This window comes from Phyllobates terribilis, unplaced genomic scaffold (genome assembly GCF_046119375.1).
Source record: "Phyllobates terribilis strain yellow unplaced genomic scaffold, ASM4611937v1 Scaffold_3__8_contigs__length_932513732, whole genome shotgun sequence".
NCBI lineage: Eukaryota > Metazoa > Chordata > Amphibia > Anura > Dendrobatidae > Phyllobates > Phyllobates terribilis.
The window spans coordinates 314,526,295-314,814,652 of record NW_027362763.1 but is presented as its reverse complement, the minus strand read 5'-3'; the positions used below and the strand labels follow the sequence as shown (position 1 = coordinate 314,814,652).

At 46.2% G+C, this 288,358-nt stretch overlaps 1 protein-coding gene across 1 annotated transcript; it reads left to right on the top strand.

Annotated features, from left to right (window-relative positions):
- Positions 1 to 53,208: 53,208 nt before the first annotated feature.
- On the top strand, positions 53,209 to 216,095 carry LOC141259291 (T-kininogen 1-like). Its single transcript, XM_073675003.1, has 10 exons — positions 53,209 to 53,528; positions 79,651 to 79,758; positions 126,225 to 126,312; positions 150,343 to 150,521; positions 152,653 to 152,763; positions 156,424 to 156,508; positions 168,264 to 168,409; positions 206,981 to 207,088; positions 211,952 to 212,044; positions 215,526 to 216,095. Exons 1-10 carry the CDS (start codon positions 53,343 to 53,345, stop codon positions 215,979 to 215,981), a joined length of 1,560 nt encoding a protein of 519 aa, XP_073531104.1. The 5' UTR covers positions 53,209 to 53,342; the 3' UTR covers positions 215,982 to 216,095.
- Positions 216,096 to 288,358: the final 72,263 nt, after the last annotated feature.

Here is a 288,358-nt window from a genome sequence, read left to right as displayed (position 1 = left end):
ATGCCCCTCTCATCCTAGCTAAATTTCTCTCTGGCCTAAAAAAGGGGGGGCCTAAAGGGGGGGTACTGTAGCGCCGGCGTCCCTGCCCTCTGCTAGGCAGGGACGCTGTTCCCCTCACCCCTCTGCTCCGAGCCCGGCGTCCTCCTCCCGCTCTGCTGGCAGCGCGCGCTCCTTCCCGGCCACTGTGCTTAGGGCGCGCGCGCGCTCCCTCCCTCATAAAGGGGCCGTCCTAAGGAGTCCCCGGCCAATGGCCGGAGGACTTCACCATATATAAGGCACCTCCTCCAAAATGGAGGTGCCCGAGCAATGTTGTTGCACTGTTCACTACTCTGCTTCAGCCCTCAGGTTCCGTTGCCAGTTACCTGCCAGATTCCTGCCAGTTTGCTGTCTGATTCCTGCCTGATATTCTGCTTACCTGCCTGCTAGCCTGAGGTCCGACGGTCTGCCTACCGACTCCTGTCAGTCTGTCTAAGGACCAGCTTGCCCGCTCACCTGGGAGCGCTCCTCTGCTACCTGCCTGCTAGCCTGAGGTCCAACGGTCTGCCCTCCAACTCCTGTCAGTCTGTCTATGGACCAGCTTGCCCGCTCACCTGGGAGCGCACATCTGCTACCTGCCTGCTAGCCTACCTGGAGGCTCCGCCATCACGTGCTGTGACCACCTGCCATTCCAGAGACTCCTGCCCGCTCACCTGGGAGCGCACACCTGTTACCTGCCTGCTAGCCTACCTGGAGGCTCCGCCGTCACGTGCTGTGACGACCTGCCATTCCAGAGACTCCTGCCCGCTCACCTGGGAGCGCACACCTGTTACCTGCCTGCTAGCCTACCTGGAGGCTCCGCCGTCACGTGCTGTGACCACCTGCCATTCCAGAGACTCTCGCTTGCTCACCTGGGAGCACACATCAACCATCTGCCTGCTAGCCTACCTGGAGGCTCTGCCATCACAGGTCGTACCTACCCTTTACCCAGAGACTGCCCCGGTCACTTGCCGTGACCTCCTGCCCGTTCATCCAGAGACTGCCCCGGTCACTTGCCGTGACCTCTTGCCCGTTCATCCAGAGACTGCCCCGGTCACTTGCCGTGACCTCCTGCCCGTTCATCCAGAGACTGCCCCGGTCACTTGCCGTGACCTCCAGCCCGTTCACTCAGAGACTGTTCCGGTCACCTGCTGTGACTGCCTGCCCGTCTTCCCTGGTCGCCACCCGCTCCCTTACAAGGACCGGCCCCTTGTATAGTAGCTCAGAGGTTCCACCTCCCAGACCCGTTACACAGACACAGAAGCTTCTGACCATAATGTAGACCCTCATTCCCAAACTGTAACTCCTGTTGGTGGAGACAATGAGGAAGAAGATGATGAGACTCAAATACCTGATTGGAGCGACAACTTTAGTTTTTTATCAGGGCAGGAACAGGTTGGCTCTGAGGACGACGGGTGTGATAACACACAGGGTGAAGATGATGAGGTTGGAGATCCCACTTACTGTCAACGACGAGTCAGGTTGCGCCTTCCTGGACAGAGACGCAGTACTGGAAGCACGTCAACAACTGCATCCTCAAACACAACTCTGCCTCTGACCACAAGTCGTGGTGGCTCTTCAGGTCGCATGGGTGCTAAGCCTTGCATAGCATGGGCATTTTTTCAGATCGATAAAGATGACCCAACTCGTGTTATCTGTAACATTTGTCAACAAAAGCTAAGTAGAGGCCAAAAATTACATAGTTTGAGTACTTCATGCATGAACCGGCACATGGACATGAAGCATAAGTTGCAGTGGGAAGCTCACTGTGCTACAATGCGGCCTAGCCGGCCGGGCCAACCACCGTCTGCCACATCTTGTGCATCTGCGGCCTCTTCATCCTCTGTGACTGGGGGGACAGCAGTCACACCTGTTTTGGGACGCAGACCTGCCACCTCTTTACCCGCAACAGCCAGCGTGATTGGCAGGTCATCATTTTCTTTGGAGGTGGTAACACCAGCTGGTGTTGAGCGCTGTCCGACATCGACAGCACCACATTTGGATCAAGGCAACCTAACATGTCCGCCTGCATCTTCCTCACAGACTGGCAGTTTGCCGGGGACACCCTTATCAACCCCGTCTAAGCACAACAGCCAGCCCTCAGTCCCTCAGATGTGGACAAGTAAAAGACCATTTCCTCCTAGCCATGAGAAAGCTAAGAGGTTGAATTTCACCATCTGCAAGCTCTTAGCTACAGAAATGCTGCCTTTCCGCTTGGTGGACACAGAGGATTTTTGAGACCTTATGTCCGTCGCAGTGCCCCAGTACCAGATGCCCAGTCAGCACTACTTCTCAAAGAAAGATGTGCCTGCGCTCCACCAGCATGTCGCACACAACATCACCGCTTCTTTGAGAAACTCTGTGTGTGACAGGGTGCATTTCACCACAGACACTTGGACGAGTAGGCATGGACAGGGGCGTTACATGTCGCTGACTGGGCACTGGGTAACTATGGTGACAGCAAGACAAGGGGCTGCTGTCCAATTCTTACCGTCCCCACGAATTGTGCGTCAATCCTCTTTATGTCAAAGTTCCTCCACTGCTTCTGCCTCCTCAACCTCCTCTTGGTCCTCCACCTGCACCCAAAGCCTGTCTGGTCATGCCACAAGCTTTCTAACTGCGCAGAATGAATGGTTGTCTCCACTGGACCTGAAACCAGGGAAGGCCGTGTGCGACAATGCTGCAAACATGGGTGCGGCCCTTCGCCGGGGCAATGTCACACACGTGCCTTGTATGGCTCACGTGTTGAACCTGGTTGTCCAGCAATTTTTAGCCCACTATCCCGGACTAGATGGCCTTCTGCAGAGGGCACGGTCGCTGTGTGCTCACTTCCGCCGTTCGCATCCCGCAGCTCAGTGACTTACATCTCTACAGAAGTCGTTGGGCCTGCCACTTCACCGGCTAAAATGCGATGTGCCTACCCGGTGGAATTCAACTCTTCACATGTTGCAGAGACTGTGGCAGCACCGACAAGCCCTGGTGCAATACGTTCTGACGTATAGCCTGGGCCAACGGGATCCAGAGGTGGGGCAAATCACGCTGGAGGACTGGTCTCAGATCAGGGACCTATGCACCCTTCTGCACAGTTTTGAAATGGCGACGAAGATGTTTAGTGGTGACGATGCCATTATCAGCATGACTATTCCGGTGATTTACATGCTGGAGCACATGTTAAACAGAATTCGGAGTCAGGTGGTGGCACAAGAGGAGGTGGAGGAAGTAGAGGAGGAGGAGTTGTATGCGGAAGGGCTAACATCTGCAAGGTCCAGATGGTCGGCAGCACCAAGGCAGCAGGCATGTGAGGGTGGGGGAGAAGGTTTTACCAGGGCGCATGGTAGCAGCCAAACTAGTGAGGAAGGTGCAGGAGCCCAGGAAGAAGTGGAGGACGAACTGATGGAAGACTCATCAGATGAGGGAGACCTTGATCACATTTCTGTTGTGCGAGGTTGGGGGGAGAGGACAGAGGAAGGAAGCATGATTGTTACCTCGCCACCAACACAACAGGGACTTGGTGCTCCTGGATGCGCAAGACACATGAGTGCCTTCTTGCTGCACTACCTGCAACATGATCCTCGAATTGGGAGAATTAGAAATAATCCTGACTACTGGGTTGCCACACTGTTAGATCCCCGGTACAAAAGTAAATTTGCAGAAATAATTCCTGCCATAGAAAGGGATGCACGCATGCAGGAGTATCAGCAAAGACTGTTGCAGAATCTTACATGTGCTTTTCCACAAAACACCAGTGGTGCACGTAGTGAATCTCACAGTTCCAACTTGCCAACCGTGGGACCGTCGAGTGTTCAGCACTCAAACCGTAACAGAAACACAGTATCTGCTGGTAACATCAATTTTGCGGAATAATTTCACCACTTTTTTAGCTCATCCTTTGCAAGGCCACAGGAGACAAGAAGTCTGACACATAGTCAACGCCTAGAGACGATGGTACAGGAGTATCTCCAAGTAAACATTGAAGCCATGACTGTGTCACTGGACCCTTGCTCTTTTTGGGCTTCCAAATCTGGATAAATGGCCGGAGCTCGCCACTTACGCCTTGGAGATCTTGTCATGCCCCGCAGCCAGCGTTCTGTCTGAACGTGTGTTCAGCGCTGCTGGTGGTGTGCTGACAGATAAGCGCACGTGGCTCTCCACTGATAATGTAGACAGACTTACGTTCATAAAGATGAACAAATCATGGATCCGAAACGACTTTTCTACCCCTGTGTCATCCTGGGGAGAGTAAAAGCTTGATGATTGGTTAAAATCACCTCTCCAACCGTTTTAAGCTTTCAAATTACTAATCATGTTTATCTGTATCTTGGCTGGAAAATAATTTGGGCTTTGTAGCAGTGTGCAGTACTGATTCTATTAGGCCATCTATACTAAGCTCCACCAGATTTAAAATTAATAATAATTTTTAGCTGCATCTAGCCCGGAAAATAATTTTGGGGCTCCGAGATGCGCAAGACACATAAGTGCCTTCTTGCTGCACTACCTGCAACATGACCCTCAGATTGTCGAAAGGAGCTTCTGAACTCTCTCGTCCATTGAATTTGTCAGGTTTTGGATGGTTTCTGCTTCAATTGTTTTGCATGAGGACAGAATACCCTCCCAGAGCTGTTGCTTAGATGTGAACTGCCTCCCGCCATCATAGACACTCCTTTTGATGATGCTCCAGAGGTTCTGAATGGGGTAGAGGTCAGGGGAGCATGGGGGTCACACCATAAGTTTGTCCCTTTTTATGCCCATATCAGCCAGAGATGCAGATGTGTTATGTGCAGCATGAGACGGTGCATTATCATGCATGAAAATGATCTTGCTGCGGAATACACAGTTCTTCTTCTTGAACCATGGCAGGAAGTGCTGTTTGAGAAACTCCACATACATTATGGAGTTCATCTTTACCCCTTCAGGGATCCTAAAGGGGCTGACAATCTCTCTCCCCATGATTCCAGCCCAAAACATTACTCCACCTCCTCCTTGTTGGCGCCGTAGCCGTATTTGCATGGGGTGTCCATCAACCAGCCATCCTCCACTCCATCCATCTGGACCATCGAGCGTTGCACGGCACTCATCCGTGAACAAAACAGTTTTGAAATCAGTCTTCATGTAATGTTTGGCCCACTGGAGCCGTTTCTGCTTGTGTGCAGTGGATAGAGGAGGTCGACAGGATGGCGTACGCACAGCTGCAAACCTCTGAAGGACCCTGCATCTTGTTGTTCGGGGGACGTTGGAGGCACCAGCAGCTTCAAAAACTTGTCTGCTGCTATGACAAGGCTTTTTTGCCGCTGCTCTTTTAACCTGACGTAATTGCCTGTAGGAAAGAGTCCTCAATTTGCCCTTATCAGCACGCACACGTGTGTACTGTGAATCAGCTACATACTTCTTGATTGTGCGATGATCAGGATGAAGTATCTTGGCAATGTTGATTGTAGTCATGCCTTGACCTAAACACTCCACAATTTGTTGCTTCTCAGCAGCCGACACATCCTTTTTCTTTCCCATTTTGGCAGAAAATGTAGGCTGCTTAATAATGTGGGACAGCCTTCTTAAGTAGTCTTGACTTTTATTGGACACACCTGCCAAACTAATTAGCACAGGTGTCTGCAATTGCTTACAGCGATATAAAGAGCCCTGACACACATCACCATCAATGAGTTTAACTGACAAACAAATTCTTCCCTTATCACTCCTAAACACTTTTTGCATAATAATTTGGAACACAGTGTACATGTGCTTTTCCACAAAACACCAGTGGTTCACGTAGTGAATCTTACAGTTCTAGCTTGCCAACCGTGGTCTGTATGGAGTTGTTCAATAAAGGGCCCAAAATTAAGATAACATAGACGGGAGAGGTCTCTATGAATAGGAATTCCTAAGAATTTGATACCCTGTGAGGGCCAGGCAAAGGGAAAGTTGGACTGGATGGAATCCTGTATAGATTTGGGGAGGGAGACATCGAGGGCCTCAGCCTTCGCTGTATTGATTTTAAAATTTGACCATGTAACAAAGTGATCTATTTCAGCCATAACAGCAGGGATGGATATATGTGATTGAGTGATATATACTAGGACATCATCAGCAAATAGAGAGCACTTGTACTCGGTGCCTCCCACCTCAATCCACCTAATATTGGGGTTATGGCGAATTGATGAGAGCAGGTGCTCCGTCACTAGGATGTATAAGAGAGGGGACAGAGGACATCCCTGCCTTGTCCCATTGGTGATTATGAAAGGTGATGAAAATGTTCTGACGCGCCCCCTGGGCCTTGGGACATCCGGAGCCGGACCCTTTTTGGTGGATGCTGGTGGTTGTAGTCTCCGTGGCGGCGACCCGGTTCCGTGGCTCAGGGCGGTCAAACCAGTGGCGGAACTATTTATGTGGTTTTGATGTTTAAATGTCCGACTACGCCACCCGTGGATTGCGGTCAGAGTGAACCGCCGCTGCAGGGCAGACCGCTGAGGCTGGTGTTGTGGGTGCAGCAGAGCGTAGCATAACTCCCCACGGGAGGAGTATAGCCTCAGGGCAGTGTATGCGGAGGATGGGGGTGATGGTGCAGGGCAGCAGCAGTAACGACACGGAGTCAGTGATGCAGTCCAGGGCCTTTACTCACAGTTCTTATTATCCAGACCACTTCTGCAGGTAACGGCTGCCCACGTCGTACTGTGCTCACCAGGTGAGGGGCTCAGACAACTCCCAGATAACTTTGGAGCGCTTCACAGGACCCCCTTTGTGTGCCCTTTGTCTGGCCTTTCTTACCAACCCTTCTGTCCGGCTGCCTCGGGCCTCCTCTTGGTAAACTTGGCGCCAGTTTCTCTGACCCTATGTGCTGCCCTCCTAGCGGGTGTAGTGAGGGGCTGCGCCACATAAAATGTCACAGCCTCCGGTTTCTAGCTGAGGGTCGTTTCCCGCCTCCACTAGTTTCGGGGACCGGTCTCCCCCTTTGGCCTGACCCCTCCACGCAGGTCGATTCGGGCGTGCGGTGGCGACTCGCTCGTCCACACCCCTGGGATCCCTTCGTTCCTTGTTCCTGGAGCCTTCTCCGCTCCTCTTCCTTCCTTCTCCCTCTTCCAGGCCTGGGCCTCTGTTACTAGGCCCGCCTCTGGAGCAGAGCTCATGCAGAGCCCCTGCTCCCTGTCACTTCTGCTCAGACTTCTCTGCACTGAACTAAGATGGTGCCCACCTTTTATACTCCCTTCTCAATGCACCCAGGAACTGCTTCCTCCCTGCTCCTGCACTACAGGGTTCCCCTTCCTCAGTGTTCCCTCCCCCCACTCCAGCCAGGGACAGGGACTGTCGTGCCCATCTCAGGGGCATATTGGTCGCCCTGCCCCATGGCAATGTGGTGTAATGCATGCAGGTGTCGGGGTCCTGATCCATACTCCATCCTTACCTGAGAGTGAGATATCACACCTCTGGGTGAGGTGCAATACCTCTGCAACAACCGAGCCCTCGGGGTGCTACAGTTCCATTTATCTTCAACCTAGGTGACGCATTGCGATACAGGGCCGTGATTTTGGCTATAAAAGGGTCCCCTAGACCCCTACCCCAAGCTTTTTAAGTGAATAATATATGGCGTGCCAGGAGACTCTATGGAATGCTTTCTCAGCATCCAACGAGAGTATCTAATTACAAATTTTTAACTGCATCTAGCCCAGGAAATACTTTGTGCCTAGTAGCAGTGTCTGCTAGTCAGCGGATTATCCCAGCTGTTAAGCAAGCTACACCACCTGTAGTTTGGACTCTTAATTTTTTCAAAGGAAATGCTTCGGGACCACGGGATACTCAGTGAAGAGCATCAGGAGGCACCCCAAGGCATAGGGGCTGGGACTGGCGGTAGGACGCCTTGCGGTGGACAGCCGAGCTCGATCCTTATAAAAGCTTTTTAACTGCAGCAGCTTTAGTGGACGCTACTGGAGCTGGAATTACGCGGCTGCTGGTATGAGACTTGCCCTCCAATAGATCCTTGTAAAAGGATTTAAAGTGTATTCATTCAAATTAGAGAGACAATTTAAATTAAAAAGCTTAGAGCTGCCTCCACCACAGGGGGGCTCGCTCAACCCACCAGCGGACAGGCACCAGTATTGGGAGAGGGGGGCTGGCCGTCAGGGTCCACCGCGGCTCTGGCACCAACGGAGGTGGCACAGGCAGGAACGGACTGGCCGTGTCGGCTTCTCACTTTTTGGATTTTAGAAGGGCATGACATGCCTATATCTGTGTCTTCCCCTCCTTTTACTCCTCCACCTCTTTTCTTTTCGCATGACTATATGTACTTGTCACTTTTCCATGTGTTAGTCATGTCTTCTGAGCAGTTTGTCAGCTTTTGGACACCTTTGAAGGTGTTTTCTATGTGTTTCTATGTGTTTTTGTTTGCCTGCCATTGGTTCTAACGGTGTTCGAAGGTGTTCGACGAACAGTTCGGCGAACACAAGGGTGTTCGACGAACCGAACCGAACTCGAACACTACGGGGGTGGCTCAACACTAGTCTTGAGATGGATACTTAGTTTGGATGTTGCCCATAGGTGCCTGGGAAGATGCATTGGGACGTTTATCTTTCAGACACCCACACTTCCTGGTCACGTACCTCTCAATATCTCTCTGCATGTACGGCCAGAAGAAACATTCACGGATCAAGTAGGTTGTCCTTTCCACTCCCAGGTGTCCATTGTTTTCATGGAGTTCTTTGAGGACCAACCTACGGAATACTCTGGATAGTACCAACTGTCGATTTTGTCCTCCTTTACGATACAGGATACTGTCTTCACTGAGGTAGAACTTCGTCCATTCTTTAATTAAAACAGATACTGCTGGTGACTCATTGTCTCTCTCTGGTTTACTTGGAAAACAATTTTGATCAACATAAAGTAGTATTCTACCAATTATCTGATCTTCCCGTTGTGCTCTATGGATTTTCCCTTTTGGTAGTTGTTGAACAGACCAGGGGTGATCTTGTTCTCCCGCTTTTATGGTGGTTTCCACTGTCAACGGACACCGCAATGGTGTGTCTTCCTCCTAATAAGCTTGTACTGCTTGGGTAGTGCTCTCAATTGCTTCCAGACTGACTTCCTCCGAGCATTCTTGCATGAACTCCTCAGGCTCTAGTTGCATTCTTGACAATCCGTCAGCATCCACATAGCATTTTCCTGGCCTGTACTTGATGCTGAAATTGAAGTCAGCTAGTTCAGCGACCCATCTCTGACCTGTTGCATTCAGTTAGGCTGTAGTAAGGACATAGGTCAAATGGTTGTTGTCAGTGTATACCTCAAACTCTTTGCTGTAGTAGAGATAATCTCTAAATCGTTCACAGATAGCCCATTTCAGTGCCAGGAACTCCAATTTTCCGGAATGTAGATGGTACTTCTTCTAGGCATCTGTCTATGTTCTAGAACCATAACCGATGGCTCTCAATTTTCCATCTTGATGCTGATACAGGGCAGCTCCCAGTCCAATTTGAGAAGCGTCACAATGAAGAAAAAATGGTAAATTGAAATCAGGATATCCCAAGATGGGTGGTTTTACCAGGTAGTCTACTAGCTCTTCCAATACCTCCTGGTGGTCTAATGTCCAGAGAATGGGCTGTTGGGACGAAACGGCATTGTTTCTTTTAAGCCCGGTCCTACCCGCGCTCTTCTTTTTCTGCATGGGTGTTGTCATCTCTGTCCCCCCCCAAAGGAGGTATGTAACATCCCTGGCGGCGTGCTTGCATGGTGCACCACCTCCCATCATGCAAGACCGCAATCTTACCTGTCAGTCCATGCTGCACTCTTTGCTCCAGTACCTGCTGTGTCCATGTCTCTTGTCTGATTGCTTAGGGCGTCGGCGCGGCTTTCTGCTTGTTTCTTATAGCTACTGTGTGCACAGTCCTAATGCGTCCCCAGCCTATTGCTGTGAGTCACTGGATACTTAAACCACCTCCACCCAGTAGGAGGTGCCTGAGCAAGCAACACTGTCACTCAGTTTGTCTTTTGCAACTGAGTTGCCAGGTCCTGTCCTGTATCTAGTCTGTTTCCGCCACCCTGGGGGCTGAGTACCCAGGGCCGCTACCTGTATCTCTGACTTCTAGTCTGTTCCGCCACCCTGGGGGCTGAGTTCCCAGGCTCGTTCCTGTATCTTGTTCCCGGTTCAGTTCCTGTCTGAACAGTGTCCTAGCCCGTTACTTGTTTCTCTCTATGTCCGTGCCTTCCCTTTTTCTGCAGTGTCTGAACCTGCACCTAACTCCAACTCGTTGTCTCTGTACTTCTGTTTGTGAGTTTTGTGTCCACTCGCTACTTCATTGTAAGTACCTTGTGTGTATCTGGTTCTGCTTGTCCCCTTTCCCTGCCTCCGTATCTACCTCCTGTGTTCTAACCATCTTCCTGTATTTTCCAGTCTGTGAACAGAGCCCTGTCCTGTCTGCCTTCACCTTCTGCTCTGTTCTGCTCGGCTTGTTCACCGCTCCGACGGTTCCGCTCTGCCACGCTTGTTTACCGCACCTGCGGTTCTGTTCTGCTCTGCTCGTTCACCGTTCCGGCGGTTCCGCTCTGTTCCGCTTGTTTACCGCACCTGCGGTTCTGTTCTGCTCTGCTTGTTCACCGCTCCGGCGATTCCGCTCTGCTCCGCTTGTTCACCGCACCTGCGGTTTTGCTCCGCTCTGCTTGTTCACCGCACCTGCGGTTTTGCTCCGTTCTGCTTGTTCACCGCACCTGCGGTTTTGCTTCGCTCTGCTTGTTCACCGCTCCTGCGGTTTTGCTCCGCTCTGCTTGTTTACCGCACCTGCGGTTTTGCTCTGCTCTGCTTGTTCACCGCACCTGCGGTTTTGCTCCGCTCTGCTTGTTCACCGCACCCGCGGTTTTGCTCTGCTCTTCTTGTTCACCGCACCTGTGGTTTTGCTCTGCTCTGCTTGTTCACCGCTCCTGCGGTTTTGCTCTGCTCTGCTTGTTCACCGCACCTGCGGTTTTGCTCCGCTCTGCTTGTTCACCGCACCTGCGGTTTTGCTCCGCTCTGCTTTTTCGCCGCTCCTGCGGTTTTGCTCTGCTAGTCCACCGCGCCTCCGGCTCTTTTCCTGTATCCCAGTCTGTACTGGTCCCTATCCAGCCTGCGTTCATACCTGCCAGTATCTGCCTGTCTGCATTCCGGCCGTGCCTGTCAGCACCCACCTGCCTTCATACCTGCCGTGCCTGCCAGTACCCACCTGCCTTCATACCAGCCGTGCCTCCTAAGTACCCACCTGCCGTCATACCAGCCGTGCCTGCCAGTACCCTTCTGCCTTCATACCAGCCGTGCCTGCTAAGTACCCACCTGCCGTCATACCAGCCGTGCCTGCCAGTACCCACCTGTCTGCATACCAGCTAACCTGCCTGTTCCTGCATTCCCCGGTGTGGGTCAACAGCTGTGACCGGGGTCTGACCTGGAGTAGCACCTGGTCCCTCTGCTCTTTTCCTCCCTGGTTCACGGAGTCGACTGAGCCGCCGTGCGACCTTGGTCGGACCGGGTCGATACTTAGTTACGCCCCTTCAGGCACTCCTCGGTTCATGGTCCAGTGGGACTACGCTCACGGTAGTCAGTCCGGGCGCGAGCGTAACAGTTTGCTCAGGCCATGGTTCCCGTTGAGCCCCACGGCCCTTCGCTCTCAGACATTTGAATCCTTGTCTGGCGAATACGTGCACCAAGAAAAAATTTTTTCTCAAGCTGAGGTCCAGGCGATTTACGCATCAGCCCAAATGGAGCTATCAGCACTCGTTCCTGCGGATCCACCACGGTACTATGGAGATCGAAAACAAAGCCGTGCGTTTGTGGAGCAATGTATGCTGCATTTCAAATTCTATGCTCACTATTTTCCCACTGATCGGGTGAAAGTAGCATTCATGATGTCCTATTTAGCGGGTGATGCCTTGAATTGGATCACCCCCTATGGGAAGCATGGGATCCTGTCGTCTTTGACCTGCAGGCCTTCCTGGTGGCCTTTCTAATGGTCTTCGATGACCCTAACCCTGAGACTTCTGTTAAAGCTTCATTTCCCAGTATCCCGGAGCAGCCCCGATGGGTAATGTGTGTAGGTAGCCTACCAGTTCTCCAGCCTGAAGAGACTGCTGCCCACACAGAATCCACACAGGATGACAATGCTCCACAGAATACTTCCCTTCCCAACCTCAAGAGGCAGTCCAGACATGCAAGGCATAGAGGTAAACCGTCACGCCAGGTTCTGTCCTCCCAAAGACCTCCTGTTCCCCAGCCTGTAGAGGCAGCTCTCTACACAGAATCCATGAAGGATGACTATGTTTGTCAGGCAAAGCAGAGGCCAGAACTCAATCACAAAAGTTCATTACGGTCCCGCTGCGGTTGTTTGGGACCCCCTAATGGTCTTTGTCCTGTGAAGGTTGGAGAATCCCAAGACATTAGGCCTGTAGGAGAGGCTGCCTTTGACGTTAGTGTTTCCTCTCCACAGATGACCATGACTGTCTCCGTGGCAAGTGAAGGCCTCGGATTAACCGGAAGTTTCGGGTTTAAAGCCTTGAAGAGTCGGTGTTTGATTCCCGTCCGACAATTCCAGAAGCCGGTTTGGGCATTGTCAGCGGAAGGACGAGCCCTACTCAGAAACAGTCAAAATATGTCTGTACAAATTATGCTCCAGATTGGAGCATTACACATGAAGAAGTTCACATTCCAGGTGCTGTCTGGTTTACCCACAGGTCGTCCAGAGCTGAGAGATCTAGTGCCCGCTCAGGTCTGGAGATCCTGCATGGTGTTTCCTGGGGGACTGCTGAGGTGCAAGGGGTGTCCAGTCCCCATATTTGCAGAACAGTCAGCAGTTTCTTCTTCTTCTTCACCAGATCTGCTAGTTGCTGACTCGCTGTGCGCTGCAGTCTCCGAAGGAAGGGAAGCGGAGGCATTGTCCCCACACAGTCTCGACGATTGTACCAATGATCTGGCTTTAGGCACCGCCCCGCCTCGCAGGTGTGTCATCTCAGAAACCAGACTGAGGTTGGTCCCTAAGCAAGGATCCTCCATCTCTAACAAATCTGGCAATAAGTCCATCAAGGCGGTGGCTACCTCCAAGTCTCTGCACCCCTCCAACCAGGGGGAGGACCTCCAGTTGCCTACTGAGTCCTGAATCCTCCGGGGTGCTAACTGATAACAAATGGAGAGAGACTTTCCTGCACCCTGTACCTGGTACTTCACCCACTTCATCCAGTAAGCTTGGCAAAGTGTACATCAAGGCGGTGGTTACCCCCAAGTCGCTGCACCCCTCCAACCAGGTGGAGGACTTCCAGTTGTCTCCTGAATCCTCCGGGGTGCTACCTGATAACAAATGGAGAGAGACTTTTCTGCACCCTGTACCTGGTACTTTGCCCACTTTATCCAGTAAGCTTGGAAAAGTGTACGTCAAAGCGGTGGTTAACCCCGAGTCTCTGCACCCCTCCAACCTGGTGGAGGACCTCCAGTTGTCCTGTGAATCCTTTGGGGTACTTCCCGATGATAACAAATGGAAAGAGACTTTTCTGCACCCTGTACCTGGTACTTCGCCCACTTTATCCAGTAAGCTTGGCAAAGTGCACGTCAAGGCGGTGGTTTCCCCCGAGTCTCTGCACCCCTCCAACCCGGTGGAGGATCTCCAGTTGTCCCATGAATCCTTTGGGGTGCTACCCGATATTAATAAGTGGAGAGAGACTTTCCTGTGTCCTGTTCCTGGTACCTCGCCCACTTCTTGTTTTGCTGAGGATGGCCCGATTGAAGGAAGCATCCTAGTTACCAAGATGATGATACCAGCTTTGTTCCCTCTAGTGGACAGAAGAGGGAATCTTCTTGAGGAGAAGGATCGGCCTCCAAATTCTCTGCAGAAAATCCTTGCTGGCTGGAGGAAGAGGGGGCGTAAAGGGGGGGGTACTGTAACATCCCTGGTGGCATGCTTGCATGGTGCACCACCTCCCACCATGCAAGACCGCAAGCTTACCTGTCAGTCCATGCTGCACTCTTTGCTCCAGTACCTGCTGTGTCCATGTCTCTTGTCTGATTGCTTAGGGCGTCGGCGCGGCTTTCTGCTTGTTTCTTATAGCTACTGTGTGCACAGTCCTAATGCGTCCCCAGCCTATTGCTGTGAGTCACTGGATACTTAAACCACCTCCACCCAGTAGGAGGTGCCTGAGCAACACTTTCACTCAGTTTGTCTTTTGCAACTGAGTTGCCAGGTCCTGTCCTGTATCTAGTCTGTTTCTGCCACCCTGGGGGCTGAGTACCCAGGGCCGCTACCTGTATCTCTGACTTCTAGTCTGTTTCCGCCACCCTGGGGGCTGAGTTCCCAGGCTCGTTCCTGTATGTTGTTCCCGGTTCAGTTCCTGTCTGAACAGTGTCCTAGCCTGTTACTTGTTTCTCTCTATGTCCGTGCCTTCCCTTTTCCTGCAGTGTCTGAACCTGCACCTAACTCCAACTCGTTGTCTCTGTACTTCTGTTTGTGAGTTTTGTGTCCACTCGCTACTTCATTGTAAGTACCTTGTATGTATCCTGTTCTGCTTGTCCCCTTTCCCTGCCTCCGTATCTACCTCCTGTGTTCTAACCATCTTCCTGTATTTTCCAGTCTGTTCCATGTGAACAGAGCCCTGTCCTGTCTGCCTTCACCTTCTGCTCTGTTCTTCTCTGCTTGTTCACCGCTCCGGCGGTTCCGCTCTGCTCCGCTTGTTTACGGCACCTGCGGTTCTGTTCTACTCTGCTTGTTCACTGCTCCGGCGGTTCCGCTCTGTTCCGCTTGTTTACCCCACCTGCGGTTCTGTTCTGCTCTGCTTGTTCACCGCTCCAGCGGTTCCGCTCTGCTCCGCTTGTTCACCGCACCTGCAGTTTTGCTCCGCTCTGCTTGTTCACCGCACCTGCGGTTTTGCTCCGCTCTGCTTGTTCACCGCACCTGCGGTTTTGCTCCGCTCTGCTTACTCACCGCTCCTGCGGTTTTGCTCCGCTCTGCTTGTTCACCGCACCTGCAGTTTTGCTCTGCTCTGCTTGTTCACCGCTCCTACGGTTTTGCTCCGCTCTGCTTGTTCACCGCACCTGCAGTTTTGCTCTGCTCTGCTTGTTCACCGCTCCTGCGGTTTTGCTCTGCTCTGCTTGTTCACCGCACCTGCGGTTTTGCTCCGCTCTGCTTGTTCACCGCACCTGCGGTTTTGCTCCGCTCTGCTTGTTCGCCGCTCCTGCGGTTTTGCTCTGCTCTGCTTGTTCACCGCACCTGCGGTTTTGCTCCGCTCTGCTTGTTCGCCGCTCCTGCGGTTTTGCTCTGCTCTGCTTGTTCACCGCTCCTGCGGTTTTGCTCTGCTCTGCTTGTTCACCGCACCTGCGGTTTTTCTCCGCTCTGCTTGTTCACCGCACCTGCGGTTTTGCTCCGCTCTGCTTGTTCGCCGCTCCTGCGGTTTTGCTCTGCTAGTCCACCGCACCTGCACCTCTGTTCCTGTATCCCCGTCTGTACTGGTCCCTATCCCGCCTGCCGTCATACCAGCCGTGCCTGCCAGTACCCACCTGCCTTTATACCAGCCGTGCCTACTAAGTACCTGACGCGCCCCCTGGGCCATGTTCAAGGGGATACCCGGAGCCGGATCTGTATGGGGGTAGTAGTCCTTGTGGCGGTGACCCGGTCCGTGCCCAGGGTGTCAAACTAAGTGGCAGTCTATGGCAGTAGATGTTGTTAAGTGTCGACTACGCCACCTGTTGAGTGCGGCTTTGAAGCCGCCGCTGCAGAGCAGTCCGCTGAGGCCGGTGGTATATGTGCAGCAGTGATGGTATAACCCCCAACGGGAGGGGTATGGCCTCAGGGCAGCAGGTGTGGATGATGGGGGTTGTGATGATGCAGGAAGGAGAGGCAGAGTCAGGAGATGCAGTTTCAGGGTTTTTACTCACTGATGTTGCTTTTAGTCACTCTGGCCTTGAGTGACCACCCGAGCCGTGCTGCGTCCACCAGGTCCTGGACTCGGCCAACCCCCAGGCAATTCCGGAGCGTGGTCCTGAGCTCCTTTCTGACTCTCCCTTCCTCTGGCCGTTCCCACCAGGGATCCACTTTTGGCCGGCTCCCTCGGGTCTCTTGGTGGTCAAGCCTCCTCTGGGCTCCCTGACCCTATACTTGGTGTGCCTTTCTAGTGGATTTGGTGAGGGTCGCGGCAGATCCTGACCACGACCTCCGGTTCCTGGCTAAGGTTTACTTCTGCCTCTGCCAGCTTGGGTTCCGGTACCCGTGTCCGCCAACCCTTCACCCTTCTGTCCTTATTCTGGGATCTTGGGGTTCTCTTCTTGTTTCCTCTCTGGGTCCTTCTGACTCCTCTCTCTCTCTCTCTCTGCAGGCTCTGTTCTGGAGCTGGGCCCAGCCGGAGCCACAGCTCCCTGTCAGCCCTCCTGGCTGAGCTCCTCTGCTCTGCTCCTCCTCTCTCTGACTAAAGACCCTATTCTAAGATGGTGCCCACCTTTTATACTCCCTCTATGTGTGAGCCCAGGTGACCAGCACCCAATGAGCTCCTAGCTTTACCCAGACTGCTCCCCCTATCTGCCCCTACACTACTGGGATGTTCCACCCCCCTCCCACTCCAGCCAGGGACAGACGCTGTCGTACCTGCACATTTATCTGGTGGGAGTACCGTAGTTCTGTCCCCCGGAAATGGGATGTATGTAGTGCATGCAGCCTTCTAAACTCAGTTCCACACTCCATCCTTACCCGGGAGTGGAATACCACACCTCTGGCTTGAGGTGTAATACCCCTGTAGCAGCCGAATCCTCAGGGTGCTACATTCCCCCCTGGTAAATCACAGCACGTCCTCGGGCTGTAAAAGAATAAAAACATCCACAAACATACAAATTTTTTTCAAAAACATCATAAACATATAGAACATTATATATATCATCAGCATAAAACTTTTCATATAAAACTTTTCATAGTAAACATTCTTGTTCCTCCGGCCACGGTGCAACTTGTGACCGGGTAAGTGCCACAGTCTCTTCTGGAAAAACACAGTTTCCTCTAAAACCAGTAGGGGGCGCCTTAGAAAGCGCAACTATATACAAAGGGAGGTGGCCGCTCTCAGTCCTCGGCCAGTGGGGAACAGGAATGGCTGTTCACAGTCCTCAGCCTGTGGGGAGATGGGACACACTGGAACAGTTCACACTTGTCCCAACGGGGAACTCATTTTAATTAAGCAGCATGGCATATACCCTTACGGGTAACTATATACAGTTTCAGTTCACCTCTTAATGGTGACGATGCCCTCCTGCTCCTTCCTGAGGGTAGGCTTCAGACCCGTCCGGGTCCTCTTGACCTTCCTCACACCGCAGCTCCTCCTCAGTCAGGCGATGTACATGAAGGGCATAGGGTCCTTTGGCACACTGGTGCCGGGTGAAGGTGACCTCATCACCCAGGTAAAGGTCACGACCTCTGTGTCCCTCCGGTAGGTGGGACTCGACATCTCTTCTGGTCACGAAGACGTCGCCGGGGGTGTGATGGTCTCTGATGAAGCCCCAACCGTGCTGCAACTGGAATTTAATTACAGTCCCGGTGGCACGGGGACCGTGGGCTGCACGGGGGTTCCTTCGGGTCCGGCTCTTTTGTTCTGCACTTTTTATTTGCAGCCGCTGCTCGCGGACCCGCCTCTCTCTCCTCTCTCTGTCGAAGATCTCTAACTGCTGCCGGCAGCACTCTGCACGCTGGGCTGCGGCCGCCCGGGTCTCTTGAGTGAACCCGATGAGGTCTCCTCCAGCGGGGTCCCACGCAAACTGCGCTTCCTCCAACGAGAGTGGGGTGATCTTGGCGGGCGCCGGAGCCGGGATCAGGGGCTCATCCAGGGGTCTTTCTTTCCGGAGTCAGGGATGGTGGTACTCCGGTGGCCACACAAAGGGCTGCCCATCCGGGCAAGTGTGCTGGGCAAATAGGTCTTCACCCAGGTGTGGCGCTGTGGACATTGAGGGCGCGGTGGTGGTAGCGGCGCCCAGGTTTACCAGGCCTTGCAACCAGGCTTGGGGTACCCTGAACGTAAAGGGCACCGTGAAGACGGCGGCGCCCGGGTGTTCCTGACTTTGCGACCAGGCCGGTGGCTCGGCAGAGGTAGAGGGCGCTGTTGGTACTGCGGCGCCCGGGGGCACTCGGCCTTGCGACCAGGCCGGTGGCGTCTCCTGCTTGGCCGCGCTCAGGATTGAGGCGCGTGACGTCACAAGAGGCGTGGCCGCGGCCCCTGCTTGAGGCCTAGTCTGGAGCGGTAGCGGAGCGGCAACGGGCACGATCGGTGGGATTTCGGGCTCTGCGACGGGGAGCGGGGGTAGGCTTACGGTGGCCGGGCTTGGGGTAGTGACGTCCCCTTTACTTGCCTCCGTATCTTCAGCTCCCTCTGTGGCGTCGTCTCCGGCCTCCGTCCCTTCTGCATCCTCTTCAGGGGCAGGCGTGCTCCTCGTTGCGGGTGGTGTGCTTCGCTGGCGGGTTCCAGCCTGCTGGGCCATCTCTCTGCTCCATGCGGCCAGTACGTCTCGCTGCACTCGGGCCATCCTCTGAGCCAAGCCCTCCAGTGCGGTCCGTGCATGCTCCCGATCTCTGGGGAGCTGCGCCAGGATCTCCACCAGGCCTTCTGGGGTTGTCGCTTGCAACAGGCTCCTGACCACTGGGTCGGTGCTGCCTGCCTCTCCCTCCATCTCCGGGTACGGCTCCTCCAGACTCCTCCAAGCTGCTCCCATCTTCTCTCTTTTGTTCTTGGTCCGCCCACACCGAGGGTGGTCCCGGGGCAACTTGGTGATTGTCAGTCCCAGGGGCAGTCCCCTCACGCTGATGGACATCTCAAGCATCACAGTCTCTGCTGGTGGGGGCGGTCTTCGTTTTTGGCGCCATTCTTGGTCCTGGCCCACGATGGGAGGTGGCCTCTTGCCACCCTCTGGCACACCCATAATGGCGTCCGCTCTGCCAAGGCGGGAAATCTTCTCAGATGGCGGGAACCGCTTCCCAATGGCGGGAAACTCTGTGGATGGCGGGAAAAGACTGCAGATGGCGGGCAAACGGCGGGAACCGATCCGAGATGGCGTCCGATGGCAGGGACCCTCCGGAATTGGCGGGAGACTTCTTTTTACGGTAAATATGAACTTTTCTTCAGGCACGCAGTACCCGGTGGTTGCGGGCACGTTATCCTGCCGACTACGCCAAAGTTGACGCGCCCCCTGGGCCATGTTCAAGGGGATACCCGGAGCCGGATCTGTATGGGGGTAGTAGTCCTTGTGGCGGTGACCCGGTCCGTGCCCAGGGTGTCAAACTAAGTGGCAGTCTATGGCAGTAGATGTTGTTAAGTGTCGACTACGCCACCCGTTGAGTGCGGCTTTGAAGCCGCCGCTGCAGAGCAGTCCGCTGAGGCCGGTGGTATATGTGCAGCAGTGATGGTATAACCCCCAACGGGAGGGGTATGGCCTCAGGGCAGCAGGTGTGGATGATGGGGGTTGTGATGATGCAGGAAGGAGAGGCAGAGTCAGGAGATGCAGTTTCAGGGTTTTTACTCACTGATGTTGCTTTTAGTCACTCTGGCCTTGAGTGACCACCCGAGCCGTGCTGCGTCCACCAGGTCCTGGACTCGGCCAACCCCCAGGCAATTCCGGAGCGTGGTCCTGAGCTCCTTTCTGACTCTCCCTTCCTCTGGCCGTTCCCACCAGGGATCCACTTTTGGCCGGCTCCCTCGGGTCTCTTGGTGGTCAAGCCTCCTCTGGGCTCCCTGACCCTATACTTGGTGTGCCTTTCTAGTGGATTTGGTGAGGGTCGCGGCAGATCCTGACCACGACCTCTGGTTCCTGGCTAAGGTTTACTTCTGCCTCTGCCAGCTTGGGTTCCGGTACCCGTGTCCGCCAACCCTTCACCCTTCTGTCCTTATTCTGGGATCTTGGGGTTCTCTTCTTGTTTCCTCTCTGGGTCCTTCTGACTCCTCTCTCTCTCTCTCTCTGCAGGCTCTGTTCTGGAGCTGGGCCCAGCCGGAGCCACAGCTCCCTGTCAGCCCTCCTGGCTGAGCTCCTCTGCTCTGCTCCTCCTCTCTCTGACTAAAGACCCTATTCTAAGATGGTGCCCACCTTTTATACTCCCTCTATGTGTGAGCCCAGGTGACCAGCACCCAATGAGCTCCTAGCTTTACCCAGACTGCTCCCCCTATCTGCCCCTACACTACTGGGATGTTCCACCCCCCTCCCACTCCAGCCAGGGACAGACGCTGTCGTACCTGCACATTTATCTGGTGGGAGTACCGTAGTTCTGTCCCCCGGAAATGGGATGTATGTAGTGCATGCAGCCTTCTAAGCTCAGTTCCACACTCCATCCTTACCCGGGAGTGGAATACCACACCTCTGGCTTGAGGTGTAATACCCCTGTAGCAGCCGAATCCTCAGGGTGCTACATACCCACCTGCCGTCATACCAGCCGTGCCTGCCAGTACCCACCTGTCTGCATACCAGCTAACCTGCCTGTACCTGCATTCCCCGGTGTGGGTCAACAGCTGTGACCGGGGTCTGACCTGGAGTAGCACCTGGTCCCTCTGCTCTTTTACTCCCTGGTTCACGGAGTCGACTGAGCCGCCGTGAGACCTTGGTCGGACCGGGTTAATACTTAGTTACGCCCCTCCAGGCACTCCTCGGTTCATGGTCCAGTGGGATCACTAATCACGCTCACGCCAGTCAGTCCGGGCACGAGTGTAACAAGGTATAGTGGTGCAGCAATCCTGGAGAAGTTCCGAATGTAAGTACGATAGTAGGAGACGAATCCTAGTATCTGCCTCAACTCCGCGACCGTAGAGGGCCGCTTGTCTTTTAAGGCCAGTACCGGAACGATTTCTGCTGGGTCCATGGTATAGTCTTCTCCGGACACAATTTTCCCTAGAAATCGGACTTGCCTTTTGAACAGTTCACACTTCTTTGGGGTCAACTTAATTCCGTGTTGTTGATACCGTTGTAATACGGTCCTCACGTGTTCAACATGCTCGCGGAAGGTTTTGCTGTACCACATTCTCATCCAAGTACGACTTGCAGATATCATCCCTCAATCCTTCTAAACATGTCTCCATGCTCCTCTGGAATTCTGCTGGAGCTGAACTGAGCCCAAACAGTATGCGGATCCACTCATATAATCCCCACGGTGTGATGAATGCTGTCAAGGGTCTACTGGACTCTTCGACAAACCCTTGGTGATAGGCCTTACCCTGATCGAGGACAGAGAACCAGGTACTTCCTGATAGGCTATCCAGCATATCTTGGATCTTTGGTATTGGGTGTCGATCAGGGACTGACTTTCGGTTTAGTTCCCGGTAATCACAGCAGAGTCTCAACACACCGTCCTTCTTCCTAACACAAACAATAGGAGAGGAATAAGATGACTTCGACTTTTGGACCAAACCTCTGTTGATTAGGTCTTGTAAATACTCTTTCCCTTCACGGTGTAATGGTTTCGGCACAGACATGTAACTTCTGGTTACTGGGGTCGTGTCTTTCAAATTGATTTTCAACTGCAAGGATGGGATACAACCTATATCAGAGTCATCTTTGGAGAATGTATGACACCGTTCTCTCAGCATCTGTTTTGCTACAGGTCGATCTCCTGCACACAAGTGTTCCAGGGTTGCTGGGGGATCCCAGGACTCCGAGGTGGGTAGTGCAATTTCTTTTCCTGGGCAACTCCTGTTCCTTGGTGGGGAGACTGAATTCACTGTAGACCTCTGGGCGGGTCTCACACTTGCTGGATATACTGTTTTAACGGTTTTGATGTGACCTAACACATTCTTTGGATCAAGTCTAATTTTGTGTCTCGTAGTATTCATCACCGGTATTGTCACTCGAGCAAACCCACCAGTAGGAATCGTAAGCACAGTCTCACCTTGAACTAGGCCTTCCGAAAGTTCTGAGGGGTCTTTTGGCACGAACAGTCTTTTCTGGACTTTTCTTCCCGGTTCTACCCGGACTCCACACCTCATCCCCACCATTTGGTTTGCAGGGATGACGGTTGGGAGCCAGCCTACCTTGACTTCTTTTAGGTCCATTGTATTCTGTGATTTCTTTACTCTATGAATCACGTTTTCCGCCACAGCGTTGGGTATGGCAAGCGATGTGGTAATTGCATCCACCACCAGTGTCCCTGACTTGTGTTTCGTGATGACCTCACTGATTACATTATAACCCAGGATAGGATCTTCTGCCACGTTCTGATCACTGGTCACGAGAAAAGGTACCAAGAGCTGGTGTTGCTGTTCTTCGTGGCCCTAAGTTGGAAAGTCACTTCCACCCAGCCTATGAAAGGGATTTTGGCCTGCTTGACGGCTTTGCCGTGGAGTTCCACTGGTCCTAAGAGTTCTTTTAGTGACCGAAGGCAAGTGTGTGGCAGGTAGCGCCTTCTCCATTTTTCATTTAAAAGGCTCGCTTGGGCTCCTGTGCCCTACAGTGCTTTTACCAGGAGTCCATCTAGCTGGCACTGTATAAAGCACCTTTCACCGATTAGGCAGATGAGGCTGTCTTTACTGACTGAGGAATCCTCCTCCCAGGAGTACATCGTTTGACCTCCGCACTGGGTATTAAGTAACTGATGCCCTTGTCTCCCTTGCAGCTGTTGTAGATGGGAACACACTTGGGGATAGTACTGACGCAGCCGTTTTACCTCATGCGCCGTTCTGGGGTTTGGTGAGATTTGGATTTGCTTCTGGGGCCTCCTCCGTGTCGCGGTTACCAATCACCCTGCACTGGCAACCTCCTGTCTTTTAATCCAAATGACCGTGACCATTGGCACTCCTTGGTACAATGTCCTTCCTCACCACATCTTAGACAGTGGACACATACCATACTCTGATTTGATGAACGGCATGCTTCACAAGCCGGGTATCTTCTGTTTTGGAACCCACTCCTGGGTCTGAGGGATACAGGTTCTGGCCTGGAATGAATCAACTTTTTCACCTCAATCAACTCGGCTCGCAGTTCTCCTATTACTTCCTCCCAGTCAGAGCTGGTAGGCCTCTCTTTTCTCGGTCATTTAAGGTTCCCTCCAGGAGGTGGCATTGGAGGGTCTCCATGATGATCTTCCAAGTGGCCACTGGGGGTCTCCAACTTCAGCTGACTCATTTTGGTGATTTTAGGAGCAGAGCCTTTCTTTAACTTCTGTTCGCTCTCTGACTCCAAACTAGCGGCCTCATTCATTTTTTCAATTAGGACTTCGTCCAAAATGCCAGGATCTTCTAGGTACTGTTTCAGCTGCAAGTTGATATCTTTGCTGATTAATCCCGTTCCCAATGATCTCAAGAACTTCTTCTGGACTAGTCCAGCATCAAACTTCTTTTCTGCTTCTACATCTCTGGATGCAAACAACAGTCTATCCTTCAGTTCAATTGCTCTGAACAAGAAACTTTGGGTGATTCATTATTTTTCTGTGAGAGGTTAATGAGTCAGTGGAACAATTCTGAAGTACTCTCTTTTCTTTATAGTGCCCTTTTAAAATCATCTTCAGCTGTGGCAAGGTCAGTTGACTCTTAAAGCTCATTAAGAGAATGCAAAGAGTGTGCAAAGCACTCATCAAAGCAAAAGGTGGCTATTTTGAAGAACCTAGAATATAAGACATATTTTCAGTTGTTTCACACTTATTTGTTAAGTATATAATTCCACATGTGTTAATTCATAGTTTTGATGCCTTCAGCGTGAATGTACAATTTTCATAGTCATGAAAATACAGAAAAATCTTTAAATGAGAAGGTGTGTCCAAACTTTTGGTCTGTACTGTATGTGTATACCCCCCAGAGGTAAATGTTTTTCAAACCTTGCATCTAGTGCATAGGCTTTAACAGTTTAGGACTCCCACTCCTTAAAAATGGGAAAAAAATGTTTTCTGAAGCCCTCCTCTACGTGTCTTCCAAGGTGTATTGCAGTCTCGCCTTCTGATTTTTGGCAACTCTTGCACTTAGTGCATGCGCTTTATGAGTCTAGGAGTCCCACTACCTAATAATTTTAACAGAATGTGTATGAGGCCCTCCTATATGTCTAATACAGGGTGTATTGGATTCCCTCTTCCTTCTAATTTTTGGCAGTTCTTGCATTGTTCGCATAGGCTTTGTGAGTTTCAGAGTCCCTCCTTCATGAATTAAATAGGATGTGTCAGACCATGTCACACACACCACATGCCCAAATAAGGTAGTAAAATGTTAAAATTACATTTACCGGTGACTACCAGTGGGTGTAGTATTATTTCCCCCTATACTATGTCATCTACTGTAGTCATAGGCGACGGGGAAATACGGTGGGAGATGACCCGGTTATTAAGAGGTGGAGGAGGCGGGGGGGATTTCTCTTTCTAATTTTGCCTTATATAGAAGTCATTATACAGGAAAGGATGTTTCCTGACATCTTTGCCTATAAAATCCATTTTATCTTCGCTTTTGGATGTTTTATTGTCTGTCCATAAAAGTGGAGTAATACTCTGATAACATTGTTCCCAGCAGTAACCTGGAGTCAGAGATGCATCCAGGCATCTTCCCCATGCTGTTCCAATTCCATTTGAGGGCTGTTTTCATCCATTTCAGAGATTTTCCTGCCTCCCCAGCTCTCTAGTTAAGGTCTTCCAGAAAAATGCGTGAGTTTTCCATTGACTTCCATTACACTCATTACACAAGTCGAGCCCGTCTAGCTCTAGGGTGATACAGAGTTTTAGGTTCCTGATCGGCGATTGGTGAGAAACCAATATAGGGAAGACAGGGTGATATCAGATCAGCCTAGGAGGTCTCTACCACCTCTTTCCTTAGTGTCTGGGCTCCCTTCCCCCCATCCCTTCGTGTTGCACTTTGTCTTTCCTACACTGTGCGTGACATTATCACCGGCGGTGCACATTTACGGAAAAAAAAACTGACACTTGGGTTTAATTGTGTGTTTTGTTTTTTTTTCGGTGTGTTTTTTTTTTCTCCTTTCTCCTTGGTATGGGTTCAGTTGCAGAGCTCGCAGAGCAGCTGCGCGGTCTGTCTCTGGAGGTGAATGACCTTCCCTGTGAGGTTCAGCAACCGCATCAGTGGCTACTGGTTGCTAATGTGGGACCATCTGCAGGTAGGCCTGTCCAGCCTGAACCAAAGGTTGCCCTCCCGGACAGGTTTTCAGGAGGTAGTTTTTTGTGTTCAAGGAGGCCTGCAAACTGTACTTTAAATTTCATCCTTACTTCTCCGGAAGTGAGGAGCAACAAGTCTGAACTGTTATCTCACTATTGGATGGAGATCCTCAATCCTGGGCTTTTTCTTTATCGCAGGATTCGGTTTGTTTCCAGTCTTTCAAGGGGTGTTTTGGGGCCCTGACAGTCATCTACGATGACCCCGACCTAGTCGCCTTGGCTGAGTCCAGGCTACTTCGCCTTCAGCAGGGGAATCGGTTAGTGGAGATGTACAGTTCTGAATTCCGTAGATGGGCAGCGGATTCTAAATGGAATGACTCGGCCCTTAGAAGCCAATTTTGTGAGGGCCTTACTGAAAGGTTGAAAGATACTTTGACAGTATATGAAACCCCTCAGTCCTTGGAAGCTGCTATGTCGTTGGCTATACGCATTGATAGACGCCTTTGGGATAGGAGGGTGAGACCACCTTCTCCGGGGCCTTCTTGTCGGGGTTATGTACCTCTGCCGGGGGAGCGGTCTGGCAGTGAACCAATGCTGGGGGAGGTGGAGGAACCCATGCAGTTAGGGGGTGCCTCTGCATCATACATTTCCCCGGACATTTGCAAGAAAAAAGACGTATGTTTTTTTGTGGGAGAAAGGGACATTTTATTGGGGCCTGTCCTTCAGTTCCTAAGCACAAGGAGACTCAATTAACCCTTGGTAGTCTGGAGTTGGATAAGCAAGGGGTACATTTATCACCAACCTGCAGTTCCCGCTTTGTCCTGACAGCAGAGGTGGTGCTAGAGAGCAAAACCGAGAAAATTTCTGTGTTTGGTGACAGTGGAGCTGGAGTCAGCATTTATGCTGAGTTTGTGAAAACTCATGGTCTTGCTTGCTGTACTTTAGTAAACCTATTCCCATCTTCGCGATTGACTCAGCACCACTTGCACAGAAAGCATTAACTCAGATTGTACATAATATAAAACTGAGAGTGGGGTCGGTTCATTGTGAAATAATCCCTTGCTATGTCCTGGACAGTCTTCCCACCCCTATTGTTTTGGGTCTCCCCTGGTTGGTGAAACATAATCCGTTGGTGGATTGGCAAGCCGGGGAGATCATTTAATGGGGAGATCACTATCATGAGAACTGTTTAGATATTTCCCTTGCTACAGTCTCTACGGAAATATTACCTCCTTTTCTGTGTGGCTTTGCGGATGTTTTTTTTGAGAGGGGGTGTCAGGATTTGCCTCCTCATGTTATGCACACGCCCGGACTGACTGGCGTGTGCGTGTTTAGTGATCCCACTGGACCATGAACCGGAGAGTGCCTGGAGGGGCGTAACTAAGTATCTACCCGATCCGACCAAGGTCGCACGACGGCATACGATGCCAGTGCACCAGGGAGGAACTGAGCAGAGGGACCAGGTGCGACTCCTGGTCAGACCCCGGACACGGCTGTTGACCCACACCGGGGAATACAGGAACAGGCAGGTTAGAGCACAGGCTGGGTAGGGTCCAGTACAGACTAGGAGACGGGTTCAGAGCCGCAGATGCGGTAATCAAGCAGAGCAAAGCGAAACCGCAGGTGCTGTGGACAAGGCCGAGCAGAGCAAAACCGCAAGTGCGGTGGACAGGGCTGAGCAGAGCAAAACCGCAAGCGCGGTGGACAGGGCTGAGCAGAGCGAAACCGCAAGTGCGGTGGACAAGGCTGAGCAGAGCGAAACCGCAAGTGCGGTGGACAGAGCTGAGCAGAGCGAAACCGCAGATGCGGTGGACAGGGCTGAGCAGAGCGAAACCGCAGATGCGGTGGACAGGGCTGAGCAGAGCGAAACCGCAGATGCGGTGGACAAGGCTGGGCAGAGCGAAACCGCAGATGCGGTGGACAAGGCTGGGCAGAGCGAAACTGCAGATGCGGTGGACAAGGCAGAGCAGAGCGAAACCGCAAGTGCGGTGGACAAGGCTGAGCAGAGCGAAACCGCAAGTGCGGTGGACAAGGCTGAGCAGAGCGAAACCGCAAGTGCGGTGGACAGGGCTGAGCAGAGCGAAACCGCAGATGCGGTGGACAGGGCTGAGCAGAGCGAAACCGCAGATGCGGTGGACAAGGCAGAGCAGAGCGAAACCGCAAGTGCGGTGGGCAAGGCTGAGCAGAGCGAAAGCGCAAGTGCGGTGGGCAAGGCTGAGCAGAGCGAAACCGCAAGTGCGGTGGACAAGGCTGAGCAGAGCGGGCAGGAACCGCCAGAGCGGTAAGTAAGGCACAGCAGAGATAAACCGCCAAAGCGGTGAGCAAAGACAGAGCAGAGGGGACAGGGCTCTGTTCACAAGGAACAGACTGGAAGGGAAAGGCAGAACCAGATACACACAAGGTACTTGCAAAGAAGTAGCGAGTGGACTCCAAACTCACAAACAGAAGTACAGCGACAACGAGTAGGAGTTAGGTGCAGGTTCAGACTCTGCAGAAAAAGAGAGGAAACTGACACAGAGACAAAACAGGTAAGAGGCCAGGAGACAGTTCAGACAGGAACTGTTACTGCAACGAAATACAGGAACGAGCCTAGGTAAAGCCAAGTGCTGGTTCAGACACTGCAGCAAAAGGGAGGAAACGGACATAGAGACAAAACAAGTAACAGGTTAGGAGACAGTTCAGACAGGAACTGTTACTGCAACGAAATACAGGAACGAGCCTAGGTAAAGCCAAGTGCTGGTTCAGACACTGCAGCAAAAGGGAAGAAACGGACATAGAGACAAAACAAGTAACAGGTTAGGAGACAGTTCAGACAGGAACTGTTACTGCAACGAAATACAGGAACGAGCCTAGGTAAAGCCAAGTGCTGGTTCAGACACTGCAGCAAAAGGGAGGAAACGGACATAGAGACAAAACAAGTAACAGGTTAGGAGACAGTTCAGACAGGAACTGTTACTGCAACGAAATACAGGAACGAGCCTAGGTAAAGCCAAGTGCTGGTTCAGACACTGCAGCAAAAGGGAGGAAACGGACATAGAGACAAAACAAGTAACAGGTTAGGAGACAGTTCAGACAGGAACTGTTACTGCAACAGAATACAGGAACGAGCCTAGGTATAGCCAAGCGCTGGTTCAGACACTGCAGAAAAAAGGGAGGAAACGGACATAGAGACAAAACAAGTATCAGATTAGGAGACAGTTCAGACAGGAACTGTTACTGCAACGAAATACTGGAACGAGCCTAGGTAAAGCCAAGCGCTGGTTCAGACACTGCAGCAAAAGGGAGGAAACGGACATAGAGACAAAACAAGTAACAGGTTAGGAGACAGTTCAGACAGGAACTGTTACTGCAACAGAATACAGGAACGAGCCTAGGTATAGCCAAGCGCTGGTTCAGACACTGCAGAAAAAAGGGAGGAAACGGACATAGAGACAAAACAAGTATCAGGTTAGGAGACAGTTCAGATAGGAACTGTTACTGCAACGAAATACAGGAACGAGCCTAGGTAAAGCCAAGCGCTGGTTCAGACACTGCAGCAAAAGGGAGGAAACGGACATAGAGACAAAACAAGTAACAGGTTAGGAGACAGTTCAGACAGGAACTGTTACTGCAACGAAATACAGGAACGAGCCTAGGTAAAGCCAACTGCTGGTTCAGACACTGCAGCAAAAGGGAGGAAATGGACATAGAGACAAAACAAGTAGCAGGTTAGGAGACAGTTCAGACAGGAACTGTTACTGCAACAGAATACAGGAACGAGCCTAAGTATAGCCAAGCGCTGGTTCAGACACTGCAGAAAAAAGGGAGGAAACGGACATAGAGACGAAACAAATAAAAGGTTAGGAGACAGTTCAGACAGGAACTGTTACTGCAGCGAAATACAGGAACGAGCCTGGGTATACAGCCCCCAGAGGCAGAAACGAACAGGCTAGGAGCGTGTTCAGACAGGCCTGGAAATACAGCCTCCAGGAAGGCGGACAGGCAGGCAAGAAAACAGAACAGGACCTGGCACATTCAGAGTCAAAGAGCACACTGAATGTTAAAGTTGCTGAGGCATCAGCTTCCAAGTGAAGCTGGTTTAAATACCCAGTGACAGACAGCAATAGGCTGAGGACACATTTGGGGTGTGCCCACAGCAGCTACAAGAATCAGGAAGTAACCGGGCCGCCACCCTAAGCAGTCAGAACAGAGACAAACAGACAGCATGGAAAGAAGCCAGGCTAGCAGACTGGACTGATGATCAAGTTTGCGATCTTGCATAGTGAGAGATGGTGCACTATGCAAGCCCGCCATCAGGTATGTCACACCTCATGGTACATATGACTGTTCTATTAACCCGACCCCCGGAGCTAAACTACCGAAGTCCAGACTGTATAATCTTTCTGGCCCTGAGAAAGAAGACATGAAGGATTTCATTGAGGAAAGTCTGGAGAAGGGACACATCAGGCCCTCATCTACGCCAGTGGCGACAGGGTTCTTCTTTGTGAAGAAAAAAGATGGCGGTTTACGTCCCTGTTTAGATTTTTGGGAATTAAATCTAATTACCATCCGAGAACCATACACTCTTCTGCTGATTCCAGATTTGTTCAGCCAGGTTGTGGGAGCTAATGTATTCTCCAAGTTGGATTTAAGGGGAGCCTACAATCTGGTTAGAATCAGAGATGGGGACGAATGGAAAACAGCGATCAATAACCCTGAAGGGCATTTTGAGAATTTGGTTATGTCTTTTGGTTTGACCAATGTATCTGTGGTGTTCCAGCATTTCATAAATGATATCTTCCATAATTTGGTAGTGAGGTTTGTGGTGGTCTATCTGGACGATATTTTGATTTACTCACCTGATTTTTAGACACATCAGGGGCATGTTAAATAGGCACTCCAGATACTAAGGGATGACAAACTTTATGCCAAACTAGAAAAATGTGTTTTCGCCCTTCAGGAAGTTAAGTTCTTGGGGTACTTGTAGTCATCTTCGGGTTTTCAGATGGATCCGGAGAAGATCCGTGCAGTCCTTGATTGGGACCGTCTCGAGAACCTGAAAGCCCTACAACATTTTCTGGGCTTTTCTAATTTCTACCGGAAATTCATCCAAAATTACTCAGTAATCGTGAAACCCCTTACAGACATGACTAGGAAGGCATCTGATTTTTGCAAATGGTCAGATGCCTCCCTCCAGGCTTTTTCTTCCTTGAAGAATTGATGTGCCACGGCACCTATACTCAGCCAACCAGATGTTTCCCAACCCTTTATTGTGGAAGTTGATGTGTCAGATGTGGGGGTTGGGCCTGTGTTGTCTCAGTGTCCGTCCCCTGGTAAGTGCTGTCAATGCGCTTTCTTTTCTAAAAAATTGTCTTCGGCTGAGAGAAATTATGATGTGGGCGTTGGAAGAATGGCGACATTGGTTGGAGGGGGCTGTCCATCCTATTACTGTTATTACTGACCATAAGAACCTGTAATATCTCCAATCAGCTAAACGTCTCAACCCTAGGCAAGCCAGATGGTCCCTGTTTTTTTACTAGGTTCAATTTTATTGTCACTTTTCGTCCAGGGGTCAAAAATGTCAAGGCTGATTCTTTGTCCCGGAGCTTCCCTGGTGGTGGTGACTATGAGAATCCTGCCCCGATATTACAGAAGGGAGTAGTCATTTCGGTATTGTATCCTGAGCTGGAGGGTGAGGTGTTGGAGGCTCAGGGTGACGCCCCTGCCTCCTGCCCTTCAGGAAGGTTATTTGTACCATCTAATTTGTGCCGCAAAGTAATTAAGGAACATCATAACTCTATGCTTGCAGGTCATCCAGGTGGTAAGGCAACCGGGGACCTCCTCTCTCGTCGTTTTTGATGGCCGGTGTTGCATCGGGATGTGATTGGATATGTATCTGCTTGTAGTACTTGCACGCGTTCTAAGGTTTCGCAAACCCATCCGTCTGGTACTCTTCTTCCGCTACCTATCCCTAGTAGGCCATGGACATGACTCGCCCCCTGGGCCGTGGGGTACCCGGAACCGGGCCTTCTGGTGTACGGTGCTGATGGGGGTAGTAGTGGCAACCCGATCCCGTGGCTCAGGGTGGTCAGACCAAATGGTGGCAGTCTATTTATCAGTGTTTTAAATGTCCGACTATGCCACCCGTGGAATGCGGTCAGGGATAACCGCCGCTGCAAGGCAGACCGCTGAGGCTGGTGTTGGTGTGCAGCACAGGGGTAGGATAACTCTCCATGGGAAGAGTGTAGCCTCAGGGCAGTGTAGGTGGATGCTGGGGGTGATAGTGCAGGCCGCAATAGTAAGAGTTCAGAGTCCACTTCAAACAGTCCAGGGTCTTTATTGTAGGTATTATTAATGACCCAACAGTGGTACAGGTAGGAATGGGCCTGGGTGTCTGAGAGCATTTGGGCGAGCCCCACTGGTCAGGGTGAGTGTGTAGGCCTACCGTTCACTCTATGCTCTTTCTGACTATCCCCCTCTTTGTGGTGTAATAGCCCACATCCCTGAGCTGGCCGTGTACTTCTCGCCCGTATGGCTTGCAACTTGGGTTCCTTTTACCTTTGGCCTCTCTTGGCCTTGCTGGTCCCGTCTGTTGTGGCGGAGCCTCCGGGCTTCTTAGGCCAAAGGACATGAAATCCCTCGCGGATTGGTTCTCTGCAGCTGGGCTTATAACCCTGACAGCCTCGGACCCCAATGTCCGGTATATTGCTTCTCTGCCAGGACCGGCTCTCGTCGCCTCTGTCCCTGGCTTGCAGTCTCTCCTCTGCCTCACGGACTCCTCAGCTACAGCTGAACTGTCCCTCCTTCTCTGGGACTAGTCTCAGTCCTGAGCTAGGTCGTTCAGATCTCCCTAACCCTGCCCCCAGTTCCAGCTTTTATAGGGGCAGCCTGCTCCCCCTACTGGCCTGGGACAGGAGGTGCTGTATGCTAATTGTCCCTAACCAGGGAACCTCCCTCCTGCTCTCAGACACAGCCTTTATTATTTGTGGCATCCAGGCCTGGGGTGACACAGACACACTTGTCCATGGATTTTATTACTGACCTACCGGTTTCTGCAGGCGAAACGGTGGTTTTGGTGGTTGTAGATAGGTTCAGTAAAATGGCATTTGGAAGTGCAGGTAATGCGACGAAGTAAACCAGGACTCTTGCTCAGGTGTTTATAAATGAGATCCTGAAGCTTCACGGGGTTCCCTCCGATGTGGTGTCAGATCGGGGGACCCAGTTTGTTTCTAAGTTCTGGAAAGCATTCTGTTCTCGACTGGGGGTGCAGCTGTTCTTTCCTTCTGCCTTCCACCCTCAGTCGAATGGACTGACCGAGCGTGTCAATCAGAATTTCGTCTCAGAAAATCAGGAGGTTTGGGCATCCTACTTACCGCTGGCAGAATTTGCCATTAATAATCATCATCAAGAATCCACTGGCGGGTTACCGTTGTTTGGTGGATATGGTTACCACCCACAGTTTGGTACCTTTAGTGGGGGAGGAGCTTCGGGAGTTCCTGAGGAGGAACGTTTTGCTTTGTCGCTCTCTCGGTGTGGCAGGGGGTTCTGAGTAATTTAAAGATCATGGGAGACAGGTATAAATGTATGGCTGACAGAAAACGCTTGCCAGACCCGGACCTGAATGTGAATGACTTTGTGTGGTTGTCTACCAGGAATATCAAGTTGAAAGTCCCTTCCTGGAAGCTGGGACCTAGGTTTATTGGTCCCTATAAAATAACCGCCGTCATTAACCCTGCAGCGTTTTGTCTTGAGCTTCCTCAGGTCCTTAAGGTCCACAATGTTTTCCACAGGTCCTTACTCAAGAAATATGTGGAACCTCTTGAGCCCTCACCCCTACTGCCGCCCCCAATAATGGTTAATGGTAATCTGGAGTTTCAGATTTCGAGGATTGTAAATTCTCGTCTCCAACGTCGTTCCCTACAATACTTGGTGCACTGGAAGGGTTATGGTCCAAAAGAGAGGATGTGGTTTCAGCATCAGAAGTTAATGCCCCCAGGTTGATTCGTTCATTTAACACTTCTTATCCTGAGAAACCTGGTCCTGAGTGTCCGGAGGCCACTCATAGAGGAGGGGGTTCTGTCACGGGTGTGTCAGATGTGACAGACAGTCGCCCTGCAGTTGGTTGCAGAAGATCTATTTGTTTGGCATTACAGACACCTTCTTAGATCTGTCTCACTCTAGAACCTAGCAGCTACCTCCCTCCAGCTAATTGACACCCAGGCCTGGGTGTTTAAATATGTCCTGTTTGCTATAGAGAGGTGCCGGTGATATTCACATGACCCCTTGTGAAGGCATGGAGCTGTTGCAGTCTGCTTACTTCCTCTTTGGTGATAATAGGTTGTGTGTGTGATCTCTCTGAAGTCGGCTCAAGCTAAGTTACTTCCCCCATGTCTGTCTCCCCTTGCTGTCTTTAATTGTTAGTGGGGACTGACTAGCGCTCACCCCCCCCCCCTTCCCTAGCCAGGGCGATTGGTGAGAAACCAATATAGGCATGGTAAGGAATACAGGATCATATCAGATCAGCCTAGGAGGTCTCCACCTCCTCTTTCCTTAGTGTCTGGGCTCCCTTCTCCTCATCCCTTCATGTTGCACTTTGTCTTTCCTACACTGTGAGTGACATTGCTGCTGCATCCACATACATGTTAACACAGTCACAAAATTTAGTTGCAACTCGGAGCTGCGATCAATTTCACATAATTTCACTGTATCTCCCCATTTTTAGGGCTTGTTCAGATGAGCATATAATTGGTCCAGGTGCTGTCCGTTTGCGCCACTGTCTGCACACAGAGAGCACACAAACCCATTACAATCAGTGTGCCAGTGAACATGGCCAATTTTCCCCCTGGACAAATGGTCTGTGTCGTAGCATGCTCTACTTTGGTCCGTTTAAAAGACCAGAATAATGCACCCAATGTAAATATAGCTCCAGCACCCGTCCTCAATTATGATGAGCATACAAAACTGCACATTGGGTCAGTCACGTACACAATATGTGGTCTCGACTGTCCTGATTTTTGATATGGCTGTCTCAACCTGACCTTATATAGGTTATTTTCATTCTTGAGCATTAACACTGCTTTATGAGAAACATGTGCAACTTGTATTTTCATGTTGCTATAATGATTAACTGATTGTGGGAGGTTCATTTGCAGGCAAAGGTTGCTTCATTTTTGGATGGCTTTTTGGGGAGGATGCCAGTGCCTGCACATTTTAATATTACTTTTCCATTGAATTGGAGATCTTCTAACACTAAGTTGCGCCAATTGGTGCAGACTTTCTTCTACAATATTTAATAAAGCCACTGTTTATTGCTATAAGACATCATGGAGAAATACTGTTCTATTAAAGGTGTTGTCCAGGTTTGGGGTTCAAGTCTGCAGTCATTCTATGTGTCTACAGACTTGTGAATCCTCACAGGATTCTCCAGTGCCGGCGTCAGGAGCAGGCAGGATGTTGACCGCAAATATTATTATTATTATTTTTTATTATTATAGCGCCATTTATTCCATGGTGCTTTACATGTGATATGGATATACTGTACATAGCAAAAACATTTACATAATCTTAACAAAACGAGTCAGCGACGGGTACAGGAGGAGAGAGGACCCTGCCCGCGAGGGCTCACAGTCTACAAGGGATGGGTGAGGATACAGTAGGTGGGGGTAGAGGAGGTCATGCAGTAATGTGGTGGGGCGGTGGTTACTGCAGGTTGTAGACTTGTCGGAAGAGGGAGGTCTTCAGGTTTCCTTTGAAGGCTTTCACGGTAGGCGAGAGTCTGATGTGTTGGGGTAGAGAGTTCCAGAGTAGGGGGGATGCACAGGAGAAATCTTGTATGTGATTGTGGGAAGAGGAGATAAGAGGGGAGTAGAGAAGGAGATCTTGTGAGGATCGGAGGTTGCGTGCAGGTAAGTACCGGTAGACTAGATCACAAATGTATGGAGGAGACAGGTTGTGGATGGCTTTGTATGCCATGGTTAGAGTTTTGAACTTGAGTCTCTGGGCAATGGGGAGCCAGTGAAGGGATTGACAGAGGGGAGAGGCCAGGGAATAGCGGGGGGACAGGTGGATTAGTCGAGCAGCAGAGTTTAGGATAGATTGGAGGGGCGCAAGAGTGATGGAAGGGAGGCCACAGAGCAGGAGGTTGCAGTAGTCAAGGCAGGAGATGATGAGGGCATGCACTAGTCTTTGCTGAGGAATGCACAGATCCGGGAGATATTTGTGAGTTGGAGTCGGCAGGAAGTGGAAAGGGCTTGGATATGTGGTTTAAAGGAGAGATCAGAGTCCAGGGTTACCCCAAGGCAGGGAGCTTGTGGGACTGGAGAGAGTGAGCAGCAATTGACGTTGATGGATAGGTCAGGTGGGGGATATGAATGAGAGAGTGGAAAGATGATGAACTCTGTTTTATCTATGTTAAGTTTTAGAAATCTGACAGAGAAGAAGGATGAGATGGCGGACAGACATTGTGGGATTTTTGTTAGTAGGGAGGAGATATCGGGTCCAGAGAGGCAGATCTGTGTGTCATCAGCATAGAGATGATACTGAAAGCTGTGAGACTCTATGTGCTGTCCCAGGCCAAAGGTGTAGATGGAGAAGAGCAGAGGTCCTAGAACTGAGCCTTGGGGGACACCGACAGATAGGGGGTGAGATGAGGAAGTGGTGCATGAGTGGGAGACGCTGAATGTCCTGTCTGTTAGGAATGAGGAAATCCAAGATAGGGTCAAGTCCGTGATGCCAAGAGATGAGAGAATCTGTAGTAAGAGGGAATGGTCTACTGTGTCGAAGGCAGATGACAGGTCCAGAAGGAGGAGGATGGAGTAGTGTTGCTTGGATTTGGTGGTTAGTAGGTCGTTGGTGACTTTGGTCAGGGCAGTTTCAGTCGAGTGATGCAGTCAGAAGCCAGATTGTAGGCGGTCGAAGAGGGAGCAGGAGGAGAGGTGGGAACAGTTCAAGGTGGACATGTTGTTCTAGTAGTTTTGAGGCATAGGGGAGAAGTGATATGGGGCAGTAGCTAGTCAGAGAGGATGGGTCAAGGGAGGGCTTTTTGAGGATGGGTGTGATTGAGGCATGTTTGAAACATGAGGGGAAGACACCGGTTGTTAGTGACAGGTTGAAGAGGTGGGTTAGGGTTGGGATGAAGACTGTGGTAAGGTTAGGGATGAGGTGGGATGGGATTGGGTCAAGTTCGCAGGTGGTGAGGTGTGATTTGGAAAGTAAAGAGGAGACTTGACCTTCTGTAATGGTGGAGAAGTGGGGTTTGGAGGAGGAAGGTTGAGTAGATATGAGGAGGGGTTGTGTGGACTTTAGGCTTTTGCTGATGGTGTCAATCTTCTGCTTGAAGAATGAGGCAAAGTCTTCAGCTGAAATGAGAGAAGAGGGAGGAGGTGCTGTAGGACAAAGGAGAGAATTGAAAGTGTTAAATAGCTGTTTAGGGTTGTGTGACATGGAAGATGTGAGAGATGAGAAGTATGTTTGTTTTGCTGCAGTCAGTGCGGACTTGAAAATAGTGAGGGATTGTTTGAATGCGATGAAGTGCTCGATGGAGTGAGACCTTTTCCATCTCTGCTCCGCAACCCTGGAGGCCCGTCGCAGTCCTTTAGTAAGGTTGGTGTGCCAGGGTTGCCTGTTGATTGTGGAAGCTTTAGTATGTGTGAGAGGGGCGATCGAGTCGAGAGCCGCAGCTATTGTGGTGTTATATAAAGCGGCAGCAACATCTGCATTGTGTAAGGAATTTATGCCTGTAAGAGGGAGAAGGGATTCAGAGAGTGAGAGTAGGTCAAGGTGTTTGAGGTTTCTGCGAGCATGTGTAAGTTTGTGGAATGGGGATTGTGGACATGGAAAGGAGAGGGTAGAGAATGTGAGGAGGTTATGGTCAGAGAGAGGGAGAGGTGAGTTAGAGAGGTTAGATAGGGAACAGAGGCGGGTGAAGATGAGGTCCAGTGTGTGGCCATCTTTATGAGTAGCTGCAGAAGACCATTGAGCAAGGCCGAAGGAGGACGTGAGGGATAGGAACTTAGAGACAGACGAGTGGGAAGTGTCAATGGGGATGTTGAAGTCAGCAGAAAGGAAGTGAAGCAGCCAGGTGGTGAAGTGGTCTAAGAAAGTGGTGGCTAGCCCAGGGGGTCGGTAAATGACGGCCAGTTGGAGGTCAGAGGGGGAATAGATGCGCACACAGTGCACCTCAAAAGAGGGGAGTGTAATAGAGGGTGGCAGTGGGATTTGGGTGAAAGCGCAGGTATCTGACAGGAGAAAACCTATGCCTCCACCATGTTTGCCATTGGGGCAGGGGGTGTGGGAAAGGTGGAATCCGCCATACGAAAGTGCAGCTGGCGAGGCTGTGTCAGAGGGGGTGAGCCAGGTTTTGGTGATGGCGAGGAAGGAAAGTTTGCTAGTAATGAAAAGGTTGTGGATGTAGGAAAGCTTGTTGCAGACGGAGCGAGCGTTCCATAGAGCTCCTGTTAGTGTTATGATCTGCAGCATAAAGTAAGGAAAGATAAGGGAAAGCTGTCCCTACAGTAAGACTAAGCTGAATCCCTATGATGTAGTGGGCCGCAAAACACAAGATAGCAAAAACTAACAGGAGGGTTCTAACAGTACCCCCTCTTCTATGAGGATCCTCCGGATATTCCAGGCCCAGGCCTATCAGGAAACCTCCTGTGGAAAGCCTTAACAAGCCTTAACAAGCCTAGGAGCAGAGACATCATCCGTCCTTACCCAGGAGTTGTCTTCGGGACCGAAACCCTTCCAGGAGGCAAGATACTGAAATTTCCCTCTATGCCATCTAGAATTCAAAATACGAGAAATTTCATATTCGCCGTCTTCCACCACAGGGGGAACTGTGACAGTGGCGTCCCTATTAGATACGTCAGTCTTTTTCAACAAGGAAACATGAAACACAGGATTAATCTTCCAGGAAGTAGGGACATCCAACCTAACAGCAGACGGGTTAACAACCTGAAGCACTTTAAATGGACCCACAAACTTAGGACCCAGTTTTTTAGAGGGAATCCTCAACCAAACCATGTCACCCACAGTAAACAAAACCTCTTTACATTTCCTGTCAAAATACTTCTTGGACTTCTTGTTAGCCTCTTGCTGGTTACAACGTACATTAGTCCAAACTCTCTCCAAATCACCAGAAAAATTCTCCTCCTCCGGCAACGCCGACCCCAACTTGGAGAACGAACCAAAAGACGGATGTCTCTCAGTACAATAAAAAAAAGGAGAACACCCAGCCGAGGAGGATGTATGATTGTTAAGAGCAAATTCTGCGAGAGGCAGAAACTCAGACCACACCTCTTGATTGTCCGCCACAAAACAACGCAAAAACTGTTCTACATCCTGGTTCTTTCTTTCAGTCTGTCCGTTCACGTACACTTTGCCAATGGGACTCTAGGTCCGGTGAATAAATCAAAATGTCATCCAAATACACAAGCACATTCTTACCAATTAAAGGTCTCAGGATGTCATTAATAAGGTTCTGAAAAAATGCAGGTGCATTGGTAAGACCAAAAGCCATCACCTGATTCTCAAAATGACCTACCGGAGTGTTAAAAGCAGTTTTCCATTCATCACCCTCCTTAACACGTAACAAATTGTATGCCCCCCGGAGATCAATTTTGGAGAACCACTTGGCCCCCACTAACTGGTTAAACAAGTCAGGAATTAACGGCAATGGGTAGGAATTGCGTATGGTAATCTTATTAATTTCCCGAAAATCAAGATATGGACGTAAACCGCCGTCCTTTTTTTAACAAGGAAGAATCCAACTGCCACAGGCGACTTAGATGGTCTAATGTGACCAGCAGCCAGGCTAGTCTGTATGTACTCCTCCAAGGCCTTTCTCTCAGGGATAGTCAGATTAAACAAGCGACTTTTGGGAAGAGTAGCACCCGGAACAAACTCAATGTCGCAATCATAATCCCTATGAGGAGGTAAAATTTGTGACTCCTCCTCCGAAAAAACCCTCCAAAAATCTTGAATAGGTACAGGTAATTCCCCCTTTTCCACAGCCTCAATGCGACCATTACAACATTTATCATAGCACTTCGGACTCCAAGACTTAATCACATTAGTAGACCAGTCCAATAAAGGATTGTGCAGTTTTAACCAAGGCAATCCTAGAACAACTGGAGAGGGTAAATTACCCAAAATAACCAAGTTCAAAATTTCTTGGTGATCTCCATTGATAGTGAGAGGAAATGCAGCAGTCTTGTGAGTAATACATTTCAAAGGAGTGTTATCAATTGCAACCACAGAAATAGGTGATGACAAAGGTTTGGATTTCAATTTAAGGTTTTCCAAAAAGCCTTTATCAATCACATTAAGTGTTGAACCACAATCCACAAATACCTGAAATTCAATCAAATCTCCCTGCAGAGTAGTACTTCCAGAAAGAAATACTCCTGCAGAGCGTAAACAAGCTATACGGGCGTAACTGACCTTTTTTTTTTCTTTACTTAAACGATGCTCACAATACTTAATCAAATGATCATCTTTACCACAATAAAGACACAAACCCTCGGCGAATCTCCGATCTCTTTCCTGAGAGCGGAGTGACATTGCCCCAACCTCCATTGGTTCTCCGCTGTCAGAGCAGATTTTCTGGGAACTAGGACCTGAAGTTACAGGAGTCTTTACATCATTAACCCTGGACCTCAGTCTCCGGTCCACACGAACAGCTAACTGCATAGCTTCCTGCAGAGTCTCAGGTGCAGGGAATGCAATTAGCAAATCCTTAACCCTTTCACTCAGACCAGCAAGAAATAAACATTTCAGCACAGAATCATTCCATTTAACTTCTGAAGCCCATCTCCTGAAGTGTGTGCAATAATTTTCAACATCATCTGACCCCTGATTCAAACGTCTAAGTTCTGATTCAGCAGATGAGATTCGATCAGGATCGTCATATAATAGCCCCATAGCAGAAAAAAATTCTTCAACAGAATTTAAACATGGATCTTTAGGCTGGAGAGAAAAGGCCCAACCCTGTGGTTCTTTGCGCAAAAGTGACATAATAAAACCAATGCGCTGTGATTCATTCCCAGAGGATCTTGGTCTCAAATGAAAATATAACAAACAAGCATTTTTAAAGGAAAAAAAATCTTGCTGTTTACCATAAAAAACATCAGGCAGTCCTACCTTGGGTTCAACAAAATGCGCTCCAGGACAGCTACTCACGTGTTTCTGAAGCTCAGCCACCTCCAGAGACAATCCCTGCAGGCGTTGAGCCAAATCCTGGATGGAAACCATACTGATCCCCGAATTTTCTTTTCTTTTAGTTTTTTTTTTGGGCTGGACTTACTGTTATGATCTGCAACATAAACTAAGGAAAGATAAGCGAAAGCTGTCCCTACAGTAATACTAAGCTGAATCACTACGATGTAGCGGGCTGCCTGTTCCTTGTGAACAGACCCGCCTTTGTCCTCGGCTAGTCTGAACGGAGACCTATAGAATTAAGGGAGGGGTCCCTAAAAGAACTAAGGACTGGGACAAAAAAGGGACACCTCCTAAGCAGAAGTTGTTGCAGAGCAAAAAGGACAAACTGACAAAAAGTACTAAAGGTCCCAGAGGACCAAGAACTGACAGAGATAGGCACCGAAGCACCTGGCTAGAGAGACAGTCAAAACAACACTGAAGTCCAGCAAAGCCAGAAGGGCGGAGCTGGAATATATAGGCAGCTGGTCGTGTGACCGCAAAACACAAGATAGCAAAAACTAACAGGAGAGTTCTAACAGTTAGTGCAACTGGGGAAGTGGGGATTAGTTGGATGGGTATGAGGTTAGAAGGGTTCCGACACTTGGGGAAGGTCGTAGATAAGAGGTAGAAGCAACTGTGGGGATATGGCGAGGAGGACCAGGATTTGAAGAGATATCTCCAGCAGTGAGGAGGAGCAGAGAAAGTGTTAACAGGTTGGAGCAGGAGAGAGCATGAGGTGGCTGTCTGTGTTTGGAGATCCAGGATTGAATGTTGAGGAATAATTCTGAGGAGGATGTGAGATGAATGGGGAGGATGGAGGGAGAGATGAACAGTTCCTTACCAGATATAGGGATTTGAGGGGTTACTAGAAAGTGGAGGACTATAGAGGAAAACGTGAGAGCTAACAGAAACATAGTTAATAGAGAGTAAGTGGTCAAAGTATGCGACTTACACACATGCAGTCATGTGCCAGCCAGCCTCACTCAATACAAGTTGATTGCAGTGTGCACGCTCTGAATATTCACAAGTCTGTAGTCATGCCTTGTGACTGAAGACTTGAACCCCAAGCCTGGACAACCCCTTTAAGAGCCTGTAGATGTAACATGTTCTTTAGTTTAAATGTTCAATTCAAAAAGTGTCAGAATAAGAGAAAAATCTACAGTACTAACCCTATAACTGAGGAACTTAGCTCACCAGCAGTAATTTAAGGGTTATTCCCAACATTCAAAGTCCACCTCTCCTTTTGTTTTCAATGGACTGATAGAAATAGCCAAGTACAACACTCAGCATTTGTTGGGACACACCCAGTGGCCTACTGCCAAGAGCGGCAGACCACATGGCTGCTATGGGGCCTTTGAATTGGGGGGCTCAGTGCTAGCAATGGCACCGCCCCACTCTTCTGCGCCCATCATCACACTGGTAACTGTTAGTGTTGAGCCACCCCCGTAGTGTTCGAGTTCGGTTCGGTTCGTCGAACACCCGTGTGTTCGTCGAACTGTTCGTCGAACACCTTCAAACACCGTTAAAACCAATGGCAGGCAAACAAAAACACATAGAAACACATAGAAAACACCTTCAAAGGTGTCCAAAAGCTGACAAACTGCTCAGAAGACATAACTAACACATGGAAAAGTGACAAGTACATATAGTCATGCGAAAATAAAAGAGGTGGAGGAGTAAAAGGAGGGGGAGACACAGATATAGGCATGTCATGCCCTTCTAAAATCCAAAAAGTGAGAAGCCGACACGGCCAGTCCGCTCCTGCCCGTGCCACCTCCGTGTCGCCGGGTTTGTGCCAGAGCCGCGGTGAACCCTGATGGCCAGCCCCCCTCTCCCAATACTGGTGCCTGTCCGCTGGTGGGTCGAGCGAGCCCCCCTGTGGTGGAGGCAGCTCTAAGCTTTTTAATTTAAATTGTCTCTCTAATTTGAATGAATACACTTTAAATCCATTTACAAGGATCTATTGGAGGGCAAGTCTCATGCCAGCAGCCGCGTAATTCCAGCTCCAGTAGCATCCACTAAAGCTGCTGCAGTTAAAAAGCTTTTATAAGGATCGAGCTCGGCTGTCCATCGCAAGGCATCCTACTGCCAGTCCCAGCCCCTATGCCTTGGGGTGCCTCCTGATGCTCTTCACTGAGTATCCCATGCTCCCGAAGCATTTCCTTTGAAAAAATTAAGTGTCTAAACTACAGGTGGTGTAGCTTGCTTAACAGCCGGGATAATCCGCTGACTAGCAGACACTGCTACTAGGCACAAAGTATTTCCTGGGCTAGATGCAGTTAAAAATTTGTAATTAGATACTCTCGTTGGATGCTGAGAAAGCATTCCATAGAGTCTCCTGGCACGCCATATATGATTCTCTTAAAAAGCTTGGGGTAGGGGTCTAGGGGACCCTTTTATAGCCAAAATCACGGCCCTGTATCACAATACGTCACCTAGGCTGAAGATAAATGGAACTGTAGCACCCTGAGGGCTCGGTTGCTACAGAGGTATTGCACCTCACCCAGAGGTGTGATATCTCACTCTCAGGTAAAGATGGAGTGTGGATCAGGACCCGACACCTGCATGCATTACACCACATTGCCGTGGGGCAGGGCGACCAATATGCCTCTGAGATGGGCACGACAGTCCCTGTCCCTGGCTGGAGTGGGGGGAGGGAACACTGAGGAAGGGGAACCCTGTAGTGCAGGAGCAGGGAGGAAGCAGTTCCTGGGTGCATTGAGAAGGGAGTATAAAAGGTGGGCACCATCTTAGTTCAGTGCAGAGAAGTCTGAGCAGAAGTGGCAGGGAGCAGGGGCTCTGCATGAGCTCTGCTCCGGAGGCGGGCCTAGTAACAGAGGCCCAGGCCTGGAAGAGGGAGAAGGAAGGAAGAGGAGCGGAGAAGGCTCCAGGAACGAGGAATGAAGGGATCCCAGGGGTGCGGACGGGCGAGTCGCCACCGCACGCCCGAATCCACCTGCGTGGAGGGGTCAGGCCAAAGGGGGAGACCGGTCCCCGAAACTAGTGGAGGCAGGAAACGACCCTCAGCTAGAAACCGGAGGCTGTGACATTTTATGTGGCGCAGCCCCTCGCTACACCCGCTAGGAAGGCACCACATAGGGTCAGGGAAACTGGCGCCAAGTTTACTAAGAGGAGGCCCGAGGCAGCCGGACAGAAGGGTTGGTAAGAAAGGCCAGACAAAGGACACACAAAGGGGGTCCTGTGAAGCGCTCCAAAGTTATCTGGGAGTTGTCTGAGCCCCTCACCTGGTGAGCACAGTACGACGTGGGCAGCCGTTACCTGCAGACGTGGTCTGGATAATAAGAACTGTGAGTAAAGGCCCTGGACTGCATCACTGACTCCGTGTCGTTACTGCTGCTGCCCTGCACCATCACCCCCATCCTCCGCATACACTGCCCTGAGGCTATACTCCTCCCGTGGGGAGTTATGCTACGCTCTGCTGCACCCACAACACCAGCCTCAGCGGTCTGCCCTGCAGCGGCGGTTCACTCTGACCGCAATCCACGGGTGGCGTAGTCAGACATTTAAACATCAAAACCACATAAATAGTTCCGCCACTGGTTTGACCACCCTGAGCCACGGAACCGGGTCGCCGCCACGAAGACTACAACCACCAGCATCCACCAAAAAGGGTCCGGCTCCGGGTGTCCCAAGGCCCAGGGGGTGCATCAGAACATTTTCATCACCTTTCACAATCACCAATGGGACAAGGCAGGGATGTCCTCTGTCCCCTCTCTTATACATCCTAGTGACGGAGCACCTGCTCTCATCAATTCGCCATAACCCCAATATTAGGTGGATTGAGGTGGGAGGCACCGAGTACAAGTGCTCTCTATTTGCTGATGATGTCCTAGTATATATCACTCAATCACATATATCCATCCATGCTGTTATGGCTGAAATAGATCACTTTGTTACATGGTCAAATTTTAAAATCAATGCAGCGAAGTCTGAGGCCCTCGATGTCTCCCTCCCCAAATTCATATAGGATTCCATCCAGTCCAACTTTCCCTTTGCCTGGCCCTCACAGGGTATCAAATACTTAGGAATTCCTATTCATAGAGACCTCTCCCATCTATGTTATCTTAATTTTGGGCCCTTTATTGAACAACTCCATACAGACCACGGTTGGCAAGTTAGAATTGTAAGATTCACTACGTGAACCACTGGTGTTTTGTGGAAAAGCACATGTACACTGCGTTCCAAATTATTATGCAAAAAGTGTTTAGGAGTGATAAGGGAAGAATTTGTTTGTTTGTCAGTTAAACTCATTGATGGTGATGTGTGTCAGGGCTCTTTATATCACTGTAAGCAATTGCAGACACCTGTGCTAATTAGTTTGGCAGGTGTGTCCAATGAAAGGCAAGACTACTTAAGAAGGCTGTCTCACATTATTAAGCAGCCTACATTTTCTGCCAAAATGCGAAAGAAAAAGGATGTGTCGGCTGCTGAGAAGCAACAAATTGTGGAGTGTTTAGGTCAAGGCATGACTACAATCAACATTGTGCGATGATCAGGATGAAGTGTCTTGGCAATCAAGAAGTATGTAGCTGATTCACAGTACACACGTGTGCGTGCTGATAAGGGCAAATTGAGGACTCTTTCCTACAGGCAATTACGTCAGGTTGAAAGAGCAGCGGCAAAAAAGCCTTGTCATAGCAGCAGACAAGTTTTTGAAGCTGCTTGTGCCTCCAACGTCCCCCGAACAACAAGATGCAGGGTCCTTCAGAGGTTTGCAGCTGTGCATACGCCATCCTGTCGTCCTCCTCTATCCACTTCACACAAGCAGAAACGGCTCCAGTGGGCCAAACATTACATGAAGACTGATTTCAAAACTGTTTTGTTCACGGATGAGTGCCGTGCAGCGCTCGATGGTCCAGATGGATGGAGTGGAGGATGGCTGGTTGATGGACACCCCACGCAAACACGGCTACAGCGCCAACAAGGAGGAGGTGGAGTAATGTTTTGGGCTGGAATCATGGGGAGAGAGATTGTCGGCCCCTTTAGGATCCCTGAAGGCGCTAAAGATGAACTCCATAATGTATGTGGATTTTCTCAAACAGCACTTCCTGCCATGGTTCAAGAAGAAGAACCGTGTATTTCACAGCAAGATCATTTTTCTGCATGATAATGCACCATCTCATGCTGCACATAAAACATCTGCATCTCTGGCTGATATGGGCATAAAAGGGGACAAACTTATGGTGTGACCCCCATGCTCCCCTGACCTCTACCCCATTCAGAACCTTTGGAGCATCATTAAAAGGAGTGTCTATGATGGCGGGAGGCAGTTCACATCTAAGCAACAGCTCTGGGAGGGTATTCTGTCCTCATGCAAAACAATTGAAGCAGAAACCATCCAAAACCTGACAAATTCAATGGACGAGAGAGTTCAGAAGCTCCTTTCGAACAAGGGGTCCTATGTGAAAATATAACATCACCTAGAATAAAGTTTTGAGTTGAAAACTGTTTGATTTCAGTTTCTAACAACCTGCTAATGCTTATAATTTCAAAAATGACCATTTTTTTGGTCTTTATTAAAATGAAAAGGTTGATCGAAAAGTTTGGGGGATCTAAGAGTGTGGCAACCCAGTAGTCATGATTACTTCGAATTCTGACAATATGAGGGTCATGCTGCAGGTAGTGCAGCAAGAAGGCACTTATGTGTCTTGCGCATCTCGGAGCCCCAAAATTATTTTCCGGGCTAGATGCAGCTAAAAATTATTTTTAATTTTAAATCTGGTGAAGCTTTAGTATAGATGGCCTAATAGGATCAGTGCTGCACACTGCTACAAAGCCCAAATTATTTTCCAGTCAAGATACAGATAAACATGATTAGTAATTTGAAAGCTTAAAACGGTTGGTAGGGTGATTTTAACCAATCATCAAGCTTTTACTCTCCCCAGGATGACACAGGGGTAGAAAAGTCGTTTCGGATCCATGATTTGTTCATCTTTATGAACGTGAGTCTGTCTACATTATCAGTGGAGAGCCGCGTGCGCTTATCTGTCAGCACACCACCAGCAGCGCTGAACACACGTTCAGACAGAACGCTGGCTGCGGGGCATGACAAGATCTCCAAGGCGTAAGTGGCTAGCTCCGGCCATTTATCCAGATTGGAAGCCCAAAAAGAGCAAGGGTCCAGTGACACAGTCGTGGCTTCAATGTTTACTTGGAGATACTCCTGTACCATCGTCTCTAGGCGTTGACTATGTGTCAGACTTCTTGTCTCCTGTGGCCTTGCAAAGGATGGGCTAAAAAAGTGGTGAAATGATTCCGCAAAATTGATGTTACCAGCAGATACTGTGGTTCTGTTACGGTTTGAGTGCTGAACACTTGACGGTCCCACGGTTGGCAAGTTGGAACTGTGAGATTCACTACGTGCACCACTGGTATTTTGTGGAAAAGCACATGTAAGATTCTGCAACAGTCTCTGCTGATACTCCTGCATGCGTGCATCCCTTTCTATGGCAGGAATAATTTCTGCAAATTTACTTTTGTACCGGGGATCTAACAGTGTGGCAACCCAGTAGTCAGGATTATTTCTAATTCTCACAATTCGAGGGTCATGTTGCAGGTAGTGCAGCAAGAAGGCACTCATGTGTGTTGCGCATCCAGGAGCACCAAGTCCCTGTTGTGTTGGTGGCGAGGTAACAATCATGCTTCCTTCCTCTGTCCTCTCCCCCCAACCTCGCACAACAGAAATGTGATCAAGGTCTCCCTCATCTGATGAGTCTTCCATCAGTTCGTCCTCCACTTCTTCCTGGGCTCCTGTACCTTCCTCACTAGTTTGGCTGCTACCATGCGCCCTGGTAAAACCATCTCCCCCACCCTCACATGCCTGCCGCCTTGGTGCTGCCGACCGTCTGGACCTTGCAGATGTTAGCCCTTCCGCATACAACTCCTCCTCCTCTACTTCCTCCACCTCCTCTTGTGCCACCACCTGACTCCGAATTCTGTTTAACATGTGCTCCAGCATGTAAATCACCGGAATAGTCATGCTGATAATGGCATCGTCAGCACTAAACATCTTCGTCGCCATTTCCAAACTGTGCAGAAGGGTGCATAGGTCCCTGATCTGAGACCACTCCTCCAGCGTGATTTGCCCCACCTCTGAATCTCGTTGGCCCAGGCTATACGTCAGAACGTATTGCACCAGGGCTTGTCGGTGCTGCCACAGTCGCTGCAACATGTGCAGAGTTGAATTCCACCGGGTAGGCACATCGCATTTTAGCCGGTGAAGTGGCAGGCCCAACGACTTCTGTAGAGATGTAAGTCGCTGAGCTGCGGGATGCGAACGGCGGAAGTGAGCACACAGCGACCGTGCCCTCTGCAGAAGGCCATCTAGTCTGGGATAGTGGGCTAAAAATTGCTGGACAACCAGGTTCAACACATGAGCCATACAAGGCACGTGTGTGACATTGCCCCGGCGAAGGGCCGCACCCAGTTTTGCAGCATTGTCGCACACGGCCTTCCCTGGTTTCAGGTCCAGTGGAGACAACCATTCATGAAATTGGTTCTCCAGAGCTGACCACAACTCCTCAGCTGTGTGACTCACATTTCCCAGACATTTCAATGTAAAAACCGCCTGATGACGTTGAGCCCTACTGCCAGCATAGTAAGGAGGTGTGCAGGATCCCTTCTGCGCAGTTAGAAAGCTTGTGGCATGACCAGACAGGCTTTGGGTACAGGTGGAAGACCGAGAGGAGGTTGAGGAGGCAGAAGCAGTGGAGGAACTTTGACATAAAGAGGATTGACGCACAACTCGTGGGGACGGCAAGACTTGGACAGCAGCCCCTTGTCCTGCTGTCACCATAGTTACCCAGTGCCCAGTCAGCGACATGTAACGCCCCTGTCCATGCCTACTCGTCCAAGTGTCTGTGGTGAAATGCACCCTGTCACACACAGAGTTTCTCAAAGAAGCGGTGATGTTGTGTGCGACATGCTGGTGGAGCGCAGGCACACCTTTCTTTGAGACGTAGTGCCGACTGGGCATCTGGTACTGGGGCACTGCGACGGACATAAGGTCTCAAAAATCCTCTGTGTCCACCAGGCGGAAAGGCAGCATTTCTGTAGCTAAGAGCTTGCAGATGGTGAAATTCAACCTCTTAGCTTTCTCATGGCTAGGAGGAAATGGTCTTTTACTTGTCCACATCTGAGGGACCGAGGGCTGGCTATTGTGCTTAGACGGGGTTGATAAGGGTGTCCCCGGCAAACTGCCGGTCTGTGAGGAAGATGCAGGCGGACATGTTAGGTTGCCTTGATCCAAAGGTGGTGCTATCGATGTCGGACAGCGCTCAACACCAGCTGGTGTTACCACCTCCAAAGAAAATGATGACCTGCCAATCACGCTGGCTGTTGCGGGTAAAGAGGTGGCAGGTCTGCGCCCCAAAACAGGTGTGACTGCTGTCCCCCCAGTCACAGAGGATGAAGAGGCCGCGGATGCACAAGATATGGCAGACGGTGGTTGGCCCGGCCGGCTAGGCCGCATTGTAGCACACTGAGCTTCCCACTGCAACTTATGCTTCATGTCCATGTGCCGGTTCATGCATGAAGTACTCAAACTATGTATTTTTTGGCCTCTACTTAGCTTTTGCTGACAAATGTTACAGATAACACGAGTTGGGTCATCTTTATCGATCTGAAAAAATGCCCAGGCTATGCAAGGCTTAGCACCCATGCGACCTGAAGAGCCACCACGACTTGTGGTGAGAGGCAGAGTTGTGTTTGAGGATGCAGTTGTTGACGTGCTTCCAGTACTACGTCTCTGTCCAGGAAGGCGCAACCTGACCTCGTCGTCACTAGCATCTTCCTCCACCTCCTCTGCTGACCTCATCTCTTGGCTGACTGTGGGTTGACAGTAAGTGGGATCTCCAACCTCATCATCATCACCCTGTGCGTTATCACACCCGTCGTCCTCAGAGCCAACCTGTTCCTGCCCTGACAAAAAACTAAAGTTGTCGCTCCAATCAGGTATTTGAGTCTTATCATCGTCTTCCTCATTGTCTCCACCAACAGGAGTTACAGTTTGGGAATGAGGGTCTACATTATGGTCAGAACCTTCTGCGTCTGGTCCTGGATCCGACTCATAAAGATTCTGGGCATCAGTGCAGATCATTTCCTCGTCTGGATTCACAGAAGCGCTGGAGTCGACCTCTGATTCCCAGGCTATAGTATGAGTAAACAGCTCTGCAGACTCAACCATCTGTTCTACCTCATACTCAGACGGGCAGCTGGAGATTTGGGAGCTGTGAGGAAGCAAGTGCGATTGGGGTGACACCTTGAGGACTGGAGTATTTGTGATGTTGAAGTTGATGTGGAGGAGAGCCCACTTAAAGGAGCACTTGATATCCGTTGAAGCACCTGCTGTTTTTGTGCCTCATCTGGAATTTGTAGCGATTGGCGTGGCCGTAAGAAAGGGATCTTATCACATTGTCCGCTAAAAGAAGTAGACATTTTAGTTTGGCTGGAAGATGGTCTTTCTTCTGCAGATGTTACTGTTGCTTTAACACCTACCCCACGGACACAACCTTTTTTCCCCTTCCCAACACGCCTATTCCCCTTTCCACCAGCAGCAGGCCTTTTTCCACTCATTTTGGTGGTTAACTAATTCACAACTCTGGAGTTGTTTGCACAAAAAAACAATGGATGGGAACCGAGCAGAGCTGAGTGGCCAAACTGTGGTATTAGGCCAAAACTATTGGCTGGGTTAGATGCAGAAAAAAATTATATTCAATTTGCAACCTGATGGAGGTCTGTATAGATGGATTAATAGAACAAGTCCCACACACAGCTAGAAGCCCAATATTTTTTCAGAGGTAGATGCAGAAAAAAATATATTCAGTTTGCAACCTGATGGAGGTCTGTATAGATGGATTAATAGAACAAGTCCCACACACAGCTAGAAGCCCAATATTTTTTCAGAGGTAGATGCAGAAAAAAATATATTCAGTTTGCAACCTGATGGAGGTCTGTATAGATGGATTAATAGAACAAGTCCCACACACAGCTAGAAGCCCAATATTTTTTCAGAGGTAGATGCAGAAAAAAAATATATTCAGTTTGCAACCTGATGGAGGTCTGTATAGATGGATTAATAGAACAAGTCCCACACACAGCTAGAAGCCCAATATTTTTTCAGAGCTAGATGCAGAAAAAAATATATTCAGTTTGCAACCTGATGGAGGTCTGTATAGATGGATTAATAGAACAAGTCCCACACACAGCTAGAAGCCCAATATTTTTTCAGAGGTAGATGCAGAAAAAAATATATTCAGTTTGCAACCTGATGGAGGTCTGTATAGATGGATTAATAGAACAAGTCCCACACACAGCTAGAAGCCCAATATTTTTTCAGAGCTAGATGCAGAAAAAAATTATATTCAATTTGCAACCTGATGGAGGTCAGTATAGATGGACTAATAGAATGATGCTATGCCCAAAAGATTTTACTTCACTAGGTGCAGTAAAAAAATTGGTATTCTATACACAGGTGGTGTAGCTTGCAACACAGATAGGCTACTCCACTGACTAACACACTCTGCAATAGGCCAAAAAGGATTAGCTTTGCTAGATTCAGCCAAATGCTGTGAAAAAAACTTGCACAGCACTGGCACAGACCTGCCTGGCAAAAACTGATAGGAACTGATGTAACCTAGTCCTGAAAAGGACTCCAATTACAATTAGTCTTTACTCCCACAATCTATCTATTTAAGAGCACAGACCTGCCTGATAAAAGTCGTAGGAAATGCTGTAACCTAGTCCTTAAAAGGACTGCAATCACAACTATTCCCTACTCCCAAGCTATCTGTAGATTTGTGCGAAAATTGGCTTGAAATTAACAAGGTATAGCGCACACAGCAACAGCGGTGCCGTCTAACACGCAGCTGCAGCAGTGAGAAAATGGTGGCGACGGGGAAAATGGCTTGGTCTTATAGGGCAAGGACATGTGACATACACTGCCAATGACACATGCCCTTGCTTGTGTGAAAAAAAGCACTTCGCTCCGTGTGTGCGCTGCTGATAGGCTGACAGATTGCACCTCCCCACTGCAAATGCGGGAAAGAGAAAAAAAAATGGAGATCTTCATTGTTCCTGCAGAGATCCATCCCCTGCCCCTCCCCCCGCCCCGCTGTACACTCAAACTGCGTATTAACATTAATTTTCATCATTACTGAGAAAAAATCCAGTTATGATTTTGGTGCACGAACAGTTATCGAACATAACCTCGAACAGCCGAATTTTTCTCAAATTGTTCGTGTTCGCCGAACGGCTCGAACACCGCCCAAAACAGCTCGAATTTGAGATTGGCGAACAGTTCGAGTAGAACAACGCTCATCTCTAGTAACTGTATTGGAATGCTCGATGTTGATACATTTAAAAGTAATGATGGAAAAGGAAGTCGTTAGCGGGTGTGATGACATCGTGGCCGCTGTGGCGAGCAGTGCAGAGCTTCAGAACACATGCTACCGGATCAGCGGGGGAACAAGGAGAAGCGAAAATTTAATTTTTTTCTATCAATGAGTACATTGTGGAGGCCCATTATACTATATGAAGGGTTATGTGGGGGTCATTGTAATATTTTGAGGGATATGTTGGGGCCATCATAATATTTGGAAGGCTATGTGGGGGCCATTATACTGTTTGGAAGGTTATGTGGGGGCTATTATACTATATGGATGACTATGTAGGAGTCATTATACAATATGGAGAGTTATGTGTGGGGTCATTATACTGTTTGCAGGACTATGTGGGGGGCATTATACTGTTTTCAGGGCTATGTGTGAGGCCATTATACTGTTTGGAGGGCTATGTGGGGCCATTATACTGTTAGCATGGTTATGTGGGGTCTATTATACAGTTTTCAGGGCTATGTGGGCGACCATTATACTGTTTGAAGGGCTATGTGGTAGGCCATTATACTGCTTAGAGGGCTATGAGGGGGCCATTATACTATATGAAGGGCTATGTGGGGGCCATTATACTATATGGAGGGCTATGTGTGAGGCGTTATACTATATGGAGAGTTATGTGGGGGGCCATTGTACTGTTTGCACAACTATGTGGGTGGCCATTATATTGTTTGCTGGGTATGTGAAGGGCCACTATACTGTTTTCAAGGCTATGTGTGAGGCCATTATGCTGTTTGGAGAGCTATGTGACAACCACTATACTATTTGCAGGGCTCTGTAGGGAGCCATTATACTGTTTACAGGGCTATATGGGGGCCATTATATTTTTGGAGGGCTATATGGCGAGCCTTTAAACTGTTGGAGGACCATTGGGGACCATTATACAGTATGGAAGGTTGTATTGGGGTCATCATACTGTTTGGAGGTTTGTGTTGGGGCCATCATACTGTGTGGAAGGGGGGGGGGACTATACTTTATGGAGGGCTGTGTAGGGCCAACATATTGTGTGGAGAGCTGTGTTGGGGTCACAGTTGGGGCATCATGCTGTGTTGGGGTCACCATACTTTGCGGGGATGGTACATTATAGTCATCATACTGTGCGTGTGGAAGCCACTGTGGAGGAATTCACCATGGGAGTATCATACTGTGTCTGGTGGGCACTTTTGTTTGTATGGGGGCAATGAAAGGTAATTTAGGGCCTTCAATAGGAGGAAAATGACTTTGTAAGGGCTGCAAAGTTGTGAGATATATTCACCTGTGACCCCGACAATTTTTTTTAGGGGATGGGGGAGGGGCGGCCCAATTAGGACTTCTGCTTTTATGTCCCATGATTTCTATGTACACACCTGGACAGACCCCTCTATGAACATGAATATATCACCTATCCTTAAAACAGGCGATAACTTTCATTATTGCATATAAACCAATAATTTTGCAAATAGAAAGACAAATGCATTTTTGTTTCAACTTTTTGTTACATCCAAAAACACCTTGTGAACAAATTCAAACCTTCAAGTTACACAGACATCAAGGACAGGTCTGTTGGTGCAAAGGTTGAAAACTATTTACAAAGTGTTAGTTGGGCAATATTTATAATCAAAGTTTAGTGCCCTTTTTTCTGGAAAGGCAGATTTTTTGTGGGCTATTTTTGAGTTCATCACTATTGCCTGGACTTCACATTAACACAATCATTTCATTATTACCTACTAATCACAAGTCAGGGGAATCAGTGGAAACAATGTGGTTCCTGTCCATTCTAGTACTTTTCTTTCATTGTCCTCTCGGTTCTGCCACCGTTATTGATGCCGACTGTAATGACCAGAATGTTTTCAGTGCAGTAGATGTGGCTCTCAGATGTTTCAATGATGCAAAAGAGGCTGGGAATCAATTGATTTTATACAGAACTACCGACGCCAAAATAAAGGTTGGTAAATAAACATAGTTAACATTTCTGTTTTAATAACAAATGTTGATGTTCTAGCATTTAGTAGCTATATTAATGTTAGTCAATATTTGCAGTGATAAAGAAACGTTATTTATGTATGTTTGTTATTGTACCATTACTGACTGCTAGAAGTCATGTCTGATGGTGAAAATTATTATTATTACTATCTGCTATAAGGATATTCATGCTTTTTGTTATTGTATTCATTCATCTTGTAGCTGGTGTCTTATAAAATGAGTAATATTTCCATGCAATTAGTTCTTATATCATACAAAGTCATTACTATACTTTTCATCTTTGCTGGGACAATTTCGAAGTTCAGTTTTATATTTCCCTAGTTAACCCCTTCACTATCTTTGACGTACATGTAAGTCAAAGGTAGTATCCCTGCCTTTGATGTGGGCTCGCACGCCAACCCATCCTTCCCTGCACTTGATGGCTGATTTAATCAGCCATCAAGTACCTTTAACAGCCACGAGTGGAGCAGATCTCCACCTGCGGCAGTTAACCAGTTAAATCCCACTGTCAATCACTGACAACGGGATTAAGCATGCGTCACCCAGAAGCGCGTCACAAATCCCGCCCATCGGAGCCCCTATCACGTGATTGCGGGGCGCCTATGGGTTGTTATGACAATTGGTGGTTTGCAGAAGACCCCTGAGCCTGTCATTACGATACTGCTGTGAACGCCGGTTTGTGGCCAGCGTTCATAGGAGATCATAATTTCTGCTATACATAGTAGTGCTGAAACCTTGCTATGTATAGCACAGGCAATTGAGTCTCCTAAGGGGACTAGAAGTAAATAACTTTATTACTTTAAATTTAAAAAAAATGTTTAAAAATATGAAAAAAAATAAAAAAAACACAAAAGTTCAAGTCACCCCCCCCCATTTGCCCCATTGAAAATTAAAAAAATAAACAAAACACATATAGTGACTTACACCCACCAGAATTCTGTAATTACTTTGATGAATCGAGGCCAAACTGTATATATTAGAAAACTGATCTCTCACACCTGAGGAGGATGGAGCACTTACTTGCACACAAGCCTTATCAGGTCGAAGAGATATATTGTAGTAATGTATCAAATTTGTTTTGTGAAATCTGGTGAATGATTTGCTCATTTGAAGGCCTTTCATACTTCTGGTCACTTTCCAAAGCCTTGTACACGCAGTAGATTACCGAGCCACAGGAACTGTGTGTGCCGCCTCATAGTGCTCTATGGGGCAACTTATGTTGGAGATATTTTGTTTCAGAAGTTTTGCTCCATAATAAAGCATCTAGCGAAACATGGTGTGATGTTTCATGGAACATAACAGAAAAAACCCATGTAACCTCTTTTTAAAATTATATATACAGTACAGACCCGTAAAAGGATATGGGTGTCCTATTATGTGCATGTATGGAGATGGACATACTGCCAACATTCCCTCTTGAAGACACATGTATTGTTGAAGTGAATTCTAATGTATAATATGTATTATGACATGTATTATTGGTGATGGTGTTGTGTTCCGCCTGACAGTAGAGAGAGTTAAGGTTAATATTTGGGACTGGCCCAGAGTTGGAAGGGCTAAGGTGAAGAGTCAGAGACAGTTTGCTGTCAAGAAGTTCAATAGTGCTCAGCGTGCCACAGAAGCAGACCTAACTTCTGACTATTCACCAGAACCTTGTGACTAGGTGTACCTGACGTGAGTGGAGACCGAGGGAGGGGATAGTGTGATCCTGAATAAAGAGGAAGAAAAACCGACAGAAGGATGGAGTGGTTAACCAGAGACTGGTCCTGGGACAGGACACCTAGCAGTATGACCCCTAGTTTATAACTCTGAGAAGTAACGGGCCAGGATAGAACAGGGAACGTGAGACGAGAGAGTGCCCCGGGCAGCAGTTCCAAGGCGTCAGAAACCGAGAAGCTAAGTACCCGCCACAGTGTCAGAACTAGTTCCTTTAAGAGGATAGAGGAAGCGGAATCGCGGGTTCAGAATAGGACTCTCACTTACTGGACTATGGTACTGTGCTGGATTGTGGTGAAGGCAAGTGAACTAGTGGAGACAGAAACCAAGTGAATTTAGAGAAAGGAACTGAGACTGTGTGTGAAAATGTTCCATATTGTGATGGAAATATTAATTAAGCTGTGTACCCACTTTTTTTGTATGCAATCCCAAGTTATCCATCAGTAAAAGTCATCAGTAACATGCGGCCTTCAAGGGCATAGCGCCCCTATAGACGAAATCCACACACCCAGTCAGGAACCCACTTTCATGTAACGTGCCGGGGCATAAGAGACAAGTACTTCAAGCACGGCTACCGCCCCGCGGCATGCTACATGGCCATAGGGATTTTACCACAATAAACCTTAATGACTCACTCACGTATGCCATTAAAGTCTGAGAATTGGGCAGTTAGTGGGGTGGTCTGAAGTCAAACTAATTTTCATTCTAATTCCCTATCTATTTAATGCCATAATCTAAACTATTTTCTAATATACTTGCATTAAACGTTCCCTATCCTTCCCTAACTACACTATCTAACATCTTTTTTATTTTTTCCCTACTGCCTTTTTGATGACGCTTCATTTGAGAATCCCAGTGTATGCTGGGATACTCAAAGCGTCATCAGGGGAAGAGGCTCTGGTCACTGCCTCAGCCTCTGCCACCTCCCTGAAAAGAAGAGTCATCAATGACGCTTGTTTCAGGGGCTGGGCTAGTCCCTGCACGTAGTGCACTGTGCAATGTGCACAATGACAATGTGCTCTCTGTTGCTGGCTCAGATCAGCAGTAACGAGCTGGCAACATTGCAGTGTCAGAATACTTGCTGTGCAGAGACCAGTGATGTCACTTGCGGGGGCACCGCTGGTGTCGGCACGCCGGGTATTCTGACACTACTTTATTGGCAGCTCATTACTACTGATCTGAACCGGCAACAGAGAGTGCTCTGTCCTTGTGTACATCATCCAGTGCACATCGTGCAGGGGCTAGCCCAGCCCCCTGAAATGAGCGTCACTGATGACACTTCATTTCAGGGAGGGGACAGGGACTGCGGCAGTGACCGCAGCCTCTGCCCTCTGATGGTGCTTCATTTGAGTATCCTAGCATGCACAGGGATTCTCAAACGAAGCATCATCCAAAAGAAAGTAGGTAAAAAAATAGAAAGGATGTTAAATAATGTAGTTAGGGAAGGTTAGGGAATTTTTAATGCAAGTATAATAGAAATTCGTTTAGATTAGATTATGGCACTAAATAGATAGGGATTTAGAATGAAAATTACTTTGCCTTCAGACCACCACTTTAAGGGCTTGCTCACACTGCCATAACATTCGGCCCTATGTTATACTATAGGGCAGCTCAGATCTGTGATTATTTTCTCATGCCTATTCGTCATGAGATAACAATCGCAGCATGCTGCGAGTACATCCGAGGATCGGATAGCACGCATCCATACAAGTCTATAGGTGCGTACGAAACATCGGACTGCATTCGGTTGTCATCCAAGTGCAGTCCGAGTACCGTGGACGCCGGCAATGGAGGAGATGGACCACTCATGCAAGAGAATCGGAGCACAGTGCACTGACAGTCGGATCAAACTTTGGCAGAGTTTGAGCTGAGTGTCATTTGTATAATCAGCCCGATTCTCTCGCATGAGAGAATCGATGGCTGTGTGAGCGAGCCCTAATGATGAATTTCCTCATCTACAGTTATAAGAAAAACTAACTGCACCCTCTTTGAATCCTATGGTTTTATGTATCAGGCGTGGACTTAAAAAAAAAAAATCTGGTCCTCAGAAAGCCTTAAAATAAGATAGATACAACGTCAGATGAAAAACATACAACGTCAGATGAAAAACACACAACAAATTACACCATGCCATTATTTATTTAGTCTTCTTTACAACATCGCTTAAGGTCATTGAGGTTTGTGGACATACATGTATGCACAGCTCTCTTAGGCTATGTTCACACCTTGCTTTTTTGCTGCTTTTTTCTGCAGCCAATACCCGTTCTGCAGACAAAAAGCAGGTATTGCTGACTTTTTTTGCTACCTCTCTTGCTGCATTTTTACTGTGCTTTTTTGCTGCATTTTTCAGGACCCCACAGTTCATCTTTGCTTCCGCCATGCAAGCATGAACAATACTAAATGCTAGGCAACCAATGCAGGATGTACAGTACAGACCAAAAGTTTGGACACACCTTCTCATTTATAGATTTTTCTGTATTTTCATGTCTATGAAAATTGTAAATTCACACTGAAGGCATCAAAACTATGAATTAACACATGTGGAATTATATACTTAACAAAAAAGTGTGAAACAACTGAAAATATGTCTTATATTCTAGGTTCTTCAAAGTAGCCACCTTTTGCTTTGATGACTGCTGTGCACACTCTTGGCATTCTCTTGATGAGCTTCAAGAGGTAGTCACCGGAATTGGTCTTCCAACAATCTTGAAGGAGTTCCCAGAAATGCTTAGCACTTGTTGGCCCTTTTGCCTTCACTCTGCGGTCCAGCTCACCCCAAACCATCTCGATTGGGTTCAGGTCTGGTGACTGTGGAGGCCAGGTCATCTGGCGTAGCACCCCATCACTCTCCTTCTTGGTCAAATAGCCCTTACACAGCCTGGAGGTGTGTTTGGGGTCATTGTCCTGTTGAAAAATAAATGATGTTCCAACTAAACGCAAACCGGATGGAATAGCATGCCGCTGCAAGATGCTGTGGTAGCCATGCTGGTTCAGTATGCCTTCAATTTTGAATAAATCCCCAACAGTGTCACCAGCAAAGCACCCCCACACCATCACACCTCCTCCTCCATGCTTCACAGTGGGTACCAGGCATCTAGAGTCCATCCATTCACCTTTTCTGCGTCGCACAAAGACACGGTGGTTGGAACCAAAGATCTCAAATTTGGACTCATCAGACCGAAACATTGATTTCCACTGCTCTAATGTCCATTCCTTGTGTTCTTTAGCCAAAACAAGTCTCTTCTGCTTGTTGCCTGTCCTTAGCAGTGGTTTCCTAGCAGCTATTTTATCATGAAGGCCTGCTGCACAAAGTCTCCTCTTAACAGTTGTTGTAGAGATATGTCTGCTGCCAGAACTCTGTGTGGCATTGACCTGGTCTCTAATCTGAGCTGCTGCTAACCTGCGATTTCTGAGACTGGTGACTTGGATAAACTTATCTTCAGAAGCAGAGGTGACTCTTGGTCTTCCTTTCCTGGGGCGGTCCTCATGTGAGCCAGTTTCTTTGTAGCGCTTGATGGTTTTTGCAACTGCACTTGGGGACACTTTCAAAGTTTTCCCAATTTTTCGCACTGACTGACCTTCATTTCTTAAAGTAATGATGGCCACTCGTTTTTCTTTACTTAGCTGCTTTTTTCTTGCCATAATACAAATTCTAACAGTCTATTCAGTAGGACTATCAGCTGTGTATCCACCTGACTTCTGCACAACACAACTGATGGTCCCAACCCCATTTATAAGGCAAGAAATCCCACTTATTAAACCTGACAGGGCACACCTGTGAAGTGAAAACCATTTCCGGTGACTACCTCTTGAAGCTGATCAAGAGAATGCCAAGAGTGTGCAAAACAGTCATCAAAGCAAAAGGTGGCTACTTTGAAGAACCTAGAATATACGACATATTTTCAGTTGTCTCACACTTTTTTGCTGAGTATATAATTCCACATGTGTTAATTTATAGTTTTGATGCCTTCAGTGTGAATGTACAATTTTCATAGTCATGAAAATACAGAAAAATCTTTAAATGACAAAGTGTGTCCAAACTTTTGGTCTGTACTGTATGTGAAACCATAAAATATTTCTGGAGAAAAAAGGGCAAATTATTTAGTGGAAAAAGTTTTTCATGTTTAAAAAATTAGTTTTTTCTGAACAAAAAAGGTCATTTGAGTTCATGAATAAAATACACAATTGCAAATGTAAAAACAGTGGGGGGGAGTTGAATTGGTCAGGCATTGATTACCTAACACATTGGTAGGGCATTGAGTTGGTCAGGCTTTCTTTACCTTAATACATAGCACTAATTTAATTAAACTGTACTAATACTAACATCCATGCTCATGTGAGGATACCAAGGCATTATGGTTTAAACTTGGGAAAATCACAAAAATAAATGTGTTTTACAACCTGCCCTTTCTGCTTTTTTTTTCACTAAAAAAGCTACAAAAACTGATTGCAACAATTTTGCTGCTTTGATGGCACTTACTCATTATTTTCTATGGGTGAAAAAACGCAATAAAAACGAATTGACATGCTGCAGTTTTCAAAAACACAACAGTTTTCCAATTCAGTCAGAAAAAAACAGATCATGAGCTGTTTGCTTGTACTATAAAAATCAGCTTTTAATTTGCATAAAAAACACACAAAAAAAAAGCAACATGTGAATACAGCCAAATTAAGTTACTTGCGCTTTATTTGTTTTGTTTTTTGAGTGCATTTTTTGCACTCTTTGTGGTTATTCCTGTTTTAAATAAACCTGCTTTGTTTTTGATACTCCCTGTATTTGGCTAGGATAAAACTTTATTGATACAGTCATTTGTGCATTACATGCATATGCATTTTTTACCTGCAAAGTTTCCACCTTTCGTGCTTGGAAAGTCCACACATTTGAGAAAAATCTGCATATAAAGTGTACCTGTGAATTTCAAAAATGCCATGCAGGTCATTTAGATAGCATAAAAAAGCACAGCGGGAATGCGATTTTTATAAATCCCATCTAATTTGCTTGAACTGTAAGATGCCGCGTTGTTTGCACACAAAACTATGCACCGTCAAAAACTCATTATAGAAACTTAACCTTAAGGTCCCACCACAGCATTTCTCTTGGGTTGAGGTATGGACTCTGACAGGGCCATTGCAACACCTTGATTGTTTCCTTCAGCCATTCTAATGTAGATTTGCAGGTGTGCTTAGGATCGTATTCTTGTTGCATGACTCAGTTTTGGAGAAGAATATTTTTGAATACATGAATACATACACATTTGATTCTAGAATTTTGCTATCGACAGGAGTTCATGCAAGGTGCCCAGGTCCTGTGGCTGCAAAACAAGACCAAATCATCATCTATACACAACTGTGCTTGAAAGTTGGTATAAAGTGTTTGTGTTGAGATATGCTGTGTTTGATTTTTGCCAAACATCAAATATCTCTTTGGCCTCATTCTCCAGAAGGACATTATTCCAGAAATCTTGTGGTTTGTTCAAATGCAACTAAGCAAACTTCAGCTTTGCTGCCATGTTCTTTTTAGAAAGAAGAGGCTTTCTCCCAGCAACCGTCCAAAACAAGCCATTACTGTTCGGTCTTTTTCTAATTGTACTGTCATGAACTTGAAATTTTAATATACTAACTGAGGCCTATAAAGTCTGATCTGCAGATCTTGAGTTTCGGCTATTTCTCTGATCATTGCATGGTCTCACCTGTGGGTGAATTTGCTCGGATGTCCACTTTGGGAAGACTGTCAATTGCCTTTAATGTTTTCCACTTGTGAAAATTCTTTCTCATTTTAGGATGATTGACTCCAAATTGTTTGGAAATGGCCTTATAACTATTCCCAGATCAATGGGCAGCAAAAATTGTTTCTCTACGGTTATTGCTCATGTGTTTTCCTTTTTTGCAATGTGTTAATGTGACACCCCAGGGGTCTGGTTGCCACAGTGATAGAGATATTACGTCTGAGAGCAGGTGGGAGGTCTCTTGGTCAGGGATCCTATGCATGCCACTGACGCGCCCCCTGGGCCAGTGTTGTTTGGGGGATACCCGGAGCCGGATCAGATGGGGGTTGTAGTCTCCGAGTGGCGGTGACCCGGTCCGTGCCCAGGGTGTCAAGCTCCGTGTGTGGCAGTCTTTACAGATGTTGTTAGTGTTCTTAGTGTCGACTACGCCACCCGTTGATTTGCGGTCAAAAGGCCGCCGCTGCAGCAGGGTCCGCTAAGGCTGGTGGTAAGTGTGCAGCAGTGATAGTATAACCCCCAACGGGAGGGGTATAGCCTCAGGGGGTCAGGTGTAGAGGATGGTGGTAGTGGTGGTGCAGTGTGGATGGTAAGAAGACTCAGAGTCGGGCTGTGCAGTTCAGGGTTTTTACTTACTGCTGTTCTGATGGTCACTCTGGCCTTGAGTGACCGCCCGAGCCGTGCTGCGTCCACCAGGTCCTGGACTCGGCCAACCCCCAAGCAATTCTGGAGCGTGGTCCTGAGCTCCCTTTCTGACTGTCCTCTCTACTGGCCTTTCTCACCAGGGGTCCACTTGTGTCCGGCTCCCTCGGGCCTCTTGGTGGGTGCACCTCCTCTGGGTTCCCTGACCCTATGCTTGGTGTGCCTTCTTAGTGGACTTGGTGAGGGGCTGCTCCACATGTAATGTCGCAGCCTCCGGTTCTTAGCTGAGGGTTGTTTCTCTCCTCCACTAATTTGGGATCCGGTTCCCTTGCGTGCCAACCCTTCACCCTTCTGGTCTAATTCTGGGTTCTTGGGGTTCCTTCTTCTCCCCCTCTGGGTCCTTCTCTTCTCCTCTCTCTCTTCTCTCTGCAGGCGCTCCTGGACCTCTCTCAGGACTCACTAACCCTCTACAGAAGACTGACCCTGATCTAAGATGGTTCCCACCTTATATACTCCCTCTATGTGTGAGCTCAGGTGACCAGCACCCAATGAGCTCCTAGCTTTACCCAGGCTGCTCCCCCTATCTGCCCCTACACTACTGGGATGTTCCACCCCCCTCCCACTCCAGCCAGGAACAGACACTGTCGTACCTGCACATATACCTAGTGGGAGTACCATCGGTCTGTCCCTCGGAAATGGGATGTATGTAGTGTATGCAGCTAACTGAGCTCAGTTCCACACTCCATCCTTACCCGGGAGTGGAATACCACACCTCTGGGTTGAGGTGCAATACCCCTGTAGCAGCCGAATCCTCAGGGTGCTACATTCCCCCCTGGTAAATCACAGCACGTCCTCGGGCTGTAAGAAAACAAAACATCCACAAACATACAAATTTTTTTTCAAAAACATAAACATATAAAACATTATATATATCATTAGCAGCAATAAACTCATCATATAAAAACTTTTCATATTAAACATTCTTGTTCCTCCGGCCACGGTGCAACTTGTGACCGGGTAAAGTGCGACTGTCTCTGGTAGAAAAACACGGCTTTCCTATAAAACCAGTAGGGGGCGCCTTAAAAAGCGCAACTATATACAAGAAGGGGAAGGTATGGCCGCTCTCAGTCCTCGGCCAATGGGGAAGAGGAATGGCTGTTCACAGTCCTCAGCCTGTTGGGGGATAGGGACACACGGGTACAGTTCACTGGTCCCAACGGGGACTATATTTTAAACTATTAACTGTTCTTGTACCCTGATGGGTAACTATTTTACAGTTTCACGATACCGTACTCTAATGACGGCATCCTCCTGCTCCTTCTTTGTCTTCAGACCCGTCCGGGTCCTCTTGCTCCTCCTCACACCGCAGCTCCTCCTCCGTCAGGCGATGCACATGGAGGGCGTAGGGTCCTTTGGCACACTTGTGCCGGGTGAATGTGACCTCGTCCCCTACATATAGGTCACGTCCTCTGTGTCCCTCCGGCAGATGACTTTCAACGTCTCTGCGGGTAGCAAAGACGTCGCCGGGGGTCTGATGATCCCTGATGAAACCCCAACCGTGCTGCAGTTGGAATTTAATCACAGTCCCGGTGGCACGGGGACAATGAGCTGCACGGGGGTTCCTCCGGGTCCGGCTCTTCTGTTCAGCGCTCTGTATTTGCAGCCGCTGCTCACGGACCCGCCTCTCTCTCCTTTCCGTCAAAGACCTCCAGCTGCTGCCGGCAGCACTCTGCACGCTCAGCTGCGGCCGCCCGTGTTTCTTGGGTGAACCCCATGAGGTCTCCTCCAGTGGGGTCCCACTCAAACTGCGCCTCCTCCAACGAGAGCGGGGCCATCTTGACAGGCGCCGGAGGCGGTATCAGGGGCTCATCCAGGGGCCTTTCTTTCCGGAGTCGGGGATGGTGGTACTCCGGTGGCCACACAAAGGGCTGCCCATCCGGGCAAGTGTGCTGGGCAAACAAGTCTTCACCCAGGTGTGGCGCTGTGGATGTTGAGGGCGCGGAGGTGGTAGCGGCGCCCAGGTTTACCAGGCCTTGCGACCAGGCTTGGGGCACCCTGAAGGTGAAGGGCACCGTGAAGACGGCGGCGCCCGGGTGTTCCTGGCCTTGCGACCAGGCCGGTGGCTCGGCAGAGGTAGAGGGCGCTGTTGGTACTGCGGCGCCCGGGGGCACTCGGCCTTGCGACCAGGCCGGTGGCGTCTCCTGCTTGGCCGCGCTCTGGATCGAGGCGCGTGACGTAGCAGGGGGCGTGGCCGCGGCTCCGGCCGCTTGAGGCCTAGCTTGGAGCGATGACGCAGCGGTTACGGGAACGGTGAGTGGGGCTTCGGGCTCTGCGACGGGGAGCTGGGGCAGGTTTACGGCTTCTGGGCACGGGATGCTGTCGTCCCCATTACCTGCCTTCATCTCTTCGGCTCCCTCCGCGGCGTCGTCTCCGGCCGTCGTCCCTCCTTCGCCGTCCTCAGAGGTGGATTTGCTCCTCGCTGCGGGTGGCATGCTTCGCTGGCGGGCTCCAGCCTGCTGGGCCATCTCTCGAGTCCACTCCGCCAGTGTTTCTTGCTGCACCCGGGCCATCCTTCGTGCTAGGCCCTCCAACGCGGTCTGTGCACGCTCCCGATCTCCGGGGAGCTGCGCCAGGATCTCCAGCAGGCCTTCTGGAGTTGTCGCTTGTAGCAGGCTCCTGACCACAGGGTCGGTGCTGCCTGTCTCTCCCTCCATCTCCGGGTACGCTCTCTCTGGACTCCTCTCCAGACTCCTTGTCTCCGGGTACGCTCCCTCTGGACTCCTCCAGGCTGCACCCATCTTCGCGCTTTTGTTCTGTCTACGCCCATCCTGAGGGCGGTCCTGGGGCAACTTTGTGATTGTCAGTTCCAGGGGCAGTTCTCTCACGCTGATGGACATATCAATCATCACAGTCTCTGCTGGTGGGGGCGGTTTCCACTTTTGGCGCCATTTTCTGTCCTGGCCCACGATGGGAGGTGTCCTCTTGCCATCCTTTGGCACGCCCATAATGGCGTCCGCTCTGCCAAGGCGGGAAATCTTTTCTGATGGCGGGAATCACTTCCCAGTGGCGGGAAACTCTGTGGATAGCGGGAAAAGACTGCAGATGACGGGCAAATGGCGGGAACTGATCCAAGATGGCGTCCAATGGCGGGGACCCTCTGGAATTGGCGGGAGACTTCTTTTTACGGTAAAAATGAACTTTTCTTCAGGCACGCAGTACCCGGTTGTCGCGGGCACGTTATCCTGCCGACTACGCCAAAGTTGACGCGCCCCCTGGGCCAGTGTTGTTTGGGGGATACCCGGAGCCGGATCAGATGGGGGTTGTAGTCTCCGAGTGGCGGTGACCCGGTCCGTGCCCAGGGTGTCAAGCTCCGTGTGTGGCAGTCTTTACAGATGTTGTTAGTGTTCTTAGTGTCGACTACGCCACCCGTTGATTTGCGGTCAAAAGGCCGCCGCTGCAGCAGGGTCCGCTGAGGCTGGTGGTAAGTGTGCAGCAGTGATAGTATAACCCCCAACGGGAGGGGTATAGCCTCAGGGGGTCAGGTGTAGAGGATGGTGGTAGTGGTGGTGCAGTGTGGATGGTAAGAAGACTCAGAGTCGGGCTGTGCAGTTCAGGGTTTTTACTTACTGCTGTTCTGTTGGTCACTCTGGCCTTGAGTGACCGCCCGAGCCGTGCTGCGTCCACCAGGTCCTGGACTCGGCCAACCCCCAAGCAATTCTGGAGCGTGGTCCTGAGCTCCCTTTCTGACTGTCCTCTCTACTGGCCTTTCTCACCAGGGGTCCACTTGTGTCCGGCTCCCTCGGGCCTCTTGGTGGGTGCACCTCCTCTGGGTTCCCTGACCCTATGCTTGGTGTGCCTTCTTAGTGGACTTGGTGAGGGGCTGCTCCACATGTAATGTCGCAGCCTCCGGTTCTTAGCTGAGGGTTGTTTCTCTCCTCCACTAATTTGGGATCCGGTTCCCTTGCGTGCCAACCCTTCACCCTTCTGGTCTAATTCTGGGTTCTTGGGGTTCCTTCTTCTCCCCCTCTGGGTCCTTCTCTTCTCCTCTCTCTCTTCTCTCTGCAGGCGCTCCTGGACCTCTCTCAGGACTCACTAACCCTCTACAGAAGACTGACCCTGATCTAAGATGGTTCCCACCTTATATACTCCCTCTATGTGTGAGCTCAGGTGACCAGCACCCAATGAGCTCCTAGCTTTACCCAGGCTGCTCCCCCTATCTGCCCCTACACTACTGGGATGTTCCACCCCCCTCCCACTCCAGCCAGGAACAGACACTGTCGTACCTGCACATATACCTAGTGGGAGTACCATCGGTCTGTCCCTCGGAAATGGGATGTATGTAGTGTATGCAGCTAACTGAGCTCAGTTCCACACTCCATCCTTACCCGGGAGTGGAATACCACACCTCTGGGTTGAGGTGCAATACCCCTGTAGCAGCCGAATCCTCAGGGTGCTACACCACACCTCCTGCCCAGTCCTGGGAGGGGAAGAACTTCCCCTATATAAACCTAGGGCTGAGGCAGGGTTAGTGAGTAGAGAAGAGGTAGAGAAGAGAAGCAGCATAGGAAGAAACTACGGGAGCTCTGTAGGAGCAGTGCAACAAGGAGTCAGGGGCTGGCAGCTGCAGAGCTCGCCCTGACTGAGAAGATTTCTCACCGGACCCGGAGTCCGAGGCTGTGGGGACTAACTCCTATCCAGCAGCAGAAACCGACCGGCAGGGGATTGCAGGTCCTCTGGCCCAGAAACCCGAAGGCACGGTCACACGCGTGGGACCAGCACCGCCGTCGTGGAGCGGAAGCTACAAGAAGGCCCCGAGTCACCGGCCATACGGGTGAGCACCACATGGTACACTCAGGGACGTGGGCTACTTATACCCGCCTCTAGCAAGGTAGCCAGAAGAGTACAGTCAGTTTGGGAGGCCTACAACTCCGCCTGGCCAGGGGAGATCCTATCTGCTCAAGGACTGACCAGGCCCCAATCGCTAGCCAGTACTCCGGGAGGGTCTATCTTTGTCACCAGTAAAGACCCTGAACTACACCGTACCGTCTCCGAGTGGTTCCTGCTACCCCCATCGTCCACGTCGGCTGCCCTGAGGCCATACCCCTCCCGTTGGGGGTTATGCTATCACGCTGCACAATCCTACCACCGGCCTCAGCGGTCTGCCCTGCAGCAGCAGCTCCTTAGCTGTACTCAACGGGTGGCGTAGTCGTCCAACATCTACCGCTGATACAGCGCCACTTAGTCTGACTCCCTGGGCAAGGACCGGATCACCGCCACGAGACTACAACCCTCAAGAGATCCGGCTCCGGGTAAGCTCCCGCGTGTGCAACGCAGCGTGACACAGGCCCAGGGGCGCGTCAACTTTTGGCGTAGTCGGCAGGATTTCGTGCCCGCAACCACCGGGTACTGCGTGCCTGAAAAAGACTGTTCAAACTTACCTGTGGTGAAGATTCCCGCCATCCGGCGCCATCTCCCGCTTCCTTCCCGCCATCGGTGGAGTTTTCCCGCCATCCGGCGCCATCTTCAGCCTTCTTCCCGCCATACGTGGAGTTTTCCCGCCATTGGACGCCATCTTGAGGACGCCGCGCGGGAAGAAGAGGGGCGTGGACTCCGAAAGCGCGCGAGAACTGAAGCCCCGCCTCACGTCCGGACGTTGCGTAAGGTCCTGGAAGGAGCCCAGCAGACGCCGACGTCACAGGAGCACGACGGAAGGTCCTCAACCCTGACGATCCACTGCGGAGCCGCGGCCTACGGAAGAGGATCATCGCAAGGTAGGCCACGGTCCACTAGGGGGGAGAAGGATGTCGGATACGGAGGAGAGCTTCACCGCTTCAACCCCCGCCAGCGCCACCGCTGTGGCGGTCATGCCTTTCACCATGCCCTATATCCCGGGGGCAGCCTGGCTACCCCAGTACTCGGGGGAGTCACATACCCTGCATGACTTTAGAGAAAAGCTGGATAGCCTCTTCCAGGTGTACCCCCTCACAGAGGAGCAAAAAGTGAGCATCCTGGTGGCCCAATTAACCGGGGCAGCCCAAAGGGAGGTAAAGTCCTGGCCACCTGGGGGGAGGACTGTCGCAGGGATACTAACCCGGCTGAGGGACACCTTTGATACCCGCACCTCAGCCGAGATCAAGCTTAGATTCTACGGGTGCAAACAGCGGGCACATGAGAGTATAAGGGACTATGCCCTAAACCTACAAGAGGCCCTGAGAGCCATTAAGCAGACCGACCCTGACGGCGTGGGAGACGAGGACAGGCTGTTGACTGAACAATTTATAGAGGGTTTATATTGCAATGCCCACCGAACCCAGTTGCGGGCAATGGCCTTACAGGACCCTCATCTGGGATTTGCACAGTTCAAGGACAGAGCCATCCGGGTGCTTCGAGAACCGGCACCAGGTGGCGTTGTGACCCACAGACGCCCCACTACCACTTACCACCAGGAGGCGGCGCCCTTGTCGGCAGGGCCTGTGGGAGCTGATGTGCAGGCTTTGAACAATGACCCGGCTCCAGACCTGCACCATCAGGTCCAAGAGCTAGCTAAAAGCGTTGCTGCGCTAACCCGAACTGTGCAGTCTTTACAGGTTTCCACTCCAGGGAAGATCCAGCTGGCATCCGGACCGGAGGACATCCCGTGGCGTCGACCAAGGAGGACCCCACCGGCCAGAGGAAGACCCAGCGACCGATACAACGAGGACGGACAACCCATCTGCCGCCGCTGCAATCAACCCGGACATATGGCAAGGTACTGTCCTTTAAACTGGCACAACCTGGGGTAGAGGGCCAACCCCCAGGAAAAAGATCACCAGGCCCATCGAACTGGCGCGACAAATATGTGGGAGGACGTCCAGTCTTACCCGTGGTACTGGATGGCATTCCTATGAGTGCCCTGCTGGACACCGGGTCACAGGTCACCACCATCCCGTACGTGCTCTTCAAGCAGTACTGGAATGACTCGGATATCACCCGCTACCCTGACGACGACTTGAGTATCATCGCCAGCAATGGTCAGCCCGTGCCACAGATTGGATTTAAAGAGGTGACCATTAAAATCGGTAGAGTCGAATTGGCAGCACAGGGACTGATTATTGTAGACATTGACAAACACGAGAGTCACCCAAAGATAACTCTAGGAACTAATGTAATTGAAAATTGTCTTGCAGAGGTGATTTTCCTTTTACAGCAGGTTGCCAAGAACGCCAGCTCCGGCCAGCAGCGAGTGCTCCAGAAAGAGATCCGGGCACTGATGCGACGGCAACAGCTAGAACTCTCCGGTGGTGAGATTGGTAGCGTGCGAATGTGTGACCCTTTCCCTATTGCCATGCCCCCAAAAAGTGAAATGATGATTTGGTGCCGGGCAGCTATTGGTCTGAGAGGTAGAGATTACCAGGCAATGGTAGAACCAGTTTACTCAGACAGTAGGCCCACCATTTTGACAGCACGGGGGGTGGTCAATGTACGCCATGGGAGGGTGCCCGTTCGCATAATAAATATCGGGAAGAGGGAAGTGTACCTGCCCCGGTATGCCACGCTAGCCAAATTGTATACCATCAATCAAGATTCCATACAGTCCGTAGAACCCTTGCCTCCATCTTCCCCGGAGGAAGGTAACGGCTCTAAGAAAACGATGGAGGACTGGTGTCAGCAACTACATTTGGGTACTGACTCCACTCCCTCACACCAGAAACAGGGAGTCTATCGGGTGGTTCAAGAGTACGAGAGAGTGTTTAGTAAACACCCGTTAGACTTCGGGCGAGTCAAGGGGGTAGAACACCACATCCCCACGGGAGACCATCCTCCCATAAAAGAGAGGTATCGACCCGTACCCCCTGCACACTACCAACACGCCAAGGGGATGCTTAGAGACATGAAGGAGGCTGGGGTGATCAGGGATAGCTGTAGCCCCTGGGCAGCTCCACTAGTCTTAGTCAAAAAGAAAGACAACACCATGAGAATGTGTGTAGATTACCGGAAAATCAACCGTATCACACACAAGGATGCGTACCCCTTACCAAGGATAGAGGAGTCTTTGGCTGCTTTAAGATCTGCTAACTTCTTCTCTACCTTGGATCTCACTAGTGGGTACTGGCAGGTTCCTGTAGCAGAGGTGGACCGGGAGAAGACCGCATTCACCACCCCGATGGGACTTAGCGAGTTTACCTGCATGCCGTTCGGACTCTGCAACGCACCAGGAACCTTCCAACGATTAATGGAGTGCTGTCTGGGCCACAGAAACTTCGAGACGGTCTTGTTGTACCTGGACGATGTCATCGTATATTCCAAGACGTATGAGGACCACCTGAAACACCTGGCGGAAGTGTTCGAAGCTCTGGCAAGCTACGGCCTAAAGGTGAAACCCTCCAAGTGTCACCTCCTGAAACCAAAGGTGCAGTACCTGGGACACGTGGTGAGTGCTGACGGAGTGGCTCCCGACCCTGATAAGATCACCGCAATTAAGGAATGGCCAAGTCCCTCCAGTGTAAAAGAAGTGCGGCAGTTCCTCGGGTTGGTAGGCTATTACCGCAGATTCATCCCCGGTTTCACCAAAAAGGCAGCTCCTATGCAGGACCTCCTGATAGGCCAGTCCCGGAAGGCCAAGAACCAGAAGCCACCCTTCAGATGGGAGAAGTGAGAAGAAGAGTCCTTCCGCCAGCTGAAGATGGCCCTCACGGGGGATGAAATCCTGGCGTACCCTGATTACAGCCAGCCCTTTATCCTCTACACCGACGCAAGTAACATCGGGCTAGGAGCCGTGCTGTCCCAGATCCAGCAGGGGAAAGAACGAGTAATCGCTTACGCCAGCCGAAAACTGCGACCCACCGAGAGAAACCCTGAGAATTACAGCTCATTTAAGCTAGAGTTCCTGGCAGTGGTGTGGGCAGTCACCGAACGCTTTAAGCACTACCTCGCTTCTTCCCGGTTCATCGTGTACACGGATAACAACCCGTTGACACACCTGGACACGGCAAGACTCGGTGCCCTAGAGCAGAGATGGATGGCCCGTCTGTCCAACTACGAGTTCACAATCAAATACCGGGCAGGACGCTCCAATACCAACGCGGACGCCCTGTCCAGGATGCCAAACCTACCGGACGTAGGAGAAGATCCAGAGGGACTGGAAGAAGTTGAACTCCCCGCGTTCCACCGTCATGGGACTATCCAGTATTCCCATCGGGTAAAGAGTAAGCAAGCCGCTACGTTTAACCCCTTGCCTCACTACAACTGGGAGGAAACGCAAGACAGTGACCCTGCCGTCCGACTGGTGAAGGAGATGCTGACTCGGCCAGAGGCTCGCCTTGACCCAGACGCTCCGGAGGAAGCCAAGCAACTATGGGCTGAGAAGAGTCGACTGTTCCTTTACAAGGGGAAGTTGTGCCGCAGAATGGTTAACTCCCGGACGCATGAACTAATCTGGCAAGTAGTGGTGCCACGAAGAGACGCAGCCATGGTGATGGAGGCATACCACGACAGGGCTGGACACTTCGGATGGAAGAAGCTGGAGTTCCTGCTGCGCGAGCGGTTCCACTGGGTAGGCATGAGGGGAACCATCGAGAGGTGGTGCAGAGACTGTGGCCCGTGCAACCTAAGAAGGAAGGACCGTGCCAGCCAGAAGACTCCCCTGCAGTCCATCGTCACCCGGCAGCCGTTGGAACTGGTAGCCTTGGATCATGTAAAACTGACCCCAAGCAGAAGTGGCTACGTCTACGCACTAACCATCGTGGATCACTACTCCCGGTTCTTGGTTGTCGTCCCCGTCAAGGACTTAACAGCTCGAACAGCAGCTAGAGCCTTCCAGCAGCATTTCTGCCGTCCACACGGGTACCCGGACCAAGTGTTGACAGACCAGGGACCTGCCTTTGAAGCGGAGGTCTTCCAAGAATTCTGCACTCTGTATGGCTGCCGGAAGATAAGGACAACACCCTATCATCCGCAAACTAATGGACTTTGTGAGAAAATGAACCAGGTGGTAATGGATCTTCTGAAAACGTTGCCCCTGGAAGAACGCAGTCTGTGGCCTGAGAAGCTGCCCGATTTGGTGGACCTATACAACCACATCCCGGTAGGTTCCACCAACTGTACCCCGGCTTACCTAATGAGGGCGAGACCTGGTAAGTTACCTGTTGACCTGGAAATGGGAGTCCTGACACCCGAGGACACTTCACCAGAAGCAGACTGGGACACAGAGAGGCAGCAGCAGTACCGGAGAGTACAGGAGAGTGTGGAGCGAAGTCTCTGTCAGGCTAGGGAAAGACAAGAGAAAACTTACAACCAGTATGCTCCCGCTGTTCCCCTGGTACCCGGAGAGCAGGTCTTGAAGAGAAAAAGACAGCTCCACAAGTTGGACGACCAGTGGGAGAAGGATCCGTACACCGTACTGCCCTCAAGCCACGACAACCCAAAGGTCTGTACCATCAGTAAAGACGGAGGGGAAACCACGACCATTGTATCCCGGGATCACCTGAAGAAGTGTCCCGAACAGCTACGGAACCCTGAAGAGGAACAAGAAGACCCTCGACCCGTAGAGGAAAGGGAAGACATGGTTAGTACTGTGCTCGGAGACTTCCCTCGGTCTTGAACTCAAGTCAATGGCGCAGTTGTGGTACCCGTACTCACCTTCCTCCAACCAGCATCCCAAGCACCTACGGAGCGACAGGTAGAGCTGGAAGAGCAGCCGGTCCAGGAGGCAGAAGACTCCACACAAGCAGAACAGGAGGATCAACCCTCTGCTTATAGTGAGCCTGCCGTACCCCTAGTGAGCCAAGGAGCCAGTAGACAGCTGCCCAGTTTACCCTTGACAGCTCCTACACCCTGTAGTTCAGGGCTAGACAGTCAGCTCCGTAGGTCCACTAGGGCCACTAGAGGCCAGTTACCCGCACGTTGAAGGATTTGAAGTGTATAAATTGTTTTATTTGTGGTTACCTGTTTTTCTTGTTGCTTGTGTATAATTATGTGTTTCTAGTTGTTTATAGGAGTCTTTGGTGGATTTACCGGGAATCCTGTGTACATAGTTGGAGCGTAACCCAGGACGGACTAAAGACTGTTAAGGACTCGGGGCAGGACAGACCCCTACCTGGTTACGTCTCCCTGTTTTGGTGAAATGGACACCTTGCTTTTCTTCAAAGACTGCACCCGGTTACGGACATGCCGTGACCACCTTTATGTGTTTTTCTTATTGTATCATTATTGTTATACCTTGTTATGTTTTTCCAAAAATATGTTTAGTCCCGGAGTACTAAATTTCACTAGGGGGGAATGTGACACCCCAGGGGTCTGGTTGCCACAGTGATAGAGATATTACGTCTGAGAGCAGGTGGGAGGTCTCTTGGTCAGGGATCCTATGCATGCCACACCTCCTGCCCAGTCCTGGGAGGGGAAGAACTTCCCCTATATAAACCTAGGGCTGAGGCAGGGTTAGTGAGTAGAGAAGAGGTAGAGAAGAGAAGCAGCATAGGAAGAAACTACGGGAGCTCTGTAGGAGCAGTGCAACAAGGAGTCAGGGGCTGGTAGCTGCAGAGCTCGCCCTGACTGAGAAGATTTCTCACCGGACCCGGAGTCCGAGGCTGTGGGGACTAACTCCTATCCAGCAGCAGAAACCGACCGGCAGGGGATTGCAGGTTCTCTGGCCCAGAAACCCGAAGGCACGGTCACACGCGTGGGACCAGCACCGCCGTCGTGGAGCGGAAGCTACAAGAAGGCCCCGAGTCACCGGCCATACGGGTGAGCACCACACGGTACACTCAGGGACGTGGGCTACTTATACCTGCCTCTAGCAAGGTAGCCAGAAGAGTACAGTCAGTTTGGGAGGCCTACAACTCCGCCTGGCCAGGGGAGATCCCATCTGCTCAAGGACTGAGCAGGCCCCAATCGCTAGCCAGTACTCCGGGAGGGTCTATCTTTGTCACCAGTAAAGACCCTGAACTACACCGTACCGTCTCCGAGTGGTTCCTGCTACCCCCATCGTCCACGTCAGCTGCCCTGAGGCCATACCCCTCCCGTTGGGGGTTATGCTATCACGCTGCACAATCCTACCACCGGCCTCAGCGGTCTGCCCTGCAGCAGCAGCTCCTTAGCTGTACTCAACGGGTGGCGTAGTCGTCCAACATCTACCGCTGATACAGCGCCACTTAGTCTGACTCCCTGGGCACGGACCGGATCACCGCCACGAGACTACAACCCTCAAGAGATCCGGCTCCGGGTAAGCTCCCGCGTGCGCAACGCAGCGCGACACAGGCCCAGGGGCGCGTCATTAACACATGCCTGAATGCTCCAGATCAGCAAACTGTCAAAACTTCTGCTTTTATAACAGTGGTCACACTTGTGATGAACAATTAATCAAGGGCATTTAATTAGCAGCACCAGGCAGCTACTTACCTTCTTTATTCCTATGGAAGCAATGTACAGAATTTTTCACACACTACTTCTGCATTCTTCTAAACGATGCTGTCAATCTCAGACAGTGGCCAGGGCTGCCACCAGGAATTTTGGGGCCTCATATTGGCAAGATTTTCGTGCTCCCTTGAGACTCCGCCCAGGCTCCACTCCAGCTCTGCCTCCATCCCTCAAACATTCCACAGTTACACCGCCCAGTCTTGGAAAAACTCAATTTTCTGCACCATGTACACACCAATCACACAATAACAGTTCCCATCGAACACCATATCACACACATAGCCAACAGCTTTTGTTTTGGCCAAAAGATTTTTTAAGCCACCACCACAACAAGGTAGACTCTTTTGGCCGGGCCCTACTGTATTCTAAGCTATTAAACATTTCTTATAATATCCAATACTCTTTTCAGGTATATTTTTATTTATTTTACTTTAAGGGAATGTGTCACATACATTTTTTAAAATGACCAATAATATCACATACAAGGGACAAATACCGTCACACCATGACCAGACCACATATTACCACCACATAGTGACTGAATACTACAATACTGATCATTAATAAAAAAAAACACAATACTAATATTGTAATAAGTGCCTTGATACACAGGATCTCTGTACATAGTATACAGTGTGTAGTGTCAGTGTACAGGTAATACAGGGAACAAGGGTGACATTATACACAGGAGCTCTGTATATAGTATATAGGTAATACAGGGATCACCAATGACACTATACACAGGAGCTCTGTATATAGTGTACAGGTAATACAGTGATCACCAGTGACATTACACAAAGGAACTCTGTATATAGTGTACAGTTAATACTGGGATCACCAGTGATATTATACACATGAGCTCTGTATATTGTGTACAGTGTACAGGTAATGCAGTGATCACCAGTGACTTTATACACAGGAGCTCTGTATTTGGTGTGTAGTGTACAGGTAATACAGTGATCACCAGTGACATTATACACAGGAGCTCTGTATATAGTGTTCAGGTAATATAGGGATCACCAGTGACATTATACACAGGAGCTCTGTTTATAGTGTCAGTGTACAGGTAATATAGTGATCACCAGTGACATTATACACAGGAACTCTGCATATGGTGTCAGTGTACAGGTAATACAGTGATCACCGGTGTCATTATACACAGGAGCTCTGTACATAGTATACAGTGTATAGTGTCAGTGTACAGATAACACACTGACGCACAAGTGACATCTCTAGGTGAAGTTCTTCATCTTCGCTTTTCTTCTTTATCCAGCACAGACCGCCATTACTTCTTCCAGCCAGGACTTGTCTCTGCAGAAAATAACACTGTTATCTAGAGCATCGCTTCCAGAGCACATTCCCCAATTTTTTCCCAACTTCTACACTACACCAGATGAAGAAAAAAAAAGCCACATAGTACCGGCCTGCACAGTAACAGGACCCCCACCCCATCCTCCTTCATCCCACACTGAAAACATGTCTCTCCATTCTGCTCCCATAGTGCGGCTTTAGAAAAATCCATCATCCGAGGCTCGGTCACTGACGCATGACAGTGACATCATACGCCAGCGACGTGCTCGCTGACGTCAGCTTCCAACGTGTGACTGGCTGGTGGCTGTTAACTATTGATGTGCGGGATGCTTCCCACATGGTAATTGATTTCAACTGAACGTGCGTCTCTCTGCTCACTGGGCCCCATACGACCGTAAGGGCAGTAATGCCCTGATGTCGGCCCTGACAGCTGAATTTACAGAGTGTAGCACAGGGATGAGCCATTTGACATGCCCATTGGGCCCCCCAATACTACTAATGTGGTAAGATGAAAGGCTGCTTCAGCAGACTCCAGTGCCTGCCATGACGGTGTTCCTATAAAGTCCAGAGTGTGGCTGGGCTTTATAGGAACCCATGACTTTTACTGTATACTGCAATACAGTTTTATTATGGTATACAGTACATTGTAGGTGATTAGATGGTTGCAGGTTCAAGTCTCATAATGATACTAAAAAAAGTAAAAAGTGAAAAAAAAATGTTTTAAAAAAAAAAAAATTTAATCATTCCTTTTACCCTATGAAAAATAAAGATATAAAAATAAACATATGTGATATCACCACATCCATAAAACTCCAATTTATCAAAACATAAAATGTATTTATTTATTGGTAAAAACCATAAAGAGAAAACAAAAATGAAATTGTAGAATTATGTTTTTTTTGTTGCAACGCCACACAAAAATGTGAAAAGAAGCAATCAAAATGTTGTACCTACACCAAAAGGGTATCAATAAAAATTTCAGCTTGCCATGAAAAAACCAAGCCCTCACACAGCTCGATTGACTTAAAAATGAAAATTTCACGGGTCTTGAAAAATGGCAGAATAAGCACAAATATTTTCACCACTTAAAAAAATATGTAAGTTTGGCATCACAGTAATTGTACTGACCTGAAATATGATATTGCCAAGTCTTTTTTACTGCACATAAACGTCATAAAAACAAAGCCCAAAATTTGTTTTTGCAGAATTGCATTTTTTTCACAATTTCACCACACTTGCAATTTTTTTCCTATTTTCCAATGGATAGGGTCATTCAAAACTACAACTCCTCCAGCAAAAAAACAATATGAATTTATGGCTGTGTGAAAGGAAAAATAGAAAAGTTATTGCTTATAGAAGAAGGCGAGGAAAAAATGAAAGCACAAAAACAAAAAATAAACAAAAAAATCAAAAAATAAACACGTCCTTAAGGGGTGAAATAAATACCGTTAATTACCCAATGTAATTTGTCATGTGCTGTTCATCTGAAGTTGCATTTTCAGAATTTTTAGACCTTTTAAAGGCTAGATGTTTTTTTTACCAGATATGTAAATACATAGATTTCAAAGAGGGTATGCTTATTTTTTCTCATAATTGTATTTCTAAATGGAAGACTGCAGCCTCTACTTCTTTCTTTTAAAATAGTACCACTCTCAACAAAGGGCAATGGCAAGGATAGCAACAAAACCCCATTCAAGTACGTGAAAATATCTTGTGATTTGTTTAAAAAAAAATTTAGGTATAATTAACAATAGCACCAGAAAAGATAGTATGCTTTGTTCTCATATCTACTGTAGTTTATCACAGATCTGTGAATTGCCTAGACTAGTAGCATGCTACTTTGGATGATGCAATATAGATATATTCTCCCTTGAAGGGAATCTTGTGATAGATGTTGAGATCTGTATAATTTCACCCACAACCCTGATTAGCAGCTTTCCGTTTTAAAGTTGTAGTGACAGAAAGCTGCTAATCAGGGTTGGGGTGTGGTTGGACTACAAGGCAAAAGGCAGCTTGTCCTTAGTGATGATCTGCTGCTGATAAAACACTGATTGTATTGCAACAGCAAAACACGGCCCAGTAGATGATACATCACTGTAATCAGGAACCTGCTGACAGATTCCCTTTAATGGACTGCTATATACACATATTTCCAAAATGCAGTGCTACATGGAGCACTATATTAGTGGTATAACTTGCTCCTATAATTTCTTGATTTTGGAGTCAACAAAGCATTTTCATCTTTTTTACGACCCAAAAATTGTTGTTTGCAGCACATCCTCCCATTTAAACGGAATGTGCTGACAACAATGTGGAAACGGCAAAGGGATGGTTCATCTCAATACAGTTTACATTGACCCGTGTAAGGGCTCATTCAGATGTCAGTTTTTATTCATGTGTGTGAAAAACGGTTCTGGTTTCAGTATTGATTCATCAGAGTGTTATCTGAGTTCCTCCACATTTGATCCAAGTCTCATCAGTTTTTCTCCGATGAGAAACAAAAAAACTTTTCTTTTCCTATCTAGTAATTCTTGAAGAACGGACAGCACTCGGATAGTGTGGCGCCCTGCTGCGCTTGGTGCCACAGAACCCAGAAGGGTGCATGGCTGGATTTCTCCACAAGAGGCCCTCAATACATTCAACCCTGATAGGGATATATAAAGGGAAGGTGGAGCCAGGCAGTGGAGATGAGTCTGAGTCTGAGTTGGAGATTAGTCAGAGTCTTCAGTCCAGGTCAGATGAGTGACACACAGGCTGCTGTGAGAGGCAAGCTAGGCCTCCAGCAGCTCTGAAGCCAGACAGAGAGCGTGCCAATGCTCAGAGAGCGGTGAAGACTCAGCACGCCAGCTGCCTTGTAGTGAAGGCCCCGAGCGTGGCCGACAGCGAGGAGAGAAGGAGTGATAAAGGGGGCAGAGGAGCATACCAGGCTCACCCCAGTATATTTACCGGACACCGGGTCCGAGTCTACAGGGACCCTTCACATCCAGTAGGGTTAACCGGAATCCCAGGAGGACTACAAGTCCCTGGCAGACCTGAAGCTAGACTCACAGGACCAGGAACCACGAAGGCCCCGACGTCCAGGGAAAGTGGTTACCAACCGGAGGTCCTACTTCAGAGCAACAGGTGGAGTAAAAGGCAAGACACATAAGCTAGGCACAGTTGCAGGCTGGCCAGGAGCTTACACAGAGGCAGACACGGATCAGGAGGCCTTATACCTGCTCCCTGGGGAGAAGTCCAAAAGTGCGCCCTTCACCTAGAGTACCCTGGACCATATCTAACAGCTGTACCAGTAAAGGTAACAAAGCAAAACCCCCTGTCTCTGTCCGTTACTTCGGCTGCGCCATCATTCCCTACCTGCACCAAAACGCCCAGCGCACCCACCTCCATTCATTCTACACTGCCCTGAGGCCTGTTCCACCTGTGGGGAGCCGTCCCATCAAAGCTGCCCCTAACATCAGCCTCAGTGGACTGTCGCAGCGCTGGTAACCTCTTACCAGAATCCACAGGTGGCATCACAAACTTTTATTTTCATATTATTAAACCCCTTTTTTGGCGCACTGTCCGCCCTGGGCCAGCCACCGTGATATACATATATACTGCCCCGGACAGTAAGGCCCCACCGGGGGGGCGACAATAGCATGAGAGTGCTGTCTGTTTTTTTCACAGACCCCTGAACGGACAGGTTTAACAGACCCATAGACTATACTGTAAGTTCAAGTTATATGTGTGAAAAACATGAATAGAGCTCATACTTGAAAAGTGGACATCTGAGTGAGCCCTAACAGTGTCTTTAAACATACCACGATTGAATGATTATATCATCAGTCTATACTCGCTTGGACAAAAATTGCAGTGTAAATACAGCATAGGCTATCGCCCCACTATCAATATTTGGTCAGTATTTATTTAGTTGATGTGCTGTATTTGAGTTAAATCATTTTTAATTCCTTCTTCCTCTGTGATATGGTTTCCTAATTTATACTATATTGCCCTTGATACCAGTGTCTCACCAGAGAGTTCCATAGACCATGAATGGAGCAGAGGTCGAGTATGCTCACCTCCATTCAAGACAGGGCACTTCTCAGGCTGATTCCTACATTCCAGTGCCCCAATCTCAGATGTTGGACCCACTGATAGAGAATAACTTAATACTTTGAAAATAACCCTTTAAATGTTAGGAGACTTTCATATTAACAAGAATGACAAATAAGATGATGATATGCATTAAAACATCCGTATTAACAACATAAATTTGTATACATTTTTTATATGAATTCTAATCATTCGTTTTCCATTCAGCCTGAAGAAGATGGTTATGTTCATTATTTTGTTGAGTATGAAGCACAAGAAGGCTCATGTGAAGTGATGACTGGCAAATCATGGCAAGAATGTTTACCAACCTATACAGTAAGATTTTACATTTATTTAATCCATAATTTATCCAATTCCTTTCCAATGTGGTGTGTAAAGGTTACATTTTATATGTTAGAAATGTGTGCAAGCACTGAGACTTCAGAGCCCTGCAACAGTAAAACCAAACCACAATGCTGTCTCGCCAGCTTGTACTAATCCTTTTATAAACCGGGTATATTCTTATAAGAAAAAACATGCCCTAAACTAACATTCGATGGCAAAAAGATACACTGGGTAGGGATCATTAGAACAAGAGTCCTGAGTTCCTTGTTTTTCCTTATTCCACATCACATTAATGATCCTGGTCATCTACTCAATGCCTAGACATGCGATACACATTAGATGGTTGACTGTCGAATGATCCTTCAGCCGATTGTTCAGCCAACAGTCATCTCATGCAACATTCCCATTCAAAGGAGCGTTTGTTCGGATGACTACTCCTGTGTTCTCTATGAGAAGCACATCGAATGACATTTAGGCCGACAGCTTATCTAAGGAGAACAATGCAATGTCGTCCAGCTCTGCCATACATAAGAATGCTAATTTGGCTGAGCCCTCTTGTGTTCTCTATGAGAAATCCGCTGCCAGACATGTCTGGAGGCGGCTTATCTCCAGGAGAAAAAAAGGATCAGCAGTCCAAAATCGGAGATGCCAGATTCTTAACTCCCCCACAATAAATTGCCTAGATATCCCATACAGATTAGACAGAGGGCCAAACTCATCAATCTCAGCAGGTTCAGCTGACATTGGTGTAATGATTATGAGGGGCTTAACGGGCTGATGCTTGGCTGTTTCGGATTCTAAGCCTGTGGGGGCAGAGCCCTCTCTCCCTTTGTACCAGTCTGTCAGTTTTTTCATACTTTATATGTTTTATTTATGTTACAGTCATGGCCGAAAGCATTGGAACCCTTGAAATTGTTCCAGAAAATGAAGTATTTCTCTCAGAAAATTATTGTAATTACATATGTTTCGTTATACACATGTTTATTTCCTTTGTGTGCATTGGAATAACACAAAAAAAGAGGAAAAAAAGACAAATTGGACATAATTGCACAACTTTTGTAATGAATAACTGCAATCAGTCGCTTCCTATAGCCATCAACAAGCCTTTTACACCTCTCAACTGGAATTTTGGACCACTCTTCTTTTGCAAACTCCTCCAGGTCTCTCATATTTGAAGGGCGCCTTCTCCCAACAACAATTTTACGATCTTTCCACAGCTGTTCAATTTAGATCCAAAATAATTGCTGGCCACTTCAGAACTCTACAGCGCTTTGTTTCCATCCATTTCTGGGTGCTTCTTGAACTAAGTTTGGGGTCATTGTCCTGCTGGAAGACTCATAACTTAAGATACAAACCCAGCTTTCTGACAATGGGCACTACATTGCGACCCAAAATCCTTTGGTAATCTTTAGATTTCATGATGCCTTGCACACAGTCAAGGCACCCAGTGCCAGAGGTCGCAAAAAAAAAAAAACATTTTTTGAGCCGCCAGCATATTTGACTGTAGGTACTGTGTTCTTTTCTTTGTAGGCCTCATTCCATTTTCATTAAACAGTAGAATGATGTGCTTTACCAAAAAGTTCTATCTTGGTCTCATCTGTCCACAAGATGCTTTTCAGAAGGATTTTGGCTTATTCACGTACATTTTGGCAAACTGCAGTCTAGTTTTTTTATGTTTCTGTGTCAGCAGTGGGGTCCTCCTGGGTATTCTGCCATAGCATTTAATTTCACTCAAATGTTGACAGATAGTTCACACTGACACTGATGCACCCTGAGCCTGCAGGACAGCTGGAATTTCTTTGGAACTTGATTGGGGCTGCTTATCCACGATCCGGACTATCCTGCTTCGCCACCTTTCATCAATTTTTCTCTGCCTGACATCTGCATGACAGCATGGTAAATCAGGGATATTCAAGGGCGGAGCCGTTTTTTTGGCGCAAACAAGCCGGAACCCCAAACATGAACACGAATTCGAAATGCTGAACAAATTCGCTCAACACTAATCGTCAAGTGTTGGCTCTACAAAAGCCTTTTTCAAACGTGATACAAACAGGAAACAGATCAAATCTTTAAAGGGGTGGTCTGAAGCACACTTAATTTTAATCCTACTGTAAATGCCTATCTATTTGGCGTTGTAATCTAAACTTTAATTAAAAATTCCCTATCTGTTTTGATGTGAATTGCCTCCCGCCCTCATAAATCTTTTGTTTGAGGAAACTCCGAACATTCTCAATAAGGTTGAGGTTAGAGGAGGAAGGTGGCCACACCATGAGTTTCTCTCCTTTTATGCCCATAGCAGCCATTGATTAAGTGATATTCTTTGCAGCACAAGATGGTGCTTTTTTATGCATGAAGATGATTTGGCTACGGATGTGTCATGCCAGGTGTGGGAGTGACTCAGGGCAACACGAAGGGAAGAGGGGAAGGAAGCCCAAACACTAGGGAAAGGGGAAGTGGAGACCCCTAGGCAGATCTAATAACACCCTGCCTACTCTACCGTCCCTATATTGGTTCCACACCAATCGCCGAGCAGGAAACCTAAGCCCTGTGTATCCCTAGAGCTAGGCCCTAGATAGGGAGGGGGAGGGGTGAGCACTGGTCAGGCCCCACTACAAACTAAAGACAACTAGGAAGACAAACAAAGGGGATAACTTAGCTTGAGCAGACACCAGAGGGGAAACGCCAACTGTCCTCCAAGGGCACCAGAGAAGAATCCAGCCGACTGCCAGCGCTCCAAGCCAGAGCCAAGGAACATAGAAATATCACCTGCGGTTCCCTGCAGCAAACTGAGGCTTTTTAACTCCCCTGCAAGGGTGTGTCAATTGACAGCAGGAGGGAGGTCGCCCCTGGGTCTTAAAGTGAGCAGGATTTAGAAGGCGTCTGCAATGCCAAACGCAGTGACCTTCTACAGCTAGAACCAGAGTGACGGTCTATAACACCTGACACACCCGTGACAGGATTTTATGGTTCTTCTTTTTGCACCATGGAAGAAAGTGGTCAGTCAGAAACTCTATATACTTTGCAGAGGTCATTTTCACACGTTAAGGGACCTTACCAGCTCTCTCTCTCCTTGATTCCAGCTCAAAACATAACTCCGCCACCTCCTTGCTGACGTCGCAGCCTTGTTGGGACATGGTAGCCATCCACCAACCATCCACTACTCCATCCACCTGGATCATCCAAGGTTGCACAACACTCATCAGTAAACAAGAGAGTTTTAAAATTAGTCTTCAGTATGTATGAACCAACTGCAACTGTATCTGTTTGTGAGCACTGCTTTGAGGTGGCCGAATAGTAGGTTTACTACAACTGTAAGCCTCTACAGGGTCCTACACTTTGAGGTTCAAAGGACTCCAGAGGTACCAGCAGCTTCAAATACCTGTCTGCTGCTTTGTAATGGTATTTTAGCAGTTGCTCTCTTAAGCGGATTAATTTGTCTGTCAGAAACCTTCCTCATTATGCCTTTATCTTCAAGGACCTATCTGTGCTCTGAATCAGCCACAAATCTTTTTACGGTACGATGATCACGCTTAAGTTTTCGTGAAATATCTAATATTTTCATACCTTGTCCAAGGCACTGAGCAATTTGATGCTTTTTGGCAGCAGAAAGATCCTTTTTCTTTCCCATATTTCTTGAAACCTGTGGCCTGCTTAATAATGTGGAACATCCTTTTTAAGTAGTTCTTCTTTAATTGGGCTCACCTGGCAAACCAATTATCAAAGGTGTTTAAGATTGATTTTAGTGATCCACAGAGCACTGAGACACAATAACATCCAAGAGTTTATTTGAAAAACAAAAATCACATTTTTATGACGATAAATCTAATTAGCATAATAATTTGGCAATTTGGAACACGGCATATATATATACTGTGTATGTAATATATATATGTATGTATGTATATATACATATACAGTGGGTACGGAAAGTATATACACAGTTATAACCAAAATATTAGCAGTGTGTTTAAAACAACTGAGAAAAAGCTCAATCCTCATAGCATTTATTTCCATATACACAAAGGCAATGGGATCAGTTCACATTCAATTCCAAATGAAAACATGAACAAAATATGAATTTTTAAACAGAAAGTGAAGAAACAGGAATAATAGGCTGTTCAAAAAAATAGCAGTCTACATTTTCATTTACAAACTCGAATATTTACAGTATAAACTGAAATGTGTTTATATACTTGATTTCTCTGTCAATCACTGAACTAATGTTTAGTTATATAACCTTTATTTCTGATAACTGCTTTACATCTGAGGCATGGCGTCAACCAACATCTGACTCCTGCGAACAGATATTCTAGCTGTAACGGGTCTGGGAGGCGGAACCTCTGAGCTACTATACAAGGGGGCGGTCCTTGTAAGGGAGCGGGTGGCGACCAGGGAAGACGGGCAGGCAGTCACAGCAGGTGACCGGGACAGTCTCTGAGTGAACGGGCTGGAGGTCACGGCAAGTGACCGGGACAGTCTCTGAGTGAACGGGCTGGAGGTCACGGCAAGTGACCGGGGCAGTCTCTGGATGAACGGGCAGGAGGTCACGGCAACTGACCGGGGCAGTCTCTGGGTAAAGGGTAGGTACGACCTGTGATGGCAGAGCCTCCAGGTAGGCTAGCAGGCAGATGGTAGATGTGTGCTCCCAGGTGAGCAAGCGAGAGTCTCTGGAATGGCAGGTGGTCACAGCACGTGATGGCGGAGCCTCCAGGTAGGCTAGCAGGCAGGTAACAGGTGTGCGCTCCCAGGTGAGCGGGCAGGAGTCTCTGGAATGGGAGGTGGTCACAGCACGTGACGGCGGAGCCTCCAGGTAGGCTAGCAGGCAGGTAGCAGGTGTGCGCTCCCAGGTGAGCGGGCAGGAGTCTCTGGAATGGCAGATGGTCACAGCACGTGACGGCGGAGCCTCCAGGTAGGCTAGCAGGCAGGTAGCAGATGTGCGCTCCCAGGTGAGCGGGCAAGCTGGTCCATAGACAGACTGACAGGAGTTGGAGGGCAGACCGTCGGACCTCAGGCTAGCAGGCAGGTAGCAGAAGAGCGCTCCCAGGTGAGCGGGCAAGCTGGTCCTTAGACAGACTGACAGGAGTCGGTAGGCAGACCGTCGGACCTCAGGCTAGCAGGCAGGTAAGCGGAATATCAGGCAGGAATCAGACAGCAAACTGGCAGGAATCTGGCAGGTAACTGGCAACGGGACCTGAGGGCTGAAGCAGAGTAGTGAACAGTGCAACAACATTGCTCGGGCACCTCCATTTTGGAGGAGGTGCCTTATATATGGTGAAGTCCTCCGGCCATTGGCCGGGGACTCCTTAGGACGGCGCGCGCGGCCCCTTTAAGAGGGAGGGAGCGCGCGCGCGCCCTAAGCACAGTGGCCGGGAAGGAGCGCGCGCTGCCAGCAGAGCGGGAGGAGGACGCCGGGCTCGGAGCAGAGGGGTGAGGGGAACAGCGTCCCTGCCTAGCAGAGGGCAGGGACGCCGGCGCTACACTAGCCCAAGCTGAATGGACTATATTCCACAGTTCTTTTGCATTCTTAGGTTTTGTATCAAAAACAGTATTTTTGATGTCACTCCACAAATTCTCAATTGGATAGAGGTCTGGGGATTGAGCTGGTCACATCATAATATCAATCTTGTTGCTCCGGAACCAGAATGTTGCCTGCTTGTTGGTGTATTTCGGGGTCATTGTCCTGCTCAAACACCCATTTCAAGAGTATTTCTTTATCAGCAGAAGGCAACATGACCTCTTCCTGTATTTTGATCTATTCAAACTGGTAGCTTGGTATGCGATAAATTGGCCTAACTCCATAGTATGAGAAACATTCCTAAATCATTATGCTTGCATCTCCATGTTTCACAGTCTTTCCAGTGTACTGTGGCTTGAAATCCGTGTTTATGGGTCCTCTCACAAACGGTCTGCGGCCTTTAGACCCAAGAAGAACAATCTTACTCTCATCTGTCCAAAGAATGTTGCACGACTTCTCTTTATGCCAGTCAATGTGTTCTTTGTAGTGATGAGCGAGTGTGCCCGTTTAACCCTTTCACCGAGCACGCTCGGGTGCTTACCGAGTATCTTCGGGGTACTCGTATGTTATGTTAGAGTCCCTGCGTCTGCATGATTTACAGCTGTAAGACAGCCTGAACACATGCAGGGATTGTTTGTTAGGGAATCCTCACGTGTTCAGGCTGTCTTACAGCTGTAAATCATGCAGACGCAGGGACTCTAACATAATGTACGAGCACGCCGTAGCTACTCGGTAAGCACCTGAGCGTACTCGGTGAAAGTGTTAAACGAGCATGCTTGCTCATCACTAGTTCTTTGGCAAACTGTAACCTTTTCAGCACATCTTTTTTTTAGCAATGGTACTTTGCAAGAGTTTCATACAAACAATTTGGCTTGACATATGCGTCTTCTGATAGTTGCAATAGTCACAGGTAACTGAAGATCTTCTTTGATCTCTCTGGAACTGATCATTGGATTCTTTTTTGACATTCTTGTGATTCTATGATCTATGTGGATGGTAGTATTTCTTTTCCTACCACGTGGTTCGGGTTTTATTTGCCATTGTAAAGCATTGGAATTCTTTTTATCTGAGCAGCCAATTATTTATATGATTTCCCCTCTCCAATTAACTTCTTGATCAAAGTTTTTTCTCCTTGGGTATAATGTCTGGAACGACCCATTTTACTCACTGAGTAAGGGCTATAACCAACAGGTACAATATTTGCTGCCCTCCTTCCTTAAAGAAGGGTCATAATTGTCACCTGTTTCTGCACAGACCTCACTGATCGAACTCTGCACTGCTATTAATTAAAACACCCCCCTTTCATTAAATGAGTCAATTACACCCAATTAGCAGTGTGCATGTTATGACTGGTGATTCTGTTGGTTGCCCATTACTCAACTACACCTAGGCATGATTTTTTCCCATATTGTATGATTTTTTCTGCCCAAAACAGTAATTAAACACATTAGTGATGTTATTATTAATTTGCACATAACTGTATATACACATATCTGGAACCGAGGCGTTAATCAATATGAAGGGAATTATTAACAGTTCTAAATATCAGTCAATTTTGAAACAAAATCTTCAGGTCTCTGCTAAAATGCTGAAGATGAAGATGAATTTCACCTTTCAGCACAATAATGACCCTAAGCATACCTCCAAATCAACAAAAGAATGTCTTCACCTAAAGAAGGTCAAAGTCTTGGAATTAACCAGCCAAAGCCCAGACCTGAATCCAATTGAAAATCTCTGGGTTGACCTATAGCAGGAATGGGGAATCTTTTTTCTGCCAAGGGCCATTTTGGATATTTATACCTTCCTTCGGCACGCTAACTTCGCCCACAAAGTACATCCTGACGCTGGCACTGGTGTCAGGACATGATCTTTCATTGCATGCACTGTCATGCCTTCATAGAAATGCATATAACCAGTTTTACTATGCTTTTGTAAGAACATTGAATTACTGTCTGGTGATAACTTAACCAACATCGCCATCTGCTGACAATGTTCTCTCACTACAGTCTATTTATTTTTTGTTTCAGTTGTTACTGTGCAATCTAATCTTTTCTCATCAAGGCTACTGTAGTTTCCCATAAACCTCTGCACTAGCCTTGCCCCCTTCTTCTTCAGCAGCCATTTTAGCCTCATGGATGCTGACATGCTGATCATCTCTCTCTGGATTTTCAGCCCTTCTAGTTGTTTACCTCAACATAGCACTATCGGTGAGTTATTATGTTCCCATGTTACCATGTGGTATAATGCAGTTGCCCTGTTCTACATGTTTTCTTATCGTCCAGTCTCTTCTTTCATTATAGCTATTTGCACTATTCGCCATGTTGTGTAATTAATTATGTGTGTGTCCTGTAGCATATGTAATGCTATGTATTTCAGATATTCTGCATGCCTTGGACTGAGTACTTTCATTTTTCTTGTAGTTTTACACTGATCCTATCAAAAAAGTTGTAAAGGACCCCCTGCGTCTACCTCAATGCATCAAAGTTTACCTGTCTGTCAACTCGTTCTCATTAAGCACAGAGCGAGGGTACAAGAACAGTAAAACGACTACCATATAACGGGGTTGAAGCATAAACACTGGCTTCTATCAAAGAGCAGTCAAGCCACATGCAGTCACGATGTCAGATAGGGGATCTGAAGATTATGCAACATGCTCCCATGTAAGCTCAACAGCTTCAAGGAAGTCTGTGAGCAGCACCGAAATTGCCACAGCCAGGGCGAAGGAGCAATCCACCAAAGTGAGAGCTGCCTTTGCTGAACAGGAGTTGAAATTAAAGAAGGAAAAAGTACATCTAGAAGCTGACTGTTACGGGTGTGTCACATGTGACAGACAGTCACTCTGGAGCCAGCTACAGAAGGTCACTGCGCTTGGCATTGCAGACGCCTTCTTGATCCTCTCATCTCTTTGGTATTGTTGTATCCTTCTTCCTTTAGGACCCAGCAGCTACCTCCACCTTCTGCTGCTGATTGACACACCATTGCTTGGTAGTTAAAAACTCTCAGTTTCTCCAGAGAGGCGCCGGTGATAGTTCTATGTACCTCTGGATTGAAAAACTCTCAGTTTCTCCAGAGAGGCACCGGTGATAGTACTATGTACCTCTGGATTGGCTTGGAGCTCTAGCAGTTGGCTAGTTTCTTCTCTGTTGCCCTTGGAGGACAGTTGCCGTTATTGCTCTGGTGTCTGCTCAAGCTAAGTTTATCCCCTTTGTTTGTCTACTTTGTTGTCTTTAGTTTGTAGTGGGGCTTGACTAGTGCTCACCCTGTACCCTCTCTATCTAAGGCCAAGCTCTAGGGACATTCTGGGCTTAGGTTCCTGCTCGGCGATAGGTGTGGAACCTATATAGGGACGGTAGGGTAGGCAGGTTGATATTATATCTGCCTAGGGGTCTCCCCTTCCCCTTGAGTTTGGGCTTCCTTCCCCTCTTCCCTTCGTGTTGCACTTAGTCTTTCCCTCACCTTGTTTGACATTATCACCGGCCATGCATAAAAAAGAAAATAAAACTGACATGTGGTTTTATTTGTGTGTGGGGTTTTTTTGGGCAATTTTTTTTTTTCTCTTTCTCTTGGTTCATGGATCCCTTTGCAATGCTGGCAGAGCAGCTGCACAAGCTGTCTCTGGAGGTGACTGGCCTTCGCTCTGAGGTTCAGCAGCAATGGCAGCGGCTGCAGTCTCCTAATCTTGGGATCTCTGCGGTAGGCCGGTCCAGCTTGAACCTAAAATTGCCCTCCCGGACAGGTTTTCAGGAGGTAGGGACAAGTTTTGGAAGTTTGCAAGTTATATTTTAAACTTTGTCCTTACTCCTCTGGAAATTAGATGCAGCACGTGGGGATTGTGATCTCACTGTTGCAAGGAAATCCTCAATTCTGGGCTTTCTCTTTGCCAAAGGGTTCAGTTTTTCTCCAGTCATTGGAGGGTTTTTTCGGGGCTCTAGCCCTCATTTATGATGATCCTGACCATATCTCCTTGGCTGAGTCCAGGCTGCGTCGCCTTCAGCAGGGGAATCGGTCAGTGGAGACTTACAACTCCAAATTTCGCAGGTGTGCAACTGATACCAAATGGAATGATCCGGCTCTGAGAAGCCAATTTTGCCAGGGCCTTACTGAAAGGTTGAAATATGCCTTGGCAGTGTATGAAACCCCAGAGTCCTTGGAGGCTGCCATATCATTGGCAATTCGTGTTGATAGATGCCTTCAAACCCATATAGTTAGGGGGTGCTTCTGCAATGTATGTTTTCCATGAAATCCGCAAAAAGAAAGGCATGTGGGTTTTTTTGTGGAAAAATGGACATTTTATTGGAGCCTGTCCCTCGATTCCTAAGCAAAATAAAACTCGATTACCCCTTGGTAGTCTGGAGTTGGATAATCAAGGGGTGTGTTTTTCATCAATCTGCAGTTCTCGGTTTGTCCTGTCAGCAGAAGTGGTGTTAGAGAGCAGGACTGAGAAAATTTCTGTGTTTGTAGACAGTGGAGCTGGAGTCAGCATGGTTGATGCTGAGTTTGTGAGAACTCTTAGGCTTGTTTGCTGTACTTTAGCTAAGCCCATTCCTGTTTTTGCCATCGACTCAGCTCCGCTTGCACAGGAAGCTCTGACTCAAATTGTACATAATCTAAGATTCAGGGTCTGTTCATTGTGAGATAATTTCTTGTTATATCCTGGACGGTCTTCCCAGTCCAATTGTACTGGGTCTACCCTGGTTGGTGAAACATAATCCGATAGTGGATTGGCAATCTAGAGAGATCATTGGGGAGATTACTGCCATGAGAACTGTTTATATATTTCCCTTTCTGCAGTCTCTACAGAGTCCTTACCTGTGTTTTTGTCTGGTTTTGAGAACTTTTTTTCTGAGAAGGGGTGTCAGGATTTGCCTCCTCATCGTGCATATTTAGTTATTTATTTTTTTATATTTTATTTTACTCACTTATATAGCCCCATTAATTCTACAGCGCTTTACATACATTACAGGCACTGTCCCCATTGGGGCTCACAATCTAAGTTCCCTGTCAGTATGTCTTTGGAGTGTGGGAGGAAACCAGAGAACCTGGAGGAAACCCATGCAAACACAGGGAGAACATACAAACTCCTTGCAGATGTTGTCCTTGGTTGAATTTGAACCCAGGACTGCAAGGCTGCAGTGCTAACCACTGAGCCACCGCGCTGCCCCGTGCATATGACATGACGGTCCTATTAAGCTGACCCCCGGAGCTAAACTACCAAAGTCCAGAGTGTAAGATAAGCCATGAAGGATTTCATTGCGGAAAGTCTGGAGAAGTGACACATCAGACCCTCATCTTTGCCTGTGGTGGCAGGCTTCTTCTTCGTGAAGAAGAAAGATGGCGGTCTACATCCCTGTTTAGATTTTTGGGAATTAAATCTAATTACCATCCAAGAACCATAACCTCTACCTCTGATTCCAGATTTGTTCAGCCAGGTTGTAGGAGTCAAGGTGTTCTCCAAGTGGGATTTAAGGGATGCCTACAATCTGGTTAGAATCAGAGAAGGAAATGAATGGAAAACAGCATTTAATACCTCTGAGGGGCATTTCGAGAGTCTGGTTATGTCTTTCGGTCTGACCAATGCACCTGCGGTGTTCCAGCATTTCATAAATATAATAATAAATATTTTCCACCATTTAATGGGCAGGTTTGTGGTGGTCTATCTGGATGACATTTTGGTTTACTCACATCGGGGCATATTAAACAGGTGCTTCAGATATTAAGGGATAACAAAATATATGCCAAACTAGAAAAATGTGCTTTCGCCATCCCGGAGGTACAGCTTTTGGGGTACCTCTTGTCATCTTCGGGTTTTCGGATGGTTCCAGAGAAGATTCGTGCTGTCCTTGATTGGGACCGTCCCGAAAACCTGAAGGCTTTACAGCGTTTTCTGGGTTTTACTAATTTTTACCAAAAATGTATCCAAAATTAATCAGTAATTGTGAGACACCTCACTGACATGACAAGGAGGAGTTCTGATTTTACTAAATGGTCGGATGCCGCCCAGCAGGCTTTTTCTTCCCTAAAGAGTTGTTTTGCCACTGCACCTACAGTACAGACCAAAAGTTTGGACACACCTTCTCATTTAAAGATTTTTCTGTATTTTCATGACTTTGAAAATTGTACATTCATACTGAAGGCATCAAAACTATGAATTAACACATGTGGAATTATATACTTAACAAAAAAGTGTGAAACAACTGAAAATATGTCTTATATTCTAGGTTCTTCAAAGTAGCCACCTTTTGCTTTGATGACTGCTTTGCACACTCTTGGCATTCTCTTGATGAGCTTCAAGAGGTAGTCACCGGAAATGGGTTTCACTTCACAGGTGTGCCCTGTCAGGTTTAATAAGTGGGATTTCTTGCCTTATAAATGGGGTTGGGACCATCGGTTGTGTTGTGCAGAAGTCAGATAGATACACAGCTGATAGTCCTACTGAATAAACTGTTAGAATTTGTATTATGGCAAGAAAAAAGCAGCTAAGTAAAGAAAAACGAGTGGCCATCATTACTTTAAGAAATGAAAGTCAGTCAGTGTGAAAAATTGGGCAAACTTTGAATGTATCCCCAAGTGCAGTTGCAAAAACCATCAAGCGCTACAAAGACACTGTCTCACATGAGGACCGCCCCAGGAAAGGAAGCCCAAGAGTCACCTCTGCTTCTGAGGATAAGTTTATCCGAGTCACCAGCCTCAGCATTCTCAGGTTAACAGCAGCTCACATTAGAGACCAGGTCAATGACACACAGAGTTCTAGCAGCAGACACATCTCTTCAACAACTGTTAAGAGGAGACTTTGTGCAGCAGTCCTTCATGGTAAAATAGCTGCTAGGAAACCACTGCTAAGGACAGGCAACAAGCAAAAGAGACTTGTTTTGGCTAAAGAACACAAGGAATGGACATTAGACCAGTGAAAATCTGTGCTTTGGTCTGATGAGTCCAAATTTGAGATCTTTGGTTCCAACCACTGTGTCTTTGTGCGAAGCAGAAAAGGTGAACAGATAGATTCTACATGCCTGGTTCCTACCGTGAAGCATGGAGAAGGAGGTGTGATGGTGTGGGGGTGCTTTGCAGGTGACACTGTTCGGGATTTATTCAAAATTGAAGGCACACTGAACCAGCATGGCTACCACAGCATCTTGCAGCCGCATGCTATTCCATCCTGTTTGCGTTTAGTTGGACCATCATTTATTTTTCAACAGGACAATGACCCCAAACACACCTCCAGGCTGTGTAAGGGCTATCTGACCAAGAGGGAGAGTGATGGGGTGCTACGCCAGATGACCTGGCCTCCACAGTCACCAGACCTGAACCTAATTGAGATGGTTTGGGGTGAGCTGGACCGCAGAGTGAAGGCAAAAGGGCCAACAAGTGCTAAGCATCTCTGGGAACTCCTTCAAGATTGTTGGAAGACCATTTCCGGTGACTACCTCTTGAAGCTCATCAAGAGAATGCCAAGAGTGTGCAAAGCAGTCATCAAAGCAAAAGGTGCCTACTTTGAAGAACCTAGAATATAAGACATATTTTCAGTTGTTTCACACTTTTTTGTTAAGTATATAATTCCACACTTGTTAATTCATAGTTTTGATGCCTTCAGTGTGAATGTACAATTTTCATAGTCAAGAAAATACAGAAAAATCTTTAAATGAGAAGGTGTGTCCAAACTTTTGGTCTGTACTGTATACTCAGTCAACCTGATGCTTCTCAATCGTTTATCTTGGAAGTTGATGTGTCGGAGGTGGGGGTTTGGGCAGTGTTGTCTCAGGGTCCGTACTCGGGTAAATGGCGTCCATGCGCTTTCTTTTCCAAGAAATTATCTTCGGCTGAGAGAAATTATGACGTGCGTAATAGGAAGCTTTTGGTGATTTAAATTGGCGTTCGAAGAATAGCGACATTGGTTGGAGGGGGCTGTCCATCCTATTACTGTTATTACGAACCATAAGAACCTGTCATATCTCCAATCGGCTAAACGTCTCATCCCTAGGCAAGCTAGGTGGTACCTGTTTTTTACTAGGATTACATTTTGTTGTCACTTTCCGTCCAGGGGTCAAAAACGTCAAGGCTGATCCTTGTCCCAGAGCTTCCCTGGTGGTGGTGACCATGAGAGCCCTGCCCCGATTTTGCAGAAGGGGGTAGTCATTTCGGATTGTAACCTGAACTGGAGGATGAGGTGTTGGAGGCTCGGGGGGACACCCCTGCCTCCTGCCCTTCGGGGAGGATATTTGTACCATTTAATCTGTGCCGCAAAGTAATTAGGGAACATCACAACTCTGTCCTTGCTGGTCATCCAAGTGGTAAGGCAACTGCAAACCTCCTTTCTCGTTGTTTTTGGTGGCCGGGGTTGCATCGGCATGTGATTGAACATGTGTCTGCTTGTAGTAATTGCGCGCGTTCTAAAGTATCGCATACCCGTCCATCTGGTATTCTTCTTCCACTACCTATTCTTAGCAGGCCATGGACACACTTGTCCATGGATTTTATTACTGACCTACCGGTATCTGCAGGCAAGACTGTGGTTTTGATGGTTGTAGATAGGTTCAGCAAAATCACTTTGTCGCATTACCAGCGCTTCTGATTGCCAAGACTCTTGCTCAGGTATTTATAAATGAGATCATGAAGCTTCATGGGGTTCCCTCCGATGTGGTGTCAGATCGGTGGACCCAGTTTGTTTCTAAGTTCTGGAAAGCTTTCTGTTCTCGACTGGTGGTGCAGCTGTCCTTTTCCTCTGCCTTCCATCCTCAGTTGAATAGACAGCCAGAGCGCATTAATCAGAACTTAGAGACTTACTTCAGGTGTTTTGTTTCTGAAAACCAGAAGGATTGGGCATCTTACTTACCGTTGGCAGAATTTGCCATCCACAGTTTGGTACTTTTAGTGGGAGGGGCTTCGGGAGTTCCGAAGGAGGAACGTTTTGCTTTGTCGCTCTCCTCTGTGTGGCGGGGGGTTCTGAGTAATTTGAAGGTCATGGGAGAGAGGTACAAATGTATGGCTGACAGGAAACGCTCGCCAGGTCCGGATCTAAGTGTGAATGACTTTGTGTGGTTGTCTACCAGGAATATGAAGTTGAAGGTTCCTTCCTGGAAGCTGGGACCTAGGTTTATTGGTCCCTATAAAATAACTGCCATCATTATCCCAGCAGTGTTTCGTCTTGACCTTCCTCAGGCCCTAAAGCTCCATAATGTGTTTCGCAGGTCGCTGCTCCAGAAATATGTAGAACCTCTTAAGTCTTCTACCCTGCTGCCGCCCCCAATCATGGTTGATGGTAATTTGGAGATTGAGATTTCGAGGATAGTAGATTCTTGCCTCCAACATCATTCCCTACAGTACTTGGTGCTTTGGAAGGGTTATGGTCCAGAGGAAAGGATGTGGGTTTCGGCATCAGAGGCGAATGCCCCACAGGCTGGTTCATTCATTCCACACCTCTTATCCTGAGAAATCTGGTCCTGAGTGTCCGGAGGCCACTCGTAGAAGGGAGGGTATTGTCACGGGTGTGTCAGGTATGACAGACAGTCACTCTGGAGCCAGCTAAAGAAGGTCACAGATTCATCACACAAGACCTACAGTGCATCCGAAACCGAAGGGTCACTAATGAAAGACCCAGACAGGGAGTGCCCCCTACATAAAAGGCCTCAACCACTACAAAAGTGCAGGAGTTTTAGGGAAAAATCCCTTAAAGACTGTAGAATCTTCTTCAGAGAGAACAACATGTGCTATAGATGTTGCACATCTACATCTCACTTAGATAAAGACTGCAAAGCCAGTATTACTTGTTCGGAGTATAACAGCCAAGAGCACAATACAGCTCTACACCCAGGGCCAGCGCCACAGATTCCCTCACCCATAGACCGACCTACAGAGCATGGTGGGGAGGGGAAAGACAGCGCACTTCATGAAGTATCACCCCAGTGCACTCAAGTTTGCGGAGGAGGTCTTAGTAACAAATCCTGCTCAAAGATCTGTCTTTTTACAGTTTACCCTACAGGCCACAGAGAAAAGGCGATTAAACTCTATGCTATTCTCAACAATCAAAGTAATAAATTGCTTGCGAGCTCAGCTTTCTTTGACATCTTTAAAATCGAGGGACTCAGCTCATCCTACTCACTTAAAACATGCACAAGAGTGAGTGAAGAATCTGGGAGGAGAGCCACAGGTTATCAAATCAAATCCCTAGATAGACCGACATCCTTACCCCTTCCTATATTAATTGAGTGTAATTCTCTTTTGAACAATAGAGAAGAAATCCCCACACCAGAAACAGCTCTACATCATCCTCACTTGAGAAGCATAGCGCATCTCATTTCCTCACTCAATCCTCAAGCCAAGTTTGTCCCTTTGCTGGGGAGAGACATCATCAGAGTCCACAAGATCAACCTAGAGCAAAAACCCTTCACTTGACCAGACGTCCTGTCCACAATCAACAGTCTATATGATCCTCTTGGATTCGCTGCACCAGTGATCATTCAAGTTAAGACCTTGCTATTCGAATTAATTGTAGACACTGGTGATTGGGACACCCCACTTTCTCCTGAGAAAGAAGTTTTGTGGGTAACCTGGAGGGATTCTCTAAAGTTGTCATCTGACTTGCACATACAGTACAGACCAAAAGTTTGGACACACCTTCTCATTTAAAGATTTTTCTGTATTTTCATGACTATGAAAATTGTACATTCACACTGAAGGCATCAAAACTATGAATTAACGCATGTTCAATTATATACTTAACAAAAAAGTGTGAAACAAAAATGCTCCTCCACACCTTGGGCTATGTTCGCACATAGCGTTTGCTTTCAACTGTGACAAATTCATTCACTGGGAAATGTCATTTTAACATTTTACATCCTTATCTTGCCATGTGGTGTGTGAAACATAATCAGACACATCCTGTTTCATTTATGAAGGAGGGATTGTGAACATCACGAACACTATTTTTATAGTCTTACTATTATTAAAGGGTGAGCAGTCGGTTGTTCCCATTATTAAAGAGTGAGTCTCATACTGTTATTGCATATGCAGTGACTGCAAAGGCTGCCAAAAACTTGGATGCACCCAAACACCCTTTTGAAGAGACATAGAGGAAGGTCTCAGTAAAAAAAATGTTCCCATTATAAAGGAGTGGGTCTTCTATAGTAGTAATTCCCATGCTGAGACTGCAAGGGCCGCAAAAATTTGGGAAAAACCCCACTAACAATTTAAAGACACATAGAGCTGGGCCACAGTAACGAGTACGACATGTTCCCATTAGAAAGGAGAGGGTCTGCTAAACAGTTATAGGGTTTGCAGTGAGTCCAATGGCTGCCAAAATTTAGGAAAAACCCCACTAACAATTTAAACACATGTAGAGCTGGGCCACAGTAACGACATGTTCCCATTAGAAAGGAGAGGGTCTGCTATACAGTTACAGGGTATGCAGTGAGTCCAACGGCTGCCAAAATTTAGGAAAAACCCCACTAACAATTTAAAGACACATAAAGCTGGGCCACAGTAACGACATGCTCCCATTAGAAAGGAGAGTGTCTGCTATACAGTTATAGGGTATGCAGTGAGTCCAACGGCTGCCAAAATGTAGGAAAAACCCTACTAACCATTTAAAGACACATGGAGCTGGGCTACAGTAATGAGTACGACTTGTTCCTGTTAAAAAGGAGTGGGTCTCCCATACTGTTTGCCTATGCAGTGAATGCAACGGCTGCCAAAAATGTGGAGAAACTCCAGTGTCCCTTGCAAGAGACGTAGAGGTCGGAGGGCCTCATGAAAACAATGTTCCCATTATTAGGAAGTGGGTCTCCCATACTGTTTGCCTATGCAATGAATGCAACGGCTGCCAAAAATTTGGAGAAACTCCAATGCCCCTTGAAAGAGACGTAGAGATCGGAGGGACTGCTGAAAACAATGTTCCCATTATTAGGAAGTGGATCTCCCATACTGTTTGCCTATGCAGTAAATGCAACGGCTGCCAAAAATTTGGAGGAACTCCAATGCCTCTTGCAAGAGACGTAGAGGTTGAAGGGTCTCCTGAAAACAATGTTTCCATTATTAGGAAGTGGGTCTCCCATACTGTTTGCCTATGCAGTGAATGCAATGGCTGCCAAAAAATTGGTGGAACTCCAATGCCCCTTGCAAGAGACGTAGAGGTCGGAGGGCCTCCTGAAAACAATGTTTCCATTATTAGGAAGTGGGTCTCCCATACTGTTTGCCTACGCAGTGAATGCAACAGCTGCCAAAAATTTGTAGGAACTCCAATTCCCCTTGCAAGAGACGTAGAGGTCGGAAGGCCTCCTGAAAACAATGTTCCCATTATTAGGAAGTGAGTCTCCCATACTGTTTGCCTATGCAGTGAATGTAATGGCTGCCAAAAATTTGGAGGAACTCCAATGCCCCTTGCAAGAGACGTAGATATGGTGATATAGTAGATATGGTGGTAATATGGAGGAGGATGTGGAGGATGAGGATGAGGAGAAGGAGGAGGACAAGAGTAAATAGACAAAATCAGGAAGCGTATACTCATGTCTGGGTGTGAAGACAGAGGTGCATGGGAATTGAGTTAGACCTCCCAAAAAAAACACTGTATTTGAGTTTATGTTACACTGCTGTCATTCGCTGGTGTTGAGAAGTCTGGCCCAATTCAGCCCTTGTTCATTTTTATAAAAGTCAGCCTATCAGCATTTTCAGTTGACAGGCGGATGCGCCTATCGGTTATAATTCCACCGGCAGCACTAAAAACCCGCTCTGACAAAACGCTAGCGACAGGGCAGGCCAGGTCATCCAATGCATGGAGAGCCAGTTCATGCCACGTGTCCAGCTTGGATACCCAATAATTATAAGGCACAGAGGACGATGGTACGGCCGGCAAGGTACTCCATCACCATTTTCCGAAGCTTTTTCCATCCTTGGGAGAGTACCCCGCGCCTCAGGGCCTGTGCGATGGGAGGGTCTGAGAAAACTGTCCCAGAACTTTGACAGTGTTCCCTGCCTCTGCTGGATTGCATTTGTGTCTCTCTCGCCTGTACTCTTTGGTTGTCCAACAAACTGTGACCTCTGCCGCCAGCGTTTTCAGATGGGAATTTTTTTTCAATAATTCCGACACAAGGGCCTTCTCGTACTTCACCAATTTATTAGGCCTGTCCTGCAAGGGAATAAGAGACAGAAAGTTCTCCTTGTAGCGTGGTTCTAGAAGTGTCACCAACCAGTAATGACTGTCACCCAAAATTTGGACAATGTGAGGGTCACAGGAAAGGCAGCGTAACATAAACTCAGCCATGTGTGCCAGACTGCAAAGAGGCAAGACTTCCGTGTCCTCACCAAGAGGACGACTGACCATGCTCTCCTCCTCATCCTCCTCCTACCTGTCCTCAGGCCATCCACGCTGAACAGTTGGTATGTCAGTCGTGCAGGTAGTACCGTCTGCAGCGCAGGAAACTAACTCCGGTTCTTCCTCCTCCTCCTCTTCCTCATGGTCACCCAATCCGCGTTGGGATGAGATGAAGCTGGGCTGTGTGGAATCACCCTGTATGGTTCCTTGGTCTATCCCATCGTGCTCTGCCTGCAATGCATCCTCTTTAATTGTGAGCAGAGAACGTTTTAGAAGACAGAGAAGCGTGATGATGACGCTAATTATGGCATCATCACCGCTCACCATTTTGGTGGAGTCCTCAAAGTTTTGGAGGATGGTACATATGTCTGACATCCATGTCCACTCCTGAGGTTTTACAGTGAAGGAAATAATTATTTGATCCCTTGCTATTTTTGGAAGTTTGCCCACTGACAAAGGCATGAACAGTCTATAATTTTAAGGGTAGGTTAATTTTAACATTGAGAGATAAAATATCCCAAAAAAATCAAGAAAATCACATTGTATAAATTAGATAAATTTATTTGCATTTTGCAGTGAGAAATAAGTATTTGATTCCTCTGGCAAACAACACTTTGGTGGCAAAACCCTTGCTGGCAAGCACAGCAGTCAAACGTTTTTTGTAGTTCATGATGAGAGTTGCACACATGTCAGAAGGAATTCAGATTTTGAGGCTGTCGCTTGGCAACTCGGAGCTTCAACTCCGTCCATAAGTTTTCTATGGGATTAATGTCTGGGGAGTTGTTAGGCCACTCCATGATCTTAATGTGCTTCTTTTTGAACCACTCCTTTGTTGCCTTGGCCGCATGTTTTGGGTCATTGTCTTGCTGGAAGACCCAGCCACGACCTATTTTTAATGTCCTGGCAGTGGGAAGGAGGTTGTCACTCGGAATTTTACAGTACATGGCTCCATCCATTCTCCCATTGATGCAGTGAAGTAGTCCTGTGCCCTTAGCAGAGAAACATCCCCAAAACATAATGTTTCCACCTTCATGCTTGACAGTGGGGACGGTGTTCTTTGGTCATAGGCAGCATTTCTCTTACTCCAAACACGGCAAGTTGCGTTAATGCCAAAGAGCTCAATTTTTATCTCATCTGACCACACCACCCTCTCCCAATAGCTCACAGAATCATCCAGGTGTTTATTGGCAAACTTCAGAAGGGCCTGCACATGTGCCTACTTGACCTTGCTGGCACTGCAGTATTTTAAACCTTTATGGCATAATGTGTTACCAATGGTTTTCTTGGTGACTGTGGTCCCAGGTGCCTTGAGATCATTACCAAGTTCCCCCCGTGTAGGTTTAGGCTGATCTCTCACCTTCCTCATGATCAAGGATATCCCACGAGGTGAGATTTTGCATGGTGCCCCAGATCGATGTTGATTGACAGTCATTTTGTATTTCTTCCATTTTCTTACTATTGCACTAACAGTTGTCTCCTTCTCACCCAGCATCTTACTTATGGTTTTGTAGCCCATTCCAGTTTTGTGCAGGTCTATGATTTTGTCCCTGACATCCTAAGAAAGCTCTTTGGTCTTGCCCATGTTGTAGAGGTTAGAGTCTGACTGATTAAATGAGTCTGTGGACCGGAGAGTTTTATACAGATGACAATGTAAGACAGCTGTCTTTAATGCAGGTAACGAGTTGATTAGGAGCTTCTAACTGGTCTGTAGGAACTAGAACTCATAATGGTTTGTAGGGGATCAAATACTTATTTCTCACTGCAAAATGCAAATAAATTTATCTAATTTATACAATGTGATTTTCTTGATTTTTTGGGGGGATATTCTATCTCTCAATGTTAAAATTAACCTACCCTTAAAATTATAGACTGTTCATGTCTTTGTCAGTGGGCAAACTTCCAAAAGCAGCAAGGGATCAAATAATTATTTCCTTCACTGTATGTGTAGAGTCTGAACTGAAGACCGACAGCCTTGTTGATGCTGGTAGTCAACAACTGCCCTCTTCTGCGCACAAATCCTTCCCAACATCTGAAATGTAGAGTTCCAATGCGTGGGGACACCGCAGATCAGTCGGTGAGCTGGAAGCTGCAAATGCTGCAAGGGTGGCGGAACTGTAGCTGACTTTCTAAAACGGGCACACAGACGGCGTACTTTGACAAGCAGATCCATCAGATCTGGGTAGGTTTTGAGAAACTGCTTAAACACGAGGTTAAGCACATGGGCCAGGCATGATACGTGTGTGAGCTCGCCTCACCTCAGAGCCGCGACCAGGTTCTGGCCATTGTCACACACGACCATGCCTGGCTGCAGGGTCAGTGGTGTCAGCAACAGATCTGCCTGCTCTTTCAGAGCTGCCCACAAGTTTTCAGCATTGTGCGGTTTGTCAACTAAGCATATTAGCTTCAGCACAGCCTGTTGTCGCTTGGCCGAGGCAGTGCTGCAGTGCTTCCAACTTGCGACTGATGTGGTCATTTCGGAGATGGAGGCTGAAGAGGAGGAGGTGCAGGAGCTGAGGAATGTGGGGGCAACCCTGATTGACCCAGGGCCCGCAATCCTCAGCGTCAGGAGGACGTGTTCCGTCTCAAGGTCTGACTGGGTCCCGGCTCCCCTATATTAACCCAGTGTGCCGTCAGCGAGATGTACCATCCCTGTAACCACCGTGTCCGTGGTTAGGTGGACTTTCTCAGTAACTGCATTGTTGAGGGCATGGCTAATGTTGTGGGACACGTGCTCGTGTAATGCGGGGACAGCACACTGGGACAAATAGTGGCGGCTGGGGACCGCCGCCATCAGGTTGCGGAAAGTTTCCGGCTCCACAAGCCTGTGGGGCATTGGCTGCGTATTTGCGCTTGTGTTCCAAGGACTTGGGTAGGGACAACTGAACGCTGAACTGGGACAAGGATGTGGACGTGCTAGTAGATGGTGCTAGCTGAGAGTGTGCAATGACACGTGCAGAGCGGGAGGCATCTTGGCATGCGCTATGGACAGGGGATTCGTGTGCACGCACAACAGTGGACGAAGCAGTGGTGTCACCCGCATACACTGTTTCTGGACCCTGGGGTTCGGCCCACTTAGTCGGGTGCTTTGCTGCCATGTGCCTGATGATGCTGGTGGTGGTCAGGCTGATAGTTTTGCTACCCCTGTTGATGCTGGCCTGGCAGGTGGTGCAAATGGCCTTTTTGGCAAGAAATCCCACTTATTAAACCTGACAGGGCACACCTGTGAAGTGAAAACCATTTCCGGTGACTACCTCTTGAAACTCATCAAGAGAATGCCAAGAGTGTGTAAAGCAGTCATCAAAGCAAAAGGTGGCTACTTTGAAGAGCCTAGAATATAAGACATATTTTCAGTTGTTTCACACTTTTTTGTTAAGTATATAATTCCACATGTGTTAATTCATAGCTTTGATGCCTTCAGTGTGAATGTACATTTTTCATAGTCATGAAAATACAGAAAAATCTTTAAATGAGAAGGTGTGTCCAAACTTTTGGTCTGTACTGTATATATATATATATATATATATATATATATATATATATATATATATATATATATATATAAAAGAAGGTATATCAAAAGGCAGCACTCCAAATAATTGCAACGTTTCGGTTCACAGAACCTTTTTCAAGCAGAGTTCAAATGCATAAGGTGCAATATATATAGTTACAAACAGTGATTCCATAATTGCAATTAATTTATGCAAAACCATAATTTCACAAAAAAAGTGCAAAGTGCATATCTCAAAATAACATTCCAATTACATACTTAGTGATAGATTTAGAAAATACATTATTATCTTCAATATCATGATCCATAACTCTCATAAAGTGACAAGTGCTTTGATTGATAATTATTAGTGCCAGGTGTAAATTATAAATAATACATATGAGGGTGCGACTCACCCTGCAGCAATCATGCATAAACATACTTCCTACTTCCTCCACGCTGTTCTCGGCATCTCAGAATTCAGTCTGCGCATGTCTCCCATGAGACCCACACTGTTCTGTCACATGACTGGAGCAAATTTAGTCCGCCCATATAGTGACGTCACAGGGCATGCGCTTTGCACTTGTGACACTACAGTCGCCATCTTTCTAGTTGGCAAATACCACACAGAAGATTATTTTTAAATATAGATAGAATGTGCACTTGATTAATATAGTTTATCCTATCCTCTCCTAACCCATAAACTACAGAAACGCGCCCACTTCTTATATCAATATTATCAAGGACACCATCCTATTCACACTTCTCAATTTATTTATATTATGAGGACGGTGTCCATACGATAATTCCTATGTTCATAATTATAAATGAACGGAGAGATAATATATTAATACTTAACCCAAACACCCTTCCATGGAATTCCCTATCCCTAGGTTCATCCATGGAGTGAGATTAAAGGATCAGAGGAGGAACCTTCCTCAGGTCCCCACCCCCTTCCCAATCTCAGGCGATAATTGGAAATACATTATAATTTAATTCTCTCCATAAATAGGAATACCATTTCATAATATAGAGATATATTTCTATCTTCATTAGATTGAAACTTGAATATCTTCAACTACTATATAGTGTAAAAAAATTTTTTATGAAAAATCCATTCCCAGAGGAAGTCTCCCTTTCTTTATACGCATGTTGCTGCAAGTCGAGTCGCCTCCATAAGATATCATAGTAAAAGTGATTAATCTGCTAGAAACCAAAAACATCCATATATAAATATATTAAAAAATAAAAACTCAATTATATTTAAAAAACTCCAATTTTCATATACTGCTAATGTCTGTACAAAATCCTCAGGTGATACCTGCTGTATTAAATTCATCATTTAATCCATTAGGCTTCAATGTATTCAAATTATGGATCCACTCAAGTTCCTTTCGCTTTAATAATCGTGTTCTGTCACCACCCCGTCTCTGCAATGGGACAGCATCTATAATTCTAAACCTTAATTGTGTCACAGTATGTCCCGCCTCCACCAAATGCTTTGATGCAGGTAAATCCATCCTCTTTTTTCTAATAGAATGTCTATGATTATTCATGCGAGTTTTAAAATCACATGTCGTTTCTCCTATATACCAAAGTGAGCAAGGGCACTCCAACAAATATATTATATAGTCGGAATCACATGTAAAGAAATTTTTTATATTATATATTTTCTGAGTTTTTGGATGAACAAACCGATCACCTTTTAACATAAACGGGCAATTAACACATGAAAGGCATGGATAACAACCCTTTCTCCCCCTACCTGAAATGAATGTCTGAGTCACAGTTTTAGAGGGGCCAATATCTGAATGTACTAATGCATCTTTAATATTTTTATTTCTTCTATAAGAAAAAAGAGGGGGATTTTTAAATTCTGGCACGTCCGGTAAACACTTATTTAACATTTTCCAATGGCTCCTAACTATATTCGCCACCTGTTCACTCTCTTCACCAAATGTCGATACCATAGGTATTCTATCATCCTTATTACCTTTAGTCGTTTTTTTCAAAATAATATCCCTATTTAGTTCACTAACTTTTTTTTTCCTGTTTATTTAAAAGTTTCTGAGGGTATCATCTAGACCAGGGGTCTCAAACACGTGGCTCGCGGGCCGCATGCGGCCCCTCCGGCTGCTTCTTGCGGCCCGCAGGCACAGACCCCGTAACGATCGCGGCTCTCTCCAGCCGCCGCCATCAGCGCTGTAATGCAGTGTATTGCCGCGCAGAGACCGGCTCTCTGCACAGCAATACCAGTGTCAGCCGCCGGCCTATCAGAGGCCAGCAGCTGACGTCTGCGTCCCAGCGCAGCGGCATATGACGTCACTGCCATGCGCAGATGTCAACTGCTGGCCTCTGATAGGCCGGCGGCTGGCACTGGTATTGCTGTGCAGAGAGCCGGTCTCTGCGCGGCAATACACTGGACTACAGCGCTGATGTCGGCGGCTGCTGGAGAGAGCCGCAATCGTTACGGGGTCTGTGCCTGCGGGCCACAGGTGCAGAAAGGACGCCGAGGGAACGGAGGACAGGTGAGAATCTCTTTTTTTTTTTTTTCCTCTGTCATGTGAAATACAGCACACGGGGACCCTGACCGCAGTATGGGGGGACGGGAACCGCAGTATGGGGGGACAGGGACCGCAGCATGGGGTGACGGGGACCCTGACCGCAGTATGGGGGGACGGGGACCCTTACCGCAGTATGGGGGAACCTGGATGGGGGACCATGTCTGTAATATGGGGGACCTGGATGGGGGCACCATGTCTGTAATATGGGAGACCTGGATCAGGGACCATGTCTGTAATATGGGGGACCTGGATGGGGGACCATGTCTGCAATATGGGGGACCATGTCTGCAATATGGGGGACCTGGATGGGGGACCATGTCTGTAATATGGGAGACCATATCTGCAATATGGGGGACCTGGATGGTGGCACCATGTCTGTAATATGGGGGACCTGGATGGGGGACCATGTCTGTAATATGGGAGACCATGTCTGCAATATGGGGGACCTGAATGGGGGCACCATGTCGGTAATATGGGGGACCTGGATGGGGGACCATGTCTGTAATATGGAGGACCTGAATGGGGGACCATGTCTGCAATATGGGGGACCAGGTCTGCAATATGGGTGACCATGTCTGCAATATGGGGGACCTGGATGGGGGACCATGTCTGTAATATGGGAGACCATGTCTGCAATATGGGGGACCTGGATGGGGGACAATGTCTGCAATATGGGGGACCTGGATTGGAGACCATGTCTGCAATATGGGGGACCTGGATGGGGGACCATGTCTGTAATAAGGGGGACCTGGATGGGGGACCATGTCTGCAATATGGGGGACCTGGATGGGGGACCATGTCTGCAATATGGGGGACCATGTCTGCAATATGGGGGACCTGGATGGGGGACCATGTCTGCAATATGGGGGACCATGTCTGCAATATGGGGGACCTGGATGGGGGACCATGTCTGCAATATGGGGGACCATGTCTTCAATATGGGGGACCATGTCTGCAATATGGGGGACCTGGATGTGGGCACCGTGTCTGCAATATGGGGGACCTGGATGGGAGACCATGTCTGCAATATGGGGGACCTGGATGGGAGACCATGTCTGCAATATGGGGGACCTGGATGGGAGACCATGTCTGCAATATGGGGGACCTGGATGGGAGACCATGTCTGCAATATGGGGGACCTGGATGGGAGACCATGTCTGCAATATGGGGGACCTGGATGGGAGACCATGTCTGCAATATGGGGGACCTGGATGGGAGACCATGTCTGCAATATGGGGGACCTGGATTGGAGACCATCTCTGCAATATGGGGGACCTGGATGGGGGACCATGTCTGCAATATGGGGGACCTGGATGGGGGACCATGTCTGCAGGATGGGGGACCATGTCTGCAGGATGGGAGACCATGTCTGCAGGATGGGAGACCATGTCTGCAGGATGGAAGACCATGTCTGCAGGATGGGGGACCTGAATGGGAGACCATGTCTGCAGTATTGGGGACCTGAATGGGAGACCATGTCTGCAGTATGGGGGAACTGAATGGGAGACCATGTCTACAGTATGGGGGACCTGGATGGGAGACCATGTCTGCAGTATGGGGGACCTGGATGGGAGACCATGTCTGCAGTATGGGGGACCTGGATGGGAGACCATGTCTGCAGTATGGGGGACCTGGATGGGAGACCATGTCTGCAGTATGGGGGACCTGGATGGGAGACCATGTCTGCAGTATGGGGGACCTGGATGGGAGACCATGTCTGCAGTATGGGGGACCTGGATGGGAGACCCATGTCTGCTGTATGGGGGACCTGGATGGGAGACCATGTCTGCAGTATGGAGGACCTGGAGGGGAGACCATGTCTGCAAGATGAGGACCAGTTCAAAAGGTGTATAGAAAATAAAATGGTATCACTAAAAATGTCACTTTGTCATACAAATAATGCGGCCCCCCAAATTAAATGTTTTTCCGCGTGCGGCCCATATGCCGAGCTGAGTTTGAGACCCCTGATCTAGACCTAAGTTTTTTCGTAAGTTTCTGTGCACTTTTATGCAAACCTTCCTCACTACTCTCTATTCTTTTAATTCTTAAATATTGACTAAAAGGTAATGATTCTACCATACGTCTTGGATGGTGACTGTTGTACCTCAGGAAATCATTTCGATCCGTCGGTTTAGTGAAAAGGGAAGTCAATAGTTTTCCATTTTCTTGTGTGATAAGAACATCCAAAAACTGAATAGATTTACATGAGCTCACCAATGTAAATTTGATAGTCCTATCGACCTGATTCAAATATCCATAGAAATCCTCCAGTTCCTCTTGTGTACCTGTCCATAGGAAGAAGACGTCATCTATGTATCGCCACCACACCATGACGCGTCTAAAGTGGTGGGACACATAGACAAGGTCCTCCTCCAATGTAGCCATAACAATATTTGCATAAGCAGGGGCCATATTGGCCCCCATCGCGGTTCCACGTTTCTGGAGGAAATATTCATCACCAAACAAGAAATAATTATGATATAATACGAACTCTAATAGTTCAATAATAAATTTCCTACTGTTTTCTCTGAGATCCGTATATGACAGTCTCCGTTCAATCGCCTCCACCCCCCTATCATTATCAATGGAGGTGTATAGAGATACCACATCAAATGAGGCCAAAATGACCTCATTTTTTAATTCGACTTCCTGTGTTTTTAATAAAAAATCTGTGGTAGCTCTCACAAAAGATTTAGTATTTTTCGCCAACGGATTTAATATTCTATCAAGATAAGTTCCAATTTTACTCGTTAATGAATTTACCCCAGAGACTATGGGTCGTCCCGGTGGATGTTCTAAATTTTTATGTATTTTAGGGAGTACATATATCACAGGGGTGGTGGGATTCTCCACATATAAATAATTATAAAGCTCTTTATCAATTATATTATTTTCCAAAGCCCCATGCAAAATGACTCTCAAAGAACTTAAAAATAGAAATTTTGGATCCTTTTCCAACTTGACATAAACTTCACCTTCACTCAACTGTCTTCTAATTTCTTCAATATACATGACCCTGTCCATGATGACGACAGCCCCACCCTTATCCGCAGGTTTTATAATAATGTCGTCGTCATGGACAAGGTCATGCAAAGCCCATATCTCCTCTGCACACAAATTTGGGGATTTCAGTCTTTTATTTGTATTCCTTCTCAATGCTTTCACATCCCTCTGTACCGCTTCCATAAAAGCATTAATTACCGGAGGATTCACAGGTGGCGTAAAGGTACCCTTTTTAGCCATCTGAACCTGTTGAAAATTAAGTTCACTGGTTGTAAATTTAGGGACGATCACACTATCAGAAAACCAATTTTTCAGTTTAACATTTCTAAAAAATCTCTGGAGTTCTAGCTCCAACTGAAACCAGTCCACATGTTTGCTCATGCTAAATGACAATCACTTATTCAAGACAGTCATCTGTGATGTAGTCAAAATTTTTTTAGAAATATTTACCACGAGTTCATTTCTTTTTTCTGTGTCATCACTTGTCTCTGCTGCCGTGGTTTGATTTTGTCCTGTTTTCTTCTGTTGTCTTCGGTGCCGTTTGCCCCATCTTCTTTTCCGTTGGATCCTCCCTGTTGTTCCTGATCTGGGTCTCTTTTATTCCATGATAAAAGGGTGGGGCTGTCGTCGTCATGGACAGGGTCATGTATATGGAAGAAATTAGAAGACAGTTGAGTGATGGTGAAGTTTATGTCAAGTTGGAAAAGGATCCAAAATTTCTATTTTTAAGTTCTTTGAGAGTCATTTTGGATGGGGCTTTGGAAAATAATATAATTGATAAAGATCTTTATAATTATTTATATGTGGAGAATCCCACCACCCCTGTGATATATGTACTCCCTAAAATACATAAAAATTTAGAACATCCACCGGGACGACCCATAGTCTCTGGGGTAAATTCATTAACGAGTAAAATTGGAACTTATCTTGATTGAATATTAAATCTGTTGGCGAAAAATACTAAATCTTTTGTGAGAGATACCACAGATTTTGTATTAAAAACACAGGAAGTCGAATTAAAAAATGAGGTCATTTTGGCCTCATTTGATGTGGTATCTCTATACACCTCCATTGATAATGATAGGGGGGTGGAGGCGATAGAACGGAGACTGTCATATACGGATCTCAGAGAAAACAGTAGGAAATTTATTATTAAACTATTAGAGTTCATATTATATCATAATTATTTCTTGTTTGGTGATGAATATTTCCTCCAGAAACGTGGAACCGCGATGGGGGCCAATATGGCCCCTGCTTATGCAAATATTGTTATGGCTACATTGGAGGAGGACCTTGTCTATGTGTCCCACCACTTTAGACACGTGATGGTGTGGTGGCGATACATAGATGACGTCTTCTTCCTATGGACAGGTACACAAGAGGAACTGGAGGATTCCTATGGATATTTGAATCAGGTCGATAGGACTATCAAATTTACATTGGTGAGCTCATGTAAATCTATTCAGTTTTTGGATGTTCTTATCACACAGGAAAATGGAAAACTATTGACTTCCCTTTTCACTAAACCGACGGATCGAAATGATTTCCTGAGGTACAACAGTCACCATCCAAAATGTATGGTAGAATCATTACCTTTTACTCAATATTTAAGAATTAAAAGAATAGAGAGTAGTGAGGAAGGTTTGCATAAAAGTGCACAGAAACTTACGAAAAAACTTAGGTCTAGATGATACCCTCAGAAACTTTTAAATAAACAGGAAAAAAAAGTTAGTGAACTAAATAGGGATATTATTTTGAAAAAAAAAGGTAATAAGGATGATAGAATACCTATGGTATCGACATTTGGTGAAGAGAGTGAACAGGTGGCGAATATAGTTAGGAGCCATTGGAAAATGTTAAATAAGTGTTTACCGGACATGCCAGAATTTAAAAATTCCCCTCTTTTTTCTTATAGAAGAAATAAAAATATTAAAGATGCATTAGTACATTCAGATATTGGCCCCTCTAAAACTGTGACTCAGACATTCATTTCAGGTAGGGGGAGAAAGGGTTGTTATCCATGCCTTTCATGTGTTAATTGCCCGTTTATGTTAAAAGGTGATCGGTTTGTTCATCCAAAAACTCAGAAAGTATATAATATAAAAAATTTCTTTACATGTGATTCCGACTATATAATATATTTGTTGGAGTGCCCTTGCTCACTTTGGTATATAGGAGAAACTACATGTGATTTTAAAACTCGCATGAATAATCATAGACATTCTATTAGAAAAAAGAGGATGGATTTACCTGCATCAAAGCATTTGGTGGAGGCGGGACATACTGTGACACAATTAAGGTTTAGAATTATAGATGCTGTCCCATTGCAGAGACGGGGTGGTGACACGATTATTAAAGAGAAAGGAACTTGAGTGGATCCATAATTTTAATACATTGAAGCCTAATGGATTAAATGTTGAATTTAATACAGCAGGTATCACCTGAGGATTTTGTTCAGACATTAGCAGTATATGAAAATTGGAGTTTTTTAAATATAATTGAGTTTTTATTTTTTAATATATTTATATATGGATGTTTTTGGTTTCTTGCAGATTAATCACTTTTACTATGATATCTTATGGAGGCGACTCGACTTGCAGCAACATGCGTATAAAGAAAGGGAGACTTCCTCTGGGAATGGATTTTTCCTAAAAAAAATTTTTACACTATATAGTAGTTGAAGATATTCAAGTTTCCATCTAATGAAGATAGAAATATATCTCTATATTGTGAAATGGTATTCCTATTTATGGAGAGAATTGAATTATAATGTATTTCCAATTATCGCCTGAGATTGGGAAGGGGGTGGGGACCTGAGGAAGGTTCCTCCTCTGACCCTTTAACCGGTTCAGGACCGCCCACTGTACATAAACGTCGGCGCTGCCTGGGCTCTGTGCAGCGCCGACGTTTAAAAACGGTGGGTGGTCCCGCAGCGCTCAGGACCCCCAGGGTCCTGCTAGCGCTGCGGTACCGGTTCAGAGCGATAGCTCTGACATGTGGCATCATGGGGACCTGATTGGATCAGGTCCCCATGATGTTAACCTGTTCCTATCTTCTAGATGCCGCGATCCATAGCGATCGCGGCATTTAAAAGATAGGGACAGCCGGTGGTCGGCGATCGGGACCCCCCACATACCTGTCAGCGGCGGGGATCCCGGTGCTGTGACCTCTGACATCATCGAGACCTGATTCGCTCAGGTCTCGATGATGTCAGCGTCACACCAGCCAATCAGAGAGATCACCAGGGAAGTTTGTTTTAGCAACAAACTTTCCCGGGCGATCTGCCTGATAAATGCAGTTTCTCCTCCGATCTCAGTGAGAGAGCAGAGGAGAAACAGTGTGACAAGAGCTGTCAGCCTTGCCACTGTGAAAGTAAAAAAAATAAATAAATAAAAAAGAAAGTAAGAGTTAGGGTTAATGAGTCTGTCAGATCAGTCAGTCCTGTCAGATCAGTCCAGTCAGATCTGTCAGTCCTGTCAGATCAGTCCAGTCAGATCTGTCAGTCCTGTCAGATCTGTCAGTCAGTCAGATCTGTCAGTCAGTCCTGTCAGATCTGTCAGTCAGTCCTGTCAGATCTGTCAGTCAGTCAGTCCTGTCAGATCTGTCAGTCAGTCAGTCCTGTCAGATCTGTCAGTCAGTCAGTCCTGTCAGATCTGTCAGTCAGTCAGTCCTGTCAGATCTGTCAGTCAGTCAGTCCTGTCAGATCTGTCAGTCAGTCAGATCTGTCAGTCAGTCAGTCCTGTCAGATCTGTCAGTCCTGTCAGATCTGTCAGTCAGTCAGTCCTGTCAGATCTGTCAGTCAGTCAGATCTGTCAGTCCTGTCAGATCTGTCAGTCAGTCAGATCTGTCAGTCAGTCCTGTCAGATCTGTCAGTCAGTCCTGTCAGATCTGTCAGTCAGTCAGTCCTGTCAGATCTGTCAGTCAGTCAGTCCTGTCAGATCTGTCAGTCAGTCAGTCCTGTCAGATCTGTCAGTCAGTCAGTCCTGTCAGATCTGTCAGTCAGTCAGATCTGTCAGTCAGTCAGTCCTGTCAGATCTGTCAGTCCTGTCAGATCTGTCAGTCAGTCAGTCCTGTCAGATCTGTCAGTCAGTCAGATCTGTCAGTCAGTCAATCCTGTCAGATCTGTCAGTAAGTCAGTCCTGTCAGATCAGTCAGTCAGTCCTGTCACATCAGTCAGTCAGTCCTGTCAGATCAGTCCGGTCAGTCCAGTCCGGTCCCGTCCTTTCAGTCCAGTCCGTTCAGTCCAGTCAAAAAATATAAAAATAAAATGGCCCGTCAGACTTATACCGCAGAGGAGGTGTATGCCCTGCTGTGTTCTGACACTGATGACAGCGCAATCTCAGATGGAGATATGGATTTTGAGGGCTTTAGTAGCGGCGACACTGAGAGCCCAGAAATGAGCAGTGATTCTGTTCCATTCTCAAGCCCAAGGACCAGTACAGCAATAGGGGCAAATAGCGCTACTGGAGAAACGTCTCCAAATCAGGGAACACTGCCCAGTACAAGCGCTGTCCCTGCTACTAGTGAATTGGCACACGCCAGTGTACAAGGGGCGTTGCCACATGATCTAGCATTTCCCAGATGGGAGGCTTCGGATTCGGCTGCTCCATTCAGCCCTGATTTCAACGCCACTCCTGGTATAAATGTGGAGGTGGAAGATTTTGGACCAATTCATTTTTTTAATTTGTTTTTTACAGACAGCTTGCTAGAGCATATTGTCGTGCAAACAAATTTATACGCGTCCCAATTCATAAGCCAGAATCCCTGATCTTACTATGCTAGGGCAAATTTATGGACACCAACTAATGTCCCGGAAATAAAAAAATTTTTAGGACTTACATTTGCCATGGGGCTTGTTAAAAAACCGAGCATTCGATCCTACTGGTCCAACCACCCTGTTCAAGCCACCCCTATGTTTTCAGTCATTCTGCCTAGGACCCGTTATGAAATGCTCATGCGGTTTTGGCATTTTAACGACAATAGTCAATGCCTGCCCAGAAATGCCCCAGAACATGACAGGTTATATAAAATTAGACCCATCATTGAAAATTTGTCAGAAAAATTCTTAAGCCTCTACACCCCAACACAAAATATTTCTTTTTTTACGAGTCCCTTGTAAAATTCAAAGGAAGACTGCACCTCAAGCAATTTATCCCATCTAAAAGGGCAAGGTTTGGAATAAAGCTCTATAAAATGTGCGAAAGTTCAACCGGATACACATCCGCTTTTCGCATATATGAGGGGAAAGATAGCCAACTAAACCCACCAGGATGCCCTACTTATCTGGGGACATCTGGAAAAATTGTTTGGGAGCTGATAAGTCCATTTTTTCAAAAAGGCTACAATCTATATGTGGACAATTATTACACCAGCATACCCCTATTTAAAAGTCTGGTTGAACACAACATCGGGGCTTGTGGGACCATCCGTAAAAACCGTCAGGGGTTTCCACAACCATTGGTCAACCAAAAGTTTCAAAAGGGGCAGTCAGGGGCTGTACGCAACGGAGAGCTGCTTGCCCTGAAATATAGGGATAAGAGGGATATTTTTGTCCTCAGCTCGATCCACACAGATGCCACAAGGGCCACTGTAGAACTAGGATCCACCACTCCGAAGCAAAAACCTGTGTCAGTCATTGACTACAACAAACACATGGGGGGTGTGGACCTTGCAGACCAGGTTCTACAGCCATACCAGGTATCAAGAAAGTCCTATACCTGGTATAAAAAGCTGGTTATTTATTTGTTTCAGGTGGCCACATACAATTCTTTTGTGTTGTACAAAAAAGCAGGAAATTCAGATCCTTTTCTTGATTATCAAGAAAAGGTAATTGAAAATCTTGTCTTTCAAAGTGTTAGCCCCGCTCATCCATTAGAATCTGAGGATGTGAAAAGACTCACTGAGCGACATTTTATTGCACTTATTCCAGCAACGGAAACAAGAAGGAACCCCCAGAAAAGATGTCGTGTATGTACTAAGAGAGGAATGAGGCGTGATACCCGCTACTATTGCCCACAATGCCCATCATTGCCAGCCTTATGCGTCACTGACTGCTTTAAAATCTTCCACACAGAACCACGTTTTTAAACTGTAAAAATGTATCCCAATTTGTCATTCAAACATTTGGTTCATTTAGTGAATGACACATTCGAGTAGAGCTCACTTAATTTCCAGGGGGGGTTCTCCAGAATCTAAACCTTCCATTGCGTGCTTGTTTCTGGAAATCATCCATTGGGTTAAAATGGTCACTAAACCCATAGATGAATTCCCAGAGGGGTTTCATTTCCAAAATGGGGTCACTTCAGGGGGGATTCTTTAGCTCTGGTACTCTGAAAAGTGCCAGAACAGCATAATCCCCCCTGAAGTGACCCCATTATAGAAATGACACCTCTGTGGGAATTCATCTATGGGTTTAGTGACCATTTACCTATCTACTTATTTTCCCACCACTAGATTAATTTATACAGAGGAGTAGATTGTAAAATTCGGTCACTTGTTGTGGGTTTCCTCTGTTTAGGCACCTCAGGGGCTCTCCAAATGCAACATGGCGTCCGCTATCCATTCCAGTCAAATTTCCATTCCAAAAGTCAAATGGCGCTCCTTACCTTCCAAGCCATGCCGTGCGCCCAAACAGTGGCTTTGCACCACATATGGGGTATCAGCGTGCTCAGGAGAAATTGCACAACACATTTTGGGGTCCATTTTTTCTGGCTGCCCTTATGAAAATTAAAAATTTGAGGCTAAAGTAGCAGTTTTGTGTTAAAAATGTGTTTTTTTATTTTCACACTTCAACATTATAAAATTCTGTGAAGCCCCTGGGGGTTCAAGGTGCTCACCACACATCTAGATAAGTTCCTTGAGGGGTCTAGTTTCCAAAATGGGGTCACTTGTTGGGGGTTTCCTCTGTTTAGGCACCTCAGGGGCTCTCCAAATGCAACATGGCGTCCGCTATCCATTCCAGTCAAATTTCCATTCCAAAAGTCAAATGACGCTCCTTACCTTCCAAGCCATGCCGTGCGCCCAAACAGTGGCTTTGCACCACATATGGGGTATCAGCGTGCTCAGGAGAAATTGCACAACACATTTTGGGGTCCATTTTTTCTGGCTGCCCTTGTGAAAATTAAAAATTTGAGGCTAAAGTAGCAGTTTTGTGTTAAAATGTGTTTTTTTATTTTCACACTTCAACATTATAAAATTCTGTGAAGCCCCTGGGGGTTCAAGGTGCTCACCACACATCTAGATAAGTTCCTTGAGGGGTCTAGTTTCCAAAATGGGGTCACTTGTTGGGGGTTTCCTCTGTTTAGGCACCTCAGGGGCTCTCCAAATGCAACATGGCGTCCGCTATCCATTCCAGTCAAATTTCCATTCCAAAAGTCAAATGGCGCTCCTTACCTTCCAAGCCATGCCGTGCGCCCAAACAGTGGCTTTGCACCACATATGGGGTATCAGCGTGCTCAGGAGAAATTGCACAACACATTTTGGGGTCCATTTTTTCTGGCTGCCCTTGTGAAAATTAAAAATTTGAGGCTAAAGTAGCAGTTTTGTGTTAAAAATGTGTTTTTCTATTTTCACCCTTCAACATTATAAAATTCTGTGAAGCCCCTGGGGGTTCAAGGTGCTCACCACACATCTAGATAAGTTCCTTGAGGGGTCTAGTTTCCAAAATGGGGTCACTTGTTGGGGGTTTCCTCTGTTTAGGCACCTCAGGGGCTCTCCAAATGCAACATGGCGTCCGCTATCCATTCCAGTCAAATTTCCATTCCAAAAGTCAAATGGCGCTCCTTACCTTCCAAGCCATGCCGTGCGCCCAAACAGTGGCTTTGCACCACATATGGGGTATCAGCGTGCTCAGGAGAAATTGCTCAACACATTTTGGGGTCCATTTTTTCTGGCTGCCCTTGTGAAAATTAAAAATTTGAGGCTAAAGTAGCAGTTTTGTGTTAAAAATGTGTTTTTTTATTTTCACACTTCAACATTATAAAATTCTGTGAAGCCCCTGGGGGTTCAAGGTGCTCACCACACATCTAGATAAGTTCCTTGAGGGGTCTAGTTTCCAAAATGGGGTCACTTGTTGGGGGTTTCCTCTGTTTAGACACCTCTGGGGCTCTCCAAATGCAACATGGCGTCCGCTATCCATTCCAGTCAAATTTCCATTCCAAAAGTCAAATGGCGCTCCTTACCTTCCAAGCCATGCCGTGCACCCAAACAGTGGCTTTGCACCACATATGGGGTATCAGCGTGCTCAGGAGAAATTACGCAACACATTTTGTGGTCCATTTTTTCTGGCTGCCCTTGTGAAAATTAAAAATTTGAGGTTAAAGTAGCAGTTTTGTGAAAAAAAGTTAAATGTTCATTGTTTTCTTCCACATTCCAAAAATTCCTGTGAAGCACCTGAAGGGTTAATAAACTTCTTGAATGTGGTTTTGAGCACCTTGAGGGGTGCAGTTTTTAGAATGGTATCACTTTTGGGTATTTTCTGTCATAAAGGCTCCTCAAAGTCACTTCAAATAAGATGTGGTCCCTAAAAAAAATGTTTTTGTAAATTTTGTTGTAAAAATGAGAAATCGCTGGTCAACTTTTAACCCTTATAGCTTCCTAACAAAAAAAAAATTTGGTTCCAAAATTGTGCTGATGTGAAGTTGACATGTGGGCAATGTTATTTATTAACTATTTTGTGTGATATATCTCTCTGATTAAAGGGCATGAAAATTCAAAGTTTGAAAATTGCAAAATTTTCAAAATTTTCGCCAAATTTCCGATTTTTTCACAATCAAACGCAAGTGATATCAAAGAAATTTTACCACTATCATGAAGTACAATATGTCACAAAAAAACAGTCTCAGAATCAGGGGGATCCGTTGAAGCGTTCCAGAGTAATTACCTCATAAAGTGACAGTGGTCAGAATTGAAAAAATTGGCCCGGTCACGAAGGCAAAAACAGGCTCTGGCGCGAAGTGGTTAATCTCACTCCATGGATGAACCTAGGGATAGGGAATTCCATGGAAGGGTGTTTGGGTTAAGTATTAATATATTATCTCTCCGTTCATTTATAATTATGAACATAGGAATTATCGTATGGACACCGTCCTCATAATATAAATAAATTGAGAAGTGTGAATAGGATGGTGTCCTTGATAATATCGATATAAGAAGTGGGCGCGTTTCTGTAGTTTATGGGTTAGGAGAGGATAGGATAAACTATATTAATCAAGCGCACATTCTATCTATATTTAAAAATAATCTTCTGTGTGGTATTTGCCAACTAGAAAGATGGCGACCGTAGTGTCACAAGTGCAAAGCGCATGCCCGGTGACATCACGATATGGGCGGACTAACTTTGCTCCGGTCATGTGACAAAACAATGTGGGTCTCATGGGAGACATGCGCAGATTGAATTCTGAGATGCCGAGAACAGCGTGGAGGAAGTAGGAAGTATGTTTATGCATGATTGCTGCAGGGTGAGTCGCACCCTCATATGTATTATTTATAATTTACACCTGGCACTAATAATTATCAATCAAAGCACTTGTCACTTTATGAGAGTTATGGATCATGATATTGAAGATAATAATGTATTTTCTAAATCTATCACTAAGTATGTAATTGGAATGTTATTTTGAGATATGCACTTTGCACTTTTTTTATGAAATTATGGTTTTGCATAAATTAATTGCAATTATGGAATTGTAGCACCCCGAGGGCTCGGCTGCTACAGGGGTATTGCACCTCAAACCAGAGGTGTGATATTCCACTCCCGGGTAAGGATGGAGTGTGGACCAGGACTCAGTAAGTTGCATGCACCACACACACCCCATTTCCGAGGGACAGCTCAACGGTGCTCCCACTAGACAGAAGTGCAGGCACGACAGCATCTGTTCCTGGCTGGAGTGGGGAGGGGGAGGAAAACCCAGTGGTGTAGGAGCAGATAGGGGTGGGTCTCTGGGCATAGGTAGGAGCCCATTGGTTGCTAGTCACCTGGGCTCGGGTGTTAGAAGGAGGTATATAAGGTGGGCACCATCTTAGGACAGTAATCAGTGCAGTGCAGAGAAGAAGCTAAGAGTGAGAGGAGAAGACAGGAAGCAGAGCCCCTGCATGGGCTCTGCTCTGCAGGCAGGCCTTGTCAGGAGGCTGGAGCCTGAGAGAGAGAGAGAAAGGAGAATGAACGGAAAGGACAGTAAGAAAGGAAGCAAGGAACAGGAACACAGAGAAAGGCCCAGAGACACGAGGACAGAAGGAACCCCATATGCCCAGGAGATACAGGGTGAAGGGTTGGCAGAGCAGGGTACCGGAACCCAAATTGGTGGAGGCGACTAATCCTCAGCCAAAACCGGAGGTTGTGACCACATCTTGGTGCGACCCCTCACTACATCCACCAGGAAAGCATACCACATAGGGTCAGGGAAACCGGAGAGAGGTTTCGCCAACAGAAGGCCCGAGGAAGCTGGACAAAGGTGGGTCACTGGTGGGGACGGCCAGAGAAAGGAAGGGAAGGGAGCCCTGTGCCACACTCTGGAATTGCCTGGGAGTTGGTCGAGCCCCTTGCCTGGTGGACGCAGCACGGCTCTGGCAGTCACCGCCGGTACCGAGGTGACTAGGACCAGTAAAGAACTGTGAGTAAAGCATTGGAAACTGCAACCACACGTCTCTGTGTTTCATCGCCGCACCATTAGTACTGGGACGCTCACACCATCACTACCATCATCTACTCTAGCTGCCCTGAGGCAATACTTCTCCCGTGGGGAGTTATCCCATTCTTGGCTGCGCATATGACATCAGCCTCAGCGGTCTGCAGCGCAGCGGCGGTCCCCACTGACCGCAATCCACGGGTGGCGTAGTCGGACACTTATTACAACACAAATAGACTGCCACTGGTTTGACCGCCCTGGGCACGGACCGGGTCACTGCCACGGAGGACTACAACCCCCAGCGATCCGGCTCCGGATATCCCCCCTGCACAGCACAGGCCCAGGGGGCGCATCAGAATCACTGTTTGTAACTATATATATTGCACCTTATGCATTTGAACTCTGCTTGAAAAAGGTTCTGTGAACCGAAACGTTGCTTTTTGGGCTCAATAAAGTCCATTTTTTTTCTAAAAAATTATTTGGAGTGCTGCCTTTTGATATACCTTCTTTGATATGCAACAGTTTGGACACTGGTGACACTGTTGGGGATTTATTCAAAATTGAAGGCATACTGAACCAGTATGGCTACCACATCATCTTGCAGCGGCATACTATTCCATCCGGTTTGCGTTTAGTTGGACCATCATTTCTTTTTCAACAGGACAATGACCCCAAACACACCTCCAGGCTGTGTAAGGGCTATTTGACCAAGAGGGAGAGTGATGGGGTGCTACGCCAGATGACCTGGCCTCCACAGTCACCAGACCTGAACCCAATCGAGATGGTTTGGGGTGAGCTGGACTGCAGAGTGAAGGCAAAAGGGCCAACAAGTGCTAAGCATCTCTAGGAACTCCTTCAAGATTGTTGGAAGACCATTTACGGTGACTACGTCTTGAAGCTCATCAACAGAATGCCATGAGTGTGCAAAGAAGTCATCAAAGCAAAAGGTGGCTACTTTGAAGAACCTAGAATATAAGACATATTTTCAGTTGTTTCACACTTATTTGTTAAGTATATAATTCCACATGTGTTAATTCATAGTTTTGATGCCTTCAGTGTGAATGTACAATTTTCATAGTCTTGAAAATACAGAAAAATCTTTAAATGAGAAGGTGTGTCCAAACTTTTGGTCTGTACTGTACAGTCATGGCCAAAAGTATTGAGAATAAGACAAATAGTAATTTTTCCAAAGTTTACTGCTTCATTTTTTGTAATGGCAATTTGCATATACTCCTGAATGTCAAAGAGTGATCAGCTTAACAGCAATTACTGTACTTGCAAAGTCAATATTTGCCCAGAAAATGAACTTTAACCCCCAAAACGCATTTCAACATCATTGCAGTCTGGCCTTAAAAGGAGCAGCTAACATCGTTTTAGTGATTGATCCATTAACACAGGTGTGGGTGTTGATGAGGACAGGGCTGGCGATCAATCAGTCATGATTAAGTAAGAATGACATCACTGGACACTTAAAAAGGAGGCTGGTTCTTGGTATCATTGTTTCTCTTCAGTTAACCATGGTTATCTCTAAAGAAACACGTGCAGCCATCATTGCACTGCAAAAAATGGCCTAACAGGGAAGAGTATCGCAGCTACAAAGATTGCACCTCAGTCAACAATCTATCGCATCATCAAGAACTTCAAGGAGAGAGCTTCCATTGTTGTCAAAAAGGCTCCAGGGCGCCCAAGAAAGACAAGCAAGCGCCAGGACTGTATCTTAAAACTGTTTCAGCTGCGGGATCGGACTACCAGCAGTGCCGAGCTTGCTCAGGAATGGCAGCAGGCTGGTGTGAGTGCTTCTGCACGCACTGTGAGGCGGAGACTCTTTGAGCAAGGGCTGGTTTCAAGGAGGGCAGCAAAGAAGCCACTTCTCTCCAGAAAAAACATCAGGGACCGACTAATATTCTGCAAAAGGTACAGGGAGTGGACTGCTGAGGACTGGGGCAAAGTCATTTTCTCTGATGAATCCCCTTTTCGATTGTTTGGGACATCTGGAAAACAGCTTATTCGGAGAAGAAGAGGTGAGCGCTACCATCAGTCTTGTCTCATGCCAACTGTAAAGCATCCTGAAACCATTCATGTGTGGGGTTGCTTCTCAGCCAAGGGAATCGGCTCACTCACAGTCTTGCCTAAAAACACAGCCATGAATAAAGAATGGTACCAGAATGTCCTCCAAGAGCAACTTCTCCCAACCATCCAAGAGCAGTTTGGCGCCCAACAATGCCTTTTCCAGCATGATGGAGCACCTTGGCATAAAGCAAAGGTGATAACTAAATGGCTCATGGAACAAAACATAGAGATTTTGGGTCCATGGCCTGGAAACTCCCCAGATCTTAATCCCATTGAGAACTTGTGGTCAATCATCAAGAGACGGGTGGACAAACAAAAACCAACAAATTCTGGCAAAATGCAAGCATTGATTATGCAAGAATGGACTGCTATCAGTCAGGATTTGGTCCAAAAGTTGATTGAGAGCATGCCAGGGAGAATTACAGAGATCTTGAAGAAGAAGGGGCAACACTGCAAATATTGACTTGCTGCATTAACTCATTCTAACTGTCAATATAACCTATTGGTACTCATAATATGATTGCAATTATATTTCTGTATGTGATATAAACATCAGACAAACACTAATAAAAACCAGAGGCCAGCAGATCATGTGAAAATATAATTTTGGTGTCATTCTCAAAACTTTTGGCCATGACTGTATATATATTTTTTATATATATATATATATATATATATATATATATATATATATATATATATATATATATATATAATTATATATATATGTTGTGGAATACCTATACTAACAGGACGTTCAATGGACCTTCTAGCACTATACGCACTGCAGTCTGACACATACCCTGCCTTCCTGCCTATCTTCTGCTATCAACACAGAATATATGCAGCTGGATCAGTCCTCAGAAGGACTGTTAGTTCAGATGGATATATACTGTATATATGTTGTGGAATACCTATACTAACTATAAACAATCAAAGCTCTCCCTGACTCAGCAGTACCTCTCCCTACTCTGCCTGGTTCTGGTGTAGATTGTGACAAGTATAGCGGTGCCAGGTCTTATATAGACCTGATGACACTGTGCGGCCAGCCAATCACTGTAATGCCACATCCAGCATGGCTACGGCATTACAGTGCGTGGCAGGCAATCCCTGCATGTTCATTGGCTATCTAAAGAGTGCCAAACATGCAGGGAGGTGACCAAAGTTCTCACCTGAGCAACCCGGAAATACTCGCCGAGCTTGTCGAGCACCGTGATGCTCGGGTGAGTACCGAGCAGTGGCGAGCATGTTCGCTCATCACTAAACCTTAGTAATATAACATACTGAATTCCCTGATATGTCTTTATGCATTTTTTTTATAATTGTTTACTATCTTCTCTGGCATGTCTCTGGCATTGTTTAGTTGGTATACATTTTAAGGTCTCATTCACATGTCCGTATTCAAACACGTATGTTTAAAAAGGTACAGGTGTCATCAGTGTTGTGCATGAGTGTGTCATCAGTGTTTCCATTTTTACCATCAGTGTGTCATCCGTGTGTCCATTTTTATCATCAGTGTGTCATCAGCATTTTTGACAGACAGATAAAGAAATAAATAAATTACAAAGTTCTTCCTATGCTTTACAATGTTAGGGCAGTTTCACACGTCCGGATATTTCCGGTACCGGAAAAACCGGTACCGAAGATATCCATGTCACGTGTGTCCATGTGTGGCACACATGTGGCAACTGTGTGCCGCCCGTGTGACGCATCAGGATCACACGTACCAGAGCTTGCGAATCAGTGTACAGTTAGCGCTGTTCCCAAGTGCCGTGTGCAGAATGCACCCTCATCATTGTCCCTTGCTAGCGCTGTGATCAGCATGAGCAAGGGACAATGTTGGAAGTAGTAGTCTGCTCTCGCAGTGTCCATGTGTAAAAATAAGAATAAAATAATAAAATCCTTATACTCACCTGGGCGGAGATGTCCCCCACTGTAATCCTCTGACTGCTGACGCCGAGGAGCGGGGGAGAATGAGCCGCTGCAGCGAGTGGGGCTCTGCACTGACCGGAGCTCACTGAGTGACAGAACACCGCTCCAGAACTCAGCGCAGCTCCAGGGCCCACTTGTTGGAGCGGCTCATTCTCTCTGGTTCCTCGGCATCAGGGGTCAGAGGATTACAGTGGGGGACATCTCCGGACAGGTGAGTATAAGGATTTTATTATTTTATTCTTATTTTTACAGTTTGAGACAGCAGGAGCAGACTACTACTCCCAACATTGTCCCTTGCTCGTGCTGATCACAGCTCTGGCAGGGGACTATGATGAGTGCAGGGTTCAGCACCCGACACTTGGGAACAGCGCTAACTGTACCGCTGATTCTCAGGCGCCGGTATGTGTCACACTGATGACACATGGTTGTCATCTGTGTGTGTTCAGCGTGAGATATTTTGTGAACCGCACAGCAGGGAAATAAAACGGACATGTCAGCGAGTGGAGCACACCGGCACAAGGACCGTGAAACCCACTGAAATATGCGCAGACCCATAGATTTGAATGGGTCTGCGTGTGTCAGTGTGAAAGAGCCCTTAAACACGGACGAAAAATGGATGGAACACTGATACCATCCCTGTGCTGTACATGTTTTTCACATGGCCCTTGTCACTTGTGCTGCCGGATAAAAAACAGACATGTCTCTGTGTGTTTTGCACGGACACATAGTCCGTGAAAAACACAGACATGTGAACAGCACTATAGATTATAATGGGTATGTGTTGATTGAGGTGTAAGGCCGGTTTTACATCTCAGTATATTTTCTCATACATGAAAAACTGTCTCTGTTTTTTCCAGTGTGTTAGATTCATTTTTGGTCCATGTGTCAGTTATTACCATCCTTGATACATCTATTTTTCTTATATGAAAGAAAAAATTCTTAGCTTCTTCTACCCATTAAACCGTAAAATACGGACAGCACATAAATTAAATCTGTTTTTATCTATGGCGCCATTGAATTGCATTGGCAAGTTAGATTTGAAACATGGTAGGACATATTTCCGTTCTTTTGGGCTTTTTTTGCGGACTGGGTTTGTGATATATCCATACAACTAACAGATAGTATACCTACTAAAAACACTGATGCGTGAAAGAGTCCTAAGTGGAAAAACCAGAGAAAATGATGAATTGCATTAAATGCCATAAAAGGCCATGTGCGCACGTTGAGTGTTTGGTGAGTTTTTTACCTCAGTTTCTGTAAGTCAAAACCAGGAGTGGGTGAGAAATGCAGAAGTGGTGACGTGTTTCTATTATACTTTTCCACTGATTGTTCCACTCCTGGTTTTGGCTTACAAATACTGAGGTAAAAAAACACCAAATACTCAACGTGTGCACGTGGTCTACTAAGAAAATACATGATGGATACTATATACGAAATATAGAAACTATGAAGGATACAAAAAGTCCAATTTTGGTGACTTTGGAAAGTTTTTTAGTGACAAAAAATGGCACCAAAGATATAACAATCAGAATGTGTGAAATCACCTTTAGGACACATGCACATGTTCAGTATTTGGTCAGTATTTTATATCAGTATTTGTGAGTCAAAACCAGGAGTGGAACAATCAGAGGAAAAGTATAATAGAAACAAACACTTGCACCACTTCTGCATTGTTCACCCACTCCTGATTTTGGCTTAGAAATACTGATGTAAAATACTGATCAAATACTGAATGTGCGAACGTGGCCTAATAATTCTAGCGACTAATTTATCACTGCAGGTTTCTACCAATTATTTTCTTTGATGTATTTCAGAGAAAGTAAATTATATTAAAACTTGTAGCACAGCATGTTAGTATAAATATTAACATAATGCAGTTTTAAGTCCACACTCGCTGCAGCAAAACAAACCTACTTCTCATCTCTCATATCTTCCCTGTCACACAACCCGAAACAGCTATTCAAAACTTTCATTTCTCTCCTCCGTCCCCCAGCACCTCCTCCCTCTCCTCTCATCTCAGCTGAAAACTTTACCTCATTCTTCAAGCAGAAGATTGATAACATCAGAGAAAGCTTTTGTCTACAGTCTACACAGCCCCTCCTCGTCATAACTACTCAACCCTCCTCCTCCAAAACCAACTTCTCTACCATTACAGAAGATTAACTTTCCTCTCTACTCTCCAGATCACATCTCACCACTTGTGCTCTTGACCCAATCCCGTTCCACCTCATCCCAAACCTCACCACAGTCTTCATCCCAACCCTAAACCATCTTCAACCTATCACTAACAACTGGTGTCTGCCCCTCATGCTTAAACCATACCTCAATCACAGCCATCCTTAAAAAGCCTTCCCTTGACACCTCCTCTGTGTCTAGCTATCGCCCCATACCACTTCTCCCTTATTCATCAAATCTACTGGAACAATACTTTCATCTTGAACCTATCCTTCGGCTCCCTCTTTCTCCATTTACACCATGGATGCAGACCACATCATTTCACTGAAACTGCCCTGACTAAAGTCACCAATGACCTGCTAACATCCAAATGCAAGCAACACTACTCTGTCCTCCTTCTCCTGGACCTGTCCTCTGCCTTTGACACAGAGGACCATTCACTCTTACTATAGATTCTCTCATCTCTTGGCATCACAGACTTGGCTTTATCTTGAATCTCTTCATACCTAATAGACCGAACATTCAGTGTCTCCCACTTACACCAGGTCCTCATCTCACCCCCTATCTGTAGGTGTTCCCCAAGGATCAGTTCTAGGACCCCTGCTCTTCTTTATCTACATCTTCGGCGTGGGACAGCTCATAGAGTCCCACGGCTTTCAGTATCATTTATGTCCTGATGACACACAGATCTACCTCTCTGGACCCGATATCACCTCTTTACTAACCAGAATCCCACAATGTCTATCCGCTATTCCATACTTCTTTTCTACTAGATTTCTAAAAATAAACATGGACAAAACAGAATTGGTCATCTTTCCCCCATCTCACGCAACCTCCCAAACAGACCGATCCATCAAAGTCAATGGCTGCTTACTCTCCCCAGCCCCGCAAGCTCACTGCCTCGGGGTAACCTTTGATTCTGATCTCTCCTTCAAACTGCATATCCAAGCCCTTTCCACCTCCTGTCGACTCCAACTCTAAAATATTTCCCGGATCTGTACATTCCTTAATCAAGAATCTGCAAAAACACTAGTGCATGCCCTAATCATCTCCCAACTCAACTACTGCATGCAACCTCCTGCTTTGTGGCCTCCCTTTCAACACTCTTGCTCCCCTCCAATCTATCCTAAACTCTGCTGTCTTACTAATCCACCTGTCCCCCTCTATTCCCTGGCCTCTTCTCTCTGTCAATCCCTTCACTTGCCCAGAAACTCTAGTTCAAAACCCTAACCATGACATACAAAGCCATCCACAACCTGTCTCCTCCATACATCTGTGACCTAGTCTCCTGGTACTTACCTGCACGCAACCTGCGATCCTCACAAGACCTACTTCTCTACTCCCCTCTTATTTCCTCTTCCCACAATTGCATACAAGATTTCTCCCGTGCATTTCTCTACTCTGGAACTCAGACTTTCCCCTACCATGGAAACCTTCAAAAGGAACCTGAAGTCCTACCTCTTCCCACAAGCATACAACCTGCAGTAATCTTCACTCCACCTTACCGCTGCATGATCACCTCTACCCTCACCTACTGTATCCTCACCAATCCCTTGTGGACTGTAAGCCCTCGCGGGCAGGGTCCACTCTTCCCCTGTACCAGTTAGTGACTTGTATTGTTCAAGGTTATGATACTTGTTTTTTATTATGTATACCCCTTTTCACATCTAAAATGCCATGAAATAAATTGCGGTATAATAAAAAATAATAATAAAAATAAATATTTATGTAGAAATAAATTATAACATTGAAACAATTGGTATAAAAACATTTTTTTTTGCAGCATCAAGCCAAATGTTCAGCACATGTTCTGATCAATGATGACCTAAAAGTCAGAAGGGTGGAGTCTCAAAATTGCAGCATTCCTAAAGGTACATCATTTAGTCTTGGATAAGGTATACTATTATATTATTTGTTGCATATATACTGATAATTACAGAATGTTTTGTTGATTAATATAATCACCATAATGCAGCTATATTTTACCACCATACTGTTGGTTGATGAAAAACCACTACTGGTATATGGGCTATGTCACTGATTGGCAGCTTTCTTTCTATGCACAATAATTAGGAGAAAGGTGTCAATCAGCAGTGGGAGGGCGGATGGAGTGCTGGCATTACTCTGCAACTACCAAAAATGAAAAAATGTAATCGGTTAGGCTACGTTTACTCATCCATGTGAAATGTCTGTACACTGCACAATTACTTCTTTACAAAACAACCAATTCTGATCTATATATACTCAGTTTAGAGAATGCACTAATACAATTTTTGATTAAAAACATGAATTTTTATTATAAACAATATTTAAAAATTATTAAAACTATACATAGCAGGGAATTTCAAGAGTATAGCCAACTGACAGTGTCTGACACTTGTATATCATGCATACATATAAAGGAAAGCATATGCTAGCATCTCAATGGTATTAGAGTAATTTTTACAATAAAGTTAATTATACAATGAATCAAAGTGCAAGTGCTATATGGAAGGTTTGTATACATTCAAGTAAAGAATATGACTCTAAATGCAGTAGAATGTTCTCTAAGATGCTCAATATGATTGGTATTGACCCAAGTGGGGGATATATCCATTAGTGCAATAGAGTGTTCCCCTATAGCACTTGCACTTTAATTCATTGTATAATTAACTTTATTGTAAAAATTACTCTAATACCATTGAGATGCTAGCATATGCTTTCCTTGATATGAATGCATGATATACAAGAGTCAGACACTGTCAGTTGACTATACTCTTGAAAGTCCCTGCTATGTATAGTATTAATCATTTTTAAATATTGTTTAAAATAAAAATGAATATTTTTAAACAAAGATTGTATTAGTGCCTTCCCTAAACTGAGTATACAGGTGCATCTCACAAAATTAGAATATCATCAAAGTTAATTTATTTCAGTTCTTCAATACAAAAAATGAAACTCATATATTATATAGAGTCATTACAAACAGAGTGATCTATTTCAAGTGTTTATTTCTGTTAATGTTGATGATTATGGCTTACAGCCAACGAAAACACAAAAGTCATTATCTCAGTAAATTAGAATACTTGATAACAACAGCTTGAAAAATGTTTTTAAAATCTGAAATGTTGGCCTACTGAAATGTATGTTCAGTAAATGCACTCAATGCTTTTGCATCAATTACTGCATCAGTGCAGTGTGGACCTGTATATGGTTTGTTTTGTATATTGATCTGAAGGTTAATGTACTCGTGCTCTGACATACTGGGTATAACAATTACTTTTTTATTGGACAGTGCACAGGCACAGACCCATAGAGTTTCATGGATCTATTTGCACATCTGTAAAAATCATGGATCCGATTGTGAGGTCCCTGAGACTCCGAATAGGTCCTATTCTAAATCGATTTTGAGGATCTTAATAGGATATATTCAATAGGTCGGTGTGCACTCAGAGAAAATATTTCACTTCACACGGATGTGTAAATGTAGCCAGTGACGTAACTAGAATCTGATGGGCCCCGGTGCAAGATTTGGACCTGGGCACCTCCGCATGTTGGTCAGATGTATGGGCCCCTGCAGTGTACTAAATCCTAGAAAGACATAAATGTTGCTCCCACCTCTCATTGTGTAGTAATGTTTCCCATTCTGTACTAATGTCTCCCATTATGGGCCCCTTTCTGGTATATATGTCCCTCATCCTGGGCCCCTTCATAGTATATGTCCTTCATCCTGAGCACATTCCTGGTGTATATATCCCCTATCCTGGTATATATGTCCCCTATCCTGGGCCCTTTCCTGGTATACATGTCCCCCATCCTAGTATATATGCTCCCCATCTTGGGTTGCTTCCTGGTAAATATGACCCCCATCCTGGGTTCCTTCCTGATAAATATATGTTCCCATCCTGGTATATATGTCCCCCATCCTGGGCCTGTTTCTGATATATATGTCCCCCATCCTGGGGCCCTTCCTGGTATATATGTTCCCCATCGTGGGCCCCTTCCTGATATACAGTCATGGCCAAAAGTGTTGGCACTATTGAAATTGTTCCAGAAAATGAAGAATTTATCCCAGAAAATTATTCCAATTACACATGTTTTGTTATACACATGTTTATTTCCTGAGTATTGGAACAACACAAAAAATAGAGAGAAAAAGACAAATTGGACATAATTTCACACATCTCTCCAAAAATGGGCTGGACAAAATTGTTGCCATCTTTCCAAAATTTGTGGGTAAACAGCTTTGTTTCAAGCATGTGATACTCGTTCAAACTCACCTGTGGCAAGTAACAGGTGTGTGCAATATGAAAATCACACCTGAAACCAGGTAAAAAAGGGAGAAGTTGACTCAATCTTTGCAGTGTGAGTCTTTGTGTGCTACAATAAGCATGGAGAATTGAAAGAGGAGAAGAAGACTTTCCAAATCAAAATTGTTGAATAATATCAACAATCTGAAGTTTACAAGTCCATCTCCAGAGATATTGATGTTCCTTTGTCCATGGTGCACAACATAATCAAGAAGTTTACAACCCATGGCATGTAGCTAATCCCAGTGGACATGGACGGCAGAGAAGAATTGATGAAAGGTTGCAACGCAGGATAGTCCGGATGGTGAATAAGCAGCCCCAATCAAGTTCCAAAGAAATTCAAACTGTCCTGTAGGCTCAGGGTGCATCAGTGTCAGCGTGAACTATCCGTCGACATTTGAATGAAATCAAATAGGAGGTTGCTGTGAATAATAGTGACCTACAGGCCCGCTATTTGAAACTGTGGTTTTCCGTTACACGTATCACATATAACTGCGCTCCAAATTCAGCCATTTCTGGCCTCCATTTACTGTACATTTTGTTGCAGTGTGTCAGTGAAGCTATTAACACGAGGTCACTGAGAAGAATAGTATTAGTAAACTACAGGCCCGCTATTTAAAACCATAGTTGTCCGTCAGACGTATCACATATAACTGCGGTCTAAATTCAGCCATTTCTGGCCTCCATTTACATTTTGTAGCAGTGTCCCAGTGAAGCTATTCACACAAAATCGCTGTGAAGAATAGTAACCTACAGGCCTCCTATTTAAAACAGTGGTTCTCCGTCAGACGTATCACATATAACTGAGGTTCAAATCCAGCCAATTGTAGTGAACATGGAAAATATTGTCCTCCATTTAAATTGGCAAGGCGCGTGGCAAGGGACGGGGAAGTGGACGTGATGGTGATGATGCATGCAGAGGCCGAGGCCGTGGGCATGCTGAAATGGTGCCACAACAAACACCCACATCCTGTCGCTCGACCTTCCTGTCCCAATTACTAGGGGACTGCAGAACACTACTATTGAATACAGAGCAGTGTCAAAAGGTTGTTGGTTGGATAGCAGATAATGTTTCCAGTCACTTTGACAGCACCACCACCACCCTGTCTTCCACATGGTCAAGTCTCAGTAGCTGTGAGTCTGGACCGCATATTCCTTGCCCTGATCCTCCTTCCTCCCACCATGCCGAGTGCCCGGAGACAACTGATCCCACACTTGGACACTCAGAAGAGCTTTTCACTTTTCCATTTATAGATTCGGGCCTCTCGCCCGGCCAGCTTCAAGCGGGTCAAGAGGAGAACGCGTGTAGAGATGCCCAAATATTTGAGCAGCCACGGTCACATGAAGGCAATGGTGGGAAAGTGCAATTTCTGTCGCAAGAGGTGGATGATGATGAGGCACAATTGCCAGAATGTCAGGAGGAGTATCAGGGTGCGGAAGTGGATGACGAGGCGGTGGCTGATCTAGTAACTGACCCAACCTGGCAGGGGGACATGCAGAGCGAGGACAGTAGCACATGGGGAGGGAGGCGTATTACCACAACAGGCAGGTACAAGCAATGTGGTGGCCGCAGACACAAGGTGGGTGTAACATCCCTGGCGGCATGCTTGCATAGTGCATCACCTCCCACTATGCAAGACCGCAATCTTACCTGTCAGTCCAGCCTGCAAATCTTGCTCCAGTTCATGCTGTGTGCATGTCTCGTGACTGACTGTTTAGGGCGGCGGCCCGGTTACTTCCTGATTCTTATAGCTGCTGTGGGCGCACCCCTAATGCATCTCCAGCCTATTGCTGTGAGTCACTGGATATTTAAACCTCCTCCACCCAGTAGGAGGTGCCTGAGCAACACTAACATTCAGTGTGCTCCTTAACTCTGAAGTTTCCAGGTCCAGTTCTGTGTCTTCTTGTCTGTTCCCGCCATCTCTAGGGGCTGCTTACCCAGACCTGTTATCTATGACTTCTTGTCCGTTTCCGCCTTCTCTGGGGGCTGTATACCCAGGCCTGTTCTTGTATCTCCTTGCAGTAGCAGTTCCTGTCTGAACTGTATCCTAGCCTGTCACCTGTTTGTCTCTATGTCCGTACCTTCCCTTTTCCTGCAGTATCTGAACCTGCACCTAACTCCAACTCGTTGTCTCTGTACTTCTGTTTGTGAGTTTTGTGTCCACTCGCTACTTCATAGGAAGTACCTTGTGTGTATCAGGTTCTGCTTGTCCGTTTTCCCTTCCTCCGTATCTTCCTGTATTTTCCAGTCTGTTCCATGTGAAGAGAGCCCTGTCCTCTCTGCCTTGTCCACTGCACCTGCGGTTTCCCTCTGCTCTATCTTGCCCACCGCTCCGGTGGTTTCCCTCTGCTCTGACTTGCCCACCGCTCCGGTGGTTTCCCTCTGCTCTGACTTGCCCACCGCTCCAGCGGTTACCCTCTGCTCTGCCTTGCCCACCGCTCCGGCGGTTTCTCTCTGCTCTGACTTGCCCACCGCTCCGGCGGATTCCCTCTGCTCTGCCTTGTCCTCCGCTCTGGCGGTTTCACTTTACTCTGCTTGTCTACCGCATCTGCGGCTCTGTTCCTGTCTCCCAGTCTGTACTGGACCCTATCCAGCCTGCGCTCCAACCTGCTAGTACCTCCCGGTCTGCACTCCAGCCGTGCATGCCAGTATCTCCCTGTCTGCATACCAGCCATGCTTGTCAGTGCCCACCTGTCTCCATACCAGCCGTGCTTGCCAGTGCCCACCTGTCTGCATACCAGCCATGCTTGCCAGTGCCCACCTGTCTGCATACCAGCCGTACTTGCCAGTACCTACCTGTCTGCAGTGGGATCACTAATCACGCTCACGCCAGTCAGTCCAGGCGCGAGCGTAACAGTGGGGAAGGGTTTCCCGTAACATCAACACGACAGAAGCTGTCAGTACAACTGTTAGGTCTTCCTGAGTCTGGTTGTTTTTTAAAGATTCTGCAGATAATCCCAAAAAGGTCATAAGCACCACTTGCCAGGCCAGCATCAGTAGGAGTAGCAAAACTAGCAGCCGACCACCAGCAGCATCATCAGGCACATGGCAGCAAAGCACCCGACTAAGTGGACCGAACCCCAGGGCCCAGAAACAGTGTCTGCGGGTGACACCACTGCTTCTTCTGCTGTTGTGCGTGCACGCCAATCCCCTGTCCATGGTGCATGCAAAGATGTCTTCCGCTCTGCACCTGTCATTGCACACTCTCAACCTACCCCAGTCCTTGGAATGCAAGCGTAAATACGCAGCCAACGCCCCACAGGCCACACTACTAAATTCACACATTTTGTGAATGCCTGCGCTCAAAATGTTGCCTTTTAGGCTCGTGGAGACAGAAGCTTTCCGCAACCTGATGGCGGCAGCTATCCCTCGGTATTCGGTCCCCAGCCGCCACTATTTCTCCCAGTGTGCCATCCCTGCATTACACAAGCACGTGTCCCGCAACATTAGCCGTGCCCTCAACAAAGCAGTTCCTGGGAAAGTCCACCTAACCAAGGACACGTGGACAAGTGCTTGTGGGCAGGAACAGTATATTTCGCTGATGGCACACTGGGTTAATATGGTGGAAGCCGGGACCCAGTCGGACCTTGGAATGGCACACGTCCTCCCGACGCTGAGGATTGCTGGCCCCCACATTCTACAGCTCCTGCACCTCTTCCTCTCCAGCCTCCATCTCCGAAATGACCACATCAGTCACAAGCTGGAAGCACTGCAGTACTGCCTCAGCCAAGCGGCAACAGGCTGTGCTGAAGCTAATGTACTTAGGTGACAAACCGCACAATGCTGAAAAGTTGTGGACAGCTCTGAAAGAGCAGGCAGATCTGTGGCTGACACAGCTGACCCTACAGCTAGGTCATGTGTGACAATGGCCAGAACCTGGTCGCGGCTCTGAAGCAAGGTGAGCTCACACACGTACCATGCCTTGCCCATGTGCTTAACCTCGTGGTTCAGCGGTTTCTCAAAACCAGATCTGCTTGTCAAAGTACACTGTGTCTGTGCTCATTTTAGAAAGTCAGCTACAGCTTCTGCCAACCTTGCCGTGCTTCAACAGCATTTGCAGCTTCCAGCTCACCAACTGGTGTGCGAGTCCCCACGCGTTGGAACTCTACATTGCAGATGTTGGGAAGGATTTGTGAGCCAAAGAGGGCAGTTGTTGACTACCAGCATCAACACGGCCGTTGGTATTCAGGTCAGACTCCACACATAAGACCTCAGGAGTGGACATGGATGTCAGCCATCTGTACTATACTCCAAAACTTTGAGAACTCCACTAAGATGGTGAGCGGCAATGACGCCATAATTAGCATCACCATCCCGCTTCTTTGTCTTCTGAAACGCTCTCTACTCACAATTAAAGAGGATGCATTGCAGGTGGAGCACGATGAGATGGAACAAGGAACCATACAGAGTGATTCCACACAGCCCAGCCTTATCACATCCTAACGTGGATTGGGTGACAATGAGGAAGAGGGGGAGGAGGAGGAGGAAGAACAGGAGCTAGTTTCCTGCGCTATAGACGGTACTACCTGCACAACTGTCATACCGTCTGTTCAGCGTGGATGGCCTGAGGACAGGGAGGAGGATGAGGGGGAGAGCATGGTCAGTCGTCCTCTTGGTGAAGACACGGAAGTCTTGCCTGTTAGCAGTCTGGCACACATGGCTGAGTTTATGTTACGCTGCCTTTCCCATGATCCTTGCATTGTCCAAATTTTGGGTGACAGTCATTGCCACACACTTCAAAAACAAGATTGACCAAACACAGCAAGTCTTTACTGTCTGACCATCACAATCCCTTTGTTTTCCACACCATTCCCCTATTCCCATAACCTCCCTTCCCAACATCACGGAAAGAGACCTTACTCGTCTCCTCTCCAAATCACACCTCACCACATGTGCACTCGACCCCATCCCATCCCACCTCCTCCCCAACCTCACCCCCACACTCATCCCATCCCTAACCCATCTTTTCAACCTATCGCTATCTTCTGGTACTTTCCCCGCTGCCTTACAACATGCCACAATCACACCCATCCTCAAAAAGCCATCCGTTGACCCAACCGCCTTATCCAGCTATCGCCCCATATCGCTTCTCCCATTTGCCTCCAAACTCCTTGAGCAACAAGTTCACGCTGAACGTTCCTCCCACTTCTCAGCTAACTTTCTCTTCGACAACCGACAATTCGGCTTCCGTCCCCTCCATTCCACCGAAACTGCCCTTACCAAAATCACCAATGACTTACTTACAGCCAAAGCTAACAGACAATTCTCTGTACTCCTTCTTCTTGACCTGTCCTCTGCTTTCAATACAGTTGACCACTGCCTTCTACTACAGATCCTCTCTTCTTTTGGCGTCAAAGACCTTGCCCTATCTTGGATCTCCTCATACCTTTCTAAGCGCATATTTAGCGTCTCCCATTCCCACACTACCTCCTCACCCGCCCCCTCTCTGTTGGAGTCCCTCAATGCTCTGTCCTAGGACCCCTACTCTTCTCAATCTATACCCTTGGCCTGGGACAGCTCATAAAATCTCATGGCTTCCAGTACCATCTATACGCTGATGACACCCAGATCTACCTCTCTGGCTCAGATGTCACCTCTCTGCTGTCCAGAACCCCAGCATGTCTAGCAGCCATATCCTCCTTCTTCTCCTCCCGCTATCTCACACTCAATGTGGACAAAACTGAACTCATTATCTTTCCCCCATCTCACATATCTTTCCCACCTGAACTTTCTATCACAATAAATGAGATCACTCTTTCCCCTGTACCGTCAACCGCTGCCTCGGAGTAACCCTTGACTCTGCCCTGTCCTTCAAACCCCACACCCAAGCTCTCGCCACTTCCTGTTGCCTCCAGCTCAAAAATATTTCCAGAATCTGTCCTTTCCTCAACCCTCAATCTACTAAACTGCTTGTGCATGCCCTCTTCATCTCCTGCCTCGACTACTGCAACATCCTCCTCGGTGTCCTACCTGCTAACACTCTCGCACCCCTCCAGTCCATCCTTAACTCTGCTGGTCGACTGGTCCATCTCTCACCTCGCTACTCCTCTGCTACCCCCCTTTGCAAATCCCTTCACTGGCTCCCATTTCCCCAGCGTATCCAGTTTAAACTACTAACACTGACCTACAAAGCCATCCTTAACCTCTCTCCTCCTTACATATCTGAACTAATCTCCCGATATATTCCCTCACGTAATCTCCTCCCAGGACCTCCTCTCCTCCACACTTATTCGTTCCTCACGCAATCGCCTCCAAGATTTCTCCCGAATATCCCCCATCCTATGGAATTCTGTGCCTCAACACGTCTGATTATCCGCCACATTTGGATTCTTCAGACGGAACCTGAAAACCCATCTCTTCAAACAAGCTTTCAGCCTGCCATGACCTTGCTTGCTGCCACCTCAACAACACCAGAGCTACTGCAACCCCTCAACCTACTGTCTCCTTCCCTATTCCTGCAGAATGTAAGCCTGCAAGGGCAGGGTCCTCTTCCCTCCTTACCAGTCTATCATTGTTAGTTTGTTTACTGTAAGTGATATCTGTATTTGGTATGTAACCCCTTCTTATGTACAGCGCCATAGAATCAATGGCACTATATAAATAAATAATAATAATAATTACTGTTGGTGACACTTCAAGACCCACGCTACAAGGAGAACTTTATATCTCTTATTCCCACGGCGGACAGGCCTAATAAAATGGGGCAGTAACGGAAGGCCCTTGTTGCGGAATTATTAAACAAATTCCCATCTGAAAACGTTGGCGGCAGAGGTCACAGTTCGTTGGACAACCAAGGAGTACAGGTGAGAGACACACAAATCCAATCCAGCAGAGGCAGGGGAACACTGTCAAAGTTCTGGGACAATTTTATCAGACCCTCCCATCGCACAGGCCCTGTGATGCGAGGGGTACACTCACAAGGAGGGAAAAGTTTGGGAAGATGGTGAGGGAGTACCTTGCCGACCATACCAACGTCCTCCATGATTCTTCTGTGCCATATAATTATAGAGTATCCAAGCTGGGCACATGGCATGAACTGGCTCTCTACGCCTTGGCGGTCCTGGCCTGCCCTACTACTAGCGTTTTGTCAGAGCGGGTTTTTAGTGCCGCTGGTGGAATTATAATTGATAGGCGCATCGGCCTGTCAACTGAAAATGCTGACAGGCTGACTCTTATAAAAATGAACAAGGGCTGGATTGGGCCAGACTTCTCAACACTACCTTATGATAGCAGCGTAACATAAACTCAAATCCAGTGTCTTTTTTTTGGGGAGGTCTATTCCCATGCACCTCTTCACACCCAGACATGGGTATATGCTTCCTGATTTTGTCTATTTGCTCTTGTCCTCCTCCTTCTCCATCACCATATCATTCACCACCATATCTACCATATTACCTCCTCTACATCTCTTGCAAGGGGCATTGGAGTGCCTCCAAATTTTTGGCAGCCGTTGCATTCACTGCATAGACAAACAGTATTGGAGACCCACTTCCTAATAATGGGAACATTGTTTTCAGGAGGCCCTCCTCTACGTCTCTTGCAAGGGGCATGGGAGTGCCTCCAAATTTTTGGCAGCCATTGCATTCACCACATAGGCAAACAATATGGGAGACCCACTTCCTAATTATGGGAACATTGTTTTCAGGAGGCCCTCTTTTATGTCTCTTGCAAGGGGCATTGGAGTGCCTCCAAATTTTTGGCAGCCGTTGCATTCACTGCATAGGCAAATAGTATGGGAGACCCACTTCCTAATAATAGGAACATTGCTTTCAGGAGGTGCTCCCCTACATCTCTTGCAAGGGGCATTGGAGTGCTTCCAAATTATTGGCAGCCATTGCATTTACTGCATAGGCAAACAGTATGGGAGACCCACTTCCTAAAAATGGGAACATTGTTTTCAGGAGGCCCTCCACTACGTCTCTTGCAAGGGGCATTGGAGTGCCTCCAAATTTTTGGCAGCCGTTGCATTCACAGCATAGGCAAACAGTAAGGGAGAACCACTTACTAATAATGGGAACATTGTTTTCATGAGGCCCTCCTCTACCTCTCTTGCAAGGGGCATTGGAGTGCCTCCAAATTTTGGCAGCCGTTGTACTCACTGCATACCCTATAACTGTATAGCACACCCGCTCCTTTCTAATGAAAACATGTCGTACTCATTACTGAGGCCCACCTCTATGTGTCTTTAAATTGTTATTGGGGTTTTTCCTAAAATTAGGCAGCCGTTGTACTCACTGCATACCCTATAACTGTGTAGCATACCCGCTCCTTTCTAATGGGAACATGTCATACTCGTTACTGAGGCCCACCTCTATGTGTCTTTAAATTGTTATTGGGTTTTTCCCAAATTTTGGCGGCCGTTGTAGTCACTGCATACCCTATAGCTGTATAACAGACCTGCTCCTTTCTAATGGGAAACATGTCATTACTGAGGCCCACCTCTATGTGTCTTTAAATTGTTATTGGGGTTTTTCCTAAATTTTGGCAGCCGTTGTACTCACTGCATACCCTATAACTGTATAGCAGACCCGCTCCTTTCTAATGGGAACATGTCGTACTCATTACTGAGGCCCACCTCTATGTGTCTTTAAATTGTTATTGGGGTTTTTCCTAAATTTTGACAGCCCTTGCAGTCACTGCATGGGCATTACCACTATAGGAGACCTGCTCCTTTATAATGGGAATATTTTTTTACTGAGGCCCTCCTCTATGTCTCTTTGAAGGGGTATTGGGGTGCGTCCAAATTTTTGGCAGCCCTTGCAGTCACTGCATACGCAATAATAGTATAGGAGACCCACTCTTTAATAATGGGAACAACAAAGCATAGCCGGCTGATGGCCCTCTAACAATAGTGAAAGCCGACTGCTGGCCCTTTAAGAATAGTAAGGGCCCCCTGATGGCCGTATAAAAATAGTCTTTGTGACTTTCAGAGTCCCTCCTTTATAAATGAAACAGGATGTGTCTGATCATGTCTCACACACCACATGGTCAGATAAGGTAGTTCCCCATGCTGTCATTTGAGCACTGTTCCTATCGATTTGGGCAATTTTTAGGCCCTCTGCAGACCTCCGGGGTGAGCCGCCGGAAAAATGCTTGAGTTTCCCATATACTTACATTGGGCTCGTTGCTCAGACCGAGCACTCGAGCATTCCAATTTGCTCGACTCGAGCAACGAGCATTTTAGTGCTCGCTCATCACTACTGGCAAGGCTTTCTAAGACTGCCCCTCGCCCGGTATAGTTAATAGACAATTTATTTCCCCTTCTCTTTGGTAGATCATTTTAAACTGCCAATCCCTGAATTCTAGTGCATTTTTATAATTTATACAGTTGTGCCAATTCCTGCTGATTTTACTGATAAATCTTGTGAATTCTGTGACTGTATTACAGTATACGTGTTTTATCAGTAATATTAGTTTGTTAAATAAAGGAAATAGACTGTTGCTCCACCTGTGTCTCCGCTGTTGCATTCCATTACCTGATGACTAGTGTTGAGCGATACCTTCCGATATCGGGAAATATCGGATCGGATTGGATCGGACCGATACCGAAAAAGTATCGGATATCGCCGATTCCGATACCGGAAACCAATGCAAGTCAATGGGACATAAATATCGGAATTAAAATAAACCCTTTCTTTCCTTGTAGGTTATTTCTACATGAAGGAAAACAACTAAGAATAATGTAGAATGTATTGGGGGAGGTGGGGGAGACAATAAAGGCATAGCGGTTTAGCCCAGTCAAATGGAATAGCAGGAATTACTATTTTTTTATTATGTTCTGAGTTACGGAAATATTATCTATGTTAAGTATTTTTATATTTTGTCACATATTTATGTTTCACTACTTCCATGCTCTTCACCTTCTTTTTTACTTCTCCCACACTTTCTCCTTCATCATCCTCAGCATCTTTTTCATCCACTTCTTCTTCACCTTCTTCTTCTTCACCTTCTTCGTATTATTCTTTTTTTTACATTCTTCATATTCTACTTCTTCATCTTCTTCATATTCTTCTTCTTCATCATATTCTTATTTGTGACAGGCATTCCTGTAGTTGTTATCTATAAAAGGTTGGACATTACACCTTTCGTTCTGCCCGTCACAAAAGATTTACAACAGGATTTGTCCGCGTTCAGTTTGGCCTGCAGCAGCAGGTCTTTTCCAGGGGCACCACGAGGACTCACCCCCATACACTGCTTAGTCATCTTCTGCTTATAATTTAGATATTATCTTTTGCTCTGATTTTTAGTCTTATGCTTAATGTTCTTCCGCTTTTTGTTCTGCAGCTTCTTGTATTTCTGCTTCTTGGTTTTCTGTCTCTTGTTCTTCTGTATCTTGGTGCTTGTCTTCTCTTTTTTGTCCTCTTGGTCAACTTCTTCAGGGTCATCTTCTTGGTCTTCTTCGGGGTGGTCTTCAGGGTCGTCGTCTTCGGGGGTCCTCGTCTTCGGGGTCCTCGTCTTCTTCGGGTTGGTCTTCTGGGTCCTCGTCTTCGGGGTCCTCGTCTTCTTCGGGGTGGTCTTCAGGGTCCTCGTCTTCTTCGGGGTGGTCTTCAGGGTCCTCGTCTTCTTCGGGGTGGTCTTCAGGGTCCTCGTCTTCAGGGTCATTGTCTTCGGGGTCCTCGTCTTCTTAGGGTTGGTCTTCAGGGTCCTCGTCTTCAGGGTCCTCGTCAGGGAGATCCAGAGTGATTACCAAGAACCATTTCAAAAAGCTTGAACTTGGAAATGTAGCAGAAGGTACAAGAAAGCTGAGGAACTACCGAGGACCAGCTGACGGTACTGGAACCCGGATGGGTAGCAGAAGGTACAAGAGCCAATGGAACTACCGAGGACCAGCTGATGTTACTGGAACTCGGTTACTAAGCAGGAGGTACCTGTGCCAGAAAGCACTACCAAGGACCAGCAGACGTTGGTGGAACTTGGATACCGAGAAGGAGGCACCTAATCCAAAGGCACTGCCGAGAACCAGCTGACGGTACTGGAACCCGGATGGGTAGCAGAAGGTACCCATGTAAAAAAAAGTTCAAGGCCGCGAGCCGGCCGCAGTTACCAAAACCCACAGTCCTACAGGGGGTGCTTGTCCTATTGGCACTATGGAACCAGCCTTCATTGCCAGATCCCGCAGCCCACATAGGAGTCACCTAAACTGCAGGCACCATAGAGTCGGCTAACCCGACCGCAACACGACAGGACAACGCATTGGAGGCAAAGTGACGTTGACACTACCCGGAAACAGCTGGCGTGCTGGAACCAGGCTGGGCAGGAGGGAGTACCCGTGCCAAAGACACTGCCGAGAACCAGCTGACGGTACTGGAACCCGGATGGGTAGCAGAAGATACAAGAGCAAATGGAACTACCGAGGACCAGCTGACGGTACTGGAACCCGGATGGGTAGCAGAAGGTACAAGAGCCAATGGAACTGCCGAGAACCAGCTGGCGGTGCTGGAGCCCAGGGTAAATACTAAAAACAGAGGAGCCAGAGGTGTATTTGGAGGAGGTTTTAAATCCGTAGTACAGTGGATGTGGACAAAGCAGGAGAATTTGCCGGACACACAGCTGGGGATCAGCTGACGTTACTGAACCCCAATAACACTGGAGCAAGCGTTGACTGTGCAGACGGCACTTCTGAGCAGCAACTAGCGGTATTGGAGCCCAGGGTAAATACTAAAAACGGAGGAGCCAGAGGTGTAATTGGAGCAAGTTTTAAATAAGTAGCACAGTGAATATGGACAGAGCAGGAGAAATTGCCGTGAACACAGCAGGGGAACAGCTGACGTTACCGAACCCCAATAACACCGCAGCAAGTGTTGACTGTGCAGACGGCACTTCCGAGCGCCAACTGGCGGTGCTGGAGCCCAGGGATAAGAATGAAAACAGAGGAGCCAGAGGTGTAATTGGAGCAACTTTAAAATGTGTAGTACAGTGGATGTGGACAAAGCAGGAGAAATTGCCGTCCGTACAGCAGGGGAACAGCTGACGTTACCGAACCCCAATAACACGGCAGCAAGTGTTGACTGTGCAGACGGCACTTCTGAGCAGCAACTAGCGGTATTGGAGCCCAGGGTAAATACTAAAAACGGAGGAGCCAGAGGTGTAATTGGAGCAAGTTTTAAATAAGTAGCACAGTGAATATGGACAGAGCAGGAGAAATTGCCGTGAACACAGCAGGGGAACAGCTGACGTTACTGAACCCCAATAACATGGTAGCAAGTGTTGACTGTGCAGACGGCACTTCCGAGCGCCAACTGGCGGTGTTGGAGCTCAGGGATAATACTGAAAACAGAGGAGCCAGAGGTGTATTTGGAGGAGGTTTTAAATCAGTAGTACAGTGGATGTGGACAGAGCAGGAGAAATTGCTGTCCGCACAGCAGGGGAACAGCTGACGTTACTGAACCCCAATAACACGGCAGCAAGTGTTGACTGTGCAGACGGCACTTCCGAGCGCCAACTGGCGGTGCTGGAGCCCAGGGATAAGAATGAAAACAGAGGAGCCAGAGGTGTAATTGGAGCAACTTTAAAATGTGTAGTACAGTGGATGTGGACAAAGCAGGAGAAATTGCCGTCCGTACAGCAGGGGAACAGCTGACGTTACTGAACCCCAATAACACGGCAGCAAGTGTTGACTGTGCAGACGGCACTTCCGAGTGCCAACTGGCGGTGCTGGAGCCCAGGGATAAGAATGAAAACAGAGGAGCCAGAGGTGTAATTGGAGCAACTTTAAAATGTGTAGTACAGTGGATGTGGACAAAGCAGGAGAAATTGCCGTCCGTACAGCAGGGGAACAGCTGACGTTACCGAACCCCAATAACACGGCAGCAAGTGTTGACTGTGCAGACGGCACTTCTGAGCAGCAACTAGCGGTATTGGAGCCCAGGGTAAATACTAAAAACGGAGGAGCCAGAGGTGTAATTGGAGCAAGTTTTAAATAAGTAGCACAGTGAATATGGACAGAGCAGGAGAAATTGCCGTGAACACAGCAGGGGAACAGCTGACGTTACCGAACCCCAATAACACCGCAGCAAGTGTTGACTGTGCAGACGGCACTTCCGAGCGCCAACTGGCGGTGCTGGAGCCCAGGGATAAGAATGAAAACAGAGGAGCCAGAGGTGTAATTGGAGCAACTTTAAAATGTGTAGTACTGTGGATGTGGACAAAGCAGGAGAAATTGCCGTCCGCACAGCAGGGGAACAGCTGACGTTACTGAACCCCAATAACACGGCAGCAAGTGTTGACTGTGCAGACGGCACTTCCGAGCGCCAACTGGCGGTGTTGGAGCTCAGGGATAATACTGAAAACAGAGGAGCCAGAGGTGTAATTGGAGCAACTTTAAAATCTGTAGTAGTGAGAATGTGGACAGAGCAGGAGAAATTGCCGTCCGCACAGCAGGGGAACAGCTGACGTTACTGAACCCCAATAACATGGTAGCAAGTGTTGACTGTGCAGACGGCACTTCCGAGCGCCAACTGGCGGTGTTGGAGCTCAGGGATAATACTGAAAACAGAGGAGCCAGAGGTGTAATTGGAGCAACTTTAAAATCTGTAGTAGTGAGAATGTGGACAGAGCAGGAGAAATTGCCGTCCGCACAGCAGGGGTACAGCTGACGTTACTGAACCCCAATAACATGGTAGCAAGTGTTGACTGTGCAGACGGCACTTCCGAGCGCCAACTGGCGGTGTTGGAGCTCAGGGATAATACTGAAAACAGAGGAGCCAGAGGTGTAATTGGAGCAACTTTAAAATCTGTAGTAGTGAGAATGTGGACAGAGCAGGAGAAATTGCCGTCCGCACAGCAGGGGAACAGCTGACGTTACTGAACCCCAATAACACGGCAGCAAGTGTTGACTGTGCAGACGGCACTTCCGAGCGCCAACTGGCGGTGTTGGAGCTCAGGGATAATACTGAAAACAGAGGAGCCAGAGGTGTAATTGGAGCAACTTTAAAATCTGTAGTAGTGAGAATGTGGACAGAGCAGGAGAAATTGCCGTCCGCACAGCAGGGGAACAGCTGACGTTACTGAACCCCAATAACATGGTAGCAAGTGTTGACTGTGCAGACGGCACTTCCGAGCGCCAACTGGCGGTGTTGGAGCTCAGGGATAATACTGAAAACAGAGGAGCCAGAGGTGTAATTGGAGCAACTTTAAAATCTGTAGTAGTGAGAATGTGGACAGAGCAGGAGAAATTGCCGTCCGCACAGCAGGGGAACAGCTGACGTTACTGAACCCCAATAACATGGTAGCAAGTGTTGACTGTGCAGACGGCACTTCCGAGCGCCAGCTGGCGGTGTTGGAGCTCAGGGATAATACTGAAAACAGAGGAGCCAGAGGTGTAATTGGAGCAACTTTAAAATCTGTAGTAGTGAGAATGTGGACAGAGCAGGAGAAATTGCCGTCCGCACAGCAGGGGAACAGCTGACGTTACTGAACCCCAATAACACGGCAGCAAGTGTTGACTGTGCAGACGGCACTTCCGAGCGCCAACTGGCGGTGTTGGAGCTCAGGGATAATACTGAAAACAGAGGAGCCAGAGGTGTAATTGGAGCAACTTTAAAATCTGTAGTAGTGAGAATGTGGACAGAGCAGGAGAAATTGCCGTCCGCACAGCAGGGGAACAGCTGACGTTACTGAACCCCAATAACATGGTAGCAAGTGTTGACTGTGCAGACGGCACTTCCGAGCGCCAACTGGCGGTGTTGGAGCTCAGGGATAATACTGAAAACAGAGGAGCCAGAGGTGTAATTGGAGCAACTTTAAAATCTGTAGTAGTGAGAATGTGGACAGAGCAGGAGAAATTGCCGTCCGCACAGCAGGGGAACAGCTGACGTTACTGAACCCCAATAACATGGTAGCAAGTGTTGACTGTGCAGACGGCACTTCCGAGCGCCAACTGGCGGTGTTGGAGCTCAGGGATAATACTGAAAACAGAGGAGCCAGAGGTGTAATTGGAGCAACTTTAAAATCTGTAGTAGTGAGAATGTGGACAGAGCAGGAGAAATTGCCGTCCGCACAGCAGGGGAACAGCTGACGTTACTGAACCCCAATAACACGGCAGCAAGTGTTGACTGTGCAGACGGCACTTCCGAGCGCCAACTGGCGGTGTTGGAGCTCAGGGATAATACTGAAAACAGAGGAGCCAGAGGTGTAATTGGAGCAACTTTAAAATCTGTAGTAGTGAGAATGTGGACAGAGCAGGAGAAATTGCCGTCCGCACAGCAGGGGAACAGCTGACGTTACTGAACCCCAATAACATGGTAGCAAGTGTTGACTGTGCAGACGGCACTTCCGAGCGCCAACTGGCGGTGTTGGAGCTCAGGGATAATACTGAAAACAGAGGAGCCAGAGGTGTAATTGGAGCAACTTTAAAATCTGTAGTAGTGAGAATGTGGACAGAGCAGGAGAAATTGCCGTCCGCACAGCAGGGGAACAGCTGACGTTACTGAACCCCAATAACATGGTAGCAAGTGTTGACTGTGCAGACGGCACTTCCGAGCGCCAGCTGGCGGTGTTGGAGCTCAGGGATAATACTGAAAACAGAGGAGCCAGAGGTGTAATTGGAGCAACTTTAAAATCTGTAGTAGTGAGAATGTGGACAGAGCAGGAGAAATTGCCGTCCGCGCAGCAGGGGAACAGCTGACGTTACTGAACCCCAATAACACGGCAGCAAGTGTTGACTGTGCAGACGGCACTTCCGAGCGCCAACTGGCGGTGTTGGAGCTCAGGGATAATACTGAAAACAGAGGAGCCAGAGGTGTAATTGGAACAACTTTAAAATCTGTAGTAGTGAGAATGTGGACAGAGCAGGAGAAATTGCCGTCCGCACAGCAGGGGAACAGCTGACGTTACTGAACCCCAATAACATGGTAGCAAGTGTTGACTGTGCAGACGGCACTTCCGAGCGCCAACTGGCGGTGTTGGAGCTCAGGGATAATACTGAAAACAGAGGAGCCAGAGGTGTAATTGGAGCAACTTTAAAATCTGTAGTAGTGAGAATGTGGACAGAGCAGGAGAAATTGCCGTCCGCACAGCAGGGGAACAGCTGACGTTACTGAACCCCAATAACATGGTAGCAAGTGTTGACTGTGCAGACGGCACTTCCGAGCGCCAACTGGCGGTGTTGGAGCTCAGGGATTACAGTTCAGGTGGTAGAAACATGAACAGAACAGGAGACCTGGATACTGTTGCCAACCAATTATTTATTCTGGAAGAGGACTGGCAAATTCATGAGAGATCCAGGCCTTGTTCATTTTGAGAAAAGTAAGCCGGTCAACGTTATCGGAGGATAGTCGCATGCGACGGTCTGTTAGTACACCACCTGCGGCACTAAAGACGCGTTCCGATAATACACTAGCAGCAGGGCAAGCTAGCACCTCCAGTGCATACTGACTAAGCTCTGGCCATGTATCCAGCTTACAGACCCAAAACTTGAAGGGAGAAGAGCCGTCTGGGAGTACACTAAGAGGGCAAGACATGTAGTCTGTCACCATCTGACGGAAACGTTGCCTCCTGCTGACTGGAGCCGTCTGTGATGGTGTAGACATTTGTGGCGGCGGGGACACAAAACTTTGCCACATTTCGGCCATACTGGTCTTGCCTTGTGCTGAGGCGCTGCTTCTGCTCCCTCTTTGTGCAGAGCTTCCTCTACTGCCTCGACGCACTGAGCTGCTTTGTAAAGCACTAGCAGCACTGCTCTCGGTTGGAATGGAGAACATGATGGAATGCACCAGTGCGTCTTGGTACTCCCGCATTTTACGCTCCCGGTTCAACGGTGTTATAAGGCTTTGTAAGTTGTCCCGGTAGCGAGGATCTAGGAGGGTGGACACCCAATAATCAGCCGTGTTGAGAATGTGGGCGATGCGGCGGTCGTTTCTCAGGCACTGCAGCATGAAATCAACCATGTGCTGCAGACTGCCAACTGGCCAAGAAACGCTGTCCCCTGCTTGAGGCGTGATCTCTGCCTGCTCTGCATCACCCCACCCTCGCTCTAGATACTGACTACTAGAGCATTGTGTACCTCCCTCCTCTGGACAGATGTCTTCCTCATCCATTGACTCCTCCTCATCCTCCTCACAAAGTGTCCCCTGCCTAGGCCTTTGTGAGGAACCACGTTGCGCAGACTGTAGAGAAGCAGATGGCATTTGTGACTCCTCATCCTCCACCTCTTCCAAAACCTCGTCCCTTAGTGCTTGCAGTGTTTTTTCAAGCAGGCAGATAAGGGGGATAGTCATGCTGACTAGTGCATCATCTGCACTCGCCATCCGCGTGGAATAATCGAAGGCACGCAAAACGTGGCAAATGTCCTTCATAGAGGCCCACTCAGTGGTGGTGAAGTGTGAACGGCGCGCACTGCGACTTGTTTGCGCCTGCTGCAGCTGGTACTCCATTACTGCTGCCTGCTGCTCACACAACCTCTCCAACATATGTAACGTTGAATTCCACCTGGTGGGTAGGTCACATATGATGCGATGTTCCGGAAGACATAATCGGCGCTGCAGAGCTGCAATGCGTGATCTTGCATTGCTGGAACGCCGCAAGTGAGCGCACTCTATGCGGACCTTGTGAAGCAGTGCATCAAGATCCGGATAGTCCCTCAAAAAAGTCTGCACGACCAAGTTGAGCACATGTGCCAGACATGGGATGTGAGTGAGGTTGCCTAGGCCCAGAGCTGCCACCAGATTTCGGCCATTGTCACACACTACCATGCCTGGCTGGAGATTCGCTGGCACAAACCACACGTCACTCTGCTGCTTGATGGCATTCCAGAGCTCCTGCGCTGTGTGGCTTCGATTCCCCAAAGAAATTAATTTTAATACGGCCTGTTGACGTTTGGCCACGGCTGTGCTCATATCGGTCATCATAACAGGTAACCGTTCACGGGTCGATGTGGAGGTAGACCGTGACGGCTCCTGCAGCGCTGATTCAGAGGAACTGGAGTATGAGGAGGAGTCAATGTGTACAGACTGGATTCCTGCAATCCTTGGAGTTGGCAGAACACGTACAGCGCCACTCTCAAGATCTGTACCCGGCTCCACAACATTTACCCAATGGGCAGTGAGGGAAAGGTATCGTCCCTGTCCATGCTTACTGGTCCACGCATCAGTGGTCAGGTGGACCTTGCTACTGACGGCGTTTTGTAGCGCATGTTTAATTTTTCCCTCCACATGATGTTGCAGGGCAGGGACGGCTTGCCTGCTGAAATAAAAGCGGCTGGGCACGTTGTATTGTGGGACTGCCAATGCCATAAAGTTACGGAATGTGTCAGTCTCCACCAGCCTGAATGATAGCATTTCAAGGGCCAGTAGTTTAGCAATGCCAGCATTCAGAGCCTGTGCTCGGGGGTGGTTTGCCGAGTATGGGCGCCTTTTCTCCCATGCCTGTGCTAACGATGGCTGTAGACTGGCCTGGGAGTGTGAGGATGACTGGGAAAGTGGTGCTGTGGGTGGAATTACACTGTGTCTCTGTACAACAGTGCCAGAGATTCTTCCATGGCGATCCTGTGAGGAAGCCGAACCAGCTGTGTGTGAGCTGGAGGAAGAGGCTACAACACGAGCTGAAGAGGTGGTAGGTGGCGCTGTAGGTTGGCCTAGGTCTTCAGTGTGTTTGTGTAACTCCACCACGTGCTTGGTCCGCACATGTTTCCACATATTTGTGGTATTGAGGTTGCTGACACTTTTCCCTCTTTTCACCTTCTGATTACACAGCTTGCATTTGACAAAGCAAATGTCATCTGCCACTGTGTCAAAAAAGGACCAGGCACTGCAAGTCTTGGGAGCGCCCGCTTTGGATTTTGGAAGAGCCATGCTCCTAATGGGTGCCGAAGTGGAGGCTACAGGCAACCAAGTCTGCCCCCTCCCTCTCCCTCCTTTTTGGGCCGTTCGGGGAATCTCTTCCTCAGAGCTGCTCCCACCACCTTCCTGTCCCTCATGCCATGATGGGTCAAGGACCTCATCATCTACACCACCCTCTTCAAACAACTGCTTCTCCTGGGTAGTCTCGACAGCACAGTACGCAACAGAAAGTGGCACCTGAGTCTCATCATCAGATGCGTACTGAGGTGTGCTGCTGACCATAGGCACTGGCCCACCCGCCTCTTCAGATTCAGAGAGACAAAACGGTTGCGCATCACTGCATACTACCTCTTCTTCAAATTCTCGAATTCTGCTTGGCTGGCCCCCTCTTTCCAAGCCAAGAGATTCAGAGAACAGAAGTAGAGATGGCTCCTGTCCAGGGCTCTCTGACTGCCTGGGCAATTTGGCAGGTGGTGAAGAGACAGATGGGTGCTCTTCAGTGCTCAGGACCTGAGAGGATCTGGAACTAATTGAAGTCGATGCGTTAGCTGCCATCCATCCGACAACGGCTTCAATTTGGTCCTCGCGCAGCAGTGGGGTACGGCTAGCTCCTACAAAGCTGCGCATAAAGGACTGTTCCCTGGTAAAACTGGGGGATGCTGAGTCACTGGTGCCCGCAGCAGGCACAGAATCCCCACGTCCTCTCCCTGCAGGCACAGAATCCTCACGTCCTCTCCCTGCAGAAACTCCACGCCCACGCCCACGCCCACGACCACATGCCTTACTCCCTGCCTTCTTCATCTTGGTAGACTGATAAAGATAGGCAGAAAAGTACTAAGGGCTTAGTGTGCTTATTCCTGAACAGCTGCTAACAGGTATAAGAAACACTAATTTTATAAAGTGTGGACTAGACTTTAATATGAGCTAATGTGGCCTACACAACTGTAAAGTGGAGTGTTTGGTGAACTTTATTTAGGTTTTTTTTTGTCACAAAAAGACACTGGATGTGCCTAAAGATGTAATAACGATAGTATCACAAACTTTTTGTAGCTATTACAATGTAGGAAGGTAACCTACAATGCAATAGATGAGGCTGCAAAAAATAGGCTAATACTAATCTGGCTGGGGCTGCAGGGCCAATGCTGCAGAAAGGCTCCTCTATCTACTCCTATATAGTGTGTTTGGAATCAATTTAGCTGAATACGGATGGAACCACCACACTAATAGGAGATATCAGGAAAAATTATGAATTGGCAATAAAGGACAATGTATGAGGCAGTGACACACACTGAGTGCACTACAACCAGACGGGGTTGAAGCACACACTACAGGGTGAGCTGCACTCACACACCAGACCTTGCAGACAGCGGTGAACAGTACAGATGCAGAGCACTGTGCACTAGCGCTGCAAGACCAAAAAAATTTCTCTATCTACTCCTATATAGTGTGTTTGGAACCAATTTAGCTGAATACGGATGGAACCACCACACTAATAGGAGATATCAGGAAAAATTATGAATTGGCAAAAAAGGACAATGTATGAGGCAGTGACACACACTGAGTGCACTACAACCAGACTTGGCTGAAGCACACACTACAGGGTGAGCTGCACTCACACACACAGACCTTGCAGACAGCGGTGAACAGCACAGGGAACTGTGCACTAGCACTGCAAGGCACAGTGATTTAGAAAGTAGCTTGGGTAAAGCAGTATAGAGCAAATAGGTAGCTAAAACTGTCCCTCAGAACAACAGCGTCCTATCCCTAACTGAATTCACAGCAGAGTGAGCTCAAAATGGCGGCGGTGGCTTTTATAGTGCATCATGACATCATTTCAGCAGCCAATCACAGCCATGCCATTAGTTAAGATGCCTACATGCCTAACAGGATGTGCCCACACTTCTTAGGATCCTCATTGGCTGAATAAAATGAAAATGTCTCATTGCATTATGGGAACTTCCGATTCCGGTATACGATATTGCAAAAGTATCGGAATTAAGTATCGGAATTCCGATACCGCGAATATCGGCCGATACCCGATATTTCAGTATCGGAATGCTCAACACTACTGATGACACAATCAAATATTAAGTTGAGGATGCCAACAATTTTGTCTGGCCCATTTTTTTTTTTTTTTTGTGAAATTATGTGTAATTTGCCTTTTTCTCACTGTTTTTTTTTTGTGTTGTTCCAAGACACACAAAAGAAATAAACATGTGTATAACAAAACTGTGTAATTGCAATAATTTTCTGGGAGAAATACTTCATTTTCTGGAACAATGTCAATGGTGCCAACACTTTCAGCCTCGACTGTATATAGGTGGGCTACAAGGTAATTAATTGGTCAGGGTGAATATAGGGAAAACCCAAGATGAAGACAACAGATAGAAGAAGGAGGGCTAGGTGATGGGCTGACAAGTAACAGAGTCGGGGAGTGATGTTGCTCTCTGCAACCGGCCATTTTAGGATTTCCTGGGCCTAATGGCAAATGCGGTTCCAGGGGATAGTCAAGTATGCCGCTATACACATTAGATGATTGGTTTATCCTGCTAAAATCAGCAGTTTCTATAGACTTTCTTTTTATGTACAGTAACTCTAGTGATTGACTTTAATTAAAGAGTGAGTGCTGTAGTCCACAAGATTGCATGCAACTTAATATTTTTGTTTTGGACTGCAACTGTATTTTGTTAGGTAAAATTGATCTGCTGCTCCGCAAAAAGTATGAATGCCAATACTGAAACAATACTGTATATATAGTTTTAAAGTATTATGATTATTATCACTACTATTATTATGTGTCTGTTCTAATAAATTAATTTCAATGATTGCCCTTAGCATTAGTGTGGTCTACTGAGACAGCAGTTGAATACCCATGCCTTGGGTGTATCCAGCCCATTGATAAGGAAAACAAGGAATTGCTGTGCTTTGCTCATTCAACAATAGAGCAAGTAAACACAGATGCAAATTATCAATTCTATCTTGATTTGGAGTCTATTGTAAATGCTACACGCCAGGTTCGTATATGACATCTTAAATGAAAATTGTACTTTCATCAAACTTTTCATAAATCAGTAGTACGGGTAAATGTAAGAAGCTTTATAATATGGCTTATCAAAGAAATCTGCTTATTTTTTCTCCACTTATGTGACACTTCTACTTCTCCACTGCCTCCTGAAGTTACCATCTACTCTGAAAAACAGCACAAATCAATTTTATTCAAGACAAGATGGAGTGTCATCATTTTGAGGTGTCAGATTACATAGTTTATTATATTTTATGGGGAGGGGACGGAGGGAGGAGGAATAAAGAGCAGAGTGAGAAAACAAGCAGAGGAAGACACAGAAAACTAGAGCTTTCAAACAAGTATGGGGGAAACTGTTCAATTTCACTGTGTGTGGTGTTCAGGTATAATAAGACATAACTCTTATTAAAGGGTCGTCTACTACTGGAAAACCCCTTATTGATGGCCCTAGGATGAAACATACATTTCTAAAAAAAATCTATACTTATCTCCTGGACCCGTGCCACTCTTTCGCTCCCGTTAGGTCCCCTACTGGTCTCCGAAGTTACAAGATGGGGTGCACCAAAAATACCATAAGTACTGTATATATAACTTTATATATGGGAGAGGGTGCTACAACTCGCATTGAAAATACATGATCAAAACTGGTCTCCTGACAAGAACACATGACTGCTGCAGCTAATCAGCGACCACTGATTGGCTGCAGTCTTTGCAATTTATGTCTATCTATAAAATCCAATATGCTGGGTTTTCTTTGTTTTTTTTTACTAGTATATTTCTGCAATGTGTGAACATATCTGTGCATGTGTCATTTCTTGTTTATTACATATGTAAATGAGGAACAATGTGACATATCTATAAAATTTTTACAACATTTTTGGGAACATAGGAAGGTGAAAGTGGTGTATCATATTTATAAATTGTCACCACCATTTTTCCACATTTCCTTGTGGCTATAAGATAGGACAAGTAGCACCCTTTTGTCTATGACAAAGTTTCCGTGCTGCAGTATAGCATTTTTTATCAATAAGTCAATATTTCTAAAATTACAAATATAGAAAGGGAATCAATTTGTGGGCTTACTGCATATCAAGCTTCAATGAGAATCACATATATTCAAGAATGTTAAAAAGAAAAATATGAATGTTGTCAATTTTCATAAATCCTCTATACTTGGATGATAAAGTCACATATCACAGTTACACAGTCACTTCAAGAGTTTTTACCATCTTTATAAAAGGATATTTTCAGATAATGCTTGTAAATACAAGAAATTTAGCAGCTTACTGGTTATTAAGATTTTCAGTTGTTCTTAAGGTATTATCAATAGTACTTTTTTTACAGCTCAATGCCTCGGAGACCAACCAACACGGAGTGCTTACGAGCTGTTTTCTTTTGAGCTTGTAAGAACTGTTTTGAAACTGGTCAGCTTCTACGCGTTGTTTCCAAACGAGACTGCAGTGGTGGTTAGTCTACTTGGCAATGGGATGTAAACAAAAGAAGTGTTTAATATCTAATAATAAATGTTAATAAGAACATTTGCAAACTTTAAAAAGCAGGAAATTGCCAATGTGCTTGTATTTACAAGAACTATCCAACAATACCCATCTATGAAGATAGGATTAACCTTTTAAATGTTCAGTTAGGATAAGAATTAAGTGCATTTTTTGTCTGCTCAAGTATTGCTGATTTGTTAAACAGTTTACAATTAGCCTAAAACCAACAAAAGCAAATCAGACACTCATTATGACGAACTAATTGCTAAATCTTTTCTCCTATTATCTTTTATGCCCTTCAAACAGTTACAAGAGTTGTCGAACCATGAACTGATTAAATAAAAATTGGTTTCTGCTAGTTAGGATACCCATAGAAGATCAGAAAAATATCAGTGAGTTTTTAGCTTCCTCTAGTGGTTAATTCTGATTTAACTACTCACAATTATCAGAAATCTATTTTTTTCGTCCTACAAAACGGGTATATGCTCATCTACAGACTTTTCTTGCGTAAAACTGTAAAATATGAGATCAATGAAGACATTTTATTTACTGATTATTTCTTATTATCTGATTAATTCTAAAATGTATGTACTAATTATCTAAAGACATTTCTCTTTATATTTTCAGGTGGTGAATGGATGGAAATACCACATACAGTTTCTTTTAAGACAAACAAACTGCTCAAAATCTAATTTTCCAAGCAGAAATTCCAAAGAATGTAAAATAGACAAAGCAGGTGTAAGTGCATTTATCTGTCCTTGAGCAATTTACAGAAAATTAAAAGGTTGATAAAATGCAGAAAGGAGAATCTGACTACCACTAACAAAGATGCCGGGAAAGAGTCAAATTCTGAGCTCCATTTGACAGGATTTAGAATGTCAGCAGCAAAAATCATCAAATATAAAGCAAACATATTGCATTACATGCAGATTTTGTAGAGGAGATGGCTGTGTATTTCAACATTGTGTATTACAATGGATTGTATAGGGTGTAATCTGCGGCAAATATCCACACAAGATATGTGTGAAGATGTTTTCTGAAAAATATCTAAAACCCCATTCACTTGAACTGTACTGTAAATTGCTGCGGATTTGTAATGCAATATGCAGCTAATGCTGACAGTGTGAAAATGGCTTACTATTTTCGTGCAATGTAAAATTGCCTTTACATACATTTAGCTTCACTTTTTTGTAGGTATAACTGACATGGCATATAAAAATTAGAGCAGCAAAAAATTGAGCACTATTTTCTCTATAGTGAAGTCAAGATCTCATGTTTTAACTGGTTAAAATACGCAAATATTCCAATATGAACTTGCTCTTTAATACAGTATTCCAAGAGGTGAATACCAGTCATCTAAACAATTATACCACACGAGAAACGGCGTAAAAAAATAAATAAAATCAGTTCTTCACCTTCTGTTGATTTGTTCATTCTGCCTCCCAAAGATCACAGTAAGGCTTGGCTCACATTTATCCTTCACTCTACGCTGAGCACGTACATGATCTCTGAAATACATGATTCAGATGGAATCCCCAGTGGAAGATTCCCTATAATGAGGCAGATGGAGACACTGTAGATGCCATCTGGCCTACCTATGATCCAGCGGTGTCTGACTTTTTAAGGCAGCGCAGTAGGACACAGTTTTGTGCACCTCTGAAAAGAAGGACAATGCTGAACAGAGGCCAGACAGAGTCCAGAGTATTTCTGATGCCACATCATAGTGAATGGATCCCTCTGGGGTTTCATCTGAATCATGTCATTTAGAGTTTTAGATACCCTGATGTAAATGCTCAAAGTAGAGAGCAGGATAAATGTGATCCAAAATGTTATGTAAAATGTTCCAAATAAAAGCTTCAAGTCAATCCATAAAAAAGCAAGTACCCTCTCCGGTCCGGTATCTGTCAATGGAAATATGGGGGGCTTCCACACTACTGGTAACACAAAAAGCTCTGGAAAAGCACTATGGCTCCTCGCTCCCAAAAGAAATCCAACAAATTTTCCGCTCCCAAATCCAAATGCCCCCTTCCCTTCTGAGCCCCAGAGTATGCCTAAACCATATTTAGAGTCCACATGTTTGGCATTTCTGTAGTGATGAGAGCCCGCTGAATTTATGGGCTTTGTGTCTCGAGAAGCACGAACTGGGCACAATGCATGGGCACTACAATGGTAGATTTGCAATTTTGACTCAGCAACATCTATTGTTGCTTATTTCTGGAAAACAGCCATGGAGTCAAAATTGTCAGTATACCTGTAGATAAATTCCCATAGGGGTGTAATTTCCAAAATAGAGTCACATGAGAGGGGATTCTGCCCTTCTAGAACATAGGGCTCCGTAAATGGAGTCCACAAACTATTCTACGATAATTTGTTCTCCAAGAAACAAATAATGCTCCTTCCCTCCTTTGTCTCGCCTTGTGGCTAAACAGTACTGTACAGCCACATAATGGGGTATTTTCACGATCACCGGAAATTGTGTGACAAATTTTGGTGCCATTTTCCCCCTTTCCTTTTGTGAAAATGTAGAATCTGGAGCTAAAACAAGTTTTGTGGTAAAAATTTAATTGTTTTTTCTTCACTGCCGATTGGTAAAAAATTCTGAGACACATCCCATGTGTCAATATAATCACTGCACCCTTAGATAAATTCATTTAGAGGTATAGTTTGTAAAATGTGGTCACTTATAGGGGGGGCTCTTGTCACAGGTGTGTCAGAAGTGACAGACAGTCACCCTGCAGTTGGTTGCAGGAGATCTCTACGTTTGGCATTACAGACATCTTCTTAGAGGCTGTCTCTAGGACCCAGCAGCTCAGGAGAAATTGCACAACAAACTGTTGGGTCTATTTTTCTTATTAGCCCTTACAAAAATTAAAAACTTGAAGCTGAAACAACATGTTAGTGGTAAAAATGTAATTATTCTTTCTTCACCGCCGACTGGTATAAAATTCTGTGAGGCAAATGTGGTGTCAACATGCTCACTGCACTCCTGAATTCATTGAGAGGGTCAGTTTGTAAAATGAAGTAACTTATGGAGGGGTTCTGCCAATGTGACATGGCATTGGCACCCTCAAACCATTCCAGCGAAATCTGAACTTCAATATAGCGCTTTTTCCCTTCTAAGCTTTGCACTGTGCGTCAAAAGAAGTTTTTGACCACATTTGAGGTATTTGCATAACAAATTGTACTGTTCATTTTCTTATACTATCCCATTTGAAAATTGAAAACTTTGAGTTAAAACATTTCAGTGGAAAAAATAATTTTCCATTGACTCAGCCCCATGTTATATAATTCTGTGAAGCACCAGTGTGTTCAAGGTGCTCATCACACCTCTAGATAAATTCGTTAAGGTGTGTAGCTTCCAAAATGGGGTAATTTGTCAGGGCGTTCCACTATTTAAGCACATCAGGAGCTCTGGAAACGCGACATGGCGTTCGCTATCTATTCCAGACAATTTTACACTCCAAAATGTCACATGGTGCTCCTTCCCTTGTGAGCCCTGCCATGCACCCAAACAGTAGCTTTCCACTACATATGGGGTATCGGCGTACTCAAGAGAAATTGCACAGAAAACTATATGGTCCTTTTTCACATCTTGCCCTTTTGAAAATGCAAAAATTGGGGAAGAGCTAAATTTTCATTTTTTCCTTCCACATTGCTTTAATTTCTGTAAAACCCCTTAAGGTTTAATAAACTTCTTGAATGTAGTTTTGAGCACTTTGAGGGGTGTGGTTTCTAAAATGATGTCACTATTTTCTGTCATATAGCCCCTCAAAGTCATATGTGATGTGGTCCCTAAAAAATTTGGCTTTGTAAATTTTGTTGGAAAAATGAGGAATTGCTGATAAATTTTTAACTCTACTAACTTCCTATCAAAAAATTCTGTTTAAAAAATGATGCTGATGTAAAGTAGACATGTGGTGATAACACCATTGTGTTATATATCTATCTGGTTTAAGGGTATAAAAATTAAAAGTTTGAAAATTGAAATTGCTAATTTTTTTAATATTTTGTCAAATATTCGATATTTACATAAATAAACACAAATTATATTGACCTACATTTACCAGTAACATAAAATACAATGTGTCACGAAAAAAAAAATCTTGGAATCACTGGGATATGTTTGGCATTCCAGAGTTATAACCTAATAAAGTGACATTGGTCAGAATTGAATAAAATGGCCTGGTCAGCAAGGTGAAAACAGGCTGGGGGGTGAAGGTGTTAATACTACCATATCTATGATTATTAATGTAGTTTAGCAGGAAAAGACAGGAGATTGATTTTACAATTTCACAAACATATTTATACATGAGAGATCAATTTCCATTCATTACTAATGATATTTGTGCATTTACAGCAGGTGAGTATCATTACCATTGTTTTCTTTTTTTATTTCAGGAATCCTTTGTATGCACTGCACGGGTGCATGTAACCCCAGATGGCAATGCTAATTATTCTTTCCTAGAGTGCAAATCAGACACTGGTAAGCATGAAACCAGAAGGAGTATTGATTAGTCTGATGCCATTTCTAACACAAATAGTGTTACTCACCTGTCCCAGCTCAAAATTTGGGCCTTGCTCCTTTCTCGTATGGCCAGCTCCCTATTTACTAGTCCGCATCGGGTCATTCTGGTAACCCATCAAAAAGCTCTGATATCATCACTAGAGATGAGCGGTGTTCGACTCGAACTGTTCGCCAATCTCAAATTTGAGCTGTTTTGGGCGGTGTTCGAGCCGTTCGGCGAACACGAACAATTTGAAAAAAATTCGGCTGTTCGAGGTTATGTTCGATAACTGTTCGTGCACCAAAATCATAACTGGATTTTTTCTCAGTAATGCTGAAAATTAATGTTAATACGCAGTTTGAGTGTACTGCACAGCGGGGCGGGGGGAGGGGCAGGGGATGGATCTCTGCATAAATAATGAAGATCTCCATTTTTTTTTCTCTTTCCCACATTTACAGTGGGGAGGTGCAGTCTGTTAGCCTATCAGCAGCGCGCACACGGAGCGAAGTGTTTTTTTTCGCACAAGCAAGGGCACGTGTCATTGGCAGTGTATGTCACATGTCCTTGCCCTATAAGACCCAGACATTTTCCCCGTCGCCACCATTTTCTCACTGCTGCAGCTGCGTGTTAGACGGCACCGCTGTTGCTCTGTGACTATACTTTCAGTGTTAATTTCAAGCCAATTTTCGCACAAATCTACAGATAGCTTGGGAGTAGGGAATAGTTGTGATTGCAGTCCTTTTGAGGACTAGGTTACATCATTTCCTACGACTTTTATCAGGCAGGTCTGTGCTCTTAAATAGATAGGTTGGGAGTAAAGACTAATTGTAATTGCAGTCCTTTTGAGGGCTAGGTTACATCAGTTCCTATCAGTTTTTGCCAGGCAGGTCTGTGCCAGTGCTGTGCAAGTTTTTTTCACAGCATTTGGCTAAATCTAGCAAAGCAAATCCTTTTTGGCCTCTTGCAGTGTGTGTTAGTCAGTGGAGTAGCCTATCTGTGTTGCAAGCTACACCACCTGTGTATAGAATACAATTTTTTTGTACTGCACCTAGTGAAGTAAAGCCTTTTGGGCATAGCATCATTCTATTAGTTCATCTATACTAACCTCCACCAGTTTGGACATTCAAAATAATTTTTATCTGCATCTAGCTCTGAAAAAATATTTTGGCTTCGGCTTGTAGCAGTGTGTGGGACTTGTTCTATTAGTCCATCTATACTAACCTCCACCAGGTTGCAAATTCAAAATAATTTTTATTTGCATCTAGCTCTAAAAAAATATTTTGGCTTCGGCTTGTAGCAGTGTGTGGGACTTGTTCTATTAGTCCATCTATACTAACCTCCACCAGGTTGCAAATTCAAAATAATTTTTATCTGCATCTATCTCTGAAAAAATATTTTGGCTTCGGCTTGTAGCAGTGTGTGGGACTTGTTCTATTAGTCCATCTATACTAACCTCCACTAGGTTGCAAATTCAAAATAATTTTTATCTGCATCTAGCTCTGAAAAAATATTTGGGCTTGGGCTTGTAGCAGTGTGTGGGACTTGTTCTATTAGTCCATCTATACTAACCTCCACCAGGTTGAAAATTCAAAATAATTTTTATCTGCATCTAGCTCTGAAAAAATATTTTGGCTTCAGCTTGTAGCAGTGTGTGGGACTTGTTCTATTAGTCCATCTATACTAACCTCCACCAGGTTTCAAATTCAAAATAATTTTTATCTGCATCTAGCTCTGAAAAAATATTTTGGCTTCGGCTTGTAGCAGTGTGTGGGACTTGTTCTATTAGTCCATCTATACTAACCTCCACCAGGTTGCAAATTCAAAATAATTGTTATCTGCATCTAGCCCAGCCAATACTTTTGGGCTAATACCACAGTTTGGCCACTCAGCTCTGCTCGGTTCCCATCCATTGTTTTTTGTGCAAACAACTCCAGATTTGCAATTAGTTAACCACCAAAATGAGTGGAAAAAGGCATGCTGCTGGTGGAAAGGGGAATAGGCGTGTTGGGAAGGGAAAAAAAAGTTGTGTCCGTGGGGTAGGTGTTAAAGCAACAGTAACATCTGCAGAAGAAAGACCATCTTCCCGCTAAACTAAGATGTCTACTTCTTTTAGCGGACAATGTGATAAGATCCCTTTCTTATGGCCACGCCAATCGCTACAAATTCCAGATGAGGCACAAAAACAACAGGTGCTTCAACGGATATCAAGTGCTCCTTTAAGTGAGCTCTCCTCCACCTCAACTTCAACATCACAAATACTCCAGTCCTCAGAGGTGTCACCCCAATCGTACTTGCTTCCTCACAGCTCCCAAGTCTCCAGCTGCCCGTCTGAGTATGGGGTAGAACAGATGGTTGAGTCTGCAGAGCTGTTTACTCATACTATAGCCTGGGAATCAGAGGTCGGCTCCAGAGCTTCTGTGAATCCAGACGAGAAAATGATCTGCACTGATGCCCAGAATCTTTATGAGTCGGATCCAGGACCAGACGCAGAAGGTTCTGACCATAATGTAGACCCTCGTTCCCAAACTGTAACTCCTGTTGGTGGAGACAATGAGGAAGACGATGATGAGACTCAAATACCTGATTGGAGCGACAACTTTAGTTTTTTGTCAGGGCAGGAAAGGTTGGCTCTGAGGACGACGGGTGTGATAACACACAGGGTGATGATGACGAGGTTGGAGATCCCACTTACTGTCAACCCACAGTCAGCCAGTCGATGAGGTCAGCAGAGGAGGTGGAGGAGGATGCTAGTGACGACGAGACCAGGTTGCGCCTTCCTGGACAGAGAAATAGTACTGGAAGCACGTCAACAACTGCATCCTCAAACACAACTCTGCCTCTGACGACAAGTCGTGGTGGCTCTTCAGGTCGCATGGGTGCTAAGCCTTGCATAGCCTGGGCATTTTTTCAGATCGATAAGGATGACCCAACTCGTGTTATCTGTAACATTTGTCAGCAAAAGTTAAGCAGAGGCCAAAAAATACATAGTTTGAGTACTTCATGCATGAACCGGCACATGGATATGAAGCATAAGTTGCAGTGGGAAGCTCACTGTGCTACAATGTGGCCTAGCCAGCCGGGCCAATCACCGTCTGCCACATCTTGTGCATCTGCGGCCTCTTCATCCTCTGTGACTGGGGGGACAGCAGTCACACCTGTTTTGGGACGCAGACCTGCCACCTCTTTACTCGCAACAGCCAGCATGATTGGCAGGTCATCATTTTCTTTGGAGGTGGAAACACCAGCTGGTGTTCGACATCGATAGCACCACCTTTGGATTAAGGCAACCTAACATTTCCGCTTGCATCTTCCTCACAGACCGGCAGTTTGCCGGGGACACCCTTCTCAACCCCGTCTAAGCACAACAGCCAGCCCTCGGTCCCTCAGATGTGGACAAGTAATAGACCATTTCCTCCTAGCCATGAGAAAGCTAAGAGGTTGAATTTCACCATCTGCAAGCTCTTGGCTACAGAAATGCTGCCTTTCCGCCTGGTGGACACAGAGGATTTTCGAGACCTTATGTCCATCGCAGTGCCCCAGTACCAGATGCCCAGTCGGCACTACTTCTCAAAGAAAGGTGTGCCTGCGCTCCACCAGCATGTCGCACACAACATCACCGCTTCTTTGAGAAACTCTGTGTGTGACAGGGTGCATTTCACCACAGACACTTGGACGAGTAGGCATGGACAGGGGTGTTACATGTCGCTGGCAGGGCACTGGGTAACTATGGTGACAGCAGGACAAGGGGCTGCTGTCCAAGTCTGCTTCTGCCTCCTCAACCTCCTCTCGGTCCTCCACCAGCACCCAAAGCCTGTCTGGTCATGCCACAAGCTTTCTAACTGCGCAGAAGGGATCCTGCACACCTCCTTACTATGCTGGCAGCAGGGCTCAACGTCATCAGGCGGTTTTTACTTTGAAATGTCTGGGAAATGTGAGTCACAGAGCTGAGGAGTTGTGGTGAGCTCTGGAGAACCAGTTTCATGAATGGTTGTCTCCACTGGACCTGAAACCAGGGAAGCCCTTGTGCGACAATGCTGCAAACCTGGGTGCGGCCCTTCGCCAGGTCAATGTCACACACGTGCCTTGTATGGCTCACGTGTTGAACCTGGTTGTCCAGCAATTTTTAGCCCACTATCCCGGACTAGATGGCCTTCTGCAGAGGGCAAGGTCGCTGTGCGCTCACTTCCGCCGTTCGCATCCCACAGCTCAGCGACTTACATCTCTACAGAAGTCGTTGGGCCTGCCACTTCACCAGCTAAAATGCGATGTGCCTACCCGGTGGAATTCAACACTGCACATGTTGCAGCGACTGTGGCAGCACCGACAAGCCCTGGTGCAATACGTTCTGACGTATAGCCTGGGCCAACGAGATCCAGAGGTGGGGCAAATTACGCTGGAGGACTGGTCTCAGATCAGGGACCTATGCACCCTTCTGTACAGTTTTGAAATGGCGACGAAGATGTTTAGTGCTGACAATGCCATTATCAGCATGACTATTCCGGTGATTTACATGCTGGAGCACATGTTAAACAGAATTCGGAGTCAGGTGGTGGCACAAGAGGAGGTGGAGGAAGAAGAGGAGGAGGAGTTGTATGCGGAAGGGCTAACATCTGCAAGGTCCAGACGGTCGGCAGCACCAAGGCGACAGACATGTGAGGGTGGGGGAGATGGTTTTACCAGGGTGCATGGTAGCAGCCAAACTAGTGAGGAAGGTGCAGGGGCCCAGGAAGAAGTGGAGGACGAACTGATGGAAGACTCATCAGATGAGGGAGACCTTGATCACATTTCTGTTGTGCGAGGTTGGGGAGAGAGGGCAGAGGAAGGAAGCATGATTGTTACCTCGCCACCAACACAACAGGGACTTGGTGCTCCTAGATGCGCAAGACACATGAGTGCATTCTTGCTGCACTACCTGCAACATGACCCTCGAATTGTGAGAATTACAAATAATCCTGACTACTGGGTTGCCACACTCTTAGATCACCGGTACAAAAGTAAATTTGCAGAAATTATTCCTGCCATAGAAAAAGATGCATGCATGCAGGAGTATCAGCAGAGACTGTTGCAGAATCTTACATGTGCTTTTCCACAAAACACTAGTGGTGCACGTAGTGAATCTCACAGTTCCAACTTGCCAACCGTGGGACCGTCGAGTGTTCAGCACTCAAAACGTAACAGAAACACAGTATCTGCTGGTAACATCAATTTTGCGGAATCATTTCACCACTTTTTTAGCCCATCCTTTGCAAGGCCACAGGAGACAAGAAGTCTGACACATAGTCAATGCCTAGAGACGATGGTACAGGAGTATCTCCAAGTAAACATTGAAGCCATGACTGTGTCACTGGACCCTTGCTCTTTTTGGGCTTCCAATCTGGATAAATGGCCGGAGCTCGCCACTTACGCCTTGGAGATCTTGTCATGCCCCGCAGCCAGCGTTCTGTTTGAACGTGTGTTCAGCGCTGCCCGTGGTGTGCTGACCGATTAGAGCACGCGGCTCTCCACTGATAATGTAGACAGACTCACGTTCATAAAGATGAACAAATCATGGATCCGAAATGACTTTTCTACCCCTGTGTCATCCTGGGGAGAGTAAAAGCTTGATGATTTGTTAAAATCACCTCACCAACCGTTTTAAGCTTTCAAATTACTAATCATGTTTATCTGTATCTTGGCTGGAAAATAATTTGGGCCTTGTAGCAGTTTGCAGTACTGATTCTATTAGGCCATCTATACTAAGCTCCACCAGCTTTCAAATTAATAATAATTTTTAGCTGCATCTAGCCCAGAAAATAATTTTGGGGCTCCTAGATGCGCAAGACACATGAGTGCCTTCTTGCTGCACTTCCTGCAACATGACCCTCAGATTGTCAGAATTCGAAATAATCCTGACTACTGGGTTGCCACACTCTTAGATCCCCCACACTCTTCTATCAACCTTTTCATTTTAATAAAGAAAAAAAAATGGTCATTTTTGAAATTATAAGCATTAGCAGGTTATTAGAAACTGAAATCAAACAGTTTTCAACTCAAAACTTTATTCTAGGTGATGTTACATTTGCACATAGGACCCCTTGTTCGAAAGGAGCTTCTGAACTCTCTCGTCCATTGAATTTGTCAGGTTTTGGATGGTTTCTGCTTCAATTGTTTTGCATGAGGACAGTATACCCTCCCAGAGCTGTTGCTTAGATGTAAACTGCCTTCCGCCATCATAGACACTCCTTTTGATGATGCTTCAGAGGTTCTCAATGGGGTTGAGGTCAGGGGAGCATGGGGGTCACACCATAAGTTTGTCCCCTTTTATGCCCATATCAGCCAGAGATGCAGATGTGTTATGTGCAGCATGAGACGGTGCATTATCATGCACGAAAATGATCTTGCTGCGGAATACACGGTTCTTCTTCTTGAACCATGGCAGGAAGTGCTGTTTGAGAAACTCAACATAAATTATGGAGTTCATCTTTACCCCTTCAGGGATCCTAAAGGGGCTGACAATCTCTCTCCCCATGATTCCAGCCCAAAACATTACTCCACCTCCTCCTTGTTGGTGCCGTAGCCGTGTTTGCATGGGGTGTCCATCAACCAGCCATCCTCCACTCCATCCATCTGGACCATCGAGCGTTGCACGGCACTCATCGGTGAACAAAACAGTTTTGAAGTCAGTCTTCATGTATTGTTTGGCCCACTGGAGCCGTTTCTGCTTGTGTACAGTGGATAGAGGAGGTTGACAGGATGGCTTACGCACAGCTGCAAACCTCTGAATGACCCTGCATCTTGTTGTTCGGGGGACATTGGAGGCACCAGCAGCTTCAAAAACTTGTCTGCTGCTATGACAAGGCTTTTTTGCCGCTGCTCTTTTAACCTGACGTAATTGCCTGTAGGAAAGAGTCCTCAATTTTCCCTTATCAGCACGCACACGTGTGTACTGTGAATCAGCTACATACTTCTTGATAGTGCGATGATCAGGATGAAGAGTCTTGGCAATGTTGATTGTAGTCATGCCTTGACCTAAACACTCCACAATTTGTTGCTTCTCAGCAGCCGACACATCCTTTTTCTTTCCCATTTTGGCAGAAAATGTATGCTGCTTAATAATGTGGGACAGCCTTCTTAAGTAGTCTTGACTTTTATTGGACACACCTGCCAAACTAATTAGCACAGGTGTCTGCAATTGCTTACAGCGATATAAAGAGCCCTGACACACATCACCATCAATGAGTTTAACTGACAAACAAAAAAATTCTTACCTTACCACTCCTAAACACTTTTTGCATAATAATTTGGAACACAGTGTACATGTGCTTTTCCACAAAACACCAGTGGTTCACGTAGTGAATCTTACAGTTCTAACTTGCCAACCGTGGTCTGTATGGAGTTGTTCAATAAAGGTCCCAAAATTAAGATAACATAGACGGAAAAGGTCTCTATGAATACGAATTCCCAAGTATTTGATACCCTGTGAGGGCCAGGCAAAGGGAAAGTTGGACTGGATGGAATCCTGTATGGATTTGGGGAGGGAGACATCGAGGGCCTCAGACTTCGCTGCATTGATTTTAAAATTTGACCATGTAACAAAGTGATCTACAGTGCTGGCCAAAAGTATTGGCACCCCTGCAATTCTGTCAGATAATACTCAGTTTCTTCCTGAAAATGATTGCAATCACAAATTCTTTGGTATTATTCTCTTCATTTAATTTGCTTGCAAGGAAAAAACACAAAAGAGAATGAAGCAAAAATCAAATCATTGATCATTTCGCACAAAACTCCAAAAAAGGGCCGGACAAAATTACTTGACACCCTCAGCCTAATACTTGGTTGCACAACCTTTAGCCAAAATAACTGCAAACAACCGCTTCCGGTAACCATCAATGAGTTTCTTACAATGCTCTGCTGGAATTGTAGACCATTCTTCTTTGGCAAACTGCTCCAGGTCCCTGATATTTGAAGGGTGCCTTCTCCAAACTGCCATTTTGAGATCTCTCCACAGGTGTTCTATGGGATTTAGGTCTGGACTCATTGCTGGCCACCTTAGAAGTCTCCAGTGCTTTCTCTAAAAACATTTTATAGTGCTTTTGGAAGTGTGTTTTTTTGGTCATTGTCCTGCTGGAAGACCCATGACCTCTGAGGGAGACCCAGCTTTCTCACACTGGGCCCTACATTATGCTGCAAAATTTGTTGGTAGTCTTCAGACTTCATAATGCCATGCACACGGTCAAGCAGTCCAGTGCCAGAGGCAGCAAAGCAACCCCAAAACATCAGGGAACCTCCGCCATGTTTGACTGTAGGGACCGTGTTCTTTTCTTTGAATGCCTCTTTTTTTACCTGTACACTCTATGTTGATGCTTTTTCCCAAAAAGCTCTACTTTTGTCTCATCTGACCAGAGAAAATTCTTCCAAAACGTTTTAGGCTTTCTCAGGTAAGTTTTGGCAAACTCCAGCCTGGCTTTTTTAGGTCTCGGGGTAAGAAGTGGGGTCTTCCTGGGTATCCTACCATACAGTCCCTTTTCATTCAGACGTCGACGGATAGTACGGGTTGACACTGTTGTACCCTCGGACTGCAGGGCAGCTTGAACTTGTTTGGATGTTAGTCGAGGTTCTTTATCCACCATCCGCACAATCTTGCGCTGAAATCTCTCGTCAATTTTTATTTTCCGTCCACATGTAGGGAGGTTAGCCACAGTGCCATGGGCTTTAAACTTCTTGATGACACTGCGCACAGAAGACACAGAAACATTCAGGTCTTTGGAGATGGACTTGTAGCCTTGAGATTGCTCATGCTTCCTCACAATTTGGTTTCTCAAGTCCTCAGACAGTTCTTTGGCCTTCTTTCTTTTCTCCATGCTCAATGTGGTACACACAAGGACACAGGACAGAGGTTGAGTCAACTTTAATCCATGTTAACTGGCTGCAAGTGTGATTTAGTTATTGCCAACACCTGTTAGGTGCCACAGGTAAGTTACAGGTGCTGTTAATTACACGAATTAGAGAAGCATCACATGATTTTTCAAACAGTGCCAATACTTTTGCCCACCCCCTTTTTTAGGTTTGGTGTGGAATTATATCCAATTTGGCTTTAGGACAATTCTTTTTGTGTTTTTTTCATTGAAGACAAATTAAATGAAGATAATACAAAAGAATTTGCGATTGCAATCATTTTCAGGAAGAAACTGATTATTATCTGACAGAATTGCAGGGGTGCCAATACTTTTGGCCAGAACTGTATTTCAGCCATAACAGCAGGGATGGATATATGTGATTGAGTTATATATACTAGGACATCATCAGCAAATGCAGAGCACTTGTACTCGGTGCCTCCCACCTCAATCCACCTAATATTGGGGTTATGGCGAATTGATGAGAGCAGGTGCTCCATCACTAGGATGTATAAGAGAGGGGACAGAGGACATCCCTGCCTTGTCCCGTTGGTGATTATGAAAGGTGATGAAAATGTTCCATTTATCTTCAGCCTAGGTGACGTATTGAAATACAGGGCCCTGATTTTGGCTATAAAAGGGTCCCCTAGACCCCTACCCCAAGCTTTTTAAGAGAATAATGTATGGCGTGCCAGGAGACTCTATGGAATGCTTTCTCAGCATCCAATGAGAGTATCTAATTACAATTTTTTAACTGCATCTAGCCCAGGAAATACTTTGTGCCTAGTAGCAGTGTCTGCTAGTCAGCAAGTTATCCCAGCTGTTAAGCAAGCTACACCACCTGTAGTTTGGACACTTAATTTTTTCAAAGGAAATGGTTCGGGCCCCCGGGACACTCAGTGAAGAGCATCGGGGAGGCACCCCAAGGCACAGGGGATTGGACTGGCGGAAGGACGCCTTGCGGTGGACCGCCAAGCTCAATCCTTATAAAAGCTTTCTAACTGCAGCAGCTTTAGTGGACGCTACTGGAGCTGGAATTCCTGCGGCTGCTGGCATCAGACTTGCCCTCCAATAGATCCTTGTAAAAGGATTTAAAGTGTACTCATTAAAATTACAGAGACAATTTAAATTAAAAAGCTTATACCTGCCTCCACCGCAGGGGGGCTCGCTCGACCCACCAGCGGACAGGCACCAGTATTGGGAGAGGGGGGCTGGCCGTCTGGGTCCACCGCAGCTCTGGCACAAACCCGGCGACACAGAGGTCGCATGGGCAGGAATGGACTGGCCGTGTCAGCTTCGCACTTTTTTGGTTTTAGAAGGGCATGACATGCCTATATCTGTGTCTCCCCCTCCTTTTACTCCTCCACCTCTTTTCTTTTCGCATGACTATATGTACTTGTCACTTTTCCATGTGTTAGTTGTGTCTTCTGAGCAGTTTGTCAGCTTTTGGACACCTTTGAAGGTGTTTTCTATGTGTTTCTATGTGTTTTTGTTTGCCTGCCATTGGTTTTAACGGTGTTCGAAGGTGTTCGACGAACAGTTCGGCGAACATACGGGGGTTCGACGAACCGAACCGAACTCGAACACTACGGGGGTGGCTCAACACTAATCATCATGCTAGGCCTTTAAAGACGGTCTCAGACAGATACCAGCTGCCTGAGTAATCATGAAGTCTTGTTCCCAGTTACAATGTGTTTTACAGAAATTTCCTTCATCATCCACTTCACTCAACTCTATCCAGGTATCCAATCAACAACTACTTCCTAGCTCAGTCCTATGAATCCTGGTACTATTGCACTCTCAACTCTGCTGCTAGAATGTACCAAATAATGAACTCATCTCTGCTATTAATGGAGCTGTTTACACTTTTGTCTTTGCAAGCAATGTGCTCCTATGCTGCCGATATTCTCAGATCTTGTGTTCTAGTGAATAACCTTATGTCAACCGCAAGGTATTTGACTGCATACATCTTTGCTATTAACCATATCCCTTCTACAAGTTCCTGATAGCATATACCGTACAGACCAAAAGTTTGGACACACCTTCTCATTTAAAGATTTTTCTGTATTTTCATGACTATGAAAATTGTACATTCACACTGAAGGCATCAAAACCATGAAACATGTGGAATTATATACTTAACAACAAAGTGTGAAACTACTGAAAATATGTCTTATATTCTAGGTTCTTCAAAGTAGCCACCTTTTGCTTTGATGACTGCTTTGCACACTCTTGGCATTCTCTTGATGAGCTTCAAGAGGTAGTCACCGAAAATGGTTTTCACTTCACAGATGTGCCCTGTCAGGTTTAATAAGTGGGATTTCATGCCTTATAAATGGGGTTGGGACCATCAGTTGTGTTATGCAGAAGTCTGGTGGATACACAGCTGATAGTCCTACTGAATAGACTGTTAGAATTTGTATTATGGCAAGAAAAAAGCAGCTAAGTAAAGAAAAACGAGTGGTCATCATTACTTTAAGAAATGAAGGTCAGTCAGTGCAAAAAATTGGGAAAACTTTGAAAGTGTCCCCAAGTGCAGTTGCAAAAACCATCAAGCGCTACAAAGAAACTGGCTCACATGAGGACCGCCCCAGGAAAGCAAGACCAAGAGTCACCTCTGCTTCTGAGGATAAGTTTATCCGAGTCACCAGCCTCAGAAATTGTAGGTTAACAGCAGCTCAAATTAGAGACCAGATCAATGCCACACAGAGTTCTAGCAGCAGACACATCTCTTCAACAACTGTTAAGAGGAGACTTTGTGTTAAATACAGAGGTGTTTATTTCATCTAATTCCTTGTGAAATTGTATGTTGAGTTGTGGGTGAACTTTCATATGTTAATTATATAATTTTTATCCACAGGGGTCTGTATTAATTGCCCGGTGATGGTGGATTCTGAGGACCCTGAGTTACGGACATTATTAGTTCAGGTCATGGATGAATACAACGTCAACAGCAACCACACAGAACTTTATGATGTCTCCTTTGTTGATAGTGCTATAAAAAAGGTCAGTGTAGATATACTGAATTTCATCTTTTATTGTGTTGACATTCCTTTTCCATATGTTCTGTAATAACATAAGAACATCGTTAAGTGTTATACCCTGTACAAGACAAAAACATTTATAACTTTATCAAACCTGGCATTTTTATATGCCAGTTTTGAATTAATGCTGCAGGTGTAAAGTGTGCAAAAAAGAGATGGACACATGGCTCTTGATACATTTAGTGTATCTTTGAGCTTTCCATGCAACAGAGAAAGAAATGTATGCCTGCTATGAGCTACTGTAATTTTCAGTTATAATGTAGTCTAGTTTTATGTATATATGTATTTTATACATGATTATGTGGGCCGTCAATTAGTCTGAGCTGCTCTGTCGATAGCTGTTCCAGAATTTGCTTTATTGCATCCATATTTACATATTTGAAGTCCTGAGATAACTAATTTAAATTTCACATTTTGCTTTTCTATAAATTGGGAATACTGTCATGCATCTTTCTTTATACTGTTTACTGCCGTGTACTTTGCATTTCCATGTAGAGGCAAATAATACAAAAGTAATTCCCATGGTAAATATTTTTTACAGCCTATGCGTACCTTCCATCTGTCCTGGATCTAGCAAGTTTGTCCCAAATGTGAGGAACTATCCCGGGAGATTGGAGGTATAGCCCGACCTTCAGCTGCATCAATGTCCAAAAGATACAGACAGATACTATTGAATTTAACAGTGGAGAAGGGAGCCAACAAGTCCTTCCTCCACTGTTCAATCGTTGTAAAGACTGAAGGTCTTGCCAGAACCTGATGGTCCATTGACATTCTCAGGTCACATGACTAGGCAGCAGATAAGAGAAGCAGTGTGTTTTGTGTGTTGATGTTGCAGAGCTGTGTGTGTATGTTATGTTTCAGAGGTGTGTGTTGCTATTGCAGAGGTTTTTGAGGGTGTGTATGTGTGCATGTTGATATTTCATAGTTGTGTGTGTTGATGTTTCAGAGCTGAATGTGTTGATGTGTGAGTTGATGTGTGTGTTGATGTTGCAGAGCTTTGTGTTGTTGTTTCAGAGTTGTGTGTCTTGATGTGTGTGTGTATTGATGTTGCAGAGCTGTGTGTGTCGATGTGTGAGTTGATGTTGCAGAGCCTTGTTTGTGTTGATGTATGTGTTGATGTGTGTGCTGATGTTGCAGAGCTGTATGTGTGTTGACATTGCAGAGCTGTATGTGTGTGCTGATGTTATAGAGTTGTATGTTGATGTACCAGAGTCGTCTGTATTAATGTATGAAAGTTGTATATTTGTTGATGCAGCAGAGCTGTGTAAGTGTAGGGGTCATCATACTGTGTCTGGGGCCCTGTGGGTGTCGTCTTTTAAGGGCATTAGACTGTGTAGGGTTAACATACTTTGGGGACATTATATTGTGTGCACTCTGAGGGCCTTATATTGTGATTGGGGGAATGTAGTGTGTGAGGGGCATCAGACTGTATTGAGAGAATGTATTGTGGAGGCCAAAAAAGAGTACACTATTGAACTTAACTAAGAGAATATTTATGTGTGTGTATATTATGGAACTTGGTTTACGTGATAGCCCCTGGCTGTTTAACCCCCTAAATGCTGTAATCGATATCGAACGCAGCATTTAGGAGGCTAGGAGAGGGAGCTCTCTTCTGATCAGTGCCCCGTGATGTCCTCGAGAGGGCTCAATCGTTGTCATGGCAACCCAAGGTTTTCATGACGACCTCTAGGTCAGCTAGCTATGGCAAGCCTGTTAGACCATGCCAGTCAGTGTAATGCTTGACAGGCATAATGCACTGCAATGCTTCTGCATTTCAATGCATTACAGTGATGAGCAAAAAGGGTAACTGTGATGAAATAGCAGCAGAGAGACCCCGCAGAATCCCACCGCTGCCACCAATATGATAAAATGGCAGCAGAGAGACACCGCAGAATCCCACTGCTGCCACTACTTGTGATGGATCCACACCCCGCCACCCTCCTGACGTCACTATTACGTCAGACGGATCATGTGATACGGATCTGCCCTGTGCACCAACGTGACATTCCGCACACCCTCAAGGACGTATAAGGTCAGATTGCTACAGTTCTACACAGACACCCCCTGGCCACACGGGTACAGGAAGACACCAGGGAGTGAGAAGAGGTGGCCCACTCACTCACACTCTTGACAGGCTGAGAGTCTCCTTCACTAGCTCCAGTGAAGCAGAACCTTGTCGGCCTGGGAGAGCTGCCACCAGTTTCTATTAGATATAAAGGACTTATATCGGGCTAGAAACCAGCCTGGTAGCATGTTCGTCGGACCAAACAACGGACGTGACAGTTCATGGATCGAGATAAAAGAGCAGCCCAAAGTTAAATTATATATTTAATCTACGTGTTAGAATCTATTTTGTTTTACTATCGGCCATCTTGTTGTGGTTTGCTGGCATCTAGTCTTTTCCTCTGGTGCTGGGTTTCTTGGTCACGTGATCTCTGCACTCTTTATTACTCAGCACCTGGCTCCCATTCCTCGCTGGACATCAGTGTTGTACCGCTCGTGCTATGGCTAAGTAGCCTTGTTTAGTTCTTCTTGCTTTGAACTATTGTTATCCTGGGACTTCTTGTTCCACCAGTTTTGTTTCCTTTAATTTTCGTTTCTGCAACTAACTTTTCTGTTAGGAGGTCTCCTGCTTTTGCTTCCAGTCCTTAGATCTTTTAGGGACCCCTTTTCCCTTCCTACAGATCTTCGTTTGGGTTCAGTGCAAGAGTTTCGGTGGGGCTATTCATAATGAATAGGGCACCCACCCCAGTGTAGGGTAAAGCTGAGTCTCACTGCAGGGACAGCTTTTCCCTCCTATTCTTTAGTTCTAAGTTGCAGAACATAACAGTAAGGGCACACTAGACATTATACAGTTATATGAAAAAGTTTGGGCACCCCTATTAATCTTAAGCTTAATGTTTTATAAAAATTGGTGTTTTTGCAACAGCTATTTCAGTTTGATATATGTAATAACTGTTGGACACAGTAAAGTTTCTGCCTTGAAATGAGGTTTATTGTACTAATAGAAAATGTGCAATCTGCATTCAAACAAAATTTGACAGGTGCATAAGTATGGGCACCTCACCAGAAAAGTGACATTAATATTTAGTAGATCCTCCTTTTGCAAAAATAACAGCCTCTAGTCGCTTCCTGTAGCTTTTAATGAGTTCCTGGATCCTGGATGAAGGTATTTTTGACCATTCCTCTTTACAAAACAATTCCAGTTCAGTTAAGTTTGATGGTCGCCGAGCATGGACAGCCCTCTTCAAATGATCCCACAGATGTTCAATGATATTCAGGACTGGGGACTGGGATGGCCATTCCAGAACATTGTAATTGTTCCTCTGCATGAATGCCTGAGTAGATTTGGAGCGGTGTTTTGGATCATTGTCTTGCTGATAGATCCATCCCCTGCGTAACTTCAGCTTTATCACTGATTCTTGGACATTATTGTCAAGAATCTGCTGATACTGAGTGGCATCCATGCGTCCCTCAACTTTAACAAGATTCCCGGTGCCGACATTGGCCACACAGCCCCAAAGCATGACGGAACCTCCACCAAATTTTACTGTGGGTAGCAAGTGTTTTTCTTGGAATGCTGTGTTTTTTTGCCGCCATGCATAACACCTTTTTGTATGACCAAACAACTCAATCTTGGTTTCATCAGTCCACAGGACCTTCTTCCAAAAAGAAATTGGCTTCTCCAAATGTGCTTTTGCATACCTCAGCCGACTCTGTTTGTGGCGTGCTTGCAGAAACGGCTTCTTTCGCATCACTCTCCCATACAGCTTCTCCTTGTGCAAAGTGCGTTGTATAGTTGACCGATGCACAGTGACACCATCTGCAGCAAGTTGATGCTGCAGCTCTCTGGAGGTGGTCTGAGGATTGTCCTTGACTGATCTCACCATTCTTCTTCTCTGCCTTTCTGATGTTTTTCTTGGCCTGCCACTTCTGGCCTTAACAAGAACTGTCCCTGTGTTCTTCCATTTCCTTACTATGTTCCTCACAGTGGAAACTGACAGGTTAAATCTCTGAGACAGCTTTTTGTATCCTTCCCCTGAACAACTATGTTGAATAATCTTTGCTTTCAGATCATTTGACAGTTGTTTTGAGGAGCCCATGATGCCACTCTTCAGAGGAGATTCAAACAGGTGAACAACTTGCAAGTGGCCACTTTAAGTAGCTTTTCTCATGATTGCATACACCTGGCTATGAAGTTCAAAGCTCAATGAGGTTACAAAACCAAAAAAGTGCTTTAGTAAGTCAGTAAAAAGTAGGTAGGAGTATTTAAAACAAGAAAATGATAAGGGTGCCCATACTTATGCACCTGTCAAATTTTGTTTGAATGCAGATTGTACATTTTCTGTTAGTACAAAAAATCTCATTTCAAGGCAGAAAAATTACTGTGTCCACCAGTTATTACATATATCAAACTGAAATAGCTGTTGCAAAAACACCAATTTTTATAAAACATTAAGCTTAAGATTAATAGGGGTGCCCAAACTTTTTCATATAACTGTACATAAGGGTTATACATACATAATGGTCAGAGATGCAAGCACACTAGTACTGGTACAAAAGATATCAGCAGAACTTAAGAGTCAATTATAAGTCAGATGAAAGGCCTGGCTTCTGGGGGAGGGGCTGCCATATGGGAGGCTTATGGGGCCCTCTTTCTTTGTTGCAGGACTTCGCCCACATGACGTATCCTCGTGACCTCCCAGGGACAAAGACAATGGAGCCAGGGCAGCTGGGCTCTTAACCACTCTGGATAACTCACACTCCTGCCTGCTGGCTGAACCAAAATCTACACCCCTTGTCTCTCTCAGCTAAAAACTCCCAAAAACTAAAATGGGCTATACTTCCTAATGGACAGTTCTAGGGAGCCGTTTCTGCTTTCATCGGATCCAGCCGGGCCCCTGCTACGCATGGAGACCAAGCACCGGGGCCTTAGGGCCTCCCGCAAGGCTGTACTGTGTATCTCCCTTTCCCTGCGGGCTGGACTGTGCTGAAAGCCAGGATGACATTCCCCATTCTCTTGGGTTTCCAAAAATCTATTTGGTGTATCACTGGGATGTATCATATTCCCATAACTTCGTGTTGAATTATAATAATATCTGACACAAAGGACCGCATGGCTTGGGAATCCACAGGGGGTCGACCTGTGCAGCTCACAGCTGCTGAGAGGTTTGTCACTCCCTGCCTCTTGGTCCCCTCCCCTGCAGGAGAGTCAAATTACACTGTACATTGAAGATCTCTATAATCCCCACCAAACAGGGCACAATGATTGGCATGGGATTATTTTTCTTCATGGTAACAATGTTTTGAATTTTTGACTTTCAACTTTCAGGCTCCATATCTAACTATCCACTACTGCTTCCAACTTGAGAAAAACATCATTTTATCATCTTGGCTATCTCATACATAAATTTGACTTGCAACTGTTTAGCATATGATTAGTTATGCAGATTCTTGTCATGTCACTGCATTGTTACTGTTTTGTTCCTAAAAAACTACATTTAAATTTTGATTATTTTGTTAGTATTTTGTAAATCCACATTTGGCTTTCAACACTGCCTGAATCCTTCTGCTCGTGCTCTCGATCAGACTCAATCAAACACTTGTGGGTAGAGTTTAATAAAAAGTGAGAAGACCAGTATGCATTAACTTTGGAAACGTGTAGAAGAGACCTGGGATCAGATTTCGGTCAAGACATGCTTGAGTCTGATCAAGAGCATGAGCAGAAGGATTCAGGAAGTTTTGAAAGCCAAATGTGGATTTACAAAATACTAACAAAATAATAAAAATTTAAATTTAGTTTTTTAGGAGCAAAACACTAACAATGCAGTGATATAACAAGAATCTGCATAATTGATCATATGCTAAATAGTTGCAAGTAAAATTTATGTATGAGATAGCCAAGATGATTGTCTATAAAATTATGGTAGTATCAAGTTGGAAGAAGTAGTGAATGGTGAGATATGGAACCTGAAAGTCAAAAGTTCAAAATATTGTTACCCTTTTGCTCATCACTGTATATCAGCGAACAGACTAATAAAAGTTAAAGTCCAATAGAAGGAATAAGTAAACAAATTTTTTTTAAAAACTTGAAAAAAAAATATAAAAAAAAAAACATAAAACAAATAAAAAAACATTGATAATATTATTCCAATAAATAGGTATATTTATGTAAAAACAAAAATAAACAAAAAAAAGTACGCATATTTCCGCGTTCCGAACCGATCTATAAAGCTGGCACACTAGTTAACCCCTTCAGTGAACACCGTAAAAAAAACATGGCAAAAAACTATGTTTTTCATCATACTGCCGAACAAAAAGTGGAATAAAATGCGATCAAAAGTCGAATGGAAATAAAAATTGTATCGCCGAAAATGTCATCTTTTCTCACAAAAAATAAGCTGCCATACAGCTCCGTCAGCAGAAAAATAAAAAAGCTATAGCTCTCAGAATATAGCAATGTAAAAACAATTATTTTTTCTATAAAATAGGTTTTATTGTGTAAAAGCGACAAAACATAAAATTAAAATTATATAAATGTGCTATTGCTGTAATCATGCTGACCCAAAGAATAAAGCTGTCTTATCACTTTTACCATACAGTGAACAAGAGACAACAATGGAAATAGCTTAGGGGTGTGATACAGATATAGGGGTGTAGTAATGTATTAATTATTAGAAATTGTGTAATCATGTTACACTGGAGCGTATGTGGAAGTGATGGACAGTCAGAATTAATTAATTGGAGAAATGAACAAGAAACCGACCATGAAAGCCCATGATAGACACAAGCAATATAAAAATATATATACTTTATTTGAAAAATCAAGGAGGTAACAAGACATGATGAAAAATATGAGGCGCACACCCCAAAATGTGTGTTACGGGTCCGGGTGGTGGAACCTCTGTGCCGAGATGCAAGGAGGGACCCAGAGGGGCGTGACTAAGTATCAACCCGAACCGACCCTGGTCGGACGGCAGCTAACGACACCGTGACTAGGGAGGATCTGGGCTGAGGGACCAGGTGCTACTCTGGGGATGACCTTGTAAGAGAGCAGGTGGCTCCCACGGGTCAGATGGCTGGGACTGACCGGTATGACGGATGGACACGGCATGCAGGCAGAAGTCTCTGGTGGCTGACAGGTGGTCACGGTACGTGACGGCAGAGCAGGTAGTAGTCTCTAGTTTTGTCGGGGTAAAAGAGAATATATATATTTTTGTAACTTTTATACTTTTGTAACTTTTATACGCTTTTTTGCTTATGTACTAACCACCATTTTGTGTCATATAACAATAAGCTTTCCTTGCTACATATTACTCAAATCGAAACTTAAACTAAGACAGTTCCAGTGTTGCCAAGACTTATTTCAGAGAAACGAAACAAGATTATAAGCTGACGGCTGCAATATCTGCCCAGAGACTGAGATAAGGAGATGTGGACCAATCAGGAGTGGCCAGACACTGGACTTTCATGGCTTACCCCGCCCCGGACAACCCCTTTCCCCTCCCCATTATGTAGTGTATTTAGTTTTGTGTATGTAGGAATAAACACAGAACATTGCTGAGAACGTTGTCTGTAGTAGTCTTTTGAGCATGCTCTGAGTTTGAACCAGCTTGTTGTCTGACTCATTCTTTGAATGGTTGACCCATGCTCATAGTTTGAATTTGGAGTGACTGGAGGACGAGTGGAATGTCATCATGACCCCCACAAATGGCGCTCAACGTGCGGCGTGGCTAGCGGTACGCCGCCCTCCCGGACCCATATTGCTGACTTCCCTGGTGGTGACCGCGGTGGCTGAATTTGAGGCCTGATCAACCTCCATCGAACACGGTAAGTTGAGATGTATTTTATATGTCTCACTTGCCTGTGTGTCAGCCGCAGCGGATCCTGTTGGGTTGTCAGGTTGGGTCTGGGTGGGTGACCGGTCGAGTGGTGAGACCTTAGGCGTCCCGCACCACGTCCTGAACCAGCAAGTGTTAAAACGAGTGACGTCGCATGCCTGCGCGTGCTCGTGTGAACACCACCTCCTCCTCCCCCGGTCACTGTACTTTTCTTAGATAGCTGCCTCCCGTGACTGATAGTCGAGGTTTCAAAGCATTCCTGAATTGTAGTGTAAGGGAGAAAGAATCTGTGACGAATTGAGGAGTGCTCTTCGTCTAACACAGAGACTGCTCTAAATTCAAGGTTAGGAAAGGAGATAGATTGAGAGGTACTCTTTATCTCATCAGTGTATTGAGAGGTGTACTCTACACTGACGGGTGGTGCCGTGGTAGGAAAGAAGACGGATTGAGAGGTACTCTTCGTCTTATACAGAGAAACCTCATAAGGAGGGGTTCTGCTGTCAGTCAGGGTGCCGTGGTGAGTCGTACTGTAAAGTCGCCATTCAAGGTTAGGGAAGGAATAGATTGAGAGGTGTCTCTCTATCTCATCAGTGTATTGAGAGGTACTCTACACTGACGGGTGGCGACCTGTCGGCTGCACCAGTGATCTGAGTCGCGACAGATCATTGCATTCTATAAGAAAATGTTGCGTATATTCAAATTTGAAAGATCTCGTAAGTTGTGGAATGCTGCTGTAGGAGTTAAGCCAATTAGTGGAGTTACGGGAAGGCAAGAAGGCAAGAAGAATGTTAGGAATTTGTATAAATTGATAGGTTTATCTAGTACAGGCAGGCTCCAGCCTTCAGTTTGGAAAGAATGCGTCACACAGAGAAAGGGAAAGTTGAGTGATTTAGGATTTCTGCACCAGGCTCAAGCACATCTTAGAGTAGCGAGTAATTTGAAGTCTGAAGGCTGGAAAAAGGTACATGGTGTAGGGCGGAACAGAGAATGCCGAGCCTTTGTTCGGATACATGAAAGCTGCAGAATGTGATTTGTTATGTGACCCTAAATTGGCCGTAACCCCGTTGATGCCTGTTACTACACCTTTCCCTGCCCCCAAGAACAATCCCACCCCCACTCCCTCCTCCTCCCTCCCACGGCCATCTTGCTACACCTCTTACTTGTTGTGGGAGGCCCGGAAAGCCCCAATCCGGCCTATATCCACTACTAGATCCGTCCGGTGCATATTACCAGCCACCAGCACAGGTGGAAAAGCCCGCAGTCCCAGAGCACCCGTCTGAAACTAATGTGACACCCTCTGCTCCAGTCCACGATGCTGAGACGCTTCCCCTGTTTCCTATGGGAGTCACCCACAACCCTGGGGATATCCTCCTCAAATCCCCAGAATTTCAGGCCAGACTGCTCTCCCTCCGCCAACATACTGTTACTCAAGACGATACGGAGCCAGATGAGGGATGGGCTCAAGATACTCCAGCCCCCCCTCCTTTACCCCATACGTCTCCTATGGCATCCTCCACCCCACATCCATTACCCGTACTTCGGCCCTTGCTCCAAGCAACTGCTAAGAAAGAACACCACCCCCCAGCCTCTCAGAAGTTTGGGACCCCTGCCGCTCCCGTAATCTAGTAGACCCACCAGGACGCCCTGTCACTCTGTCAATAGGCTATGGTGACATCCTTACACATCGGGTGGGGGCCATAGTCAACCCTGCAAACACCTGTATGAGCCATGTTGGAGGATTGGCTCGCAAAATTTCCCTTGCTGCTGGTTCTACTCTGGCTGCAGAATGCCAGGCTCACTTAGCCGAAAACAGAGAGCTTTCAAAAGGCCATGGATTCCACAAAAGCAGGATCCCTTAGTACGTATGAATCCGGCCTAGAATACATGAAACAGTTAAAAGTCTGGGCTCAGGATCGCTTGTCAGATCAAGCTGGGTCTGTACAAGATGTTCAACAAGACCCTGATGAATCAGTGGAAAGATATGCTGCAAGACTCAGCATGCATTTTAAGGATCTCGGATACAGTCCTCACATCAAGACGCAGGCCGCCCTGTTGGTTTAGGCCCTAGTAGATGGCCTACAAGACGCTCTCAGAGATGAAGTCCTGAGAGTACGGCCCGAGATTCGTTCTTCTTCCTTCAACGACGCGGTAGACATCGTTAAAGCTTTCCAAAAATCAATGCTAAAAAAAAAATGAAAAAGTATACTAAGCCAAAGAAGAAAGCCGCTCCTGCCATGGTATATCAAGCTCAAGAAAGCTACCCACCCCCTGGCAACCAACATGGAATCAAGTGGGTAATGGTTAAAGGCACAGGTGATGATACTCCTCCCACATATAAAAGACAAGACAGAAGAGATGACAGGGGACCATCCAGAAACAAAAGACCATCTCGTGATCCTGAAGGGCGAATGTTGTGTTGGGAGTGTGGTAGCCTTCACCACATCCTCAGAGACTGTCCAACTCGCAGACAGTACCATGACCGGTCGTTCCGTGACGGTCCACACAACCATGGACCTTCCCGTGAACCATCTCATCCACGCCAATGACGGCTCGGTCAACCAGTGTCCACTTTTCCGGCTACGCACCCCACGGCCGCCTGTGGGACTGTCACTTTACAGGTGGACCATCAACCACTGGAGTTCCTGGTGGACACTGGGGCGGCCACATCTGTCATTTCCTCTGCACAGCTCCCTCTTTCTGTATCCCTATCACCGGATACCCTCACCTGTGTTGGGGTGGAAGGCCAACATATTTCTTCTCCACTCACAGTCCCTGTGTCTGCAGGACCGTTCACCGGAGTACTCACAAGATTCTTGGTCTCTGAAACTTGCTCTGTCAATCTGTTGGGAGCCGATCTCTTAGAGCGGATGAAGGCAACAATTACCTTCGGAAACCATGGTATGGAGCTTCTTTTGCGGGACTCTCATTCAGAACAAGGGACTGAAGACCGCTGTGTTCTTAAAGCCTTCCCTTTTATGATGATGACCATACAACCTCACTCTCTGTGGTCCAGTGGGCCAGAGGACGTCGGCCTCCTGCAGGTTCCCCCGGTCCGAGTACACCTCAAGCCTGGACACAGGTACCCACGGTTGCCACAATACCCCCTCAAGGCTGCACAAGAACAAAGCTTGGGTACCCAAATCGCTTCCCTCCTGGAATCAGGAGTCCTTGTCAGATGTGTATCTCCATGCAATACACCCCTCTTTCCTGTAAAAAAAAGAAAACCGCTCCGGGAGAGCCTCCAAGATACCGGTTGGTTCAGGATCTCAGAGCCGTCAATGCAGCTACCATTTTAGAAACTCCAGTGGTACCCAACCCAAACACCCTCTTGTCTCAGGTGCCTCCAACGGCCACCTTGTTTACGGTGTTAGATCTGGCCAACGCCTTCTTCAGTATACCCTTACATGAAGATTCGTGGTTTCTTTTTGCCTTCACCTTTCAAGGAGCACAGCTTACATGGAACAGGACTCCACAAGGAGCCCAGAACTCTCCTAACCAATTCACTCATTCTATGGAGTCTATTCTGGAGCAATGGGTTCAAGAGAACCCTCAGGTCACCCTTCTACAGTATGTGGATGATTTTTTACTCTGTGGCACTGAAGAAAATTTGCCAGAGATGTCAGCATCCCTTCTCTGGTTTCTTCACTCAGCTAACTGTAAACTCTCGAAAGGCAAAGTCCAATGGTGTCTGCCCAAGGTCATTTTCCTCGGACATTGCATTTCACAAGGTGCTAGACATCTGACTGAAGAAAGAAAACAAGCCATCATGGATATCATTTTCCCAACCACCTACTCCGCTATGCAGACTTTCCTTGGCCTCATCACTTACTGCAGGCAATGGATCCCTGATGCCTCAAAGCTCATGCAACCTCTGTACGACTGTCTCAAGAATGAAGGCTCAGTTTGGTTTCATGCTGAAGATCCACGTGTTTCTCATCAACACAGACTATGTTTTGACCGCCTTAAACAGGCTGTTGTCTCTGCCCCGGCCTTGGGCTTACCAGACTATACTCAGCCATTTCACCTTTTTTGTCTCGGAATCGGAAGGTCATGCCTCTGGAGTTCTAGCACAACGCTATGATCATAAGTATCGGCCTTTGGGCTACTACTCAGCCCGCCTGGACCCTGTCGCCCGAACTGCCCCCACGTGCCTTAAGGCGGTCCACGCTGCTCACATCCTCCTTGACAAGTCAGCTGATATCGTCCTTGGACATGATCTAGTTATACAGGCCGGCCATGATCTCTCAGCTGTTCTGCAACAAACATCTCCGAAACATCTAACCAACCAAAGACACCTGCGGCTGCAGTGTTCCCTATTGTTGCCCTCCAATATAACATTTATCAGATGTCTGACTATCAATCCTGCCACTTTGTTTCCACCTTCTAGGGGGGAAGGTGAAGAGGGTGAAGGTCCATTGGTGGAACCTCATGATTGTATAAAAATTTTGCAGGAAGAGACTTCTGCTCCAGAGAATATGGTGGCACATCCGCTCGCAGACCCTGCCTTGCACCTATGGACTGATGGATCCCGTTTCGCAGACTTTCAAGGGAAGTTCCACACGGGATATGCTGTCACAACGGACCTAACAGTCCTCAAGGCTGAAGCTCTACCACCATACATGTCTGCACAAGAAGCTGAACTTGTGGCTCTCACAGAGGCCTGCCACCTGGCAGCAGGAACAAAGGCGAATATATATATACCGATTCCAGGTATGGACATGGAATTTGCAATGATTCTGGACTCTTGTGGAAGTCTAGAGGATTCATCACAGCTGCAGGTACACCAGTGGAACATGTCTCATGGATTAAGGCCCTAATGAAGGCCCTGGAACTACCCATTCAGGTTGCTGTTATCAAGGTCAAGGCTCATGGAAGACTAGATTCCAGAGAAGCCAGGGGCAACCACCTAGCTGACCAAGCAGCCAAGACTGCAGCAGTAGAGAATGTGTCATCAAAGTGGCAGGAAAAGGAAGAAGAGATAGGGGAGACCCTGCAAACCGTAGCTGTGGAGCTCACTAGAGCAAGAGCCAAAGAACAGCCGGCGGAAGATCATACAAGTCCAGCGGAGACACGAGTAGAATCCAGGGGGGTCAGGATGCCTGAAGAAAAATTGTGTGAGGAACAAAGGAAGACCCCCCACTGAAGAAGTTAAGCAATGGAAAGCGGCAGGAGCCGTGCTGGCAAGTCACAAAGATTCAAAGGTCAACTCGACTCTTTACCAAGTGGATGGGAAGCCTTGCTTGCCTAGACGCATGTACTCAGCTGTGGCAGCATGGGCTCACGGGCCTACACACAGAGGAAAGAATCAAGCCTTGGCATGTATCAAGAAACTGTACTTTGCACCCGGAATCTCTTCCACTGTGACTGCGTACTCAAAATCCTGCTCTGTCTGCGCTACCTGCAACCCAACGTGTACGGCACGGGTCCCTTTTCAACACCTGGCTAAACCAGACTACCCTTGGCAGAGAATACAAGTCGACCATATCCAAATGCCTAAAGCAGGAAAATAGGAGTACGTTTTGGTAGCCGTGGATATGTTCTCAGCCTGGCCCGAGGCCTACCCGGTTGTCAACATGACTGCTAAAGTCACAGCCAAGAAACTGATCACCGAAGTTGCCTGCAGATTTGGAGTTCCCCAAGTCATAGAATCGGACCAAGGACCAGCTTTCACAGCAAATATCTACAAAGAACTCTGGAACATGTTGGGAACAGATTTGGGCCTCCACACTCCATACCATCCTGCCAGTTCAGGCAAAGTGGAGAGAATGAATTCCACACTCAAGACCCAGCTCTTGAAAATGACCCAAGATCATCCCCTCCCCTGGCCCGACCTACTCCCTATAGTATTGTATCATATCACACACACTCCTCAGGCCAAACATGGGCGGACTCCCTATAAAATTTTGTTTGGGACCCCACCCAAGATAGGAGAGATTAGGCCCCAAGAGTTGTCTGAAACACATGATAGAGTAGTAAAATTTGTGATTGCCTTGTCTAGAGAATTGACTAACACCCGCTCTCCAGTATCTGCTTCTCTCCCAGAATCTACAGGTGATGCAGTACATGATTTCATCCCAGGCGATCTAGTGTATGTGAAGAAGTTTGTCCGGAAAGACTGCCTCCAGCCGCGGTTCGAGGGACCGTACATTATGCTTCTGACCACCCCGACGGCTCTGAAGCTTAAGGGCAAGAGCACCTGGATTCACGCCTCCCACTGCAAGAGAGACAGAACGAGTCTATAAAAGATGACTACCTTCTTCTATATCCTTTCCATATGCTTACTGTCTGTCCCAGGGTGGACAGCTACCACACAGGGGTAGATACCTCCTTCTTCTCAGGTTGGTTGGGAGGGCTCAAGGGATTCCTCCAACAAGTTTGTCTAGTAATGGGAGGTCTACTAGTATTGGACCTGGTGGTCCTGTGCTGCATAGTCCCCTTATACAGGAAAGCTATAACCAATGCTGTCCCAACCTCCGGGACCTCTCTGAATCAAGAGAAGATATGGAAAAATACATTTTTTTGAACAAGCCTGACCAGCCCCCCCATGACAAAGTTCAATTGAGAGATCTAGTTTAGGGTCAGTTGGGAGAACTCCATGTGTCATCCAGGATAGGGCTCGATTGTCTGGGGGCGTCCCATAAGGGGGCAGCTTCTAAGATCATTGGGTGAAGAAATCCACCTCCCCTCTCCCCACACATGGACAGTCTCAAAGGACCCGAAGCAAAGGAAAGCTTAGTGTTTAGGGGGGAATATCGGGGTAAAAGAGAATATATATATTTTTGTAACTTTTATACTTTTGTAACTTTTATACGCTTTTTTGCTTATGTACTAACCACCATTTTGTGTCATATAACAATAAGCTTTCCTTGCTACATATTACTCAAATCGAAACTTAAACTAAGACAGTTCCAGTGTTGCCAAGACTTATTTCAGAGAAACGAAACAAGATTATAAGCTGACGGCTGCAATATCTGCCCAGAGACTGAGATAAGGAGATGTGGACCAATCAGGAGTGGCCAGACACTGGACTTTCATGGCTTACCCCGCCCCGGACAACCCCTTTCCCCTCCCCATTATGTAGTGTATTTAGTTTTGTGTATGTAGGAATAAACACAGAACATTGCTGAGAACGTTGTCTGTAGTAGTCTTTTGAGCATGCTCTGAGTTTGAACCAGCTTGTTGTCTGACTCATTCTTTGAATGGTTGACCCATGCTCATAGTTTGAATTTGGAGTGACTGGAGGACGAGTGGAATGTCATCACGACCCCCACAGTTTTACCAGGCAGGTGGTCACAGCAAGTGACGGCAGAGCCTCCAGGCAGGCTGGCAGGAAACAGGCGGGCGCTCCCAGGTAAGCGGGCAGACCGACAAGGCAGGAAACAGGCAGGTAACAGGTGAGCGCTCCCAGGTGAGTGGGCTGACGGACTCTGCAGGAATTAGATGGATGCTCCCAGGTGAGCGGACTGGCAGACAGGGCAGGTAACAGGCGGATGCTCCCAGGTGAGCGGACTGGCAGACAGGGCAGGTAACAGGCGGATGCTCCCAGGTGAGCGGACTGGCAGACAGGGCAGGTAACAGGCGGATGCTCCCAGGTGAGCGGACTGGCAGACAGGGCAGGTAACAGGAGGATGCTCCCAGGTGAGCGGACTGGCAGACAGGGCAGGTAACAGGTGAGCGCTCCAGGTGAGCAGGCTGGCAGGCTCGGCAGGTAACGGGCAGATAACAGGCTGGCAGGCAGGACGAGGAGTCAGGCTAGCAGCGGGACCTGAGGGCTGAAGCAGAGATCAGAAACTGTGCAACAACTTTGCTCGGGCACCTCCATTTTGGAGGAGGTGCCTTAAATATGGGAGGACCCTCGGCTATTGGCCGGGGACTCCTTAGGACGACGCGCACGGCCCCTTTAAGAGGGGGGGAGCGCGCGCACGCCCTAAGCACAGTGTCCGGAGGACTGCGCGCACAGACAGCAGGCTGCGAAGGAGAGCGGTGAGAGGGACGGTGTCTCTGCCCGGCAGGAGGCAGAGACGCCGAAGCTACAGGGCTGCGCGCGCCGACAGCAGGCTGGGAAGGGGAGCGAGGAGGTGAGAAGGACGGCGTCTCAGCCTGGAAGAAGACAGAGACGCCGATGCTACAGTACCCCCCCCCCTTTACGCCCCCCCTTTTTTAGGCCAGAAAGGAATTTTTCAAGGAGAAGCGGGGCGTGGATGTTCTCCCTGGGTTCCCAAGTTCTCTTCTCTGGGCCAAACACCTTCCAATCCACCAGAAAAAAAGTTCTCCCTCTTAATCTCTTAGTGGCCAGAACACTCTCTACCTCAAAGACGTCCTCAGCGGAAACCGGAGCAGGGGGAGTACCTGGATTGTTGGAAAAAGAGTTAAAGACAACGGGTTTGAGGAGAGATATGTGGAAGGAGTTGGGAATCCGTAAGGTGGCCGGGAGTTTTAACTTGTAGGCCACTGGATTAATTTGCTTGAGGATTTCAAAAGGGCCGATGAAGCGAGGACCTAACTTGTAGGAGGGTATCTTGAGCCGCACATGTTTGGAGGAGAGCCAAACCTTGTCTCCCGGACGGAAATGAGGCGGATCCAGACGTCTCTTATCAGCATATCTCTTCATCCGCTCGGAGGACTGAAGAAGTGCGGACCTAGTACTCTCCCAAATGGTAGAAAACTCGCTGACAAGAGACTCCGCGGCAGGGTTGTCCACAGAAGCGGAGACGGGAAACGGAATCCGGGGGTGTTGGCCATAGTCAATAAAGAACGGGGACTTGGAAGAGGATTCGCTCTCGTGGTTATTATAAGAGAATTCGGCCCAAGGAAGGAGGTCCACTCAATCAGAATGGTGGGCATTAACAAAGTGCCGGAGGTAGCTGGTAAGGATCTGATTGATCCGTTCCACTTGACCATTGGACTGAGAGTGGTAAGCGGAGGAGAAATCCAGGGTGACATCCAGCAGTTTACATGTGTCTCTCCAGAAGCGTGAGGTGAACTGAACCCCTCGATCCGACACGATGTGGAGGGGTAGGCCATGGAGACGGAAGATATAGCGGATAAAGTCCTTAGCCAGCTCAGGTGCAGACGGGAGACAAGGCAGGGGAATGAAGTGGGCCATTTTAGAAAAGCGGTCCGCGACCACCCAAATGACAGTACACCCGGCAGAAACAGGGAGATCGGTAATGAAGTCCATAGCGATGTGTTGCCACGGGGCAACAGGTATGGGAAGCGGCAGGAGATGACCGGCTGGTAAGTGTCTGGGAACTTTGTTGCGGCTACAAGATGAACAGGCAGAGACGAAGTCTACCACATCCTTACGCAGGGTAGATCACCAAGAATGCCGGGAAATGAGCAGGAAGGTCTTCTTTTGGCTGGCACGGCCAGCTAGTTTAGAAGAATGACCCCAGCGAAGAACCTTCTCACGGTCAGGAACCGCCACGAACGTCTTGCCGGGTTCGAAGACGAGTCAAATCCAAGGGGGCCACATTCATCACCTTGGAGGGGTCGATAATGTGCATAGGCTCCTCCTCTTGGTCGGAGGACAGGAAGGATCGGGACAAGGCATCAGCTTTGACATTCTTGTCCGCTGGGCGGAAATGAAGGATGAAATCGAAGTGGGCAAAAAACAAAGACCACCGGGTCTGACGTGGATTAAGTCTCTGGGCATTTTGGAGATATGCCAGATTTTTGTGATCCGTGTAGATGATCACCGGGTATAGAGCCCCTTCAAGCAGATAGCGCCACTCCTCCAGCGCCAATTTGACGGCTAGCAATTCCCGGTCTCCTATGGAGTCATTGCGCTCAGAGGCGGAGAAGATTTTGGAGAAAAATCCACAGGTTACCATTCTCCCGGATGAAGACTTTTGGGTGAGCACCACTCCGGCTCCAGAGGAGGAAGCATTAACCTCCAGGTAGAACTGTTTGTTGCAGTCCCTACGGTGCAGCACAGGGGCAGAGGAGAAGGCTTGCTTCAGGGAAAGGAAGGCTTCCTCAGCTTCGGGTGGCCATACCTTGGGATTTTCTCCCTTACAGGTGAGCGCAGATATGGGAGCAGCCTGAGACGAGAAGTGCGGAATGAAGAGACGATAGTAATTAGCGAAGCCCAGGAATCGCTGTATCGCCTTCAACCCCTCTGGACGGGGCCACTTTAGGACAGCAGAGAGCTTCTCGGGATCCATTCTCAAGCCTGTCTGGGAGATAACATAACCCAGGAATGGAAGAGAGGTCTGCTCAAAAAGGCACTTCTCGTATTTAGCATAGAGGTGGTTCTGCCTGAGCCTAAGCAGGACCTGACGAACATCCCTCCGGTGTGTGGGAAGATCCGGAGAGAAGACCAAGATGTCATCCAGGTATACCACCACGCAGAAGTAAAGAAGGTCATGGAAGATGTCGTTGACCAGTTCTTGGAAGACGGCAGGAGCATTACAGAGGCCGAAGGGCATCACACGGTACTCATAATGTCCGTCCCGGGTATTAAATGCGGTTTTCCACTCGTCTCCTTGACGGATCCGGACCAGGTTATACGCTCCACATAGATCCAGCTTGGAAAATATCCTGGCGCCTTTAAGGCGATCAAATAACTCGGAGATGAGCGGCAGGGGGTATTTATTTTTAACCGTGATCTGATTGAGTCCTCTGTAGTCAATACAGGGGCGTAGCGAGCCATCCTTTTTTTTGACAAAGAAGAATCCGGCTCCAGCCGGGGAAGTAGACTTCCGGATGAATCCCCAAGCCAGATTCTCCTCTATGTACTCAGACATGGCCCGGGTTTCAGCCGCAGACAACGGATAAATACGCCTACGGGGTGGAGTGGCGCCAGGTACCAGGTCGATCGGGCAATCATATGGCCTATGAGGTGGCAATGTCTCTGCTTCTTTTTTACCGAAGACGTCAGCATAGGGCCAGTAAGGAGCCAGAAGACCGGGTAAATTAGCTGGGGTAGGTGGTGGACGAACCGGACGAACCAGAACCAGGCAGGTCTTATGGCAGGCCGGCCCCCACCGGAGTACTTCACCGGAATGCCAGTTCAACACGGGTTCATGTGTCTGGAGCCAAGGTAGGCCTAGCAATAGGGAGTGGGAGAGTCCGGGTAGCACATGGAAGGAGATTACCTCAGAGTGCAGCATTCACACCTGCAGGGTTATGGGTTCCGTGACGAGCAGGATGGTCACCGGAAGGAGTCTTCCATCCACGGAGGCGACTGACAATGGTTCAGCCAGAGACTTGGTGGGAATACGGTATTTCTAAACCAGGGACTGGAAAATGAGATTTCCAGTGGCTCCAGAATCCAGGTGAGCGAGTTCAATGTGACGGTTCTCTCCCCAGGAGATAGAGACAGACATAGTCAGGGATGGAGAGGGCTTACTTTTGTCTAGGGCGACCTCTCCGAGCGGTCCTAGACACTGCAGTTTCCCGGCCTCTCCAGGCAGGAACGGATCAGGTGCTCCTCACTGCCACAATAGAAGCAACTCCCCTCGGCTTGGCGTGACTCTTGGCGAGATTTGACCATCTTGGTCTGGTCGATCTGCATGGGCTCGGGTGAGTGCGCCCGGGAGTGACAGAAGAGGAGACAGTTCTCTGGAAAGTAGGAGCAAGGCGGGGAAATCTTCTCTCACGGGTGGTCTCTTTGGTGCGCTCTTGAAACCGGATGTCAATCCGGGTAGCCAGCGACACCAGGTCATCCAGGGTGGTAGGAATGTCCCGACCGGCGAGCTCGTCTTTAATCCGACCGGAAAGGCCCTCCCAGAAGATGGACACCAGGGCCACATTATCCCAGGCAAGCTCAGAAGCGTGCGTGCGGAACCGTATGGCATATTGGCCCACGGTGAGACTCCTTTGGCGGAGACGGAGCAGAGAGGAGGCTGATGAGGTCTTACGTCCTGGTTCATCGAAGACTCTCCGGAAAGCAGTAAGGAAAGATGACAGGTCGGACACCAGGGGGTCCCCTTTTTCCCACAGGGGGTTAAGCCATGCCAGTGCCTCCCCAGTGAGATGGGACATGATGAATGCCACTTTGGCCCAGTCGGAGATAAACTGATGAGCCAAGAGTTCAAAGTGCAGGGTGGACTGGTTTATGAAGCCCCGAGCTAGAGCGGGGTCGCCTCCGAAACGAGGAGGTGCAGAAAGCCGGGGTCCGGGGCAGGATGCCATGGTATTGGTTGGCAGCGGCGCTGCCGGGGTGCGAGTCGTGCGACTAGCGGTGGTTACTGGTGGAGCAGTCAGTGTGTCCAGACAGGAGTTGACACTCCGCAGGTGGTTCAGGATGGACTCCTGTTGGGATCTCTGATGGGAGACTTCGTGGTATAGGTCATAGAGCGAGGGAGCTTGGGTGCCACCGGGTTCCATGGCCCGAGCAAACTGTTACGGGTCTGGGTGGTGGAACCTCTGTGCCGAGATGCAAGGAGGGACCCAGAGGGGCGTGACTAAGTATCAACCCGAACGACACCGTGACCAGGGAGGATCCGGGCTGAGGGACCAGGTGCTACTCTGGGGACGACCTTGTAAGAGAGCAGGTGGTATGACGGATGGACACGGCAAGCAGGCAGAAGTCTCTGGTGGCTGACAGGTGGTCACGGTACGTGACGGCAGAGCACGTAGTACAGTCATGGCCAAAAGTATTGAGAATGAGACAAAAAGTAATTTTTCCAAAGTTTACTGCTTCATTTTTTGTAATGGCAATTAGCATATACTCCTGAATGTCAAAGAGTGATCAGCTTAACAGCAATTACTGTACTTGCAAAGTCAATATTTGCCCAGAAAATGAACTTTAACCCCCAAAACACATTTCAACATCATTGCAGTCCTGCCTTAAAAGGAGCAGCTAACATCGTTTTAGCGATTGATCCATTAACACAGGTGTGGGTGTTGATGAGGACAGGGCTGGCGATCAATCAGTCATGATTAAGTAAGAATGACATCACTGGACACTTTAAAAGGAGGCTAGTTCTTGGTATCATTGTTTCTCTTCAGTTAACCATGGTTATCTCTAAAGAAACACGTGCAGCCATCATTGCACTGCACAAAAATGGCCTAACAGGGAAGGGTAGCGCAGCTACAAAGATTGCACCTCAGTCAACAATCTATCGCATCATCAAGAACTTCAAGGAGAGAGCTTCCATTGTTGTCAAAAAGACTCCAGGGCGCCCAAGAAAGACCAGCAAGCGCCAGGACCGTATCTTAAAACTGCTTCAGCTGCGGGATCGGACTACCAGCAGTGCCGAGCTTGCTCAGGAATGGCAGCAGGCTGGTGTGAGTGCTTCTGCACGCACTGTGAGGCGGAGACTCTTTGAGCAAGGGCCGGTTTCAAGGAGGGCAGCAAAGAAACCACTTCTCTCTAGAAAAAACATCAGGGACCGACTGATATTCTGCAAAAGGTACAGGGAGTGGACTGCTGAGGACTGGGGCAAAGTCATTTTCTCTGATGAATCCCCTTTTCGATTGTTTGGGACATCAGGAAAACAGCTTATTTGGAGAAGAAGAGGTGAGCGCTACCACCAGTCTTGTCTCATGCCAACTGTAAAGCATCCTGAAACCATTCATGTGTGGGGTTGCTTTTCAGCCAAGGGAATCGGCTCACTCACAGTCTTGCCTAAAAACACAGCCATGAATAAAGAATGGTACCAGAATGTCCTCCAAGAGCAACTTCTCCCAACCGTCCAAGAGCAGTTTGGCGCCCAACAATGCCTTTTCCAGCATGATGGAGCACCTTGCCATAAAGCAAAGGTGATAACTAAATGGCTTATGGAACAAAACATAGAGATTTTGGGTCCATGGCCTGGAAACTCCCCAGATCTTAATCCCATTGAGAACTTGTAGTCAATCATCAAGAGATGGGTGGACAAACAAAAACCAACAAATTCTGGCAAAATGCAAGCATTGATTATGCAAGAATTGACTGCTATTAGTCAGGATTTGGTCCAAAAGTTGATTGAGAGCATGCCAGGGAGAATTACAGAGGTCTTGAAGAAGAAGGAGCAACACTGCAAATATTGACTTGCTGCATTAACTCATTCTAACTGTCAATATAACCTATTGGTACTCATAATATGATTGCAATTATATTTCTGTATGTGATATAAACATCAGACAAACACTAATAAAAACCAGAGGCCAGCAGATCATGTGAAAATATAATTTTGGTGTCATTCTCAAAACTTTTGGCCATGACTGTAGTCTCTAGTTTTACCAGGCAGGTGGTCACAGCAAGTGACGGCAGAGCCTCCAGGCAGGCTGGCAGGAAACAGGCGGGCGCTCCCAGGTGAGCGGGCAGACCAACAAGGCAGGAAACAGGCAGGTAACAGGTGAGCGCTCCCAGGTGAGTGGGCTGACGGACTCTGCAGGAATTAGATGGATGCTCCCAGGTGAGCGGACTGGCAGACAGGGCAGGTAACAGGCGGATGCTCCCAGGTGAGCGGACTGGCAGACAGGGCAGGTAACAGGCGGATGCTCCCAGGTGAGCGGACTGGCAGACAGGGCAGGTAACAGGCGGATGCTCCCAGGTGAGCGGACTGGCAGACAGGGCAGGTAACAGGCAGGTAACAGGTGAGCGCTCCAGGTGAGCAGGCTGGCAGGCTCGGCAGGTAACGGGCAGATAACAGTCTGGCAGGCAGGACGAGGAGTCAGGCTAGCAGCGGGACCTGAGGGCTGAAGCAGAGATCAGAAACTGTGCAACAACTTTGCTCGGGCACCTCCTTAGCCGGGGACTCCTTAGGACATCGCGCGCTGCCCCTTTAAGAGGGGGGAGCGCGCCGCGCCCTAAGCACAGTGTCCGGGGGACTGCGCGCAGACAGCAGGCTGCGAAGGAGAGCGGTGAGAGGGACGGCGTCTCTGCCCGGCAGGAGGCAGAGACGCCGAAACTACAGGGCTGCGCGCGCCGACATCAGGCTGGGAAGGAGAGCGGGAGCGAGGAGGTGAGAAGGACGGCGTCTCTGCCAGGAAGAAGACAGAGACGCCGATGCTACAATGTGGTTTAACAAGAATGGAGTCAAATGTAAGCCAACACTTATGTCAAATTTTGTATAATATAGTATATATATATATATAGTTATGGCATATAACAATTGAACAAAGTGCAGGAACTGTCCTATGTGCAACATGAATGCAAGTAAACAGTGAAAAGGTAATGAGAGATAATGCAAGCTATACTCACTGCAATAGCGTAGAGAGGAGACTCCTGGCATAATTCTGTTGGCAGAAATATAGAAAAATTATAGCTCTCAAAATATGGCGAACGCAAACAAACATGGCAAACATTAAAACCAATATAAATCTGGTATCGCTGGAATCGCACCAACCTGAAGAATAAATCCATCTTATCACTTATACCACATGAGGAATGGCATTAAAAATAAATAAAACCTATTCCTGACCCTCTGTTGATTTGTTCATTCTGCCTCCCAAACACCGCAGTAAGGCTCAGCTCACATTAGCCTGCGCTCTGCGCTGAGCGCTGGCAACGGAGTTTAAGGTATAAATCTCTGAAATATGTGATTTAGACAGAACCCCCGAAAGAAGATTCCCTATAATGAGGCATATGGAGACACTGGCCTGTGATCTAGCAGTTTTCATCTTTCTATGCATGCATAAAAGTGAATTCGGCCACAGTTCTGTGCACATCTGAAAAGAAGGACATCACTGAACAGAGGCCAAATTGAGTCCAGAGTAACTCTGCTTCCTCATTATAGTGAATGAATCCCTCGGGGGTTTCATCTGAATCACGTCATTCGGAGATATAGATGAAAACCCTGATGTAAGTGCTCAACGTACAAAGCACAATAAATGTTATCCAAAATGTTATGGAAAATGTTCCTAATAAAAGCTTCAACTCAATCCACAAAAAAGCTCCAACTCAGGTCTATCATCTGTCAAATGGAAATATAGGGGACTTCCACATTACTAGTAGCACAAAGCCTCTGAAAAAGCGCTATGTCTCCTCACCCCCCAAAATAAATCCAGTGAATTCTGTACTCCCAAATCCAAATGTCCCTCCCTTCTGATTCCCCGGGTGCCTAATCCACATTTAGCATCCACATTTTGGGCATTTCTGAGAGGCCGCCTAATTTACAGTATGCGATTCTCCAGAAACACAAGCTTTGCACAATGTATGTGAACTAAAATGTATGGGGCACTACAACAAATTGGGCACTACAGTGTATGGGCACTACATTGTCAGATTTGCAATTTTCACTCAGCAACATCCACTGCTGCTTGTTTCTGGAAAACACTCATGGAGTCAAAATCATCACTACACCTGTAGATAAATTTCCAGAGGGGTGTAATTTCAAAAATTAGGTCATTTGAGGGGGTGGATTCTGCTCTTCTGATAATTAGGGGCTTTGTATATGGAGTCCACAAATTATTCTACGATAATTTGTTCTTCGTGAGTCAAATAAAGCTCTGTCCCTCTCGAGTCTCGCTGTATAGCTTAGCAGTATTGTACAGCTAAATATGGGGTATTGCTACATTCAGCAGAAATTGTGTAACAAATTTTGGTGCCATTTTTACCAATTTCTCTGTGAGAAAATGGGGCTAAAACTATTTTTTGAGGTAAATTATTTTTTCTTCACTGCCAACAGTATAAAATTCTGTGACACACCCATGGTGCCAATATGATCACTTAGACGAATTTATTGAGAAATGTAGTTGTAAAATGAGGTCACTTATGTAGGGGTTTTTTTCACCTCAGGGGCTCTGCCAATGTGATACGGCACCCTCAAACCATTCCAGCTAAATCTGAACTCCAATATGGCGCTTCTTCCCGTCTGAGCTTTGCACTGTGCCTCCAAAGTAGTTTTTGACCACATATTGGCATACTCAGGAGAAATTGCTTAACAAATGGCATGGTCCATTTTCTCCTATTATTGCTTTTGAAAATTGAAAACTTGAGCCAAAGCAACATTTTAGTGGAGAACGTGGTAATTTTTCAGTGACTTAGCCCAATGTTATACAATTCTGTGAATCACCTGAGGATTAAAAATGCTTACTACACTTCTAGATGAATTCCTGAAGAAGTATCGAAAATGGGGTCACTTATGGGGGTTTCTGCTGTTTAGGCATGTCAGGGGTTTTTCAAATGTGACATGGCTTCCGCTATCTATTCCAGCCAATTTTGCGCTCCAAAAATTGAATGGTGCTCCTTCCCTTCCTAGCTCTGACATGCACCCAAACAGTAATTTTCCACATCAGTGTACTCAGGAGAAACTGCACAACACATTGTATGGTCTATTTTCACTTGTACCCTTAGGAAAATGAAAAATTTGTGGCTAAAGCACATTTTTGTGGGAAAAATTAGTTTTGATTTTCACGGCTCAACATTATAAAATTCTGTGACGCATCTGTGGGTTCAGAGTGCTCAACACACCTCTAGATAAATTCCTTAATGAGTGTAGTTTTTAAAATGGGGTCACTTGTGGGAGGTTTCCACTGATAAGGCACATCAGGGGCTCTGCAAACATGACATGGCGTCCACTATCTGTTACAGCCAATTTTCCGCTTCAAATGTCAAATTCCCTAAAGCAACATTTTTGTGGGAATATTCAATATTTTCATTTTTCCTTCCACAGGTTTTTTTTTCCTGTGAAGCACCTAATGGGTTAATAAACTTCTTCAACGTGGTTTTTATCACTTTGAGGGGTGTAGCTTTTAAAATGGTGTCACTTTTGGGGACTTTCTGTCACATAGGACCCTTAAAGTCACTTCAAATGTGATGTGGTCCTTAAAAAAAATGGTTTTGTAAATTTTGTTGGAAAAGTGAGAAATTGTTGATAAACTTTTAACCTATATAACGTCCTAACAAAACAATGATGTATCAAAAATCTGGTTTCAGGGTATAACAATTAAAAGTTTGAAAATTGCAAAATTATTTGTGAAATTTGATATTTTCATTAATAAACGCAAAATTTACCACTAACATAAAGTACAATATATCATGAAAAAACAGTCTCAGAATCACTGGGATATGCTGAAGTGTTCCAGAGTTATTACCACATAATAATAATAATAATAATAATCTTTATTTATATAGTGCCAACATATTCCGCAGCACTTTACAATTCAGAGGTTCATATACTACAGTCATAAGTAACCTAGCTAAAGATAATACAATAATTACAGCAAAAATAATGACGACCCTACTCGTAAGAGCTTACAATCTACAATGAGGTGGGGGTGACACAAAGTACTATGGCTTATTTACAAGGATGGTCCAGCCATCTTGAGGGGATGAGGGATAGATAAAGGCTGCATGAGCTCATCACCAGCCAGTATCTGTAGTGCTTTTGGGTTCGGTGGAGAGTTATGTTTGGAGAAATAAGGGATGGGCTATAAGATGATAAAAGGTGTTCGATTAGGGAAGGTGATGGGCCGCCCTAAACAGGTGTGTTTTTAGGGAGCGCCTAATACTGTGTAAGTTGTGGTTCATCCTAATTTATTGGGGTAGAGCATTCCAAAGAATAGGTGCAGCTCGGGAGAAGTCTTGAAGCCGGGAGTGGGAGGTACGGATTAGTGCGGATGTTAGTCGAAAGTCGCTTGCGGAGCGTAGAGAACGGGTAGGCCGATAGACAGAAATGAGGGAGGAGATGTAGGGGGGCGCCACACATAAAATGGTACTGGTCAGAATTGAAAAAAATTGGCCTGGTCACGGAGGGGAAAACAGGCTAGGGGGTGAAGGGTATAAAACTTAAACTTTATTTGATATAAAAACTGAAGTAAATCAATACAGGGATTTCATCAATAACATATTTATAGGGTTAAGATACAGGGTTAAGAAGCATATGGTCACTGTCTCTCAATGTGAAGTAACATAATAATTGTCCATATAACCTCAAATCCAAAAATGTTTGAACACTGTGCAATAAAGAAAACAAGAATGCAATAATTTGTTAACATCTTAAAGCCATATTTTATTCAGAACAGAACATAGAACACATATCAGAAGCTGAAAGTTAGACATTTTCACATTTCATTTGAAATATTTAACTCATTAAGAAATTTAAAAAAAGTTGGGACATGATTAACAAAAGGCTGTAAAGGTAAGTGGTACTAATGAAAAACAGCTGGAGGGTCAATTTTCAACTAAGCCACATGACTATAAAAAGAGAATGTTAGAGAGGCAGAGTCTCTCAGAAGCAAAGATGGTCACAAATCTGTGAACAACTGTATCTAAAAATTGTGGAAAAATTTCAGAAAAATGTTCCTCAACATAATATAGCAAAGACTTTTGTGATATGCTGAAGTAGTGCTGTTGCTTCAAAAGCATCCAGCAACTATTAGAAGTAACACAAGCACAGGAGGCAGGAAGCATTGTGCTCCAGAAGCATCCAGCAACTAGTGGGGTTAACACAGTCACAGGAGACAGGGAGTGTTTAGCAGAGCCCCAGGGGGATTGTGGGGAAGTTGTTTACTGTCTGGCTGAAGCCAAAGAGAAAGGTGGTGTGTGAACTGTATCTCACAGAAGGCAAGGGAACAGAATTCAGGTCAGGAGGGAAACTAAGCACAGGTCACATAGACTCCCTGAGCTAACAGTGTGGAGTATTATTGAGCAGAAAGATAAGGACTGGAAGGAATCGTGTCATAGGGATCTTCTCCCTCATCAAACACCCCCCCCCACTTCATTTCCATGCAGGATAAAGAATGCTGTGTACTATTGAGTCCTTGTGAAGGAAAAGTCTGTGGTTACTGTGCCTGCTTTATTGGATTGTACTGTAATAAAGATTGTTGCTGTAATATCCCAGAATTGCACTGGCCGTGCTTCAGATTAAATTCCACTGTTAAACTATTGAAAAAGACTCTTGTCAGATGTGTCTAGTCAGCAACTGAATCTATCGTGTGCCTGAGAGAAGTTGTAGCCTATGGTCACCCTGAATAACGGTTCCCCCAGGATTTCAATGAATTCATGAAACCCGTCTCGTCCTATCTGAACCTAGCGGCGTGAGTGTAACACTTTGAATATCCCACCACCTAAAGTACATAATATCATCAAAAGATTCAGATCCATGTGCACAAGGGACGAGGCCAATGGACAATATTGGATGCCCGTGATCTACAAGCCATTAGGCGGCATTGCATTAAAATGTTTCAGTTGTGCAAATCACTGCATGGCCTCAGGAATACTTCCAGAAATGCATAAATGCAAGATAAAGCTCTATTATGTAAAGAAGAAGTCATGTAGGCATAGATGGTCAGTATGATGTGAATGGATGTGACATTGCTGACCTCCCCCATCCGATTACCATGATGAGACTCCAGGGCGAGGTGGTGGCGTATATGCGTCCTTGGGAGATTCAAAGGGGACCTTAACTTTTCCTTGTGGCATCTTGGGTGCCACCGCAACTTTGAAGAGTCTTCTATGGCTCCGTGCTGCAAATGAGTCACTGAGAAGTGTGTGGTATTCCAGACGCTGTTGACGGTGACAGCTGAATGTGTTCCTTGGTGTGAAGCCTGGAGGTAGTAAAGAGCGTTGGAAACATATATGAAGGCTTTGGATTCCATGGAGGCAGTAGAATTTGGATTATACATTTTTTTTTAAACTGCTGAAGAGGAACCTGGAGGATAATTGAAGATCTCAAACCATCTAGACTTGATGAGTATCCCTTGCTTCTAAGACTTACTCTCTATGCTCTCTGGAATAATAAGATTGAATTGCAGATTGAAAGACTGTTTGTATATTTATTACTTTGCATTCTGAAGTATCTTGAAGCATGAGAAGTCTGAAGAAATCCCCAGGACTTTTTTTAGACAGACTGAGTTTTGTTTTGTTTGTGTTTAACATTAGACATTTTTTGTTATATGTGTAAGTAGTGGTTTGTTTTTTCTCGTTGTCTTTGTTCCACAGTTTCTTCCCTTCTGCTTCTCCCGTTTTATGTTAGGGGGAGGCACAAGGGATGATGAGTAGGGGGAAAAGGGTTAAAAAGTGCATAATGGCATCCAAAAAAAGAGATCTGCATCTGAAACAGAATCTCCAATATCAATGAGATCCTTGGATAAAATCAAAGAGAATGATGTGTCTCAATGAGAGAAATTTGCAAAAAGCTCAGAGAGCTCAAATGGGAATAATAGAATAGTAAAAGGAAAAGTGGAAAGAGTAAAAATATGGATCCTTTGATAAAATTCAGGCTGACGACTCAGAGGTAGTGGAAATGGAAATAGTCAATAAAGAAATAAGTCATAATTTAACTCTAGCCTACCCTCTGATCTCCAGCCTGAACTTTTAACTCCTCCACTCCAGTGGAAAATAAGGCGCCTTCCTTTTTGGAGATTTTTGAAGCACTGAAACAATGCTTAGTTTCCATTTTTGATCTATCAACTCAGGTGAGGGCATTTGTGAGTCTCTTTTGGGTATGAGGCATGATTTGTCTAAACTTAAAGATAGATTGAGCACTATGGAAAAAAGTCTGAATGACAATGAGGATAGAATCATTAAACTAGAGAAAACTTCAAAAAGGAAATGGAGGACAGAGTAGAAGCTCTGGAAGATAAGTCTAGGCATAATAATATCCAAATAATAGAAATTCACAAAACACCACAGGGTAAAAACCCGGTCGAGAATTAAGAGACTTGGCTACGTTAAGTATTTAATGTTGTCTCCCTTTCTTCTTTATTACTAATTGAAAGGCCACATAAAACCCCTATAAATTTGCACCGTTTGGGGAAGGTCCCTAGACCATTTTTGATTAAACTCTTGTATCTCCATAATAGAAATCTACTGTTAAAATTGGCCAGAGAGAAAAGTAATCTTATGTTTAATTATTCCATGGTATTTTTTCCTGATTTTTTCCATATAAACTAGGAGGAAACAGGCTTCATTTTGGCAAGATAAGAAAAGGTTGAAATCATTAAGAACTTAGTATGTGATTGTCTACCATGCTAGGCTTCGGGTGATTTATAAAAGGGTACTTTGTTTTTTTCTGAGCTCTCAGGAAGCTAGTGACTAGTTGGATTCAAATTTTGATAACCAGAGATAAATACAGATTCACCTCACCTTGATGATATTTGCATTAATTATTGTTAAAGTGGTATGAGGCGATTAAGGTAGGAGCTAATATCAGAAGTATAAACCTAGATTTGCTTAGGGGTCTAGGTAGTAGGGTTTTAGAAGGGGATGGCGTTGGGGTTGAGGTGGTTCGGGGAGTCTATCTTCTTTGGAGATTATGCAAATGAGGGTTTTTTGTTTGTTTTTTTTCTTCTTGGTTGTTTTCTTTTTTTTTTAATCTTTTCTAATAACCTGTAGGGTTATTTCAAGAAGTATGAGAGATTTGGCAGAATTAAAAGATTTGTGTTATTTGATATCATACGCAGAATAAAACCCTTAGTTGTTTGTCTTCAGTAAACCCATTATGGTGTAAAATCAGTAGCCCGTTTGAATGAGGGATGGAAAATGTTTAGCAGCGTTGGAAGGGTAAGAGGTATGGAAAATAAGTATTCACATAAAAAACAATATCGGTACGTGTTTCTCTAAAACTTATAATTCATCTTCACAGATTGATTATTTGGTATTTACTGTAACTCTGAAGCCGTTAGATACATTTAGAAAATTGAGATTGGTAGAAGTTTTTTTTCTCAGATAAAGCTATGATTCTTGAAATAAAGATTGATTGGGACATAAATAGAATGTATAGATTCAATGCTAGGTGGTTAAACTTGTTAAATTCACATTCAATAATAGAGGATGAATTAAGGTTTTTTTTAAGGATAATATGGGTTCCAGTTCAGATTTAGTTGTTTTTGACACCTTTAAAGCTTTGCTAAGGGGCATTTTTAAAAAAACAACAACAGGTAATTAGAAGAAGGTAGACAGATTGGAAATGCATGCTTTGGAATAAGAGGTCTCTAATCTGGAGGATGATTTTGTTACTAATCCCACTCCCACAATTAAGGAAAAAGGGAAGGAAGCAAAGGAATTATTTACTTCCACTATGTATGAGTTGAAGCGTAAAAAGCAATATATATCTTCTACTAAGGTGGATATGTTTAGTGAACTGAGTAGAAAATGGCTGGTTAATAGAATAACCCATAACAACGGAATTTCTTACATTTCTATAATAGTGAATAAGGAGGGTAAACAACTAAAGGGTTTTATTAACATACTTATCAATCATCTTCTATAAACTTAATAGCAGATATTCAGATTAAACTAGGTGAACTTGATTTACCAAGATTTTTGATTGTCTAAAGAGATTTTGAATATTCCAATTTCACCAGTTGAAAATGATACAGTGATTAAGTCATTCCCCAAGGCTTCCGGCTTAGATGAACTTGTATTGGAAGTGTATCACCAATATCATGAGATTATTTCCCCATACTTAGCAAACCTGTTTAACAAAGTGTTTTGGTGGGAATATTACCAGATTCAGGACTAAATCAGAGATTGTTTTGATCTTAAAGCAGGAACAGGTTCGAATCATAGTTGCATAGTTTATAAGGCCGAAAAAAGACAAGCGTCCATCCAGTTCAGCCTATTTCTTGTGCACTTCAGCTATTCCGCAGCGTTGATCCAGGGGAAGGCAAAAAAAAAACCATGCGGTATAGGCCAATTTCCATCATTGAGGAAAAATTCACTTCCCGACTCCAATCTGGCAGTCAGATTAAATCCCTGGATTAATTAACTATCACTAAGCATAAAATGTAATTTTATTGTTCTCAAGAAAGGCGTCCAGGCCTCTCTTGAACTCATTAAGTGAGTTGGACATCACCACTTCCACTCCCAGAGAGTTCCAGAGTCTCACGGCTCTGACCATAAAGAATCCCCTTCTATGCTGGTGCAGGAACCTCCTTTCCTCCAGACGCATAGTGTGCCCCCTCGTCTTTGTCTCCATCCTTGGTATAAACAGGTCATGGGAGAGATCTCTGTACTGCCCCCTGATGTATTTATACATGTTTATGAGGTCTCCCCTAAGCCTTCTCTTTTCCAACGTAAATAGGCCTAATTTTGACAACCTCTCTGGGTATTCTAGTCCCTCCATTCCCTTTATTACCTTAGTCGCCCTCCTTTGTACCCTCTCTAGCTCCAATATGTCTTTCCTGAGCACCGGAGCCAAGAACTGTGCACAATATTCTAAGTGCGGCCTTACCAGCGCTTTATACAGAGGAAGAAGAATGTTCTCATCATATGCCCCTATTCCTCTTCTGATGCATGCCATGACTCTATTTGCCTTCGCAGCTGCTGCCTGACACTGGGCACTCCAATTTAATTTGCTGTTAACCAAGACGCCCAGGTCCTTCTCCATGTCAGATTTCCCCAACGGTTTCCCATTTAATATGTATGGGTGACTGCTGTTTTTCTTTCCCATATGCATGACCTTACATTTATCGGCATTGAACCCCATTTGTCATTTTTTGGCCCAACTCCCCAATTTATCTAAATCCTCCTGTAGCTGTGCCCTATCCTCATCTGTATTAACTACTTTACAAAGTTTAGTATCATCTGCAAATATTGCTATTTTACTATGCAACCCTTCCACTAGATCATTAATAAATATATTAAATAATATAGGGCCCAAGACAGACCCTTGAGGCACCCCGCTAGTAACCCTGACACACCCTGAGCTTACTCCATTGATAACCACCCTCTGCTTTCTATCACTCAGCCAGCTATTTACCCACTTGCGCACATTATCCCCCAGACCAAGCATTCTCATTTTATATACCAACCTTTTGTGTGGCACGGTATCAAACGCTTTGGAGAAGTCAAGGTATACAACATCCACTGACTCTCCCCGGTCCAGCTGTGAGCTCACCTCCTCGTAGAAGGCGATCAGGTTTGTTTGGCAGGAGCGATCCCTCATGAATCCATGTTGATATGGAGTTAGACAGTTATTATCATTAAGATATTCTACAATAGCATCTCTAAGAAATCCTTCAAACAATTTACCCACAACAGACGTTAAACTTACTGGTCTATAGTTCCCAGGGTCACTTTTAGACCCCTTTTTGAATATTGGTACCACATTTGCTTGGGCCAGTCTAGTGGGACAGTCCCTGTCCATAAAGAGTGCTTGAATATAAGATACAGCGGTCTGTCTATCACATTACTTAATTCTTTTAGTACCCGGGGGTGTATGCCATCTGGGCCTGGTGACTTGTCTATTTTGATATTATTTAGGCGTTTCTGAACTTCCTCCTGGGTTAGGTGGGTGATATTTAGCGGAGGGTTTACTTTATCACTCTGCATTTCCTCCGATAAATTGTTTTCTTTTGTGAAAACAGTGGAGAAGAAGCTATTGAGTAGGTTTGCTTTACCCTCATCGCCCTCTATGATTTTACCCAGGTTATTTTTCAATGGGCCAACTCAATCAGTTTTAATCCTTTTACTGTTTATATAGTTAAAGAACAGTTTGGGATTCATTTTATTTTCCTTGGCAATTAGTCTTATTTGTTTCTTACAGATTTTGTTCAAATCCAGATACAGATTTGAATCAAATCCAGTCTTATCATCCTAATTGATTACTAAATGTTGATCTAAAGATCTTAGCTAAGATTTTGGCCTTGAGACTGTCAAAGGTTATTGAAGATGTTATTAAGCCTGATCAAAGAGATTTAATGACTGGAAAGACAATATCTGCAAATATTAGGAGATTACTGTATATACTCGAGCATAAGCCGACTTTTTCAGCCCATTTTTTAAGCTGAAAAAGCCCCCGTTTGGCTTATACTCGAGTATGTACTTTAATGTATATACATTCTGGTGGTGGATAGAGGTGGGGGGTTGCGGCGGCGGAGGAGCGGGGCACATGCTGTAGCTGCTGCTGCAGCTACCACGTGTGCCCGCTGCTAAAGGAGAATGAATATTCACCCTTCTCCACACGCATGGGAGTGGAGAGGAGTGAATATTCATTTCTCTAATAGCGTACGCACAGTGTCAGCAGCTCCCGCTGCGGCTTAGTGATCCTCTGTGCCCGCTACTAAAGAGAATGCATATTCACTCCTCTGCCGCTACTAAGGAGAATGCATATTCACTCCTGCCGCTACTAAAGAGAATGCATATTCACCCTTCTCCACGCCCATGGACACTGTGCGCACACTATTAAAGAACAGGGATATTCACTCCTCACCACTACCATAGTCCTAGAGTGGAGAGGAGTGAATACCCCTTCAGCTCACCTCGGCATCTGAGGGCACATGGCAGTGATGTCATGCACTACTCAGATGCGGAGGTGAGCTGCTGGCAGAACAGGAGCAGCACTGGAGTAGAGGGAAGGAAGGTAGGTGAGTAGAAGTGTTTATTTTTTTAAATGTGTGCAGTGATGAGGGGCCATGTATACCAGGATAGGGGGGCCATGCATACCAGGATTGGGATGAGGGGAGCCATGCATACCAGGACTGGGATGAGGGGTGCAATGCATACCAGGATTGGGATGAGGGGTGCATTGCATACCAGGATTGGGATGAGGGGTGCCATGCATACCAGTATTGGGGATGAGGGTGCCATGCATACCAGTATTGGGGATGAGGGGGCCATGCATACCAGGATTGGGGATGAGGGGTGTCATGCATACCAGGATTGGGTATGATGGGGCCATGCATACCAGGATTGGGGCTGAGGGGTGCCATGCATACCAGGATTGGGGCTGAGGGGGCCATGCATACCAGGATTGGGAATGAGGGGGACATGCATACCAGGATTGAGGATGAGGGGGCCATGCATGCCAGGATTGGGGTGATGGGGCCATGCATACCAGGATTTGTGATGAGTGGGCAATACTTACCAGGATGGGAAAATTTACCAGTAGCTGCTGAATTTCCCACCCTAGGCTTATACCCGAGTCAATAAGTTTTCCTAGCTTTTTGTGGTAAAATTAGGTGCCTTAGCTTATATTTGGGTCGGCTTATACTCGAGTATATACGGTATATCTTAATTTACAAGTGAGGATGAGGGATGGAAGACATAGATTGATCTTGACTTTAGATGCTAAATTCAATTGAATGGCCTTTTGTTATGGTAGTATTGGAAGTGACGTGGGTGAGGTATTTACTTTGGTGGATCTTGATTCTATATAAGGAACAAACTGCCTGTATACGGTTAAACAAAATGTCTGAGGAATTTTCTTTAAAAAAAGCACAATTCTTTCCCCTTATTTCCCCTTTTATTCGCCTCAGCCATAGAGCCATTGGCAGAATTTATATGTAGAGACAAAACAATTAGGGGATTTGAATATTTCCTCATTTATAAAAAAAATCATGTTATATGCTGAGGATGTTCTGATATTTCTAAGACATACTGAGGGCTCTCTTGGTAGAGTATGGGAAAATCTCCAAATGTTTGGGTAATTATCAGGTAAAGATAAATCAGAATTATTACTATTGGATTTTCAACAGGTTGAAGAGAGTGGTTTCCAGATAGCACAAAAAAAGTATTAAATATTTGGGAATACAGTTTTCTTAAAATCCTTATGAATTTGAGGAATTAAACATTGGCCCGTTATGGAGTAAAATTAAGGATAATTAATTATAAATCTTGGAGGAGGATAAATTTTAATTTAGTGAATAGAGTTGCTTTGATTAATATGGTGTGGCTCCCAAAAGCCTCATACTGTTTTGCAAATACTCCTGTAATGTTATCTCCTAGTGTTTTTAGATCATTGGAATCAGCCTAGATGCACTGCAACGACAGAAGTCATGTGAGGGTTGGTCTATTTCATCCTTATTTAAACATTATATTGCTTCCCAAATTAGTATGTGCAGAGGGTGGGTAAAGGCTGACCCTGTTGATCCTATTCATAAATGTGAAATTGTAACTAGGGAAACATTTTTGCTACAGGGGCTGGATAGAGAAACTGTTTCAGGGAGGACTATCCAATTTATCCTCATTCAGAAAGTTTGGAATACATCTATAAGCGTGATGGTTCAAATATTTAGACCCCATGTTTGAGAAATCTGAAATTCTCAGAGTTACATAATTTGTTGGGAGCTGATTGCTGGGAAAAGAAGAGATTAATAACTGTGCAACAGTTTTAATATGAAGATAAAACAAAATCATGGTATACGATGGTCAAAGAATTTGGTTTGAAGGAGGGATATTGGCTTAGGTATGGGCAACTGAGGTCGGCATTGGTAAAATCAAATTTACCTTTCTTCATACCACTTAGAGATCTAACACAAATTTTTGTAAAAACACTAGGGCTAAACACAGTATCTCAAGGAAATATAAAACATTACAACAGGAAACACCTAACAGCAAGTTTAATTAAGGTATGTGCTAAATGGTCTAGGGATCTTGGCCAAGTTGAGGATGGCTATCTTACAGAATTTTGCAATATATTAGATTTTATAGAGCATATTATACCCCAGAGGGACTTCGTAAATTCGGAGCTAAAAAATCTCCTGCCTTTTGTATTATATTAGTTTAAATAAGAAGAAAAAAATTTCCTTGCGATTTGGGGATCAAGGCTCAATAATCTGAATATGTATGAATAGATTGATGATGGAGTATAAAATATCTGGTTATTTGTAGGGATGACATGACTTAATATTGCAAATTTAAGAAAAAAATCCCACCCCCCTCTTTTTATTGGATAAGGATGGGTTGGGGAGGGAATCAAATCATTTTTTTTATTGTATATGAAGTAATGTGATGTATTAGGATAATGAGAATGCTTTTTATATTGTAATATTTGATATATTATTAATAAAAAGTTAAAAATACCAAAAAAAGAAGCCATGTATGAACATAATTGTTGCCGTCTTATCTGGGAAAGGGTCATTTAAAATGGACTGAGGCAAAATAGAAAACTGTTTCGTGGTCAGATGAATCAAAATGTGAAATTCTTTATGGAAACAAGGGACACTATGTCCTGCGGACTCAAAAGGAGAGGGACCATCCAGCTTGTTATCAGCGCACAGTACAAAAGCTTTCACCTCTGATGGTATGGGTCTGCATTAGTGCCTAAGGCATGGACAACTTACACATCTTGAAAGGCACGATCAATACTGAGCATTATATAAAGGTTTTAAAACAACATATGCTCCCATTCAGACAACATCTATTTCAGGGAAGGCCTTGAATATTTCAACAGGACAATTCTAACTCACATACTGCATCCATCATAACAGCCTGGCTTCACAGAAAAAGAGTTTGGATGATAAACTGGCCGACTTCAATTCAGACCTTTCACCATTAGAAACATTTGACTTATTATGAAGCAAAAAATCTGGCAACAACCCAAGACTGTTGAGCAGCTAGAATCCTACATCAGACAAGAATAGGGCAACATTCCTCCCCGAAAGCTCCAGCAATTGGTCTCCTCACTTCCCAGACGATTATAGACTGTTGTAAAAGGAAGAGGGAATGCTACACAATGGTAGACATGGCTCTGTCCCAACTTTTTTGTGTTACTGCCAATTTTTAAATGAGTTAATTTTTTCAAATGACATTGAGAAATGGCTGACTTTCCCATTCTGATCTGTGTTTGGTGTTCTTTTGTCAATAAAATATGACTATAAGAGATTTCCAAATCATTGCATTATTGTTTTTTTTACATTTTACACAGCGTCCCAACTTATGGGGAACTTGGGTTGTAAAAGCCATATCGCCATAGGTAACTTTTCTCCAGCAATAGAGGCACGTTATTTGTGGTGGTTTCTCAACGAGGCTCAATCCTTTATTGATGCATACACAGGACAGTTTATCTATAATCCAGAGCTATATAATGATCCAGCATCACCACTAATGTTGGACTCTATCTTGCAACTTCTAAAATCATGGCAACCAGCTGTCCAGATTTAACAGTCCTAGCCTGACCTTTCTTTTCTCATGCTTTGGCAACAATAATCCTTACCCTCCGTCAAAGAGCCCAGGCACTGACTAGCTTGCTTCAATAAAGAAAAGGCTCAAATAAGCCACACACTAAAATTCATCTAGGTTATACTCCTCCCTGTAACCTGGGATCGCACTCTTTTTTTTTTCTTTGCAGACTGTCTCAACGACTCTCCAATACACCATCTCATTGGCTATCCAACAGGTTTTCTCTATAATCATGGCTGTTTCCTGATCACGGCTGCCACAGTGACTGCCACACTTTATCCAGCCATGGACGTGAGTCCTCCAGGAATGTTGCCTCTACAGTCTCTTGCCACACCTTGGTGCCCTCCGTAGCCTTTAAGACAGGTTTTCCAGCAATGCCCAGTCATTAACAGGGAATCTGGCTTGCACTCCCAGGTGAGGGCAAGTGAGGGCAAGCACTTCAAGGGCACATATTTAACTCACTAGGGGCTACCCAGCACCTATGAAGCCAGCGCCAAAAACATCACATCCATCGTGACTAGTATTATTAGTTTCCCTTGTTATAAGGGTCATGTTCAATTTTAGTTAGGAGTATAAGTGAAGAGTCGGAAAGCTTCAAGATTTTAGGATTTTTTTTAATATAGATAATGATGACATTGAAAATATAAAACAAAATATACAAACAAAATTTTAAAAAATATAAAATTAAAAAATAACTTAATTTATATGGTAGGTCATAACCAAAAGCCAAACCTGAGACTTTTTGATGAATATGAATATTACGGAGAAAGGAGACGGTATGAGAGGGACTCAGTACTAGATTTGGAGTTTTGGTTTGAATTAATAACAGCGTGAACATAATGGATATTAGAAACACAATCAGATAAAAAAGTGCCTTATTCTATGTGTATCTGTATACATATTGATACTGAAAAACTGCTATAAACACATTGATATGATCAGTTAACTATATCTATTCTTTACTCCGTAGGGTTTTAAAGGAGAATTATATGTGGTCACTTTTACAATAAAAGCAACTAATTGTTCCAAGACTGACTATTCCATGTTGGGAGACGAATGTGCCTTTATCAACTTCTCTGTAAGTTAGCTCGTAAAGATTCATTTACATAGATTTTTTAAAGGTAACTTTGCCCATTGCAATTTGACTTATAGCTGATGAGAGAAAAATTATTTTCTAATGGATTATGCATATATTTGGTATTTGAATTTATTATTTTTTACTTTATTTTTCATTTATCAGAAGTACATGTTAACATATGAAACTTTGTAATATATGTTATTAAAGGAATTGCACACTACGAAAAAAAACCTGGTGTTTAATTATTACAAAAAAACATACCATACCCTAGTCGTTCCTCTGTACTGTTGTCTTCGTGTGAGGGACATCTGGTGACCTCTGCAGGCAATCATGGGACGTTCCTTCAGAAGGAAGCAGAAAAAAATGCATCAGACATCAGAAACAATGTGGGGACTGATAAGTATGTTTTCTTTTTTTTGCTTTAACATTACCATGGGTTCATTTTCAAAACTTTTTTTAGCAGTTAACAACCCCTTTAACCCTCAACTGGTGAGGTGGGGTTTTTGTCACACAATTGGTGATGTGGGGTTTCCTATACCCCAGTGTTTAGAAGTCTCTTATTTTTACAGAAAATGCAAAGATCACATTTGTTTTAATCGTTTTCTTATTGGCGATTGATTACACATAAGTATAACAAATTTTTGACACCCACAAATGGATGGAAGCTAGTGAGACACGTATCCTCATACCAGCATTTTTCAAAGAATGGCAGCCGAACAAAAATTCCCTGGGGTGTGGCAAACCCCACCTCACCAGTTGAGGATTAAGGGTAAAGTGGCATTTTCCCCAAGTTTTTAGCTGCCTATAAATCTCCTTCCGCTACCTGCAGATCAAGAAATCTAGAAATAACTAGAAAACAGTAAGAAGGATGCAGATGCAGTTTTTTCACAAATTATGGGAGACTCGATGCTGTGACATGGCAGAGGAAGTAGCAAGGAAGAGACATTGTGCACCATTTTCCAATTCTTTGGAAGCCGCCAACTATGTACACATTGGATGTTTTGATTCTGGTTGACCTTACATTAGATGTTCAGATATATGGACCGATTAAATGTGCTTCTGGTGTACTACTCTAATGTACAATGACTCCCAACAGTGCCCAAAGGGCCCATCAGCAATTCTGTTGCTTTAGCTGTCGTTTTGATGAAAAGTATAGTGAGGCAGAATGTGCTACTAGCCCTGCCAAATGTGATCAAAAGCAGTATAACCATAGTGTTACATTTGTAAATTAGTATTTAGTAAGCCAGAGAAGTAATAGTGCCTGACTAAATACTGTATATATGAATTAAAGAGAGCCTAACATCCATTAAAACACGATTTAAACTACTTATACAGTCCTAATACCTTATAAGACTCATACGTACAGAATAGATTTTACTTCTTTAGTTGGACAGAAAAATGGTTTTATTTCACATGTTTATCAGGATTCCTCAATGCCCATCCCAGTAGCATGGCCGAGGGTTCAGTGTACTGTTACACCCTTTGAATCAATATCTTGCGCCCATACACTTTACTTGATTCACAGCACTAAATCTCCCAAAATGAGCACTGCCCAAATTGAATCCTTGGTCTTGTATGCCCGCATTGACCCTGCGGGAGCAGACTTCCCACACGCAATGTCGCTGTAGCCCTCTCTACAGTATGCAGTGGCCGCTCGCTCTCCTGTGTGCAGCGAGGGGCCGCTACAGGCAAGAGAGAGAGAGATCAGAGCACACCGGCACTGACATTGTGTGAGCACCTCTTTGATCAGAGCACACCTGCACCGACATTGTGTGTGCACCTCTTTGATCAGAGCACACCTGCACTGACATTGCGTGTGCACCTCTTTGATCAGAGCACACCTGCACTGACATTGTGTGTGCACCTCTTTGATCAGAGCACGCCTGCACTGACATTGTGTGTGCACCTCTTTGATCAGAGCACACCTACACTGACATTGTGTGTGTACCTCTTTGATCAGAGCACACCTACACTGACATTGTGTGTGCACCTCTTTGATCAGAGCACACCTGCACTGACATTGCGTGTGCACCTCTTTGATCAGAGCACACCTACACTGACATTGTGTGTGCACCTCTTTGATCAGAGCATACCTTCACTGACATTGTGTGTGCACCTCTTTGATCAGAGCACACCTGCACTGACATTGTGTGTGCACCTCTTTGATCAGAGCACACCTACACTGACATTGTGTGTGCACCTCTTTGATCAGAGCACACCTGCACTGACATTGCGTGTGCACCTCTTTGATCAGAGCACGCCTGCACTGACATTGTGTGTGCACCTCTTTGATCAGAGCATACCTTCACTGACATTGTGTGTGCACCTCTTTGATCAGAGCACACCTGCACCGACATTGTGTGTGCACCTCTTTGATCAGAGCACACCTGCACTGACATTGCGTGTGCACCTCTTTGATCAGAGCACACCTACACTGACATTGTGTGTGCACCTCTTTGATCAGAGCACACCTGCACTGACATTGTGTGTGCACCTCTTTGATCAGAGCACACCTGCACCGACATTGTGTGTGCACCTCTTTGATCAGAGCACACCTGCACTGACATTGCGTGTGCACCTCTTTGATCAGAGCACACCTGCACTGACATTGTGTGTGCACCTCTTTGATCAGAGCACACCTGCACTGACATTGTGTGTGCACCTCTTTGATCAGTGCACACCTGCACTGACATTGTGTGTGCACCTCTTTGATCAGAGCACACCTGCACTGACATTGTGTGTGCACCTCTTTGATCAGAGCACACTTACACTGACATTGTGTGAGCACCTCTTTGATCAGAGCATACCTTCACTGACATTGTGTGTGCACCTCTTTGATCAGAGCACACCTGCACTGACATTGCGTGTGCACCTCTTTGATCAGAGCACGCCTGCACTGACATTGTGTGTGCACCTCTTTGATCAGAGCATACCTTCACTGACATTGTGTGTGCACCTCTTTGATCAGAGCACACCTGCACCGACATTGTGTGTGCACCTCTTTGATCAGAGCACACCTGCACTGACATTGCGTGTGCACCTCTTTGATCAGAGCACACCTGCACTGACATTGTGTGTGCACCTCTTTGATCAGAGCACACCTGCACTGACATTGCGTGTGCACCTCTTTGATCAGAGCACACCTGCACTGACATTGCGTGTGCACCTCTTTGATCAGAGCACGCCTGCACTGACATTGTGTGTGCACCTCTTTGATCAGAGCACACCTGCACTGACATTGCGTGTGCACCTCTTTGATCAGAGCACACCTGCACTGACATTGCGTGTGCACCTCTTTGATCAGAGCACACCTACACTGACATTGCGTGTGCACCTCTTTGATCAGAGCACACCTGCACTGACATTGCGTGTGCACCTCTTTGATCAGAGCACACCTGCACTGACATTGTGTGTGCACCTCTTTGATCAGAGCACACCTGCACTGACATTGTGTGTGCACCTCTTTGATCAGAGCACACCTGCACTGACATTGTGTGTGCACCTCTTTGGCCCCTGAAGTGTCAATGTGGATGTGCAGGACAGGAGATTGAATTCAAGCAACACTTATTTTGGGCAAGTGAGTCCCCTATAGGCCTCTATAAGTACTTTAATTTGCATTTTGGGGATCACAGACTCCCTTTAAGCTGCACTGAAATATTGGTAAGCTATATAGATATCCAGAAACATTAAATGGGTGGGCCAGAACTAAAATTAATTGTAATCTTAAATGCATATCTATTTAATGTCATAATCTAATCTCTACCGTTCCCTCACTACTGTAACAGTTTTTTTTTTGTTTTTTTTTTATACTTCTCCTTTGATGATGCTTTGTTTGAATATCCCAGTGCATGCTGGGATAATTATCAAACGAGTCGTCATCAGGGGGCAAAAACTGTGGCAGCCTGGCCCCCTCTCTAAAATGAAGCATCATAAGTGACCTCCGTTTCAGGGGCTGGGCTAGTCCCTGCTTTACAGAGCATGTGTCACTTGTCAATTCTGACATATGCTCATTAGATTCTTGTCACCGTGCAATATGCTCAGTGACAGTGTGATCGCTTGCCGCCTCTGATCTGAAGTAGTGAGCCGGCAAGAGAATGCACTGTCAGTGTGCGTCGTGCGAAGAATACCCGATATGCCGGAAAACCAGATACCAGCACCGCCCCCACAAATAACGTCAGTTTCCCTGTTTCAATGGAATATGATCATTCCATCAGATTGCACTATTGTGGCACCTCCCCATGATCCGCAGTCATTACTAGGAAAAGCAATTCTTTCGATACATTACCCCTACAACTGTCATTCAAATGATGTTCACCGGAGTCACTGTCAGACTAGGGTCACATGCCCGTTTTTCTCTCATCCAACAAAATCGGTCCAATTATGCTAATCACACTTTGATCAAAATTTGATCAGAGTTTGAGCACAGTGTGTGATCCGATTTTCTCAGATGTGGAGAATAAAAAAAAATATTCTCCTTCTTCTCCATTCTGTCAGTCCATGAAAATTGGTCCACACTCGGATGTCATCCAAGTGCAGTCTAATTTTTTCCACGGACCCATACACATGAATGGCCGAGTGCAATCCAATAATTGGATGCTACTTGTGCAGGCTGTGATTTTTTTCCTATTCGTCAAAACAACAGATAGCACTCATCCGATTTTTACAGTCGTGTGCACGAGCCCTTACAGATTAGCTCTTTGTTCTAGCTCATATAGGACATATGGATAGTTGTTATCTTTGGATAAGTATTATATATGTGTTACAACCCTCCCAATATTACATGGCTTGCTTCATGTCACTGTAGAAATAAAGTTATAACAATCTACTTATTAATACCTGTTACTTCCTGATATTCCCTTTTAGCCTCAACTGATTTGTGAAACTAAAATAAAAGTTACAGACAAGACAGTTAATGTCCATTCAGATCCTCACTGTAGAAAAGAAGAATTCCAAATGGTAAGTTTTTTATTTCTTGATTGTTTTTTCTTTAACACTGATTGCCTGCCGTGCAAATTTTCTTACTGAAGATCTTGACGGATTAAAGTGTAACTACACCGTGTTTCTGTGAGGTAAAACATTATTCCTACCCGTGTTTCTGTGAGGTAAAACATTTTTCCTACCTGAAGTGAGTGGGAGCTGGGATGCAATACTAAGAACGGCCACTACGCAGTGTACAGAGATCTATAGCTCAGATTCATCACAGCTTTTTATGGCAGAAATCATGAGGCTGCGCAAAGATTTTGCAACTTTTGGCGTTTTCATGCTATTTTCGCACAGTTCCGACAAACTGGGAGGAGCTAGATTGTGACGGAGCGCTGCAACCTCCTCTACTCACGTTAATGACAAGCAGTGGCATTCCTTACACCACAAATATTACTTTAGTCCCTTCATGTGTACCTGGATTTGTGACGAGGTGTACATGAAGGTGCCTGCCACCTCGTGCCTCACCTGATTCATTAAAATGTATGTGAATCAGGTGCTTCATACTCCACCATGAGCCCTCCTCATAACCAGTGTGAAAAACACCAGTCTTGATGAATTGGGGCCCGTGTACTTGGAAATGCTGTTGGTGACATACAAATAAAGTATTTTAATCGACATGGCCAATTTTCGTTTTTGCATTTTTGTTTTTTTCATCCCCTTCTTCCAAGAAGACATATGAGAGCTTGTTTTTTGCGCAACGCGTTTTACTTTTGAATGACACCATTCATTTTACCACATAGTGTACTGGAAATTGGGAAAGAAATTAACTGCAATTCTGACATTGTTTTTTGGGAGTTGTCTAAATATTGTGTGGTAAAAATGACCAAGGCAATATGATTCTACTCATCAGAATGATTATGGTGAAACTTGTTCAGTTTTTTTATTATTTTACTGATGAAAAAAATCTAATTTGTTAAAAATATTTTTTTTAATTGTGTTGCCATTTTGCGAGGCCCGTAACGTTTTAAGTTTTCAGTCACTAGAGCTATGTGAGGGCTTATTTTTTTGCGAAGTGAGACAACATTTTTATTGATACCAGTTTGAGATAGATATGACATTTTTATAGTTTCTTACAGTATTTTTTATGGCATTATGGTGACAAAAAAAACACAATTTTGGTGTTTTGAATTTTTTCTGTTTGCGATGTTTATCAATTGGGATAATTATTTTTATATTTTGATAATCAGACTTTTCTAGTTGTAGCGATACATGTCTATTTTTTTAATACCTTTACTTTTAATGGGGAAAAAAGGGGGTGATTTGAACTTATGGTTTTTTGGGGGTTTTTTTTTAAACTTTTTTTTTTACTTTTTACTGTATTTATTAGTTCCCTTAGGGTACTTGAACCTGCGATTGTCTGATCGCATGTACTATACACTGCATAACACAGTATCGCTGCATATGTAAAAATCACAGCCTCCTTTGAAGCCCGGCCACAGGCTGAGTTTCAAGGGAACTCTGTAATGACTGGCATTGAGTTCTTTGAGAGACCCCAGCTATCATAACAACCCATCGACATCCCGCGATCATGTCACGGGGGTGCTGATGGGCACATAGAATGGCGCCCCCATAAGGCGACACGCTGTTAATGCCACTGTCAGAGTTTGACAGTGGCATTTAACAAGTTAACAGATCCACTCCACCTTTGGCTGTTAGAAGCAGGTCCTGGCTGTGTGTCACAGCCATTTTCTACCAGCTATGGGTCGGGTTCAGCCCGCTCCATACACCCTCTACTGACTTGCGCTATACATATATGGCAGATGTCAGTAAGCGGTTAAAAGGAATCTGTCAGCATTATTTTACATGTAGACGTAGTGATATGACTGTATAGTTGGTCGTCCAACTATAAAAGTTATACCTTTTTTGAAGAGATGCTATGTGCCAAGATAAATCTATCATAGCAGCCATGTGTAAATCAGGCTGGAAGTTATTTGCCTTTGGCTTCTACACGACATGACTAGCATATTGGATCTCTCCAAAAAGGATATCATTTGCATAGAGGGACAATCACCTATACAGCCATATCACTACTTTCACGTGAAATATGTGCTGACAGGTTCACTTAAAGGCTCATGAAGACGCCAGTGATTTTACTGTTATGCAAAAAATGATAAACATCAATGTATACCTCCAAGATCAAAATGAGATATAAAAAATGACTGACCGTATAATTAAAAATCACAATCACTTTATTGAACACATATGTTAAAAAACCACATACAAAAGGTAACCTCAAAAAAACAAACAAAGACCAACCTATCAGTAATGCAAGTACACATAGAAAACTACCAATGAATGTCTAGCCTGCTCAATGCTGCATGAATCATATAATGACATACATGTAGTTATGCAATATAACAGTGTACACCTTGTGCATATTGCGGTCTCTGTGTCACTGCCCCAACGCGCGTTTTATGCCTACCACTTCCTCAGGTAGTACAGTCAGTCATTTGTTATATATCATTTTGATCATGGAGGTATACATTGATGTTTATTGTTTAAAGAATTACGCCAATACTTGGATCATAGAATTTGGGACACCCTTTCTGATTTATGCAAAAAATGGTCCAAATTTCATCAGTGTTTTTGGTCAGAATCTCATCAGAGCACTCGTAAGAGAAAAACTGGTGTGTGATGGAGCGCTAAGTCTGCATTATGGTGTATGCAATACTGTTTTTCTGCTTTGGCGTGATCCATGTAATTCCTTGGGGCTTGATGCAAACAGCAGTCTGGTAAGTATCTTACGCTCATTGTTTTACATGTCTTATACTGCAGCACACATCCTCATTCTTTTAGTTATCAGCCTGTATTTTTTCTAGGCAAAGACACACTAACAATGCTGCTGTCACAATGTGTTTTGCACTGTCTTTTTGCCATATGTGTGGTGAAAACCCCGGTAATATGTGACAAATGAAAAAAGATCATTAAAACATGGTTTAATGCATTACATTGTGATTTATTGTGCCAATATAAGATAAGAAAGCAATGTGATCCAAACATTGGTTGTGTTACTATTATTTCCACATCATACCAGCATAATTGTTTGCCACAATCTCTAGACCCACGAATACCTACAAGTTAGAATTCTAGGTATTAATATATATATGTGCTAGGTACTACTATATACTGTACATGTTCTCTAGGTACTACTGTATACATGTTCTCTGTTCATTACCTGTGGGACTGCAAAGAAAAGTCGTTCTTCAAAGAATAAATGGAGAGATGGTCACAAGTGTGCACTGTTGCTCTATTCTAAAAGGCAGAAGAGTGCCAGGCTCTGGTGACTGGTGGCGGTCCTAGTGATCAGACCCTCACCAATGTAGAAATTCCCCTTTAAAGTCACTTTCAATTTTCAGGCACTGATAAGTTGGTTAATAAATTGGTTACTTGTTTTGATAGTAAAGATATAAAGTAGATGTGATAATTTATTTAAAATTTTAAACTTGTTTTCCAGTTTGGCATACGCATAGGTGGCCTGTCTCCTCTACGCATGAGTCGCAAAACTAACCAGAAAGAGAATGATGAAAGACCTAATCGACAAAGACAACATGGGCATAATAATAATAAAGGGAACAAACATGGAAAAAAAGATAGAAAAAATAAGCATACATTTCAAGACTCTTCAGAAGAAAACAGCGAAAATGAAGTTACTCAAGCTCCTCTGCAACTAACAATACCTGCCACTCAAAAGCCTGGAAATGTGGCTACTGATATTGTCCCAAGATGCCCTGGAAGAGTGTGGTACCCAAGCCTGGTTATTAGCAATCCTACAGTTAAAACATTTAGCAATCACGATCTTTTGCTTGCTATTGGTGACTCAACACCTTCCTCAGATCAAGAAAGAAAAAAGAATGAGCCTCCAGCGCCAAAACAAGTTCTACCTTTTAACGATGAAGACCTTTTAGGCTGAATTACATTAGTAACAATTCAGCCTGCAAACAACAAAAAATGTTACCTGTATTATTGCTGCCTTTATATTTTACAGGTATAGTAAAAAAATAAAATCCTGCAAATTGGAAAGAAACTTGTCAAATGTTTCTTGAGTGACATAGCACTTAATTTGCTTTGTATTAGGATCTGTTTGCATTTGTTTTGGCGAGTTTCTCGCAGGTCTAACAAAAAATGCCAGACAAATGCTGCACTATTTTGTATGGTAAAATGCCAGACAATCCACACAAAAAAATCCACAAAAAAAGCACAAAAAACCTCACCCACCACCATCTATAATTTTAAAAGGTATGCTAGGTGGTGGGTGAGGTTTTTGGTGGATTTTATGATTATCTAAATACATTTTGGAATTTTTTATCGGATCTGCCTGGTGCTGGAATTCCTCTCGTCTCTACTAATCCCGGATGCACCGCAGTCTCCCGGGAGGGACACTGACTTTAGAGGTTACGCTCATGTTTTTTTTATGTTGTATTTTGGTATAAGTCTAGCAAATTCCCATCTAGTATTTTTTAATTTATAGCATACAGAGCTCCCATTTTCACATTTCAAGAATAATAGGGGACAAATTGGGCCATGTTAATACCCTGAGAAATCAGATGACATTAAATCAGATGATTAAACAATAAGGATACTGCACAACAGAGTTAGGGAACCTTAGGTTTTCCATGACAACTTTGTAGGGTCTTGAGATCTACTTGGTATGGACAAGATCAGGGAAGAATGGTGTGTAAGTTATCAGGGGCTTTACTAAAGTTTTAAATGCCACTGTCTATAGATGGATTAAATACAGCTGCATGCAAAATACACAACTGTTACAACCAAATACTTGCGGGTGATGTCTTCTCTGATTGAAGGCATTTTTTTTTTCATTTTCTTCATTTGGCCCAGACCACTATAAACACTTTTTCCAGCCATGACTAGTCATCCGCAAAGTTTGATGACAAGTGTCCCCATTTGCAGCGCCGCATGGATAATAGTGGTGCCATATCTCCTCCTGGGCTTGCTCCTGCAAAGTCTGCTCTTGTGATCAGGAGCTGCCATATTCTTTCTGTGGGCAGCACTAGTGACTGTGAAGATGTTCAGACTAGAATCTCTGGTCGGTGCAGTTTACATCCAGCAACTGAGATGAGGTTGGCTGGGACTCAAAGTGCCATCCAGCCTGTCAGTATGGGTGAGGGTGCTGTCCATCTAGAGTAATCAGCTGCCTGTCTTGGCAAATAAGACAGCACCACACCATACTAAATTAGTTCTACTTGCCTGGTTTACATATCTAGAATTCAGCTCCTGTTGTTCTAGTGCTTTTTCCTGTTAAAGACCTTGATCCGTTCTCTGACTATTCGTCAGATTTCTGATTTTGCATATTTACAGTCCTGGTGTATTTCAGGCTTATCCCACAGTTGTTGTTTTAGTGCTTTTTCCTGTTAAAGACCCTGGCCCATTCCCCGACTACTCTTTCATCTTCTGATTTTGTACCTTCTGGTTCTCCTATTGTCACGTCAAAAAGAGATACTGCAAGAACAATACTGCAATATATAAGGCAGTGTATGTGCTGTGGCAAATTTTCTTGCTGTCCTGTCTATATTCTCCCTTTTGCTTCCTCTCCCTGCCCAGGAGATGTGGTATGATCAGACCATCTTCCTGCACGGTCAGACACAGCCATTACACAGTACACAGCAGGGGCACATTTCTAAGATTATTTCAGCACAGGAACATTTTTTAACACTTCCAATTGTGAAAAGATCTCTTAATTAAAATGTACTTTGTGGGAAAACCCCTTTAAGTGCTTCCCTCACTTTTCCTCCGACTAGCTGCTCTAAATGGCCTGCTGGAACAGGGGAATAACTCCCTTACATGTTTTCTGGACTGTCCTTTGGCTGATTCTTCCTCAGACTATGTTCTGTTCTCTAAGGCTGTCAATGAAACTCTAACTAGAACTAACGGTTACAGCAATATTAGTGCACCCCAACGACTCTTCCCACCAAGCTATTCACCTATCAACCTAGCTAAGTTAGATTACTTCCTTCCCTAACTGTTGCATGCAATTGATATTGATTCACAATGACATACCAATAAATCACTCCAATTCAGATGGAGCATGGTTTGGCACATGGAGAGGTCGGACATTTAGTGTTTAGAGACCATCCATATTAACCCCTTCACCCCACAAGCCAGTTTTCACCTTCATGACCGGGCCATTTTACAATTCTAAACAGTGTCACTTTATGTGGTAATAACTCTGGAACGCTTCCACTGATTCTGAGATTGTCTTTTCAGGACATATTGTACTTCATGATAGTGGTACAATTTGTTCGATATGACTTGCGTTTATTTGTGAAAATATTGTAAATTTGAAGAAAATGTAGCAATTTTCATACTTTTAATTCTTATGCTCTTAAACCAGAGAGTTATTTCACACAAAATAGTTAATAAATAAAATTTACCACATGTCTACTTTACATCAGCCTCATTTTCAAAACATAATTTTTTTTGTTAGGAAGTTAGAAAGGTTAAAAGTTGATCAGCGATTTCTCATTTTTCAAACAAAATTTACAAAATCATTTTTTTAGGGACCACATCACATTTAAAGTGACTTTGGAGGGCCTATGTGACATAAAATACCCAAAATGACACCATTCTAAGAACTGCACACCTCAAAACCACATTCAAGACGTTTATCAATCTTACAGGTGCCTCAAAGGAATTAAAACAATGTGGAAGGAAAAAATGAACATTTTACTTTTTTCACAAAAAAATGTACTTTAGTCCCAAATTTTTTATTTTCATAAGGGTGACAGGAAAAAAGGAACCTAAAACTTGTTGTGCAATTTCTCCTGAGTACGCCGATACCCTATTTTGGAAACTAGACCCCTCAAGGAATTTAGCTAGATGTGTGGTGAGCACCTTGAACCCCCAGGTACTTCACAGAAGTTTATAACGTAGAGCCATGAAAATAAAAAAAATAAAAATTTTCCCACAAAAATGTACCTTTAGCCCCAAATTGTTTATTTCCACAAGGTTAACAGGAAAAAAGGACCCCAAAGCTTATTGTGCAATTTCTTCTGAGTACGCCAATACCCGATATGTGGGGGAAAACTACTGTTTGGGCGCATGGCAGGGCTCAGAAGGGAAGGAGCACCGTTTGACTTTTTGAATGCAAAAATGGCTGGAATCGAGAGCGAACGCTATGTCGCGTTTGGAGAGCCCCTAATGTGTCTAAACAATGGAAATTCCCCACAACTGAAGCCATTTTGGAAACTAGACCCCGCAAGGAAATTATCTAGACTTGTGGTGAGCACCTTGAACCCACAGTTGCTTCACAGAATTTTACAACATTGAACTGTGAAAATGAAAAAAATACATTTTTCCCGCAAAAATTTTGGTTTTCCACCAAATTTTTCATTTTCACAGGGGTGTAAGGAGAAAATTAACCATACAATCTGTTGTGAAATTTCTTCTCAGTACACCGATGCCCAATATGTGGTTAAAAACTACTTTTGAGGCACAGTGCAAAGTTCAGAAGGGAAGAAGCGCCTTATTGGAGTTCAAATTTTGCTAGAATGGTTTGAGGGTGCCATGTCACATTGCCAGAGCCCCTGAGTTGCCAGAACAGCAGAAACCCGTCCATATGTGACATCATTTTACAAACCACATCTCTCAATGAATTCATCTAGGGGTGTAGTGAGCATGTACAGTTGAAACCAGAAGTTTACATACACTATATAAAAAGACACATATGCATGTTTTTCTCAATATCTGACATGAAATCAGAATAAACCTTTCCCGTTTTAGGTCAATTAGGATTACCATAATTTTTAATATTAGCCAAATGCCAGAATAATGAGAGAGAGAGAGAATATTTTAAGGCATTTTACTTACTTACTGCAAAATCAAAAGTTTACATACACTAAGATTACTATGCCTTTAAACAATTCTGGACTGCCCATATGATGATGTCATGTGTTTGGAAGCTTCTGATAAGTTTTTTGGCAACATCTGAGTTAATTAGAGACACACCTGTGTATGTATTTTAATACACACCTGAAATACTGCTTCTTTGTGTAGCATCATGGGAAAGTCTAAAGAAATCAGCCAAGATATCAGGGAGAGAATTGTGGACTTGCACAAGTCTGGCTCATCCTTGGGTAAAATTTCAAGATACCTGAAGGTGCCTCATTCATCTGTACAAACAATTATACGTAAGTACAAACAAGATGGGAATGTCCAGCCTTCATACCGCTCAGGAAGGAGACAGGTTCTGTGTCACAGTGTCACGCCAGGTGTGGGAAAGACTAGTGCAACACAGAGGGAAGAGAGAAAGGGAGCCCAGACACTAGGGAAAGGGGGGAGTGGAGACCTCCTAGTCGGGTCTAGTGTCACCCTGTCTCAACTATCGTCCCTATATTGCCTCTTCAGCAATCGCCGCACGCGTGCCTCACCCTGTCTTTCCCTGGCGTATGGCTAAGACTAGGGATGGGAGGAGATGAGCACTAGTTGATCTCCACTAAACTCTATAGACAACAAGGGTAGACAAACAGGGGGAGATTGCTTAGCTTTAGACGACTCCAAATGTGCACTCGGCCTCAAGCTCCAGAGAGGACAAAGTACTGCTCTTGCGAAGCCTTCACAAGTAGAAATGAATATAGCCGGCACCTCCCTCTCAGACACATCAGGTATTTATACACCCAGGTCAGAGAGCTAATTATCCGGAGGGAGGTAGCTGTTGGGTCCTATAGACAGCCTCTCATCTAAGAAGATATCTGTAATGCCAAATGCAGAGATCTCCTGAAACTGCAGTGCGACTGTCTATCACTTCTGACATACCCGTGACAGTACCCCCCCTGTACGAGTGGCATCCGGAAACACAGGACCAGGTTTCTCAGGAAAAGAGGTGTGGAATGAGCTAACCAATCTAGGAGCATTCTCCTCTGATGCTGAAACCCACATCCTCTCCTCTGGACCATAGCCTTACCAGTGCACAAAGTATTGTAGAGAACGATGTTGGAGACAAGAATCTACAATCCTCGAAATCTGGGACTCCAGATTACCATCAACCATTACTGGGGGTGGTGGTAGAGGTGAGGCCTCAAGAGGTTCCACATACTTTTAGAGTAAGGAACTGTGGAACACATTGTGAACTTTAAGGGCCTGAGGAAGTTCAAGACAAAACACTGCTGGGTTAATGAAGGCGGTTATTTTATAGGGACCAATAAACCTAGGTCCCAACTTCCAAGAAGGAACTTTCAATCTTATATTCCTGGTAGACAACCACACAAAGTCATTCACATTCAGGTCTGGACCTGGCAAGCGTTTTCTATCAGCCATACGTTTATACCTGTCTCTCATGATCTTTAAATTACTCAGAACACCCTGCCATACCAAGGAGAGCGACAAAGCAAACCACATTAGAGGGAACCCCGTGAAGCTTCACAATCTCATTTAGGCTGCGTGCCCACTATGCGTTTTTCAAGTGTTTTTGCAGCGGAATTTCCGCAGCGAAAATGCTTAAAAACGCCTGGTAATAGGTGCCCCATGGTCCCCGATGATAATCCGCATGTGCTGTGCATGTCCATTAATTTTGCGGACACGCAGCGTAATTGCCGCCATTGACTTGCATTGAAACGCTTGATATCCGCATCACTACATGTGCACTTGCGGATATGAAGCGATTCAATGTGCGGATGGTACCCGGGTCTGGAGAAGAGGAGACTCTCCTCCAGACCTGGGTACCATAGTACCTGCAAAAAATAGGATTTAAAATAAAAAATAAAGATTATACTTACCTTCTGATGGCCCCCGGCCTCCTCAGCGATGCATCCGGTGTGTTGGGTGACTCGCGGTGGTGTGAGGACCTGACATGACGTCATTTAGTCATGTGACAGGTCACGAGACCGTTGACGTCGCGGTCGCGTGACCTGTCACATGACTCAATGACGTCATGGCAGGTCCTTTTACACAAAAGCGAGCCGCCCAAAACACCGGACAGAGCGGAGACCGTGGGCCATCGGAAGGTAAGTATAATGTTTATTTTTTATTTTTTACCATTCTTCTTATTCTTTTTTTTAACTATTTCTTGGTCACACTATATAAATCCATGCCGGTTGCATGGATTTATATAGTGTGACCAAGTTGTCAAGCACTTTTCCAAGTGATGCTAAAATTGCTTGGAAAAGCGCTTGATAACCAGCATGCAGAAATGCATGCAAAAACGCTTGACAAATGCTTCTACCTGGCGGGAAAAATGCATGTAAAATCCACATGCGTTTTTCCTGCCAGGGAGAAGCGGAAAAAATATGCAGCATTTCTGTATCATGGGCACATAGCCTTATGAACACCTGAGCAAGTGTCTTGCCATTTGGAAGTGCAGGCAATGCAACGAAGTGAACCATTTTACTGAACAACTACCAACAAAACCACCGTTTTGCCTGCAGAAACCGGTAGGTCAGTAATAAAATCCATGGACAAGTGTGTCCATGGCCTACTAGGGATAGGTAGCGGAAGAAGAGCACCAGATGGACGAGTATGTGAAACCTTAGAATGCGTGCAAATACTACAAGCAGCTATGTGTTCAATTACATCCCGATGCAACCCAGGCCACTAAAAACAATGAGACAGGAAGTCCGCAGTTGCCTTACCACCTGGAAGACCAGCAAGCACAGAGTTATGATGTTCCTTAATAACTTTGCGGCGCAGATCAGATGGTACAAATAACTTTCCTGAAGGGTAGGAGGCAGGGGCGTCCCCCTGTGCCTCCAACACGAAATGACCACCCCTTTCTGTAATATCGGGGCAGGGTTCTCATGGTCACCACTAGTGTTGAATGAATTTATTCGGCAAATGTTCGAAAGTTTCAAATTCGTCACGAATATGGCACATTCGGATTCGTGATCGCAAAGGCAAGCAAATTTTCTTAAAATCGAAAAAGTTTGTCGAATTTGCCCCGGACCGCGAATACAGGGCAACCACGGCATTTTGAACAGTTTTGTTAGCATAGTGCAAGGGTATGATGAGCGGTGACATGTGCCAGGTGAGTGTGGGGGCTGTGGGAAGCTTAGAACATGTCAGATCAGCGGCGCACTGTTTTTTTTTTTTTCTGTGGGCGGTAACTGTAACTGAGGAAAGCGCAGCCAGCCAATCATAGCGCAGGAAGTATCTACACTGTCCAGACATAAGGGCTTCTACAATTGGCTGCAGAAATCACATGTCCTCTCAATATAAAAAGTGGCCATGTTCCCTTAGCGCCATTATATCCATGTCACTGCTGAAGAGAGACGCAGCTCAGTGTTCTCCTGTGTAATGAGAGATATTAGCTAGATAGATGGGCGCTTGTGTGGTAGTCAGATAGTGTAGATAATTCCTGGCCTGTGTACCTCTGCAACCGCTGGTGCAGCACATTTGTGGTGTTCTTGTGAAAGTACTGAGATTATGACAGAAACAGAGGGCCCATGCAATACAATAGTGCTGTGCACCGCTGGTATAGAGCTCCATGTCTCAGTATACCTTAAATCTTTTTTTGCACTTGCTAATGTGATCAAGCAAGCGCAGTGCACCTTTTCATTTAGTGGGGTTGAAATTGTGTCTGCAGAGCTTCTTATTGCAGATCACAAAATCAGTTTTTTTTTCTCTGTTGCCATTGTGATATTGAAAGCTGTGTGCACTAAAGTTTTTTTAGTGTCAGATACTATTTTAGTGGAGTTGAACTTCAGATGATTTCAGAGTAAAAAAAATTTTTTTTCTCTTGCTACGCCCAGTCCAAAAAATATTTTTTCCTGTGCCAAAAGTCATACAGTGCTATAAGCCAGCTTCTACTTCAGTGGCGGTCAAAGTCAGCGGAGACCGGAGCTGGGGAGGTACCTGGATTGTCGGAAAAATAATTAAGCACAACTGGTTTGAGGAGAGATACGTGGAAGGAGTTGGGAATCTGTAAGGTGGCCGGGAGTTTTAACTTGTAGGCTACTGGGTTGATTTGCTTGAGGACTTCAAATGGGCCGATGAACCGTGGACCCAACTTATAGGAGGGTATTTTGAGACAAACATGTTTGGAGGAGAGCCAAACCTTGTCTCCCGGACGGAATTGAGGTGGATCCAGACGTCTCTTGTCAGCATACTTCTTCATCCGCTCGGAGGATTGAAGAAGTGCGGATCTAGTGTCCTCCCAAATAGTGGAAAATTCGCTGAGCAGAGACTCCGCGGCCGGGTTGTCCACTGAAGCGGAAACGGGAAACGGAATCTGGGGATGTTGACCGTAGACCACAAAGAACGGGGACTTGGAAGAAGATTAGCTCTCATGGTTGTTGCAGGAGAACTCGGCCCATGGTAGGAGCTCCACCCAATCAGTATGGTGAGCGTTGACGAAGTGCCGGAGGTAACTGGTAAGGATATGGTTGATACGCTCCACTTGGCCATTGGACTGCGGATGGTAAGCGGAGGAGAGATCCAGGGTGACATCCAGCAGCTTACACGTAGCTCTCCAGAAGTGAACTGGACCCCTCGATCAGACACAATGTGGAGGGGTAGGCCATGGAGATGAAAGATGTGATGGATGAAGTCCTTAGCCAGCACAGATGCAGACGGGAGACCAGGCAGAGGGATGAAGTGAGCCATTTTAGAAAAGCGGTCAGCGACCACCCAAATGATCGTACAACCAGCAGAAACAGGGAGATCCGTAATAAAGTCCATAGCAATGTGTTGCCACGGGGCAGCAGGTACAGGAAGAGGCAGGAGACGGCCGGCAGGAAGATGTCTGGGAACCTTGTTGCGGGCACAGGACGAACAGGCTGTGACGAAGTCTACCACATCCTGGCGCAGGGTAGGCCACCAGTAATGCCGGGTAATGAGCAGGAAGGTCTTCTTCTGGCCAGCATGGCCGGCTAGTTTGGATGAATGACCCCAGAGAAGAACCTTTTTACAATCCGGAACCGCTACAAACGTCTTACCTGGTGGGAGACGAGACAGATCCAAGGGGGCCACATTCATCACTTTGGAGGGATTGATGATATGCATAGGCTCCTCCTCTTGATCGGAAGACAGGAAGGATCGGGACAAGGCGTCTGCTTTAACGTTCTTGTCCGCCGGGCGGTAATGTAGGGTAAAGTTAAAGCGGGCGAAGAACAAAGACCACCAGGCCTGACGCAGATTGAGGCTTTGGGCGTTCTGAAGATAAGCCAAGTTTTTGTGGTCATTATAGATGACCACCGGGTGCAGAGTCCCCTCGAGCAGGTAACGCCACTCCTCCAGCGCCAATTTGATGGCTAGCAGTTCTCGGTCTCCTATGGAGTAGTTGCGCTCAGATGAGGAGAAGAGCTTGGAGAAGAAGCCGCAGGTTACAATTCCTCGGATGGAAAGTTCTGGGTGAGCACCGCTCCGGCTCCGGAAGAGGAAGCATCAACCTCCAGAAAGAATTGTTTGCTGTTATCCGGACGGTGCAGCAGAGGGGCAGAAGAGAAGGCTTGTTTTAAAGAGAGGAAGGCCTCCTCCGCTTCGGACGGCCATTCTTTAGGATTTGCTCCCTTTCGGGTGAGCGCAGAGATGGGAGCAGTCCGGGAACAGAAATGTGGGATGAAGAGAAGGTAATAGTTGGCGAAGCCCAGGAATCGCTGAATCGCCTTCAACCCCTCCGGACGGGGCCACTTTAAGACGGCAGAGACCTTCTCGGGGTCCACCCGCAGACCTGTCTTAGAGATAATATAACCCAGGAACGGAAGAGAGGACTGCTCGAAGAGGCATTTCTCAAATTTTGCATATAGGTGATTCTGCCTGAGTCTAAGCAGGACCTGACGAACATCCCTCCGATGTGAGGGAAGATCCGGAGAGAAGACCAAGATGTCGTCCAGGTACACCACCATGCAATAATATAAGAGGTCACGGAAGATGTCATTAACTAATTCTTGGAAGACGGCGGGAGCATTACAGAGACCGAAGGACATCACACGGTATTCATAGTGACCGTCCCGGGTATTGAATGCCGTCTTCCACTCGTCTCCTTGGCGGATCCGGACCAGGTGATACGCCCCACGAAGATCGAGCTTGGTGAAGATCTTCGCGCCTTTAAGGCGGTCGAACAGCTCAGAGATGAGCGGCAGGGGGTATTTGTTTTTGACAGTGATTTGGTTGAGTCCTCTATAGTCGATACATGGACGCAGTGAACCGTCTTTCTTTTTAACGAAGAAGAATCCAGCTCCAGCCGGGGAGGAAGATTTCTGGATGAATCCCCTAGCCAGATTTTCTTCGATATACTCCGACATGGCCCGGGTTTCGGACAACGACAACAGGTAGATACGCCCACGGGGTGGAGTGGCACCGTGTATCAGGTCGATAGGGCAATCATATGGCCTATGGGGTGGCAGAGTCTCTGCCTCCTTCTTGTCGAAGACATCAGCATAAGACCAGTAGGGTGCCAGTAGACCATGTAAATTAGTCGGAGTAGATGGGGGTCGAGCCGGGCGAACCGGAACCAGGCAGATCTCATGGCAATCCTGCCCCCAACGGAGCACCTCACCAGATTGCCAATTCAGAACGGGTTCATGTTTCTGTAGCCCAGGTAGACCAAGCAAAAGGGGGTGAGAGAGTCCGGAAAGAACATGGAAGGAAATCCTCTCTGAGTGCAGCATTCCCACCTGCAGGGTTATGGGCTCTGTGACGAGCAAGATGGTCACCGGAAGGAGTCTTCCATCCACGGAAGCGACTGCCAATGGTTCGGCTAGAGGTTTCGTAGGAATCTGATACTTCTCTACAAGGGACTGGGATATGAGATTCCCAGCGGCTCCGGAATCCAGATGTGCAGTTTCAAAGAAGCGGTTCTCTCCACAGGAAATAGAGACGGATAAAGTCAAGAACGGAAAGGATTTACTTTTGCGTAGGACAACCTCTCCGAGCGATCTTAGACACTGGAGTTTCCCGGCTTCACCGGGCAGGAACGAATCAGGTGCTCCTTACTACCACAGTAGAAACAGCTCCCCTCGGCTCGGCGTGTCTCTTGGCGAGATTTGACCATCTTGGTCTGGTCGATCTGCATACGTTCGGGCGAGTGTGCCCGGGGAGTTGCAGGTTGGGAAGCAGGTTTCTGGAAAGCAGGAGCAAGATGAGGAAATCTTTTCTCCAGGGTAGTCTCCTTAGCACGTTCTAGGAAACGGATGTCAATCGGGGTTGCTAGTGACACCAGGTCATCCAGGGTGGTAGGAACGTCCCGGCCGGCTAACTCGTCCTTAATCCGACTGGAAAGGCCCTCCCAGAAGGTGGACACCAGGGCCTCGTTGTCCCAGGCAACCTCAGAAGCGAGGGTACGGAACCGTATGGCATACTGGGCCACGGTGAGACTCCTTTGGCGGAGACAGAGCAATGAGGAGGCAGTAGAGATCCTTTGTCCAGGTTCATCGAAGACCTTCCGGAAGGCTGTGAGGAAAGCCGGAAGATCGGACACCAGGGAATCCTCTCTCTCCCATAGAGGGTTAAGCCATGCCAATGCTTCCCCGGTGAGGTGAGACATGATGAACGCCACCTTGGCCCGGTCGGAGGGAAACTGATGTGGCAGAAGTTCAAAGTGCAGCGTGCACTGGTTCAGAAAGCCCCGACATAGGACGGGGTCATCTCCAAAACGAGGAGGTGCAGAAAGCCGGGGTCCTAGGCTGGATGCCGTGGTATTGGTAGGTAGTGGCACTGCCGGAGCGGGTGTCGCTCGACTTGAGGCGGATACAGGTGGGACAGACAGACTGTCCAAGCGAGAGTTGATAGACCGCAGGTAGGTCAGGATGGTTTCCTGTTGGGATCTCTGATGAGAAACCTCCTGGCACAGGTCAGCAAGCGAAGGGGCCTGGGGGCCACCAGGTTCCATGGCCCGTGCTAACTGTTATGGATCCGGGTGGTGGAACCTCTGTGCTGCGGTGCAAGGAGGGACCAGAGGGGCGTAACTAGGTATCAACTCAGACCGACCAAGGTCGTATGGTGGCTCAATCGACTCCTTGACCAGGGAAGGACCGAGCAGAGGGACCAGGTGCTACTCTGGGGAAAGACCTTGTATGAGAGCAGGTGACTCCCACGGGTCAGAAGGCAGGGACTGACCGGTACAGCAGATGAGCACGGCAGGCAGGCTGGCGGGTGATCCGGGCAGACGGACTGGCAGGCACGGCAGGTAAAGGGCAGGTGCTTCCAGGTAAGTGGGTTGGCAGGCACGGCAGGTAACGGGCAGGTGCTTCCAGGTAAGCAGGAGAACAGAGCCCATAGAAAGACTGGTGGACTGGACTGTAGACAGACTGGTGGACTGGACTGTAGACAGACTGGTTGACTGGACTGTAGACAGACTGTTGGGCTGGAGAGAGTAGACAAGCAGGCGGACTGGACTTGTAGTCAGGCTGGCGGGCTGGACTTGTAGTCAGGCTGGCGGGCTGGACTTGTAGTCAGGCTGGCGGGCTGGACTTGTAGTCAGGCTGGCGGGCTGGACTTGTAGTCAGGCTGGCGGGCTGGACTTGTAGTCAGGCTGGCGGGCTGGACTTGTAGTCTGGCTGGCGGGCTGGACTTGTAGTCTGGCTGGCGGGCTGGACTTGTAGTCTGGCTGGCGGGCTGGACTTGTAGTCTGGCTGGCCGGCTGGACTTGTAGTATGGCTAGCTGCGGGACCTGAGGACTGAAGCAGAGTATAACACACAAAGCTACAACCTTGCATGGTCACCTCCATATTGGAGGAGGTGCCTTTTATAGGGGAAGTCCTCCGGCCATTGGCCGGGGACTTTTTAGGACGGCACGCGCGGCCCCTTTAAGAGGGAGGGAGCGCGCGCGCGCCCTAAGCACAGAGCCGGGGAGGCTGCGTGCACCAGCAGCAGCTGCAGGGAGGCCAGAAGACACAGGGGGAGGACTGCGGAGGTAAGGGGGACGGCGTCTCTGCCGGGTAGGAGGCAGAGACACCGATGCTACAGCGCGGTGGAATGGGGAATAGGCTTGATGTTCAAGGTGTGCATGGGGTACGTGGTAATGTTAGTGAAAGCACTAGTGAACCAACACAAACAGGTCCTATCCAAAGACAACTGACAACTTATTTTAGTGGACGGCCTACTGCACTCCCTTCCTTTGGCAGTTACACAGCAATACACCTTGTTGATAAGGCCCAGAAAGAGCAGGTGCTCCAGTGGATGGCAAGCTCTGCTTCCAGTGCCCTCTCCTCTTCTTCCTCCACCTCAACATCACATACAGTACAGTCCACAGAGGTGGCACCCCAATTACCCATGCTTTCCCCTGCGTCACAACTGGCCAACTGCCCAACAGAAAGTAGCGAACCACAGATGGGCGAGTCTGTAGAACTCTTCACCCATTCTACACCATGGGCATCAGAAGTGTACTCCAAACAGTCACAGAGTCAATGGGAGGAAAGCATCTGCACTAGTGTTGAGCGAGTATGTTCTATTAACCCTTTCGCCGAGTATGCTTGGGCCGAGCTCCGAGTATTTACAGCTGCTCGGTGATGTGTTTGAATCGCTCCCATGTGCATGATTTGCAACTGTTTGACAGTTTTATTACATGAGAGGAATGTATATTTCTTACACATTCCTCACATGTAATAAAGCTGTCAAACATTTACAAATCATGCACACGGGAGCGATTCAAACACATCACCGAGCAACTGTAAATACTCGGAGCGCGGCCCGAGCATACTCGGACAGAACATACTCGCTCAACCCTAATCTGCACCGATGCCCAAAATTTTTGGATTCGGGGCAGGACGAAGTAGGGTCCGAGCAGGTTCCTGACTCTCATCACCAGATGTTAACCGCAGGGGAAGGAGGTGATCCCAATGAGACTCAGATACCTGAGGCTCATGCTGACTGTACTGTGCTGTCAGGACAACAAGAGGAGAGTGGTCACTCTGATGGCGAGGAATGGGATAACACATTGGATGATGACGAGGTTGAAGATCCTACTTGGAGTCACGCAGCTGAGTAGCACATCTGAGGAGGTGGAGGAGAAAGACGAGGAGGTTACATTTTGCCCTACCGCCCAGACACGGAGTGATGCAAACACGAGGAGCACTGTATCCTTAGCCACAACCATGGCTGTGGCCAGCAGCGGTCACGGGTCTGCATCTCGCAGGGGCAGCAAGGGTTGCCTAGCATGGGCCATTTTTGTCACTGCAAAGGATTGGCCAACTCACGTTATCTGCAAACTTTGTGATAAAAAACTCAGTAGAGGGAAAAACTGCAATAATTTGACTACTACATGCATGAACGTTCACAAGCTCAAACAACATTCTTTAATCTGGGAATCTTACCGCGCTGAAATGCGGACCAGCGCACCTCAACAACCATCAGCTGCCCCATCAAACGCATCCACTGCTTCTTCCTCCTCCTCTGTTACCATGCCAAGTATTGTCACGCAGGTCTCCCATCGCAGAAACTCCGGTTCTTTACCCGCTCTAGTCAGGCTGAGTGACAGACCGCCAGCTGTAACGGAAGCGGACACGCCTGCTGTGTTTGTTTCACCGAGCACACTGCATGTTTCTCAATCCACCGTAACATCTGCACCTCACTCACACTCCACCAGTTTTTCTGGTTCACCATACTCCGCCCTCTCTCAGCACCTTAGTCAGCCCTCGGTCCCGCAGTTGTGGTCACGTAAAAGATTGTTTCATCTTACGCATGACAAAGCTAGGAGGTTGAACCCCACCATCTCCAATCTGTTGGCCATAGAAATGGTGCCTTTCCGCCTGGTAGATACAGACGGTTTCCAAAAACTGATGGCTGTCGCAGTTCCCAGGGCCGGCCTCAGCACTCGTGCACCCGGGCAAGTGCCGGGGCCCTGAGCAGGCGGGGGGCCCACTCGCCATCAGGCAACCCGCCGTGCTATAGGACCCGTGAGCGGAGGAGAGTGTTGCCAGCGCTCGCTCCCCCCGCTTGCTCAGGGCCCCGGCACCTGGCACAATACTTACCTCTCCCGGTGCCTCCGCAGCAGCTTCTGTCTCTTCCGCGGCTGCTGCACTGTGACGTCTCAGGTCAGAGGGCACGGTGACGTCTTTACACCGCGCTCTCTCCTGAGCCGTCACAGTGCAGAGTGGGAAGACACCGGCGCGCGTGAAGAATCCGGAGCAGGGGTAGCAGGTGAGAAGTGAGGTGAGTATTTGATTTTTTTTTTTTATTGTATGGAGGCGTGGGGCATTATATGGTGGGGGGGTGGAGTGACATCCTGTATGGGGCATTATAAGCGAGGGGGTGTGACATCCTGCATGTGGCAATATAAGGGAGGGGGGGTGACATCCAGCATGGGGCATTATAAGGAGGGGGTGTGTGACATTCTGCATGGGGCATTATAAGGGGGGGGTGACATCCTGCATGGGGCATTATAAGGGAGGGGGGGTGAGATCCTGAATGGGGCATTATAATGGAGGGTGTGTGTGACATCCTGCACGGGGTATTATAAGGGAGGGGGGTGACATCCTGCATGGGGCATTATAAGGGGGGGGGACATCCTACATGGGGCATTATATGGGGGGAACAGCCTGCATGGGACATTATGTGGGGGGAACAGCCTGTGTGGGGCATTATGTGGGGGGAACAGCCTGCGTGGGGCATTATGTGGGGGGAACAGCCTGCGTGGGGCATTATGTGGGGGGAACAGCCTGCATGAGGCATTATGTGGGGGGAACAGCCTGCATGAGGCATTATGTGGGGGGAACAGCCTGCATGGAGTGTTATATGGGGGCCAGTATTCTGTATGGAGTATTATATGGGGGCCAGTATCCTGTATGGAGCGTTATATGGGGGCCAATATCCTGTATGGAGCGTTATATGGGGGCCAGTATACTGTGTGGAGTGATTCGTCGGTTTCTGAGCTATTGTAGAATTTACAATAGATATCACTCATGTAGTGAAGAAGTGAAATCTTTGCATTGCACTATACATATATTTCTCTACGTTATCTGTGCATCATGAATCGTGGTATGTGTTAAAGGAGCCCACTGAGACTCTTTCGCCCAGGGCCCACAAAAACTGGAGCCGGCCCTGGCAGTCCTCCAGTACCAGTTGCCCAGTTGCCACTACTCCTCTAAGAAAGCTGTGCCTGCGCTACACCAGCATGTCGCAGACAAAATCACCCGTTCCTTGTCTAAATCTACGTGTGCCAGGGTGCATTTCACGACAGACACCAGGACGAGTAAGCATGGCCAAGGGTGTTACATCTCGCTGACTGGGCACTGGGTGACTCTGGTGGCTGTGGGGGCAGGCGGGGAAGGGGCTGCTCCACAAATTTTAGAATCCCCAAGGCTTGCAGAAGAAACCTCTGTATTTCCCACTTCCTCTGCTGCTTCTGCGTCCTCCACCTCCTCTAGGGCCTCTACCTGCGCATTCAACCTCTGCCTTAACGAGACACGCGTTCCAGGGTTGCGGAGCGAATATACACCACCTCCGTACTACGCAATCAGGCTCACCGTAATCAGGCAGTCTTCAAATTAATATGTCTTGGAGATCGCAGTCAAACAGGTGAAAAGTTGTGGGCAGCTCTCCAGGCTCAGTTTGAACAATGGCTGTCTCCACTGAACCTAGAGCCAGGGAAGGCGGTGTGTGATAATGGTGCAAATCTGTTTGCGGCCCTAGGCCGAGGCAAGCTCGCACATGTGCCTTGCATGGCTCACATCCTCAACCTGGTGGTACAGCGATTTCTCCGCCACTATCCTGGCCTGGATGAGCTACTTCACAAAGTACGGAAGCTGTGTGCTCACTTCTGCCATTCGCACCCCTCATGTCATCGACTTGCATGGATACAGAGGTCTTTGTCCATGCCAGTTAACAGGTTGATCTGTGATGTGCCGACAAGGTGGAATTCCACTCTGCACATGTTGCAGCGACTGTGCCAGCAGCAACGAGCTCTGATGCAGTATGTCATGACGTATAGCTTGGGGCAACACAGTACGGACTTGGGGCATATCACGTTTGTGAAGTGGGAACAGATTAAAGACCTCTGCACCCTTCTGCACGGTTTTGAAATGGCTACTAAACTGGTTAGCGCTGACGATGCTGTCATCAGTATCACTATTCCGGTCATATACATGCTGGAGCAAACTTTGAATAACCTGCGGCAGGAGGTGGTGGCCCCAGAAGAAGAGGAGGATGAGGAAGGGATACAAATGTCTTAAATTTCCAGACTTTTGTCACACAAGCGGATGCCAAGTTACGGTGGATTACAGCGATCGAGGGGGTTTGGTGATACCAGGCAAACTGTTAGTGAAGGTGCAAGAGCCGAGGAACTAATGGAGGAGGAAGAGGTGATGGGCGAGCAGCTGTCAGAGGATGAAGAGGATAATCATCCCCTCTCGTTTGAACGTGGTTGGCAGGAGGGGACGGAGGAAACAAACATCAGTGTTACGCAGCCCACAATACAACCTGGCTTTGGACCTCCTGGAAGACCCCGACATATGAGTGCCTTCTTGATGCACTATCTTAAACATGATCCCCGTATTGTTAGGATTCAAAATAATGTTGACTACTGGGTTGCCACTCTGTTAGATCCACGTTATAAGAGTCAATTTTGCCAGATGCTTCACGCCCTGGAAATGGACCTGCTTATGTTGGAATATCGAAACAAGCTTTTAAGCAACCTTAATAGAGGTTTACCCCAAGATAACAGTGAGGCACATAGTGTGCATCGCAGCTGTAGTCTTTCAACCACCGGCACGTCAATTTGTCAACGTCAAAACATTAGCAGCAGCAGAGTAAGTGGCACAAGCAATTTCTGGGAGGCCTTTCACACATTTTTTTGCACTAGATCCTGCACCAGCACAACAGAGTACAAGTCTGACATGTGGTGAATGACTGGAGAGGATGGGACAGGAATATTTTGAGTTCAATATCAATACCATCAGGGAGGGTTTGGACCCTTTTACATTTTGGTCTTCAAAAATGGATGAATGGCGTGAGCTCGCCTCTCATGCCTTGGAGGTTTTATCATGCCCGGCAGCCAGCGTTCTCTCTGAACGTGTCCTAATTTTGGGAAATGTGGAGAATTCTGATTGTGTCTCCATCCATTGGGTTGGCTGTAGTGGGACAGGTTTGGGTCTGCGTTAAACTACTTGTAGTCTGATGACATTGATGCCATTTCGGTGGTGTTAGGTACTCATTAAGGGCAATGTGAACACTCCTGGTTAGGTCTCCATCTCCTGGGTTGGCTGTACTGGAAGAGGTGTGGGTCTTATTTACACTATTTGCACAGTAGTGAAATTGATGCCCCTTAGCTGGCGTCTGCCACAAATTTTTCTAAATGTGGGGAATCCTGATTGGGTCTCCATCTATTGGGTTGGCTGTAGTGGAACCTTCCTGTTCTGCAGTCTAAGTTGTGTAAGGTTGCGTACCAGCCCTTGCTGAACTCCTGATACAGACTCTGCCTGCTGCACTCTGACACAAACTCTGCCTGCTGCACTCCTGATATAGACACCGCCTGCTGCACTCCTGATACAGACTCTGCCTGCTGCACTCCTGATACAGACTCTGCCTGCTGCACTCCTGATACAGACTCTGCCTGCTGCACTCCTGATACAGACTCTGCCTGCTGCACTCCTGATACAGACTCTGCCTGCTGCACTCCTGATACAGACTATACCTGCTGCACTCTGATACAGACTATGCCTGCTGCACTCCTGATACAGACTCTGCCTGCTGCACTCCTGATACAGACTCTGCCTGCTGCACTCCTGATACAGACTCTGCCTGCTGCACTCCTGATACAGACTCTGCCTGCTGCACTCCTGATACAGACTCTGCCTGCTGCACTCCTGATACAGACTCTGCCTGCTGCACTCCTGATACAGACTCTGCCTGCTGCACTCCTTATACAGACTCTGCCTGCTGCACTCCTTATACAGACTCTGCCTGCTGCACTCCTTATACAGACTCTGCCTGCTGCACTCCTTATACAGACTCTGCCTGCTGCACTCCTGATACAGAATCTGCCTGCTGCACTCCTGATACAGACTCTGCTTGCTGCACTCCTGATACAGACTCTGCCTGCTGCACTCCTGATACAGACTCTGCCTGTTGCACTCTGATACAGACTCTGCCTGCTGCACTCTGATTCAGACTCTGCCTGCTGCACTCTGATTCAGACTCTGCCTGCTGCACTTTGATTCAGACTCTGCCTGCTGCACTCTGATTCAGACTCTGCCTGCTGCACTCCTGATACAGACTCTGCCTGCTGCACTATTGATACAGACTCTGCCTGCTGCACTATTGATACAGACTCTGCCTGCTGCACTCTGATACAGACTCTGCCTGCTGCACCATCAAGTCTGACCTACTGGGTCCAGCTGCTGCACGTCCGTTGGTCAGTCCTGGAGTGGCACCTTGCGTTCATCGAGAGCCAAGTCTAACCTCACCATCAGAGGCTCTAGTGAACAGTCCGGTGCTTTCTTAGTTGCGCCCCTCCAGGCTCTTCGGGGTTCGTGGCAGAGTGGTTCCACAAACCACGTCCGTGACAGTGCGCCCTTGCAGGCAGGGTCCTCTCTCCTGTTGTACCAGTCGGTGACCCCTTTTGACATGTAAAGCGCAACTGAATAAATGTCGCTGTCACAGTAATAATTATAGTACTTGTACTCTGGGTCAATTGATGGCACTTCTCTGGTGTCTACACCTAATTTGATGTGTTTTGGCAGCTTTTGGTCCCGTTTCTAGGTGTTGTATATGCATTTTTTTTGGTCCCCCCATTGACTCCTATGGGATTCGGAAATGTTCGACGAACATTCGGCGAATAAATTTGGCAAATATCAATTTGTTCGGCAAACTTTTCTGAACCGAACATTGAAATGTTCACTCATACCTAGCCAACTCCACCAGGGAAGCTCCGGGACAAAGCATCAGCCTTGACATTTTTGACCCCTGGACGAATAGTGACAACAAAATTGAACTTAGTAAAAAACAGGGACCATCTGGCTTGCCTAGAGTTGAGACATTTAGCTGACTGGAGATGACAGGTTCTTATGGTCAGTAATAACAGTAATAGGATGGACAGCCCCCTCCAACCAATGTTGCCATTCCTCGAATGCCAATTTGATTGCCAAAAGTTCCCTATTACCCACGTCATAATTTCTCTTAGCCAAAGGCAATTTTTTAGAAAAGAAGGCGCATAGACGCCATTTACCAGAGACAACACAGCCCCAACCTCGCCAAAAGTTCCCTATTACTCACGTCATAATTTCTCTTAGCCGAAGACAATTTTTTAGAAAAGAAGGCGCATGGACGCCATTTACCAGAGACAACACAGCCCCAACCCCGACATCCGACACATCAACCTCCACAATAAAGGGTTGAGAAATCTCGGGTTGACTGAGTATAGGTGCAGTAGAAAAATGATTCTTTAAGGAAGAAAAAGCCTGGAGGGAAGCAGCCAACCATTTGGAAAAATCAGACCCCTTCTAAGTCATGTCAGTAAGGTGTTTCATAATAACAGAGTAATTTTGAATGAATTTCCGGTAAAAATTAGTAAAGCCCAGAAAACGTTGTGGAGCCTTCAGGTTCTCGGGACGTTCCCAGTCAAGGCAGGATCTTCTCTGGATCCATCTGAAAACCCGAAGATGACAACAAGTACGCCAAAAACTGCACCTCCTGAACAGCGAAAACACATTTTTCTAGTTTGGCATAAAGTTTGTTATCCCTTAATATCTGGAGCACCTGCTTAACATGCCCCCGATGAGTCTCAAAATCAGGTGAGTAAACCAAAATATTGTCCAGATAGACCACCACAAACCTCCCCACCAAATGATGGAAAATATCATTTATGAAATGGTGGAATACCGCAGGTGCATTGGTCAAACCAAAGGGCATAACCAAACTCTCAAAATGTCCTTCCGGGGTATTGAACGCTGTCTTCCATTCGTCCCCTTCTTTGACTCTAACCAGGTTGTAGGCTCCCCTTAAATACAACTTGGAGAATACCTTAGCTCCTACAACCTGGCTGAACAAATCAGGAATCAGAGGAAGAGGGTATGGATCATCGATGGCAATTTGATTTAATTCCCGGAAATATAAACAGGGACGTAGACCGCCATCTTTTTTCTTCACAAAGAAGAACCCTGCCTCCATGAGCGAAGATGAGGGTCTGATATGTCCTTTCTCCAGACTTTCCGCAATGAAATTCTTCATGGCTTGTCTCTCAGGACCAGAAAGATTATACAGTCTGGACTTAGGTACTTTAGTTCCGGGGGTCAGGTTAATAGGACAGTCATAAGCACAATGAGGAGGCAAATCATGACACCCCCTCTCAGAAAAAACGTCCTCAAAACCAGACAGAAAAGCAGGTAATATTTCCGTAGAGACAGTAGCAAGGGAAAGATCTAAAAAGTTCTCCTGGCAGTAATCTCCCCATTCAATAATCTCCCCAGCTTGCCAATCCACCAACGGATTATGTTTAACAAGCCTAGGTATACCCAAGACAATCGGTGTGGCAAGATTGTCCAAGATGGAGCAAGGAATTATTTCACAATGAACTGACCCCACCCTCAGTTTTACATTATGTACAATCTGAGTAAAAGCGTTCTGTGCAAGTGGTGCCGAATCGATGGCAAAAATGGAAATAGGTTTATCTAAAGTACAGCAAACAAGACCATGAGTTTTCACAAACTCAAAATCCACCATGCTGACTCCGGCTCCACAGTCAACAAACACAGAAATTTTCTAGGTTTTGCTCTCTAGCACCACCTCTGCTGTCAGGACAAAGTGGGAACTGCAGTTTGGCAACAAATGCACCCCTTGTTTATCCAACTCCAGACAACCAAGAGTTAATTGAGTCTCCTTTTGTTTAGGAATTGAAGGACAGGTCCCAACAAAATGTCCCTTTTTCCCCACAAAAAAAAACATAAGCCTTTTTTCTTGCGAATCTCGGGGGAGATGTATGACTCAAATGTGACGCCTCTACTCGAAAGCCCTTTATTTTACCCTGGGAAATGGGGGACTAGGCGTCAGGTCCTATGATGGAGAGATGGGGTGCAGCCGTGGCCCGGACCCGACCCGTGCTCAGGGCCGTCACAATTAAAAGGATGGTGTGGGCTTATCCGGGTTGAGTGGCTGATTCCGACTACGCCACCTGTGGCACCTGGTGAAGGCCACCAGCGCCGCTGCAGTCCGCTGAGGCATGGTGTTATGGCGGCCAAAGTTATTACTACTCCCCACAGGCAGAGCAAGGCCTCAGGGCAGAGAGACAGGAGGACAGGGGTAGTAGTAGAGAAGTACAGGCGCCGTGTCGTGCGGTGTGGCGCAGATTAAACAGTCCGGAGGCCATTGGGGTGAACTTCCAAGGCTTTACTCACATCAGAGATGGCAGAAGGAAGGCGACTCCCTGCTCCTCGCGGAGTCCTGCGGTCACCAGGGACGAGGGTCCGACTACCTCCGAGCAAATCCAGCATTCGATCAGGACCACGCACCAGAGTGTTCCTGAACTACAGACCGTATCCTTCCCTGTCTGTGTGTGTAGATAGGCCGGGTCTCCCTCTGAGCTCCTCTTAGAACAAGGGCATGGGTGGCAGCTCCGCTCCTTCCGATACCCGGTGGGATCCTCAGGGCCTACCGGGCTTTCCTGACCAGGACATGGAGTAGCAAGGTCGGGTGTCGGGGGCCGGTACCCCTCTTGCAGCCGGAATGCCTCTGAATATATCAGGTGGGCGAGGACAGGTGGCGTACACCGCTCCGTCTGCATCCTCCCTGAGACCCATTTGCTATGGAGCTACACTCTTAAACTCCGTGCCTTCTTGGTCGTGGTCCTTGACCAGGTCGAGACATTCCTTGTCTCCAACCTGCCCTCGTCCCAAGGCCGGGGTACGAAGGCTGTGTCTCCATCCGCTGCAGGTCCAGACAGGATCCACTTTCAGGGTGGGAGATCTCAGTACATGACAGCCAGGCAACTTGACTAACCAGGACTGTCAAAGAACTAGACTACAAGGACCAAAAACCAAGATGGCTTTTTATTAAATATGAATTTTACAGTGTCACTAAATTGTAAGTCCTCCACCCTCACCCACTAACTGGTTCCCCTAACTCTTGGTTCCCCAGTCTCCCTGTAACCAGGAGGGCAGCACCTAGTGCATTCTAGCCCCCTCTGGTGGAGAAGTGTGGTGTTGGATGTGAAGGAAGGGTCCTGATCATCATACTCTTCTTACCTCAGAGGAGGAACACTACACTCCATTAGAGAAGTGCAGCATCCCTGTGGCGGTCGAACCCTCAGGGGCACCACATTGAGACACCCCCTAACTGCCTGGGTTCCTCCACTTCCCTCAGCACTGGTTCACCCCCAGACCGCTCCCCTGACAGAGGTACACAACCCCAACAAGAAGGCCCCAGAGAAGGTGGTCTCACCCTTCTATCCCGAAGGCGTCTATCAAGACGTATGGCCAACAGCATGGCAGCCTCCAAGGACTGAGGGGTTTCATAAACTGCCAAGGCATCTTTCAACCTTTCACAAAATTGACTTCTAAGGGCTGAGTCATTCCATTTGGAATCCGTTGCCCATCTACGGAATTCTGTGCTGTATGTCTCCACTGACCGATTGCCCTGCTGAAGGCGACGTAGCCTAGACTCAGCTAAGGCAACTCGGTCAGGGTCATCATAGATGAGGCCCAGAGCCCAAAAAAAAAACTCAACAAACTGGAGACTAACCGAGTCCTGCGGCAAAGAAAACGCCCAGGACTGAGGATCTCCCTGGAGTAGAGAGATCACAATTCCAACCCGTTGCTCCACATTTACGCAGGAATAGGGACAAAGTTTAAAATATAATTTTCAGGCCTCCTTGAATACAAAAAACTTGTCCTTACCTCCAGAAAACCTGTCCAGCAGGGCAACCTTGGGTTCAGGCTGGGCAGGCCTACCTGCAGAGACCCCTATATTGGTGACCTGTAGCCGCTGATGCTGCTGCTGTACCTCACCGCGGAGGTCATTCACCTCCAGAGACAGCCTGTGCAGCCACTCTGCAAGCTCTGCAACTGAAACCATACCAAGGGAGAAAGGAAAAAAAAAGGTCCACGCCCAAAAACACACAATGAAAAAAAAAATGTCTGTTCTCTTTTTTTTTGTTTCCTTTTTCAAAACATGCTCGGCCGGCTATAATGTCATGGCAGGTGTGGGAAAGACTAGTGCAACACAGAGGGAAGACGGAAAAAGAGCCCAGACACTAGGGAAAGTGGGAAAGTGTAGACTTCCTAGTCTGGTCTAGTGTCATCCTGTCTCAACTACCGTCCCTATATTGCCTCTTCAGCAATCGCCACACGCAATCGCCAAATGCGTGCCTCGCCCTGTGTTTCCCTGGCGTATGGCTAAGGCTAGCACTAGTCGATCTCCACTAAACTCTATAGACAACAAAAGTAGATAAACAAGGAGAGATTGCTTAGCTTTAGACTGTAACATCCCTGGCGGCGTGCTTGAATGGCTTACCACCTCCCACCATGCAAGATTGCAATCTTACCTATCAGGCCAGGCTGCACACTTTGCTCCAGTACCTGCTGTTTGTAGGTCTCTTGTCTGCTGGCTTAGGGCGGCGGCGCTATTGCTTCCTTATTCTTAAAGCTACAGTGTGCGCAGTCCTAATGCGTCCCCAGCCTATTGCTGTGAGTCACTGGATACTTAAACCTCCTCCACCCAGTAGGAGGTGCCTGAGCAACACTTTCATTCAGTTTGTTCTGTGCAACTGTGTTGCCAGGTCCTGTCCTGTATCTTGTCTGTTTCCGCCCCTGGGGGCTGTGTACCCAGGCCTGCTACCTGTATCTGTGTCACTCTAGTCTGTCTCCGCCACACTGGGGGCTGAGTTCCCAGGCTCGTTCCTGTATCTAATTCCTGGTTCAGTTTCTGTCTGAACTGTGTCCTAGCCCGTTACTTGTTTGTCTCTATGTCCAAACCTTCCTTTTTCCTGCAGTGTCTGAACCTGTACCTAACTCCAACTCGCTGTCTCTGAACTTCTATTTGTGAGTTTTGTGTACACTCGCTACTTCATTGTAAGTACCTTGTGTGTATCTGGTTCTGCTTGTTCACCGCACCTGCGGGCTTTGCTCTGCTTTGCTTGTCTACCGCATCTGCAGGTTTTGCTCTGCTCGTCTACCGCATCTGCGGGTTTTGCTCTGCTCTGCTTGTCTACCACATCTGCGGGTTTTGCTCTGCTCTGCTTGTCTACCGCATCTGCGGGTTTTGCTCTGCTCTGCTTGTCTACCGAGTCTGCGGGTTTTGTTCTGCTCTGCTTGTCTACCACATCTGCGAGTTTTGCTCTGCTTTGCTTGTCTACCGCATCTGCGGGTTTTGCTCTGCTCTACTTGTCTACCGCATCTGCAGGTTTTGCTCTGCTCTGCTTGTCTACCACACCTGCGGTTCCGTTCCTGTGTCCCAGTCTGGACTGGTCCCTATCCTGCCTGCGTTCCTACCTGCCAGTACCCGCCTGTCTGCATGCCAGCCGTGCCTGCCAGTGCCCACCTGTCAACATGCCAGCCATGCCTGCCAGTGCCCACCTGTCTGCATGCTAGCCGTGCCTGCCAGTGCCCACCTGTCTGCATACCAGCCGTGCCTGCCAATACCCACATGTCTGCATACCAGCCGTGCCTGCCAGTATCCACCTGTCTGTATACCAGCCTAACCTGCCTGTTCCTTTATTCCCCGGTGTGGGTCAACAGCTGTGACCGGGGTCTGACCTGGAATAGCACCTGGTCCCTCTGCTCGGTTCCTTCCTGGTTCACGGATTTGACTGAGCCGCCGTGTGACCTTGGTCGGACCGAGTTGATACTTAGTTACACCCCTCCAGGCACTCCTTGGTTTATGCTCCAGTGGGATCACTAATCATGCTCACGCCAGTCAGTCCGGGTGTGTGTGTAACATAGAAGACTCCAAATGTGCACTCGGCCTCAAGCTCCAGAGAGGGCGAAGTACTGTTCTTGCGAAGCCTTCACATGTAGAAATTAATATAGCCGGCACCTCCCTCTCAGACACACCAGGTATTTATACACCCAGGCCAGAGAGCTAATTAGCCAGATTGAGGTAGCTGCTGGGTCCTAAAGACAGCCTCTCATCTAAGAAGATGTCTGTAATGCCAAAAGCAGAGATCTCCTGCAACCAACTGCAGGACGACTGTCTGTCACTTCAGACATACCCGTGACACACAGAGATGAACGTGCTTTGGTCTGACATGTGCATATCAACCCAAGGACCAAAGCAAAAGATCTTGTGAACATGATGGTGGAAGCTGGTAAGATTGTGTCAATAACCACAGTGAAACAAGTACTGCATCAACATGGGCTGAAAGGCCACTCTGCCAGGAAGAAGCCATTACTCAAAAAAACAAACATAAAAAAGCCAGATTAATGCTTGCAAATGCACACAGGAACAAAGACCTTAATTTTTGGAAACATGTCCTGTGGTCTGATAAAACTAAAATGTAACTTTTTGGGCCTAATGACCATCATTATGTTTGGAGGAAAAAAGGGGAAGCTTGGAAGCCTAGGAACAACATCCCAACTGTGAAACATGGGGGTGGCAGCATCATGTTGTGGGGTTGTTTTGCTGCACGAGGGACTGGTGCACTTCGCAAAATAGATGGCATTATGAGAAAAGAAGATTATGTGGCAATACTGGAGCAAAATCTCAAGGCATCAGCCAGGAAGTTAAAGCTTGGACGGAAATGGGCCTTCCAAATGGACAATGACCCAAAGCATACTGCCAAAATGGTAACAAAGTGGCTTAAGGATAACAAAGTCAATGTTTTGGAGAGGTCATCACAAAGCCCTGATCTCAATCCTATTGAAAATTTATGGGCAAAGCTGAAAAGGTAGGTGTGAGCAAGGCGACCTACAAACCTGGATCAATTACACCAGTTTTGTCAAGAGGAATGGGCCCAAATTCCGACCAACTGTTGTGAGAAGCTTGTGGAAGGAAATCCCAAACGTTTGACCCAAGTCATTCAGTTTATGGGCAATGGTACCAAATACTAATGAAATGTATGTAAACTTTTGACTTTGCAGTAAGTAATGAAAATGCCTTAAAACATTCTCTCTCTCATTATTCTAGCATTTGGCAAATATTAAAAATTATGGTAATCCTAATTGACCTAAATTGGGAAAAGTTTATTCTGATTTCATGTCAGATATTGAGAAAAACATGCATATGAGTCTTTTTATATAGTGTATGTAAACTTCTGGTTTCAACTGTAGACACCACATGTGCCTCACAGAAATGTATACCATTGGGCAGTGAAGAAAGAATAATTAAACTTTTACCGCTATAATGTTGTTATAGCCCCAAACTTTTAATTTTTATAAGGGCTAATAGAAAAAAATGGATTTCTCATTGTCATCACCACATAATGTGAGACGTTCTGAGACGTTGTGCCTGTTCCAAATTAAATTGTAAAATTCTAATACGTGCATGGAAGAACCACGTCTGATACATTTGAGCATCAGGGAAGATCTGTCTTTATTACATTATTGGTCACTTATATGTAGACATTTCTTAGACATTCATTGTAGCAATATAATTGGCTCAGCTTATCTCTACATATGTGCTGACATTAGCATGCATACATCTCTTTGACTAAACGTACTTCTGTCTACACCCAGCTTTTGGATTTTAGGAATCTCTCACTATCTAGTTTCATTTCTTTCTTATGTTTTCTCTAAGTTTTTAGACAAAGACATTCCAAAGACTCCTTATCTCACACACATACTGACTCAAACTCCATTCTGGTAAGCAGAAGATACACGTACAAAAATCAAAATGGAGTCAGGATAGATAAAGTAACTCCTGCTCTCACATCAGTTTGTGGTGCAATTTCTCTTGAGTGCGCCAATACCCTAGATGTAATCAGAATTTATTTTTGAGGCACAGTGCAAAGCTCTGCCATGACCCACTGGAAGAGCACCTGAGGTGCCAGAAGAGCAAAATCCCCAATAAGTGACCCCATTTTACAAACTACACCTCTAATGAATTCAACTAGGGGTGCAGTGATCATATTAAAGAAGTTGTCCACTACGCTGACATTGATGCCCTATCCATAGGATAGAGCATCAATGTATGATCAACCGGGGTCCCGCACGCAACACCCCCACCGATTAGCTGTTATCGGCTGCCGGCTGGAAGTCCTTACCTGTGGTGCCTGGCCATCAAGTTGTAGTGGCCGCCTCTTGTAACTGCACATCCACCTCCCATTCAATTGAATGGGAGGCGGATGTGCAGCTACAAGCAGCGGTCACTATGACTTGACAGCCAGGCACCGCAGGTAAGGACTTCCGGCCGCCGGCGCCGATAACAACTGATCGGCGGGGGTGCCGAGTGCGAGACCCCGGCTAATCATACATAGATGCCCTATCCTATGAATAGGGCATGAATGTCAAAGTAGTGGACAACCCCTTTAACAACACAGATGAGTGTGACGATACAGAGTGAAATCTTAATTATGCCAGACATACTTTCTGATGGCAAGAGCAGCATACCTTTATTTGTACAGTACAGACCAAAAGTTTGGACACACCTTCTCATTTAAAGATTTTTCTGTATTTTCATGACTATGAAAATTGTACATTCAGACTGAAGGCGTCAAAACTATGAATTAACACATGTGGAATTATATACTTAACAAAAAGTGTGAAACAACTGAAAATATGTCTTATATTCTAGGTTCTTCAAATTAGCCACCTTTTGCTTTGATGACTGCTTTGCACACTCTAGGCAATCTCTTGATGAGCTTCAAGAGGTAGTCACCGGAAATGGTCTTCCAACAATCTTGAAGGAGTTCCCAGAGATGCTTAGCACTTGTTGGCCCTTTTGCCTTCACTCTGCGGTCCAGCTCACCCCAAACCATCTCGATTGGGTTCAGGTCTCGTGTCTGTGGAGACCAGGTCATCTGGCGTAGCACCCCATCACTCTCCTTCTTGGTCAAATAGCCCTTACACAGCCTGGAGGTGTGTTTGGGGTCATTGTCCTGTTGAAAAATAAATGATGGTCCAACTAAACGCAAACCGGATGGAATAGCATGCCGCTGCAAGATGCTGTGGTAGCCATGCTGGTTCAGTATGCCTTCAATTTTGAATAAATCCCCAACAGTGTCACCAGCAAAGCACCCCCACACCATCACACCTCCTCCTCCATGCTTCACGGTGGGAACCAGGCATGTAGAGTCCATCCGTTCACCTTTTCTGCGTCGCACAAAGACATGGTGGTTGGAACCAAAGATCTCAAATTTGGACTCATCGGACCAAAGCACAGATTTCCACTGGTCTAATGTCCATTCCTTGTGTTCTTTAGCCCAAACAAGTCTCTTCTGCTTGTTGCCTGTCCTTAGCAGTGGTTTCCATAGCAGCTATTTTACCATGAAGGCCTGCTGCACAAAGTCTCCTCTTAACAGTTGTTGTAGAGATGTGTCTGCTGCTAGAACTCTGTGTGGCATTGACCTGGTCTCTAATCTGAGCTGCTGTTAACCTGCGATTTCTGAGGCTGGTGACTCGGATAAACTTATACTCAGAAGCCGAGGTTACTCTTGGTCTTCCTTTCCTGGGGCGGTCCTCATGTGAGCCAGTTTCTTTGTAGCGCTTGATGGTTTTTGTAACTGCACTTGGGGACACTTTCAAAGTTTGCCAAATTTTTCGAACTGACTGACCTTCATTTCTTAAAGTAATGATGGCCACTCGTTTTTCTTTACTTAGCTGCTTTTTTCTTGCCATAATACAAATTCTAACAGTCTATTCAGTAGGACTATCAGCTGTGTATCCACCTGACTTCTGCACAACACAACTGATGGTCCCAACCCCATTTATAAGGCAAGAAATCCCACTTATTAAACCTGTCAGGGCACACCTGTGAAGTGAAAACCATTAACGGTGACTACCTCTTGAAGCTCATCAAGAGAATGGCAAGAGTGTGCAAAGCAGTCATCAAAGCAAAAGGTGGCTACTTTGAAGAACCTAGAATATAAGACATATTCTCAGTTGTTTCACACTTTTTGGTTAAGTATATAATTCCACATGTGTTATTTCATAGTTTTGATGCCTTCAGTGTGAATGTACAATTTTCATAGTCATGAAAATACAGAAAAATCTTTAAATGAGAAGGTGTGTCCAAACTTTTGGTCTGTACTGTATGTTGATTCTTTAATCTGTGTTCTTCTTTAGTTGATTAACGCAGACTATTATTTGTATAACCCTGAATGTTATTTGCTCTTTAATTCTGAAGCAATGACATTTACAAGAGCCCTGTGATTCCAACTATGTAAATAGATTAGCTCAAACAATAATAGCTGAGCCCTGCACCTTTACCTCTTACCTGTGCCTGATGACCTCACACAGATTTAAATATAAACAGGGATGTCTGTAGTGCTGGAGACAGAATGAGACTTGGGACAGAGAATCAAGGAACATCAGAAAGACCTTAGAAGGAGTATGATAGACATCCTTCAGGAAAGTAGATGGATTGTATGGCATCCAAAGAGACACAGATTGGTATTCTACATGATTCTAGCCTAAGGGTATGGCCCTGACTGGAAAGATTCGGATCTGCTCCATTGACCATCAGAGAGACCATGGATACATTTTGGAGAGTCCAGGAGAGGACAAAGAAGTCACCTGGCCCCATGGATATGTTGTTTTGGGGTTGCTAGGAGGGACCCACCGGTCGCCTAGAACCCATGGAGACATTTGAAGTTGCCAGGAGGGACCCACCAGTCGCCTGGCCCATGGAAACTCTTGGAAAGGCCAGGTTGGGACCCTCGGGTCTCCTGGCCTTGTACCTAGATGGACTGCTATCTTCCTAAACTTGCCGCTACCTCCTCCCTGTGGGGGCTTGCCAGAAGAGGGGGGGCCACTGGTTGAGGTAGTCGGCCCTGGAAGTCTCCAAAGTCACAGCTGTTCTATCAAAGGCCAGCTTCAATGGATTGAATACCAGGCCACCGACATTCATCGGTTTTAATTCAGGAACCATAGAAAGCTGAGGATGGCATGTGTGGACACAATGGATACCAGTTTTCTTCAATTACGTGTGGAGTTTATTTGCAAGGAAGACATGAAATATGCTCTGAGGAAACTAGAATGCAAAGTTTTGTTCTAATGGAGGTGAGACCTCTTACATTCATGTCTGTGCTTAAAGACATGCTGAGGGATTGTCTCAAATAAGTGGAGAGGGGTGATTGTGATCCTGTCATGTCTGGCTAATTAAGATTGGGGGAGCAATGTGATAATACAGAGTAATATCTTAATAATGCCGGACATACTTTCTGATGGCAAGAGTGGCATACCTTTATTTTTATGTTGACTCTTTAATCTGTGTTCCTCTTTAGTTGATTAAAACAGACTATTATTTGTATAACCCTGAATGTTATCTGCTCTTTGATTCTGAAACAATGATGTGTATTTACAAGAGCCCCTATGATAGCAACTATGTAAATAGATTAGCTCAAACAATAATATCTGAGCCCTGCACCTTTACCTCTTACCTGTGCCTGATGACCTCACACAGATGTAAATATAAACAGGGATGTCAGTAGTCCTGGAGACGGAATGAGACTTGGGACAGAGAATCAAGGAACATCAGAAAGACCTTAGAAGGAGTATGAGAGACATCCTTCAGGAAAGTAGATGGATTGCATGGCATCCAAAGAGACACGGATTTGTATTCTACATGATTCTAGCCTAAGGGTATGGCCCTGACTGGAAAGATTCGGATCTGCTCCATTGACCATCAGAAAGACCATGGATACATTTTGCGGAGTCCAGGAGAGGACAAAGAAGTCACCTGGCCCCATGGATATATTGTTTTGGGGTTGCTAGGAGTGACCCACCAGTCGCCTAGAACCCATGGAGACATTTGAAGTTGCCAGGAGGGACCCACCAGTCGCCTGCCCCATAGAACCTCTTGGAGAGGCCAGGTTGGGACCCTCGAGTCTCCTAGCCTTGTACCTTGATGAACTGCTAGCTTCCTTAGCTTGCCCCTACCTCCTCTCTGGGCCCGCCAGAAGCGGGGAGCCTCTGGTTGAGGTAGTCGGTCCTGGAAGTCTCCAAAGTCACAGCTGTTCTATCCCAGTCGGGCGGAGAAGGAAGGGTGAGACTGTGTAATATTGTACCATCTTGGGTATTTGCTGGGAGTGTTCTGTGTGTTTATTGTACACTTTGTGGTTCAATAAAGTATTGCCACACTGTTTTACCCTCACCCTGTGTTGTCTGAGTAGTGTTACGCCCGCGGAAAACCCCGGGTCTTCACAATGTGTCACTGAATTTTATTTCATTGGGCAGTGAAGAAAAAGTAATTATATTTTTACCACAAAAATTTTACATTTTCACATGAGGAAATGGGTAGAAATGGCACCAAAATATGTCACACAATTTCTGCTGTTGTGGAAATACCCAATATGTGGTTGAAACAGTCAGTTCATTTAGGGTTAAAACTGAGTTTTCCGAAACTCTGGACTCATGTGTAATTGAGCTTCTGAACAGGTGATGTCGGTGGGCCTTAAAAGTTTTTCCATTTCAACATTGTATTATGCCATGAATAAGGATCTACGTATCCGAAACGAGTAAGCCTCTGTATGCTTTTATTTGCACTATGGTCTCGTGTTTTTAATTTTTTCAAAATAAAGGCTATTTTTTAAGCCAGTTTCACGAGTTGCTGGATAACTACCCTTTCATCACTGCTGTACAGTACTTTCAGCCACACGGCGAGACTCAGAAGAGACAAAGCGCTATTTGCCTGTAAATGTGCTGGAAGAGCAGAATGACCACTCAAATGACCCCATTTTGGAAATTATACCCCTTTGGGAATTTATCTACAGGTGTAGTGATGATTTTGACTCCGTGGGTGTTTTCCATAAACAAGCAGCAGTGGATGTTGCTGAGTGAAAATTGCAAATCTGCTATTGTAGTGCCTCTACATTGTAGTGCCTGCACATTGTAGTGCCCAGTACATTGTAGTCCCCATACATTGCAGTGCCCCGTACACTGTGCCCAGCTTGTGCTTCTGGAGACATGCACCCGTAAATTAGTCAGGCTCTCATCGCTACAGAAATGCCAAACATGTGGACCCTAAATATGGTTTAAGCACACTGGGACTCAGAAGGGAGAGGGGCATTTTGGATTTGGGAGTGTAGAATTCGCTGTATTGCTTTTGGGGGGGTGAAGAGCCATAGCACTTTTCCAGAGCCTTTGTACTACCAGTAATGTGGAAGCCCCCTATATTTCCATTAACAGATGACGGACCTGAGTGGAGACTTGCTTTTTTTGTGGATTTAGTTGAAGCTCTTATTGGGAACATTTTACACAACTTTTGGGATCACATTTATCCTGCGCTCAATGATGAGCACTTACATTGGGGTTTCCCTCTAAATCTCTGATTGACGTGGTTCAGATAATACCCCCGATGGTTCCAATGTAGCAGAGTTACTCTGGACTTATGTCTGGCCTCTGTTCAGTGGTATCTTTTTCAGAAGTGCCCAAAACTGTGGCCGACCGCGCTTTTATGCATGCCTAAAAAGATGAACACCGCTGGACCATAGGCCAGACGGCATTCACAATGCCTCCATCAGCCTCATTAGAGGGAATCTTCCATCGGGGGTTCCGTCTGAATCATGTATTTCAGAGATTTACATGAAAAACCCGGTGTAAGCGCTCTTCATAGAGCTCAGGTTAAATGTGAGCCAAGACTTACTGTGATCTTTGGGAGGCAGAATAAACAAATCAACAGCAGGTGAAGAATTGGTGTTATTTATTTTTTACATCATTCCTCATGCAGTATAAGTGATTAGATGACTTTATCCTTCAGGTCAGTGCGATCACAGTGATACCAGATTTATAGCGTTTTTTTCTGTTTAGCTGCTGTCACACACTAAAAGACTTTTTTTTGCAAAAACTTTTTAAAAAAATTTCTGCCAACAGAGTCATGTGAGGGGGTTTTTTTGCGGGAAGAATTGATGTTTTTATTGGTACCATTTTCAGGCGCATAACATTTTTGATTGCTTTCTATTCTGATTTTTGGTAGGCAGAATCAACAAAAAACAGCAATTCAGTTTTTTGGAGGGTTTTTTATGCTGTTCCACGTTGTAGCGTCGGCGTCCCTGCCTCCTGCTAGGCAGGGACGCTGTTCCCCTCACCTCTCCGCTCCGTGCCCGGCGTCTTCCTCCGCCTCTGCTGGCAGCGCGCGCTCCTCCTCGGTCACTGTGCTTAGGGCGCGCGCTCCCCCTCTCTTAAAGGGGCCGCGCGCGCCGTCCTAAGGAGTCCCCGGCCAATGGCCGGAGGATCTCTCCATATATAAGGCACCTCCTCCAAAATGGAGGTGCCCGAGCAATGTTGTTGCAAAGCCTTCACTCTGCTTCAGCCCTCAGGTCCCGTTACCAGTTACCTGCCAGTCACCTGCCAGATTCCTGCTAGATACCTGCCTGATATCCGCTTACCTGCTTGCAAGCCTGCGGTCCGACGGTCTGCCTTCCGACACCTGTCAGTCTGTCTATGGACTAGCCTACCCGCTCACCTGGGAGCGCTCACCTACTACCTGTCTGCTAGCCTACCTGGAGGCTCCGCCGTCACGTGCTGTGACCACCTGCCTGTCCAGAGACTCTTGCCCGCTCACCTGGGAGCGCTCACCTGCTACCTGCCTGCTAGCCTACCTGGAGGCTCCGCCGTCACGTGCTGTGACCACCTGCCTGTCCAGAAACTCTTGCCCGCTCACCTGGGAGCGTCCACCTGCTACCTGCCTGCTAGCCTACCTGGAGGCTCCGCCGTCACGTGCTGTGACCACCTGCCTGTCCAGAGACTCCTGCCCGCTCACCTGGGAGGGTCCACCTGCTACCTGCCTGCTAGCCTACCTGGAGGCTCTGCCGTCACTTGGCGAGTCAAAATGTGTTTCCATACTAAATTAATGTAAAGGGTGCCAATACCCATGACACAGCAAGCTTTAGGTTTTTCTATTTTGCTCTCCCATTGTCTTTTTGTTTTAAATTATTGTCTATCATTTGTTCTTTTGTATTTAACAAAAAGTGTTCTATAGAAAAAAACTTTTTCACTTGATTCATTTTTTTCAGGAAATATTCCACATTATGTACTTAAACCTCATGGGTGCCAATAACGATGAGCAGGACTGTATAAGCCATAGCAATGCACGAGCATTGCAATTCTTTATAACTGTCTGTGCTGCAGTGCTGAGCATGGTCTAACAAGCTTTCCGTAGCCTGGTGACCCAGATGTCGTCATGACGACCTCGAGTCACCATGGCAACTATCAGGCCCTCGCAATGACGTAGAGGGGGCGCCGATCGGAGGGGAGAGGGAACCCCCTTCCTCTCCCTGCCTTCTAAATGCTGTGATCGATTTTGATCACAGCATTTTGGGGGTTAAATTTAGGGGGTTAAACTGCCGGTGGCAGTGAGAGCAGGGTGTCAGCTGTCATGTTCGCTGAACACCCGGAGGCGATCGCACGCGCACTGAGCCAGTGCCTGCAAATTCGCCATGAAATATACATACATCCTAAATCGGGAAGTCCTTGCCATATGCCAACATATGGATACATCTAAGGTAGTGAAGGTGTTATCTGTCCACCTTGATGTGGAAGGCTTTTGTGCTCTTTGATCAAAAAACACTAATTATGTACCTTCCGTTTTTAACATTTACAGCAATATTGGAGTACATGTATTCATTAATCGCAGTGTGCTGATGCATTGTGTATGTATATGACAGTCTAGTCGGCATGTGACCCCCTCCGCTCCTGGCACCAGCACACGATGTGTGGATTCACAAATCTGCAGTCACATAGACATAGCTCCCAATCATCCTGGATTCAGCAGGACTGTCCAGTCATGTCAGAGCTTTTGTCCCGGCTTCCATACTCAACTCTCTTCTCTCCGACATCTTCATCACTCCGTAGCTCCTCCTTAGGAGCAGGGCTGCTCTCTGATCAGTGCATAAATTAAATTTTATTATTCATTTTTTCTCCATCCTGTGTTCAGGTCTCCCCGAGACTCAAACTTGCTCTACCTAGATGCCACAACCCAGAATGATGTAGATAGGAGAATTTGGTAATCTTGACCTCTATTGCAAGCAATAAACACAAAATCAGGTTATACATGTCCATATAGATACATTGTATATATAACAATGTATATCTATGGTCCCTGTATACTGAGGTGAAGAAAAATATTTTTTTTGTCCCTACAAAAGTAGTAAAAATAATAAGCAAATGCATTTTTTTTTCTGTTAGTCTCCCAGTTCTCGAACCCACAAGCATAACATTACAGGATGGCACTTAAGCTACTGAGCCACAAGTTCTGATGATGTAATGGGGAGAATTCTATGTACTTGATCTATATTGCAGGCTCTGACTCCACAGGCAGATTATACTGATAGAAATACACTGCTATGTACAATGTATGTACAGATATTTGTATTCTAGAGGGAGAATAAGAGATTTTTTCATCCTAAAAGATAGTAATGAAAAACAGTTAATAATGGAAAAAATAATGTAATTTTTAATGCATTTTTTTTTTAAATAAACATCACAAATCATCAAATAACACAAGACATATTTGTTGTCCCTCTCATCGCAATGACCCATACAACATAGCGATCAGATATTTACGGGGATCAGTAAATGATGTAAAAAAAATGGCATGATTGATATTTTTTCTCTATTAAACCCATAAAAAATGTAATAAAACTGTAATGCTGAGGCCGTGTTCACATGTAGCATAAATGCTGCATACTTTCTGCTGCTTTTTTTCTGCTTTTTTTCTTTTTTTCATCAGGTTGCAAACTGAATATATTTTTTTCTGCATCTACCTCTGAAAAAATATTGGGCTTCTAGCTGTGTGTGGGACTTGTTCTATTAATCCATCTATACAGACCTCCATCAGGTTGCAAACTGAATATATTTTTTTCTGCATCTACCTCTGAAAAAATATTGGGCTTCTAGCTGTGTGTGGGACTTGTTGTATTAGTCCATCTATACTGACCTCCATCAGGTTGCAAACTGAATATATTTTTTTCTGCATCTACCTCTGAAAAAATATTGGGCTTCTAGCTGTGTGTGGGACTTGTTGTATTAGTCCATCTATACTGACCTCCATCAGGTTGCAAACTGAATATATTTTTTTCTGCATCTACCTCTGAAAAAATATTGGGCTTCTAGCTGTGTGTGGGACTTGTTCTATTAATCCATCTATACAGACCTCCATCAGGTTGCAAACTGAATATATTTTTTTCTGCATCTACCTCTGAAAAAATATTGGGCTTCTAGCTGTGTGTGGGACTTGTTGTATTAGTCCATCTATACTGACCTCCATCAGGTTGCAAACTGAATATATTTTTTTCTGCATCTACCTCTGAAAAAATATTGGGCTTCTAGCTGTGTGTGGGACTTGTTCTATTAATCCATCTATACAGACCTCCATCAGGTTGCAAACTGAATATATTTTTTTCTGCATCTACCTCTGAAAAAATATTTGGCCTTCTAGCAGTGTGTGGGACTTTCTCTATTAGTCCATCTATACTGACCTCCATCAGGTTGCAAATTAAAAATAATTTTTATCTGCATCTAGCTCTGAAAAAATATTTGGCCTTCTAGCAGTGTGTGGGACTTTCTCTATTAGTCCATCTATACTGACCTCCATCAGGTTGCAAATTGAATATAATTTTTTTCTGCATCTAACCCAGCCAATAGTTTTGGCCTAATACCACAGTTTGGCCACTCAGCTCTGCTCGGTTCCCATCCATTGTTTTTTTGTGCAAACAACTCCAGAGTTGTTAATTAGTTAACCACCAAAATGAGTGGAAAAAGGCCTGCTGCTGGTGGAAAGGGGAATAGGCGTGTTGGGAAGGGGAAAAAAGGTTGTGTCCGTGGGGTAGGTGTTAAAGCAACAGTAACATCTGCAGAAGAAAGACCATCTTCCAGCCAAACTAAAATGTCTACTTCTTTTAGCGGACAATGTGATAAGATCCCTTTCTTACGGCCACGCCAATCGCTACAAATTCCAGATGAGGCACAAAAACAGCAGGTGCTTCAACGGATATCAAGTGCTCCTTTAAGTGGGCTCTCCTCCACATCAACTTCAACATCACAAATACTCCAGTCCTCAAAGGTGTCACCCCAATCGCACTTGCTTCCTCACAGCTCCCAAATCTCCAGCTGCCCGTCTGAGTATGAGGTAGAACAGATGGTTGAGTCTGCAGAGCTGTTTACTCATACTATAGCCTGGGAATCAGAGGTCGACTCCAGCGCTTCTGTGAATCCAGACGAGGAAATAATCTGCACTGATGCCCAGAATCTTTATGAGTCGGATCCAGGACCAGACGCAGAAGGTTCTGACCATAATGTAGACCCTCATTCCCAAACTGTAACTCCTGTTGGTGGAGACAATGAGGAAGACGATGATAAGACTCAAATACCTGATTGGAGCGACAACTTTAGTTTTTTGTCAGGGCAGGAACAGGTTGGCTCTGAGGACGACGGGTGTGATAACTCACAGGGTGATGATGATGAGGTTGGAGATCCCACTTACTGTCAACCCACAGTCAGCCAAGAGATGAGGTCAGCAGAGGAGGTGGAGGAAGATGCTAGTGACGACGAGGTCAGGTTGCGCCTTCCTGGACAGAGACGTAGTACTGGAAGCACGTCAACAACTGCATCCTCAAACACAACTCTGCCTCTCACCACAAGTCGTGGTGGCTCTTCAGGTCGCATGGGTGCTAAGCCTTGCATAGCCTGGGCATTTTTTCAGATCGATAAAGATGACCCAACTCGTGTTATCTGTAACATTTGTCAGCAAAAGCTAAGTAGAGGCCAAAAAATACATAGTTTGAGTACTTCATGCATGAACCGGCACATGGACATGAAGCATAAGTTGCAGTGGGAAGCTCAGTGTGCTACAATGCGGCCTAGCCGGCCGGGCCAACCACCGTCTGCCATATCTTGTGCATCCGCGGCCTCTTCATCCTCTGTGACTGGGGGGACAGCAGTCACACCTGTTTTGGGGCGCAGACCTGCCACCTCTTTACCCGCAACAGCCAGTGTGATTGGCAGGTCATCATTTTATTTGGAGGTGGTAACACCAGCTGGTGTTGAGCGCTGTCCGACATCGATAGCACCACCTTTGGATCAAGGCAACCTAACATGTCCGCCTGCATCTTCCTCACAGACCGGCAGTTTGCCGGGGACACCCTTTTCAACCCCGTCTAAGCACAATAGCCAGCAATCGGTCCCTCAGATGTGGACAAGTAAAAGACCATTTCCTCCTAGCCATGAGAAAGCTAAGAGGTTGCATTTCACCATTTGCAAGTTCTTGGCTACAGAAATGCTGCCTTTCCGCCTGGTGGACACAGAGGATTTTCGAGACCTTATGTCCGTCGCAGTGGGACCGTCAAGTGTTCAGCACTCAAACCGTAACAGAACCACAGTATCTGCTGGTAACATCAATTTTGCGGAATCATTTCACCACTTTTTTTAGCCCATCCTTTGCAAGGCCACAGGAGACAAGAAGTCTGACACATAGTCAACGCCTAGAGACGATGGTACAGGAGTATCTCCAAGTAAACATTGAAGCCACGACTGTGTCACTGGACCCTTGCTCTTTTTGGGCTTCCAATCTGGATAAATGGCCGGAGCTAGCCACTTACGCCTTGGAGATCTTGTCATGCCCCGCAGCCAGCGTTCTGTCTGAACGTGTGTTCAGCGCTGCTGGTGGTGTGCTGACAGATAAGCGCACGCGGCTCTCCACTGATAATGTAGACAGACTCACGTTCATAAAGATGAACAAATCATGGATCCGAAACGACTTTTCTACCCCTGTGTCATCCTGGGGAGAGTAAAAGCTTGATGATTGGTTAAAATCACCCTACCAACCGTTTTAAGCTTTCAAATTACTAATCATGTTTATCTGTATCTTGGCTGGAAAATAATTTGGGCTTTGTAGCAGTGTGCAGCACTGATTCTATTAGGCCATCTATAATAAGCTCCACCAGATTTAAAATTACTAATCATGTTTATCTGTATTTTGACTGGAAAATAATTTGGGCTTTGTAGCAGTGTGCAGCACTGATCCTATTAGGCCATCTATACTAAAGCTTCACCAGATTTAAAATTAATAATAATTTTTAGCTGCATCTAGCCCGGAAAATAATTTTGGGGCTCCGAGATGCGCAAGACACATAAGTGCCTTCTTGCTGCACTACCTGCAGCATGACCCTCATATTGTCAGAATTCGAAGTAATCATGACTACTGGGTTGCCACACTCTTAGATCCCCCAAACTTTTCGATCAACCTTTTCATTTTAATAAAGACCAAAAAAATGGTCATTTTTGAAATTATAAGCATTAGCAGGTTGTTAGAAACTGAAATCAAACAGTTTTCAACTCAAAACTTTATTCTAGGTGATGTTACATTTTCACATAGGACCCCTTGTTCGAAAGGAGCTTCTGAACTCTCTCGTCCATTGAATTTGTCAGGTTTTGGATGGTTTCTGCTTCAATTGTTTTGCATGAGGACAGAATACCCTCCCAGAGCTGTTGCTTAGATGTGAACTGCCTCCCGCCATCATAGACACTCCTTTTAATGATGCTCCAAAGGTTCTGAATGGGGTAGAGGTCAGGGGAGCATGGGGGTCACACCATAAGTTTGTCCCCTTTTATGCCCATATCAGCCAGAGATGCAGATGTTTTATGTGCAGCATGAGATGGTGCATTATCATGCAGAAAAATGATCTTGCTGTGAAATACACGGTTCTTCTTCTTGAACCATGGCAGGAAGTGCTGTTTGAGAAAATCCACATACATTATGGAGTTCATCTTTAGCGCCTTCAGGGATCCTAAAGGGGCCGACAATCTCTCTCCCCATGATTCCAGCCCAAAACATTACTCCACCTCCTCCTTGTTGGCGCTGTAGCCGTGTTTGCGTGGGGTGTCCATCAACCAGCCATCCTCCACTCCATCCATCTGGACCATCGAGCGCTGCACGGCACTCATCCGTGAACAAAACAGTTTTGAAATCAGTCTTTATGTAATGTTTGGCCCACTAGAGCCGTTTCTGCTTGTGTGAAGTGGATAGAGGAGGTCGACAGGATGGCGTATGCACAGCTGCAAACCTCTGAAGGACCCTGCATCTTGTTGTTCGGGGGACCTTGGAGGCACAAGCAGCTTCAAAAACTTGTCTGCTGCTATGACAAGGCTTTTTTGCCGCTGCTCTTTCAACCTGACGTAATTGCCTGTAGGAAAGAGTCCTCAATTTGCCCTTATCAGCACGCACACGTGTGTACTGTGAATCAGCTACATACTTCTTGATTGCCAAGACACTTCATCCTGATCATCGCACAATGTTGATTGTAGTCATGCCTTGACCTAAACACTCCACAATTTGTTGCTTCTCAGCAGCCGACACATCCTTTTTCTTTCCCATTTTGGCAGAAAATGTAGGCTGCTTAATAATGTGAGACAGCCTTCTTAAGTAGTCTTGCCTTTCAGTGGACACACCTGCCAAACTAATTAGCACAGGTGTCTGCAATTGCTTACAGTGATATAAAGAGCCCTGACACACATCACCATCAATGAGTTTAACTGACAAACAAACAAATTCTTCCCTTATCACTCCTAAACACTTTTTGCATAATAATTTGGAACACAGTGTACATGTGCTTTTCCACAAAACACCAGTGGTTCACGTAGTGAATCTTACAGTTCTAACTTGCCAACCGTGGTCTGTATGGAGTTGTTCAATAAAGGGCCCAAAATTAAGATAACATAGATGGGAGAGGTCTCTATGAATAGGAATTCCTAAGTATTTGATACCCTGTGAGGGCCAGGCAAAGGGAAAGTTGGACTGGATGGAATCCTATATGGATTTGGGGAGGGAGACATCGAGGCCTCAGACTTTGCTGCATTGATTTTAAAATTTGACCATGTAAGAAAGTGATCTATTTCAGCCATAACAGCATGGATGGATATATGTGATTGAGTGATATATACTAGGACATCATCAGCAAATAGAGAGCACTTGTACTCGGTGCCTCCCACCTCAATCCACCTAATATTGGGGTTATGGCGAATTGATGAGAGCAGGTGCTCCGTCACTAGGATGTATAAGAGAGGGGACAGAGAACATCCCTGCCTTGTCCCAATGGTGATTGTGAAAGGTGATGAAAATGTTCTGACGCGCCCCCTGGGCCTTGGGACACCCGGAGCCGGACCCTTTTTGGTGAATGCTGGTGGTTGTAGTCTCCGTGGCGGCAACCCGGTTCCGTGGCTCAGGGCGGTCAAACCAGTGGCGGAACTATTTATGTGGTTTTGATGTTTAAATGTCCGACTACGCCACCCGTGGATTGCGGTCAGAGTGAACCGCCGCTCCAGGGCAGACCGCTGAGGCTGGTGTTGTGGGTGCAGCAGAGCGTAGCATAACTCCCCACGGGAGGAGTATAGCCTCAGGGCAGTGTATGCGGAGGATGGGGGTGATGGTGCAGGGCAGCAGCAGTAATGACACGGAGTCAGTGATGCAGTCCAGGGCCTTTACTCACAGTTCTTATTATCCAGACCACGTCTGCAGGTAACGGCTGCCCACGTCGTACTGTGCTCACAAGGTGAGGGGCTCAGACAACTCCCAGATAACTTTGGAGTGCTTCACAGGACCCCCTTTGTGTGTCCTTTGTCTGGCCTTTCTTACCAACCCTTCTGTCCGGCTGCCTTGGGCCTCCTCTTGGTAAACTTGGCGCCAGTTTCCCTGACCCTATGTGGTGCCTTCCTAGCGGGTGTAGCGAGGGGCTGCACCACATAAAATGTCACAGCCTCCTGTTTCTAGCTGAGGGTCGTTTCCTGCCTCCACTAGTTTCGGGGACCGGTCTCCCCCTTTGGCCTGACCCCTCCACGCAGGTGGATTCGGGCGTGTGGTGGCGACTCGCCCGTCCGCACCCCTGAGATCCCTTCGTTCCTCGTTCCTGGAGCCTTCTCCGCTTCTCTTCCTTCCTTCTCCCTCTTCCAGGCCTGGGCCTCTGTTACTAGGCCCGCCTCCGGAGCAGAGCTCATGCAGAGCTCCTGCTCCCTGCCACTTCTGCTCAGACTTCTCTGCACTGAACTAAGATGGTGCCCACCTTTTATACTCCCTTCTCAATGCACCCAGGAACTGCTTCCTCCCTGCTCCTGCACTACAGGGTTCCCCTTCCTCAGTGTTCCCTCCCCCCACTCCAGCCAGGGACAGGGACTGTCGTGCCCATCTCAGGGGCATATTGGTCACCCTGCCCCACGGCAATGTGGTGTAATGCATGCAGGTGTCGGGTCCTGATCCACACTACATCCTTACCTGAGAGTGAGATATCACACCTCTGGGTGAGGTGCAATACCTCTGTAGCAACCGAGCCCTCAGGGTGCTACAGTTCCATTTATCTTCAGCCTAGGTGACGTATTGCGATACAGGGCCGTGATTTTGGCTATAAAAGGGTCCCCTAGACCCCTACCCCAAGCTTTTTAAGAGAATCATATATGGCGTGCCAGGAGACTCTATGGAATGCTTTCTCAGCATCCAACGAGAGTATCTAATTACAAATTTTTAACTGCATCTAGCCCAGGAAATACTTTGTGCCTAGTAGCAGGGTCTGCTAGTCAGCGGATTATCCCAGCTGTTAAGCAAGCTACACCACCTGTAGTTTGGACACTTCATTTTTTCAAAGGAAATGCTTCGGGACCACGGGATACTCAGTGAAGAGCATCAGGAGGCACCCCAAGGCATAGGGGCTCGGACTGGCAGTAGGATGCCTTGCGGTGGACAGCCGAGCTCGATCCTTATAAAAGCTTTTTAACTGCAGCAGCTTTAGTGGACGCTACTGGAGCTGGAATTACGCGGCTGCTGGCATGAGACTTGCCCTCCAATAGATCCTTGTAAATGGATTTAAAGTGTATTTATTCAAATTAGAGAGACAATTTAAATTAAAAAGCTTAGAGCTGCCTCCACCACAGGGGGGCTCGCTTGACCCACCAGCGGACAGGCACCAGTATTGGGAGAGGGGGGCTGGCCGTCAGGGTTCACCGCGGCTCTGGCACAAACCCGGCGACACGGAGGTGGCACGGGCAGAAGCGGACTGAGCGTGTCGGCTTCTCACTTTTTAGATTTTAGAAGGGCATGATATGCCTATATCTGTGTCTCCCCCTCCTTTTACTCCTCCACCTCTTTTCTTTTCGCATGACTATATGTACTTGTCACTTTTCCATGTGTTAGTTGTGTCTTCTGAGCAGTTTGTCAGCTTTTGGACACCTTTGAAGGTGTTTTCTATGTGTTTCTATGTGTTTTTGTTTGCCTGCCATTGGTTTTAACGGTGTTCGAAGGTGTTCGACGAACAGTTCGACGAACAGTTCGGCGAACACACGGGTGTTCGACGAACCGAACCGAACTCGAACACTACGGGGGTGGCTCAACACTATTGAAGACTGCTTTGCACACTCTTGGCATTCTCTTGACGAGCTTCAAGAGGTAGTCACCGGAAATGGTTTTCACTTCACAGGTGTGCCCTGTCCAGTTTAATAAGTGGGATTTCTTGCCTTATAAATGGGTTTGGGACCATCAGTTGTGTTGTGCAGAAGTCAGGTGGATACACAGCTGATAGACCTACTGAATAGACTGTTAGAATCTGTATTATGGCAAGAAAAAAGCAGCTAAGTAAAGAAAAATGAGTGGCCATCATTACTTTAAGAAATGAAGGTCAGTCAGTCCGAAAAATTGAGCAAACTTTGAATGTATCCCCAAGTGCAGTTGCAAAAACCATCAAGCGCTACAAAGAAACTGGCTCACATGAGGACTGCCCCAGGAAAGGAACACCAAGAGTCACCTCTGCTTCTGAGGATAAGTTTATCCGAGTCACCAGCCTCAGAAATTGCAGGTTAACAGCAGCTCGAATTAGAGACCAGGTCAATGCCACACAGAGTTCTAGCAGCAGACACATCTCTCCACCACTGTTAAAAGGAGACTTTGTGCAGCAGGCCTTCATGGTAAAATAGCTGCTAGGAAACCACTGCTAAGGACAGGCAACAATCCGAAGAGACTTGTTTGGGCTAAAGAACACAAGGAATGGACATTAGACCAGTGGAAATCTGTGCTTTGGTCTGATGAGTCCAAATTTGAGATCTTTGGTTCCAACCACTGTGTCTTTGTGCGATGCAGAAAAGGTGAACGGATGGACTCTACATGCCTGGTTCCCACCGTGAAGCATTGAGGAGGAGGTGTGATGGTGTGGGGGTGCTTTGCTGGTGACACTGTTGGGGATTTATTCAAAATTGAAGGCATACTGAACCAGCATGGCTACCACAGCATCTTGCAGCGGCATGCTATTCCATCCGGTTTGCGTTTAGTTGAACCATCATTTATTTTTCAACAGGACAATCACCCCAAACACACCTCCAGGCTGTGTAAGGGCTATTTGACCAAGAGGGAGAGTGATGGGGTGCTACGCCAGATGACCTGGCCTCCACAGTCACCAGACCTGAACCCAATCGAGATGGTTTGGGGTGAGCTGGATCGCAGAGTGAAGGCAAAAGGACCAACAAGTGCTAAGCATCTCTGGGAACTCCTTCAAGATTCTTGGAAGACCATTTCCGGTGACTACCTCTTGAAGCTCATCAAGAGAATGCCAAGAGTGTGCATTCTCTTGATGAGCTTCAGTTGTTTCACACTTTTTTGTTAAGTATATAATTCCGCATGTGTTAATCCATAGTTTTGATGCCTTCAGCGTGAATGTGCAATTTTGATAGTCATGAAAATACAGAAAAATCTTTAAATGAGAAGGTGTGTCCAAACATTTGGTATGTACTGTATATATTTTTACAACTTTTTTTTTCTCACTTTTTTACTTAGTCCCACTATGGGACTTTCACTTTTAGCGCTCTGATCGCAGTTATAAGGTATAGCAGTGCAGGATCACTGCTATACCTCATAACTGTCAGTGCTGCAGACACAAGTTAATTTCATCCTACACTGTGCATGATAAAAGTAACTTGCTGGTGCCCGGTGACCCCAATGTCGTCATAACGATATCGGGTCACCATAGCAATGATTGGAACCCTGCGATGACGTCGCAGGGTCTCCGATCCGAGAGCAGAGGGGCTTCTGTTCCTCTGCTCGTTCGCTAAATGCTGCAATCGCAGCATTTAGGACGTAAAGTGCTGGGAACGGTGCGGGCACCACTCCTGGCATTGAGTGCCGGGTGTCAGCTGTCAGAATCAGCTGACACCCAGCAGTGATCGCACCCCCACAGCCTTTGTGCGGGCGCGATCGCCGAGACGTAATAATAAGTACCTGGTTCATAAGGCCCAGGGCACAGGGATCATTACGCCTCATGTCAGAAATTGGGTTAATGGTACATTCAGGTGCAGTCAATGCACCTTAAAGGGGTGGTCTGAAGCTAATAATGATTTTCATCCTAAATGACTATTTATTGTAATAATCTAATAGCTTTTCTAATATGCTTTAATTAAAAAATTCTTATCATTCCCTCTCTAATCTAACTGATTTAGTTGTTTTTTTTTACCTATTTCCATTTTGATGAGGTTCTGTTTGAGAATCTCCATTGCTAGAAAAATATATATCTTTGTACCGTGTTAGCCAGTAGATAGAAAAATATTTAGATTTGAGAGTCCTCAGAGGTTGATACCTTTTAATGGCTAAGGCCACGGCCCCACTAGCAGTATTTGGTCAGTATTCGGTCAGTATTTTTTCTCAGGAGTGGGAGCCAAAACCAGGTGAGGAACAATCAGAGAAAAGGTATACACTGTGTTCCAAATTATTATGCAAATAATATTTCTCAGATTTTCCCAAATTACCTATATGAATTGCAGTCATTGTAATTTTCCAGTCAAATAACTATTAGAGTACAATTGAAAGGTTTTTGTACAAACTGCCTATGATAACAGTATATTTTTAAAAAAATAAAAAACTCAAACTGCACTCAAAATGCATGGTCCAAATTATTATGCACAGCAGCGTTTTCAACCTTTTCATTTTAATAAAGAACAAAAAAAATGGTCATTTTTGAAATTATAAGCATTAGCAGGCTATTACAAACTGAAATCAAACAGTTTTCAACTCAAAACTTTATTCTAGGTGATGTTACATTTGCACATAGGACCGCTTGTTCGAAAAGAGCTTCTGAACTCTCTCGTCCATTGAATTTGTCAGGTTTTGGATGGTTTCTGCTTCCAATTGTTTTGCATGAGGACAGAATACCCTCCCAGAGCTGTTGCTTAGATGTGAACTGCCTCCCGCCATCATAGACACTCCTTTTGATGATGCTCCAGAGGTTCTCAATGGGGTTGAGGTCTGGGGAGCATGGGTGCCACACCATAAGTTTGTCCCCTTTTATACCCAAAGCAGCCAGAGATGCAGATGTGTTATGAGCAGCATGAGACGGGGCATTATCATGCATGAAAATGATCTTGCTGTGGAATGCACGGTTCTTCTTCTTGAACCATGGAAGGAAGTGCTGTTTGAGAAACTCAACATACATTATGGATTTCATCTTTACCCCTTCAGGGATCCTAAAAGGGACGACAATCTCTCTCCCCATGATTCCTGCCCAAAACATTACTCCATCTCCTCCTTGTTAGCACCGTAGCCGTGTTTGCATGGGGTGTCCATCAACCAGCCATCCTCCACTCCATCCATCTGGACCATCGAGATTATTTCATGCATGATAATGCCCTGTCTCATGCTGCACATAACACATCTGCATCTCTGGCTGCTATGGGCACAAACTTATGGTGTGGCACCCATGCTCCCCTGACCTCAACCCCATTGAGAACCTCTGGAGCATCATCAAAAGGAGTGTCTATGATGGTGGGAGACAGTTCACATCTAAGCAACAGCTCTGGGAGGGTATTCTGTCCTCATGCAAAACAATTAAAGCAGAAACCATCCAAAACCTGACAAATTCAATGGACGAGAGAGTTCAGAAGCTCCTTTCGAACAAGGGGTCCTATGTGCAAATGTAACATCACCTAGAATAAAGTTTTGAGTTGAAAACTGTTTGATTTCAGTTTGTAATAACCTGCTAATGCTTATAATTTCAAAAATGACCATTTTTTTGTTCTTTATTAAAATGAAAAGGTTGAAAACTCTGCTGTGCATAATAATTTGGAACATGCATTTTGAGTGCAGTTTGAGTTTTTTATTTTTTTTTAAATATACTGTTATCATAGGCAGTTTGTACAAAAGCCTTTCAATTGTACTCTAATAGTTGACTGGAAAATTACAATGACTGCAATTCATATAGGTAATTTGGGAAAATCTGAGAAAATATTATTTGCATAATAATTTGGAACACAGTGTAATAGAAACAAGTCACCAATTCTGCATTTATCACCCACTCCTGGTTTAGGCTTCCACTCCTGAGAAAAAATACTGACCGAATAGAGATAGTGGGGCTGTGGCCTAACTGAAAAGATGGTAATTGTTATGCACACGCCCGGGCTGACAGGCGTGTGCGTGATTTAGTGATTCCACTGTGCTATGAACCGGAGAGTGCCTGGAGGGGCGTAACTATGTATCTACCCGATCCGACCAAGGTCGCACGACGGCTAACGACGCCGTGCACAAGGGAGGTACTATGCCTGATGAAGAAACCTGAGTCGTTTCGACAGCTTTCATTGCATGCTGGGATACTCAAATGCGTCGCCATCAGGAGGCAGAGACTACGGTCAGTGGCGCAGCCATTTCCCACACCCTGAAACGAAGCTCCATCATCAGTGATGTCTATTTCAGGGGCTGGGCTAGTGCCTGCTCTACTGAGCATGCATCGGTTGTCAATTCCGCCGTATACTCAGTAGGATCTTGTCACTGTGCACTGAGAAGAATATTGCACAGTGACAAGATCATACTGAGTATATGTGCAACCTCGCCGGCTCTAATAAGAAGTGACGAGCCGGAACGAGCGTGCCCTGTTAGTGCACATTGTAATGAGGGAACAAGAAGACCAGCCCTACCCCCGATAGTGAGGTTACTTTCGTGCGTGGGGCTGGTCACTGATTGCTGCGTTCCCTCCTTGACTGACAGCTGGCTGTGCATCAGTGCACCCCAGCTGCCACCCTGACAGTCTGGCTACCAGGAGAAAATGAACTTTATTCCTCCTGGCAGCCTCCAGCTTTTAGTGATAGAGCTGTAGCCGTAGCAGCTTCAGTCATCGCTCAGCACATAGTGAGCGGCTGCTGTAACAATGCTCCGGCACTGATAACTGGCTCTGTATTGATGCACTGTTGAGCCGGCTGTCCGTCAGTGCCGGAGCATGGTTACTGCAGCCGCTCACTATGTACTGAGCGGTGACTGGAGCCACGCCTCTATGGTTGAAAGCCGGAGGCTGCCAGAAGGAATAAAGTTCATTTCCAACTGGTAGCCAAATTGTCAGCTTCGCAGCTTTAGAACACTATTAACCTGCAGACTGACCCCATTTATGCAGGTTAATAAAACTTCAACTGCTGCTTAATGGTTAAAATCAGTATGTAGCACTTCAAAAAGTGTAGCCTAGACCTACCTTACAACTGGGCATCGCTATTCCCCCTCACAAATGGATCTGTTCCTACACAGTCTGATAATGGGGGGGACAATGTTACACTGCCAGACTGTTGATAGAAGAATAGTGACAATTTATTAAATTAAGGCCACATTCACACATCTGTGTGTCGCTGTCCGATTACAGATCGTCATTCACAAACTGGCAACAGGTCTTTTGACCCAAAACTGACAACCTCATAAGCATATATGAGGCTGTAAAGCTCAGGTCAGGAGACCTGCGGTCAGTTGATGAATAATTGTCTGTACTCAGCCTGTGACACATAGATGTGCTGCTACGCTCTCTCTTTCTCCTGATGTATGTGATACATCCGAAGGTGGGTAGAGTGAAGCCAGCACTGATTAGCTACAGGGATGGCATGATGTAATACTGGTACGCATTCCGAGTGTCGATGCCGCTGGAACAACGCTGCAACCGGAGGTGAGTACAAGTTTTATTATTTTGAAAGGGGAAAACATTCGGATTGAGATGGTGTTGTCCGAATAGTGGACAACCCCTTTAAAGCGGTTATCCAACATGTTTAAGCAAGTGGTGTAAGAAGTAAAGCAAAATTTGACACGACCTGTCAGTGTTCTACGATTTAGGTTGAGGACACTTATTGCATGTGGACTGGTGAATTTTGTGTGCCAGGGCTGCTTTTTAGTCCCAGTTCAGCCTTAAATCACCCCCATTATCTGAATGCAAGGAAGAGTGTAAACTTTTGCTAATTCTGCAGTAACACTTTGTCTTCTCTGCTCAATCCTGTCTTCCAGCACAGAGTTAAAATTGCTCCGACTCCATATTTGGCTTCATGACTTGATCATACATGCTGGATCCTGATTCCCAAAAAAATTCCATCAACCCAAAATTGTGAAAGAAACGCACAAAACATTTTTATTGAATGTTAAATCGACCGAATTTTATTAGAAATCACATTATTATTATTTCATTCAGTGTCTGAAATTTAGAACCAGCCAATTGCTATGAAAAAGACACTGAAAATGGCAAACCTCCGACTCACGAAAAATCATCCTTCAGCACTCAGGAGAGGAAAACCCCCTGTGGAGGAAACCTCGAGGGAACCATGGCTGATGGACTGCCCTTCCCTTGGGCTTAGAAGGTTAATACCAATAAGTAACAGAAAATTGTACCAGAATTTGTACATTGTATCATATTTACAGTGAGACATAATATACATCCACTATAGATATGATAGCAGTGACATCACATAGTCACACAGGTTACACATTACATCAGCAGAAAACAGACAGTAATGGAAAAGGTCAAAGCAGGTGCCCTGTGCGAGAACCGTATGGAGAGGCCTAATGCGACATCTCCAGGCCGTACACATAAAGGTAAAGGCAGATAGTACTGGACGTGAGGGAGATCTGGCTGCAACATCTGTCACCCCATTGATCGCTAGGGTTAGCTTGATCTGGCTGGCTAGGCGGGATGGCTGATCTAGCTGGCTAGGCGGTTTGGTGATCTGGCTGGCTAGGCGGTGTCCCCTTCCTCCCTTACAGATTGTGGAGTGATGAAGCTCCAGGTCTCCAGACACATCAAGTACGTCACCTCATACGGCTGAATGACCTGGGGTTCCGGAATCCTCTTTCACATCATAGATGTATGTGTTTATGACATCAGCACAGTTGCCGTAGTTACCACAGGTGTTTATTACTCATGCTTCATTGGCTAGAAAGTCCCTCTCAGTGTTCTAAAGAATTAACCCTTGAATGACTGGCATTCTGCCTTTCTCCAGAAGCCTGTAAAATAATCACTAGGCAGAACCATTATCATTATTATATTTACGCATCTAAGGCCACTGTTGCATTTGTGAACTACAGGGTGAAAGTGATTCAGTGGCCAAATATGTCTCCTGATTTGAACCCAGTTGAACACCTATGTGGAATTCTGAGGAGATAAGTTGAGCTTCACTTTCCATCCATCATCCAGGCACTAAAAGATGTCGTTCTTGAAGAATGGAAAAATATAGATGTTGCAATTTGTCACCAACTTGTTTATTCCATGGCTAGAGGACTTGGTGCTGTCCTTAAAAATCATGGAGGTTATACAAAGTACTATATGTAGTGGTTTTTGATGAGGTATTATTATTATTTATTATTATAGCGCCATTATTCCATGGCGCTTTACATGTGAAAAAGGGGGTATACATAGCAAATACACTTGCAATAATCTTGAACAAAATGAGTCAGCGACTGGTACAGGAGGAGAGAGGACCCTGCCCGCGAGGGCTCACAATCTACAAGAAATGTTATGAAAGTTATATTATTAACCTTACTGGAATGAAAACACTTTTTGTGAAAATTTTGGAAATTGTTCAGTGACAGATTGATTGATTAAAATCTTACTTTTCAAAGGGGGTGTACTCATTTATGCTGAGTAGTGTACATTGTGCTGATGTTCTATAGTTTCACAGGTATGTTCATTTCTTTTCACGCAGTTCTAGCGTGGATTCTACACCAAAGTCTGTGTGAAATCAGGATTCTAATAATTTCAATAAGAAATGTGCATTTGTTGGATAAATGCATGCTTTCCATATCGGCTGCAGATTTTTAGCACAGTACTATAACACTCGCCAAACAGATAGATTATCAATTTTCCATGCAAACTATTGACAACCAGTATGGAGTTTGAAATTTGAAGCATGTCAAATCTTTCCATGTCGCAGGAAAAATATGTGTCAAGTAAGTTTTTGAGGCGGATTCTGTGTGAAACAGCTTGTGGATTCCACATGCATTAGCCACATAGAATGCGATTCCACAACACATGAAGCTGTAGCTCTGCTGCCGAAATCCATGGGTTAAGGGAACCCTATGACCTCAGAAAATGCTATTTATCTGCAGATATAGGGTAAATCTGCAGGTTAATAGCGTTCCAATGCTGCCTGGGAGAAGATGAACATTATTCCTCCTGGGAGTCTCTGGCTTTTAGTCATGGGGGTTGTGCACGAAGCAGCAGCAGTCACTGCTCAGTACTCATTGAGCAGCAGTTGTAAGCACGCCCCAGAATTTTGATTGACAGCTCAGGGTGCAGTGCGTATCTGCAGAGTACACTGTCAATCAAAGTGCCAAGGCGTGCTTACAGCTGTCGCTCACATTATAGTGTGTGGTGATTGTAGCTGCTCTGTGCACGCCACGTGAATGAAAGCCGGCTCCTGGGAGGAAATAAGTTCATTTTCTTCTGGTAGCTGCACTTTCAGTCAGGTGTTTGGACAGCATTGTAATGCCATTAACCTGCAGATTAACCCTATTTCCTCCAGTTCAATACTGCAGGTAAGTGGCATTTTCCAAGTCGACAGGTTCCCTTTAACTGGAAATTTCTGCCATGGACTCATTGGCAAGTCTAAAATAGATTTATCTAGCTCCCATATCAGTGTGTAAACATATGTTTTAGACCTAATTCAGACGTACGTTTTCATGTTTGTGTCCTATCCATATTTTTCAGGGATACAACACATACATACCCAATATAATTTGTGTGGCAGTTGACATGTCCTATTTTTTTGAAGACCATGTGGAGTCCATTTTTTTTTATCCTAGTCCGGGCTCAAAACTCTCCAACCAAGTCTATGGGTCAGTGAAATTACTGACAGCACACATTGCCATCCATGTCCTGTCTGTTTTAAATACTGTTATCGTAAGACAAGCTTTTCAATTTATGTATTTATTTTTCATTTACGAAAAAAACTGATGAAACTGGTGTTAAAAACTGACCAAAATCAGACTTTTTTGCATACACAAAAGTCACTCACATCTGATTAAGGCCTAAGGCCCATTCACATTTCTGGTTTTAACCACTGTTTTTTTTTCTAATTTTCATCCGATTTTGGTTGGTGTGGAATTATCAAGTGATTTGATCTTAATTGGGGTCCTAAGATGATTAAACAGGGGTTGTCCAGATGTTGACAAATTCTTTACTGGTCTTGCATATTTAAGTGGGTGTGAGTGATGAGGGGCATGACAAAGTAGAGCAAAATTTGCTCTAGCTAATTTTCCTTGATAGAAGAAATGATTAAGCAATATTATATGTGGGCTGCTGAGGTTTGTGTGCCAGGGCTGTATTTTATTCCCAGTCCGGCCCTGGCGCCATCTCTTAGTATATAGTGTACTGTCTTGTTATACATAGTGGTGTCCTTTAGTATATAGTGTACTTTCTTGTTGTGCATAGCACCATCAATTATTGCATAGTTTTCTCTTATTATGTATAGCAGAATCCCTTGTTACATGGCATCCTCTCTTATTATGTGCAGCGCCATCCCATATTATGTAACATGTTGTAGAAAGACATGGACCGCATATCCAAAAATCATATGTTGATCTAATGCTGCTACGCAAAAATTTACAAAACTGAATATGAGGTTCTTAGTTTAACATTCTGATCAGACTATATGAAGCCCACTGCCACGTCACGGTGAACCTCTCCATGGGTCCCTAAAATTTTAAAGGCATAAACGTGTGGCGCAGTGTGCCAACCACCGCCACAGCAGCAGTGCACCAGCAGGACGGAAGACCTGGGTCCTCACAGCCCCCCTGCTGCAAGGCTGAGTCCCCATGATTCCAGGTCACGCCAGAGGAACAATGGCCACCACACAGCACAAACAACAAGTCAAAGGAACTATAAAACTCACCTTCCACAAACTCTCAGGACTCTTTCAGATGTCCGTAATAATCGGTCCAATGTTGGATTGTAATGCACGGACAGGCTGTGCATTTTCTGACCTCGAGCATGACAGCTTCAAGTATTTCTATGAAGCTGTCACTTTCGGGGTCAGGAGATGTGCGGCCAGTCCGTACATTGCAATCCGACATTGAACCGATTATCTCGGACATCTGGAAGAGTCCTTGGGCCACATTCGCACATTTAGTATTTGGTCAGCTTTTTAACATCAGTATTTGAAAGACAAAACCAGGAGTGGGACACTTAAGGCTCATACTCATTTGCGAGAAAAACAGACAAGAGCAATCCGATAAAAAAATCAGAATGCACTCTGACCAATGTTATTCAATGGGTTACATCTCATCTGCGATTTTTTTTCTCAGCTGAAATCGGACTGAGAAAAAAAATCGCAGCATGCAACGATTTGCCGCGTATCTCGGACGAGATTCGCCAATGCAAGTCAATGGGTGCGAGAAAAAATACGAACGGCATACGGACCATCTGTAGCATATGCCATCCGATTTTTAAGGATACAATGTCATTCTGTAGCATAGAACACTGTAAATAGTCCAGTAAATGATTGCAGAATAATAGTTGCAGAGAAGAAAAACCACATTGCATACGGATGTCAGGTGTAAAAAAAATCAAATGGCACTCGCATGACACTCGTCCGTTTTTTCGGTCCAGAAATCAGACCGTTTTTTTTCTCACATATGGGTATGAGCCCTTAGAGGAAAAGTACAATAGAAACACATGAATCACTTCTGTATTGTAAAATACTGACCGAATAATGAACGTGTGAATGTGGCCTTAGACTGTGAGTTAAAATAGGCGGAATCCATCTTGCAGTCTGCTCCTAATTAAAAACGCCTGTGCCAAGTGGGAGGGCTGATTTGAGTAAAAGAAAAAAAGGAGAGGACAGACCATGCAATTTGTCAATGTTGTAGAAAAAGACCAGGACCACGCTTCCAAAAATCCTACATTGATCTAATGCCGCTAGGGAAAAATGTACAAAACTGAACATGAGGTTCTTTGTTTAAGATTCTAATCAGACTGTATGAAGCCCACTGCCATCAGGTCAACGTATGATTTTTGGATCTGTGGTCCAGGTCTTTTTCTACAGCACTGGCACATTGCATGGTCTGTCCCCTCCTTTTTTTTTATTTTTCTCCTTCACTTGTTCCACCACTCCTCCCATTTAGCAAAGGAATTTTTAATTAGCAGGAGTCTACAAGAGGTGTTCTATTACCTACAAAGCACCATTATTGAGTCATTAAGAGATCCAAACCATTAATCATGATAAATATAAACATAATTTTATTAAGCACTAGACATACATGAATACCATTAAAAGAGCTGTGTTTATTAGCAACAGCACAAGAAAATGATTCCTCATCAGTAATGAAACATAGGTCCAGATGTAGGCTCACAATAAATGCGGTGCAGATCACATATGGGAAAGAGGACACAGATCACAGATCTATATGAGGCTATTCCCCTTGAAGAAGGTGCTGTGGGCACCGAAACGTGCGTAGGGGCACAAAACCGAGCAGTGCAACACAAAGGGAAGGTAATCATCACGCTGACACTATGATTATTTACTGTTACCACATTATCTCCTGCATGTTTGCTGAGGTGGGACTTGTGATTTGGGCACATGTTCCCTGGGTCACGGGTGGAATCTTAGCATTGTGACTTCTATATACCCAGGTTTACATTTAATTTAAGTATTGGAATACTCCAAATCCCATGCATGATTCCACTTGTGACTCTGGAAAGTAGTCACACACATATAGATGTGATCTGTGTCCTCTTTCCCATATGTGATCTGCACCGCATTTATTGTGAGCCTACATCTGGACCTATGTTTCATTACTGATGAGGAATTATTCTCTTGTGCTGTTGCTAATAAGCACAGCTCTTTTAATGGTATTCATGTATGTCTAGTGCTTAATAAAATTATGTTTATATTTATCATGATTAATGGTTTGGATCTCTTAATGACTCAATAATGGTGCTTTGTAGGTAATATAATTGTATGAGTCTTGATCAATAATGAATTTTGTTGCCCAGACTTTCTTTTGTTTCTACAAGAGGTGTCCTGCCTATTTTGGCTCTCATTTCACAGTCTGTGAATGGGAGGAAGTAGAGTTTTCAAGCGCGTTGGTGTTGATTGCTGCTGTGATGTAAGTAGGGTGGTGTGTCCAGGGTACTTAGCCTTGCAGCAAGGGTACTGTGGGGTACCAGGTCGCCCACCCTGCTGGTACACTGTCGATGCGGCACTGGTTGGTGCAGGGAGCCGCATCTTTTAATTCCTTCACAATGTGGGCAATTTTAGTTTTTGTTTTTTTCTTCCCAGAGACGTAACTTTTTTTTTTTTTTTTTTTTTGTACAACCATATGAGGGCTTGTTTTATGCCGGATAAGTTGTACATCTGAATGACCCCATTCATTTTACCACATAGAGTGCTGGAAAACGGAAAAAAATTCCAAGTGGAGAGGCATTGAGGGGGGGGGAGGGGGGATGTAATTATTACTGTTTCTTGGGAATTGTTTTTACGGTGTACATTTTGTGGCAAAAATGACCTTGCAATATGATTCTGCTCATCAGTACAGTTATGGCAACATCAAATACGTCCATTTTTTTTTTTTTATTATTATTTTAGTGGCGAAAAAAAAAAAAATCAGAAGCTCGCAAAAAAAAAAATGTTTGGGGGTTATATCGCCATTTTCTGAGACCTGTTAACATTTTCGTTTTTAAGTCATGTGATGTCTTATTTTTTGGGGGGGCAAGACGGTGTTTTTATTGATACCATTTTGGGATAAATGACATTTTGATCGCTTGTTACAGCATTTTTGGTGATATTGCAGTGACCAAAAACCTAATTTTAGCATTCTTGGTTTTTGTTTTTTTCGGTTACAGATCCTCGAATAATTTCCACAATTAGATGTTTAAATATCTTCCTGTGCTGAGATAATCTTATAAATGTGCCCCTGCTGTATACTGTGTAATGGCTGTGTCTGACCATGTAGGAACATGGTCTGATCATACCACAACTCCTGGGGAGGGAAGGAAGCAAAAGAGTATACAGACAGGACAACATGGGATCACAGCTGCTGCTTTCTGTGAGGTCAAACATTTCATTGCCTGTTTTTAAACCATGTTTTACCTCCAAAGAATCAGCTCTGATCCCCTGCTGTAACGTCTGTATTGTCTTTTGCTTCCTCCCCTGCCCAGGAGCTGTGGTATGATCAGACCATGTTCCTGTATATCCAGGAAAGATGGTGGTCAGCAGCACTTACTGCAAGGGACGCACGTCCATAATCCTCAAGGAACCCACTCGAGGAAATATTAGCATACAAAAGTAAAAGACAGCGGCCATGCCAGGGTGTTCAATTGCAAAAGAAGTGTTTATTCTGCCATCCCAAAGCATACAACGTTTCGACCATGTGTTGGTATTTGTCAAGTATAGGTGAAAAAACACAGGGCTGTCCTTATGTAGTGTGGTTCACAACAGATCACCAATAACTGCAAAAGTTCAACCCCCACATCAATAATGATTAGATAATTAGAATATAGTGCAAAAAACATAGATCCATACATTAACACAGAGGTTAATTTAAATACAACATCCATAAAATGGATCAACCCCCAGGCAATTCCGGAGTGTGGCACAGGACTCCCTTCTATCCTTTCGTCAGCCGTGCCCCACCAGTGACACTACTTCTGTCCAGCTGCCTTGGGTCTTCTCCTGGGAGGACTGGGTGTCCACTTCCCTGACCCTATGTGGTTTGCCTTTCTAGTAGGTGTAGTGAGGGGTCGCACCAGTAAATGGTCACGACCGCCGGTCCTTGGTTAAGGATTAGTCGCCTCCACCAACTTGGGATCCGGTACCCTGTTCTGCCAACCTGTCACCCGCAATCTCCTGAGTCCTTAGGGTTCCTTCTGCTTTCGTGTCTCTGGGCCCTTCTACACTTTGGGTACTTCTCTTTCTTTGCTGTTCCTTTCTGTTTCTGTTCCTTTCTGCTGGCTCTGGCCTTCCTCCTAGGCCTGCCTCGTGGAGCTGGGCCCAGACTGAGCCACAGCTCCCTGTCAGCCCTCTCTGGCTGAACTCCTCTTCTCCTCCTGACTGAACTGACCCAGAACTAAGATGGTGCCCACCTTATATACCTTCCCCTAGTGTATGAGCCCAGGTGACTTGCAACCAATGGGCTCCTACCTATGCCCAGGAACCGTCCCCTCCTGCTCCTACATCACTGGGTTTTCCTCCCCCCTCCCCATTCCAGCCAGGGACATGATCTGTCGTGCCTGCATTACTGTACTTAATGGCAGCACCGTTGAGCTGTCCCCCGGAAATGGGGTGTGTGTGATGCATGCAGCTAACTGAGCCCTGGTCCACACACCATCCTTACCCGGGGGTGGGATATCACACCTCTGGTTGAGGTGCAATACTTCTGTAGCGACCAAACCCTCGGGGCGCTACATTCCCCCCTGGTAAAGCACAGCACGTCCTCGGGCTGGAAAAGAGTAAAGACAATTCAAAAACATACAAAATTTTTAGAATGCGTTCGCATATAAGACAATAACCATTTAACCCATCCCTTTATGGGAGGCACTTTTCTCCCTCAACGTTACTGGTACACTTTTCTCTTTTAACAAGTATTACACATATAAAATACCATAAAACTCTTTTAGCAGCATATAAAACTTTTCAGTATAAAACATTCTCAAGTAAAACATTTTCTTGGGTACTGGCCGCCGTGCATCTTGCGACCAGGTGTCCTTTCTTCTTAAAGGTGCAACAGTCCAGTAAATTTGTCTTGAGGTAGACGTTGCAGTCTTTTTATAAAACCAGTAGGGGGCGCTTTAGGAAGCGCAACTATTTACAGGGACGGCCGCTCTCAGTCCTCGGCCAGGTAGGGAAGGGGATGGCTGTTCTCAGTCCCCAGCCAGATTAGGGAAAAAGGGATGGCTGTTCTCAGTCCCCAGCCAGATTAGGGAAAAGGGATGGCTGTTCTCAGTCCCCAGCCAGATTAGGGATATAGGGGGTAACTTCCAAACATCAGTTCTTATACCCTGACGGGTAACTATATACATTTGTGCACTGCCACTTTTCAGTAGCGGTGTCCTCCTTGCGCACCTTCTTCCGGGTAGTCTTCAGGCCCATCCGGGCCCTCTTGGTACTCGGGTTTGGCGAGCTGGCTGTACAGGTCAGTCCCAAAGGGTGGTGGCTTCGGGTCCGGGGGCACACGTGGTTGGGAGGCGCCTGGGGAGATCAGGCCTTGCGACCGGGCCTGGAGAGGGCTGCTGTTGATGACGCCCGGGATCGGCGGCTCCACCAGGGGGCCCGGGAGCAGACTGACGCTGGCAGCGTCCGGGACAGGGAGACTCCTCTTACCTGCTCCCGCTCCTGGGTCACGCGTCTTCTCCTGGCGCCGGTCGGGGCCCGCGACGGCTGGGGCACTGCCGATGCTGGGCAGCTTAATCTGCTGCCGGTCCGCCATCTTGCCCTCCATTCTTGATGTCTTCCTCCCCCCTGGTTAACCGTGGCCTACCTTCCGGCGATCCTCTTCTGTAGGCCGTGGCTCCGCTGACGATGGTCTGCGTTGAGGACCTGGCGTCGCGTGCTGCTGACGTCAGCGCTCGCTGGGCTCCTTCCAGGTCCTTGTGCGGCGTCAGCGCATGGGGCGGGGCTTCGGACTTCACGCGTTTTTGACGTCCACGCCCCTCTTCTTCCCGCGCGGCGTCCCAAAGATGGCGTCCGATGGCGGGAAAACGGCTGCCGATGGCGGGAAAACGGCTGAAGATGGCGGGAAAATGGCTGAAGATGGCGGGAGACTGAAGATGGCGGGAAACGGCTCCGGATGGCGGGAAACTTCTTTTTAAGGTACGTGTACAGACTTTTTCAGGCACGCAATACCCGTTTGTGGCGGGTTGGTAACCATCCTGCCGACTACGCCAAAAGTTGACTCGCCCCCTTGGCCGTGTGTGCACGTGTGTGGGTTACCCGGAGCCGGGTCTCTGGGGGTTGTAGTCTCCGTGGCGGCGACCCGGTCCCGTGGCTCAGGGTGGTCAAACCAGTGGCAGTCTTTATAGGGTTTTTGTGGTTTAATGTCCGACTATGCCACCCGTGGATTGCGGTCAATAAGAACCGCCGCTGCCGAATCGACCTCTGAGGCTGATGTTGTAAGGGCAGCAGAGTGTGGTATGACTCCCCACGGGAAGAGTTTAGCCTCAGGGCAATGTGGAGCGATGATGGTGGTTGTGGTGCGGGGCGTCCCAGTACTAGTAGTGCTGACGCGGTGAGAAAGCACAGAGACAAGGTGTTGCAGTTCAGGTTCTTTACTCACAGTTCTCATCCAGGTTACTTGTGCACAGATAGGACCGCCCGAGCCGTGCTGCGTCCACCAGGCAGGGGCTTGATCAACCCCCAGGCAATTCCGGAGTGTGGCACAGGACTCCCTTCTATCCTTTCGTCAGCCGTGCCCCACCAGTGACACTACTTCTGTCCAGCTGCCTCGGGTCTTCTCCTGGGAGGACTGGGTGTCCACTTCCCTGACCCTATGTGGTGTGCCTTTCTAGTAGGTGTAGTGAGGGGTCGCACCAGTAAATGGTCCCAACTTGGGATCCGGTACCCTGTTCTGCCAACCTGTCACCCGCAATCTCCTGGGTCCTTAGGGTTCCTTCTGCTTTCGTGTCTCTGGGCCCTTCTACACTTTGGGTACTTCTCTTTCTTTGATGTTCCTTTCTGTTTCTGTTCCTTTCTGCTGGCTCTGGCCTTCCTCCTAGGCCTGCCTCGTGGAGCTGGGCCCAGACTGAGCCACAGCTCCCTGTCAGCCCTCTCTGGCTGAACTCCTCTTCTCTTCTCCTCCTGACCCAGAACTAAGATGGTGCCCACCTTATATACCTTCCCCTAGTGTATGAGCCCAGGTGACTTGCAACCAATGGGCTCCTACCTATGCCCAGAAACCGTCCCCTCCTGCTCCTACATCACTGGGTTTTCCTCCCCCCTCCCCATTCCAGCCAGGGACATGATCTGTCGTGCCTGCATTACTGTACTTAATGGGAGCACCGTTGAGCTGTCCCCCGGAAATGGGGTGTGTGTGATGCATGCAGCTAACCGAGCCCTGGTCCACACACCATCCTTACCCGGGGGTGGGATATCACACCTCTGGTTGAGGTGCAATACCTCTGTAGCGACCGAACCCTCGGGGCGCTACATATATACCTCTCCTAAACCCCACATTATGTATATACCTCTCCTAACCCCCACATTAAGTGTATATATATATATACCTCTCCTAACCCCCACATTATGTATATATACCTCTCCTAACCCCCACATTATGTGTATATACCTCTACTAACCCCCACATTATGTGTATATGTAGCCCCCCGAGGGTTCGGCCGCTACAGGGGTATTGCACCTCTGTCAGAGGTGTGATATTCCACTCCCAGGTAAGGATGGAGTATGGACCAGGGCTCAGTTAGCTGCATACAGCACACACACCCCATTTCGGAGGGACAGCTCAACGGTGCTCCCACTAGACAGAAGTGCAGGCACGACCGACTATGTCCCTGGCTGGAGTGGGGAGGGGGATGGAATACCCAGTGCTGTAGGGGCAGATAGGGGATGGTTCCTGAGCGTAGGAAGGAGCCCATTGGTTGATGGTCACCTGGGCTCATGGTCAGAGGGAGGTATAAAAGTTGGGCACCATCTTAGCTCTGAGAGAGAAGTGAAGTTCAGGCAGTCTGTGCAGACTGAGGAGAAGACAGGGAGTAGAGGCTCTGTAGGAGCTCTACTCCAGAGTGGGCCTAGAGAGAGGCCGAGGAGGAGAGTGGAAGAGAGAGAGAGGAGGTGAAAGGGAGCTGTGATTAAGTCTCATCCCAGCTCCACGAGAAAGGAACAGAAAGGAACAGAGAAGGAGAAGAAGAGACAGAGAAACAGAAGGGTTCAGGAACAAGAAGGTGGAAGGGACCCTAAGAACCCACGAGAATACATGTTGAAGGGTCAGGCAGATTAAGGGTGCCGGATCCCAAGTTAGTGGAGGAGAAACTACCCTCAGCCAAAGACCGGACGTCGTGATCATTTATTGGTGCGACACCTCATCAAACCTGCTAGGAAGGCACCATATAGGACAGCGGAGAACGGGGCCCACGTTTACCCGCACAAGTCCGCGGCAGCTGGACAAAAGTGGGTCACTGGTGAGGCAGGCCAGAGAAAGGATTGAAGTGGGTCCTGTGCCATGCTCCTGAACTGCCTGGGGGTTGACCAAGCCCCTCACCTGGTGGACACTGCACGGATTGGGTGGTCACTGCTTGCGCAGAAGTGACCCGGAGCACCTGAACTGTGAGTAAAAGACATTGGACTGCAGTACTTTGTCTGTGTGCTCTTTCGCTCCTCCAGCGCTAACGGTACTGGGACTCCCACCACCATCACTCCCACCATCCACTACACTGCCCTGGGGCCGCACTCTTTCCGTGGGGAGTCACACCATCCCAGCTGCATCCATCATCGGCCCCAGCGGTCAACCCTGCAGCGGCGGTTCCTAATAACCGCAATCCACAGGTGGCGTAGTCGGACATTATCTAAAACATCTAAAAGACTGCCACTGGTCTGACCACCCTGAGCAACGGGACCGGGTCGCCACTACTACACCCATCGTCTCCCTATTGCCCGGTTCCGAGTGCCCCACGGCCCAGGGGGCGAGTCATATATACCTCTCCTAACCCCCACATTATGTGTATATATACCTCTCCTAACCCCCACATTATGTGTATATACCTCTCCTAACCCCCACATTATGTGTATATACCTCTCCTAACCCCCACATTATGTGTATATACCTCTCCTAACCCTCACATTATGTGTATATACCTCTCCTAACCCCACATTATGTATGTATATATACCTCTCCTAACTCTATTTAATATAAACATTGCGATGGCATAAATTGTAAGCTCACACTACCTGTCAGCTGCATCTGCAGGACCTGCCACATCACTAGAGGACTGTCACATGACTGAGCCCACATGATCAGCAGTCATGTGGGCTCAGCTATTCACTCAGGCTCCCATTCAGCACTAGGGTAACTACCACAAGGAATAGGGGTGGGAAAGAAGAGGGGGGAAAACCCAACCTAATGGCTCTAGCATCATTATAATTATTGAAATAATACATATGCTTATGTACAAAAATGCATAAAAGCCAAGCAAAGAAAATAATTCCACAATGAGACAATCAAATGAGGATCAAAGTTCGGGAAGAGGGTCATAGTTTAGCCTACATATAAATTTATATATAAAAATAGTAGATATCCCCTAAAGTGGTAAATGCCCGATGTCTTCGTCCCCGTACTTCGATCCACCTCCAGATTAATCCCAACAACTAGTCTAAAAGAAGAAAAAGAAATGAAGTGTTTAAAATCACATATACGTACATATTCTAAAAAATAGATCTATGACATCTAACTACTCCAGATGATGTAGAGTTAGAGTGGAGAATCGAAGGAGTAAGGTTCAAATTAAGCTATTCTGTAAATTATATTCAATATTTACCCCTCTAGGTCAGGAGTCTCAAACTCGGCTGGGTATAAGGGCCGCACATGGAAAAAATTTGAATTTGGGGGGGCCGCATTCTTTGCATGTCAAAGTGACATTTTTAGTGATACCATTTTTTTGTATACACCGTCTGAACATTTTTGCTGTGTTTATTTTATTTATAGTTGGGTCGTTACAGATGTGGCGATAATAAAAGTGCACTTTTTTTGGTTACTTTAGTTTATAGATAAAACAGCATTTTTAGTGGCAAAATATTTTTTCATGCTTTATTTGTAATTTTTTTTTTACATTTTTACAATTTGGTTTCCTACAATTGGCCACATACAGTAATATTGTTTTACAATTAGCACCAGATAGTAATTCTGGCAAACATCTAGTAAAGTGCCCCCATCCTGGTGGTCCCCATCCTCGTCTCCATCTTGTAGTAATGTGCCCCATCCTGGTGGTCCCCATCTTGCAGTAATGTGCCCCATCCTGGTGGTCCCCATCTTGCAGTAATGTGCCCCATCCTGGTGGTCCCCATCTTGCAGTAATATGCCCCATCCTGGTGGTTCCCGTCTTGCAGTAATTGCCCCATCCTGTTCCCCGTCTTGCAGAAATGTGCCCCATCCTGGTGGTCCCCATCTTGCAGTAATGTGCCCTATCCTGGTCCTTGTCTTGGAGTAAAGTCCCCCATCCGGTAGTAATGCCCCATCCGGGTCCCCATCTTGTAGAATTGTCCCCTGCGCTGTTCTTCACACACACATAAAAGAGAAAAAAAAAAAAAAAGATTGTTCTCACCTGTCCTCCGTTCCCTCGACGTCCTTTGTGCACATGCAGCCCGCAAGCACCACAGACCCCTTGACGATCCCGACCTGGTCCTGGAGGAGCCACCGACAGCAGCGCTGCATTGCCGCGCAGAGACAGTCTCACAGCACAGCATTACCAGTGCCAGCTGCCGGCCAATCAGAGGCCAGCAGCTGACATCTGCACATGGCAGTGACGTCATACGCCGCTGCGCTGGGACGCAGAAATCAGCTGCTGGCTTCTGATAGGCCGGTGGCTGGAATTGGAAATGCTGTGCTGGGAGACGGCAAAGCAGCGCTGCTGTCGGCGGATCCTCCTGGACCAGGTCGGGATCGTCAAGGGGTCTGTGCCTGCGGGCCGCATAAAGCAGCCTCGTGGGCCGCATAAAGCAGTCTCAGGGGTCCCATGCAGCCCACGGGCCATGTGTTTGAGACCTCTGCTCTAGGTTGAAGAGTTCCCAATTAAAAAATCCATCTCAATTCCTTCAATCTATCTCCACCCCTCCTCTGTACCGGGACACTATCGATAATCCTGAATTGCAATTGGTTTACTGAGTGTCTGTACTCAAAATATTGAGGAACAGGCAATTCAGTAAGACCAGTTCTGATTGTACTCTTGTTTGCTTATCCATGCCCGGATTTCCATTGTGGTCTCCCCTACATAGTATAGGCCACATGAGCAGGATAGAACATGTATCACATAGCTCGAGGAGCACGTATATCTTTCTTTGAGGGTATAGCGTTTACCCGTGTGAGGGTGATAAAAAGTATCACCCTTAATCATATTACCACAGCAAGCACATCCCAGACAAGGGGAATCAGCCAGTCTGGGAGTGCTAAGCGTGGTTTGAACTTACACACGGGAAGGGCCAAAGTCAGACTTGACCAATCTATCTCTCAAATTACGATTACATCTATAGGACAAAAGAGGACGCGAGGCAACCTCCTGTATATTTGGGAGACCTTTTTGTAAAAGGGGCCAGTGTTTATGTAGGATGCTTCCAATATGCCTGCTAGCCGGACTATACGTGGATACAAAAGGTATCCTTTGGCATCCATTTTGTGGCAAACACCTCTTAATAGATCTTCACGATTTAATCCCAAAGCCTGACCTTTTGTATCTATTGACCTCCCGACTAGGGTATCCCCTCATTCTGAACTTATGACACATCTGTTCCAGTCTCGCATCCACCCCTCTCCTCGCATGAAACAATCCATCTCACCCTAATCAATTGACTCCATGGTAAGGAACTTGCCATACCCCCATCTTACGGGGGTGGTTGCTATCAAAGTGCAACAGGCTGTTTCTATCCATGCCTTTAACCCCTTAATAACATCTGACGTACTAATACGCGTCTGTGCCCTGGGACTTAAGAGCCAGACCCGTATTAGTACGTCATCGCGATCGCGCCCGCACACAGGCTGTGCGGGCGCGATCGCCGCCGGGTGTCAGCTGATTGTCACAGCTGACACCCGGTACTATGTGCAGGGAGCGGTCACGCACCGCTCCCAGCACATTAACCCCCGCGATGCTGCGATCGAAGTCGATCGAAGTCGATCGCGGCATTGCGGGGGCAAGGGGAGGTGATCGGCGATACTCACCTCCTCTTCCGGCTTCCAGCGCAGTCTGCAAAGGCTTCCCGGGTGTTGCCATGACGACCCGATGTCGTCATGACAACATCCGGGTCACCAGAGAGCAGGAAGATTGCTTGGACATGCGCAGTGCATCTCCAAGCAATCTTCACACTGTGCACTTCTGACAGCCTTCATGGCATAGGGATGGTGCTCCATTCCTGTGCCATGCAGGCGATCAGAAAAAAAAAAGTGAAAGTCCCAGAGTGGGACAAAGTAATAAAGTGTATAAACTGTGTGAAAGTGGAAAAAAAAAAAAAAAAAAAAAGTGCAAAAATATTATAAAAAAATAAAAAAAATAATACACCAAAAATAAAAATATAATGTACCCATCAATAAATATTATTATAAAAAAAATTAAAAAAAAACAATAAAAGTACACATATTTGGTATCGCCGCGTCCGGAACAACCTGACCTATAAAACTGTCCCACTAGTTAACCCCTTCAGTGAACACGGTAAAAAAAAAAAAAAAAAAAACAAGCAAAAAACAATGCTTTATCACCATACCGCCAAACAAAAAGTGGAATAACACGCGATCAAAAAGACGCATATAAATAAAAATGATACCGCTGAAAACGTCATCTCGTCCCGCAAAAAACAAGCCGCCATATAGCTCCATCAGCCGAAAAATAAAAAAGTTATAGCTCTCAGAATAAAGCGATACTAAAAAATATTTTTTTCTATAAAATAGCTTTTATTGTGTATAAGCGCCAAAACATAGAAAAATGATACAAATGTGGTACCGCTGTAAACGTACTGACCCGAAGAGTAAAGCTGCCTCATCAATTTTACCACACGCGGAACAGAATAAAAAAAAAAAAAAAAAACAATTCCTGAATTGTTGGTTTTTGTTTATTCTGCCTCCCAAAAATCGGAATAGAAAGCGATCAAAAAATGTCACGTGCCTGAAAATGGCACCAATAACAACGTCAAGTCATCCCGCAAAAAACGAGCCGTCACATGACTGTCTGCCAAAATCTGGAAAAATTATAGCTCTCAAAATATGGCGATGCAAAAACTAGATTTTACAAAAAATGCGTCTTTTAGTGTGTGACAGCTGTCAGTCATAAAAACCCCATATGATTCTGGCATTGCTGTAATCACACCGACCCGAAGAATAAAGTCGTCTAATCACTTATACCGCACAAGGAACGGCGTCAAAAATAAACTCTTGAGTTAGGATTGGGCTAGGGTTAGGGCTGGGTTTGGGGCTAGGGTTGTGCTGGGGCTAGGGTTGTGCTGGGGCTAGGGTTGTGCTGGGGCTAGGGTTGTGCTGGGGCTAGGGTTGTGCTGGGGCTAGGGTTGTGCTAGGGTTAGGGCTGGGGTTGGGATTTTTTTCAAAAGTAAGAAAAAAAGATGACGATATGGCGACTAGTGTTGAGAGCAAGTGCTCGCTACTTGAGTTTGCATCGGGTGCTCTGGTATGCATTTAGTATCGTGGGTATTTGAGTGACATGCTCGAGTCTCTGCCCCATATGCTTCGCGGCCAAAAAACTTTACGGGGATTGCCTGCCATGCACGAGCGATCCCCGCATGTTTTTTTTTGGGTGTCTAATAACCGTGAAACATGCGGAGCAGGGACTCGAGCATGTCACTCGAGCACACGCTGTACATGGTGCATACCTGAGTACCCGATGCAAACTCAAGTAGCGAGCACTTGCGCTCAAGAATAATGAAAACTTATTCAATATGATTACCTAATGTAAACAAATAATGTGCCGTACCTCTGGGTTCAAAATGTTCACTATACACCTTAATAAAATCTTTGAGGGGTATAGTTTCCAAAATGGGGACACTTGTGGGGGAGCTCCACTGTTTAGGCACATCACGGGCTCTCCAAACGCGACATGGTGTCCGCTAACAAATTGAATGGAAAATCGGCTCAAATTGTTAGCGGACGCCATGTTGCGTTTGGAGAGCCCCTGTGTGTCCAAACATTGGAGCTCCCCCACAAGTGACCCCATTTTGGAAACTAGACCCCCCAAGGCACCTATCTAGATGCATAGTGAGCACTTAGAACCCCCAGGTGCTTCACAAATTGATTCGTAAAAATGAAAAAGTGAAAATAAAACACTTTTTCATTTTTATGAATCAATTTGTGAAGCACCTGGGGTTCCAAGTGCTCACTATGAATCTAGATAGGTGCCTTGGGGGGTCTAGTTTCCAAAATGGGGTCACTTGTGGGGGAGCTCCAATGTTTGGGCACACAGGGACTCTCTAAATGCAACATGGTATCCGCTAACAAATTGAATGGAAAATCGGCTCAAATTGTTAGCGGACACCACATTGCGTTTGGAGAGCCCCTCTGTGCCCAAACTTTGGAGCTCCCCCACAAGTGACCCCATTTTGGAAACTAGACCCCCCAAGGCACCTTTCTAGATGCATAGTGAGCACTTGGAACCCCCAGGTGCTTCACAAATTGATTCGTAAAAATGAAAAAGTGAAAAAAAAAACACTTTTTCATTTTTATGAATCAATTTGTGAAGCACCTGGGGTTCCAAGTGCTCACTATGAATCTAGATAGGTGCCTTGGGGGGGTCTAGTTTCCAAAATGGGGTCACTTGTGGGGGAGCTCCAATGTTTGGGCACACAGGGACTCTCCAAATGCAACATGATATCCGCTAACAAATTGTCGGCTCAAATTGTTAGCGGATATCATGTTGCATTTGGAGAGTCCCTGTGTGCCCAAACATTGGAGCTCCTCCACAAGTGACCCCATTTTGGAAACTAGACCCCCCAAGGCACCTATCTAGATGCATAGTGAGCACTTGGAACCCCTAGGTGCTTCACAAATTAATTCGTAAAAATGAAAAAGTGTTTTTTTTTTCACTTTTTCATTATTACGAATCAATTTGTGAAGCACCTGGGGGTTCCAAGTGCTCACTATGCATCTAGAAAGGTGCCTTGGGGGGTCTAGTTTCCAAAATGGGGTCACTTGTGGGGGAGCTCCAAAGTTTGGGCACAGAGAAGCTCTCCAAACGCAATGTGGTGTCCGCTAACAATTTGAGCCGATTTTCCATTCAATTTGTTAGCGGATACCATGTTGCATTTAGAGAGTCCCTGTGTGCCCAAACATTGGAGCTCCCCCACAAATGACCCCATTTTGGAAACTAGACCCCCCAAGGCACCTATCTAGATGCATAGTGAGCACTTGGAACCCCTAGGTGCTTCACAAATTGATTCGTAAAAATGAAAAAGTGTTTTTTTTTTCACTTTTTCATTATTACGAATCAATTTGTGAAGCACCTGGGGGTTCCAAGTGCTCACTATGCATCTAGAAAGGTGCCTTGGGGGGTCTAGTTTCCAAAATGGGGTCACTTGTGGGGGAGCTCCAAAGTTTGGACACAGAGAAGCTCTCCAAACGCAATGTGGTGTCCGCTAACAATTTGAGCCGATTTTCCATTCAATTTGTTAGCGGATACCATGTTGCATTTAGAGAGTCCCTGTGTGCCCAAACATTGGAGCTCTCCCACAAGTGACCCCATTTTGGAAACTAGACCCCCCAAGGCACCTATCTAGATGCATAGTGAGCAGTTGGAACCCCCAGGTGCTTCACAAATTGATTCATAAAAATGAAAAAGTGTTTTTTTTTTCACTTTTTCATTGTTACGAATCAATTTGTGAAGCACCTGGGGGTTCCAAGTGCTCACTATGCATCTAGATAGGTGCCTTGGGGGGTCTAGTTTCCAAAATGGGGTCACTTGTGGGGGAGCTCCAATGTTTGGGCACACAGCAGCTCTCCAAACGCAACATGGTGTCGCTAACAATTTGAGCCAATTTTGCGTTAAATTTGTTAGCGGACACCATGTTGCATTTAGAGAGCCGCTGTGTGCCCAAATATTGGAGCTCCCCCACAAGTGACCCCATTTTGGAAACTAGACCACCCAAGGCACCTATCTAGATGCATAGTGAGCACTTGGAACCCTCAGGTGCTTCACAAATTGATTCATACAAATGAAAAAGTGTTTTTTTTTTCACTTTTTCATTATTACGAATCAATTTGTGAAGCACCTGGGGGTTCCAAGTGCTCACTATGCATCTAGAAAGGTGCCTTGGGGGGTCTAGTTTCCAAAATGGGGTCACTTGTGGGGGAGCTCCAAAGTTTGGGCACAGAGAAGCTCTCCAAACGCAATGTGGTGTCCGCTAACAATTTGAGCCGATTTTCCATTCAATTTGTTAGCGGATACCATGTTGCATTTAGAGAGTCCCTGTGTGCCCAAACATTGGAGCTCCCCCACAAATGACCCCATTTTGGAAACTAGACCCCCCAAGGCACCTATCTAGATGCATAGTGAGCACTTGGAACCCCTAGGTGCTTCACAAATTGATTCGTAAAAATGAAAAAGTGTTTTTTTTTTCACTTTTTCATTATTACGAATCAATTTGTGAAGCACCTGGGGGTTCCAAGTGCTCACTATGCATCTAGAAAGGTGCCTTGGGGGGTCTAGTTTCCAAAATGGGGTCACTTGTGGGGGAGCTCCAAAGTTTGGACACAGAGAAGCTCTCCAAACGCAATGTGGTGTCCGCTAACAATTTGAGCCGATTTTCCATTCAATTTGTTAGCGGATACCATGTTGCATTTAGAGAGTCCCTGTGTGCCCAAACATTGGAGCTCTCCCACAAGTGACCCCATTTTGGAAACTAGACCCCCCAAGGCACCTATCTAGATGCATAGTGAGCAGTTGGAACCCCCAGGTGCTTCACAAATTGATTCATAAAAATGAAAAAGTGTTTTTTTTTTCACTTTTTCATTGTTACGAATCAATTTGTGAAGCACCTGGGGGTTCCAAGTGCTCACTATGCATCTAGATAGGTGCCTTGGGGGGTCTAGTTTCCAAAATGGGGTCACTTGTGGGGGAGCTCCAATGTTTGGGCACACAGCAGCTCTCCAAACGCAACATGGTGTCGCTAACAATTTGAGCCAATTTTGCGTTAAATTTGTTAGCGGACACCATGTTGCATTTAGAGAGCCGCTGTGTGCCCAAATATTGGAGCTCCCCCACAAGTGACCCCATTTTGGAAACTAGACCACCCAAGGCACCTATCTAGATGCATAGTGAGCACTTGGAACCCTCAGGTGCTTCACAAATTGATTCATACAAATGAAAAAGTGTTTTTTTTTTTCACTTTTTCATTGTTACGAATCAATTTGTGAAGCACCTGGGGGTTCCAAGTGTTCACTATGCATCTAGATAGGTGCCTTGGGGGGTCTAGTTTCCAAAATGGCGTCACTTGTGGGGGAGCTCCAATGTTTGGGCACACAGGGACTCTCTAAATGCAACATGGTGTCCTCTAACAAATTTAACGGAAAATCGGCTCAAATTGTTAGCGACACCATGTTGCGTTTGGAGAGCCGCTGTGTGCCCAAACATTGGAGCTCCCCCACAAGTGACCCCATTTTGGAAACTAGACCCCCCAAGGCACCTATCTAGATGCATTGTGAGCACTTGGAACACTCAGGTGCTTCACAAATTGATTCATAAAAATGAAAAAGTGTTTTTTTTTTTCACTTTTTCATTGTTACGAATCAATTTGTGAAGCACCTGGGGGTTCCAAGTGCTCACTATGCATCTAGAAAGGTGCCTTGGGGGGTCTAGTTTCCAAAATGGGGTCACTTGTGGGGGAGCTCCAAAGTTTGGGCACACATGGGCTCTCCAAACACAACATGGCGTCCGCTAATTATTCAAGCAAATTTTACAATCAAAAAGTCAAATAGCGCTCCTTCCCTTCCGAGCCCTGCCGTGCGCCCAAACAGTATTTTTTCCCCAAATATTGGGTATCTGCGTGCCCAGGGGAAATTGCACAACAAATTTTGGGGTCCATTTTTTCTTGTTACCCCTGTGAAAATAAAAAAAATTGGGTCTAAATTAACATTTTTGTGAAAAAAGTTAAATGTTCATTTTTTTCTTCCACATTCAAAAAATTCCTGTGAAGCACCTGAAGGGTTAATAAAGTTCTTGAATGTGGTTTTGAGCACCTTGAGGGGTGCAGTTTTTAGAATGGTGTCACTTTTGGGTATTTTCTGTCATAAAGACCCCTCAAAGTGACTTCAAATGTGATGTGGTCCCTAAAAAAATGGTTTTGTAAATTTTGTTGGAAAAATGAGAAATCGCTGGTCAACTTTTAACCCTTATAGCTCCCTAACAAAAAAAAATTTTGGTTCCAAAATTGTGCTGATGTAAAGTAGACATGTGGGAAATGTTATTTATTAACTCTTTTGTGTGACATATCGCTCTGATTT

Excerpts from the sequence above, each read along its gene's own strand:
- LOC141259291 (XM_073675003.1), top strand. The coding sequence starts at position 53,343 with ATGTGGTTCCTGTCCATTCTAGTACTTTTCTTTCATTGTCCTCTCGGT. Across the intron at positions 53,529-79,650 it reads CTACCGACGCCAAAATAAAG|CCTGAAGAAGATGGTTATGT; the intron begins GTTGGTAAATAA and ends TTTTCCATTCAG. Across the intron at positions 152,764-156,423 it reads GTAAAATAGACAAAGCAGGT|GAATCCTTTGTATGCACTGC; the intron begins GTAAGTGCATTT and ends TTTTTATTTCAG.